General features: G+C 51.3%; 1 protein-coding gene, 4 long non-coding RNA genes, 1 other non-coding gene and 2 pseudogenes across 8 annotated transcripts; 4 read left to right on the top strand and 4 right to left on the bottom strand.

Annotated features, from left to right (window-relative positions):
- Positions 1 to 22,357: 22,357 nt before the first annotated feature.
- Positions 22,358 to 23,360, top strand: LOC117081371 (annotated as a pseudogene).
- Positions 23,361 to 84,210: 60,850 nt separating this feature from the next.
- Positions 84,211 to 97,814, bottom strand: LOC117080587. Of its 2 annotated transcripts, none has more exons than XR_004435897.1 (3): positions 97,584 to 97,814; positions 89,169 to 89,273; positions 84,211 to 84,878 (listed from the first exon to the last, which is right to left on the bottom strand). It is a non-coding gene; the product is annotated as an uncharacterized LOC117080587 (long non-coding RNA). The 2 variants fall into 2 exon arrangements; XR_004435898.1 differs by lacking the exon at positions 97,584 to 97,814 and adding an exon at positions 95,180 to 95,364.
- Positions 95,501 to 102,048, top strand: LOC117080586. Of its 2 annotated transcripts, XR_004435896.1 has the most exons (3): positions 95,501 to 95,643; positions 101,536 to 101,596; positions 101,751 to 102,048. It is a non-coding gene; the product is annotated as an uncharacterized LOC117080586 (long non-coding RNA). The 2 variants fall into 2 exon arrangements; XR_004435895.1 differs by having other exon boundaries at positions 101,536 to 102,048.
- Positions 102,049 to 120,228: 18,180 nt separating this feature from the next.
- NECTIN1 (nectin cell adhesion molecule 1) lies at positions 120,229 to 187,206 on the top strand. The gene is made up of 6 exons (XM_033207800.1): positions 120,229 to 120,463; positions 169,414 to 169,764; positions 170,322 to 170,624; positions 170,960 to 171,077; positions 172,891 to 173,042; positions 182,900 to 187,206. Exons 1-6 carry the CDS (start codon positions 120,385 to 120,387, stop codon positions 183,445 to 183,447), a joined length of 1,551 nt encoding a protein of 516 aa, XP_033063691.1. The 5' UTR covers positions 120,229 to 120,384; the 3' UTR covers positions 183,448 to 187,206.
- Positions 129,764 to 139,013, bottom strand: LOC117081623. The gene is made up of 3 exons (XR_004436207.1): positions 138,890 to 139,013; positions 130,488 to 130,563; positions 129,764 to 129,853 (listed from the first exon to the last, which is right to left on the bottom strand). It is a non-coding gene; the product is annotated as an uncharacterized LOC117081623 (long non-coding RNA).
- Positions 187,207 to 191,810: 4,604 nt separating the features above from the next.
- LOC117081826 lies at positions 191,811 to 191,916 on the bottom strand. The gene has a single exon (XR_004436307.1). It is a non-coding gene; the product is annotated as a U6 spliceosomal RNA (small nuclear RNA).
- Positions 191,917 to 193,704: 1,788 nt separating this feature from the next.
- Positions 193,705 to 216,835, bottom strand: LOC117080310. Its single transcript, XR_004435780.1, has 3 exons — positions 213,586 to 216,835; positions 208,494 to 208,671; positions 193,705 to 194,210 (listed from the first exon to the last, which is right to left on the bottom strand). It is a non-coding gene; the product is annotated as an uncharacterized LOC117080310 (long non-coding RNA).
- Positions 216,836 to 246,857: 30,022 nt separating this feature from the next.
- On the top strand, positions 246,858 to 248,284 carry LOC117081432 (annotated as a pseudogene).
- The last annotated feature ends 37,678 nt before the right edge of the window (positions 248,285 to 285,962 follow it).

Genomic DNA, 285,962 nt, shown 5'->3' with positions numbered 1-285,962 from the left:
GGAAAAAAGTGACCTTCAAAACTGCCAAAGCTATTCGGAGTGGTGTGTCCCAGAAACCTTGCCCCTTCTCTGCCCTCCTGCTGTGGGTGGTCTTTGCTCTGGTGATAAAATTCTCCACCTCCTCTCAGGCTAAGGGCCCAGGGAGTTCCCTGGGGGGTGGAAAGTGTGCCTGATGACAAGATTGCCTCCTATGGAAGAAACACAGCCAGGCAACGATCCCGACTGCTGAGGGAACCAGGCAAGCTCAGCCCTTGCTGGAAACTTGGGTCTCAGCTAGTGGATAGGGTTGGAGGGAAGAGAAAGGGCAGTGGGGGATGGGGTTGGCTCTGGTGGAGAGAGAATAACAGTGTCCCTTTCCTCCTAGGCAGGTGCTTCTGCAGTAGGGTGCCCTGAGAATTTCAGGCTTCCTCCTTCCCCGGGCCACCCTGTCCATGCCTCCTGGCAAGACCCAAACAGGGGCCCAGGATAGAGAATAGCCCTTTGCAAACCCCTACCTGGGAGCCTGGAATTGGAGCTCAAGCCCAGTTGCTTCTCCTGTTCACCAGGGATAAGCAGTCATTTTCCTAGAGGTCAACGAAGAAACCTACCCCTTTTTGAGGGCTGCCGATTAGCGGGGGTGAAGGGGTCTGAATCTCCCACCCTCTTCCCTGTGATTTGGCCTCCTGAGAAGGTGGAAGGGATGAGAAGGGGCTGAGGACATGAGCCGCACAGCCCACCTGGGCAGTTAGAACTCACCTAGACACAGGCACGTTCCAGCAGGCTCAGTCAGGGTCCCCACAGACCCTCCTCCATGAGAAGTAGGTGGCTGGTTAGAATCCCCCAGGCAGGGGGTGGAAAGACACCGAGAGGTTTACATCTCCATAGCACAGCAGCATGGGTGCCTGGCACTCCTAGGACCTCAGTGGCTATGTGGATGTAAAGGCTCATGCCTGCCTGATAGGTGAGGACAGGGTGGGGCAGGGGCAGGAGGTGGAGCCAGGGGGTGGGTCTGAGTGACCAGAAGCTTTCTCTTCCATTTTGGGAGGAGGTCATTTTTATCCACTCCAAATTTGCCTTCTGATTGGTCGCCCATGAGTCATTCTCAGGCAGCGTCACAGCCCAGTGTGATGACTGGTTGCCAGTGACACCTGGCTCTCTACGGGCCTGCTCATTCTGGGATGCATATTCTTCAAAATCACTTTCTAGGTCATTTTGAGGCCCTCAGAACAGACCCTGCTTGGTGTGTGCCGCTTCTGGGCGAGTACATCCAATCCTAGTCCACGCCCAGACAGACTCGAGAAAGCAGTTCGCCAGGCAGTCTGCAGAGATCAAGGCTGCCGTCTGCTAGGACAGCCAGGGAAGATGCTTCATCCTCCCCTCCTGGCCTCACCTGATCTATGGCCTCTTCCCACTTATTCCTGACTCCTATCTGGGCTGCCCTTTCCCCCTCCTCCTCCTCAAATCCTGCCTGCTGCTGTGTCCAGCTTCATGAAGGAGAATTTCCCAGTCCAGGCCAGCTGGCAGTGATCGCCCTCACCCCTGCCTCGACTCTCAGGCTGAGTGGCCCACTCATTTCACCTCTGAGCCCCTCATGCCCAAGCCCATCCTAAACTCCCCAACCAGGTTTTAACCCCAAGGGACAAATATTCATCCTCTAAATGCCTTTGGGAGCTCCAGTGTGCCTTTAGGAGACTCAAGTGCTTCATGAAAGAGTGAATGAATAGTTGAATGAATGAAAGTGGATGATTAAATGAGGAAATCCACTCATTTAAGAAATACTTCCTAAATATTGTATGCCAGGCATGGGCTGGGTGATGAAGACTCAGGGAAATCCAACAGACCTGCCCCTGCCCTCATAGCCCCTTGTCATGCTGGGTCAAGTGAGTGAGTAAAGAAGGGTGAGGGAACAGGGAAGATGAGAGTGAGCAGGGACCAGGCAGTGTTCGAATGCACAGGCCTCTGGTGACCCCAACAGTGTCCCCCTGGTTGAGGGGGGACAGGCCTTGTCTAGACCACACCCAGCCCTGCTCTTCCTTTCCTGGCTCCCCCGGAGCTGGCTTTCACCAAGGTGTGTTCACACCCCTGCCCCTGCCTTCTCCACCAACCCCCACATCTATTTTGGTGTCCGCACTAGGCCAGCTGATGCTTCCCCCTGCTCCCAGCTGCTTCCTCTCCCATTCTGCCTTCAGAGGCCTTGAATCAAATGGGAACGCCCAGTGCAGCCCTGTCACCGCCATCTTGGGCTGAGACCCAGCCTGCTCAGGCCTGCACACAAGGGACCAGCAAGCCCCTGTCAACGGCCGAGCAAGGGGACCTGAGCTGGCTGTCAACCATCCTAAACTCCCCAATCGCCCCTCAGGCCAGGGCACGGAGAAGGGGACCTGGAGCAGAAGGAATCAGGCCATGTGCCCCCATCAGTGGGACCAAAGGCCCTGGCAGCCATCAGAGGGCACCGTCAAATGCCCTTGGAGATGGCCCAGCAAATACACAAATGTTAAAGCATGTTATTCTGAAGAATAACAGTCAGTCCTGCTGTGGTGTGCGAGCTAAGGCAAAGTAGTAAATACTTTTTATTAAGATACATTTAATATTGGAACAAAATTGAGTTTGACAGACCTAGGCTTGTCCTACCACTGCTGCCACATCTTCATTTAATCTCTTTAGTCCCTTATTCCTGCGACTTTAGGCTTGGCCCTTCTAGCTTCCCTTTAACTTGGCGTGTGTGTGTGTGTGTGTGTGTGTGTGGGTGAAGGATGGAGGGATAGGGAACGAGTGTTTCAATTTTTATGCAAATGTTTCGGATATAATTGTGTGGCTCTGAACCAGGAGAAAAGAATATAGGATTTGGAGTTGACCTAGGCTGAGATCTCAATTCTGCCCCATATGAATGCTGTGAGCTTAGACAAGTTCATCTCTGTACCTTCACTTCCATCCAAAGGTGTCATAACCTAGCAGATGCTGTGGTCAGCCATGTAGATGCCTTCTCAAGTGCCTCCTGCAGCTGCCTGGCACTGCCTGCTGCTGGCTCACAGCGAAGTCCTCTGCAGGAAGGCTTTGGCAGAAAGGAGCTGCCCTCCCCAGCGGTAGGCATCCTCCCTCAGGGTAGGTACCCAAAAGCAGCCTGTCCCAGAAGACTGGTCCGCGTGAGAGACAGAGGCTTGGCTCTGCTGCCTCTGTTTGACTGAAAGACCATCCCAGCCTCAGTGCTGGGATGGGCTAGGGCCTTTAACTACGCTTAATTACAACACAGCTCTAAACAGAGTTCACCTGCTCTCTCTGTCCAATCTTGCATCCCTCAGTCCCGTACAGATGTTGTTCTCTGGGAGGGCTCCCCAGAAATCTTCCTGCCCACAACACTCTGTCTTAGAGTCTGTTTCCTGGGGGGACCCGACCTCAGAAAGTAGCCAGGTTGTAGTCAGTGAAACATGATAAGGCACGTATAAAGGGCTTAGCGCAGCGCCCGAAGCACAGGAGGACTCAGTTGATGACAGCTGCTGGGATTCTCCTTGGAGGTCACTGTTTCCTAGCCCTGATGAACATTGAAATCAGCTGTGAAGCTTTTTTTAAAAGGCCATCTTTTTCGAGAGATTCTGATTCAGTAGGGCTGAAATCAGACACAGTATTCTGTGTTTTAGAAACTCCACAGGTGTTTCTGATGGACAGCCAGGGCTGACAGCCAATGACCTGGGTCATTTTTCTATACCACCATCACCCCTATAATTTACAGGCAAGAACCACAAATGCATGCAGGGCAAAGTGACCTGTTCAAGGGCAGACAGGTACTTAGATGCCCAGAGAGGGTTCAACTCATTAATCCTCACTCTGTCAGGGTCAATGCTTGGGTTGTGTGTGTGGTGGGGGGTGCTATAAAAGCCCCTGATCCCAACTGTCTCCAACATAAGCACAGGCAGCTGCATTTATTAAGCAGATCCCAGAACATTGGCCTGACCAGCAATACAAGCAGTATGTGATCAACCGTTGCTTTCACTAGTGCAGGCTGTGAGCTCCCACAGGAGGAGACCTCATTGTGGCTGTGGTGGTCAGGGAGGTCTTCAAGGAGGAGGTGAGCCCTGAACCAGATTTTAGAGAATAGTGAGGCTTCAAATAGGGAGCAAGCAGTAAGGGTAACCGACCCCAGGAGGGGTCACCTCATTCTGTGTTCAGTCCGTTTCTAAGCACACCAATCCTGATCTGTGTCCTCATCATCCTTCTGGCAAGACTGGGGATTTCAGGAGCACTCAGACTCATGGACCAGTGGGCAATGATTTCCCAGTTTTTACAAGGACATATTTTGTTCTAAAGATTAAAACTTAGGTAAGGGTTTGCTTGAAGTTTGATTCATCTGCACTTTATTAGCTCCATTTCTCTTAAGCACTGGAGTTGCACAGTCATGCGATCACATGGTGTGGTAGAGGTGGAGCTCAGGCTCTACCACTTATAAGCTGTGTGACCTTGGTCAAGTTACTTAACTTCTCTGAGCCTCTGTTTGTTCAACCTTAAAATGGGAACAGTGATACTTACCTTCTTCCCTCTCTGGATTGTTAAGAGGATCAAATGGGGTCATGATCTCCAAAAAAAAAAAAGCACTTCTGTAAATGTCAAAGCACACTACAATTGTGAGCTGCTACTATTTTCCACATTTCTCTTTTTAAACTCGGGATGCAGAAGCCCAGGGAGGTTTCTGCCATTGCTCAGCACCCTACAGTAAGCTATTTGGGGAGCAGAGGCAAGACCAAAGTCCCCCAAATCCTACTCGAATGCTTTTTCCAATACAGCAGCATATCTGTTCCTCAAATCTTTCTTCTCTCTCTAATTTCTCGGGCACTACAGGGAATTGTGCATTCTCACCTTGCCCTACATTTGTAGTCTTTGATGCCTCATAATCTTTTGATCCCTTCTGCAGCAGCCTGCTAGCCTGTGCCCTTCCCGCCTCCGTATCATCTCAAGGGGCTTTCTGTCTATACTCTCTTTACTTTGGACATCCTAAATTCAGCCTGGAACCAGCCCCCACCCAGATGATGATAACCCCCTCCTCCGCGGGACTCTTTCCTCTCATTTATAACACTGGTGCAATGTTACCTTCTGATTCATTCACAGCAAGGCACTTAGGATCCTGGGAAACAGAGTCAAAAAGTAGTCTGTAAAGGGGCCCTTGAGAGCTCAGCACCAGCCCTTGCTGGGCAGCATGATGAGGCCACAATGGAGCGGGGCAAGGCGTCTCCTGGAAGCTGGGGCTGGAGGGCTGTACTCTGATTCCCAACCTCTGCTCTTTCTCTGTCCCGATATCTCCGCATGATCAACTAAATCCTCAGCTGCAGAAACCTCCTGCTGCTCTGTGCCAGCCTCTGGGTCTCTAGTGCCAAACCTTTGGCAGCCCCTTGGCTCCCCACTCCATTCTTCCACCAGCCCTGCACCCCCTCTCCCCACGGAGAGCCCTCCAAGTCCAAGGCCCAGCTCAGGCTCTCGATTCCAGGAGACAGGTCACGTCCACCACCCCGGGGTGCAGTGCGAGCCAAACTAATCAATGGCAGAGCGGTAGATTAAGGGGCCCGGCTCGAAGCCATCCATCACTGTCGTTTACCCGGGCCTGTCAGCCTGCAAATGGAAAAGGAGATGATGTGAAACAACCCGTCTGCAGGTTTTTAACGCTCTTTACAAATTGCCGTGGTGAATAACTTGTTGCCTGTATTTATCCCTTTTCAAATTGTCTCTTAGCTACAGTCATCCGTCTTCATTCTACACCCTGATGGTGCGTGCACCGCCAGTTGGGCAACCTCATTATTTCCCTGCTGCTGCTGCCTGGAGGAGGCAGGGGAGGAAGAAAGAGAAGGAGAAGGAATGGGAGAGAGAAAGAAGAGAAAGAAGGTAGAGGGAGAGAGAAAGAGAAACAGGGAGTGAGGTGGGGGTGGGAGGGCGGTGGGAGAGGAGAGACTCCGGCCAGTGGAACCATCTTGGGCAGGAACCTACTCAGCTAGGGTTCTTCCTCGGAGGTCCCCACTTCCCTGAGCTCATGGTGAGAGAAAAACCTGTCCCCTCTGCCAGGAAGTTTGGGAGCAGGGACTATCCTCCCCAGAGGGTACCAGATCAGTGGTCAGAATTTCCAGTCCCAGGTTGTGGTCCCAGGCGGTGGTCCTTCATCATTCCCACCTCCAAGGAAGAAAGCCTATCTGTCAGACCAGTTGTAAAGCTTCATCATGCAGAGCCGTCTTTCACGTGTCCCCTTCCTCTCCCCACGTGCCATGATGTGCTACTTCTAGCTCTCCAATGAGACCCTTCCCTGTGCTTTGGTTTCCACTGCCCTGGGTCTGGCTGACATTCCTTCCCCCTCAGCTTGGGGCTGTAGCCTCCTGCAATGGACTGAATGTTTATTTCCCCCACAAAATTCATATGATGGCATCCTTACCCCCAAGCTGATGGTATTAGGAGGTGCGGGTGATTAGGTTATGAGGGTGGAGGCCACATAGACGGGATTAGTGCTTTTATAAAAGAGACCTCAGAGAGCTCCCTTGCCCCTTCCCACATGTGAGGGCACAGAAGTCACTGTCCATGAACCAGGAAGTAGGCAAGTGTCAGACCCTGAATCTGCTGGCATCTTAATCTTGGACTTCCTGGCCTCCAGGACCATGAGAAATAAATTGTTGTTTGTAAGCTGCCCAGCCCAAACGGACTAGGACACCTCCTAACTGGTCAGTCTCTCTGCCAGCCCACCTCCTCACTCTCAAGAACAAATGGAAAACTTCTCATAAAGGCCATGTTATTTCTTTACTCTGTCAGTGTCTTCCAGTGATCCGTGAGCCTCCTGTGTTAGAATCACCGGGCCACCCTGCCCCAGGACTGCTGATGTAGTGAGGCAGGGGTTGCGTGTTACATGTTTCCTAGCTGGTTAGTGTGCACTGCAAAGGTAGAGGGTCACACCCCAGAAATTTGTTTTGACACACAAGAAACTGGACACACAGAAAGATGCAATAATTTGCCCAAGGTCACACAGCTAATTAGCAGCTGAACAGGAACCAGTAAACAGGCCTCTTTTCCTACAATCAAGTGCCCTTCCTCCTATAAACAGTTAGATCCTTGTATGAATAACAGTTTTTTTGTTTATCCAACTCTCTGACTCAAACAGAAGCTCCTTGAGGTCAGGGTCCCATGTACCACTGTACCCCTCCATCCTCCTCCAGGCTCAGCACAGGGTTTATTGGTTTACTTTTGGTAAGACAGAAAACTGTAGAACAGGATGCATCAGGCCAAGACCACATGGAATTTTTCCTCCAGGGCCCTTGCAGGGCTCCTGCAGAGCTCAGAGTCTCCCACTTCTTGTTGGGGTACTATGGACCAAAATCCGCCTGGCTGTCAAGTGCTGAGTTTCTAACACTACATCCAATATTTCCACTCAGTCTTCCACGGCAGACCTTTAAATATTTGAAAACAGCTGTCAGAATCCACTTCCGTGTTCTCTCTTCCAGTTTAAAGTCCCAAGCTCCCTCAACCACTCCTTGTCTGGCATGGCAGCAAGACTCTGGGGCATCCCAGGACCCCTACTCCGAATGCCATACCGTTTGTCAATGTCCTTGCTCAACTGTGGCTCCCAGAATGAAATGCAAGTCTCCAGATGTGGTCTGACCACTGCCAAGCACAGAGGGCCATGCCATTATCTCCCCTCTTCTGCGCTCTGTGCTTCGATTAATATAGTCCAAGATTGCATTGCTTCCCTGGCAGCCTCACCCACTGTTGGCTCACATTGCTCTTGGTCTGCTAATCCATCTAACTCTATTACTGTCTAATCCACAATTCTCCATCTCGTCCCTGAGGATTACATCAAAGTCCTTACAAAATGCCTTGCTGAAATCCATATATGCCATGTTCATTGTGCCCTACATGTCTACCAGTCTAGAAAACCCAGTGGCCGGAGAAAGGAGTTTGTTGTGGTGGGGCTTGCACTTGGTGAACCCAAGATGCTTCCTAGTGATCGCTGCTTTTCTTCCTGCGGTTTCATGAACCATCCACTCAATAATCTTTCTTTTTCCTTTTTTTTAATATACTTGAAGTTCTAGGGTACATGTGCACAACATGTAGGCTCATTACACAAGCATACATGTGCCATGCTGGCCCACTGCACCCATAAACCCGTCATTTACATTAGGTACTTCTCCCAGTGCTATCTCTTCCCCCACCCCCCACCTCACAACAGGCCCTGGTGTGTGCTGTTACCCACCTTGTGACCAAGTGTTCTCATTGTTCAATTCCCACCTATGAGTGAGAACATGCAGAGTTTGGTTTTCTGTCCTTGTGATGGTTTGCTCAGAATGATGGTTTCCAGCTTCTTTAAAGTTCATATGGAACCAAAAAAGAGCCTACATTGCCAAGTCAATCCTAAGCAAAAAGAACAAAGCTGGTGGCATCACACTACCTGACTTCAAACTATGCTACAAGGCTACAGTAACCAAAACAGCATGGTACTGGTACCAAAACAGAGATGTAGGCCAATGGAACAGAACAGAAATAGAGGCCTCAGAAATAACACCACACATCTACAACTATCTGATCTTTGACAAACCTGACAAAAACAAGAAATGGGGGAAGGATTCCCTATTTAATAAATGGTGCTAGGAAAACTGGCCAGTCACGTGTAGAAAGCTGAAACTGGATCCCTTCCTTACACCTTATACAAAAATTAATTCAAGATGGATTAAAGACTTAAATGTCAGAAATAATATTTCTTTAGTGCCCTCTACAGAGCTCTTCTCACCCAAGATGCTTGCTCAGTGTCTGGACTGAGCAACGATGACAGGCCGCCTGATTGATCATGCCACTTGTGAGGTTTATGCTGGTCAACAGGGGCTGCCCGGGGAAAAGCAGAGAGGGGAGTAAGTCCAAAAACCACAAACTCAAATGCTCATGGAGGTTGTAAATAGCTTGATAGAGGGACGATGAGTCTCTAGGTTAGAAAATTTATTAACAATGCCGAATGTATTTCACTCTTCCTGCATGATGTTTGATTCAAAGAAAATATGAAAACATTACTGGAATCCCAATTCTGCCAAACCATTTCCTTTCTCCTATAATTAGGTACTCTGAATTTTAGTATCATTTTGTGTGTGTGTTTGTTTCTTCTGATTTCCACAGACTATTTTTAGACCAATCATGACTCATTTTTTGAAAGGCGTTAGGAAAAAATGAAGTATTTTTCCCCAGCAATCAAATGTTCCTGTCCTCTGGGTTTAACACATTTAGGTAAGTCATAGCTGGGTGACAGACGCTGGAGCCTGGGGCAAGGGAAGGAGAGCCCACAGGAGAAAGTCTCCTGATCTGGGGGGAGGACACAATGAGGGGAGGCTCCACATAGGAACCTCCAGCCCCTGGCCAGACCCACTGATTCATCCCACCCTGTCCTCCAAAAAGGGAGATGGATCCAGGATCCAGGAGGGCCCAGCCACAGGAAGTGCAGGTCGCACCAGGACAATGCCAGAAAGGCATCACAGCCTTGAAGAGTTGCCCCTGGGAGAGCCATCAGGCTCATTATTCTTCACTCAGAAGCAGGAGGGACATGAATAAGTACAACTGGCTCAGAAAAAGAAAGAGCTAACGATGAGATAGTCAACTGTGGGATGAGCTACTGGACAAAGTAGTGAGCTCCCCAACTCTGGGAGTGTTCAAACTAAGCTGGTTCTTTCCAAACCTCAGTGTCCAAGGCCCCTTCCAATGCTGACTATGTGGTCTCTGCCAAGGAGGCTGCTGGAAGAATTCCTGCTATAAAAGAGAAACTGAGTCACCATGTCCAAAATATCGTCCAACATCAGGACTCTGGGAAGAATGAGACCCCTGCATCTATGTCTGCACTTGTTCCCCAAAGCAGAGACAACATGGGGAGGACTGGGGGGAGTTTCACCTCCTCCATTCGGTCTTCCTGCTGTGATCCATCTGGAGGGGGAAGTCTTTGAATGCTCTCCCCCAGCCTCTGCCATAGTAACACACACACTTCCCACCTCCCACATGAAAAGGGCTTTACACACAATTTACTAGCTAGTCGTGGATTCATTTTCCAACTCCATTTAAGTACTCAGACCTTTTATAGAGACTCTTGTAGACCCACTTCCTTCTTTCTGGGAGTTTATACTCTAAGATAGACATGCTGACTTAACGTGTAAAACACACTGCCAACAACAGCAACACAAACCTGTATCAATTCAATGTCCCTGGATGTGAGAGACAGAGAAAAGAAGAGAGAGAACATGTATGCAGGGGAGGGGAAAGTATCAAATTTACTGTGGGCTGTCTCTAAACTACACACGTCCTTTCCTTGTCCACTGAGAGTCTGCCATGCTCCCCCGCCCACCACACAACATTTAAGAACCCACCCACATGGAGGACCAATGTTACGTGAGAGGGGCCTCAGAAAGGTGGAGAACACTGGAACTTTACAGTTTGCAAATCCCTTTCTCATCCATTACTCTTGGATTGTCCATTCATTCACCAAAGATTTATGCAGTACCTACTGTCTTCGGGCACTGAGAGTACAAGAGTGACTCAAAACAGACAAGTTTCCTAGAAGCTCACATGAAGCTCACAGCCTGGTAGAGAAGGCAGACACTTGTAAACAATCACCTAGGTGTAAGTGTAAGGTGTCGGTGTAAGTGTGCACCTACAATACTCTCAGGTGAGTCCAGCAATGGAAAGTCATTTAGTGCTGTGCAGTGTGTAACCCAGGGAGCTGACTTAACCCTGGGCTCACGGAGGACTTCCTGGAGGAGGTGACATTTGAGTTAGGATCCAAAGGATGAAGGATGGGTAATCAGGTGACCAAGCCCGCACTTTGGAGGTCTGACAGATACAATCACCCTGTGAAGGGTATGCATGGTTCACCCAAGAAACGTGGAGCTCCTACACATGTCAGGTGCTGCGGGGCACTGGAGACACGTGGTGTCCCAGATAGACAGCCCAGCCCTCCTGATCCTTCAGTCTTCAGTCTAGAAAGGGAGGCAGACAGCTAGAAATGTCACGAAACTTCAGGATGGTCAGTAAAGTGCTCGTGAGGAAAATTGCAAGGTGCAGACAAAATAGATGGCCCCACCTGGGCCATCCTTAGGAATGAGAATGACGAGACTTGATGGCTAGTTGAATGTGGTGGGGACCAAAGGTAACTGGGGAGGGTGAGTGAGAAGTATGGGGTTTCTACTTTGGATGCCAGGTACATGGGGAAGCTGTTCACCGAGGTGGGGAATGTAGGAGCCGGTGCACTTTGGAGCACAATCCATGAGTATGATTTGGGCATATCCAGCCTGTCCTAGGTCTTAGTTCTCTGGAGGACAGGATGAAGAGTAGCTAAGGAAGGATTCTAAGAAGAGATACTCATTTGGCTTGTTCTTGAATGGCAAATAGCATGGAAGGGTGAGGAAGAAGTATAGTCGAGAATTCCAGGGAAGGGCCACAGCTTAGGCAGAGGACTGTAGCATGAAGGAGCAAGGTTTGTTTACAGAACTGCAAGTGGCCAAGCTTGGCTAGGGTAGAATGGCACACAAGTGTGAGGAAGATAAGGATGGAGAGTCAGGCAGGGGGCGGGAATGCTAAGAAATTTTGACTGACTTAAAGGTAAAGGGAGTCACCAAAGGGTTTTGTGAAAGAAAATGACATGGTCAGATTTGTGCTCTGAAAATTCATCCCTGAGTCTGGTCGGCTAACCAAGGGGAGCACAGCAGAGCGAGGAGCCACAGGAACCCAGAGACACTGCAGGCCCTGCTGGCGAGGACGGGCCTCCCATGGGCCTGGGCCCTCCACTCTTCCCTACAGGATCCCCTGTCCCCAGACCTCCTCTGTCTGTCTGTCTTGCTCACCAGAGATGGGGGGGAATCGTGGGCTATTCCCCAATAGCCAGGCCCCATCCTTTTCCAGGATTCCCAACCCCGGGGCTCTGCAAGGTCTATTTAGGGGGTCCCTGTGCTCCCTGGAAACCCCAGACTGTGGCCTCAGCTCCCACCCACCCCACATGAAGCACCACCACTGTGCTGCCAGAGCTCCCCACGCCCACTGTCCTTGGCCAGCTCACTGGCAGCGCTGCTCCTGTCTCCATCCCCATCCCTGCCCCTCCAGTCTGAGAATCCTCTTCCTGGTACGCTTTCCTCTGCCCTCTTGAACTGGAGTCCATTTGCTTTCGCTCAGCCTGGGTCCAGATGCTTTCAATGAAAGAGAACTTCTGGTCCGGCGGTTTTGATTCCAATCTGGAACATTTTCTTTCAAAGCAGGAGGAAGGAAACAGCTGATACCTGCCTTTCTCTTTGTCTACCCTCACAGATCCCTCCAAATGCTATCTATTCCCCCACTCAGGTCTCTCCTGGGTCCCCAGCCTTTCCAGGGATCCCCAGCCCCATGCTGCCTGGCTGCAGATTTTATTACCCGTGCTGCCCTTTGCTCCCGCTTAGGCTAATTGAGGCTAGCACACGAGTAGGGGCCGCTAATGGGCTTCCTCTGCACAGGCTCTCAGCCGGCAGATGGAAGGGACATGATTGCCTCCTTTCCCGACCATGAAGCGGAGCAGCCAACATCACGCACAGCTCCTGGCTGAGCAGCAGGGCATATGGACCAGCAGGGGCCATGGGAGGCTGGGAGTTCTCCTACCCCAACCCTGCTCAGTTAGCAAAGGCATCGGGGCTGTGGCTGCCTGAGAGGCCAGGGACAACCAACTGTCAGACTTCCTGCCAGAGGCTCAGCCCAGGCTGTCTTCACATCTACCCCTTCCAGCAGACCTCCAGGGCCTCTGAGAAGAGTCCCCTTGCTCCTGGCCCTGGACAGGAGATGGGCAGATTGGCTAGGGCAGCCCAGCCCAGGGACTCTGGAGGGGTTCTCATATGGGATAAAGAAGCAAGGGCCACCCACTCCTGGAACACTGCCCTCCCTCTGCACTCCCGTGAACCCTTACACATATACATCTTCCAGAATTTGTCTTAAACTTCTCCTCCTCTGGGCAGACCTGATGTATCAAATGAGGTCAGATGTCCCAATACATATTCTCACAACACCTGGAGTGTCTCTTTCTTATCACTCATCAAAATTACAATTACTGCAATAAGGGACAGAATTTACACACAATAACTCGGATGGGTAAGACAAAGTTACTTTATTTTCCATTGCTGACGACTTCTTGATCCAGGTTTTCCATCCCTGCTGACAGTTTGGTGGGTGTGGGGGTCTTAAGGGATGGAGGAGATGGTGATCAACTCACCACTGAACAGTAATTCCATTTAAAAGTCCCTTTTAGCACCATTTCTTCCTTCCTTGGATGGCCTCAGGGTGGGGGAAGTTTGTGTCTCCTTGTGGTGCCTGGAACAGGGCCCCTAGCCCACCTGCTGTCCTCTGGGTTATTGTGGGCCTCCATGAGATATTCCCCTGGGCCACCTGTCTCTGGGTGTCCAACCTGTTGCCTTCTGGCTGCACCTGATCTTTTCTGACATCAGATAGCATTCCCGGAGGAAATCCCAGCTGCTCCCACCACCTGCCCTCACATGACCTCCTTACCCTAACTCCAGGCCTCTATGTCCACAATTCTTTCACACTTCTGCGATCTCCCCTCTGGGCCATGTGGGACTCCAGATCCTCTCCTTTGTTGGATACAGGGCATTGGCAACCAGGAACACTGATTAAGAACCGCCCTGCACAGCTCCCTCAACCAGGGCTGCACCACGTCTGACCTAGGGCTACACCAAACCCGGACCTTCTCTGGGAGGTTTGTCTTCATCTCAGGCCACACATAGAAGGCAGTCCACACACCCCAATATTCTCAGGTTCCCCACATCTACCTGGGAACATTTATTCCTCAACTGTCCCTGCTCTGACCCAGTGAGGGTGACATGGAGGAATAAGGAGGCTCACAGCCTCCCCTACCTCCCAAGAAGCCAGGAAGAGCTCCCCCCTTCCTGCTGTTGGGGTTCCCTTTGGGTTCCCCAAAATGCTTCCTGTACAGCCTGCAGAACCCTGAGCCCAAATAAACCTCCTTTTTAAATAAATTACCCAGCCTCAGGTATCACTTTATAACAATGCAAATGGACAAACACAAAGCCCTAGCTTAAAGCTATGCCCAGGCCTCCAAGCTTTGCTCTGCTGATGCAAAGAGTTGTTTCATAAATGTAACAAAAAGCATTTTATCTCTACAAATTAAGCTGTCAAGACCATGGTTTCATGAAGGCCTTTTAAAAGCCACGCAATGACCTCTTTGTTCCAGAATCATTCAGTTTCTTTTACGCTTTCTTGAATATAAAAGAAAGGTGAGGGGTGACAGCTTTCAAACTCAGTTTCTAAAATAACCTTAGGAGCTCACTGCAAAGGTGAACCATTGCTGACGTGCAACTCGTGAAGAACAGGTGGTGAATCCCTGAATCCGGTGATCTCCCAAGGCCCTCCCAGCCCTGCCAGTCAGTGGTGGTTATGACCCAGCAAAGGAGCAAGATCAATATACAAATAACTGCAGCGTCAGGCAGGGCCCAGAGAGTGCTACAGAAAGGGGCAAGGGCCCTTAGAAGGTCGAACAGAGAAGGGGATTCATCAATTAGAGCGTGAGTTCCCAACATTTGTTTTAGCCTATGACCCCCGTAATGCTTTCTCTCTCTGTCTGAAGTATAATTCCATTAATCCAGAACAGTTGTTAACCTAACTTTTGGCAGTTTATGGACAAAAACAATAGACATGTTGATTATGACTTTTCAAACTACACATTTTCTCTTGCTACCTACCCATCCACACTTCACACAGATTCAGATGAAGCCCCCGCAGGAGGAAGAGGGTGTTAGGTGGGTTATTAAAGTCGGGGAGGCTTCAGGGGTGGCGTTGAGGCAGGGCTTGAGACATGAGTGACATCCAAACAGATAGCAGTAAGAGTTTCCAGGCAAAGGGAACCCCAGTAGCAGACGTGCAGAGGAGAGGGGTGGTGTGCTTTGAGTCTGGCTGGCAGTGGAGTACACAGAGGGGAGAAGTGGAAGATGAAGCCAGGCGGGTTGGTCTTGGATCCCAGGCTGGGGAAACTGTACCTGGAGCTGAGAAGTGCTCTGAAGACTGACTTGGGGCTGAGCAGGGAGAGTTTGCCCAGCTGAGTGGAAAGGGCCTGGCCTTCCAGGGTGTGGATTCTCTGGCCTTTTACTCCTTCCTCCTTCCCTTCCCCTACCAGCCTGACCCTGGGGACTGAGTTAAGCTTCTGGGAGAGCAGTTCATCTGAAGCACAGTCTTCCCGTGGAACCCTGCCCAACGCAAGCCTACAGATACACTCTGCAGAAGCTTTCACGAGGCCTGCAGCTCAAAGAACAGAAGGAATCAAACGTAAAGATACTATACTGTCCACTGTATGTAACGGAAAATCAAACTCAAAATTACTTAAACAATAGGAAATCTACTGACTCAAGAAATTAGGATCCCCAGGGGAAATGTCAGCTTCAGGAGGGGTTTCACCCAGAGGTTGGTAATGTCTCATAAACCTTGGCTACATTTCTTTGTGATTCTCTCCACTCTCCTTTTCTAAAGTATCAGGCCCATTCTCAGATTGAATTCCCTCACAATAGCAAAATGTGTGCTAGCACCTCCGGGGTCACATGCTTCCTTTTTCATAACCAGGGAGGTTTAAAAGGCTTTTCTTATTCCCAGCTTTTACCACAAATCCCAACTTTCTCTCTGATTGGACCAACTAACATCACAAGGTAGCTCTCAAGCCAATCACCATGGCCAAGAGAATCCTACGCATCGATTGGCTTGGTGCTGGGTTATATGCCTTTTCCTTACCAAATCACTGGGGCCAGGAAAGGTAAGAATACTGTCATTGGCTTAGCCCATTAGGGACCAACCCAGAAGTTGAGTCCTGCTCAGGTGACATGCTGCTACGCAGTGAGAAAGGAGTGAATGGACGCTGGCGAAGCAGACAACACTGCAGTCCAACACAGATGTCTATTTTGCTTTTCTCATGAAAGGCTGGGTGAGCGAGAGAAGAAATTATAATTAGACTTAGAACTTCCAGAGTAATTTGAAGGTCACCCATAGACTTAACTTGCCCATATCCCCAAGGTCACTCAAAATTGGGGGCTGGCTATAATATATTCTTTCACCTTTCCTTCTCTTTCCTTTTCCTCTTCAATCTCTCTTTTCCTTCCCTTTTCCACCTCTAGTGTTGCCTTATCCCCTGGCTTGCCTGATTTCTTTTCTTTTTTCCATTCCTTTCCATCTCTCTGTCATCACAGTGCTGTACTGCCCCCCAACCCTGAATCTCTCCACCACCTGGATCTTTCATCTCAAGCTCATCCTTCCCTCCCTGTGCACATCTCCAGCCACCCTCTCCCGATGCCTCTGAGTTCAATTTCATCTCCAAATTGCTTTATTGGTTCTGCAGAAAAACAAGGCTAGCTAGAGCCATTATGGGTGCATATGGTGTGCATTAGACTCAAAAAATATTTAAGGAAAATACTGTGGCAAATGGAATCAATAAACTCCACATCAAACTTCACCGGGAAGAGGGAGAAGGCTACCTCCGGCTAAGTGTACCAGGAAACTGCTCAACATTCAGCAGCAAGAGCTGGAGGCCGCTTGACTGCCCCTCCCACAGTGCATATTGGTCTGAGCAAGCCGTGGACTCCACGTACTCCAGCCTCCCTCTTTCCCAACTGCACCTGGCTCTGACCACACCTCGCCTCTCCCCTCCCCGTCCTCACTTCTCCTGTCTGCCGCTGAAGATCCCAATGGCTTCCACATGAACCCCGTTCTCCCAGAGTGTAGTCGATTAGTGGTGCTGATGAAGAAAGGGAACACGGTGATGGCGAGAGAGGGAAGAGGACTGGGGGAACAGAGGCATTTGCATTGTGTTATTTTTAGACCCAAAGGTGAAATCTTTCATAATTATAATTTTTTCTTGAAAAAAAATGAGAGTCTGGTGGGTGGTGCTTGTGCCCCTACCTCCTCTTTGTCCTCTCCCTGCAACAGACAGGGAAGAGAAGAGGAAAGAGCAACACAGAAAAGAGAGGACAGCAAATCAGAGGGGAATCTGTCCTACAAAACTGGGGTCTCCAAGAGCCTTCCACCTGCCCCCAAAGCTTTGGTAGGGTGAATTTCAGGAAGGATGAAGCAAGGCTAAGATCACACTGGGAATCTGGGCTGTCTCCCAAGTGCTGGGTCACCCTGGAGACCTGTTTGCTATGAGAGAGGGAAGAACATGACTATAGGAATCAGCTTCCTTTAACAACACTTTTATCACATCCCTAGTCTATCCAAGTGCTTTCGCATACTCTCCAGGGCCTTTTGGATTAAAAAGCAGCTAGTACTCCCAGTTCCCGCAGGAGAAGGATCCCTTCCTCCAGAAGGGTGTCCCCTCCTGGACCCTCCACTCATTAATATTCCCCCAAAACCTCACAGGAACCTTATTCTACCACATGCAACTTGATGAGCTGACCTTCCCCCACACCACGTCCTGTGAGAGTGCTACCTCACACAAAACACAGCAGCACCACTCCACCAGGGAGAGCTCCGGGGGAGAGTAGAGGAGCTAGTGGGAGAAGCAGCAAACCAGAGGGCAAGACACCTGAAACAAGCCCTAGCTCTACCACCAACTGCATGAATTTAAACAACCACTACCAATGAAGACCTCAGTCTTCCCAAATTACAATAAAGGGGTGAATAGATTGAAGGATTTTAGGCTAGGATCCAGGGATCCCCTGAATTTGCCCTGTTGTTTGTAAGTGTGCTTTTCTGGTAACAGGCTTCATCACAACCTCAAAGGAGTCTAAGAGCCCGAAAAGTTAAGAGAGAGCCATAGAGGGTGCCGGTGGCCAAGTTTACATGTGGCTCAAGTGTTCTAAGCCTTCCGAAGCCTCCAGGTGGGGTAGCTGCTCAGAGTCCTGGCTTTGTCCCCTGAAGATGTACCTTGGAGTGCCCTCCCTGATGCCCACATGTTGCCTTTACAGGACTGCTGTGTCACTTTTCTCTGTAACTGATACCAGCATACTCTTCCTTTTAGTATAGTTTAGGCAGGCTCCTTTTATTACTATAAATCTTATCGAAAGTGAATAAAATGAAAATAACATTAAGTTGGTCAGGTTCCCAAAAATCCTACCAATATCACTCAAAGTAGCAAAGCTGCTTATTTGGAGTCCAAATTACCTGTTCCTAGAGTGACTGCTATCTTCACAGATGGGCCAACATCTTCATAGATACCAATTTTGATCATTTCCCATCATTCCCATTCCCCTACCTTTGTCCCCAAACCAGCCTCTAATTCCCATCATCATCAGCTCCAGGTGCCATGTTGCCTCTGGGCACCCACACACTAAACTCCCTAAACATCTTGCCTCATTCAAGGACAAACATCTTCTTTAAAACTAAGACTTTCACCTGGGTTCTGTGGTGCATGCCTGTAATCCCAGCATGGGACTTGGGACTATGGGATGGAAGGATAGCTTGAGCCCAAGAGGTCAAGACCAGCCTGAGCAATATAGCAAGACCCGTCTCTAAAAATTTTTTTTAAAAAATGAAGACTCTTCATTTTCTGACCAAATGTCAATTATAGTGACTCAAGCCTCTTAGATGCTCAAATAATAGACATTGAATTGATAAGTAAGTGAACAAATGAATTAATTAGTACATTAGTGAAGTAAATGAATGAAAGCTTCACTTCTATTACTCCCTCAACTCCCATTTCTCCTAAACTAGAGACCTCTGGCTCAATTCCCATATAGGCTCAGTGATTTGCAAGTCATTTCTGACCCCTCTGAGCCAGTGAATGGCGGAGGCCTCCTGTGTCTGGTACAGATCAATCCACCACTGAACCCTTCTTGAACAATAGACTGATGTCTTTCCTCTGTAATACAAAATTTAAATATTTCTTCCACCTGGTTTTCTCTCTCTCTTCTTTCTCCTGAGACTTCAATTAAATATATGCTAGGCTTTCTCATTTTGTCCTCCTTGTCTTTTACTCTCTTTTCTGTATTTTCCATCTATTTTTCTCTCAGTGCTACACTCTGAACAGTTTCTTCTGACCTTAATTCCAATTCAGTAATTTTCCCTTTAGCTGTGTCTAATCTGTTTTAAAACTCACCCATCAAGTTCTTAATTTTAGCTATTGCATTTTAGTTCTAGAATTCCTTTTTAAAAAATGTATTATGTATTTAATAGTTTTCAGTTCCCTGCTGAAGTTTTCAAGCTGGTGTTTTTTATTTCTTTGAACATAGTAAGCATAGTTATTTTATAGTCTATGTCTAATAATTCCAATATCTGTAGCCTGCATGACTTTGTTTCTATTGTCTATTGTTTCTACTGGTACTTGGTCATAGTGTCTTGTTGCCTTATGTGTTGGTCATCTTAGAATGTGTGTATGACATTCACCTCACCCAAGCTACTATGTCTCTAATCTCCTCAGAGAACTTTGAGGATGGAGGACATACATTCAAGGGGCTGCTATTCCTGTCAGGATACCATTTCACATTGTTATTCAAAGTTCATTTGGAAAACTACTCAAAGAGGTCTGAAAGTGGGATCCTCTCTTGTCAATACCTGCCCCACTCTTGGAAAGTACTGAAGTGTGCTTGAGGGTTGTAGGGGCAGTGGGGATGGGGGAGTGGTAAGGGAAGAGACTTCTGGGAGACTTCTTCCCACTTCACCACAAACACCAAACCATGGTCCTACCCAAAGGCATCAGCATCACCTCCTGAGCAACCACAGAAGAGGAGACTTTCAACCAAGCTTGCCTGGACAAGGCAGAGATGAAATGAGGCTTCAGAGGTTGCAAAACTGTCACCTGGCAGAGCAGCATTCAGTCTGTTAATGTATTTTATTCGTGTATTCATTTGTTGTTTTAAAGTACTGCTCAGAACCAGCAGATTTAGACCAACTTTTAAAAATCAGGAAATTTAGCTTCTCTTGAAAGATCAGAGGTTCTGATAACACTGAGCCCTGATACCAGGTGGTAACAACTGGCTGGAGTTGAGAAGCAGCCATCCCTGAGAAGCAAGTGCTCTTCAGGAGCTGCATTTACCACCACTCAGTCAACAAACGAATTTGCACTTATTCTGCCCACTTCACTTAATTACTGCCTGACCGTGTAAGAATTTAATTTTTCAGTCCTTGACCTAGAGAAAAGACAGTGTGTAATTCCGATCCCTAGAAGTTTCCAAGACTGAGACAGACAGCACACAGTCAGTAGAGCAAGAGATCAGAGAGGCAGGGGACCTCTCGGAGGCTCCTGCTGACCCTGGAGAAATGTGCCACAGGGTCCGCCCGGCCCCTCCCCAGGTTCCTGGCAAGGCCTCCCTGCCTAGGCCAGGTGACTGTGTCTAATACAACCAGGCCATTTCCTGTCAGACCAACCTCCGGCAAATCATTTAACAACTCTAAGCGTCTATTTTCTCATCTGTAAAATGAGAATGGTCATAGTTCCAGATCCATAGAATTGTTGTGAAGTTAAATGAGGTAATGGATGAAAAAGCCCTAGCATAACATCCTGTAGATAACAGGGGTGTCTGCTGCTTCTCCCTGCCCTGCCTACTCTCACCCTCCCTGGGTGCCCTAAGTACCAGAGACTGCAAGGGCCAGAGTCACGATCATACTCTTTGAAGAACAGATGATGAAACCAAGGCCCAGAGAGAGGGAGTTTCCCCTAGTTGCTGCAGTGTGAGCATCCACCCTTGGTCCAATGACACAAATCTGTCCAGGCCAACTTAGGCTCAAAGAAGGGACCAATCATAGCCAGGACTGAGGTGAGGTAGGAGGGAAGGCTTCCTGGAGGTGGCAAACTCTAAGCAGGATTTGAAAGGAAATGTGGAATTCAGATTGGCAAGGAAAGGGGTTTTCTTGTACGCTGCTCCCCATAACCCACACTTTGAGACCCCAAAACTGAAAGCATTTTACTGTCTTTGAGCTCCAAACAATAGTCCCTAATCCCATCCTTACCCAACTGCCCTGTCCCAACAAATGGACTCAAAATATCCTTACCTGCCCTGCTAGTTCTAATTAGAACTAGGAGACAGATAGACAGACAGACACACACACACACACACATACACACACACAGAGAGAGAGAGAGAGAGAGAGAGAGAGAGAGAGAGATAGAGAGAGAGAGAGAGGTTTGTCTTCTCCTCTTGTGGGGTCCTTACACCACCAGCTCATTTTTACAGTGGAGAATCCCCAAACTGATACAAACTCAAGACATTCCATATCAGAATTAAATTTTCTCTAAGGCAGTGATCAAAGCAATCTTATTTACCAAGGAAATTAAGAGGGCTCCAGGAGGAATTGCCATCTAGAACCAAACTCATCAAACTCAGGTGCTTTCCTTTGTTTTTTTCTAATGAGTTTTAAGCTGGGCTCCCCTTGGGACACAGAGTAAAGCCTGCCGCTTCCTGAAGTTCCTTCCTTCCCACTTCCTACCACTCCTCGGCCAGGCTCTCAGGACCCTGTCAGTCAACCCACCCTCTCCCTGCACCTCCCAGAGAGCACTCCTCATCTTCCTGACTTCTCCTTGGGCTGCTGCTACCACCAACATGCACACACACACACACACACACGTGCACACACACATATGCACACACACGTGCACACACGTGCAGGCACACATGCACGCACACACGTGCACACACACGTGCGCACACACACATATGCACACACACACATGCATGCACACACACTGCTGTCGCCACTCGTGGGGTTCTCTCTCTGCCTTTGTGGCAATATGGCTTCCCTCTTCCCTTCCACTGGAACCACTGTGGCCCAAGCCATGGTCACTTCTCTGTCCTCATCTTCTCTGACCTCTCAGTGACCTTTGACCCAAGAGAACCCCCTTCCTTCTGGAAACACTCTCTCTTCTGGGCTTCCCTAACCTCTACTGACCTGGTTCTCCCCTCTCCAACTCCTTCTCAGTCCCGTTGTCAGACATCTTTCCCTGACCTCAAAATGCTGGAACAGGAGGTTCTCGGGCTAAAAGTGCAGTTTCACCACATCCTCACCAACACGGCGTCTTATTTTTATTTTAAAAAATCTTTGCTAATCTGAAGGCAAAATACTGTTTTGTTGTTTAAATTTCTTTTTTTTCTTTCCTGTAAGACGACTCGCTAGGGCCTTGTCGTAGGCCATGATAAAAAGTTTGGGGTTTCTTCAAAACTCCAACAGAGGAGTAGCATAATTCAATTCTCACCTTCACAACTCCCTCTGGCTGGCGAGAGGAGGCTGAACTGAAAGGAGACAAGGACAGCAGTGCCAGCAAGAGAGGACAGTTGCGTCAGCTGGGGAGGCAGCGCAGGGCTGAGAAACAGAGGGACCTGCATGGGCTGGTGGCAAGGGTGCTGGAATGAGGGGAGGGGGAACCAGGGATGACCCTTAGGTTTTCAACCTGAGTAACCGGAAGAGTAGTAACAGCTACCACTTACAGGGGATGGCCATGCATCAGATGCTGCTGCACAGGTTATGCAGGTTTTCATCCGCTTCTCCTCCACTCTGGGGAATAGGCGCTGTTGGCTTCCCAAGCCATGGTCGGTTCTCTAAATACATGTCCAGTGTCAAGGTTGTTGTGTTTTTTGGTGGTCTGTCTATCAAGAAGGATGAAGAGGTGCTGAAGAAGAACTGCCTACATATCATCATGGGGACTCCAGGCCGTATGCTAGCCCTGGCTCGAAATAAGAGCCTCAACCTCAAACACATTAAATACTTTATTTCGAATGAATGTGATAAGATGTTTGAACAGCTCAACATGTGTCGGGATGCCCAGGAAACTTTTTGCATGACCGAACAATGAGAAGCCAGTCATGATGTTCAGGGCTACTTTGAGCAAAGAGATCCATCCAGTCTGCCACTAGTTCATGCAAGATCCAATGGAGATCTTTGTGGATAATGAGATGAAGTTGATGCTGCATGGGTTGCAGCAGTACTACATGAAACTGAAGGACAACCAGAAGAACTGGAAGCTCTTTGACCTTCTAAATGTCCTTGAGTTCAACCAGCTGAGGATCTTTGTGAAGTCTGTGCAGCAGCACATTGCCTTGGCCCAGCTACTGGTGGAGCAGAACTTCCCAGCCATTGCCATCCACCGTGGGATGCCCCAGGGGCAGAGGCTTTATCAGTATCAGCAGTTTAGATATTTTCAGTGGTGAATTCTTGTGGCTACCAACCTACTTGGCCGAGGAATGGACATTGAGCAGGTTAACATGGCTTTTAATTATGACATGCCTGAGGATTCTGACAGCTACCTGCATTGGGTGGCCAGAGCCGGCTGGTTTGGCACCAAGAGCTTGGCTATCAAATTTGTGTCCGATGAGAATGATGCCAAGATTCTCAATGACATGCAGGCTCACTTTGAGGTCAATCGTAGTGAGTTGATTGATGAGAGAGACATCTCCTCCTACTTTGAAGGACATGGTAGAGGACTCCCCCACTGCAAAATGTGACCATCTGTCCTTCAGGAAAGGACACATCAGGGTAGGGGTGAAGGAGACACCAGTGGCCCCACCCCTGACAGCTCTCACCCCATGGCTTCCTTCTTTTGCCTCATCACCACTCCTGAACCCCCATTTCTGATTTGTCAGACTGTTTTTAACAAAAGACAAAATATATATGTATATATAATATTATATATTATACTTATTTATTATGTGCTATACAATATACATATATGTTTACTATATTCATATTACATACTATAAATATACCATAGTTGAGGGCACTGAGCCCAGCAAGGCCATGCCAGAGCCAGAATTCCAACCCCAGCAGTCTGGCTCCAGAATCCACAATCCAGTAGCCATGCTCACGGCCTCTATTGAGAGAGTTGAGCACTTAGTGAGATGGAGAAGACTAGGGGTGGAGGGGGGTGGTCCCAGGGTGGGAACCCCCAGGGTTGGGGCCCAGGCATCTGCATTCTTCAGCCTCCCAGTGGCCTGACCATAGGCAGGCTGTGCATAATACTCCTACTATTGAGGCCTTCCAGAAACATGCAAAGAGGCAGGGGAACAGAGGAGGAAGACCTGAGCTGGTTTTAGGAAGCTTCTTCAAGGGCAGGAGGGTCTTAAACTGAGACAGGGAGCTCTGTCTACAAGGAGATGCAGACTTAACACTCACTTTGTCTAACCCTTTCCTCCTCCACACGCCTTCCTTTCCCACTCACGCACCTGACCCTTGCCTCTTTGAGAGAGATTTACTTTATTAATTAAAAAATAACTATGCTTTTTAAAATTTTTTTGACGGAGCCTCACTCTGTCGCCCAGGCTGGAGTGCAGTAGTGTGATCTCAGCTCACTGTAACCTTTGCCTCCCAGGTTCAAGCGATTCTCCTACCTCAACCTCCCGAGTAGCTGAGATGATAGGCGTAAAAAATAACTGTTTTCTTAATTATAAAAGTAGACACTTGTTAGACATTTGAGAAACACTGAAATGTAGGAAAAAATTCAAATAATCCATAGGTCACCCAGAGAGTTGCCACTGACATTTCCGTGTTTATTTTAGATAGAAAAACATCATTTTTTTCAACCAGCATCATAATATACATTGAGTTTGTGTCCTGATTTTTTTCACTTAAGGTACAATGTAAACATCTTCTTGTGTTGTTCAATATTCTTCTAAACCAACAATTCCCATAACTACATGGCAGCCCTTGTCTGTGGGCACCATCATTTAACCAGCCCTCTTGTGGTGAACATTTCTGTTGTTTCCAGGGTTTTGTCTCTATAACTAAGCCCGTAATGAATTCCGTGTGTATGTAAACTGCTGCATGCATCTGATTATCTCCTGGAGTGGTCTTGCTCATCCTGAGTTTTGTAAGGTGTTTGATGCACGTCCCTTGCCAAAGCCCTCATCCCAGCCCCTGTCACCTCTCACCGTCCCTGCTGCCACAGGCGCCCACCTGTCCTTCCTGCTTCCTCTATTAACTACCCTTGGCAAGCCATGGCAAGAGGATTGCTTGAGCTCAGGAAGTTCAAGACTAGTCTGAGCAACATGGCAAAAACCCTGTCTCTACAAAAAATACAAAAACTAGCCAAGCATGGTGGCACACATCTATAGTCCCAGCTACTTGGGAAGCTGAGGTAGGAGGATTGCTTGAGCACAGAAGGCAGAGGTTGCAGTGAGCTGAGATTGCACCACTGCATACCTGGGTGACAGAGTAAGACTCTGTCTCAAAAAAAAAAGGTGGGGGTCAGGGGAGAGCATTAGGGAAAAGAGCTAATGCATGCTGGGCTTAATACCTAACTGATGGGTTGATAGGTACAGCAAACCACCATGGCACATGTTTACCTAGGTAATGAACCTGCACATCCTGCACATGTACTCTGGAACTTAAAAAAATAATAATTTTTTAAAAAGATGAAAAGATTCTAGAGATCTGCTGTACAACATTGTGCATGTTAACAATACTATACTGTATACTTAATATTTTTAAAGAGGGTAGATCTCATGTTATATGTTTTTAAAATAACAATAAATAATAATTTTACAAAACGGAGGCAGTTTAAAAAAAAAAAAGCAGTAAGGGCAGACTGTGTGTGCTGCCTCTGCCGAAAACCTAGGAGGGCCCCCAGCACCCCAGGCAGGTCAGCATTTGCAATGCGTCGCCCACCCGCCAATTTCTTCCACTGCTTCCCGCCATGCTCCCCTCACCCACTCTGCCTCTCTGGCCTCTTCTCAGCTCACCAAAAATCTCTGCCACTGCAAGACCCTTGCACAGGCTGTTACATCTGACAGTGCCATCTTGTTCTCCTCCTGTGGCTTGTTTCCTCTCTGGCATTTGTGACTCAGCTCAAAGCCTTCACTGACCTCCCTTCACTTACCCTCTCCCCTCAGCTGTGTGTGTGTATGTGTGTAAGGCATATTTTTTTTTTTTTTTTTGAGATGGAGTCTTGCTTTGTTGCCTAGCCTGGAGTGCAGTGGCACAACCTCTACCTCCCGGGTTCAAGCGATTTTCTTGCCTCAACTTCCTGAGTGGCTGGGACTACAGGTGTGCACCACCAGGCCCAGCTAATTTTTGTATTTGTAATAGAGACAGAGTTTTGTCACATTGGCCAGGCTGGTCTCAAACTCCTGATATCAGACGATCTGCCTGCCTTGACCTCCCGAAGTCCTGGGATTACAGGCGTGAGCCCCCACACCCAGATCCTTTCTAAGGCTCTTTACATTTTGTAAATATTTAGTTGCATTTTGATGTGTTAATTTCAAGTTTCCCCTGATAAATGGCACTCTCTGTGGGGGCAAGGACTTAGTTTCAGTCAATGCTATCCTCCCAGGTTCTAACCTAGTGCTTGTCAAAAAGTAGGTTCTCAGAAAATATCATCCAATTGTCTTCCAAAAAGTTTGCACTCACCTACCCTTCTGCCAGCAATGCATGAGAATGCAATTTTACTAAATCCTCACCAGCACCAGGCATGATGCTTTAAAAACAATTTTTGCTAATCTGATGGCAAAAATGATAGTTGATTATTTAGATTTGCATTATTTTGACTATTAGTGAGGTTGAACATTTTTAATGTTTACCAGTCTTCTTTTGTGATCAATAATAAAAAGGCCTGTTCATGACCTCATTCATAAAGCTGTTCCAAAAAAGGGCCTCAGCTTCTGAACTCTTCTACAAGTAAGCATTTATTCCTGAAGTCTAACCTCAATCCTTCCTGCTGTTGTTTCCTTTTTTCACTTCCTCTTAATGAGCTCTTTGTGGGGCTGGCGAGAAAGCACGTAAGTGCCCTGTCACTGGGCATCCCTCTCCTGCCTCTTCTGCCCAGTGTTGGGGAGCAAAGCATGCATGTGTCCCCCTCCCTATGCCCCCAAGCTCTGAGCGGCAAATTAAATGATTCGATTCGAGAAGACAGGCTGCTCTGGTGAGATGCAATCATCTCTGACTAAAATCTCTTTCTCAGATATATAATGGTCTAATCAATATTAATAGAGAGGCTTATCTGTTTTCCTCATCTCCCATGTCCTTAAGAGTAGATAAAATGCTTGTAAAATAGGGTCCTATTCAGCATATACTGATTGCTTCCAAAACGCATTTTCTCAAGATCTGTCATCAAGTGAGAGTCATTACTGAGCAGATAGGCCCAGCACCACCGTTGACAAATTTGAGGAAGATTCTTTGATTATTTGGCCCAACATGTGATTTAAGGGCTGCAACTTCTTTGGCTTCCAAATTTGTTCTTGTCTGTCCTACAGGGGGATCTTGGAAGCTGGTGGAGTTTTAGATAAATGCAGGTTGAGAGGAGGGGAGGCTGAGGGGCAGGCTCTGGAACTGACGTGCCATCTTGCCTTCTTGAGAGGAGACCACAGAGCCTTGGGAGGTGAGTAAGTGCCCTGTCCCTGGCAGTAAGGAAGGAGCAGTGGGCAGACACCCGTGGCATCCCATATCGGAGGCCCATCTCCACGGGGAGGAGAAGCCAGAAGAGGACAGGGAAGCTTCAGAATGTGGGCGGCTGGGAAGGTCAGCTGGGTCCTGGGCAGGGTTGTGTTGAGAGCAGAGGCCTGGACTTGGCATCCCAAGGCACGTGTCATGATCGGCTTTGCCACTAACTAACCCTGTGAGCCTGGGTAAGTCACCCAGACTCTTTGAGCCATTTTGTTTTCCTTAATCTAGGAAGAGCCCAGTGCCTTCCAGACTCAAGTTCTTACCCCCCATCCACCCCAATTTTCATAACGGTGCAACCCAGCAAGTGGTTCACACAGTGTGCATAAAAATCATCAGGGTAACAAAACAGAAAATTAGAACCAACTTTAAAATCCACAAATGACTAAGCAAGCTGCAAACGTGTGGCAGACCACTGGGTCAGACCCAGTGTATCACATATGACATGCAAAACATGTAATCCAGTGCAACCATTTACATGGAGGTCTATATGTACCAACACAAAAAGTCTACCAAGTCATATTGCTGGGTGAAAAAGCAAGTTGCAGAATGACTCATACACTGTGAGGGGTGGGGAGAAACAGAACACAGTGCATGCATGTCTGCAAATGCTTAAAGAAAGTCCGAAAGGATGTAAAAAGCTGATAACAGTGGTTACTTCTGAGTTACCCCTGCAGGGAGGGGGATATGGTCAAGATGGGCAGAGAGAGTCAAAGGGATTTTTAGCATTTTCTGTAATCATTTGAATTTTTGAAAGGGGAAAGTAATTCATCCATTTCTTGTATAAATAATAATTGTTAATAAAGACACTTAGGTCAATTGAATTTCCACATGGAAAGAAGTTTATCTTCATCCCCTATTCCACATTATCACAACCACAAAAAATCCCAGATGGATCACAGACCTAAGCGTCAAAGGCCTAATAATGAAGCTTTTAGAATGAAACATAGAATATTTTCAAGAGATGGTGGTAGGAAAAAAAAATTTGAACAGTACATAAAAGGCATTCACTAGAAAGAAAAAAGCCAGTAAGTTAGATTATGTTAAAATTAAGAAATCTTCAAAGAGAAGGTTCCTGCTCCCAGTGTAAAGCTGATGGCCAACTGGCAACTGTGGGAGGAGAGCCAGAGTTGGAAAAAATCATCGTTCTGGAACGATCGCAGTAAAGATCGGTTCAGGCAAGAATCATCAGTGGATGCTAAATCCAGAGGACGTTTTGATGAGAAGCAGAATATTTGCATGGTCTCAACCTGCACATCCCCACTGGTTGCTTATTAGTTTCAAGGGAAAAAATTGTAACTATACAATGGATAAATGGGACACCACCTTGACAGGATGATTAAAATTAGTATCAGTCATGAGGGACATTGTGTGGATCCGGGTGTCCGACCCTAAGAAGGACATATCATTTATATATTATTCCATTCAGCAATGCAGTATTACCTCTAATCATAATAAAATATCAGACAAACAAAATGAGGAATGTTCTATTTAAAAGGGAAGTGGGGGAGAGACTGCATTCTTCAAAATGTCAATGTCATAAAAGACAAAGAAAGGCTATGACGTGTTCCCAATTAAAGGAGACTAAGGAGGCATGACAACTAAGTCAGATACCTGATCCTAGATGGGATTCTGTATTGGAAGGGAAAATGATAAAGTACATTATTAAATCAACTGAAAAAAATTGGAACACAGGAGATCAGATCAAAGTATTTTATCAATGTGAAATTGACTGAAGCTGATAACTGTAGTATGGTCACATAAGAGAATATTCCTAAAAAATGTATATTTATACACTGACCTATTTGGGAGTGAAGAGTTGCCATGTATGCAACTTACTCTGCAATGGTTCAGAAAAACTTGTGTGTATGTGTGTGTTTGTGTGTGTGTGTAGAGAGAGAGAAAGGTGTGGAAAGAGGGTGCAAATAATAAAGAAAATGGTGTGAAATGGTAACAAAAGGTGAATCTGAGTAAAGGCTGTAATAGAACTCTTGTACTACTTTTATTCTCATAACTTTTCAGTGAATTTGAAAATATTCCAAAATAACTTTAAAAATAGAGAGTGAAACAGCATGCTACAAAATGGAATGAAATATTTGCAATACAGATGTCCAACAAGGAATTCATAATCAGAATATAAAAAGAATTCCTGCAAACAAGAAAAAGATAAATTACCCACTAAAATATTGGGCAAAAGACTTGAAGGAGCACTTCACCAAAGAGGATATTTGAATGGCTAATTAACACAAGGTGCTCAACTTCATTAGCCATCAAAGAAAGGCAAATGAAAACCAAGACACAATATTGCCATACACCCATCATAATAGTTAAAATTTAAAAGGCAGGCAATTCCATGTGTGGCCAAGTAAATAGAGAAATTGGAACTTGTCATTTCTGGTGGGGCTATAAATTAGAACAAGCCATTCAGAAGAGTCTATGGGCTGGACACAGTGGTTCACACTTGTAATCCTAGTACTTTGGGAGGCCAAGGCAAGAGGATTGCTTGAGCCCAGAGTTTGAGATCAGCCTAGGCAACATAGTGAAACCCTGTCTCTACTAAACATAAAACAAAAATAGCCAGGCATGGTGGTGCACACACCTGTGGTCTCAGCTACTCAGGAGGCTGAGGTGGGAGGATCACTTGAGCCCAGAAAGTCAAGGCTGCAGTGGGCTATGATTGCACCACTGCACTCCAGCCTGGGCAACAGTGAGACCCCATCTCAAAAAAAAAAATAGTTTGGCTATATATTAGTTATCTATTGCCATGTACCAAATGACCACAAAACTGAGTGGCTCAAAACAACAAACACCTATTTATCTCACAGTTGCTGTGGGTGAGGAATGCAGCAGGCCAAGCATGGTGCCTCTGGTTTGAAGTTTCTCGTGAGGTTGCTGTCAAAACCGTGAGCCAGAACTGTGGTCTCATCTGAAGGCACGATGGGGAAAAGGTCAGCTTCTAAGTTCACTCACATAGTTGGTGGCAGTATTCAGTTCCTCTTAAGCTGTTAGCTGGAGGTCTCCCTCAGTTCCTAATTATGTGGGCCTCTCTCTTCATGGGGCAGCTCCCAATATAGGAGCTGGCTTTCTTCAGTGTGGGTAAGCAAGAGACAGCACACAAGACAGAAGCCACAGGGTTTTCCTAATCTAATTTCAGAAGTAACGTCCCATTACTTCTGCCATATTCTATTGTCAGAGGGGAGTCAGTAAGTCCAGCCTACACTTGAGGGGAGGAGATTACACAAAGATGTGAAGACAAAAAGGAGGGGAGCACTGGGGGCCATCATAGAGGCTACTATGACAACATCTTTGAAGCTGAACACAAGCATATACTCTGCCTAGCAATCCCACTCCGGCAGAACTGCATGCATATGAGCACCAAAATATTATACAAGAATGTTCATGGAAGCACTATTCATAATAGCCCAGCTGGAAGCAGTCCAAATACCCATCAACAGAAGAATGGAAAAATAAATTGTGTATAGTCGTACAAAGGAATACTACACATCAATGAGAACAAACAAACTACAAGTACATGCAATATAAATAAATCTCAAAAACAGTGCTGAGGGAAATTTTGCCAGACACAAATGACTACATAGTGTATAGTTTCATTTATATAAAGTTTTTAAAAAGGGGGACAAAATGAAGTTAGAAGTCATAATGGCGGCTGCCCTTGGTGGAGGAGGGGGAAAGCCTGGAAGAAGGCAAAGGGAACTTCTGGGATCTCGAGGTGTTTCTGTTTCTGGATCAGATGCTGATTTTCCAGTTGTGCTCACCTTGCAAAAATCCATTCAGTTGCACATTTATAAATATGCACCTTCATGTACATAGCCTTCAATTAAAAGCTTCCATTAACAAGAATAATCTGGAGACTTGTTAAGTTCAGATTCTAGAATCACTTATGGCCCCTCTCAAAATCCCAAATCAGTGAGTGAAAGTGGGGTGAGTAGAGGTGAGTTGTCCCAAAATCTACCTTTGGAACAAGCTACCAGGTGAGTCTCCTTGTTCTGGGTCACACTTGGAGAAACACTGGCAACCAATTTCCGTTTTAATAACAAGGCAATTCTGAACCCAGGAGGCAGAGCTTGCAGTGAGCCAAGATTGCACTACGGCCCTCCAGGCTGGGCGACAGAGGAAGACTCCATCTCAAAAAACAAAAACAAAACAAACAAACAAAAATAACAATTCAATTCATGTGTATGTAGTGACAGCATGGGAGAGAGGGAATATTGTAGTACAACCATCGTTTCAAAATCTCCCTTTGCCTCTGCCTGAGGGTATATAATGTGGGGCCCAAAATCTGTCCACCAAAAGCACCTTTCTTTGGCTCTTTAAAGAAAGTTTTTAAGAGTTAGGTTCCTACTAGAATAGTAGGAATACCATGAGTAAGGAACTTGCCTGTCTTGTTCACTACTGTACCCCACCCAGCAGAGTGTCTCGCTTACAACAGGTAAATGAATTAGCTGACTCATTGAATGAAACATGAATGGCTGCAAGATTGAAATATGGTTTATCACACATACACACACACGCATACACATACATCACATGCATGTACACACACACACACACACACAAAGCATGATGCAGAGGATTGTCAAATCCCATGCAGGGAGGACCTGAAGAAAGGATCTTCAGTCAGAAGGTTTCATCCTCTCTAGGAGTCTTTCTCCCTTTCTTCCCAGGGATGTCCCTAGTCTCCTAGTTGTATGATGATGCCCAAGTATCTCAACCTCTCCACCTCTCCTGAATACTTGTGCTACTCATCACCTCCACCAGATAATATGGTTTTGGTCTCAACTCCCGGGGTTCAAACTGCCTTCCCATCACCATCAGACTCTGGGGCAGTGGTTATTGTGATGGAGGAGCTATCTCTCAACATCTTCAGATTGGATGTTCATACCTGCACAAAACTCATGAGAAGGACATCTCTGTAGAACCTCCACGCTGTGAGTACACAGCCCAGCAGTGCCCCACGTCCTCTGTGCCTATTCCTACCATAGCAATTACGGCATTGATTGACAGTGTCCGTATCTATATTGTCTCCTATAGGAGACTGCATTCCCCAGGGCTTAGCCCAGTGCCTGGCACCTCATAGGTACTTTATATATGTTTGTTAAATTGCCTGAATGGAAGGAAGTAAAGCTGAGAGCCCCACCCTTGCCAGGAAAATTTTACTTCCTAATCTACTGGACCTGTTCTTGCCTGGACCCTGTCACCACCTCCCTCTCCTCACTGTGCCTCCTCCCCTTCCTGGGCCCTTTTTGTCTGCTCCCATTGAAGCTCAGCACCACTCTCTGCCTTTGCTTACCTTCACCTGGGGACAGGGGCCCCTTTCTCAACATAATTCTCGGCTTCATTATCCTCCACAGCCTGATCACTGGACCAAACTCCCAGCCTTGCCAATCAAGCATCTTCTCCAGGCCTCCTTCCCCAAACCCACCACCACCCTCTCCCTACAGAGATGCTTCCAAGCTGTGTACACCTCCCACAGGGCCTGAGAAGGGAAGCCTCCCCATTCATGCCCTCACTCCTACCTTCAGAATGGAAATCATCAGCCCAGTTTAGAACCACAGGTGGTTAAAAACTTTAGAGAGGGGAGGAGCAGACAGGCAAGATAGCCAGGGGGCACGAAGAAACTTTTGGGGAGTGATGGATGTGTTCAGTATCTTAATTGTGCTGACACTTCACAACAGTATCCATAAGTCAAAACCTATCCAATTGAACACATTAAGTATGTGCCACGTGCACGATGTCAGTTATGCCTCAATAGAACTGTTTTACAAAAACAACGAAAAACAGGAGTAACTTTGGAGAGCATGCAGCCTGGGGTTCCCAAATGGGATTTCACATCAGAATTACCCGGGGAGTTCGTTAAGAAGATGCAGATTTACCCTCAGAAGAACAGAGTCCAGGTTGTTAGGGGTGGAGCCCAGGAATCAAGGTTTTCTCAGCAAACTTCCCAGGTACTCCTGACGCAACCAGGCCAGCACTTAAAAACCAATGATGCTCGGTGTGGTTCTGGACCAGCAGCGTCAGCATCACTGGGAGCCTTAATAGAAATGCACATTCTTGACCTGTTGAGTCAGACACACTGGGTGGGCCCCAGTACTCTTTGGGTTAACAATCCCTCCAGGTGATTCTGAAGCTAGCTACATTTGAGAACCATTGATTCAGACCAAAGTGTCATTTCATTGATGATGAAAATAAAGTCCAGAAAGAGGAAGTGACTCACACAAGGTCTGTCAGAGGATTCTAAGAGTACAGTCTTGACCTTAAATATTCCATCTCCCTGGCCAATACTCATGCTGTGCTTTTCAAGACAAATGGAAAGTTCCAAGAAGCTTTTCAGAAAAAGTATATGACTGGCCCTAGAGTAGGCTGAGCTCTGTCCCCAGGGAGTTACAGACACTTGGCCATGACGGACCTACCAGAGCAGCAGGTGTGGTGAAGGCATAGACAGCCCCTCACTCCCTCGTGGGGTCAGTGCTCCTGTTGGTGGTTACTGAGCACCCCGCTGTGCCTGGCCCGTGCTGGGTGCCGAGACGCAGGAGGAATAGGACAGCGCCCTTGTTCTCCAGGGACTCCCCATCCAACAGGGCGTGCAGAGGCCTGCCCAGACCACCATGATAGGCTGATACAAGTAGGGGAGGCTCGTCCAGACCGGGCACGACTGTCCGGAAGAGGGGACACCCTGCCCAGCTCACCACACTTGTACTTCTGCTGTCCCACTCCCCTGGACCCTTCCCTTGTCACCCATCTCTCTGGCCCCCCAAGTTTCCAAACCCAGTCTCCTCACTTTTCTTCCCATCAGCACAATGAACACAGGCTGCCCTTTTATATGGAACTTTAGAGAATAAACAAAGAAGATACCAGAAGTCTGGCTGCCACAGGCCAAATTTCTGATCCTGCCAAGACCAGCAACTCAGTCCTGAGTGCTTCCTTATTCCATAGAACCCAGTTATTCTGTGGCAATTCCTTCCTCTCCATTCTGATGCCCATCCTTTCCTAACATGTAGCACCAGGCAGACAGGATCTGGGCAAGCGGTGGGTGAGAAATGGGCTTGGACCCCTCAGTCCTCTCCACAACCAGGCCTGGAAGCCCTGACCTCTTGACCCCATTGCCAAGAGCAGATCAAGCTGCTTCTCCTACAAAGGCATTTCCAGAAAACGTTGGCCACAGGACAGCAGGGAGAATAGCTTCAGGAGAGAGGAGGGCACGGGTGGGTGCAGAATCAGTACAGGATGCCCTATGGAGGGATTGGGAAGCTGGAAGGCTCTCTCCTTCCATAGCCCCATTTGCAAATCCCCTTACACCCATTATACACAGTAATCCTCACAATAGCCTTTAAAGAGGTAGAAATAGTCTCAAAGGGGTGCAATAGCATGCCTGAGGAGAGGAAATAAACAAACATTGACCTGGGCTTATTGCATTCTGTGGTAGGCAGAAGAAAGTCCCTCCCAAGGCATCCACCTCCTGATCCCCAGAGCCTGGGAATATGTGACCTTCCACAGCAAAAGTGACTTTGCTGATATGATTGAGTTAAGGATCTGGAGATGAGGAGATTATCCTGGATTAGCCAGGTGGACCCAGGGTAGTCACAAGGGCCCTAATAAGTAAAGCAAAGGGTGGGGGGTCAGAATCAAAGTGATGCACCCCAGGGCGGACTTCACAGGCTTTGAAGAGGGAGGAAGGGGCCACAGAGCCAAGGAACGCACAGACTCTGGAAACTGGTGAAGGCAAAAAACAGACTTCCTTTCAGAGCCTCCAGAAGGAATGCAGCCCTGCCAACATCTTTGTTTGAGCCCAGTGATGCCCATTTGGACTTCTGACTCCCAGAACTAGAAGATCATAAATGTGCATTGTTTAAGCCAGTAAGTTTGTGGTAATTTGTTGCAGCAGCGAGGGGACACTAATCCAAGTCCCCAACAGAGGGCAAAGAAGTTTGCCGACAACGTCTCCTGGGATGGTCTCAGCAATCCCGTGATCTGGTGTTATCTCCCGTTTCACAGATGGAGGCACTGAGGCTCAGAGTGTGGAGTGACTTGCCCCAGGCCACCCAGCTGCTCTCAGGACTGGGCTCCTTAGAAGCAGAGTTTGAGGCAGCGATTTGGGGGCGTGTGGCTTATTGAAGGAGTTCTCTTCAGCAAAACCTATAAAGGAGTGAGGGAAGCAGCGATGGAGGCTCAGGGCAGTCAACCCTCGACCTGATGCACGTGTCACTCTGGGGCATTAATCAGCTGAGAAAGTTATCCCCATTCCGGCAAGGGGCTCAGCCCTTTGTAAGCTTGAGTCGGCCAGTCGTTGGGTGATGGCTGCAGTGAGGAGGGTTTGGAGGTAACCTCCCGGGCTAGCACAGGTCCCTGCACAAAGGGAAGCTGTGGATGAGCACACCAGCCCGGTAAAGAGGACACGGGCAGGTCACATGGTGCTACACAAGTGTGGTCATGCCTGTGGCCAGGAGTATGTGTGGGATGGCCAGGGAGCAACGTGCCATCAGTGTGTCATGGAGCAGTGGCTGGCGCCAATGTGTCCAGGCACTGTGAGATGCCAGGGAGGGGTTAGGTGCCCCTATGGTGCCCAGGCCTCCCTGTCCCAGCAGCATCCTCACCCACTCACCCCATGAGTAGGAGCTGCCTCCTGGAAAGGGAAGCTGCAGTGTCAGCACCTTCTGGCAGCAGCACCTCGCCCCTCCCACTGGCTCCTGAGACCAGAGCCTCAAAGGGTTCCAATCCTCTGAGGAAATTGGATGTTAATGGTGTTCACAGTTCCCTTTCTTCCCTCTCCTCCCCACCCTCCTTCTTTTTGAGCCTGTCGCTGAAGCTATTAATATCCAACTTGAACGAAACGGCAACTGTATTTCAATATTTCAACTTTCCCATTTTATTTGCCACAAGCCGGGTTGTTTATCCACAGGCCGTGAGAGGAACGGGCTCTTTCTCCATCCCAGCCTGTGCTCTGATGGCTGATAATACAGAATATAACGGCCATTACCTGGGCTAGGCAGAAACTGAGTGTTTCATTTTCTGCGTGTTTTCTGTGGCAGGGGCTCCTGCTCCCACCAGGAACCCTCACACACATGTCACAGGCTGGTCTAATGGAGCAGAAATGGGTTATCAGGGGAGGGCTGGCTGCGGCCACAGGGAGTGCCAAGAGGGTCTCCGCTTATTGCCACTCCCTGCCACAGGCTGGTGGCCCAGGACCCTCAACAGGACAGGACAAGGGTGGGAGGGTGGAAGGCACCACAGGAGACGTGGATGTCAAGGCAAGAGACTGGAACACTGCCCAGAGGATGACCAGGGCCACTGCACCTGCCATTTGGAGAAGAGTCTGCTGTGCCTGATGTCTTCCCAGCCCTTGAGGATCCTAACAAGAATGCTGGGGCTCAACCCCTTCCACAGGTGGCGAAACTGATGCCCAGTTAACCTCATCCTTGCCTGTGGACACCGGTGTGTGTCAGTTATAGAGCTCAGGTCTTCTGACTCACAGACTCCCCCACCTTGGGCTCCAGCTCCCCGCTCTAGGGTGGGAATAAGATGAGGCTTCCCGAGGCCAAGCTGCTCTTCCCTTCCAGACCAGCACCTCCAGCCAGCAGCCAACAGCAGCACGTGCTTCCCACCAAGCCCCTTGGCCCCCAAAACCCAGTCTCCTCCGTCATACCAGGTGGCAGGTGAAGGCCAAAGGCTGACTTTAACCCCCTAAAGCCAAATGCTGCACAGTTCTTCCCCTAGCCCAGGCACCCAGCCCCACCAATGCCCCAGACAGTAGTGGGGACCAGTTTGTCCCAAAGACAGGCTGACCTCACTGCTGATGGGAAGTTAATCGGGGGCCAATTTGCCGGGACAAAGGGACCCTGGAAGACAGAACACCCCAGATTGCTCCTGGGCGTGGCTAATGGGCCACGGAGCAGTCTACCAAGTTCAGCCGCACGGTGGGTGGCGCCCCCTCCCCAGGAGGAGAGCTGGCCATGTAATTACTAGAAGCTGCTGCTTGTGTGGTGCTCCTGCTGCATGCCATGCGCTGTGCAAGGAGCTGACATGTGTCATCTCATGGAAGCAGCACATCAGGTCTATGACAGATCACATGAACGAACAGTCCCCACTTATTAAGGCCTTTTTCTTTATATTGCATCCTCTTAAAAACCTTGAGAGACCATCATGACAGACAGAATGAGCCTCCGTTTGCTGGAGAGGAGGGTAAGGCTCAGAGAAGTTAGGCAACTTCAGAGTCCCCCAGCTGGTCAGTGCAGGGCTTGTCTCCAGGCCGGTAAGAGCCCGAGGCCTGAGCCGTTTCCACCGTGGCTCCCACAGAGGGTACCAGCGGCAGGCAGAGGAGCGCTTCCATGTCCAGGACAAGTCCACACACTGGGCACTGGCCAGGAAAGCCTCAGGTGCCCACCCCCCACAGTCACAGACAGCAACCCACGCAGACAGCCAGGCTGTCAAGGACACTTTGCCCTGGGAGGAGAAAAGAGCCCCGCCCTGGCCTGCCCAGGACACGGCACTCATGAGCCCACACTGGGAGCACGTTCGACTCTGCAGGAGGCACTTACTGAGCGCCTAGTCCTGCCAGATTCTGTGCTAGTTTAAAGGCACATGGCTAGTAATCAGCAGAGCCTGGCAAAGGTGCCCCAGCTCTGCCTCCAGGTCTGGTACTGTTTACAGCCCACTATCTGTTCCCTGTTATACACACTCCCAGAAAGTCATCCATGTACACACACACTTACACACACACACATATCTACACACACTCCTGCTCCTGTCTGTGCACTGCCACTCTCACATAAGCATGAGTGTGCACAAACACACAGCCTTCCCTAACCAGCCACCCCTAAACTAGGTCAGGCCCTCTAGCCAAAATGAGGAGGAACGGAACAGATGGAGGGATGTAGTGTCTCAGCAACAAAGTTCCAGAAGAGGGCTTAGAGGAGAGATGGGAGAAGGGACTGGGGAGGGTGTCATGTGCCTAGGAAGAGTGGGCAGACCTGGGGAGACAGCAGATGCTTTCTGCAGGGAACCCTGGGTGTGAGTCTGACATTGGAACAGGCTGGACTCAGGCAGCCCTGTGGCACCTTTCGGGATGGCTCAGAGAGGTGGGACCCGGTGGTGATTCGAGGGTTGGCCCCAGGGAAGGTTTACAGACCTCCTCTGAGCCTCCATTCCTCCATCTGTGAAATGGGGGGATGCTGAGAGTCAATCACCTGCTTCTGCTCCCACCCCACCAATCACAGCCAACACAGCTGGGCACGAATTCTACTGAGCATTGTTCTCTGGGCTTCACGTGAATGACATCATTGATCCTCAAGCCCACCCTAGGAGGTGGGTGCGGTGCTGTAATCAGCCCCATTTCCAAGCAGAGAATTAAGGCACAGCATTTGCTGAAGGTCAGAGTGAGCCAGGCTGAGAAGCCAGGCAGTGGGCCCCGAGGCCTGGGCCCCTCTCACTATCCCTACCCACCACTCTACCCCTCTCCTCACAGCACCGAGGCTCAGTGAGGGCAGCAGGCATTGGGGTTCACAGTATAGGGAGAAGAAACCCCAAAAGGCCTCTAGTCCAGAAGCATCTACCCAGCTGGCTTCCCCCAGGCCTTTAAAATGAATGTAGGTGCTATCTCCAGAAGGTCACTCTTAAAAGATGATCGATACCTAAGAAGGCCTTCGCCTGCGATCTCTTCAACAGAGATTAGTCATTAGGGTTGGTTAGTTAGAGGGTTGACTTTGATTTTAGACAGAGGCATAGACAGAAATGTGGCCTGGAAGAAGGGCTCAGAACCATTCAGGAAGCAGAGAAGGACAGGCTGCCAGGGACAGTTGATGGGGGAAGGGTCAAGTGAGGTAAGGTTGGGAGCACTGGGTGTCAGTTGCACGGATGCGGTAGGGTGCAACACAGCCATTTTCCCACTGTTTTTCTGCAACACAATTCTGTTTTTCATACATTTTCCCTGGAAGTGAAATACTAATTGAAGAGGAGAGAGCAGCTCTGGCTAAGATGGAGACGGGGTGGAGGGAACAAAGCCCTAATCACTCAAGCCCTGATTACCCTCCTGCCTATGGCATCCCTAGGGCCTTGGGGCCCCCAGAAACCCAGTTTGCAAACCACAAGTCTACTATAAAGAGTAGTGGCCCTGGAGTCAGGGTCCTGGGACCCACTTGCTGTGTGACGTTGAGCTGGTCCCTTCCCCTCTCTGGGCTTAAGCAATCTTACCTGTAAGTTCTCTAAGGGGTCTCTCCTGACTATGACACTCTAGTTAAGTGGGGAGAGAAGAAAAGGAGGTTGGCCAGGAGTGGCCTTTACTGCTGAGTGAGGAGCTGTGTTGAGCCAGGCAGCCCATGACAGCCACGGACACACCACCCTGTCTGGCCTGACTCTGTGGCCACACTTCCCTTACCCCTGAGTCCTGACCTCAGCACCACACAGGCCTGCATGGTGCAGGCCTGCACCAGATGACAGATGGCAAAAGAAGATGAAGTCTGGTTCCTGGAGTCCTGATCCAAGGACTCCAGGGTATTCCTGATCTTGACCTCTCCCAAAGTCTCCCCGCATCCTTCCGGTCTCTTACTCCTACATTTCCACGCGAAGAGACCATGGGGCTTGGTGGGTTGCTATCAAGAGGTTGGAGTCAGCAGCCAGAGCTAGAGCCCAGTCCCCATCGCCTGGCTGTGCCTTTGCAGGCTATTAGGAAACGTTATCACATTTGCTGCCCTTAGTAACCCTGTAGGGCCAGGAGGGCAGAGAGGATTCCTTCCCGTATATAGCTGGGATGTGAGGCTCAGTGGGATAAAGTGACTTAGCCAAGGTCACACAGCTTAACCCTGGTAGAGCCATAACTAGGACCAGGCCTTTCCCATGGTGTGACTCCTGCAAGGCGGGATTCCCAGCCTGCGAACCTGTCAGCACCAGGGACAGCTTGGAAAGGGAGATGCCCAGACTTCCTTTTGGGGACGTGGTAGAGTGTGTACAGAGCCCAGTTAACAATAGAGGCTGCCTCCAAAGAGCTCATGGGGCAGGGCAGGAGGGCAGCCAAGGCCCCTTCTACCTCTCCTTGCACCTGCTAAGGAAAAGTGGAAGGGGCCTTGGCTCTTCCTTGGGCACGCAGCACTGTGGTGGCCACTTGGAAGAGTGATGTTTGGCACCTGGCAAGCAAGCCATCAGGAAGACGGAGCCATGGCTGCAAGAGTGCCAGCAGGACCTAGACACCAACTTGGCAAGACTGGGAACAGAGCAGTCAGCTCCAAGACAGAAGGCTCTCAACCTTGGGTGGAGGAATAACTGGAACCCCACATAGAAGCAAACTCAGACAGAAGCCCCCAGCCATGGCCCAGGGCCAGCCCACCTACCCCTCATGCTGCAGGGCTACAGGGAAGGAAAGGTGTTTCTGAAGTCTGCATGGGAGCCCTGGATATAGGATCTGGGGCAAGACTTTGAAGGAGGAAGGTGACAGGGCAAGGACACTGAGCTGTCAGAGCCAAGGGGCAGGGCATGCAGCAGAGACTTGGTGTTGGCAGAAGGTCTGGGAAGCAGGCATTGTTCCCCATCCGAGCCTGCCCTCTTATCTGATGCGTCTTCCGCAGGCCTGGGCAGCCTTCGGGGTTGGGGGGGCACCACAGGCCCCCATCTGCCGCTGGAGAGGTCCTCAGCAACCCCGCCTGTGTCCTCCCCAGCCCATTCCTCCTGCTCACCCACTGATTCCATTATTCACTGAGTGAAGAACTCGGCACTGGAGTTCATCTCTCCTCTCAGCGGCTCCCTGCACCTGTCCCCACCCCCTAGTTTGGGGTGGAGGGAAAAACGCTGGCGGGGCCCGTATGGTGTTGATTAGAGTATTGATCCTGGCTGCAGCCCTTGCAGTCGCCCGCCTGGGCATCCATCAATGCCAGGTGGGGAGGTCAGAAACTGGCCTCAGGGCTGGGCCCAGGGCCTTGGTCCAGACCAGAGTGTACCCCGGGCTGCTCTCTAGGGTAGGAGTAGGGGCGGGCCAGGGTCAGCCCCTGGTGGTCAGAGGTGTACCCACTTCTAATCCCACATCTCTTGCTCCTTTGCTCTATGGCCCATTGATCCATCGCTGCCTGTATCTGGCCATATGGACTGATAGCCGCCCCTGTCATTTATTAAAAACCTCCAGCAGGCTAGGATGGCTCAGGGTTTTAAATTCTCACAGCAATCCATTGAGGCTCTCATTAGCACTCCAATTTTCCACACACAGAAACTGAGGCTCACAGAAATCAAGTGAGGTCAGGCTGCTGGTTAGGGTTGTGTCCAGGTTCACATGCCACTTTTCCACCAGTCACCCCACTCCCCTAGCAAAGGAGCAGTGATGCGAGTTGAGCTGCTAAGTGCCAGGGACACTTTCACTGAACACACATATTTATCTTGTGATGCAGAGGCTCATTATCCTCATGTTACAGATGACAACACTTCAGTAACTCGTCTGCAAGTTGTACAGCTAGGAAGAGGCAGGACCAGGATTCAAACCCTTGTCTGTGGGACTCTGGACCCAGACTCCTTGTGTTTACATGACAATTGCCAGTTCAAGAGCAGTTTTACCTACACTGCCTCATTTTCTCTTCACACTCTCCCTGACAGAGAACTGGTTTTAGTTTTTTGTTTTTGTTTTTGATTTTTGAGACGGAGTCTCACTCTGTCGCCTAGGCTGGAGTGCAATGGCACCATCTTGGCTCACTACAACCTCTGCCTCCCGGGTTCAAGCGATTCTTTGGCCTCAGCTTCCTGAGTAACTGAGACTACAGACACCCCCCACCACACCTGGCTAATTTTTGTATTTTTAGTAGACAAGGGGTTTCACCATGTTGGCCAGGCTGGTCTCAAACTCCTGACCTCAGACATTTTGCCTGCCTCGGGCTCCCAAAGTGCTGGGATTACAGGCATGAGCCACTGTGCCTGGCAGAGAACTGGTATTTTTATGCCCCTTTGTAAAATGGGGAAACTGAGGCATGGTATAATTAAGTAGCTGACAATGGCAGAACCGGAACTCCTGGGAATATCTGCTGACTCCTGATGCTCTTATGCCAAACACAACCCCCAGTGGCCTCTCCTTAGACTAAACTGCTGCCTCCCCTCTGCCTGCTGCTCTGACCCTTGTCTGCCATTCATGGAGCCCCTGAAATCTACTTTCTCCTCCTCCTCCAGGAAGCCCTTCTGGACTTGGCATAGCAGAGTGGCAGCTTCCCTCAGCCTCTCTGCTCGTCTCTGGAGCACAAACCAAGGATGGTGCTGGGGCATCTTTCTCTCCATGGATTCAGTTCCTCTCCAGAAGAGAATTAAATGTGCTCAGTTCCATTCCAGAGCCTTCACTCTGGACCTTCTCCCTGCAGGAACACCTTGCCCTCTCCCTCTGCAAGCCTCCCCTCTCCTACCTGAATTCCCTGCTCAAACAACCTTCCTCCAGGAATCCACCTAACCCCATCACTCATGTAATGGCCCACCACTGAGCTCAGGGGCTTTGGCAGTTTGCTTCTCTCAGAACCTCAGTTTCCCTACCTGTCACACCCACGCACCTCATTAGAATCACCCAGAAGCTTTGTGAGCCATTCAAACACCAGGTGTCCTTACTGAGATTCTTACCCAGTGGATCTGGAACACCCCTAGATACCTCAACTGCTCCCAGCTTCACCTTCTCCCACTTTTAGCTCTCATCGTGGAAGATGGGTGGGAAAACAGGCACCACTATCCCCACACCAGCCCTTGAGTGAGTGCCGGTGATGGTGTTAAGGCTGGAAAACAGCTCTGATTGCAGATTGATCGGTTATACACTGAGCTGGTTGTCAAGAAGAGAGAAGGAAGTTGTCAATACTGCATTGCCCATGGGATGCAGAGCCTCTCCCATGGGCTACCCAGGAGAGAGGGAGATGCTTCTGTGCTGCCCAAGGTGTTTTTGCAGTGTCTTGGGGAGAATGTGGATGGGAACGCAAGGCACAGCCCCAGCCTCTGCCTCCCCAGCCCTGGACTTCTTTGTTCTTCCTTCCTCCTCCAGAACCAACTTGGAGCTCAATGTGGAACAGAAGAACTAAAAGAGCACATCATTTAGAAATTTACTTTCATTTGATTTATAATTGTATAGTTTGACATGGATCTGGGAGCAAAGAACAGGCCATTTGCCTTCATTGTACCTCATGCGGGCGTGTGTTGGCATTTCTCTAGTGCTACCAGGGCAGGGGGCTGGGAGGGCTGGTGAGGTCCAAGGTGTGGTTTTTCTGTGATTAGAACATTTAGGGTAGAGTCTACAACTCTACACTGAGCCCATGTGCTCTGAGGGTCTTCCTTTTCCAGCCCAGCCCTGCATGAGGCTGTGCAGTGAGAGGAGAGGAGGGCCACATGGGCGCCGGGGCCACTAGCACTGTGCCACCTGGCCCTGGGGGGAGCAGAAACCCCAGCACTGTGCCCCAGTCTCACGTTCCGTTGGGGGTCTCTAGCTGACCCACACTCAGGCTTCAGGCTGGGCCTGCTGCACTGTAACTCTAGCCCACACCCAGCCACATGAACCTCCCATTGGGTCCCTACAGCTCAGCTACACGGGGGCCCACAGGCACACTCACAACTGAACCACAGGTAGCCAGGTAACTGGATTTACAAGCCATAGCAGCTCATTGTCGGGGCTGGCGGTGCCTACAGGGTCTCCCCCTCTGGTCTCTGCTTCCGCTTCAACTGTGGTCATAAGCATTAGAGCCAGGTTGGAATTTGGACCCTGGCTCTCAGTAAGCTACTTCATACCTTAAAATGCAGTTCCTCCTCTGGAAAGTGGAGACAAAAATACTTACTTGTAACAGTGCCATGAGAGCTAAACCCCAAGCCCAGGGCTCACACATGACATGCTCAATTAGTGGTGGCTCTTAGGGTCATTCACAAGGCAGGCACCAGCTCCACCCCTGCCATCAAGGAACACCTTCCAGATATGCAAGCACCTGCAGAGCCAGGCCAAGCTGTCAGTCTTACTCATCAAGAGGGACTTCCTTGTTCCAATTACCTGCCCCAGACCTTCCTCTTTGGATACAAGAGCAGTGTCTCCTGCTCTTAGGGGAAATGCTGGCTGCTCTCCAAGGTCACATTATCATGGCAGACCACTTCCCAGTGAGCCCAGCATTTAAGCAGGAGCTACCACAGATGGATACATTAGGGGTTGCCACATACCCTGACAAGGAGATCTTTTTAAGTAAAAGAAATGGCCACAGATGTTCATTGTGTGACCATCCACTGATCACCCTCATGCACCAGGCACAGTGTTCGGCAATACCTGCAAACTGAGGCTCAGAAAGGTCAGGCGAGGTCAGACTTCTGGTCAGAGTTGTAGCCAGATCCACATGCCACTTTTCCATGAGCCACACCGCTCCCCTAGCAAAGGAGTGGTGACATGAATTGAGCAGGGCTAACTCACATGAGTGCTGTGTGAAGCACTGATGTAAGTTAGCCTGCTCTCGGGGTGCCTGGACACACGGGAGAGAGCCAGGCAAGAGCGACTGGAGAACCATCCAATGCACCACTAGTGCCAGACCTCTGAGTGAGGAAAGACATCCCAGAGGAGGGATTGCTTGAGCTGAGTTTTGAAGGATGAGAAGGGGTTCCCTGGGCAGCCACAGGAAGGAAGGGTGTTCTGGGCAGAGACCACCGCTAATGCAGAGGCTCCTGTGGCCCCATTACAGAGAGTCACTCTAGGTTCTATCATTGAATTCACCCAACTCATGTACTATGAATAGATGCTCATGGTAGATTGAGCATCTATTATGTGCCAGCTCCCAGACTGGGCACTGAGAGGCTGAGGGCAATGGTGCTGGGCACTGGAGAGACAGGTGGAATTATTCATGGCCCCTGCACCTGAGGAAGATTAGACAGGCATCTGGCAGGCACCCACACCCATAGATAGAGATATGAACAGAGTACAGAGGGAAAGAGGGATGGGAGAGGATGGTTTGGACAAGGATGAGGCAGGAGGATGGGGACTTGGGAAAGCTTCGGGGAGAGAATGTGGCTCACCTGGGCCTTAGAGGAAGAAGTGACTGTGAGAGGTCCCAGGAGCAGTGGGTAATGCTGGGGAGTTCAAAAAAAACAGCATGCAAAACCCACATACTTGATTCAAATAGCTGATGACATCGGGCGACCCAATGTCAGTCAGTCTCCGAGGGATATCAATGACTCACACGAATCATATAAATCAGAAAGAGTTTAATAAGGGACATTTTATAAATGTGTTGGCAGGGTGTAAGTGGAAGCAGAACTGTTAACACCTCAAGGTCTGAAGGGAGTGGTTACCAGAACCCAGAAAGAGAGGCCACCACATGAGTAGCACTGACCTCCAGTCACCTGGCCAGCCTGAGGTGACCACAGGAGAGGGAGATGGGGGAAGAAATGCCTTGACTTCTCCTCCAACCTTGGGATCCCCTGCTGGGGCTTCCCATTGACAGAGTCCAGAGACACAGGGTCTGGTGGACTCAGTCCGAGCAGATCAGCTCCCTGGGGCAGAGACCAGGGGCAGAGGACGGCCAGTGATCTGAGGGCTGACAGAAGCTCCCTGGCTCCTGTAACATTCCTGACTCTGAGGTTCTTCCTCTGAAAGTGGGACAGCATGATCGCAGTCCTAAGACCTTCCCAGGGTTCATGAAAGGATCATGTGAGATAGAAATGGCCAAAGGCTTTGCACGAAAATAATCTATGCTCCTTACAGCAGGCCTGCAAGGCATCCTTCAGTGCCTTCAGTCAGTCCTTTTAGAATTCATAAGGGAGATAATTTAACAGATGAGAAAACTCAAGTTCAAAGAAATGTAGTCGCCTCTCTAAATTAGTTAACTCCTTACTTTGCAAGAGACAGAAACCCAAGTCAAACTGGCTTCAGCAAGAAGAAAAAAGTAATTGGCTCCCATAAGTGAACAGTCCAGGAAAAAAATATGGTTTTATTGTTTCAGGCATGGTTGTATCCAGGCATTCATTCGATCAAGGTTACTGAGTATCTGTTTTCTCCGTTGCTTTGCCCTGCTGTCCTGTGCTGACTTTATTCTCAGGAAGAGTCTTCCTGAGTGGTGAAAAAGCAGCTTCAGGTATATTTCCACCAGCTTAGCAATGCCAGGGGAAAGAGAGCCCCTTCCCCAGATTCCCAACAAATGTCCTAAAGCTGACTTCCCTGACTCTGGACCAATCCGCATGGCCAGGCAATGAAAGCTCTCATTGGCCAGGCTGTGTCAAGCGCCTCCCCTGCTCCCTGGAGCAGGAAGGTAGGGCCAACACGACTGAGAAAAGGCTAGGATAGGATGGGAAAAAGGACAGCCAGAGAGCTGACTTCCCAAAGGGAAGATGGCTGGGTGGCCAGAAACAGAGAGGGGAGCGGAGCTGTCCACTGGGCTCCCCAGGTATGCTTGTGGGCAGCCCATGCCAGGTCCAGCCTGACTGTCTGACTCCCAAGTTGTGTGTGTTTGGTAGGGGGAGGTTTATTTGTGTATTTTGGACTTTTAGAAACTGCATCCTATGCCAGTGGTGTGCAATACAAAGGCAGGCACATAGACGGGGCATGCATACAGGGCGGGGATGGCAGGAGTAATCAGGAAGGCAGGGCCTGTTCTGAAGTGTTCTGAGTTCTCAGACAAGGAGTCTAGGGACTGGGGCGGGCAGTGCTCAGGTCGACCTGGCTGGTCCCAATCCCTCCATTTCAGGCTGACAGCCTCAGGATCAGGAGCTTGGAGGCTGATCTCTCGAGGTGCCTGCCATGCTGAATCCTCCTGCCACATGTGTGACCCATTGCCCCCAGCTCCTCCTTCCTATGCTTCCCCTCCACCTAGATCCTGATGTATACGAAGCACCGGGAGCACTTTGATTTCTTTTTGTTCCCACTTGAAGGTCTCCTCCCCCTGCTCACAAAAGCATGGTGTGTGTGCGCATGTGTGCGCGTGTGCACATGATGGCATGAGGCCCAGGAGTCCCTTTTTCTCTGGGGCTTTGACGTCCCCATCAGGAGACAAGGGCTGCAGGCAGTGCAGAGAGGAGCCTTTAAGGCTCTTGGCTCCCCGGTCTCTCTCTCACTTTATTTACCACCCTTCTGAGGCACAGGGAGGATCTAAAGAGAGGATGGGGAATGGGATTTAATGCCAAAGCACTTCAGGTTCAGAGAGAGACAAGATTAGAAAAGGAGGGAGAAACGAAGGAGGGGGAAGAGGGGGGATAGGGGAGGATGAGGGCAGGGACAGAGAGGCAGGGATGAAGGCTAAGAAACAGAGGGAAAGGCAGCGACAGAGGTGGGGAAAGACAGGAGGGTTCAGAGACAGGCAGGAGAGACACAAACACAGCACTGCCCAGGCCAAGCCCAACAGGAAGCTTGGGGGTGGCCTCTATGGCAAGCAACCAGGCAGAAGGAGAGGACACAGGGAACCACTGGGTCTGGAGACCCAGGAGGAACAGGGCCATGGGGCTTCAAGCAATGAGTGTGTCTTGGCCTGAACTGGGGAGACAGATGTCCCCCAGCCTCTCTGGCATTGTATTCCTCTTCCCCAGAGGGCTGAGTTCCAGCACATAGAGTGTAAATGAATATGACAGGGCCCCTGCCCCTGTGGGCTCTTGTCTCCTTCCCAGCTGGTGTGCTGCATGCCCCTGCTGGCCTCCGCAGTGCCTTCCTCCAAGGGGGTCAGCACACGTGGCTCATCTTGGAGCCCTTCCAGCCCCACCCCACAACCCAGCCAGATCCACAGCCAGAGACTGGATGCCAGCATTAGAGCAATGATGGGATGTGGGGCCGGAAGTCCTTCCTGACCTGCCAGGCCCAGGAGCCTCACCCCATCATGGGAAAATGGCCAATAGCAGGTATGGATGAACCTTCCACCAAGTCTCCGTTCCAGCCTGACCACCCTAGAGAAGAAGGTGCTAAGCCTACAGAGGTTTGTCTGAGGTCCCTGGAAGCTGCCCAACTCAAGGTGCTGCTCCCCAATTACCCCTGTGATCCCCAGACCATGGGGGACTCACTGTTCCAGAGATGCCTTGGTGCCTCACTGCCCTGGTACCCTCACCTGCTCATCTGATGGGGCCCAGAGGCCTGTTTGAATTGGGACCACTGGGGTCCCCCAGTGCTTCCCTCTCTCCCCTGCCCCCACTCCCCAGCCTCTTCTCCGGCTAAGGGCAGCTAGACTTCCACCATTGATGTGTTGCAGAATATGGATTGTTATGACATCCCAAGGAAGGCCCCGGACCAGAAGCTGGGAAGAAATAGATGGGCAGGCAGCCTCTCTGAGCCTCAGAGCTCATCAGGGGAGGTAGGTATTTTACATTCAGCCCCGCGCTGTCCTGTGACTCACTGTTCCAGAGGGGCCTCCCTCCCCCTCCATCTCTGCATTTCTAGAGTCCGATGCTCCATGAATTTTGCATCAGGTTCAGAGGTAGGAGGTATACGGCTGACACTGCCAAGCCTGCTTTCATTGTGCTGAGGTATGTGTGTGTGCATGTGTGCGTTTGTGTGCATGCCATACATGTGCACACTAACACACGCCTGACCCTGCAGACGCTCTTGCACACTGACCCCAACACCCTGACTCACTTGCATCCACGGGCCTGTGCCTTCCTAATGCCCAATCACAATCTCACCATGCCCATTGCAAAGTCAGGCACCCATCCTCACACCCTCACTGGCACACACGTGCACACCAGCCTGTGATCACACTCAGATATCAGTCGCACACGCCCAGATCCACCCGCAGCAGCCAAGGACTCTTCTGATGACTTTCCTCATCTCACTGAGAGCAAATCCACATCTGGGCAGACAGTCCCACACCCACGTTCCAACATACACCCCACCTGACCTGCAAAGCACACTCAGACATTCCCAGCCTCACAGCCGGTGACTCACCATCCAGCACTGAATGTGCGCGGCAATGCTCACGCTGCCTTTTCTCAGTACTCATTTACATGCCCTTTAAAAAGCTATATGTTTTACTGCTTACAAAGCGCTCGTATGCAGATTATCTTATTTATTCTTCTCAATAGCCCCGAGAAGTGGCATTTTGATTATTATCATTTACTGCGAGGAAAGGAAAACTCAGAGCAGCCGGGGGCCCTTTCCGGGGTCCCATGGGTTGTATGAACCAAGACGGGCCAGGATGCCTGTCTGTGTGGCTTCGAATATTCTGCTTATCCTCATGGCTGGTCACCGGCCTACACAGCACCTTTGTGCCAACTGGAAAGAGGCGTTCTCTTCAGGTCAACACAGCCCTGTGCCATATGCCCTACTCGGCAACCAGAGCACGGGCTCAATCTCAGACCTCACTCACCCCTTGGCTGTGCCCACGGGCACTTGCACCTATAGAGCACACACAGCCGCTCTACTCTTCCCAGACACCTGCTGACGGGTCCCTGCCCTCCTCAGCACCTCCCTCTCTTTCCCTGTACGCTAGGTATGGCAGGGTCCGGTCCTAAACCACCTCTGAGACACAGCCCCTCACTTCACTTTGACCGAGAAGCCCTGGCCCTGGACCCAAGATGCTTGGGAAGCCCCTCTTCCTGGGGCCTGGAAGGAAAGCCCCAGGGGCAGCTCTAAGCCAGACAGAGAAACTTGGGGTGAGCTCTCTTGGGGGCCTCAGTCTCCCATACCCACCCGGCTCCCTGTTCCTCTTCCCTACACAGTGCCAATGTTGGAGCACGGAGGCCACCTGACCTCCCTTGAAGAGCCCCCTCCACTTCCACTCCCTCCTTCTTTCCGGGAGCTTTCTGGGGCTCCGCATGCTGTTTGGTAAATAAATTGAGGGCAGCGGGAATAATATACCTGTCAAACAGCAGCCAGCTTCCAATTTCTGCTGTCAGGCCCGCCCAGCCGTGCCACTCCAAACCCACTGACATGCTGCCACAAGCAATACATTTTCCGAGGCCCCCAAGGGCAGGGAGGGCTGGGCTCACCAGGGGATTCCCAACTAGTTGGTGTTGCTGCAAGGCAGACCCGAAGAAGAACTGCCCAATGGAAGAGCTGGTAGGAGAAGAGCTGTGGCAAGGCTTGGGTGGGGGGGTTGGAAAAGGGGGTGAGTTTCCGGGCTGCCTTGGAGGGCAGTGGAGGCAGGGGCAGAGGAGTAGGTGAAATGACCCTCTGACCCTCTCTGCACAGGAGGGAGTCAGAGGTCATTGAACCCCGTCACCATGGAAGTAGCTTCCCAATACTGGTCCTTCCTAATAAGTGGGCAATAGTATTTTGAGGTAAAATCCTGAAACCTGAGGTCAGAAAGGAGCAGGGGTCACTAATTCCAGCCCTCTTCCCCTAGCTGAGCTGCGCTTTCATAGCCACAGGTGTTCAGGGCTTAACCAATGTTAAAAATCTTCCAGGAACAGCTCCATCCAGCTCAGCACGAGGAGCTCTCTAGCCAGAGAGCCCTTGCTCCAGTCTGACCCTGACACTGGAGCTCAGACCGTCTGCCCTGTACTGACCTTGGGGCCACCAGAACAGGGCAGCACTGAGCCTTCCCTTTGCCGGCCCCCTGCCACCCCACACACTCTCCCCACTCAGTGTCCAGGCCTTCTCATCCCTCAGGTGGAAAAGCCACACCTCTCTCCTCATGGTTCCCCACAGCCTCCAAGTCATGTCTATGAGCTCCCCAACCCCTTGTGCCCCTAATCAACTGCTCAGCTGTGGACCTGGTGGATGCAAGTGAGTCAGGGTGCGGGCCTCCCTGCACGTCCTTAATGCCTCTGAGGGCTGGAAGAACCCTGGGAGCAGAACACACCCATTCCCATGGGAGTTCCAAGCAGGGCCTTTCACTGCCAGTTGCCCCACACCAGGTCAATTCAGGAAGGAGAGGCCCTTGAATTTGGAGCTGGAGGCTGGGGATAAGAAGTAGAGATGGCCCAGGCAGACATTCTTCCTGTAGTTTCTCTCTCTAACTATAAGAACCAGGGGCCTGGGCCCTCCTAGCTAAGGGGTGATGTGGTGCACAGAATAGAATGCAGGAGGCCAAAACAAATGTAGAGCCTCTTCTCTGGGAGAATTTTGTTGTTGATTCAAGGATGAGAGGACTTTCTTAGAGCAGTAGGGCCTGGCCCCCAAAAGCAGAAGCCACTGCGCAGTGTCCCAGGCTCAACGCCCACTCCAAACCAGTGCCAAGCCATTTCCTCCATTTTCTTCAAGCACTGGCACACATCTGTACCCACAGAAAATGTTCCCTCCAAATTTCAGCCCCTCCGCATAGACAATTAGAGGAGGAAGGGAGCCTGGAGCTCCTCTCATCTGATTCCTCATTTTTACAGGGGGAGGAAACAGAGGCTAAAGAGGGTTCAAGACCCAGAGCGGACCATGGTGAGTGATTTCCAGCAAACCATGTATCTTTCTGAGCCTGTTTCCTTATCTGGAAAATGAGGAGAGAATCCCTATCTGTGTCATAGGATCAATAGAAAATACAGTTCATGAGGGCAAGGATTTTTCCTTTTTTGCTACTGCTGCACTCCCAGGACCAAGCTTGAAAGTAGGTATTTGTAATAGTAAGTCTGTCTCCGTGAATGAATGTGAAGCACTTAGTAGGTGCTTATTAAATGGTAGCTCCTGTTATTCAAAATCCTAGGGAGCTAGCAAGAAACCCCGGCCTCCTGACTCCGGATGCCAGCACACTTTCTCCACCCCTTCTCTGCCCCACCCACCTGACTTCTCCCATCCCTGCACTGCAGCCCCAACCTTCTTTATTATTATTATTATTATTATTTGAGATGGAATCTCGGTCTGTCACCCAGGCTGGAGTGCAGTGGCACAATCTTGGCTCACTGCAACTTCCGTCTCCTGGGTTCAAGTGATTCTCCCCGCTCAGCCTTCCGAGTAGCTGGGATTACAGGTGCGCACCACCACACTGGCTAATTTTTGTCTTTTTGTAGAGATGGGGTTTCACCGTGTTGGCCAGGCTGCTCTTGAACTCCTGACCTCAAGATCTGCCCACTTCAGCCTCCCAAAGTGTTGGGATTACAGGCATGAGCCACCACGCCTGGCCAGCCACAACCTTGCCTTAGGGAACTGGAAACAGGGCAGAAGGGAGGGAATCTCTCCATGAAGAAGAGGCCAGGCCTGAGCGCTCCTTGTCACCACACTCTGAGGAGCCCACAGAGCAAGGGGGACCTAGCACATTTGTTTCCATGTCATGCAGAGGAACCAAAATAAACACAAACAAATTTGGCAACACAAGCTCAGGGTGGGCCAGCCCCCCTCTGCCCTCCCTGCTGAGCCACTGCTGTTTGCTCATAGAGATGAAGCTGAGTAACTCTCAGCCACCCACTGAGCTGGGAAGCCGGCCCAGCCCAGCCTCCCGCACAGCCACAGGAGATGGGGGAGACAGGAGACTTGCACTCTTGCTCCTAGTCCTGGGGTCTCAGTGCCTTCTGAGGGAAAAGCCTTCCTGGGCCGTGGCGTGTGGAATTTAGTTCAGCTCCACAGGAGGCCTCCTGTCCCCTCAGTTGGCTGTATGCAGAGGTTATGGAGTATTAGTAGGAGGGGAGGGGAGCAGGGACACGGAAGGCTGGGTAAAGGGCCCTCCTGCTTGGTGACTGGGGTTGCATGAGCTACCTTCTCGGGTCCATCCTGGCTCTGGAGGTACAACCAAGCAAGGGGGACCCCACACAACCCTCACTCAATCCAGACCAGAGAAAGGGATGGAAAGGGCAGGGGCCCCCATCCAGCCTCCATGTCAGCCACTTCTCACATCCAGGGTCTCCACACCAAGATGCTCTCAAGCTGTTTCCATTTCTCTCTTTCTCTCTCTCATTCACTCACACTCACCCTCACACACAGTGAGCAGCAGGGTCCTCACAGCAGGAAGCTGGTCAAGGAGGCCCAGGCAGTGAGTGGGGCAGGCGTCGGGGCAGCAGCCTGCACTGCTGGAGCTCCGTGCGTCCCTCCCGCCCCACCCATCCTGCCTAGTGAGGGATGTGCAGACTCTCTGGTTGTCAGAGGACAGAAGGGTCTGGACAGGACCGGACAGGGAGCCTCAACCACTGCAGCACCCCAAGGGATGCTTCCATCCAACTTGGAAGTGTGCCTGTCCTCACCCCAGCCCCTGCCCGTATGTGCACACACACAGGCCCAGGAAGAGGAGGATCTGGATTAGCCAAACAAAAAGCTCGAGCTTGAAATGAAAGCCAGAGGGCCCTGAGCCGGGCTTTGCTGGATGCACTTTCTGTCGTGCACAAAAAGACTCATAACTGCAGACCTGATCCTCACCAATTCCTGGCACCCTGCCTAAGCACCGCCTCCTCCTAGAAGCCTCCCCAGAGTTCGTCCAGGCAGCCCTCTCTCCATCCTCTTTAGGGGGCATATCTGCAGCACCATATATGGTTGTAGAATTGGGTATTAACATTTTCTTTAGTCTTCAAGTGAGATTTGAACACACACAATACACACATATGCAAACACAAGAATAGATGCAGATATGCACTTGTGTGTGTGTTTGTGTGCATGTGTGCACGCCCCCACTGCATGCACACACAGTGCTGGGCATCTGCCTTCGTGTTCCAGCTTCAGTCTGATGCCATCATTCTGCTGTCCTGTCGGCATCTATGTGATGGTACTAGCTTATGGGGTGACCGAGTGTGGCCTCCCTCAGTCATTTCCTGGTGTCCCCACAGAAACTCCTGGGACAGTGCATGGCTAAGGACACTGGTGTTGTGATCAGATGGACCTGGTTTGACTCTTGCCCCAAATGGTGTCAGGCAAGCCCCTCCCTGCCTCTGCACCTGGGCTCCGGGTCAGCTTCCCTTGCAGTGTCACTGTGAGAATTAAACAAAAACATGGTACCCAGCAGGCGTTCTCTAACAGCATTTCCATTACTGTCCCTTCATAAAAGATTAGAGAGATGATGTAGATGAGGACAGATTTCAGCTCAGAAAGCCAGGAGCTTTTTCAGTGTCCAGGCTCTCTGGGCAATGCCATCTTCTAATTCAGGGCAGGACAGGGGAAGCCCAGGCAAACTCCGTCTTGCCGGGGCTGGGGACACACCCAGGATGGTAACAGCCCCCACGCTAGCTTATCTAGCTCCCACAGAGAGCCCCTCCTCCTGCACAGTTTCAACAAGCCCCTAGCTGCCTCAACCTCCCAAATGCACACCTGTGGCCTGTGGGACATTTAGTGCGGCCACCAGGAATGAGTATGAGGGGGCTGGAAGGATTTGTGGCTAGAAAGAGGGGACAGCTCTGATGGCAAGTGTCAGTGCCCCACAGAGTCATGCCAACCCCGGCCTGTGCACACACAGCTGCCATCAGCAAAAGCAAGGCTGGGCCAGGCCAACCTGAGACTCCCAGCCAGCCCCAGCCTCCCGGGTTCCTGAGCAGTCTTGCTGCACACACACAGCACCCACATGTGTGGCAAGACCAGAAGCCGTGGAGTCTAGGACTACTGAGCTGGAGACTATGGCAGGCCTTTGGGGGTCTGTGCATACCCACAGATAGGAGGCCAAAGTGCCTGTGTGCACACACGCCCGTGTCCACACATGCACTGTAAGCCTCTGGACAGGGAGGGGTCTGTCGCCTTTATCAGATTGCAAAAGGATCCATGATCCCCAAAAGCTCAAAGTTGTTGTAGTACATTTTAAGTTCATGTTTCAGTTGAGGCAAGTAGAGGCCCAGAAAGGTCACCTCTCAGTCCAGTTCCCCGGGGAGAGCCCTGGACCCTCAGCTAGGGATCCAGAGAGGACCAGAGTGGCCTGCCTCATGGACCCATGCACGCTGAGCTGCTATCTGCCTCTGTCTCCCTTCCTGGGGTGGCAGCTCACCCCCTCCTCTTCCTACCTGCCCCCTCCACTCCTCCAGTACAGGCGAGAAGGTCCCTGATCAGCCATCCTCCCACGACCTTCGTGAAGGACAGAGGAGAGGAAAGAAGTGCTCTTGGTAAGACCTCCACCCTGCCAGCCGCCAGGCACCCAGAGCAAGGCCAAGAGGCGGGCAGGTGCGTGGGCGGTGGTGCCCCCTACACGCCAGCCTCGACAGCCCTCCCAGGCCTCCCTGCCTGCCTTCGAGTGTGATGAGTTTATCTCCATGGGACAGAGAGGTGCGTTTGACGGCAGAGACGGCTCGGGCTGAACTCCTCTGTAAGCGACTCCCGGGGGAAGGGATGAGAGAGATGGTATCGCCTCTGTTTGTCAGTCAGTCAGGAAATGAGTCTTCCTGCAGGCCCTCCCAATGCCGCCATGAGCTCAGCCCAGCTGCCTCGGCAACTGAAGGAGCTGTCAACATCCCACAGACCCAGGGTGCAGGAGCCCTGGGGACACGAGGAGATGAGAAATAACTCACCCAACCAGCCCCCAAGTGAAAGGAAAAAAAAAAAGAAACCAAGCAGAGCTCGTCACTCTGCTTCCTCGTCCCGATGCTAGGGCAGATCTCTGAAGTTTGGGAAGAAGCAGCAGTTTGAGGGTGGAGAATATACCTGGGAGAGCAGGGACACGTGGGGACCATTTATGTGGGCACCCCAGGGGACCTCACCTCCTGGGCCCATGTCATCACCCCTGCCCATGTTGGCTCTCGCCCTGCAGGGTCTGCCTGCTCCTTCCCTGGGGACTGCCTGCTCCTGGCTCCACCCTGCCCAGGCAGCCAGCATCTGGGGGTCACAGTCTCTCTGCAGTCTGGGGTCCAGGGTCCCTCTTGTGGATAAAGGAGACATGGCCAAGGAGTGGGGAGAGTCGGGGACGAAGGCCAGCACATGGGGCAGCCCACCTCATCTCCCTGGCTGTGTACCTAGACCTCCAAGGCTCAGCTGTATGTTAGTGATTCGGGAGAGGAGGCTGAGAGGCCATCTGGGCCTCTTTGGATGGGGAAACCAGAATCAGAGACAGGAGTGGCCAGACTTGTGATCTTTGCCCCACTCGGAGGGGAGAGAAGGCCTTGCTAAGGGGTCACCACTGCAGCCAGTCATGAGTCATCAGATGCGAAAGCCATGGAGGGCCCCGGCTGCCACGTTCAGCAAAGGTGCCTGGAGGAGAAAGTATCTCCTCTGCCCTTTGTTCCCCGTCTCCCATCTCACCCCAGACAGAGGCCCTGGCTCCTCCTCTCTGTGTCTATCTTCAGCCCACCCAGTGAGGATGGTGGGAGTGCTCTATGCAGGGTGCTGACCAGAGGCCCAGGCAGCTTCCCCTGGGGCTGGGGCACTCCAGGCCCCAGTAGGCCCCCACATCCTCCCAGCATCCCCCTATTTGATGTGTGCTGTGATGGGAGATGTCAAATGTCTGTGTCTGTTTCCTTATCTGTGAAATGGAGATGCCATGATCTCCTGGGAGCATCATTATAAGAATTCGAGATTGTGAAGAACCTGGCACATCCAGACATGCCTTTCAAGGTTATTACTATTGTTGTTAATGTTGTAACTCTCTGCGTGGGGAGAGTCACATGTGTGGGGATCTAGGGCTGCAGGGATAAACCCCCCTAAAAGCACATGGGATGCAGTCTTCACTCCAAGTCAGCTCCCATTAGCACTGGGCCTGTGCTTCTGCCCAACTTCCCCAAGCCAGGCCCGGCGTGAAGCACAGAAAATCTACCTGGCTCTGGGCTGTGGGGATGGGGAGAGTGTGAGAACTGGGCTGGCCCCCAGGAGTACTTTCCATTCTTCCTGGTCTAAGCCACGGAACACAAGGCCAAGAGGGACCTCAGAAACCAGAAGCCACCCAGTCCCATGCCACCCTCCCCATTCGACAGAGGAGGAAACTGAGGTCCAGAGAGGAACAATGTTTTGTCCCGGGTCGCCCAGCAGGCTGAGAACAGAACTCCTGGCTCCTGGTCCAGGGCTCTGTCCACTACTCAGAGCTGGCTGCCCTCCTGACCCCAGCCCAGGGCACACAGTCACCACCTCACTCACTGCTTGGGAAACCCTGGATTTTCCCAATCCAGAAGACTGCCTGTTTAGGAAAGGTGCCTCTGGGAGAAGACAGAGTGAATGGGGATATACAGCAAGACGACACAGGCATCTCCACCCACGAGGCACAGTAGGGGTGGGCTCCTCTTCCTCCATCCCCCAGAACCACCCCCAGTACAGCATAACTGGGATCCCAGCTCACCCCTTGCAGGAGCCATTACCAGGGAGTGAAGGTGGCAGGGGAGCCCGGGGGTAGCAGATGCCCTGTGAGTCTCAGTGGCTCCAGGACGGGTAAGGTACTTATGCTGGGAGGGGGCAGGGGACGCAGAGAACACAAACCCAGAGGCAGGCGCCCTGAGAAGGCATCCACAAATGGAAAGGCTCTGTCCAAGTCTATTTAGGCTACTAGAACAAAAATACCACAAACTAGGTGGTTTATAAGCCACAGAAACGCATCTCTCGCAGTCCTACAGGCTGGGAAGTCCGAAACCGAGGCAGCAGCAGATGCAGTGTCTGGCAAGGGCGCATTTCTTGGTTCATAGACAGCCGTCTTTTCACTGCATTCTCACACGGCAGAGAAAAGGAAGGATCCCTTCAGGGTCCCTTTACAAAGGCACTAATCCTGTCCATGGGCTCCACCCTCATGATGTGATCACCCCACAAAGGAGTTGCCTCCTGATGTCTCACATGGAAGCTTGGGGTTTCACCACGAGAATCTGGGGGGCCGCAAACCTTGAGAGCACAGCAGGGCCTCAGAGGCCAGGCATGTGTCACCATCTTCAGAAAGGCTCTGTATCTTCCTTTCCCAGCCCTGGCCCATTCCCCAACTGCCCCAGAAAGGAGGGGGGCCCCAGAGAAGCATCTGAGGCACCCGTGTCATAGGGCAGGGCCCTGGTACAGCCAAAGTCAGGTCAGGAACCCCAAACAGGCCACCCAAACTCTTCAGAGCGGCCCTAGAAAATAACTCCATGCTCCCTCCCAGAGGGAAATGGTCCAAGCCGCCAGCCCACCCCTTAAGGGGCTGCTGAGGGCATCAGAACTCAGGCGTGGCTGTGACCCACCCCACGCACCTCCAGGGAGCCTGGTGTGAGGTGGGCTCTGGTTCTGCTTCTGCCACTGCCTCCCGGTGTGGCCCAGTCACCCCTCTGGCTCTTAGTTTGGACCAAATAAGTGACTTTCAAACTTTTATAGAATTGAAACTCTTATTTTGTTAAACCAAGATGATTGCATCTATTTCTTAGCCATAACAAATTACCACGAACAAGGTGGCTTGCAACAACAGAAATGTATTCTTTCACAGTTCTTGGGGCCAGAGTCCAAAATCAGGGTGTCAGCAGGCCTGCACCCCCTCCCAAGGCTCTAGGGGAGACTCTTTCCTCTTCTGTTCCTGTTCCTGGGGCTGCAGGCGTTGCTGGGCTTGCAGGCTGCAGAACCATCTTCACACAGCCTTTCCCACCTCTCCCCCATGTGTCTCTCACAGGACAGTTGTCATTGGATTTAGGGTCCTCCCAGATAATCCAGGCTGATTCCATCTCCAGATCCTTGACTTCATCACATCCTCAAAGATCCTTTCTACACATAAGGCCACATCACTCACAGGTTCTTTGATTAGGATATGGATACACCTTTTGGGCAGCCACCTGTTCAAACCACTACAACGATCTTAGTCAAAGCCCTGTTCTGTTGCTCAATGTGCTAAGTAAGCAATGGAGTTTGAAATGAGTGAAAGCCGGAGCATTATCCCCGCCTCTTCCCCTCTCCCGAGCCCCTGCCCTCCCCTCCTCCTTTCCCACCTCGGGGCCTCTCCAAGGAAACGTCAGACACCCAGGTCCCCTCTTCCACTGCCCCGTGCTTGGCATCGTGGAGAACCCCCGCTTCTAGGGGCCTCATGGGAGGTGGCCTCACTCTCCACACAGGCTCCCAGATGCCCCAGAGAGTCAGAAACAAGCTCCTCACTGCAGTCTCAGGGCCTCCAGCCAACCCTGGCCACCTCACAGTCGCTCTGCACCCACTCCCTGCACCCTGCCCCCTCCCCCAGAGCTGAGGGAGCTTCCTGTCCGACACGGGAATTCCAGACACTGTGACTTCTGTTTCTAGGGTAGCAGGGGGTGTGGGGAGTTGTGAAGGGGTGACGTCCAGGCACAGGAGGGCTGGGCCTGTGACAGAAACATGGCTGGCAAAGGTGGGTGTGAGATGTGGGGGGCCAGGGATATTGGGGGTCCCTGGTAGTATCTGTGTGAGGGGTAGGGAGTTCCCTCACCCCTAGAGACAGAGGGCACAGAGCTGAGCTCACTGCTTCTCCTGTCAAGGCTCAAGTGGTTGTGTGACCTCAAAAGGGTCCTTCCACCTTCCAGAACCTCACTTAATGATGATATCAACAACACCTTCCCCAAAGGATTGTGGGCGAACCCAACAAGATAAAGGCTGGAAAAAAAAAAAAAGGGTCTAGAGCCAGGCATGGTGGCTCATGCCTATAATCCCAGCACTTTGAAAGGCTGAGGCAGGTGGATCACCTAAGGTTAGGAGTTTAAGACCAGCCTGGCCAACATGGTGAAACCGCATCTCTACTGAAAAAACAAACATTAGCTGGACATGGTGGCATGCACCTGTAATCCCAGATACTTGGAAGGCTGAGACAGCAGAATTGCTTGAACCAGGGAGGTGGAGCTTGCAGTGAGCCGAGATCTCGCCATTGGACTCCAGCCCGGGCAACAAGAGCGAAACTCTGTCTCAAAAAAAAAAAAAAAAAAAAAATCTGTAAATCCATCTGGTACGGGGCAGGGAACAGGAGTCAGGGATGAGTGGTTTACCTTTCCCACCACAGCTGACCTCTGAATGCACAATAAGGGTCCCAGAGCAGAGACCAGCAGAGACTGGGAACTCAGCATGAGAGGCTGCTGGACCCAAGCAGGACAAAGGAGCTGGCAGGGACTGGCAGGGGAGTGGTGGGGACGAGGACAGGCAGTGGTGGGGAGCCCTCTGCAAGGACAGAGAGCTGAGGTGCTCTCTTGTTGGTAGCTTGACCCCTACCCCAGTGGCTGGTGGGGGCGAGGGAGGGGCAGGGAGCCCTCTGCCCCTACTGTCATGCCCAGCACTGGTTCTGGCACACGGCAGCTGACGGCAGGCTGGGCACCCTTGACTGAAGCTGGGCATGCTTTGAGCTGCTCGCTCACCCAGAAGGTGCTAATTGAGCTGATTAATTGAGCCAATTACCTCGGCCTCCCAGGAGGGCTGGAGCGGGCCTGGCTCCTGGGAACCAGGTGCAATCCTGCAGAATGGACTGACGAGGGAGCCAGGCCCTCCGTGGGTGGGCTGTGCTCTGCGCCTCCGCCCTGCCCGCCTGCACGAGCGCAGGATGAAGGGTGGGCTGATGCCCACTCGAGCAAGGTGAGAGAGGCTCCTGGGCAAACCTAGGAGGGTCCAGCCAGAAGGGAGGTGGGGCTAGAGCAGGTGTGGGGACCCCAGGACAGGAAGAGGGTGCTCCAGGTGAGTGATTGATTCTACAGAGAAATGAATTATCCTTTCCTGCTGCACCTTCTGCTAATTTTGGAGTGTAAGTGAAAGTGAGAGTGAATGTGAAATGCAAATCATCAGGCCTAGCATTTGTGACATGCGGGAACGGTATGAATTACCTCTGCCCTTTGGCTCAGCCAATCTACACAGCCACCCTGCAGGCACTGTGGCTGTTGTTGCCATTTTACAGATGAGGAAAATGAGGCTGGAGGGACTGCCACTGACTGAGGCCACACAGCTGACAAGGGAGGGGGTCAGATTCAAACCTGAGTCCTCCAGGATGCAAAAGCCTGAGGTGTGACTGGGCTAGGGAGCCAGCAAGTGTGGCAGCAGGAGGGAAGGCAAGGCCCACGTGCCTGTTGGCTGCCTGGGCTCGAGGAGTGCAAGGACAGGGGCCTGGAGCGTGTCTACCCACAGATGTGCGCCTGGCAGGATGTGAGTCCTTCCCTTGCAGCCCCTGCTCTCACCTGGGACCAGTCTCCAACCTTGAGCCCAGAGGAAGGCCAAGGATAGTCCCTAGACCAGAGGGAAGGAAGCTCCTTGTCCCAGCAGTTCCTCCTGTCTCCCTTTCTCCATGCACACCATCACCGGAGTCCACACCAACATCCTGGCTTGCCTGGACTTGTGCGATAATTTCTCACTTTCACACCTGTTCCCATTCAATGTTGTCTCCAGACAGAGGCAAGGGGTGTTTTTCTTAAGAAAGAAGGAAGGAAGGAAGGAAGGAAGGAAGGAAGGAAGGGAGGGAGGGAGGGAAAACACACACACATATCTAATCACAACCCATTTTTGTCTTATTTTGTGTGTGTGTGTTCAAATGATGTGTCTCTTTATTTGAGCAATAGAAACCAATCTTCATTGCAGGAGAGAAAATGTACCTTTTTCAAAAATTACTTTTATTGACATATACTTTACATAAAATAAAGTGTACCCTTTTAAGTGTATAGGAAGTGAATTCTGACAAACGTGTACACCTGTGTAACCACCATCCCATCAAAATATTTCCGTGACCTTAGAGAGATCCCTTATATCCTTCCCCATCCCCCACCCCAGGAAACCACTGATTTCTATCCCTATAAATTAGGTTTGCCCTTTTTAGAATTTCACACAAATGGAATCACGCAGCAGGTACCCTCTTGTGTCTGGCTTCCTTCACTCGGCATAACATTTTGGACTTCCTGCATGTTGCTGCATGTGTCATGCATGCATGGAAAGGGAGTCCCTTCCTCTTGCTCTATAGTATTCCTCAGTGTGGATGCACCATAGTGTCTTTGTTCATCGCCAGTTGATAAGTGTTTGAATTGTTTCCAGTTTGAAGCCCCCGATGAATAAAGCTGCTATGAACTTCGTGCAGAAGTCTTTTTGTACATAGATTTTTATTTCTTTCGGGTAAATACTTTGGAGTAGAATAGCTGGATATGGTGAGTACATGTCTAAGTTATAAGAAATGAAACTGCCAGGCTGGCCTTTAGGATCAATCCTGAGCTCCACCGGCCTGACCTTCAAGGCCCTGCGTGCTCTTGCCCCTCCTCTCCTTTCAGACCCATCTTCCCTCCGTTTCCCCCGTCAGCCACACACTTTCTTGCTATTCCTTTTAAGTGTCAAGTTTTTTGACCACAGGGCCTCTGCATGTGCTGGTTCCTCTCCCTAGAATGCTCTCCCCACCCTTCTGTTCTTCAGGTGTCATCTTAATATTCATTCTTTGGGGGACTTCCTAAGCATCCCCCACACAGTCTACATGTGGTATTCCTCACACATTCTCAAAGTTCCCTGAGCTTTTTCCCTTATAACACACGCCACGGTGTTAATTACAGAGTGGCTTGTAAGATTTACTGTTTGCTAGTACTCCCTTCTTCTCAACTATAGGCCCTGTGAGTGCAGGAATCATGCCTCTCATCTCCTGAATCTAGCACAGTACCGGACGCAGAGACGCTGCCATGTAGACATTTTAGGTGATTAAACAAGGGATGCTGAGCCCCAAGGCTCAGGATGGGGCTTCCATGTCCTACTGAGGAATCTGGGAGCCTACAACTTGCAGAGAGAGGCCCGGACAGCCAGGCAGGACAGGGATCCCACCCCAGACCCAGTGTCTGGGGAGAGGGAGGGAAGCAGAGAAGAAGGAGAGGAAAGAGAATGACTCATTGTCAGAGACACATGGCAAGGGGAGGGGAAAAGGCAATTCAGTAGCTTCTTGACCTTTCTTTTGTGAGGGGGACAAATGTTCCAGCCCCCAGTGAGTGGGGGAGGCAATTAGGTACTCCCAGAGCCAAGGAAAAACACTTGCCTGGGATTGGGCGCATAGCTCACGCCTGTAATCCCAGCACTTTGGGAGGCCAAGGCGGGCAGGTCACCTGAGGTCAGGAGTTCAAGATCAGCCTGGCCAACATGGCGAAACCCTGTCTCTACTAAAAAATACAAAGATTAGCCAGGCATGATGGTGGGTGCCTGTAATCCCAGCTACTCAGGATGCTGAGGCAGGGAGAATTGCTATAAGCAAAAACCAGAAACATTTCTCAGGCTCACAGAGAAGGAATGTCGCCAACCCCCTCCCTGCCCCATCACTGCCTTTATCATTGTTAAAAAGACCCCTTCATTCCCAAGCCCCGCAACAGTGGCTGTCTCCACCCTCACCCCAGCTGTGTGCAGCTCCAAGGCTGAAAGAACTGTCCAGAGAGAGGGTGGCACCAGCCCAGAAGACGAGGAAAAGCAAAACACAAAGGGGCAGGATGATACCAGGGACATGGGCTCTTCCACCCCATCCCAAAGCACTCGGATGAGGCCAGAAGCAGGGCACCTTGGACCTGGGAAAAGCATGTCGGGAGAGAAATTCTCAGAAATCTTTTTTGATACACGCAGAAGTTAAGCTCACTAAGGTGGGGGTGGGGGCACACAGGAGTGGACTGTACACAGGACAGGGCCCATTTAGGGTAGGACTCGCTCATCTCTAAGAGGCCAACTGAGGCTTGGGACTGCTTCCTGTGTGGCCTGACTTGTAAAGCAACTCCCCTATCCCTAAACAAAAAGCCTGGTGGGGAGAGGCAAGCTCTCAGCCTAAAAGGGAAATGGTCTCAAGGCCTTGCAAAGCCACAAGTGCTAATGGATACAGACTTCTCTCTGGGACCATCTCCCAGAACTTATCTGCCATAAATTGAGCTTTTAACTTCTCACTGACCAGATCTCCTTCTGTAGTTTTGTTTGATTGTTTGTTTGTTTGTTTTTGAGACAAAATCTGGCTCTGTCGCCCAGGCTGGAGTGCAGTGGTGTAATCTCGGCTGCCTCAGCTTCCCGAGTAACTGGGATTACAGGTGTGCACTACCATGCCTGCCTAATTTTTTTGCATTTTTAGTAGAGACAGGGTTTCACCATGTTGGCCAAGCTGGTCTCGAACTCCTGATCTTAGGGGATCCACTTGCCTTGGCCTCCCAAAGTGCTGGGATTATAGGCGTGAGCCACCCCACCTGGCCTCCTCCTGTAGTTCTAAACCACATTTAAACCAGGGCTCGGTTTACGGTTCCTGAGAGAATCGGAGCCAGTTTGCTGCTTGCCACGCAGACATCTTGCTCCTGCTCCCCCAAGACACACCCAAAATAAAGCATGTTTGGCTGGGTCTTGCCTCCAAGGAAACGCTTAGGATGGTGAGGAGCTGCCAGGCAGATGGAGGAGACAGGGAGAGGAACTTAGGGGCCAGAGCCTAGGGCTATTCACGGGCCTCACCATTTCTCTGAATTCTTCAAGGAGTAGTCATTCATGTCAGGGCCCACGTTAGGAATGGTGGCAATGGGTGCATGGGCTTCAAGCAAGTCAGTTCACCTCACTGAGCCCTGTTTCCTAATCCGAAAGTGGGAGATGAAAATAATAGTACCTTGTCAGCAATAGCTTGTCAGGATTAAATAAGGCAATGCATGTGAAGCCCTGGTGCAGAGCAAGTATTCACAAAATGCTAGATCAAATGATGAATAAACCTTCCATTCTGTAACCATTTGTTTTTGATCCTCACATTTGTCAAGTGTTTTATAGTTTATGAAATACGTTTACATTTATTTTCTCATTTGATCCTACAGCAATCTTGTAAGTATACAGGACAAATACCATTGGCCCCATTTTACAGATGAGATAACAGAGGCCCAAAAGGGTAAAAGAAATTGTGCAATTTCTGTGGGACCTCATGAGCAGCATAACTAAAGCCCTCTGACTTCTATCTGTATTTTTCCCCCACTGGACTTCCGCTCTGCCATGTACTGCTGGGATCCATCGGGTTCAGCTTGCAACCCAGCAGTCCTAGGAACCTCTGAGGCTCTGTGGAGGCTTTAAGAGCTGAGGCCCTTTTCTTCCAACTAAAGAAAAGGGTTTGGGGTGAACACAGCTGAAGGCCTTCAGATAACACACGTGACTAGGAGATAGGGCTGAGGCTGCGGCTGGCATTAAAGTTAGGACAGAGAATTTCCCCTGCTTTGCAGGGCCAGAAAAGTGGAGGATGACACCCACTGGAGGGGGAAGTGGTAACACGGCCCCCCTCCCAGCCTCCCAGGTCCTTATGAAACAGGGGAATGGTGCGCGGGCCCCAGCCACCATGGGCATTGGTTTCCCCTAGCAGAAAATGGAAAGTGAGTTAAAATCCTTCCTGCAAATGGCCAAACACCTGAGGAAAACAAACAGGTTTGGGATACATTCATTATCTACTGCTGTGTAACAAATTACCCCCAAACTTATTGGCTTAAACAAAGAAATGTTTGTCATCTCAGTTTGTGTGAGTCACAGGCTGTGAGAGAATGTTGGCTGGGTGGTTCTGGTTCATGTCCTCTCATGTGGCCACAGTCAAGAAGTTGGCCAGAGCTGCAGGCATCTGAAGGCGGAACGAGGGTTGGAAGATCCACCTCCAAGGTGGCTCACTCACATGGCGGCGGGCAGGACACCTCAGTTCCCTACCACAGGGAGGTTTCATAAGGAGGTTATGTGAGTGTCTTCATAACAGGGCAGCTGCTTCCCACAGAGCCAGGAGAAAACCACAATACTTTTTATGACCTAGTCTCAGAAGTCACATACCATAACTTCTGCCTTATTCTATTTGCGAAAACTGAGCCTCGAAGTCCAGCCCACACTCAAGGAAGGAGAATTGGCTCCATCTTTTAAAGGGAACATCAAGTAATTTGCATACATATTTTAAATCACCACAAAAGGATTAAATGCCCTCAGATAGGTGAGCTCAGAGCAGACCCAGGGGACAGCCTGCAGGTCAAGACCAGCATGTTAGAGGCCCTTCCAACAGCACCTGGGAGGGCTCTTCACCCCAGCTAGAGTCCCCACCTCCTGCCTTCATCATCACGCCACTTGAGCTACCCTGGATCAGGGGCCAAGTATCCCAGGAGGCTGCTTTCACTTGAGCCTGAGCATGGGATGGGGGAGGAATTGGGGTACTGCACACTCCTGGCCCCGGGGCCACCCTGCCTGCAGCTCACAGGGAGGAGGGCTCCATGTCCACCCGGGTATGAGTTGTAGGAACATGTTGAGGTATACCCTTGCCAATACTGTTGGGTCTGAAAAGGAAACTGCCTTCTGTGGTTTAAATGCTTGTCCCCTCCAAAACTCATGTTGGGATTAAATTTCCAGGTAACAGTGTTATTAGCTGGGGCCTTTAAGAGGTCATTAGGCTATGAGGGCCCCACCCTCACAGGAGGGCTTACTAAAAGGGCCTTTGGGCATGAGTTCCTTCTCTTGCCTTTCTGCCATGGCATGATACAGAAAGAAGGCCCTCACTAGATGCCAGCCCCTCAATCCTGGACTTCCCAGCCTCCAGAGCTGTAAGAAACACATTTCTGTTCATTATAAACTACCCAGTCTCAGGTATTCTCTTATAGCAGCACAAAAGAGACGAAGACGCTGTCTTTCACTGGATCTTAGTGGGTCTGGGCAACACTAGGGCTGCAGAGGGGAGGCCTCCCTGCCCATCCTCTCCTTCCAACAAACTCCATCCCAAGGAGGCAGCCCCAGGGCCACCTGCCCCTGTCTGCTGGCTTCAGACAACTGGACCAATGGACACCTGCCCCAGCAGGAGACAGCCTCTTGGTGACCAACAGCCAATCAGATACTCTGTCTTAAGATCTTAGAACTAAGGGGCTCAGGGCTGGGGAGTCAGTCTGTGGCTAGGCCTGAAGCTGAGGTCAGGCAGCCAGGGCAGACTGGGGGAGGCCCAGGCAGCTATTTTAGGACCGTGTGTTGATGAGTCAGCAAAGAAAGCAGATCTGCAGAGCACGGCAGGAAAATGGAGCAGAAGGAGCAGCAGGGACGAGACCCAGTGTGGCCTTGGTGGGGGAAAAATAGGGAGGGAAGGCAGCTCACTGGGTTCGGGAGCCTCCCAGCTCCCCTGAGACCTGGAGGTTTTCCTGGCCGTGGGTCCCACGAGGCACTCCTGCATCCTTCTGATAAATCCCCCAGGCCTTCAGCAAGCTTAAGAGGGCTTCTGTTGCTCTCTCCAGGCTGCGAGACCCTCCCTGCCTAAGACCTGAAGGAGGCGGAAGAGACGGTGGGAACCATGGCCTCTTCTCAACACCACGAGGGAGGACCTTCTGCTAAAAGTGCTACATTCATACACATACTCTTTACACCCAGGGAATCCAAAGAAACAAAATGTGGCACTTAACTGTTGTGCTGATGTTTTTTTCTGGTATCTCTGTTCCATCTTACGCTCCCTGTGGCTGAAGCCCAGCAGCAGCAAGAAATAAAAGTTTTGACACCGTGGCAGATAATTACCCTCCCCGTCCCTCCCGGGCAGAGGTGAGCAGGAAAGACAACACATTCACAGAAAGCGCAGCCCTCTATGGGCTGGTGTTTGCAGTGTCTGGGCAGTGATGCTAACAACCAGTGGAAGGGGACGGGAGGCATCCGCAGCTCTTACTGCCTGCGATTGCATCATCTGGTCTTAAAGCAGGGTGAATTCCTACAGGAGGAACCACACCCACCATCAAATGCAAGTTCAGTGGAACAGACTTTTGGATTATTCATTGATTCCTTCCAGAAACATGCACGCAGCCCTGGAAACGTGCACGGAGACACTGAACCGGCTACACGCTTGAAACCAATGCAGTCCCTGTCCTCGGGAGCTCACAGTCCAGCAGGGGAGATGGGAAGTGGAGAGGCCTTACCAAAGGATACACAGAAAGGGGCTTTAGTAGCTCACGGGACAGACAAACCCTTGAGGAATGGGCAGGATTTCAGTGGGAAAGGAGATTCTGGATGAGGGAATGAAGGAGGCAGGAGGCCATGGTGCGGGATGGGGCTGAGAGATCCATTTGACAAGCACCCAGGAGGCCTGTGCTGTAGCTCTAGTTCTTTGACTCAGAAAATTCCCGTTCTAGCCAGCTCACACCTGTAATCCCAGCACTTTGGGAGGCCAAGGGGGGGCGGATCACCTGGGGTCAGGAGCTTGAGACCAGCCTGGCCAACATGACAAAACCCCATCTCTACTAAAAATACAAAAATTAGCCAGGTGTGATAGCGTACGCCTATAATCCCAGCTACTTGGGAGACTGAGGTAGGAGAATTGCTCGAACCCGGGAGGCAGAGGTCACGGTGAGCCGAGATTGTGCCAATGCACTCTAGCCTGGGTGACAGAGCGAGACTCGAAAGAAAGAGGAAAGAAAGAAAGAAAAGAAAGAAAGAAAGAAAGAAAGAAGAGAAGAGAAGAGAAGAGAAGAGGGAAGGAAGGAAGGAAGGAAGGAAGGAAGGAGGAAGGAAGGAAGGAAGGAAAGAGAGAGAGAGAAAGAAAGAAAAAAGAAAGAAAGAAAAGAAAGAGAAAGAAGAAAGAAAGAAAGAGAAAGAAGGAAAGAAAGAAAGAAAGAAAGAGAGAAAGAAAGAAAAGAGATCCCCTTTCCCCTCTGGGCCTCATTTTCTCATATGTCAACAAGAGGGAGCTGCCTTGGCAGCTCTGGCATTCTGGGGTCTGTGCTCACACTTCGGGAGGGGAGGGCTGGGGAGTGGAGTGCTTACATAGTTGAATATTGTCCAGCAGCTTCCCAAACACCCTGCCTGGGTCAGACAAGCAACTACCCCCAGACCAGGGAGCCCCATCTGGTAAGATTCACTCATCCCCCTTTCTGTGAACATGTTGTTAATCCAATAAGGGGTGGATCCTGGGTGCCATTCCCTTGAAGCACCCCCATGCCCAGTGATGGGAAACCTGAGATACCTTGGCAAGAGCCTGGACACCCTCAGGGAGAATACCTTGTTTCCAACCAGCCCAGGGAGGTCACTCAATCGGTTTTAAGGCACTCCAGCTGGGGTGACAGAGCGAGAACCTGTCAGAAAGGAAGAGAGAAACAGAGAGAGAGAGAGAGAAAGACTCTGTGAAAGAAGGAAGGAAGGAAGGGAGGAAGGAAGGAAGGAAGGAAGGAAGGAAGGAAGGAAGGAAGGAAGGAAGGAAGGAAGGAAGGAAGAAGGAAAGGGAGAAGGGAAGGGAAGAGAAGAAGAGAAGAGAAGAGAAAAAAGAAATCAGACTAGAGCAATCTGTCAAGGTCAGATCATAGAGGGTCTTACATGCTGGGCCAAGGAGTTAGGTTTTGGACTGGAGCAGTGGCTGATGGGAGCTGGGCTTTAGAAAATCATCCTGACAGCAGCAGGTGACATGCACAGGTGTGGGCGATGGGAGGGGCTCCTAGCAGCTAGGGGAAAGCTCAGGCAGAGGTCAGAGCCAAGCGGAGGCAGCAGGACTGGAAAGGAGGCAGTATGTGGGAGGGATTATGTGGGAGATAGAACCCTCAGGTTTTGGCCACTAACCAGAAATGAGAAGTGAGGAAGAGGAAAAAGCTTGGAGGCCTGGAAAAGTTTCCAGCTTTCTCTCCCCAGCACAGACTCAGGAAACCACACACATGGAGTCTCAGAACACCATGAGACTGTGTCTACTCAGCACAAAACACCTGGGAATCCCAACATTCAGAAAGGCCCCAGATGCCATGTCTCCAAATATTGGGATAGTCATTCTGCTTTTTATCTAGATGCTTGCAAAGGTCATGGGAGTAATCGAGCTTCCTTGCCCCCCAGCCCTTTCCTCCAGGGTCTCCCCGTGCCACTGTGCAGGGAGGCAGCAAAGAGCTGATGTGCAGGCAAAGGGGAGACCAAGCCCCTGCTCTCATCAGAGGCCTTGCTGGTATTTTTAGTGCCGCAATCAAGAGCAGGGCCCGCCTCTGGATCGGCTCAGGCAGCCAGGGCCGGGCAGGACTGTTAAAAATGGAACAGCACATACTGCAATCAGTGGTGGCAGGCGAGGGGCACCCGGCAGGGCAGCAGCTGTGGCATCTGAAGCTCTTGGCCCTGGAGTCTGGAGGGGAACTGGGGGAGCAGCCTCTGCAAAGCACGCTGGGCTTCCATGCCCTAATGCCTTGGCACTGCTTCTACCCCTGCCCTTCATGGTGCCAGAGTTCCCACCCCTCGCAATGCACGCCCATTCTTTCCCCGAAGACCTCTCTGAGATGCTCAACTCCAGAGCTCGGGTGCCATGGGTGAGACGGGGAGGGAGCACAGGCCAGTGATGTCAGGATGGAGCGTGGAGGGAGTTGGATAGAGTGAGACGCCTGCTTCCCTGTTCTCGTGGGAAGCAGAGCTGCCCTGAGAGCCCCTGCCAGAACTATGTCCCTCCCAGGGCAGCAAGGCACAGTCAGCATCCCAGGACAGCAGCAAGCTTATCACGCTAAGACCCAGGAGGCCTGGGTTTTGAGCCATTTCTGCCACTCTGTGACGGCTCTGGGGCCTCAGGCAAGTCACTTTCCCTCTCTGGACTCCATCACGTTATCTGTAAAATGACAAGACTGAAGTGCAGCACAGACATGACAGATTCTCTGCGCCAACAGCAAGCTGAGTGCAGAGTGACAGATACTTCCGAGGCCTGCTCACACCGCACCCCTCCAGCCCACAACAGAGAACGTCCAGTGATGGGCAGAGCTTGGGGCCTGCAAGGGGGTCTGCCCTCGCTGCACCCCTCCAGAGCAGGAGCCCCTGGACAATCTCCAGAAGAGGGACAGGATGGGATGGTTCTGTCATCATTATCTGGCCCATCCAGGAGCTAAGAGGGCTCTGTGGGGTGAAAAGAGGACAAGAAAATGGGTAGGGATCACTCCAGGACACTGAGTGACCACAGAGGAAGGGACTGTAAATGCCGAGCCTCATTTTGCAAACACTGGAGCTACAGTCGAGCAGACACGGCAAAAGGTGATCCAGCCAGACCTGGGCCTGCTCGGAAGCACGCACAGGACATCTGAAGGCATGAGCCACCTCAGCTTTTTTGATCCTACCCTTGGAACCTGGATCCTTCAAGTGCCCTTTCCACAGAGGCCTCAGGGTCCCAATTCACCCCAGTGGAGCCCTCAGCCTCCCAGGCAGGCTGCCTGCAGGAAGGAGGAGGCTGGTGGTGTTTATTGAATTTGTGTACCAGCATAAATCTGTGTCGACCTGCCTCAGAACAGTGTTCAGATGGCAGATGTGCTATCTTGGGAAGCATGTGTCCCTGCCTGTCCCAGGACCTTTCTACTCCCCCAGCAAGACAGATTCTGGCATGAATCTGCCCAGGCACCAGCTGGGCACCTCATGTGAGGAGGTGCCTTGAGAGGTCATTCCTTTCATCTCTTGGCCTCACACCCCTGGCCACAACTATGCCAAGTCCAGGTCTTCTTAAGGACATGCCGTGCACAAATGTGCTCTGCATCTGGTGGGCCCTGCAGATGTTCAGCAGCTGGAAGACTCCCTGCTGAGCATGAGAAGCCTGCTATTGCCTTCCCTGCTGAGGTCAAGTTGAGCCTGTGATCCTGGAGCTGGTGGCAGAAGAAAAACTCCAGTTCACCCTGCTTGTCTTCTGGCTACCCTGCAGGTACCAGATCCTTCCACTTGGAAGGTAGGGAAGTCACTATATCGGTACCCACACCCAGGGTGTATAGACTAGAGCATCCCAAGGCTGGCATGTGGAAGAGCCACATATGTCACCATGGTGTGGGTGGGTGGTGCATCTCATGTTTCCTCAACACCTCTGAAGGCGGGATGAGAATCTGCCGTCTGACAGCCTCGGGCCCCACAGCCTGCGGAAGGCTGAGTTGTACACCTAGCACTGCAGATGGCTGGGCTAAGTGAGGGCTGGAGGAGCAGATAGGGGTGCAATGGGCATGCTCAATGCTGCTCAGCCTGGGAGATCCAGCAATGTCCACCTCCTGGAAGCAGCAAGAGAAGAGCTGAGCTTTTTACCCCCACCATGCCTGGCCTGCCCTGTTGGGCAGTGATGAGATTGGTCATGGTCCCCTGAATTTGGGGAGGCTCTGTGCCAAGGGCTCAAAGCCCCCCAAAAGACTGCTGGAGGATCAAGAGAGGAGCTGGTTGGGACTGAAGAGCATAGACTTGCATCAGCCCAGAGTCGAGGCCCAGCATCTTGGAACAAGGAAGGTGGCAAGCAGGTGGGCCGTGTCATCATCTGCCAGAAAGACCTCAAGGGCCCGAGAACATTCTGAGGGCTGTCCCCCACTAGAACAAGATCTGTGAGTGATGTAAAGCTTTCTGGCAAAGGCAAAGGCAGTTTCCAGACCACCAGGACCAAAGAGAAGACCTGCAAAAACCGAGTCTGTTCTCTCAGCACCACCCCCGTCCAGAGCCCTCTCCCTGTCTAAGACCATGGTGAGCACAGCAGGATAGCACAGTGGCCCACTGTCTGTAGACTCTCAGATGCTCCTGGGCACAAAGACCCCATCCATATGGCCAACAGGAGGACCTGGATCCCAAAAAGACCTTGACAGGCTGGGGTAGCAGTTCACATGTCCCACAGTAGCAGAGAGTGGGAAAGGGACAATTATATTCTTACGAAGTTCGGCTGCACCATGAAAAAGAATGAGGTCATGTCTTTTGCGGGAACATGGATGGAGCTGGAGGCTATTATCCTTAGTAAACTAACATGGGAACAGAAAAGCAATGTTCTTAAATGCATATTCTTAAATGATGAAAACTCCTGGACACATAGAAGGGAACAAAACACACTAGGGTCTCCTTAATGGTGAAGGATGCGAGGAGGAAGAGGAGCAGAAAAAAAGAACTATTGGGTACCAGGCTTATCACCTGGGTGATGAAATAATCCATACAACAAACTCTATGACACAAGTTTACCTCTACAACAAACCTGCACATTTGTTATAATCCCTGAACCTAAAATAAAGGTTAACAAATAAAAATAAAGCAGGGAAAAAAGTTGGCTGCACAAGTACAAGAAGGGCTAGAGCCCGTTTCTCTGCATGTGGAAAATAGACTCAGGGTTGGTTGAAAGCCGGCTTGAGACGCAGTTAAGAACATGATGAGGCCACTATCATCTAAACATGGGAATCTTGGGTGGGGTTGCACTACTAGAATATTGGCCAGAAGGAGTGAGGTCAAGGCCTCATGCCTCTGAAGTTCCGTGCTCAGTCCCAGCTCTCCCACCATAAAGGAGGCCCTGACACCCCCAGCACCTCCGCAGGAGAACAATGAAAGCATGTGGGGGAAGAAGTTAAGTCATGTCCTGTATTTAATTTTACAAACATGTGACTCTGTATCCTGAGCATTCTTTCAAGTCCCCAGCACAACTATTAACTCACTCTACCCTTGTGAGGCAGGCACCATTATCAGTCCACTTGGGGGGATGAGAGGCTGAAGCACAGCAAGCTGAAATAACTTGCTCAAGGTCATCCTGCTAGGAAGTTGTGCAGTCAAGATTCAAATCTGGGAGATCTGGCTCCAGAACACATGCTCCAAAACCCACACTCTGCTGCCAGCCTCATAAGGAGAGCTTAGCAAACAATGGGGAGTCTTCACCCTACAGTGGGAAGAGGCAGTGGCAAGCAGTGGGGCAGCCCATTGCAGATGTAATGTGTAGATTCTGTTCTGGGTGACCCAAGGCAGCAGCCTGGGCACTGAGAAGTGTCTGGGGAGGCCAGATTCAACTCTGTATGAGGGAGGAGGGGTATGACTCATTTTCGCCTTCACTCTGTGCTATTTCCAGGGTTCCCTTGCCCTCCCACTGTCCGGGTTTCTCCTTTGGGTCCTAGGACAATTGTGCCAACCCCAGATTTTTCTAGGGATCTCTCACACATTTGTTTTATCTCCCCAACTGAACTGCATGTACTCTGAGGCCACAGACTGTGCTTTAATTCTCTTCAAAGTCTCTCCCATTGTCTACCTCCACACTAGGTATTTGAAGGACTCATGGAATCTCAAGGTGGGAAGTGACTTCCTCAAGTTCTCATGCTCAACTTCTCATCCATGCAGGATTCCCCTTTGCGTCAGGCCAGCTACAAGAGTGTATTAACTTTGGTCACCTCCAGTAATGGAAAGCTCAGTACCACTCAGGGTACCTGTTCCATCAGTGGGTGCACAGTTCCAATCAGAATGAGAGTGTCTCGATATTCTAGGACAGCTTGTGGAGGGGGGTGGTATGGGAGGAGGAAAGGGTGATGCAAGTAGAAGGGGGGGCCATATAGGCTAAAATCTTTTATGCAAAAGAAAATATAGCACCTTCTATTTGTGGGAACCCTGAGATAGCAGGTTAGAGCCTTCTGGTGCTACAGAGAGGAAGCAGAAATGATCCCCCCATCCCCTTCTCAGGAGCAGGTGACAGAAGCAATGAGGACCCATTCCAGCAGATGGCTATAGACTGAGAAACAGCAAAGATGAAGCAGGAACCCAAGATTCTGCTTCTTGGGGCTTTCTAATCTGTTGATACCCAGAAAAGAGGCCAGTGGTGACCCTTTGTGTGCCATGCACTCAGATGGCAAGTTCTCAGAGCCAAAAGCTATTTAAACATGCCCTCCACCCTACCTGGGGCTCCTGGAGCACTGTGAAATGAGATAGGCTGCAAGTAGCAAATATACCGTGGATTCTGAGAAGAATAATGTAAACTGGCTCACTAATACATTTTTCATATTGAACACACATTGAAATGACACTATTTTGGATTCATTAGGTTAAATCAAATATGTTATTAAATTTTTAGAAGACCATTTTAACTACGGCATCCCTATTGTGGAACAAAGACAAAATCCCTGTTAGTTCTAAGGGGTCAGAGAGTCAGCATTCGGACGTTTAGGAGACAGATGGCTCACGGCAGTGTGAGGAAGGGGTGGGGCGATGGCCTTGGAGAAAGCATTGAAGGCAAGGGCAGAGATAGGCAAATGTCAAAAGGGGGGCCATTCATGGCATGGGGGAGTGAAGTGCACTGAGAAAACTGGGCTGGGTGGAGAAGGAGTTTGCTGGTGAGGACAGGAGAAAAGGAATGGGGGGATATCTCTCAATGGGGGCCCGTCAAAGGGCCTGGCTTTGTCCCCATCCAGCTCCATCCAAACTTCACTCTCTGTGGCCTGTTTCCTCAACATCCAGTCAACAATTAGTCATTGAAGAGCACCTACCCCCGGCCAGGCCATCTGCTAGTTGTGTGGGGAACAGCAGTGAGATCTACTGGGTTCCTGTCCTCAAGGAGCTCCCAGTGGGATAGTCAAACAGGCAGAAGACTTCTGTGCTTGTGCACTGACTTTCCCAGACCCAGGACCAGCCATTTCAGCCCTGGCATCAAGTCCATGAGTCTTCCTCAAAGGAACAGACCAACCCCTAATACCCTCTCCTGCCTGCAGACCAGTCCTAGCCAGCCAAGTCTTCTGAGAGTCTAGTCTTGAAAGCCCAATACTCTCTGTAGTCTGGATGCCCACACCTGGGAACTCTGGGCCTTGGCACCCATGACCACCAGGCCTGCAGCCTGGTGGGGGCACCAAAGGGCATGAAGAGCCTCCCTGCCTTCTTAGGCTCTGTCCAGGGTGCTGAATTCACTGAGCTGACTGGTTTCTCCAAAGGAGAGCAATACTGCTTGACTCTGCTACCCAACCCAATATGCCTCAAGAAAACAGAGCCCACGGACCTTAGCCCACATTCTCACATCTGCCAGATGTGGGTTCCTGGACCTATCTCCTCTGACCTAATTTCTCCTTCAACCAAACTCACTGAAGGACCAAGCAACAGATGACAGGATGACAGAAGCTGGCTCTGCCCTCTTCCCCAGCTTTCCAGCTTGATACAGAGGAAGCCGACAGAGGCAGGAAAAAGCACCCGTGGGTCCTCCTGAGTTAGAGTCTGTCACTCATTTACATGATTTCTTGGACGTCTAAAAATACAAGGGGAAGGGAAGACCCCACTGTCATATCTTACAAATCAGAAATTGGGCTTGGAGTTCTGCATGTATACTAGTAATTCAGCCATACACACTCTGCAGCCCACCCCACCACACACACATGGGCACACATGGACACAATGAAAGGGACAGAGGAAACAGCCCATCATATGGAGGTCGCCTCGGTGTCAGAGGCTCTACCACATCCCTGACCCAGTCAGTAGGCTAGCAGTCCATTCCAGTCATGATGACAACAAGGCCCATCACTTAGAGAGGAAACTGGGCAAAGCTGCTCAGAGATGGTATTGGGAGAGGCTGTCCTTGTGGCTTAAATCTCCTTCACTAAAGACTTGTGCCCGGCCGGGCGCGGTGGCTCAAGCCTGTAATCCCAGCACTTTGGGAGGCCGAGACGGGTGGATCACGAGGTCAGGAGATCGAGACCATCCTGGCTAACACGGTGAAACCCCGTCTCTACTAAAAAAATACAAAAAATTAGCCGGGCGATGTGGCGGGCGCCTGTAGTCCCAGCTACTCGGGAGGCTGAGGCGAGAGAATGGCATAAACCCGGGAGGCGGAGCTTGCAGTGAGCTGAGATCCAGCCACTGCACTCCAGCCTGGGCGACAGAGCGAGACTCCGTCTCAAAAAAAAAAAAAAAAAAAAAAAAAAGACTTGTGCCCTTATCACCCCCACATCTCTGAGATGCTCAGTGACCATGGCCTGCTTCCAGAATAGAGTAAAAGTGCAGCAGGAGAAATGGAAGCTGGATATGAGACTGGCCTCTAGAATGGGAATCAGGAGAGGCCAGCTTTGCATGACCTTGAGCAAGTCAAGTTTCCTCTGGGCCTCCATCTCATCCTGCTAGTAAAGTGAATGATTGCTAGGGCTCCTGACAGTCTCATCCTTTGGCACATGCTGTTCATGTTGGTTCTGATTTGCACGTTGTCAGCATGCCCAGCTTCAGAGGACAAGTCCATGTATAACTCTGAAGCCTGGCACTCTGACAACATACACATCAGAACCAACATGAACAACATGTGTGCCAAAGGATGGCAAACCTGTCTGCTGGAAATCAGCCTGCCACTGCCCTCTATGGAGACACGGGAAGAACACTGCCTTCCTCCCATCCCATGACATCCCACAGCATCTCTCTATGTCCATTGTTAAATGAGAACAAACAAAAGAGCCTGGCAAAGTGCCTGGCTCATAGCAGCTGCTCCAGGAAGACCCAACTCCCCTCATGTCTTGAATGTTTATCTCTTTTCTTATAGGATGATGGAGACAGGGGAAGTGGAAAGAGGAGGAGAAGAACAAGGTCACGGAGGCTGGGAGAGTAAGAGGGACTATAGCTGCCATCATTAATCACCTTCCATCACAACCTACATCTTGTGAATCAGCATCTGTGATACTGATAAAGGCTGCTGGAGGCATGGAGGTGACACAGTCACAGGCAGGATGTGATTGCATGGGGGAGGAGGCAAGGTTGAGTCCTGCTTTCAGGGCTTAATCTCAGTTGGATACACACACACACAAGCACACATGCACGCACGCACAAACATTGCCATTCCACAGGCTGCAAAGCCCCCTCCTCCTGCTGCCACCCCATCTGTGCTCAGGCTGCAGCCCCCTCTGTCTACTCCCCATGGCCAAGAGGACAAGGAAGGCAAATGCTGATTAATATTTTACACATTAAGAATTCTATGAAGCCAGTCCCATTAGAGAAGCAGAGACTGTGTAATGAGGCAAACTGTTGTAGTGGAAAGTACATGAGCTGGCCTAGGACACATGTGCCCCCTCCTAATCCTCACCCAAGACCTGCTTACTGAATGAGTAGGCATTGATTTGTTCCCAGTAAAACTTGCTGCCCGCTAGCTGTGTGACCCTGCACAACTCACATCTCCTCTCTGGGCCTCAGTTCCATCATCTGTGCAATGACTGGGTTGGATTACAAGATCCCCAGAGCTCTTTCTGGTTCTAAGAGTCTGTGATTCTCTGGTTCTATAAGCTATTTGCATGTCCCAGCAGATGGCCAACAGCAATAGTCATTGGTAGAGTTGGTTCCCATCAATTCCCTGTAAAAAATGAGCACATACAGCAAATGCTCTTTTTGGCTCCTATCCATGCAACAGTTTATAATAAAAATCCTGAATTATCAACTGTTTTCATTATAAGCAAGGAAGGGGAGAGCAGAGAGGCACAGAATTGCAGGTGGACTCTTTACAACTCTTCTGTTCTGCTAACAAGGAGCAAGTACCTACCACTCCCTCTCATCTTTAAACATCCAAACACATTCTCTCTCTCTCTCTCTCTCTCTGTCTCTTCCTTTCTATCTCTCTCATACTCTCCAGAGTAGTCTATGTTCTCTCTCTCCCCTTTTCTCTTTCAAAATAAATGAATGAATGGGTGAATGAATGAAGTTGAATATTGTGATAGGCAGAATTCTAAGATGGCTTCAGGATTCCTGCCTCCTTGTGTAGATGCTCTACCACAATCCTCTTTTTTGCTGTGTGGGTGGGCCTTGTGAGTATGATGGTGTGAGGTAATTAAGGTCTCAGATCAGTTTATTTTGAGTCACTTAAAAGGAAGATTATCCTGGGTGGGCCTGGCTTAAACAGATGAAAACTCTTAAAAGAGGAACTGACCCTTCCTGAATGGAGAGAGACAGAGTCTCCTGGCGGCCTTGAAGAAGTGAGCTGTCAGGCGAGAGAGCCTGCGAGAGCTACATGGTAGGAAACTCTGAGAAGCTTCTAGAAGCCAAGAGAGATGGGATGACAGCCAGCAAGAGAATGGGACCTCATTCCTACAACCACAAGAAACTGAATATTGCCTACAACCACATGAGCTTGAAAGAGGATCCCAAGCTCCAGAGAGGAGTACAGACCAGCCGACACCTGAACAGCAGCTTTAGGAGATCCTGAGCAAGAACTCTGCTGACCTGAGCTTGGACTCCTGACCCACAGAAGCTGTGAGGCGATAAAATGGATGTCATTTTAAACTGCTGTGTTTGTGGTCATTCCTTACTCAGGCACAGAAGATAAACACAAATATCTAATCAAAACACCACCCAAATAGCATCTTCTAATGGGACTTTGTCCGGATCCTCTATGATGCCAAGTACAAGTCCTCTGCCGTCCCTGCTGTTTGGGAGCTAACCAGGACCCCTCCCTCCAACCCTAATTGCTGAGACTAGGCCATAAAGACAGCGGCTCCTCTACCCAGGGCAGGCTGCCTTTTCCCACATGAAGGCGATGACATCTGTCCAGCCCAGTGCCAACACAGGATGGCAGAGACTACCCCAGGGGACAAGTGCCCTTCCACTTCTCCCGGCCAATGTGGTGACGGCAGGCAAATTACCCTATTAGCTTCCAGGCCAACTGACAGCCAAGCCAGGCGTTATGTCAACAGCCTCCAGGAGGGTGTCCCACTCCCATCTTCCACAGTGGAGCACCTTAGCACCCAGTTCAGAGGCCTGCCCTCTGCCCTTCCTCCTCTGTGTCCTCCCTCCTGCCCTCCCTCTCTGCTTGCCCTTTGGGACACAAGCCCTCTCTGCCTCTGCCTGCCACTTCTGCCCTAGTGCAGCAGGAGTCAGCCAATGTGACACTGAAGGGCAGGGAGCAGAAAGCCGGTGGAAGCTTTGGAATGTCCTGTACGGAGGCGCTGGGGAGCTCTCTTTGGTTAGGCTTCCAGAAAAGAAACCTCCTGTGGGTGGAGCACATGAGGGTATGCAGGTGGAGCACATGACCTATCCCCTTATCCCAGCACCTCCCGCAGCCCTCACCCTTCCTCCTATGTGGAGCCCAAGTCCTTCACTGATTCACACAGGCTGAGGGTGAGCAGGACGAACTTCTGGAGGTGAGGAAACCTATGCACAGTTCCCAGGGCCTGGAGTCTCTTCATCTACCCACTCCCCTGTCAACTGAATATAGCAAGAGGGCTGCTGTCCCCCAGCCCCTGAGAGAGACAGCTACTACTTACGCCTTCCCCTAGTAAGTAGCCCAGGACTTTTCTGCTTCCCTGCCTTCCTTCTTTCAATCTTGGTCCCACCTCCCCATGGAGTCAGATAAGAAGTGAGGAATGGGACTAGATGGGGCAGTGAGGTTTCTGAAAGCTTAACCAAAGACAGATGGAAAGACCCCTACAGTTTATTCTTTTATTAAAAGCAGAGAAACGGCACTGGCCTTACCTCCAGCCACTTGAGAAACAGGGGTACAGGGGAAAGGAACTGGTTCATAAGCCACGGACCCTGAAAAAGAACTTCCTGGGGCTGATTTAGTGCCCTTGGGGCTTCTTTGCACATGTCTTCTAATGCCCCACCTCAGGCTGAGGTCCTGAATTCATAGGTACCCCCTACAGTGACCCTAAGCCCATCCATACCATGTCCATTCCCTCTCTGAACAGAGGGGCATTTTCCCTTCCCCTGCATTTTGCACAGGCTGGGTCAGAGCTTCCTAAAGTGTGGTCTCTTGATGATGTAGATCAAACTCTTCTAGGGGCCATGCCAAAGATACAGATTCCTGGCCCATTTAATAAATGCTCCAAGTAAGCCTCATGCACACTAAAGCTTGAGAGCCCTGTCTAGTTTCTCTGCAGCCACCACTCTCATACTTTGCTACCAAGTAAATACTTAACAAGAGGGAAAACCATGCACGAGCAAGATCATGGGTTTGACCCACCTCATAGGTTATCCGGTACTGGGCAATTTACTTAACCTCTCTCTCAAAGCCTTAGCTTTCACAGGCATAACCTGAGAACATCCACGTTTTTGTATTCTCAGAAAGATTAAAATAGCAGCTATTCACTCCACAATTATACATTGAGCTCATACTCTGCACTAGATGCAAAGATGAACCTGACAGTCTCTGTTCTTCTGGACTTCAGTCTTGTAGGAGAGCAACCCATAAAAAGTAATTAATTAAGAAAACAAGAATTTGTCAGATAATACAAAGGGCTGTGCAAATAATTTATAATAGTGTGATGGTAAACTACCAAAGTTCACTCAAGAAGAAAAAAAAAGCCAAATTGTCCTATATCTATTAAACAAATTGAAATTGTAGCTTAAAATCTTCCCATGAAGAAAACCTCAGACCCAGATGGTTTCACTAGTGAATTCTAACAAACATTTGAGGAAGAAATAATACCAAATCTACATAAACACTTCTAGAAAATTAAAGAGGAGGAACTACTTAAAAACTCATTTTATGAGACCAACATTACTCTGATACAAAACCAGACAAAGGTTGCAAGAAGATGATGGACTGATATCCCTTATAAACATAGATGCAAAAATTCTAAACCAAATTTTATCAAATACAACTCAACAACATATAAAAAGATAACATATCATAACCAAATAGGGTATATCCCAGAACTGCAAAATTGATTTAACATTCAAAAATCAATCATTTAACTGGGTGTGGTGTTGCATGCCTGTAATACCAGCTACTCAGCAGGCTGAGACAGGAGGATCAGTCAAGCCCAGGAGTTTAGGGCTGTAATGCACTATGACTGTGCCTGTGAATAGCCACTGCACTCCAGCCCAGGCAACACAGCAAGACCCATCTCTTTAAAAAAGTCCATAACATAACTTGTCATTTTAATAGATTACAAAAGAAAAACCATATTATCACCTCAATAGATGCAGAAACAGCATTTGACAAAATCCAACATCTATTTCTGATTAAAAAAAAAAAAACTGAGCAAACTAGGAATAGAAAGAAATTTCCTTAAACCAATAAAATGCATCTATGTCCTTTTAAAGTACAGTTAACATCATATCTAATGGTAAAAGACTGACTGCTTTCCCCCTAAGATCAGAAACAAGGCAAGGGTATCTGCTCTCACCACTTCTATTTAACAATGTGCTAGAGATTTTAGCCAGTGCAATAAGGCAATCAAAAGAAATCAAAGGTATCCAGATTAGAAAGAAAGAAGTAAAATTATCTTCATTCACAGTTGGCAGAATAATCTGTGTAGAAAATCCAATAGTGGGTAGGAGTAGGGCCACAAAAAAAAAGGAAACTAAAGAAAATCAAATAGAATCCACAAAAACTAATAAGCAAATTTAGTAAGGTTGTAGGATATATGCCCAGTAATACACATATCAATTGTATTTCATCACCAATCACTTGAAAATTGAAACTTTAAAAAATATCTTTTACAATAGCATCATGAAGTATGAAATACTTAGGGATAAATCTGACCAAAAATGTGCAAAACAGGTACACTGAAAATTATAAAATATTGCAGAAATTAAAGAAAACCTAAATAAAAACAGAGATATACTGTGTTAATGGATCAAAAGACTCAATATTGTGAGAACATCAATTTTATCCAAATTGATCTACAAATTCAATGCAATCCCAAAGCAAAATCCCAGCAGGATTTTTAATTGAAATTGACAGTCTGATTCTAAAATTTATATGGAAATCCAAAAAACCTAGAGGTACCAACACAACTTTGAAAAAGAACAAAGTTAGAGGACTCATACTACCTGACTTCAAGGCTTATTAGAAAGCTACAGTAACTACAGTATTGTGGTATTAGCATCAAGACAGACAGACAGGTTCATGGAACAGAATAGAAAGACCAGAAATAGGCTCATACCTGTCTGGTCAATTGCTGTTTTACAAAGGTACAAGGGCAATGTAGTAAAGAAAAGATAACCTTTCAACAAATGGTGCTGGAATAATTGGCCATCATATGCAAAAAAGAACTATTCATACAGCATACCATATATTCATAATGCAAAATTGTTTTGTACAATAAATGCAAAATACAAAAGTTAACTCAAAATGGATCACATATGTAAATGTAAGCCCTAAAACTAAAACTATGTAAATTCTAGAAGAAAATCTTCATGACCATGAGTTAGGCAAAGATTTTCAGATATAATACCAAAGCACAATCTATAAAGGAAGAAATTGATAAATTAGACTTCAAGAAATTTAAGAACTTCGTTTCTTTGAAAGACACTATTAAGAGAATGAAAAGACACACCAGAGACTGAAGAAAATATTTACAAATCACATATCTGATCAAAGACTCGTATCTAGAATATGAAAAGTATGTCCTACAACTCAATAGTAAGAAATCAAACAATTTCAAACAGGCAGGCAAGATATTTAAAAAGACATTTCACTAAAGAAGATACACAAATGGCAAAGAAGCAAACGAAAAGATCCTTAACATTATTAGTCATTAGGGAAATGCAAATTAAAACCACAATGAGCAATCACTACATAGCCATTAGAATAGCTAAAGATAAAAAGACTGACCATACCAATTCTTGTCAAGGATGTGGAGGAATGGGAATTCTCATACATACAGGGATGCTGGAGGGAATGTAAAATAGTACAACCACTTTGGAAAACAGTACAGGCAAGTTTCTTAAAAAGTTAAGTATGGGCCGGGTGTGGTGACTCACACCTGTAATCCCAGCACTTTGGGAGGCCAAGGCAAGCAGATCACTTGAAGTAAGGAGTTCGAGACCAGCCTGGCCAATATGGCGAAATCCTGTCTCTACCAAAAATACAAAAATTAGCTGGACGTGGTGGGGCATGCCTATAGTCCCAGCTACTCAGGAGGCTGAGGCAGGAGAATCGTTTGAGCCAGGGAGGCGGAGGCTATAGTGAGCTGAGATGGCGCCACTGCACTCCAGCCTGGGACACAGAGTTAGACCCCGTCTCAAAAAACACAATTTTAAAAAAAGTTAAGCATAATACAGCCCTTCCACTCCTAGGTATTTACCAAAGAGAACCAACTTGTACACAAATGTTCATGCAGCCTTACATGTAATAGCCAAACCTGGAAACAACCCCAACGTTCATCAGCTAGTGAATGTGGATAAACAAAACGGTGGCATGTCCATATAATGGAGCGCTACTCAGAGACGTAAACGAATAAACCATCAACATATACAGCATGGATAAATCTCTACTGTGCCGAGTGAAAAAAGCCAGACCCTCCAAAATAAAGAGGACATCTTGTACAATTCCATTTATATGAAATTCTATTAAATGAAAACTAATCTATAGTGACAGAAGGCAGATCAGTGGTTGTGGGGGGTGGTGGGTGGAAAGAAAGGGAGGGATTACAAAGATGGATGAAGAAACATTTGGGGGTGATGGCCATGCTTGCTATCTTGATCGTGGTGATGGTCACAGGTATTTGCATATTTCAAAATGTCTCCAATGGAGTGTTATACATCTGTTTACTGTGTGTCAGTTATACCTCAATAAAGCTATTTTTACAAATGCAGTGATAGGATAGAGTGTCTGGTAGCCACTTTAGATTATTCATCAGGGAAGGCCTCCCTGAGGTGATGACATTAAGCTGAGCTCTGATTGACAAGAAGTAACAGCCCAGCGGGGGTCTGGGGAAGAGCATTCCATGCAGCAGGAACAGCACATGCAAGGCCAGAGGAAGTGAGAAGGAGACTGGCCTGTTTGAGGAAGAGACAGGTTCATATCCAGCGAGGGGCAAGTGGTGCAAGGCAAGGTCAGAAAGGCAGACGAACCCAGGACAGTGGGGCTTTGCAGACCAGGCAGGAGATTTGGTTTATGTTCTAAGCAGGTGAGAAACCACTGGGTGGATCCTAAATAGAAGAGTGACATGATCTGTTTCTGATTATTTGGAGTTTTAAAAAATCATTTTATTTTGTATAAAAGGCATGTATTACCTACTAAAAATAAAATACATATTTAAAACCAGATCATTTGCACTGTCATACAGAGAATACACTGCAAATGCATAACAGTAGAAGCAGGAAGCTCTGTGGAAAGGCTACTGCAGTCACCAGACAGAAGAAGGAGGCTGGGACCAGAGTGGTGGCAGTGGAGGTGGGAGGAGGCCTCTGAAATCTGGTTTTGAGATAGGGTCTAGAGCACATACTGGTGAGTAGGGCATGGTGGAAAAAGTGGGCTTCGAGGCTGGTCCTGCATATGTGTGTGCACCTGGTCTTCAGGACGTGGCTGCCTTCTGACCTCCATAGATCCTCTCCATCGTTTCCTCCCCTGGGCAGCCCAGAGAACCTGGGACATACTGAGAATCCTCTGGCTCATCCACTTGTGATTCATCATATCTTCCTCCCTCTCTGGACAAAGATCTCTTCCTACTGCAGCACCTAGTACAGTGCCTAACGCAAGGCATGCATCCAACACCTGTTTGTGGAATAAGCAAGTGAAAGGACGAATGACTGATGAGCTATTAATAATTAACTCATGGGAGTGAGGGAGGTAAGGAAGACATTTCCACCTGCTCTGGCCTCAGTGTTAGACTTTCTCCTGCCCTGCCCCACCCCTAGTTACCTCCCCATCAACTTCAGCAGCCCTGCTGCTCTGTCTACCCAGAAGCTGCAACCGCATGGCAGGCTGCTGGGCAATCAGTGCTGGCCGGCTCCTGCCAGCAGGCCCTGACCTAGTTTGAGAGCCAGTCGAGGAGGATGATGTCACAGAGAATGCAGCTCCTCAGACTGGGGCTTAGTGAGCTGGCTCTGAGCCTGGATTCAGCTTAAATGTCAGAAATTTGGATAGCATGCTATTCACAGGGATATCAGAGAAAGATGCGGACAGGACTAAGGGCAGAACTAGTAGCACTTTGGAGATACTATTCTCTTCTGGGCACCTGAATCTGGTTTCCAAGCCCTTTTAAGGGCAGCCTGGATTGTGTGCTGTGAGACCTGTCTCCCACGTCCCATGGGGAGGTGTCAGGAACATTGGGGAAGGACCAGGGGGATGGGAAGAGCTCCTCAAGTACCTCTCCAATGACTTCAGTCATTAATGAGTTTGTGAATTCAAGCATTTTCTGGCCAGGTGTGGTGGCTCACACAGTGGCTGAGGAAGGAGGATCACTTGAGGCCAGGAGTTCAAGACTTGTCTGGGCACAATCGAAAGACCCTGTCTTTACAAAAGAAAAAAAGAGAGAGGGAGAGAGAGAGAGAAAGAAAGAAGGAAGGAAGGAAGGAAGGAAGGAAGGAAGGAAGGAAGGAAGGATAATTTAAAAAATGTATTTTCCAAACATTTAAATATCCACAGGGCAGGCCAAGTACAGTGCTACTGCTGTACTGCTGAGTGGCGGGGTGGTTAGGACATGGCCTCCACTCTCAGTGGCTCAATAGCAAGGGTCAGAGAGAAACACCAACAAAAAAAGCCAAACCATAAGCAGTGAATTGTTAAAACAAAGAGATGTGCCTAACTGTGTGGCCAGCTCAGCGGAGCAGAAGCCTGGCAGACTTCTCAGTGGAGGCGGATCTCAGAGGAGAGACAAAGAATGCGTGGAATCTCTCTCAGTGGCCAAGGGGTACAGCCAGTCCCAGCAGAGGGGTCAGCACAGGCCAAGGTCTCAAGAACCAAGGGAGCATGGTACATCAGCGGCAGCACAAGTTCATGGCCAGAGAACCGCCCTCGTGTGGGGAGGAGGGAGAGGCGGGCTGCAGAGGAACACAGGGAACATGATGCCAGACAGTCAGCGAGTGCTGTGCTCAAATGTTCAGATGTCGTTCTGTCAGCAACGGGGAACTAGTGAAGGGTCTGGAGCAAGGAGGAGACCTGGACAGCGTCCTAGGGTGTCGGCAGCCTGGTGGATGCTATGGGGGCCAGGGTGTAAGATGGGAGGTGGGAGCACTGGGGAGACCTGTGTCCTGGTGGGCAACCGTGAGGTCCAGAGCAATAGAGCTGGAAGGGAGGGTGCTGGGCAGACCCTGTGGGGCAGCTCTGGCCCCTGCACTCTGGGGCTCAGCTTGTGCCTGGCTCATGCTGTCTGCTCCCACCCTTCACTCTGCATGCTGGGCACCCCACAGAGCCCAAAAATCCTTCCCTCAGGGGTATGAACATGGGTCCTTTCTGCCCTCCCTTTGCCACCCCAGTCTCCAGCCTCAACTTGATGCTGTGTACGAAGGAAATGGGAAGAGTTCAGAGACAAAACAGGAGATGAGCAAGGTGGAGTGGGGCCCACTGTGGTAGGAATGGGCTGCCAGGTCTCCCTGCAGGCCTTGGAGGGTCTTCTTTCAGAAGCAAGGTCTGAGGTTCTCCCAATTGCAGCCCACCCTTGCATCCGGGCTTCTGCTGAGCACCACCTTTGAGCTGAGCCCATGTACAGGGGTCCTCAAGGCTTGGACTCTTCCCCACTAAACCATGAAATAGGAGCCTGGTCCCCCAGGGAGGCCAGATGAAACTGTTGAGGGAAAAGGCATCCCAGCCCCGCCCCCAACATTGAACACTCATCCTTTTGGAGTGGCAACTCCCAAAGGCTGGGCATCCAGGAGGCCCTGACTGCATCCCCAGGGACAGAGAATGCTTCTGAGTGGTCTCATGCAGGGGAAAGGGGAAGTGGGGCTGAATCTCTTAGCTAGAGGGAGTAAGCCCTGAGTGCCCACTTAATGCAGTGTGACACCCAAGCCCCCGAGGCAGCGTGAATAGTCCACAACATAGTAACTGAGTCTGACATCTCCCTGGTGCCCTCAGCATGCACCTTCCCAGCCTCCTCTACCCCAGGATCCCGGAAGGTCAGGGCCAGCCAAAGGATAGCCTTGAAGCCCCGCTGTGGTCCAGGAGGTGCACCTACACCTGCACAGGTGGGTGGGAGAAGGGGATTCTCCCAGGGCTGTGAGTCAGCTGGGGCAAAGGGAAGGAGTGCAGGTGGGGCAAGAAGGCAGATTTCAGGGTGAGGACAACCGAGGCAGGTGAAGAAAGACAGTTTGGTGCCATAGAAAAAGCCCTGAGAGAAACGAGCCCAGCTCTCATCCCAGCTGGGACACTCCCTTGGGGTAAATCACCTAACCTCCCTAAACCTCAGTATCTTCACCTATACCATAGAGAAAATAATACTCCCACCACATAGGGTTCTTGTGGAAAACAAAGGGGATGATATACAGGAGAGCTCATTGAAAAGGAAATGCTGGCCGGCCACGGTGGTTCACACCTGAAATCTCAGCACTTTGGGAGGCCGAGGCGGGAGGATCACTTGAGGTCAGGAGTTTGAGACCAGCCTGGCCAATGTGGCGAAACCCCATCTCCACTAAAAACACAAAACAATTAGCCAGGTGTGGTGGTGCGTGCCTGTAATCCCAGATACTCAGGAGGCTGAGGTGGGAGGCAGAGGTTGCAGTGAGCCAAGATGGTGCCACTGCACAAAAAAAAACTCCAGAAAGAAGAGAGAGAGAGAGAGAGAGAGAAAGAGAGAGAGAGAGAGAGAAAAGAAAGAAAGAAAGAAAGAAAGAAAGAAAGAAAGAAAGAAAGAAAGAAAGAAAGAAGGAAGGAAGGAAGGAAGGAAGGAAGGAAGGAAGGAAGGAAAGGAAGGAAAGGAAGGAAAGGAAGGAAAGGAAGGAAAGGAAGGAAAGGAAGGAAAGGAAGGAAAGGAAGGAAAGGAAGGAAAGGAAGGAAAGGAAGGAAAGGAAGGAAAGGAAGGAAAAAGAAAGGAAAGGAAGGAAGGAGAAATGCTAAACAGAGGTCAGTCCAGGTTGTGAAGGGATGAAGCTGGAGCCTGTGACAGTATGAGCCACCAGGGAGTGGTGGCTGGAGGCAGCCGGGCTAGGCAGCAGGAACAAACTCTCCCTCCAGCAGACAGAGGTGGTAGGGGATGCTTGCTGAGACTGTCGTGTGGGTCTGGCCCTATTCCCTACCTTGAGGTCTGCAGGGCCTCAAGACTTTGGGCGAGTCTCTTCCCATAGTGTTTCTCAGCCTTCACAACTGAAGGAGCAGGCAGAGATTAGGCAGGGGGTACCTCAGGGCCACAAACACCCCACCCCGACCCCACTCATCCTGGGCCTTTCTGATGAGCAGCTTTAGAATCCACTTTGACCTTCAAGAATAAAACCATCTTTCTTAACAGAACCACTTGATGTGTTCCATTGTATCAAGTGTAACCAAATAACAAAGCTGAGTCCCCATAATGTCCTGTGATAACAGTAACAATCATTACTAGCATTTGGATGCCCTGTAGAATTACAAGGCACCTGCCTGTTTAATTGCCTTCTTTAATTCTCACTGCAACCCTAGAAGGTAGGTGGTGAATTATGATCCCCAGTTTTTAGTTGAGGAAATGGGGGGGGCTCAGAGAGCTAAGTAACTGGCCTAAGCTTACAAGCTGTGTAGCAACAGAGGCAGGCTCTGAGCCCCTCTGGAGCCACCATAACCCCATATGCATCACTAATGCCCCTGAGGTTCCTCACAGATCCCTGAAGATGCTTCATCTCCTAAATAGAGAGGATCTGGACTGGGAAGTGGTGAAGCTTCCAGAGACCAGCATGGGCTACATTCTGTCTGTCTGAGCTGTGCAATTCTGCCCCTCCTGGGAGATCTAGGGAGGGAGGGTGACCACACCCCCATGTTGCCAGGCGGCATTTCCTGGGCACCTGCTGTGCGTGGGGTGTTAGGGAAGATGCCTGCAATATGGGGATGAGTGCAACACGGACAATCAAGGACAAAGACGGGAACTGTGGGATGCAGAATCACAGCGCTTCGCCCCTTTGCGGCATCTAACTCAGGCCTCGTGTTTCATAGATGAGGAAACCGAGCGAGGTGCAGACAGGCTTCTAGAGCAGGGTAGGCAAACTTTTTCTGTAAAAGGCCAGAAAGTAAGTATTTTAGGCTTTGCGAGCTGCATATACGTCTCTACAGCATATTATTCTTTGATTTTTTTAAATAATCCAACCTTTTAAAAATGTAGAAACTATTCTTAGCTTAAGGGCTACACAAAATAGGCTGGTTACAGGCAGAATTCTGCCCCCAGGCTACAGTTTGCCAAACTGTGTTCCAGGAAATCATGTAGCCAGTTGCTTCCTGAGCTGGGGTTCATTCAATCAGCCAGCCAATATTTGGAGCACTTGCTCCAAGTGCTGTGCCAAGACCCGGAAGGAAACATCACTGCTCCATGCTCTCAAGCTGCCTGCAGTTTGGTGGCGGAGACAGGTAAGCAAATCATATCACCTCAATGCATAGTGGAAGGCTATGCAGGACAGGACACCCAGAGGAAAGAAAAGTGAGCTCTTTTGGGGTTTTCTGTGTGCTCCCTCCAATGAATGGTGGCACGGGTCAAAGGCTGTCACAATCTCTGTGTACTTATCTGTGCCCTCCCCGACTCTGTATGTTACATGAGGGCAATGACCTGTGTCCATTTGTCCACTACACTGTTCCCAGCACCTCAGACAATGTCTAGCAATAGCAAGCAAGCAATATGTGCCGAAGGAAAGAACGAATGAGTCGTACAACGACATAGCTAGAGCCCTCAGTGCGAAGGTGGGGTGTCTGGTGAGAGCTATTAGAGGAACTCAAGAGACTGAGGGATTGTTCACTCTATCCCCCTTGATTGTTGAACAAAGTATGTTTGTGGAGCCTAGAAATACAGCCCCGGACACCAGAAGCCTTCTTACCGCTCTATTTTCTCTCCAGCCCCCTCAACCCTCCTCCCACCCCGGCCCTCTCTGCTGACTCATACAGCAGCCGCTAATCACACCCCAGCCAAGCGTGCTTAATTAAGCCCCAGTTACCCACAGCTTCTGAGCAAGAGGAAAAGACGGGACTCCGGTGGTGCGCCCATCCAGAGGGAGCTGGGTCGCGTGTGGGAACCAGGGAGATGCATGTGCATGACAGTGGGGCACTCACTGGGAATCCGGCAGTAAAATAACAATAGCTCATATTTACAGAGCAGGTACTCTGTGTCAGGCATTGTGCTAATCCTTTCTGTATATTGACTTAAACCTCCTCATAGCAAATTTATGACACGGTATTACTTTTAATTGCAAAAACCGCAATCACATATGCACCAACCTAATACTACTATTACGTCCATTTTACCAATGAGGAAACTGAGGCTCAGAGAAGTTACATGACTCACCCAAGGTCACACAACTAGTAAGTAACAGAGTTGAAAGGACTCCCATTTTCCTGTTTTCCATAGTAAGGGGAAGGGAGTGTTTAGAGAGAGGAAGGGCAGCTTTGTCCAAAGCCCTGACCCCACTGTCCGGTGACCTGGGCTCCTTCTGATAGCAAGACCCATCCTGACTCACACACAAGGGGACAATTCCATCTTTATCTCAACCTACATTTATCATACACCTACTATGTGTCACAGTCTGGGGACATGAGTCAAAGAGACAAAGTCTGTCCTGTAGGAAACTCACAGGCCGGTGGGGAAGCAGCACTATCACTATGCTGGGCCTTTAGGGTCCATTGGTGCCCAGGGATGGGGCAGAGGCCAAAAAGTAGCATGCATTGCATTCCTACCTGTGCCAGACACCAGGGATGGCACATCTTTTACCTTTCCTTCATAACCTAGAGTATATGGATTTTTGGTGTGATTACTCCACACTACACCATATATTCCATGACATGAGCCAAGTATCTCAGGGTATGACCCAGTATTTGGCATGAAGTTAGTGCTCAGTAAATATTTTTAAATGAATGACTGAATAAAACATAGCTCCTGCCCTCGTGGAACTTGCTCTCCAGGCAAGGAAATAAAGATATAAACAGATGATTGCAACGTGGTGTGATGAATGCAACAGGAATGAGAAGACAGCCTCCATCCAGGGAGCTGTGCAAGGCATCCTGGGAGAAAGATGTTGAGGCCAGGTCTTGAAGAAAAAACAGTAGCTTCCCAGGGATATGGGGATGAAGGGCCCTTGGGGCTAAGAAGACAGCCCTCACAAAGGCAAGATGTGACTTAGTGGAATGAATAAGTGGATATACTGCTTGTTCCCTTCAGAAAAAAGACTGAGCTGGGCACAGTGGCTCACACCTGTAATCTCAGCACTTTGGGATGCTGAGGCGGGAGAATAGCTTGAGGCCAGGAGCTTGAGACCAACCTGGGAAACATAGCAAGACCCCCATCTCTACAAAAACTAAAAAAAAAAAAAAAAAAAAAAAAATTCCAGGCATGGTGGCATGTGCCTATAGTCCCAGCTACTTGGGAGGCTGACGTGGGAGGATCACTTGAGCCCAGGAGGTCAAGGTTGTGGTGAACCATGATTGCACCACTGCACTCCCACCTGGGTGACAGAGTGAGACTTCATCTCAAGAGAAAACAAAAGAGAAAGAAAGAAGACTGTATGAGCGGCCAGGTCTGAGTGGGTTTGATCTGCCTGGGCCTGAGAATCTTACAGATGTGGCAGCCTTGCCCAGGACAGGCCACCTCATCCCAAAGCTGGGACACATACCTCTAGCATGTGGGTGCATGGAGAAACTCCACGTGGCTTTGTGGGGCTGAATTATGGGTGGGGGAGGTGAGGTGGAGGGAGGCAAAGAGACACAGCTGGAGATAGGCGCTGGGCCCAGATCCCAGGGGCCCTGACTGTCAAGCCAGGGAGATTGGACCTTGTTCCTTAAGCAACAGGGGTTACTGAAGGATGCTGAGCAATCGCATATGTATTCAATCTGTGTTTTAGAAAGTGGCCCTGGCACGAGTGTGGAGGTTGGGTTGGGAGAAGATGAGCTTGGGGACAGGTACACCAGTCCGGAGGCTGGCGAGGGACTCAGGTGCTTCCAGTGGGCAGAGCAGTGAGGATAGCAGGCAGGTGAGGAGAGACAGAAACGTGACATGGAATGGGCAGAACTGAGTGACCACTTGGCTGTGAGAGAGGAAAGAGGTCATTTAAGCTCTCAGAGTCTCAGTCTCTGCTTCTATGAAATGCAGATAAGATGATCTGCCCAACGGAGTCATTGTGGGCATTCACAGAGATAAAGGCTAAAAGGCCTGACCAGGGTCTGACAGGTGGCAGATGGTCTTTTCCTCCTTGTCTCTTGCTGTGCCTTTATGCCATGTCTTATGCTTTTTTTTCACTTTTAAAAAATTGTGGTATATACAGTATAACACAAAAATACACATAACACAAAATTTACCATCTTAGCCATTATTAAGTGTACTAAATACATAATGTGCAACCATCGTTACTCTCCAGCTCCATAACTCTTTTCATCTTTTAAAACTGAAATTCTGTACCCATTCAATGATCATTCCCCATTCTCTCTCCTCCCAGCTCCGGGCAACCACTATGCTACTTTCTGTCTCTATGATTTTCACTACTCTAGCTGCCTCATATAAGTGGAATCATACCGTGTTTGTTCTTTTGTGACTGGCTGCTTTTGCTTGGTATACTGTCCTAAGGTTCATTTATGTTGTGAGTCAGAATTTTCTTCCTTTTTAAGGCTGACTATTCTATTGTAGTAGGGACCACATTTTGCTTACCCATTCATCTGTTGATGGACATCTGGGTTGCTTCTGTGTTTTAACTATTGTGAATAATGCTGCTACGAACATGGGTATACAAATATCTCTTCAAGACCCTGCTTTCAGTTCTTCTGGGCATATGCCCAGAAGTGAAATTGCTGGGTCACATGGTGATTCTATGTTTAATTTATTGAGGAACTGCCATACTGTTCTCCACAGCAGCTGCACCATTTCACATTTCTACCAACAGCGCGCAGGGGTTCCAAGTTCTCTACATCCTCACCAACACTTGTCATTTTGGGGTTTTTTGCTAGTAGTCATCCTAATGGGTGTGAGGTGGGCCACGTCTTATATTTTTGCATCACGCAGTAGAGCCAAGCTCAGAGGAAATGAACAATACTGGCATAGGTGGGCAATGTCCCCAGGGCTAGAGCAGCACTCACATGCAGAGGCATGTGCCCTGGCAGCAGGATGGGGTGTCCTGTCCAGGGCAAGGCTGCACACATCTATAAGATTCACAGGCCCAGGCAAATCAAACCCACTCAGGCTGGGCTGCTCACACACAATCTTCTTTCTGAAGGGAGCAAGCAGTGTGTTCACTCTTCATTCCACCGAGTCCACTGGGAAAATAGAAACCACCCTAGGCCTTTCAAACAGAGGGATTTAAACAAGGGATTTGGTTGTACAGGTAACAGAAGAGGTAGAGCAACCCAGATTAGCAACAGCAGGGAGTTGTCCCCTTCCTGGGGGTGGAAGGAGGCAATGTCTCTAGGACCCTCAATGCTGAGGTCATCAGACAGAAACTGGAGCCACTGCAGGCCCCCGACAGGGAGCTGAGCGGTGCGGGACAGGGCTGATCAGTTGAAGCCAGAGGAGATACAGATAACTGCAGGGACATGGCCTGAAACAGACAGAGGGAAGAAATATCCTGGCTTTTCCCCTCCTCCCACTATCCACCTTCTTCCAGTGCCTCCTCTGATTGGCTGAACCAATCTAAAAGCCAGAAGGTAAGGAAGTCTGGGAAATGCAGCTCCCAGCAACACCAGACAGGGCAGAGAAGAGGAGACAGATCTGGAGCCACCGGCAAGTGATCGGCCCACTCATTCATCCTTTCACTTCCTCATTTGTTTGGTCAACATTTGTTGAGCACCCAGGTGCTGGGGACATGATGACAAACAAGAATTCTGGGTCCTGTCTTCACCAAGCTCAAGGCCAGCAATGCCTGGACTGTACCCCTCACTGCCCACCCCTGTTGGCCAGGGGCACCCTGCCACCTAGCCTGTGGGCAAGGGCTGCTGCAAAGCTTCTGGGGGCCCCTGGGAAGCTCCCAGTGTACAGAGAAGATGGAGCTGGACTCTGCTTAGGCTGTGGATGTGGTGGAGCAAGGAGCCCAGCTGGCTCTGCCTCCTCCTCAGCTGAAAGCTCAGCTCGGAACACAATGTTTCCAAAAAGAGAAGAAAACCCTTAAATCCCACTGTTTGTCTTTGGAGCCTGGGAAGCGAGGATCTAGTGAACATAAAACGTGCGGGCTGCTCAGAAGTGGTCTTTGAAACCTCCCCAGGCCGGCTTTGTCAAGGAGCAGCATTGCCTTTCAAAGCTGCCGGGCTCCAATCTCCCCTGTCCCCTCTCCCCACTCAACCGTAGCAGGCAACGGCTAATCAGCGGGAGATGTTAAACGCTCCCTAATTCGCAGAAGTCCCCAGGCTTCTGGGGAACTGGTAGCAGGGCCAGCGAGCTGGGTGCCTCCATTCCTGCTCGCCCTGCCTCACACCAGTCTCACCTCAGCCCGGGGCCCTCTAAAGGCTGCTCCTCTATGTGAAGCTCCCCTCCTCCCTCATGCTGGCCTGTGCTCAAACACACCTCTGCTTCCCAAAGTTGTGTCTTCTCCTGGAATCTGCCTCTTCCAAGAAGACCTCCCAGACATAACACACAAGTGATGACCAACCACACCCTGGGTCTCTGCCCTCAACCTGGCTTTTCTCCATATCCCTCCCCATGTGTCCAGGCCCGGGGGTCCCTCTCTGGTCACCACTCAGCATAGCCTCCCTAAGGGAAAAGATCTCCCCCTTACCCCCAGATGAAGTGAGCAGGTGCCCCTGGCCAAAGGGATGGGCAGTGCTGGGCTTTAAGCTTGGCGAGGAAGGGACCCAGAATTCTTGTCATTTTCTCCCTAGCACCTGGGTGCTCCAGAAATGTAATGAATGAGTGAGGGAGTGAAAGGTTGATCATCTGCTGTGGCTCCCAGATCCACTGCCTGCTGTTCCCTGCCCTATTTTGTGCATTTCCCAGGCTCTCTTACCTTCTGGCTTCTGGATCCCTGATCCCTGAGTATTTACGCCAGCCAAGGAGAAGGACAAGTGAAAATAATCCATGGTTTCACCACACAGACATCCACAGATAGGCAGTCTGGCCCAGAGTCATAACCTGGCAGTGACGTACTTTCTGTGACCTTGGATAAGGCACACCTCTCTCTGGGCTTCAACTCCTCATCTGTAAGGCAAGGGGGTTGTACTAGATCAGCAGTTCTCAAACTGGGATGTGCGTCAGAGTCACCCAGAGAGCCTGTTGAACATGAGTCACTGGGCCTACCCCCAGATGACTGACTCCGCAGAACCTAAGAATCTGCATTTTGAAGATGTCTTCAGGTGATGCTGATGCTTCTGGTCTCGGGGACTACACCAGGAACCAGTGGGCTGGCTGGCTGGATTTTAAGCTGTATTTGTCAGAGTTAGAAAGGGCTGCAGGATGCTTGCTTACTCAGGGGTATGTAGAAGTGTTCATGGGGGTGAGCATGCTGTGCCAAGCTCCCACCCACCTTAACACACGCATTTTGGCTTTAATCAGTTATGTTTGTTCGCGTGTACAGGTAAGCGTGGTCAGAGCCGAGGTTCCACACATGAAGTGAAATGTTTGGAAACCTGCTGACTAGGCTAGAAGTCAGGTGGTCTCTTCGAGCACTGACATTCCAGGGTCCCGTGATCACTCCACATCCCTCCTGGACTGTTCCTACTTCCCTTTTCTTTCTCACAGCCAAGGAGGGGGTGCAGCAAGAGCAAGACTCAGGATTTGGGTCTTTAATCTTAGGGGAGGGGGTGTGGGGACAGATGGAGAGGTGGGTCATTGTCCTAGGTCACTGTCATCAGTAGGTACATTTCAACCCAGCGATGTGCCATGGAGTGGAGTGAGCACACACAAGGAGGCTACATCCCACCTGAGTTGAGGAAGTTCCTGGAAAACCCAGAGTAGCTAAAGCCGCATTTGCATGTGCATGTGTGTGTCTGCATGTCTGCACATATGCTGTCTGTATAAAGAAATAAATCACAGAGAGGGAGATTTTAATTGGAATGATCAGGGTGCAGCTAGACTCTAAAGTAGAAGTCTCCTAGATGCTCAAAATTTTAGAATTAAAGACCTTTAATTCCAAACTGATATGTCTGATGAAGAAACTGAGGTTCCTCTGGAGCAAGAACCAAGGTTTCTGACTCCTGAGTCCAGGCTCTGGCCCCTGATCTAGATGGATGTCAAAGTCTCTCCCACGTACCAGAATGACATCAGCTGAAATCAATGGATCATGGCAAATGGACAAAAATTTTCACAGAAAAGAATCCAAGGCAAACAAACTCCTTTCCAGCCCTGCTTGTCCCCACCCACATAGCCATTCCCTGGCCAGCTGCTCCCGCGGCTGCCACTTCCAGGAGGGGGCCTGCCCAGCTCTGTACCCAGCTAGGAGAGCCTGCATGGAGGCTGGGAAGGGGACCCAAAAGGTTACACAGAGTGAGAGGTCAGTAGCAGGCCTGCTAGAGCCCCCTCAACAGTCAGAGCTCACAGGCAGGCAGAGGGCACTGGGCAGTGGGGAGAGAAATAAGAGAAGAAATAGTGCAGACGCTTTAAAGATAAGTGGAGTTCTCCAGGCCCCAGAGCTGTACATGGATTGGAGTGAAAGACCAGAAGACAAGCAGCTAAGAAGCAGAGGGAGGGACAGACTGAGGGTTGTGTGTGCACATGTATGCCTGGCTGCCTGTGTGTGATACATAACAGAGTGATTATCAGATCGGGTACCTGTGTTTGTGCAAACCTAAGAGAGACCAAAGGACAGCAGAAAAGTATGCAGGCTTAGGAAGAAGACCCCCCCTCCCCGCCCCCCCCACACACACACAGAATGAGAGCGAGAGAGAGAGAGACAGGTTGGATGTGGATAGGGCTGGGAACAGAAGAGCCAAGGGGAGCACCAGGAAGTGAAGGGCTGTCAGAGTGAGTCCAGTGCAGGCCTGTTTTTGTCTGTGATGGCAGACTATGACAGAGGATGATGGAGCATGTCTGTGCATGTGTGCAGTGTGGGTGCATGCCCCAGTAATCTAGAGAGTGAGAAGACCATGCGCACCCCGCAGTCAACAGCCCACAGGACTGGACACCCCCAGAAGCATGTTCCTACACTTCTGGGGCAAGGCTTCCCCACTGTCCCTTTCTTGGAATCTTTTCTAACAGTCCCCCTACCCCCAGCCACCACCCAGGTCCTCTCCTGCCTTTGCCTCCCACACTTGCCACCCTGCCCCTCTGCTAGGGAGTTTCCTTCTTCCTCCCCAGGGGTTAATGTCACCGGAATATGACAGTCCCAGCCCTGGGACAATGATCTCTGCTTTGGGGAGAATGGATGGCATCCCAGTTGGTACAGCTCCAACCCTAGCCCCCCACCCCCACCTCACCTGTTTCTGTCTCCAAGCAGTGGATCCAGTACAGACCTTGGGTCCTACAATCCTGACATCAGAGTTCATCTCTGCCTCTTACACCACACGACCTTGAGCAAGTTGCTTAGGCCTTCTCAAGCCCTCATTTTTTCTGTTAATGAAGAAGAAGAATAGGCTTCTTGTGAGGATCAAATGAGCTAATGAGTTAACAAATGTGAAGCCCCTGGCATTGTGCCAACCACAAAGTAGGTACTTCCCTTTCTGGTCTCTTTAAGTCATGCTCCAAGAGGGTAAGTTTCTGTTAAAAATTCCCAGGGGCTTCCCAGGTAGCAGTATCTTCCTGAAATCCTGAAGGTCCAGGAACCAAGCAGCTAGGAAGAGAAATGTGGAGGGGGTTGCAGAGGGTAGCAGGCACTGCTGGGGACCGATATGACAGGAACCAGGGACCGGATGAGTAGACTCACCTCCTCAGTCTTCTCCTGCAGTGACAAAGAAGCCCCTGCCCTATCAGCAGCACCTCCAGGGACACAGGAGGCAGAGGTCAGGAAGGGAATTCAGGGGCTAGTGTGCCCATGCCCCGTCTCCTTGCACTTCCTTAATTCCAAACAGAGAGAGCCAAGAACCAGCCCCAGAGTAGACATATCTGAGTGCACAGTCGCCCCAGACTGCTCAGCACCTGACTGGGGAGGAGACGGGAACGGGAAGGAGACTTTCTCCAAAGGGCTCTTCATGGGCTTCCTTTCCCTGTTTAGACAATCAGGAGCCAGGGGCATCCTGCTCATCAGCACCATGTGGTCTAATGCAGAGGAGCCACACCATTCACTCCCTCCCCAAAACTCATTTGTCGAAAGCGGCATACATGATAAATATATAATGTGGGCCAGGTGCGGTGGCTCACGCCTGTAATCCCAGTACTTTGGGAGGCTGAGGAGGGTGGATCACTTGAGGTCAGGAGTTCAAGACCAGCCTGGCAAACATGGTGAAACCCTGGCTCTACTAAAAATACAAAAATTAGCCAGGTGTGGTGGCACGCACCTGTAATCCCAGCTACTCAGGAGGCTGAGGCAGAAAGATCACTTAAACTCGGGAGGTGAAAATTGCAGTAAGCCGAGATTGCGCCACTGCACTCCAGCCTGGGTGACAGAGCAAGACTCCATCTCAAAATAAATAAATAAAATAAATAAATAAATAAATAAATAAAGTGTTTTATTTGTTCCTTCATTCCTCTAAGGAGGCAGTAGAGCACAACAGCTAAAAGCATGGACTCTGGAGCCAAGCTGCCTGGCTTGAATCCCAGCTCCACCAACTGATGGCTGTATTACCTTGGGTAATTTACTTAACCTCTGTGTAGCTCAGTTTCCTCATCTGTAAAATAGCGACAATGTCAATAGCTACCTCATAGGGGTATTGTGAGGTTATATGTGTATGTCAAGTGCTCAGAACAATGGCTGACATGTAATAAAAACTAAGCAAGTGCTAGCTGCTATTGTCATATACTCGGTCATCAAGAAAGTATTGAGCACATATGTCAGGGTCAATTCCAGGCTCCAGATCCCATAATGAACCATCCAGATGCAGCCTCTGCTCTCATGGAGCTTACATTTTTGTGGGAGAGACAAACTTTCACTAATCATGTAAAAATAACAAACCGTGACGAGAGCTACAAAGACCAAGGATGCAGAGCCCTGAGGACCTGTAGGGCACTAACTGAGATTTGCAGGTCAGGGAGGAGCTCTTGGGGGTGATGCATGTCCCTGCCAGGTCTGACTATCCTGAGGGTGCCATCAGCATCAGCAGGCACCCTGTGGGGACAAAGCCCAGCCTGTGCCCTTCACAGGCCTGGCCACAGCATGTGTCTGCTCACACCCTCAGTGTGAGAAGCCCAGGCAACACCAACACTCCTACATGCTATCTGCCACCTGCCACCACCCCACTTCTGGGTCCCAAGGTGGCCTGGGAACAGAACCAGGATTCCTGCTCCGAGTCCTCACGTTATCCAATCAAGAGCAGGCACTCTCCCTGTGGGATTTCCTGGCACAATCTGGCCACCCTGAAGATCCCAGCTCCCCCTTAGGAGTCCCACTACCTCCTGTAGAGACTGTGCCCAATCTGATCCCCAGCCAGGAAGATGAAGCAATGGATTGTCCAAGGTGCCTTACAGTCCATTCAGCAAATGTTTCCAGGTGTCTCATTCTATCACCACAACTTCATGCAGTGTTGTGATTATTACTATACCTATTTTACAGGTGAAAAAACAGACTCAGAAAGGATAAGTCACTTTCCCAAGGTCGCAGAGCTTTTAAGTGGAACAGCTAGGACTCCAACCCAGGTCTGCTTGATTGTGGTCTTTGAAATAACATGAGTGACTATAATAATAGCTAATCCTTCTACAGCACTTTCTACATGACAGGTATCAGCCTATAAACTTTATATATTTAAATCATTTCATCCTCATAATAACCCTATGAGGTAGGTGCTATTGTTATTCTCATTTTACAGTTGAGGAAACTGAGGCACAGAGAGGCTAAGCCACCTACCCAAGGCCAGTTAGATGAGGCGTGAGGCAGAGTCACCATGAGGAGAGTCAGAGAATGGTGGCACTGGGAACGGCCTTAGCAGCCCTCAGTCAGAGGCCCAAGGGGAGGACAAGACAGACTTGAGGCTGTGGTGGAGCAACCCTGCACGGCCCGGGGGCGCCTGCTGCTCCACGCGCTGCCTCTCTGACCATCTGTCTCCAAGGATACAGGGGTCTAAGTTGCCCTTGGAGTCTGCCATCCCCTCCCCCTTCAGTTTGCCCACACTAGTGAGGGCATGGGCACAGCCTTGTCCCACTCCGTCTCCCTTCACCCAGCCCTGTTGCCCCCATCAGGAGACAGCCCTCTGCAGCAGAGTCAGGTATGGCCGAGAGTCCAAGGCTGCCCCACCCACAGTGGCGGAAGAGGCGAAGGAGAAGGGTTGGCTCATGGCCAGCTCAGAGGCCTCAGGAAGGGTGGTGGAGAGCAGCAGAGAAGCCCCTCCACTCCACTCGGGTCTCTACCTCCAGGTGACCTTGATCCGGCACAGTGGGCCTATCCTAAAAAACCGGGCCCCAGAGTGGGGCAAAGGGCGCCCTCGCAATATCATAGCTTCCACCCAGAGAAGGGTGCAGACCACAACTCTCCCTTGTCCCAGATACCACCCCCCTCCCCCACCCCAACTCCAGAGACATCTCTGCCCTTCTCAGAGCCAGTCCCTCTCCCAGGCCCTTCTCTGTCCTTCTCACCATAGCTCAGGAAAGGGCATGGGGTGAAGGACACAGGCAAGGGGCAAGGATTCAAGGCAGCAAAGTACTTGGGAAACTAGAGAATTCCTCTGGCTTTTGTCTTTTAACCAATGGCACCATCCTGGCGCCACCACCTGAAACCCATGGGAGTCTCTGCCGCTTTGGCCTGCATGCTTTCTATGAGCTTAGCCACCTCTTCCCTAGCAGGGAGGGGGAATAAGAGGAGGGTTTGTTCAAGAGCTGCCCCTGGCCGGGAAGTGGAAAGACCCCTCCAGCTGGGCCAGGCAAGGTAGAGCGGAGGGAGAGAACACAGGAGTGGAGGCAGCATGTGCCACAACCCATCAAGATGACCCTGGCTGTTTCTCTCCCTCCTGCAAGTCCCCAGACACAGCTCTCCAGAGGTCTAGTGTAGAGGACAGAGCGAGTGCACAGACAGAAAGGAACCCTCAGGGCAAGGCTGGGAAAAGGCCCCAGGATGGGAAGGCGGGGCAGACGGCTGGTTGTGGAGGGGCTGTATGTCCCATCTTCAAGTTGCACTGAAGCACCTTGAGGAGGCCTTGTGCTGAGCGGGCTTGTTTCCACCTCCCAGCTGGACCACAAAATGGGAGGAAACATCCCATAAAGTTGCCAAGCTGCCTCTGTGGCCGGAAGTGCTGCCAGGCGCTGCTGGTTCCCTCTCTAATTGCTCTTAATTTCTATGATTTGCAGGTCTCAGGCTCACGGAGGGCTCATTCCCCATTGTGACGGATGGGCAGGCACAGTCAGCCTGGTGAGTCAGCCCCTGCCAGCTCCGATGGGGCCCAGCCAGGTCCTGCAAAGTATAGGGCACCCACCTTTCTCCTCCTCTACCTGGGCCCAATCCAGAACCCTGGGCCACAAGCCCCCACTGGAGCTCCATCCTTTCTCCTGTTTCACCTTTACAGGAGGGTCCCGCAGCCTTTCACACAACAATAGGATGAGGAGAGATGATGCACTTGGGACCTGGGCTCAGGTTGGAGCTCGTCATGTACCTCTGGGAGCCCCTTCTAGGCCCTGGCACATAGTAGGTGCTCAATAAATACAATGATCCTCCACTGCACTGCTGACCTATAGGGGACTCGGCCTTATACCACGTGAAACTTGGATATCTCCTTGTGACAGTGACTGAGGTACAACTGTGGAGTCAGGCTGCCCCATTTGAATCCTGAATACACGACTGTCAAAGTAAACTTGGGCAAGTTACTTAGCTTCTCTGTGCCTCGGTGTCTTTATCTTTAAAATGGGGGTAATAACACTACCCACCTTACATCCATCTTTGTGTGAAAAAGTTCAAGTATGTTGTGATAGGCAGAATAATGGACCTCAAAGCTGTCAGCACCCTAATCCCCAGGACCTGTGAATATGCTGCCCTGAGTGGCTAAGGGACTTTGTGAATGTGTTTAGAGAATGGCCCTTGATATGGAGAGAGGATCCTGGATGCTCTAGATATCCCTGACCTAATCACATGAGTCCTTAAAGCACAGACCCCATCCTGGCTGGGTTAGAGAGACCGGCAATAACAGAAGAAGCCTCTGAGAAAGAGATGCATCATTTGCTCGCCTTGAAAATGGAGTGGGGAGGGGAGCCACAAACCAAGGAAGATGGTGGCCTCCAGAAACCAGAAAAGGCAAGGAAGTGAAATCACCCCTGGAGCCTCCTGAAAGGAACACAGCCCTTCCAACATCTGGATTTTTGTTTGTTTGTTTTTGTTTTTGAGATGGAGTTTCACTCTTGCAGCCCAGGCTGGAGTGCAATGGCACGATCTTGGCTCACTGCAACCTCCGCCTCCTGCGTTCAAGCGATTCTCCTGCCTCAGTCTCCCAAGTAGCTGGAATTACAGGCGCCCGCCACCATGCCTGGCTAATTTTTTGTATTTTTAGTAGAGACGGGGTTTCACGATGTTGGCCAGGCTGGTCTCGAACTCCTGACCTTGTGATCCACCTGCCTTGGCCTCCCAAAGTGCTGGGATTACAGACTTGAGCCACCGTGCCTGGCCTCACATTCTGGATTATTAGCACAGGGAGACTTGTGTCAGACTCCTAACCTACCACAGAGCTACACGATAATACATTTCTGTTGCTTTATGCCATAAGTTCAATGTATAAAATTTGTGATAATTTGTTACAGCAGCCACAGAAAACTAATACCTATGTGTAAGCACTTAGAGTGGTGTCTCTGGCGCACAGTAAGAGCTCAAGAAATGCCAGCTCTCTGTTATGATTATTATAGCACTGCGGTCACACAGGGGAGAGGATATGCAGTTGCTCCACTCCAGGGCAGTTTCTCTCTGGTGTGAACTCCTCAGAGCCCACAGCTTGCTTCACTGGGTACTGGAGACCAAAGGCAAGACCAGGGGGCAGGGACATCCTCAAAACAACACGTCACTCAGCACAGCCACTATGTGGGCATCAGACAGATGATCAGACTCCTGCAGTCCCTTTCTTCTAAAGAACAGGAGTGTGGACACCCTGGAAGAAAGGGGTGGGAGTGCCTGGCACAAGCATGATGACATTCCTATAGCTGTCAGTGCAGAGAGGACAGCCCCGGGGCTTAATTGCACCCTATCCTATCCTCACACAACTGGGGCTGCCAAGGAGACAGAGTGGCTGGGGCAGGCGTGCTCATTTAAATGGTTTGCCATCCAAACATCGTACCTGCTGGGCTATGGGGGGATGGGCAAGGCCTACAGTAGGAAGGATTTTGAGTCAGACAGAAGGAACGTGGGATTCCTCAGAGGATCCAAGAGAATGGGAAGGGCTGCTTCTGAACAGTGGTGGGCTGGCAATGGGGCCAGGCAGACAAAACGGTCTCCAGAGGCTCAGTCCTTGATGGGTTGTGGGACCCCCTCACAGAGCAAGCCCCTCTCAATGCCCACTCCCACAGTCCCCTCACTCTGTCACCCCCCAACCAAGTGAAAGGGAGGCTTTGCCCCCACAGAACCCCCAGCCTGCCCACCTCCCCTTCATCCTTGCAGAAGCCTTTCGTCTCAAGTTTTCCTCCTCAGTGACCCCCACATCCTCCCTGGGCACTGGGGGGGCCTCAGAACTCTGTCCCCAACAGATCTACCTCTGAAGGGCCAGTGAGGCCCAGTTTGGTGACTCCTCATAGTCCTTAGTCCTAGGGTAAGAGCCTTCACCTCAGACCAGACTGAGTCCAACACAGAAACCAGACTGCAATACCCACAGACCCTGCCCCAGGAGACAAGGGCCACTGGCATTAGACCTGTGCACAAAAGCTCCCTTCGACAGCAAGTTCCCTGAGGCCAGGGTCCATGCCTCTCTAGTAGGCCCACAGTAGTAAGGGAACAACCACTACAGAGCCTGCAGCCTCTCACAGAGGGCCCTGGAGAAAACCCAACCCCTTGCCATTTCCCCCAAGAGGGGAACTTGGCAGAAAGAGCCATGCCAAAGAGACCACTGCTTACACCACAGGAGTGAGCAAGGCTGGGGAGCAGGAGAACCACCGCTCCCCGGGGTACCTTGAATGCAGCCAAAGGGCCCACTGTCAGCATGGACCCACCCTTCTCCCCACCAACCTCCCTTGACGCATTCCCACTGTTCTCTGCCCCACCTCCACGTTCATGGACCACAGCACTTCTCCCTGATCCTGCCTCCATAGCCTTTATCCTCCACCCCCGAACTCGCACTCTCACTTTCTGCTAAAGAAACTCCCCTTCCCATCTCCCCTCAACTCCAACTCTAATCACAGGGCCACTGCTAGTCCCTTTGATAATTTTGTGCAAATTAGAAAAAGTACCTCTTTCTCCAGGTGGATGCAGGCCTGATGAGAAGAGCACAGGCTGGATTTCAGTCCCCAACTCCTTCTTGGCCAGGTGTCCTTGCACAGTGCACAACCTAGCCGCCTGCACACAGTAACCCAGTTTGACAGACTCAGGGAGTATACCAATTGAAGGGCCTTGATAGACAGCCCAGCCATGGAGACCCAGGAGAGTGGACTAATTTATCCACGGTAACAAGGCAAGCTGGTGGCACAGTCAAGGTCGAAGATCCAGGTATCATGACTCCCAATCCAGTGCTCATTCTCTCTCCCCACTCCACCTACATCTCACTCTTGGGAACAAATGGCAAACCCAAAGAGCAGAACCTGCGAAAGCAGCGCCTGGGGAAGCCTTCTTGCACTAATTAGAAGAGAAGTGATAACCTCATCTCAAGCTCTGTCTAGACATAAAATTGAACATAAAACTTTCTGAACCGTGTACCACCTAACCCTTGGCTGGTGTGGAACGTAAATACAGATCGTCCCTATTTATTTCCCATCTACCAACCACATTAATCTCATGCTACTTCATTGTGAGTATGGCCCCTATATCTGTCTAGGCCAATATATCTGTCTTGGCCTGGAAGCACCCAGATGGAGTTTCCAGCTTGCAAGGAACCCCTGAACACACTAGTGCTGAGAAGATGGCTTTTAATTCAGGTGAAAGTGAGGGCAATGGTGATGAAGAAGAAAGGGGATGGGAAGGGAAGGAAAAGGTGGGGAGGAGGAAGAAGAAAGGCAATTCCTGATGCCTTAATTTCATATCCAATCTTCCCTGTTGCTTCTAACACCACTGAGCTCTGCTTCCCAGAAATGGTGGTGAAGATACACACACATGCCTGTGCATTCTTACTTGCTCTCTCTGTGTTTTTCTCTCTGTCTCCATCTCTCTCTCTCTCTCTCTGGGCAGTACCTGCAATATAATGTGGTGATTAAACTCAGGCAGAGCCAGGCTTCCTGATTGTATATCAGGCATTGCCACCTCCTCGCTGTGGGACTTCAGGCAAGTGCCTTCACTTCTCTGTGCCTCAGTTTTCTTTTCAACACAATGGGGATAACAACAAACATGACCTCATAGAGTTTCATGAAGATTATGAGAGTGAATATACATGCAGTACTTAGTACAGTGCCTGGTTAAGGAGGTATTCTGTAAGCACAAGCTATAATTATCTCAGGGTGCTGTGTTTTTGGCATCTTGTCCTGGCCCCTTTTTCATGCATTTGGGATGGGGGTGGGGAATTGTCCAGGTTGCTGGCACAGTTCCCAGCTCAGTATTCCAACAGTCAGCAGAGATGGGCTGCCTGGAGAAGAAGTGAGCTTCCAGTCACTGGAAGTGATCAAGCAGAATCCAGATGAGCATTTGACATGGATATGGCAGAACAGGTGAGGAAGGAAGGGGAAGGCCTCTTGCAAAATTCCTTCCTGAGAGCCTGTGAATGTGTGAGTAAACTCACATCTCCAGGCACCTCCGTGGGCACAGCCTTGCCCGCAAATGAGGACACACGTACGGGGCACACTCTCTGCCCTGGCATTGAGGAGCAAGAAGAAGTGTTATAAACCAAGCAAGCCAGCACCCCCACCCATGCTCTCCCTAGCCCCCAGCCAATTCCTGTGTGCACACAGGCATCCAGGTGGCGAGCGGAAGCTATGAGGGAGGTACCAAGTATTTATCACTCCTAGCTCTTTTTTAACGGGTACCAACTGCCAGCCACACCCCACCCACCACAGCCCAGTTAGGAGGCAGGGCTGGGGGCAGGAGCCAGGAACGGTTTAGATAGTAGGGTGCTCGTTCTACTTCTGATGTGGGTGGACTGATAGGGAACCTGGGAACGTCCCAGCCTCCAAAGATCAGGGTGCCCAGAATTCAGGTGTTGTGGGAGGGAAGGGCTTTGCCCATCACGGAGGGAATCAAGCAGGCATTTGTAGAAGGGCCGGGCACCCCACCTCCAGCAAAGGCTCAAATTCAGCTCCACCTTCAGGTCCAAGCAGCTTCCTTTTAGGGGTAGGATAAGAAGAGAGATTGCGGAAATCCTTGCTGCCTAAACTCTCCTGCCCTGGCCTTCTCCTCTCCTCGCCGCATCGCGCACGGTCTCCAGCCCTCCTTCCGCTGGGAGCCGCGCCCCCATTAGCCATTCCGCGCTGATAAGCCCGCGCGGCCGCACACTCAGACCCTCCCTCAGCCCGTGATGCATTACTGCATCTGATTTGTCTTTGCAGCAGCTGCCACAGAAGTTCTTCCTTCCTAACAATATTGGCTTCGCCTGATATTAAAAGGGGGCCGTAAGTGCCACCGAACATCTTTGCTGGGGAGAGGAGACCGCACACTAGGGGGATGGGGAGGCGGGCCCGCCCGGAATGAGCCATTTGCTGCGGATTCATCCAAAGGCCGATGGTCCACTGGCAAAAATTAGGCAGGGGGTGGGGCGAGGGGTTAGGGAGGAGACGAGAGCCAGGAGAGGGCAAAGAGACGACATCCGGGAGGCGGGGCTTTCCCCCAGGCTGGCGCGCCCAGCCCTACGCCCCCTCGCACCCCGGCTCACCCACCCCCGGGCCCTGCGGAGTGACTGGCGCTGCAGGAGGCGGGGTGTGCCTGTGTGTGCCTCTGTGTGTGTGTGCCTCTGTATGTGTGCTTGTGCCTCTGTGTGTACCTGTGTGTGCCTCTGTGTGTGTGTGCGCCTCTCTATGTGCCTCTATGTGTGCGTGTGTGTGCCTCTGTGTGTGTGTGCCTGCCTCTGTATATGTGTGTTTGTGCCTCTGTGTGTGCATGTGTGCCTCCGTGTGTGTATGCCTGTGTGTGTGTGTATGTGCCTTTGTGTGTGCGTGTGTGTGTGTGCGCGCGTGTCCCCCCAGCCTTCCTACCACAACCCGGCCTCTCTTCCCAATCAATGGCCTCTTTGTGGCGGAGGGACTGGAACGACGTGTGCGGGGGAGGGGTGGGAGGCCGCCTCCTGGGCACCCGGCGCGCCCGACCCGAGCTGACAGCCGTGGGGCAGGGCTCCCAGTACTCCAGTAAGAGTACACTCCCCCGAGGGTCTCCACCCTCTGTGGACCTAGAGAATGGGGCCGACAGAGGCAGTGGCTAGAGCCTCCCGGACTCTGCGCTATGGGGCGGTCGCAGGTCCCACACGGAAAAGCACCGGGACGCGCTCTCCCCGGCCCGCGACCGCTAGGTGGCGCCGTGCCCGTCCCGCCTCCAGGAGGCCCCGCAGGGTCCCGGACGCCCAGGGCACCTGGAGGCGAGCTGGGGAGGCGGAGAGGAGGTGGAAGCAGCATTCCCGCAGTCTCATTCATTCGTGCATTTGTTCATGACCACTAAATTGGACAGTCGGACAGAGGGATAGGTGCACATCCTTCTCTTGAAGGTCTAAATGCCCAAACCTCAGAGAGACTAGAGAGATACCCCACAGCAAAAGTGACTCATGCCAAAGGCCAAGCAAGAGGTATATCCAGTGCACTAAGTTCAGAAACAACCGTGGAATTCGACAGCACAGAACCCTGAGATGGGTTATCTTGACCATTCTGCGCCAGACCAATCAGATGGGGGAGAGTCATTCATTCCCGCCAGTGCCAGGCCCTGGGCTGGACTTCGGACACTAAATTGTGACCTGTCCTCGGGGAGTTTACGGACTAGTGGGGGAGAAAGAAATCAGGCAGATAACTACACAAATAATTCCCTAGCTACAGCTGTCTTGCACATGCACAGGTATAGAAAAAGGGAGAAGGGTCAACCCTCGCCCTGGGTTGCCTGCTCCAGCCCTAACTAGGGTTGGAAGTAGGGGCCTTTGCCTTATGAAGAACATAAATCACTTCCTCTTAGTTCCAAATAGAAATAAGAGCAGCGGTCCAACATCTGAAGTACAGTCAAGGCAAGAGTGACCATTTTTCGGGGGTAAACTGGGCACCACAGGAAAAGAGTCTTGAGACCAAGCACTTAATTCTATGTGCAGGGCATGGTGCATGGTTACTTCTTTAACCTTTGGTCCACTCTGTGGAGTGGATGTTAAGCCTACTTTACAGAGGAGGAGACTGAGGCCCAGGGAGGTAAGAGACTGGCCCAGAGTGCCAAGAGGTAGTTTATGACAGAGCTGGGACTGGACCCCATAACTGCCTCAGGCCCAAGTCCCATACCTCTTCTGTTATAACAGCCTGCCTCTGGGACCATGTCTGGATGCCCTGCTAGGGCCAGAGCAGTAGGGTGGAGGGAGATCAGAAAGAGAAAGGGGCTAGGCAAATGAAGAAGCCTCCAGATTGGGGTCCTCGTCACCACTCCCAGCTCATCACAGCCAGCCCTTTCTCAGCATCTCCTGACCCAAGCACCACCCACTTAACATTCTGCTCAGTTTCCTCTGTATTCCGACTCCAAATGTTTATCAACACATGCTGTAATGTAATCAGCTCCTGGGAAAATACACACCAGGTAATGGATGCTGATAAGAGTGTCAAACAGATGTCCCTTCCCTGCCCCTCCCTCCCAGCCAGAGCTGGCACACCCAGGAGGCTGGGGAGGCATCTCTTGCCACACCACCCCTCCAGCCCTGGCAGTGGAGGCATTCCTCCAGAAGCTGCCCAGGCAGGCGACAGGGCCTGACCCTGTGGGGCCCAGCATTGTGCCAGGCACTGTGCCATGGACTTTACACACCTCGCAATAGCACTGTAAGTTTGGTGTTACTATTCCCATTTTGCAGATAGAGAAACTAAGGCACACAATAATGATGAAACCAGAGTGAAGTAGCAGCATCAGAAGCAGATTAAGGGGCCATCACTCCACCTCTCCATTCATCATCAGGCCACCTCCCCACTGAACATGGCCCTTTGAAGGAAGCTGCCCTCATTACCTTTCTAAGTTGTTGGATCCAAGGCCTGTATGGACTTGGCAGGTCAGGTGGTGGAGGGCTTGCAACCTTTTCCTCATGTCTGGCCCAGCCAGGTAGGAGACAGGGTCCTGAACCTGTCCTAAAGGCTCAAGCAGAAGAGGGAAGCTCCCACTAGGCGTGTGGGGGCAGAAGGGGATCCAAGGGAAGGGGAGAGCCTTCTTTGTCCTTTTCTCCTCCCTTTTTCTCAAATTAGAGCTTAAGGACCCACACATGGACCTAGACAGAGGAGAGAGAAAGTGCACAGAGTTGAGGACAGCCCTGATGGAACAGGATCCCCCCACCCTCAGGACCTTCTAGGACCAGCTGTCTGAGGCTGGGCAGTCCTAAAGGAAATCGGTATTTGCTTTTCCCTCCAACGCAGTCAATTGCTCCTTTCATCTGACAGGGAGTTGTAAATGAGACTTTATGGGATTTCTAATGATGGCGGTTTCCCTTTATCAGCCTCCAATTCCCACTTCTCAGCTGGGGTTGACTTGGGGAAATGTTTTGACCAGGAATCAAGAATCTAGCAGGCCCCTGCCCTGGCTGCTGCTTTCTGTAGTGAGGGCTGGAAGTTGTCAAATAGGCATGGGAAGCTCACTACCGAGAAGTCAGATCTGAGTTTCAGGCCACCTCCCAGATGGCGAACTTCACCCCTCTGGCTTCGGTTGCTTCAACCGTAAACCTGGAGTAATAATGCCTGCTCCACCCACCCGTCTCACAGGGCTGCTGTGAGGATCAAATGAGATTACAGGCCTGAAAACCCTTTGAAAAATATGAAGCAATCATCCACCTTGGTTTTGCTATTATTATTATTGTGGTGGTGATTGTGTGTAGGTGCAAATGGGAAAGCACATTATGGCAACCTGCATGTCTTTGTGAGTGAGCTTGTTTGTGTACACGGAAGTGTATGTGTCAGTTTGTGGAAAGGTGGAGCTCTTGTGTGTGCACCTGGGTTTAAAAGAATGTATGGGGCAATGTGTGTGGGTCTGTGAGTGTATCAGTACATGTGCACATATTAAAGTGTCTTAATATAATAATAGCATGTTAAAATAGAATATAATAGTCCTATGTGCCAGGCATTGTGCTAGACATTTGCTATAGATGCTCCTTTTTAACTCTTGTAATGTGTTTGTAAAGACATGAGAAGGGGTCTGGGCCAGTGTAGGTGTGCAGGCATCTATGTGAGGCTGTGTATAGAGTACTTGTGACATCCATGTGTCAGTGGTGGAGGGGCATGTCTCTGATGAAGGTAATGGCATGTAAAGTGATGCAATGCCTAGTCATCTGATCTAGGTAGCAGGGAATCTCTCCATGTGCTTACCTGAGTTTCAATGAAAGGATGGGCATAAATGTCAGTGAATCTGAATGTGTGTGCGCATGCATGTGTGTGCATTCACATGCATAGGGGTGCACACCTGCCTCCCTGTTTCTAGGCCGATTAGTATAATTGTTTGTTAATCGTTAGCTGCCTGGGTTGCGTGAGCCCCTGGCATGCCCTGAGCGCCATTGCCACTCAGCCATCAAACCCACACAGACACACTGTGGTGACAGCAGCATGCTTGGGAGGGAGTGCCACTCTGCTCTCTGGAGTCACAGTCTGTACCAGGCAGCAGACCCCTGCCAGGGGAATGTCCAGATTGACTACACCAGGTTTGGAGCTGCAGAAGCGTTCCACAGATGGGCTAGGCTCAGAGCCTTACAGCAAGACAGACAGAGCCCAGAGGACCTGGGCCTAACAGGCAAACCAGTGCCTGGACCAGGAATGCCATCTGAGCACAACACGGGTTGGGGCTGCTGAGTGGCCAGGTATAAAACACGCTCACTCTGCTACAGCCCTACCGTGCACGGCTCCCCGCCACCCTCAGGATGAAGTCCAAATTCCATAATGCAGCACAAAAGCCCACATGACATAGGCACGTGGCTCCCCAGGCCCTCTCTCACACTCTCCTTTTGCACCGCACCAGCCAGACTGAACGAACTACTCTCAGTCCTTCGGAGCACCCAGCCTCTGGGCCTTCTTGCTGCCTTCTCCTGTGCCCGATTTCTCTACAACATAACATCCCTGGCCAGCCAGTCCTCACCCAAGGGGGCTCTACTCATCTCTGCAGGAACACGTCCTGACCCTTCCTGACCCCTAGACTAGGGAAGGGTCCCTGCCCACCTGACATTCCCGAAGTCCCTAGCTTTCCCTGCTGTCCACTTCCTTATGGATCCTTGCCTCCCCCATTAGACTTGGGTCCCAGGAAGGAAGACAGTGTGTTGCAGCCATTCACGGAATATCCAAATGCGTAGCACAGATCTGATTGTAGGTGGCCCATACATATTTCTTGAATGAATTATTGTTAAAAGCCAGTTGTGAGAGACCATTGTCTTAAGTTCTCCATATACAAATCATGGTATCCATCCGGACAGGCTCTTGGTCTCTCAGATCACAAGGCTGGGGAGAAATACCCCTTTCCCCACTGCCCTCCTCCATCCCACCCCACCAGTGATAACCATCATCCCCAACAGGTGTGAAGATGGCATACACAATGCTTTTACAAAGATCCTGGGAGTTGTCAGTGTCATCTTCCAAGTGAGGAGACTGAGGCTCAGAGAGGTATTAATAGCTCATTAATAGGGTGACCAACTTGTCCCATTTTGCCCAGGACCTTCCCAGTTTTAGCACTGAAAGTCCCGTGTCCTGGGAAACACCTCCTCTTCCGCCCCAGGTAAACTCCAGGTTTCATGGTTAGTAAATGGCAGGTCCAGGACTCAAATCTAACTCCAGAACACAGCATCCTCTCCCTTGGTTGCCTCCTGAGCAGCATGTGGTCTCATGTTCCTCAGAATTCAGTTACCTGCATGGGCATTTTCTACCCTCTGGATGTCACCTGCAGGCCAGTTGGCGCCTCCTGGATCACCTCTTTCTAGAAACATGTACTCAGGACATACAAGGCATTAATATTAACCTAAATCAAATATAATTCAAAAACTCATTTCTTCAGGAAAAGCACTTTACATAATATAGAAAAAAAATTAAATCTATTATTAAAGTAGCCTCATAATGATATTTAAGTAAATTTTAAATAAGATAAAAACTCTTTACCCACAAATTATTTTCATTTATCCATGTCGCCTTCAGGTTTTTCTCTTTATAAGTGTGTATTTTTACAGAATTATAATGCAGTCTATGGATAATACTTGTTCTTTTCACTTCACATTATAGAAGTCTGGGTTGGATTTTCCTCATTTGGGATTCTCCATGTCATTAGCATCAGTCATTAGCCCAGATCACAGGGAGTCTGGACTCAGGACTGCCTCCTTCCCAAAGCACTTCTTCTTCAGCAGGGATTCCTAACTCAAGTCCCCAGCTGGGCTTCAGCAGGTTGCCATGCAAACACTGTCCATGTGCATATGTGCAGTTTTCAGGGAGAGACACAGCGCTCATCGGATCCCGAAAAGGTCTGAGACCCAAAGAGTCAAGACCCACCACTCCACAGCCCCAGCCTCACGTCCCCACTCCCAGGCAGGCATCCACCATGAGCTTTTTTTGCTGGGCTTGGGCTAATCCAGGAACTCTGCTCTTCCCTAACAATATCTTCTATTTCTTGGTTTCCACATAACTTGCAAGAAAAATCTGGTTCCTCTAGACAAGTAGTCCACCCTGATTATTATCCTGACTGTAACACCCATCCCTGGATATAAGAGCATCATCAAAGGGAGGACAGTGTGGGTGGGAGGTTGAGTATCTTCCTTTCTCAAAGCCCTTTTACCTTTTGTCTTTTTACATAAAGTATGCTCCACATAGAAGCTCCACTCCATCCCTTCCCATCTTCATGACCTAAGCTCTCTGGTCTATGCGGACCCTGGATGAAATCCTCTTCTCAGTATCACTGTTGAGTTTTTAGTGCTCCCATCCCTAATCAGGAATGCTGCCTCTACTCACATCCAGAATTCTTTAGGATTTGGGATGTCATGATTCACAGGAGTATATTGAGGGCCTTCTGACTAGATACAGGGCATAGACCAATTTCCCTTCTTTCTGGAGAGTTGGATGGTTCAAGATGGAACTGGGGCCTTCCTACCACTGCTCAGAGCTCAACCCCAAATGCCATGCAGATCACTGGGACACCATGGCTCACAAGGGAGAGGCTGGTGTCTGCTAACCATCTTGGCAGCACTTCAACACAGTGGATCATTGGACTGGGGAGTGGGTGCAGCTGTGTGTAGTTGCTCCATCCCCAAGAGCAATGGCAGCCAAGGCTCTGCAGTGATCTCTGTAGGAATAACAGTAATTAAATGTTGCTAAGCGCTGTGGGATACAGAGGCACCATCATAATCACCACAGCCACCAGCGTTATGATCATAGTAATTAGGTGCTGTGGCTTCCCATCCACCCTGGGAGCACTGCCTGAGGTGAGGTTGGCCTCAGGTTAGGGCAAGAGGGTAGCCATGCCAGGTGGGTCCTCTTTGGGGTTGGCTAAGGCTTTAGCCATACTTTCTTCACGGGATTCCTCTTCCTTTCCTCTCCCCTTGCCCTCAGCCTCAACTGACACCAGGGTGAGCACTGGGGACACAAAAGGGGGTGACCCCCATCCAGCATACCATTCCAACATATCTTCTCCTATTGACAGATTTCAGGGGATCGGGGAATCTTGGGGAATTCTTAATGGGGCTCCTCTCACATCAAAGTGAACTTTATTAGCCAATTTCTGAATGACACAGAGAGGCCTGGGATATGGCCGGGAGGGGAAGTTATTATTGTATTGACTTTGGGCCTTTTCCAAGCCCAACAGCTGCCTCTCTGAAAGAACCTGTGGAAGTCAAGGGAGGGCTCAGAGGAGAGTTTCCTAGACATGGCACCTTCCCCAGGGCTGATCTTTTGTCTAGTTGCCCCCTCATGCCTCCAGCCCTGAGGTCAGTGAGAAAGGTGAGCCCAACAGCCTGCTCTTCAAGTGGGCTGTCATTCCTGCAGTTATCAAGTCTCAGGGCCAGGAGGGAGCGTGGAACTCACTGCATCCATGCTCCATGCCAGGGCAAGAAGCCCATGCACAGCATGCCTGATGAATGGGCCTGCAGCCTGAGTCTGAAAAGTGACTGGGAGGTCAATCCATTGTCGGTCAACTAAGATCCCTCAACAGTCTTGCCTAGACTAAACTGAAATCTACCTCCTCCAAAAATATGACTATTAGTCCTGACTTTTCCCTATGAAGACACATAGATGATGCTTGCTCCTTTCTCCCTGTAGATTTTGGAAGCTTCATAGTCATACTCCCCTTAACGCACCCTTTGGCTTTCTCAATTGTGAAATCTGAAGCCAGCTTCCAACCTCTCTCTGCAGATAACCTCAGCTCCCACTGTACTGCAATGACCTTATTATAAACTTCCACCTTCACTACTCCACCCCAAAACTTCTACCTTCACTATTCTCTTCACCTTCCCTCCAGGCTCAGAGAAAGATGGGTCTTCTCCTTTCCAAGGCTGACCCCTTCCCACCCTCAGTGCCCCCCAACCCAGGGCTTGCTCCATAAATGACAACCTATTTCACTTCTTACACTTGCTTCTCCACTCCCTCACTGTCCACTAGCTCTTTTCCTTCTGACTACAAAATGCTCAGTAGCTTTTGATGAAAAAGGAGAAAATAAGCCTCTTGGTCTGTCTTGCTAACCCTCTCCAAGCTTCTCATCCACCTTGCTCATTCCATCCACCACCAAACTTCTCAAAAGCAGAGAGGACACCTGCTGCCTCTGCTTTTTCACCTTCCAGTTGCTCCTCCTCCCACTTTGATCTGGGTTCAGTCCCTGCCTGGTCACCAACATCACTCTCTCAAAGGTCACTGGTGGTTTTGCCACTGCTTCCAAAGACCCCTTCTGATCCCCACCTGCTTTCTGCGGCATCAGACACTGTTAGCAACCTCCTCCTCCTCCTCTATTAAATCCTCTACTCACTTGGCTTCCATGACAACCCTCTCTCCTCACTCCCCTCCACCTTCACTGACCAATCATCATCTGTCCATCCTACCCACGTTGTTGCCAGATTCATCTCCTGAAGCACAGCTCTGACAGCTCCCAATAAGTACTCTGTTCTGAAACCTTCCATGGCTCACCACTGCCTGCAAAAATAAATAAATGAATAATGGAGTTGTAAAATCATGCAACTATATGTAATTCATAATATACAATAATCTGTCAGGTTTTCAAATTTTTTTAAGCAGCAGAATCTTCAGAATCCATTAAGAGATATCTTTCTCAGAAGCCCAATTTTCAAGCACATGAAAACACATGCTCTTTAAATGTGGCTCTTATTGAGCCCAGGAAATTCTAGGGTTTCCAAAACACAATTGGAAAACCAGTGAACAAATTAAACTCCTCAGTCTGCAGATGAGATAACTGAGGTCCAGAGAGGGGAAGTGATTGGCAGAAAGTGGCACAGGATGTGAGTTAATCAACACATTTTCATTACAAGCCTATCAGGTACCAGGTATGTCCTAGGTGCTAGAGATATAGCAGAGAACAAGAGCAACATGATCCCTGCCCGGAAGGAGCTGACAGTCTAATGGGGAGTGAATCAGCCACTATAAACCATCACTAAAGTGGTCCCAAGTATTCAAAGCCTATAGCAGGGGATGATTGGAAATCCCAGTGACTCCTCATCGAAGCCTCGGAGCAGGGTGAGATGAGGCTGCAGAAGCAGGCATGGGCCCTTAGGCCTTGTTGAGCACTTGACACTGGTCTCAGAGTCTGGCAGGCCGAGAAGTCATTCCTGGCATTGCGACTTGACCATCGGCATTTGAAAATAATCCACTGCTAAATGTAATGTTGTATCCTGGATTAAATTGTGGAACAAAAAATAGACATTAGTGGGAAAAAAACCTGGGGAAATCTGAATAAATTCTGTAGTTCAGTTAATAGTATTATACTAACACTAATTTCTTGGTTTTCATAGATGTACCATGGTTCTGTAAGATGTTAACATTCAGGGAAGATGATTGAAAGGCATATGGAACTCTGTACCATTTTTGCAACTCTATTGCAAATCCAAAATTATTTCAAAACAAAGCTTGTAAAATATATATAAACCATTTTCAGAAAGGGGAAAACTGGATGTGGGGAGACAGATGACAATAATAATGATGACTAACACTTAAACAGTTTTTCCTGTACACCAGGCAGTGTTCCATGCACTTCACATGTTTGGCTCATTTAATCCTCACAACTTCAAGAGGTAGGTGCTGTTATTTCTCCCTGTTTTACAGAGAAAGAACCTGAGCACAGAGAAGTTAAGTCACTTGCCCAAGGACACACAGCTATCGGGTGTCAGAGCTGAAGTTTAAGAATTCCAATCCAGGCAGATTAGCTCTCCAGAGTTCCATGTGCTGGACCATTACATTTTACTCCCCACCTCAGTGCAGACTGGCTATACTGTCAGTATTGTAAAGACCATGAGTGCAGAAGAGGAAGAATCAACAGAACTGGAATATGGTGGTTTAGGAAGAGGTAAGAAGCAAGAGTGACTCCTGGGCTCATAGCTTAAGAGCAGGAACTAAAACCTGCTTTCCTGCTGCTTAGTCCTGTGTTTCTTCTTGTCACTAAAGGAAACCTTCTAGTCCTTTTGCATTCTGTTTGTGCCTACCTGTCCCTTTCTCTTATACATCCCTAAAACACAAAACAAACTGGACTGCCTGCTTTCCTAACACAGGTGACACCTCTTCCACCTCCGTGTACCTCCATGTTTTTGTACAAGCTGTTCCTTCCACCTAAGATTCTCTCTCCTGCCTCCTTTGGTCCAAATCTGATCTGTCTTTCAGGGTCTCAGTTAAATGTCCCCTCCCCCAGCAACCTTCCCTGCTTGTTTAAAGATGATGAGTGAACAACCATACTATATCACTTACTTGCTTCCATCTTCTCCACCCAACCAATCCCCGGGCAGCCACATCTTCCCCGCTGGCCACACCCTCTTTGGAAGCTCATTTAAGATCAGAGGATCAAAGAAGCCTGACCTAAAGAAGGAGGGGGTGCAGCCGGGTGCAGTGGCTCACGCCTATAATCCCAGCACTTTGGGAGGCCAAGGAGGGCAGATCACCTGAGGTCAGGAGTTCAAGACCAGCCTGGCCAACATGGCGAAACCCTGTCTCTACTAAAAATACAAAAATATCGGGGCATGGTGGTACACACCTGTAATTCCAGCTACTTGGGTGGCTAAGACAGGAGAAACGCTTGAACCTGGGAGACGGAGGTTGCAGTGAGCTGAGATCAGGCCACTATACTTCAGCCTGGGCAACAGAGCAAGACTGTCTCAAATAAAATAAAATAAAGATGGAGAGGATGGGAGGGTAAGAGCAGGGAACAAGAAGACATTGGTACATCTGGGATTGCCCCTTCAAACCCATGCCTTCAGCTCCTCAATGTGCCTGGCACAGAGCTGAAGGCCACCACCGTGAATTCAATTCAACTCTGGCCCTTAAAGCACTCAGCAACCAGATGGGAGATTCCTGGCTGCCACAAACTAAATTTCATAGCGCGTTCCCCAGTTTAAAACCCTCCGGGCATGATTCACCAATCTGCAGGCCTGTCCTTTCCTCAAGTCTTAGGCTCCGTCTACCACCAGTCAACCCTTTGTGGGCCCCTGTTGTGGGCCCCCCACTCCCCTGACTATTGCTTACCTTCATTCCTTTCCTCGTGCTGACCCTCTACCTTCAGTCCAGTGTCTTTTATGTCTCTGCCCTCCAGCACTTACCTTGGTCTGATAGATGACTCACACAGACCCTGTGTTCCCTTCCCTGAAGCCTTTACACCAGCCGCACCCCCGGCTAAACTGGGTACTTTTTCTGTGACTTACCAAACCCACACAATCCCATATCAAATATTTGTTTACAACATTCGTTTCTATGTCTGTCTTCCCCCTCCCCCTCAACTAGATTGAGTTCCTTTAGGGCAATGACGATGTCTCTGTATCCCCAAGCCAGGCACTGTGTTTTGATACAAAGAAAGCCCAGGTTACATTTGTTAAATGTAAAAGGCCATACAGTGAGTGGGTGAGTGTTCATGAGAATGCCAGATCTGACTACTTCAGCGAGAAACCGAGACACTCCAGGGCCGGAACCCAGACAGTGGGAATAGAGTGCTGTCTTTGCCCCTTCTACAGTGAAGAACCAGAATTTACATGTTATCAGCAACAGCCACTTCCCCTCTGCTCCTGCCCGCCTAGAGGGCTGGGCAAAGGGTAGAGGCAGCAGGGTCCCGCCAGGGTCTGGGGCGAATTCAGCGCGCCTTAGTGGGAAACTCTGTCTGTCTTCCTCCCCCAGGGGGAGGGGATGGGGATAGAAGGACCAGAGCAAGGGGAACAGGGCAGGCCTGGAGGGCGCAGTCGCCTTGGCAGAAATCCTACCACACCCGGATGTGGTGGGTGGTGAACGGGATGGGGCGGAGAGTCCCTGCCCTGCCAGGGATACTGACTGGACGATCCACTTTAGCGGGAACCCCACAAATCTCTCAAAACTAAGGTCCTGGAAACTGGAGGAGAGCTCGATTTCAGGCTCTGTTTGGGCAAGGGCAGGGCGCGGTGTGCTTCAATTTTTGGAAAAGGAACCCCCGAAGGGAGCAGGGATTAGAAAAGAAACTCTACCAGAAACCTCAGTGGGCCCGTCTCACCCACTCATGCCCACCACCGACTTCTCTGGCAGCTCCCCGTCGCCCCACGCACCGCTGCCTCTCCGTGGAGCCTCCAAGTGGTGCAGAGGAGAGGAATCTCCGGAGACTCGGTTCTGTTGCGAGCCCTGCCACGTTCCGCCCCGGGCGGAACTCTTCTTTGGGCCTTTGTTTCCTCGTCTGTGAAATGGGAGCAGGGTGGGAGCAGAGGACTTGCAGAAGCCCTGCCAGCTCCGACGCTGCTAGCCGGGATTCTCCATCCCGCCCTCTCCTCCACCGCCGTCCCCAGACCGGTCCTAACTCCACCCCCAACGCCCGCGCCTCGGCTTCGCCGGCCGCTAGGGGTCACTGCCTGCCTTTGTCAGCGGAGGAGGAGGGCAGCCCGCACTCCAGCCGGCTCCCCAGCTGGAAGGCGGACGAGGGGAAGCTCCCGAGCGAGGGTCCTGAGCCGGACCCAGCGGCCCGCACTCGCGATCCGCCTCTGCTTCGGTCAGGAAGGCGCGTGCGCTCGGGCTCCGACCGGGCCCCGGCGGGCGCGCATCGAGGCCAGGAGGGGGTTAACGCTAACCCCTCCCCTCTGGCTGACATCACGGGCGAGCGGGTGAGAGGCTGGAGCTCGGCGAGTGAGAGAAAGAGAGCGAGAGCAGCGAGCGCGGCTCCACATTGTTGCGGATCGCCGGCACCCGGCAGAGCGGCGGCGGCTGGGACGCGCGACGCCTCCGACCCGTTCTCCTCGCGCCCAGCCGCGCAGCCAGAGCCACGCGGGCCGCCGGCCGTCGAGCCCGACGCCCGCCGCCTGGGCCCCGAGCCTTCCGCGCCGCCCGGGCGCGTCCAGCCACCCTCGGAGGACGGCCGGCCATGGACGCTTGCAAGTTGGAGCCGAGCGGGAGGGTGTGAGCGCGCTGGGGCCAGGAGCCCGCGCCGCGCAGCCGGGCAGCGGGGCGCGCCGGGGGTGGGTCCCTCTCCCCAGCCCCGCTCTGCGTGGAAGAAGAGGGCGGGGACCGGCGCCGGGAAGAGAGTGGAGGAGGAGAAGGGGCATGACTCGTGCAACTTGCGGCGGGCATCTGCCGAGCCTCTGAGCCGGCGACGGCCTGGGGTCCGGACTGCGGCCGCGCGGATCCCACCCAGCCCACCCCGCCCCGGCCGACCGCTGCAGCTGACCTGGATCCTCCGAGCGCCTGCCGGCCGCCAGCGATCTTCCTTCGTCTTCCGGGCTGGTTTCTGCAGCGCGAGGAGCGCTGCCCTCGCCGCCCCTCTCGCCGGACCCCCGGCCCCCGATGGCTCGGATGGGGCTTGCGGGCGCCGCTGGACGCTGGTGGGGACTCGCTCTCGGCTTGACCGCATTCTTCCTCCCAGGTAAGCGCGCTCACCTCTGCTGTCCCCACCCCCATCCAGTGCCTCCCCGGGGCTGGGAGCCGGATGGCGGGCACGACTGGATTGTGGGGAGTGAAAGGAGCCAAAAAAGTTGGGTCACGGCTTGGGTAAAGGGGGTGGGAGGTGGCACGGCGGAGAAAGAGGTTGAGAAGCCGAACAGCCTGCCCTGCAGCGAAGCAGTCGGATGCACTTCCCTATGTAGCATGAAAGCACTTTCTCCGCTCAGTTCTTCACAAAAATAATAATATGTAATAGCGTTCTATTTATTTAATAACCAGCTCTCTGCTCGGAAAGCAGTTTGGAAACACTGCGTGTTACATAAATGCAAAATAATCACCGTAATCACGGTCTCGGGGTGGGAGACAACAGCCCCAGGAGGAGGGCGTCAGTCTCGGAGCTGATGGGTTGCGGGTTTGGAGTAGGCGGGGGCGGGGGGGCTTCGTTTCTTTCGGCGGCCCCTTTGCCAGACGGCTCAGGACGCTCGGGCCCCCTCCCGCCCCACACCGCCCCACAGCGGGCGCGGAGAGCCGGCTGCTACAGCAGAGGCAGCTCCTCGCTCACCTGCGGTTCCTTCCCTGGAGGGTGAGGCCGGAGCAGCCTGGGATTGCAACCTCCGGGCCTGGCGCGGGACCGGGCTCCCCCTCGGAACTCTGCTCCCAGCTCTGGGGGCTCTCCCTGGAGGAGACGCCGCGGGCTTCGTGCCAACCAGGTAGCTGCATGACCCACTTTCCCGAGGGTGCCCCGCGTGTCCTTCCTCGAGGTGCGGGCTGCCGGCAGCCGAGGGGTTAACCTCGCGCCCGACCCCGGGGTGGCCCTGGTGGCCCACTCTGACGGGTGGGGTGGGCTCGGAGGCTGGGACCGGCCCAGGCATATTGTGCTGGGGAATGAACTGGAAAATGCGTTTAGGAGGCAAATCCGACCGAGTCCCTTCGCCTGGATTTAACCCTTTGTGTCCCTGGAGAAGCTGCCGAGCTCGCCGGCTGGCTGGACACCAAGCGCGGGTCAAGGGGTGTGGGGAGTTCCTCCAGCTCCCTGGGTAGAAACCAGAGACGACCTGCAGCTCTAGCAAGATGGGATTTTGAGGAGGGGGGAGGATCTTGACTGGAGCAGATTAGGGGGTCAGTGTACAGAGACCCTCTCCTCGTGGGCCAGGAATATTAGATCCCGAGTTCCTACAATGTGCGATGCCGCAGAATGGCCAGGCAGTTTGTTATCGAGAGACCAGTCTGGCTGCCTAGTTCCGGGGCTAGGGTGCACTCCTGGAAGGCAGAAGCCTGGCCTCATTCCCTTCTATGCCTCTTCTGCTGCCAGCCAGCTCACTAGGAGGGCCCCGCCAATCTCCTGAGTGGTGGATGCCTGGGAAGCAGTTTGTGAAAGCGGGTACTGGGGTGCCTCCACCCCTGAAGCCTGGGGTGCTGCCCTGCTGGATGTGGGGGGGGTAGGAAAATCCAGGGCTCACAGGTGTCACTGCTCACCCTGCCCCCAGAGGGTGGTCTTGGTGAGAGCCAGAGGTCTTCTCACACTGGATGGCCTAGGAAGCCAGCCTGAGATACAGAAGTTCCGGCTCTAGGACTTGCCTGGCCACTGGGATTTGAGCTTCCAGGAACCCTTCAATTACATATGTCCTCATCCAGAACCCAAAGAAAGGAGAGCTTCCCAGAGCTCTGGTTGGTCCAGTACACTAGGGGTTAATGTAATCCTGGGATGGACAAAGGGTGGTGGGAAGGATTGGGAGAAGGGGAAGGAACTCACCCCGTTCTCCCCTCCTTTTGTTATTCTCTTTCCCCAGCTTTGTGATTCCCTTCATGGTTAATTCCTTCATTGGGGGCTAGAGGCCTGCTGTGCTCCACCCACTCAGGAAGTCGGAGCTGGGAGGTGAACTCACCTGGCTCAAGGTGGATACAACCCCTGCCAAAAATCCACATGAAAGGGTGGGATGCAGAGAAAGGAACCAGGGTTGAGAGAGGTACTTAATAAATGCTCTTCCATCGACTATAATTGACTGATGGATAGCATCCATGCACCCAAGTTCCCGAATCGCCCAACTCCTCTGCCCAGTGCCTGGGCTCCTGGGGCCTTCTCTGCTTGCTTGCTCTAGGGTCCATGAGTGCAGAGAGGCAGGTGGATACAGTTGTGCCCAGTCTGACACTTGGATGGAGGCTGGTTGGCCCAGAAGTTGCAAGTCCACATCCTACTTTGCATCACCTGCCAGCTTCCTCCCCATTGCCCGCTATAGCATCTCTCTAGGGACTTGCCAGTCTGATGCTCTTTTCAGGGTTTTCCTGGGCTGTGGCAGGGAACCTGGGTCTAGGGGTTTGAGGAAAGGAAGAGGGAGGGGCCTGGAGTATGTGCAATTGCCCCCAGCTTCAAAACACTCCCAATCTGGCTATTGAAGTGTAAACACAGAAGTATGTTTTCAACAACACAGACTTCACTAAGCAGTGTGGTGAAGCCCCCACAGGCCTCTGTTTCCTGAGATGACAATCCACGGTTTCTTCCTGTTGACTTAGAGGAGAGGGTCAGTGGGGCAGGTGGGTTACATCCCAAAAAGAGATGGGGGAGCACGAGGAGGAGGCAGAGAACCTGCCTGAGAAGCAGGTGCGTTGAGCTGGTGTCCCACCTACACCACACCCTCCCTAATTGGCTTCCCTACACCTTTTGTCTGGAAAGAGAACACACACCCCAGGTGTCATGCACACCCTCGGAAGACCTGTCGGGTCACAGCACACCCTTCTCTGCAGCCTCTCTCCGCAGCTTGTGCAGAGCTTGCTGCCATGTGGTCTTTGAAATTCCAAGTGTCGGGGCTATTGGGTTATTTTCCTTCCTCTCTCTCTATTTCTCACATACAGTGGTGTGCTTCAGCTTGCTGGGCAAGGCATTATGGCAAGACCAGTTCTGCTGGCCTGGGGTTTGCAGCATGTATAAGTGGGAATCTCCTTACCCATTTATAAGGCAGCACTGTGGAGTGCCTTGGAATTGGATTCTAGGCCTCCGTAGTCAAGACTGGAGGGGAAGAGGAGATACTGCAGAACTTGGGCCCAGTTGCCCCAGCTGAGTGACCCAGAAGGCATCTCTTTAACCTGAACTTGTGAGCATATGGGACAGGTAGCCCTCGTTGCCTGAGGCTGGTTGAGGTTAAGAGTGTTATCAGTTCTCTTCTCAGCCACTCACATTTGTACAATGAATCCACCTTGGCTACTGCTTGACCACCGACTCTGTTGTATGTTGCCAGGATGGTTGAGCTGGCCAGAACCCTAGTGCTGATGTCTGAGCAAGTGGGCCAGGCTTGCGGGGGGCAGAGGGTCAGTTCCAGTTGCTGTGTCTATGATACTGCCATTGTTTAGCAGCTGACTAATGTTCATTGTTCAGCACAAACAGAAAACACCCAAGGGAGGTGTGAATGTATCTTCGATTTTTCCGATTGTATCTTTTCCTGGCTAACCTGGTGAATTGAATGCCTCCTACCTCAGAGACGGACAGATAGAGAGGTGTCAGCATATTCACCTGTTCTGCTGATTTAAAAAAAAACAACTTTAAACATTAGCCAGTGTGCCAGGCTAGAATGGTCATGAGCTAGTTGTGGAACTTAAGCTGTGACATTTCTGACAGTCTGCATAGGGTCTCACCTTTAGTATAGAGTGTGTGTGCACACACGTATCCAGGGCTTTGTGTGTTTGTGTTGGTGATCTGCCATTCACTGCGCATGTGTGCATCTGTGGGGACTAGGAGTAGGAGGTGTATGTACTTGGGTCTGTGGGTCACTGTGGGACTAGGGCCATAAATATGTAACATCAAATGTATATTCACATGTAACTGACTGCTTAGAACTTTCTGACTAGGACTTTGTGAGTGGTCCGGACTTGAGAATGCGTCTCTGATGTGTCAGAGTGTCAGTGAGGGTGACTTTGGGAGGGCGCCCAGGATTTGCCCTTGGTTAGCTCTTCTAGGACAACTACCGGCCCCTTTGGCAGGCCGGAAGCCTCTATGCCGCTGCCTTTTTCTGTTCTGCCCTTGGCTTTAGACTGGGCCTCTGCCTCCTCACAGGGAGGTGCTGAAGACCTTGACCACACCGGGAGAGAGATTCCTCTCTTGTCAGCCTTCTGTTGTTTCCCTGGCAGGCAGAGCAGCACTGGAACCTGGCATTACCTGGGGCCTGGCCTGCCCGACGAGTTCTCATGATCCGTGAACGGCTGGGAGGGGCAAAGGGAGGCAGTTTTTCAGCTCCTAATTTGGCATCTTTGCTTCCTACATGGGTACTTAAGAAAAAGAATCATGGTGTGTGTGGGGAGGGGAGGTAGCATGCTCTGGGCATTTTAAAAGGGTGTGAGCATGAGCTTTGGTCCTCCGTGAGGGCCCTGCAGAGCTATGTGTGCCCAAGTGGGCAACATACATGTGCCTGGAAGCATCTTGGGTTCGTGACGCAGAAAGCAGGAGCCCCCTTATTGGAAAAAGAAGTGGGAATAAGGGACAAGGAGTGGGGAAGAGGGTGGTCCTGGGAACCCAGCACTCTGTGCCCAAGCCCAACTGGAAAATGTTTCCCCATGATGCCCACCCCTGTCCATAGAGACCAGGTCTGCAGAGCCAGCAGCAGATGTGCTGGCTGGGGTAGGAGGTAACTTAAGATCTGAGCAGGGATCACCTTGCAGAGGGAATGCCCTGAGCTGGAGATAACACCCTTTAGTCCAGTTAACCCTTTAAGCTCTGGATTCTCTCATGCTGTTGGGGGCTAGGAGATGCGGAAAGGGAAGAGATATGAGAAAACACACGGAACATAGTATCTGTACCCCAGCCCATTCCACAAGGAGAGATGAACTTGGTATAACAGGAGAGACCCAAGATGGACACAAATAAAGACTTTCTGACAGCAGATTATAGAATCTTCAGGGCAATAGATTATCCCAGGTTTGCCCTGGGTGGGGGACGGGGAGGCAATAGGTATGTATTCTCAGGGGGTGGGGGGCTCGTGGGAGGTCTGCCTTTCACAGCCTCCCAGGAGAGAGCAGAGCAGCAGTGGTCCCTGGTGCAGGGAGAGCAGCAGGCAGCTCAGTTCCTCTCCCTACAACCTGGTGATCACCCCGTCTTGGCAGCCCAGCATAATGAGATAGCAAAGTGGTGCCCACTGGCCTGGGTTGGAATCCCCGCTCTACCAATTACTAGCTGAGTGACCTTGGTCAAGTCACTTTATAGGCCTGTTTTCCCATCTTTTTTTTTTTTTTTTTTTTTTGAGACAGAGTCTCCCTCTGTCCCCCAGGCTGGAGTGCAGTGGCGAGATCTCGGCTCACTGCAACCTCCACCTCCTGGATTCAAGAGATTCTTCTGCCTCATCCTCCCGAGTAGCTGGGACTACAGGCATGTGTCACCACACCTGGCTAATTTTTTTGTATTTTTAGTAGAGACAGGGTTTCACCGTGTTAGCCAGGATGGTCTCAATCTCCTGATCTCGTAATCCGCCCACCTCAGCCTCCCAAAGTTTTCCTATCTTTAAAATAGGTTTTTGTTAATACACATTCCCAAAGAGGTTTGTGAAGATGAGATTGAGAATGTTGTATGAAAAGTGCTTAGCACATTGCCAGGCATGTGGGCACATGCAGTGAAGTGAACTTCTATCCCCTATGCCTTCCCTCTCAATGGTCCTGGCCCCTCTGAATCTGCTACTTGTGTTCCCTTGAGAAAGAGCCACTCAGCTGCCTGCACACTGCTGACCTCACTTCCCGTATCCCCAGCCAGGTGCTACTTGGGAAGCGAGTCCCTGCCCCCACTGGGGAGCCAGGCTGTCTGTGGGTACCTGCACAGGCCCAGCTGAGGTGATTGAGGGCTACCTAGGCAGCAGGTGCTGTGCGGCCTTTGTTCTGCCGCATGTCACTGAGGGCTCTCACGGCACCTGCCTCGCTCCCTGGCTGTGGCCCAGCTGGGGCACCATTGCCTATCTGGAGGCTAGCCACGGCTGTAGAGAGGAACTGGGACTCAGCCCCTGCCTTCCTTCACTTCCACATTTGAGGGGAAGTTGGGCAATAGCACCCTCCCTCCAGGACTCCATTCGCCCCGTGAGATGGTATCAGCCAGATGGGTAGAGAATCCCTGCTGGGGTCACCTCCTTCTCACTGACAGAAAGTCCTTTCAGCCTCCTGTTACAGACTGATTCCTTTTGCGAACTGTCATAATACTGTCTGTGGCACTCTATAGCCACAGTTTCAGCTGAGCCTCTCAGGAGCCCCATGTGAATGTCATTAGTGTTGTATTAGTTCCATTTTAGAGACAAGGAAAGGGAGACCTAGGTTTAGTAACTTGCTGACCATCTTATGCTGTTGTGGCCAAATTAGACACTGGGTCGTCTGACTGCAAATCCAGTAAACTAGAAGGATGAAAAGATCGGTGATGGACAGATGGAAGAGGATGAACCGGGCCAGTAGGATGTTAGAAAATGTCCATGGGATGGTCCTCTACTTTACCAGCCGTGACCAGCTCACACTCCCCCAACAGCAGGGCAGAGCCTGGCAGCTCCCTGGGGAAGTGAGGAATAAGTTGAGGATATAGGTTGGAGGGTGGCCCAGCCGGAGCTGACCACAGAGCCCAAGTTGGTGTAGAATAGAGGATGCCTAACAGTGGAACATTCCTGGGGGCGGGGGAAGCAGTGTCCTGGAGCATCTCTCTCTGGGTATCTGGGCTGAGACATGGGCAGCGCCCCTGAGGTGTGAGCATAGAGCCCCAGGGCACAGGCAGGCACAGTGCCAGGGTGTGGGCCTGGCCCAGAGCAGAGAGCAGGTGTGGACTAGACAGCGTTGTGGACTAGACAGAGCAGCAGAGAGGCACGGGGGCTGGCGCTCTCCTGGACAATCCCCCACCCACTCTGGTCAGCACAAACCCCAATTTCATTCTCAGTTTATGAGGAGTCTCATTACCAAGCCACAGACAATAAAACCCGCTAGGCCACTCTGGCCCGGATCTCATTAGAGGACATTAGTTCCACTGGCTGGTGGCTCCACTGGGACACAGCTGCGGGAGTTGGGACACGGCTGCGGGCGTGGCCCAGGCAGCAAAACAGGCCAGTGGCCATGGGCACCAGAATGTCCCATTGGGAGTCTGAGTTCAAGCTATGGGCTTAAATGGAGTCCCTCCCCACAAAGTCCTGGAATGCTTGCTTCTCAAAGCTAGAAACGCGTGTCCTGCCTGCCCACTTGGATGCTCAGTTCTGCCCCCTGCCTGAAGAGGAGAAGGACACGGCTCCCTTCAGGGCTAAGGAGCTGGCCTTTTCTGGGAGGAGCTGGGTGGAAGCTCAGCAAATCATCATTCCATGGAGGAGGGCCCTTGGGGACAGGGGACAGCACAGCCTCCCACACTGTGTACATCTGGATGTGCTCTGAGATATATGCCCTGGCACCACAGATGGACTCTGGAGTCCTCACAACAGTCTTGGCCTGAATCTTGGCCTTTCTGTCTGAAAAGTGAATGTAGGGAGTTGGGGACCCTGGAGAGGAAGCATTTCCCCTCACCTATAGATGGAGTTTCATCCATGGCTAAAAGAGCCAGCCACTGCAGAGAGCCAGCAGGTAGCCTTGGCAGGGGCTTCCTAGTCCCACCCCTCCCTGGCTTGAGTATCGTATCCTCAGTCATTGTGCCAGGGCCTTGGATTCCATCTTGTGGTTCTTCCCACCAAAGACAGGAGGATTTGTTTCTTAGCAGATTCTGATGCCTGCTGGCCGGCAGCCTCCTCTCTGCCTGTACCTTCCCCTGTGCTTTGCATTCCTCCCCTGCAAGCCCACATACCTGCTGGTCATCAGAACACCACCATGGCTTGAAGGATGTGGCCATAAAAAACAAGACAGGAGCCAAGGCAAGCGTGTCCCTTCTCGATGCCTCAGGCTTGTGAAGGAAAATGAGCACCACGCCCAAATAACTGGCTTTTAGCACACACAGGCTTACTCGGGGTGCTCCCATGGTGGGGGGGTCACACGGGTCAGCCCACGCTTTCGCAGGTGCCCACCAAATGAGTCAGTGGAAATGGGAGCGCCAATCTGCTAGGGCAGATGTGAGTCTGCCCTGCTGTGGAGGAAGGGGCTGCGTGGGCTCGTGGAGCGCCCCTGTGAGGCAGCCCCTGCCGGCAGCTGGTCTGGGGTACATGCCCCTGGTGGGACGGGGGAGGCAGCTGCTGTGACTGTTCTCTGTGCCCCAGGCACCCTCTTCCTCTGTCCCAGTGTCTTGTGGACAAATGCTGTCAGCTGCTAGGACAAGGGCAGTGGAGGAGGTGCCTCTGGTCCTAGCCAGCTCTGCCACCACATCATGTGGGTCCCACTGCAGGGGAGGATGGCGGCACGTCCTCAGTCTGCTGCTCCAGTCTGCCCACATTGCTCCTTGGGTGAATCCACCTAAAGCACACCTGAGGGGGCACAGCGCCTCCCTAACTGGTCCCCCACTGCCCTCCCCTGCACACCATGCTTTTCATGCCCAGCACTTTCCCGCCTCAGTGCCTTTGCACATGCTGTTCCCCACATTCCCCCTTATTTCCCGTAAATACGAAATCTAAATACTGAGGTCAAGAGCCACTTCTATCATGAAGCTTTCATGACCCTGCCCCCCAAGCTAAGGATAACTTCTCTCATCTCAAATCCCCCAGTGTCTCATCTATGCCACCCCTGCCACCAATTACTCTCCATCCTGCTATCCAGTCACTGGGGCCTGGGATTTGTCTTCATCACAATACTGAGAGCTCCATTGCTGATGAGGCTTGGTTTCTCCAGGGCCTGGCATAGGGGACCAGTAGTCCATTCTGGGTGGATAGACAGTTGCTTATTTGAACTATTGATGAGGATAATAATAACACTCATATTGAGAATTCCTGGATGCCAGGCACTGTTGTAAACATCTTACATGTAATTACGTATTTAATCTTCATAACAGCTCATATGGAAGGTACTTCTGTTCTCCCCAGTTTTACATATGGAAAAATGAGGCCCAGATAGAGCTTAGGTAACTTGTCCGGGGTCACGCAGCTAGTAAGTGGCAGAGTCAGGATTCTGATTCCAGAAATCAGGCCCCATGTCCGTGATTATACCATGTGGCTAAGCTGCCTCTCTTCCTGGGGGGTGGCAGACAGGTGATGGAGGAAGACAGTTTCCTAAGCCTGGAGTCCTCACAAGACCTTGCTTCCAGAATCTCTTCCCACCCTCACATAGCACCTTCTTATTCACGTTCCTGTCCCTTCCATGGTGCAGCGAGAACCTGGTGTTGTAGTTGTACATGCCTAATGCATTTGGGGAGTTATTAGTGCTGAATCTTCAGAGAGTCTTGGCACGGGTTGAACATCCCCAATCCAAAATCCAAAACTTTTGGAGCGCCAACATGACGCCACAAGTGGAAAATTCCACACGTATCCTCCTGAAGGGGCGCAATCCAAAGGCAGTCAAAACATTATTTCATGCACAAAATTATTAAAGCCACTGTATAAAATTACCTTCAGGCTATGTGTATAAGGTGTATATGAAATAGAAATGAAATTTCGTGTTTAGACTTGAGTCCCATCCCCAAGATAACATTTTACATATACAAATATTATAAAATCTGAACAAATTTGAAGTCTGGAACACTTTGGGTCTCAAGCATTAGGGATAAGGGATATTCAACCTGTATTACTGGTATATCCTGCCACAGATACTGTTGTGTCTTGGGAGTATTCATGTGGCTGTGCCAGAGTGGAATGTCTTGATGTTATCACTGTTGCATCTCCTGAGTCTTTGGGCATCACTGATACCATTTGGGCACCCCCACACACACCATGTCTCATGGTGAGACCAGAGGCAGGTATAGTAGCTCCTCTGAGATAATCTGCCTGGTCCCCCAGTGGGTGTTCCCAGGCCAGCCCGAGATCCTGGGTGGATCCAGGGCTCAGCAAGCTGATCCTATGCCAGAGCCTGTCCTAAACTTCTGGAAGGTTTCAGGCCCTCTTGCCCTCACCCAGAGATCCCAAAAGATGGCAAGGGAGGGGCCCCTACCAAGGATTTAGGGTGTTCACCTGTGCTGCCTGCTTTGATCTCCTGGGATAAAAGGGTTGGTGCTTCCTCTGCCTCAGGCAGGATCAGGACAGCAAGCTGGAGAGAGAGGCATTGATCCTGGGTCCAGGCGTCCTCAGCTTCACAGGCAAAGGCAGAGAACTATCCCAGAGAAGAAGATCACGGGGGCAGAAAAATCAAAGCCCTTCCCCAGGGTTGTGGCTGAGGACTAGGAGTTGACTCCAGACAGTCCCTGTGCAAATTGTCCTCTCGAGGGTCACCCAGGGCGATGCTCGTCCCAGCACATGCTGACCCTGCAGGTCACCATGCAGGCTCAGGCCTCACAGACTCCCTTGCTTAATTAGGAAGGTAATGCGGCTGCAAAACAGTCATCTGATCTGTGCCGACGCCAAAGCGAAATTCCTCCTAGACCCTCCGCTGTTCTAGATTATCCATGCTCCGTTAGCTTGAATTACCACGCGGCCTCTGTGGCCCAGACACAAGCCAGAGCTATGCGATCAGCTCCTGGGGCTGAATCTGCCCTGCACCTAGGAAGTGCTTGGAAGCAACAGGAGTTAGGAGGGCGTAGGACCTGCCTGACTCCCATCCAAGCCCGAGCATTGCCCAGCCAGCACGAGGGGACCAGCATTGCCCAGAGGCCCCTGCCCCGGGGCCTGCAGGTGCCTGCCAGGCCCCTGAGCTTAGCCACTTTTATGTCCCTCTCCTCTGCCTGCTGGGACCAGGCTCCTTTGAGAGGTTTTGAATCAGTGGGAGAGGCTTTCTGCAGCAACTCCTAGGCATAAATTGGAGCAGAGGCAGGGACAGGCATCTCCCTGAGTGTAAATAACAGCCACACTGCACTGGATTATTTTATCATGATTGCCCACCTCCCCGGTCCCCGAACTGTCCTGATCTCATTGGCCTAGATTGCTGCATCTCTCAGAATGATGGAGGGGCTGCCTCTCCCTTCCCAGGCAGGGTGGCCAGCCCTGCGATTGACGCACCCTCCTACCCAGCAACTCCCCAGATTTATCCCATGTCTTTATGGTGCCTGGAGAGTCATCAGTGTCCTGGGCCGGCAGAACACTCTGATGATCTCCACTGGCATGATGGATGGGCCTTTGGGGGAATGTATGTGACAGCCCCCTGCTCCCGGCCTGCCTCTGCCCTAACCACAGCTCCATTCCCCACCCTCCCAGAGGTCAGATGATGGGCCTCGTGGCCAATCCTGAAGGGATGGTAATGATGGAAGAGGGAGACAGCGTCAGTCCTCGGCGCCCACCTCTCAGTACTGCTGCAGGGTCTTTCTGGCCTCCTCCCCAAGCTCTGCTCACAAACACCCTTCCCAGGAAATATCCCCATTACCCTCTCTCATCTCCCATCACTCTGTTACTGCTAGCCCCTCGGCACTTGTGTACACAGTTTGCGCTGTAATGATAATCTGTGCTGGTTTATGTGTTTCTTTACAAGTGTTTTTATGTCCTCTGTGTGTGTATGAGGAAGGTTTATGGTGTGTGTGCGTGTATGAGGTCACGTGCTGTGTGTGTGTGTGTGCACATGCGTGCATGTGTGCACGCGCCTGCTTCTGATTAGACTGTGATCGCCATCTTCTCCCACACAGGTGGGGGACTCTCACCCCACTCCTGGGGTTGGGGGCACACCCTGGCTACTAAGGGTGGGCAGAGAAGGAGGGGGAGCCAATCAAAGATGATGACTGTCCAGGCAGAGTCTGCGCTGCCCCCCAGCCGCCAGTTAGAGAACCAGCGAAGGTCGATCTTAGATCATTGTTTTGTCTACAGGGTCACAAACAACTGGTTTGACTATTTTCCCCAAGAAATTGACTGAACCCAGTGGTTATTTTGGAGTCAAATGATCTCAGCCTGTTATGACTTACCTGTATCAGTGGGTATGTCTGTGTCTTCTCTAAACAAGTTCCCTTAGCTGTACAATGGGATGAGATGATAAGGGGCTGGAAGGAGTGAATAACACATGTGGTGTGCTTAGCACAAACAATAATTTGCTTGATCCAGAGAAAGTCTTCGCACCACTTGGCTGTTGTGAGCTACCACTCAGAGGGACTCCCAGTCTGGAGAAGGAGGGTCGGTTCCCTGGGGCTGGGGAAGCCAGGCCTAGGAGCCATCCTGGCTGTGTGTGCCCCAGAACGCTGTGGGGAGCCCCTCTGCTGGGCTCCTGTGACTTCTCCAGGGTGGTCAATGTGAGCAGGGTATGTCTTAGTCTCAGGCCCCTGGGCTACTGGAGATCCACCCCCATCCCCAGATGATCACCTAGGCAGGTGCCTCCTGTGTTCCCTTCTGAAAGGGAAGCAAGGGTTTCACTCAAGGTGCAGAATTCTGGTTGCCCCAAGTGCCCAGTGCCAGTCCCTGTATGAATCCCACCGCCCTGGATGTGTTGTGGGAGAGGTAGACAGGTTCATCCCGGCATTCACTCAATATGTGCCAGGCACAGAGGTGGGAGCTGTAGACAGCAACAAACATAATATCCACTCCAGCACTGCATGGCATCCACGCTCTGACCTCTGACCTCACACACAGCAGGTGCCCCCTGAGTGTATCATCTCTTTCAGGCAGGAATGCAAGTTGGGTTGAGGCCTGGGTGGATGGTGGAGAGATGGAGCTGGGGTCTTGTGGGTCACACCATCATAAGCCCCTCACTCTCCTTAAGCCAACCTGCTTGGACATGAAGGGACAGTGACACTAGGCAGGGGCCTGCATTCTCCTTCATTCTGCAAAGATGAGTTAAACACCTGAGCCCACCAGGCACAGTGACTCACACCTATAGTCCTAGCACTTTGGGAGGCCAAAGCAGGTAGATAACTTGAGGTCAGCAGTTTGAGACCAGCCTGGCCAATATGGTGAAACCCTGTCTCTACTGAAAATACAAAAATTAGCTAGGTATGGTTGTGGGTGCCTGTAATCCCAGCTCCTCAGGAGGCTGAGGCAGGAGAATCACTTGAACCCAGGAGGCGGAGGTTGCACTGAGTCGAGATCACGCCATTGCACCCCAGCCTGGGCAACAAGAGTGAAACTCCGTCTCAATAAAAATAAAAATAAAAAAATAACCTGAGCCCACTTGTTCTTCTCCCGGACCCAGGTCTGGAAAGAGCCTCCCAACTGGGCCTGCAGCTGAAGGTACCTCCCTGCCCTGCAGGGGAAGGTGGAGATGATGTCAGAGAATCCTGGAGCCTCAGCATTGGAAGGGAAATCAAATGCTGTAGCAGCCCGTTCACTTCCTAAAACCCCTAACCACATTCCGGCCTGTTGGTCATCCTCCAGCTGCAGCTGAATCCCTCCACTGACAGGGTACTTACCACCCTCCATGGAAGCCAGGACAGCTCTGACTGCCCCCAGCTCCCCCTTCCCCCTGCAGCTCCCTCCCATTAGTGTTGGAATCGCATGGGGCACATGTGATCCTGCAGGCATTTACAGACAGCCCCGGGCCCCATCTCTCCTCTCCTGAGTCTCACACACCTCACCATCTCAGGTGCTCCCCTTGGATCCCCAGTAACAGCTCCAGATGTGGGCTGCCCCACCCGGCGATGTCAGCCTAGGATTCCCAGCTGCCACAGCTGTCCCAGATCTAGGAGGAGGCAGTGTGGGTGGGCTCTCCAAGCTTCCCCGCCTCCCTCTATCCCTTTCCCAACCCCCACCCCTTCCCACCCCTGTTTTCCTTTGGATTAATGATAAATTTCAGTGAAAGATCTGCTTATCTCCAGTAGGAATTAAGGAATTAAGTTGGCGATGGGGAGAGAGAGGACAGGGAGAGGGAGCATATGCAGAGGGTCAGGGTACAGTGGGACCGTGGGCAGGGCAGGACAGGGCAGGGATGGCGGGGCTGTGGAGCAGTCCCCTCTGCCTGCATCAGTTCACCCTGGGGTGGGCTGGGCTGCGCTCCCCACCTGCCTGCACCGTCATGGGGGATGGATGTGGGGCTGCTTGGGGAAGGGTGTGGTGACTTATGGAAGGAGGTGCATCACAGGGATCCTGCAGGTGGGGTGATCTGGCAGCCTCCTGTGTCACCTGTTGGTGCTTCATGCCATGGTGCAGTGGCTCTGTGACATGTCATGGCCCTGGGAGGGCGAGCCACGGGATGTGGCAGGGTGGGGCGCCCCGCTTTTGGCATTAGGATACAGAGGCACATTCTGCAGTTGGAAGTCCAGGGGCCACCAACCCACAGGTGGCTCATGAGTGCCGTCCAGGCACTAACGCAACTCCCAGGCAGGTCCTGGCTGACCCTTGAAGGGGCCCACCCCAGAGGCTGCTGCTCCTGCCTCTGCTTCTTTGGTGGAACTGACTGAGTTTGGGTTCCTGCGGCAATGGCTGAAGGAATCTCTCACCCCTAGAGAGTCTAAGCTTCGATGTATCCTCAGAGCAATTCAGAAGCCTCTATCCTGAATACCAACGGGGGCCACTCAGGGTCTGCAGCATCCCTTGCCCCGAAGCCCAGAAGACTCTAGTTAGAGTTTCTCCCCAAGTCCCTAGGCTTGCCGCTCCTTGGCACCCCCCGGCATCAGATGTCTCACTGGCAAGCAACACCGGGCCCAGGACTGCGGCCCTGAAAGGTGCCTCCCCTCGCCAAACTCTGAGGCTAACCCGGGAGAGATGGGAGCTGCCCTCCGGAGGGTTGGGGGTGAGGAGGTTAGAAATGAAGGCAGGGTGGGCCAGAGGACATGACTGCCCCTCAGGTCATTCAGGCCAAGCTTCGCCTGCCCCAAATAAGTTTCAATCACTGCAGTCCCATTCTTTTCTGACACCCCCAAGGCTGGGAGTAGGGGTTAGTGTTCGGTAGCAGCAGCCACCAGAGCCCCTGGAGATAGGAGAAGATAGGGGCAAGGCTGGGCAGAGACAGTCACAGTCGGGGGTAAGGGTAGGGAGTGGGGAGGGAAGGGGGAGGCGTGGCACGTTGGGGAGCTTAACACTCAGGAAGCTGGGGGAGGCCAGGAATTGGGGCCTCAAGTCCAGGAGTCGAACTGGTTAATAATTAGTGACTCTGGTTAATAAATCATGGACTTTTTTTTGCCTAATTTCAGCTTCTCCTTCCACCCCACAACCCTAGAGATCTTTCTGGGCTCTGCCCAGGCCTCAGAAAAGAAGCCCCCACCCCCATCCCTGCCCTGGGCTGTCACCTCCCAAGTAAGATTCGCCCTCTGTCCCTCCACAGCCCTCCCGAGGCCTCTGACCCCTCCCCCAGCTGGTTTCTGGTCTCCAAAGCCAGTGTGGTGTTTAATCTCCAAGAGAGATTAGTGACCTGCTTTCACCGCCCTCCCCCACAGGCTGCTTGGATGCCCCTAAATATTCCCTGCTGGAAGGGCAGGCCCCCATGGCCACCCAGAGAGCGTCTCCAGGTGCCCTCCTTGACGGTGCCACCCACCCCACCCACTGACCCACTTGGCTGCAGGCCCTTTTTGCTGGCCAGAAGGTGTCATGGGGCACCCTGTGGGTAACACTGCCCAAACGCCTCAGGTGAGGTCAGTCAGCAGATGTTCCTTGGGCATCTACTATGTGCCAGGCACTATGTGTCAAGAAAAAGATACTTTAAGCAACTGGAATTGAGGTTAAAGGCTGATGCACATGAGCGGGGACCTGAAGACCAGGTGACTCCAGGACTGGCAGTTAGGGTGAGGAGAAAAGCGGACACTGGACGTTTTTCATCTCTAACTCTGGGATGCTTCCGTTAACAGTCAGGCAGGTTTCTGGGTTTGTGTCCCTTTTGCAAGATTGCACCAAGGGCAGAGATCTGCTTTTGTAAGGCTTGTTGTGGTCAGGGAGAGGGAGGGAGGAAGGAAAGGGGAAAGGGGGAAAGAAGTTGCCTCCTTCCCCTTTGTTTGAAGGTTTTGAAGTTTCCCTCTTTTTGAAGGGTTGAGGCAAAAGAATGAGAGGTCCCTCTCCCGTCCGAAACCTTGCATGTGCTGGGGCTGAGAGTATAGTAGTGACGGATTAACTGGCCTCAAAACAGGTGAGGCCCCTGTCTCCCAAGTAATCTTCGCACGAAGCCCCCAGAGATTTACTTAGGTGATGAAACTATGCCCGGGGCTATGGTGGAGACATGGGGACCTGAACTGGGAGAGGGGAGGGGAGGGGAGGCTTCTCTGGGACCGTGACCTTGATTCTGAAACCTGGAGGCTGAGAAGGAGTGGGCTGGGACGTGACCAGGACAGCCAAGGGAGACCCAGCCACAAGCATGCCTGGAAGAAAACCAGCGCCTCCACGGCCTGTGGACTGGGACTTGAAAAGAACAACCCCCCAATCTGTCCTCTCTGATTTCAGCCTGACCTGTGTGCAGTCCAAGCCCAACTTGTCCAGAGCCACCCTTGCCCTCTTTTTCCCAAGACACAGCCCTCCCTGGGCTCTTCCCATTTCTGTGATGAAAGCCCAGTTCTGCTGTGCACGGGAGCCGTGGCTCCCTCCTTCACCCCTGCCTCTGATTTGCTGTGAGTTCTTATCCCATTTCTGCAGGACCCCTCCCCAATCCTAGCAGCACCATCCCGCCATTCCTATGCAGTGTGACAATAAAAAGTGTCCTCAGACTTTATTGAATGTTCCCCGGAGGACAAGAGCACCCCAGTTGAGAAAACACTGGTCTAGGCCTTCACTGCAACCAGAGCCTCCTTTTCCAAAACTGCTTTTTCACTGACTGCTCTACACTCCCACAACTTTACACGGACCTATTTTAAGTTCCAGTCAAAATAAACTGCTCCCAGCTTCTCCAGTGCACTCCTCGGCCTTGGCTCCCGATGATGGCTGAGCCCCAACACACCCACCTGTGAAATGCAAGGCTCGAAGACACCAACCCCTCCACCCCTTCTGTATTGTTTAGTATTTACTTTCTGTCCTCCCCTCACTCTGTACCTGAGCTCTTTGAAGGATAGGACCCAGCCTTAAAATCTCTGCAGGCCCTAGCTCAGCGCCTTGCACACAGTAGGTGTCCCATAAATGTACAGTAAACCGATGGGAGCTGGCTAGCTTCACAACCCCGATAAGCTATGAGGTTTCCTTCTCCCATGCCCCTTTCTTTTTTTTTTTTTTTTTTTTTTTTTTTTTGAGACAGAGTCTCACTCTGTTGCCCAGGCTGGAGTGCAGTGGTGCGATCTCAGCTCACTGCAACCTCTGCCTCCTGGGTTCAAGCGATTCTCCTGCCTCAGCCTTCCCCAGTAGCTGGGATTACAGGCACTTGCCACCATGCCTGGCTAATTTTTGTGGTTTTAGTAGAGATGGGGTTTTACCGTGTTAGTCAGGCTGGTCTTGAACTCCTGACCTCAGGTGATCCACCTGCCTCGGCCTCCCAAAGTGCTGGGATTACAGGCGTGATCCACTGTGCCTGGCCTCCCGTGCCCCTTTCTGTTTTTTGTTTGTTTGTTTGTTTTTGGCAACCCTATTTAACCCCCATGCCAAGAAAGGAAAACCTCTGATGCTTCCCTTTTACTTGACACCTCCCCTCCCATCTTATTTTGTTTGCAGTAAACAAAATCATCTTTTTTCCATTTGCTCAACATTTATGAGCACCAGGAAACTGCGGTTATGTGTGTGTGAAGTTGTGCGTGGATGTGTGGTTTGACAGGCGGGTGCTGTGAGATGGCACGGTTCTTTGCGTGGGGTGTTTGTGTTTGAGTCAGAAATTATACTCTTCATACCAGGGCTTGTATGGGGTCTTCTCTCCTACCAACTCCTCCACACTTCAAACTCCTCTCACACTGGGCTTATGCCCTCTGTAAACTCTGACCTTTCAGTCCACCATGCCTTTGCTGTTCCTGTCTCCTCTGCCTGGAGGACGCCTACTTCACCAGCTGGCAAACTCCTACTCATCCTTCAAAGCCCAGTGAAATCTTACCTCCTGTGGGACACCTCTTGTTTCTCTAATTCTCCTTCCCACATTCATCATTTCTTCCCTGTATCATCATGGCACTTTGTGACCAGTCCTACCGCAGCAGTGATCATGTGAGTGAATTTATTCTGTGTCCTTGATATCCTTCACATGCATACACACGTATGCAGTGTGTGTGTGTGTGTGTGTGTGTGTGTGTTTATAGCCCTACTGGCAAGCACTTGGTAGATTCTTAATACATGTTTATTAAATAAATGAGAATAAATTGCTTACTTGGTTTTCCAAAGCATTTTCTTTGTACTATGTTAGAGGAATGTCTCTGTGCAATGACTCTGCCTGACCTTCCCGCACTGCTCCCACGTGTTCCTGAGCATGTCGACCTGTGTGCATACTGCAGCGTTCAGCTGCACATGTGTGCTTGGGTGTGCATGTGTGCGTGCATGTGGCTCTGGTTCAGCACTTCTGTAAATGGAAAGCTGTGGCTGCCCCTCCCCAAGCTGACATTCCCTCAGCACGACGCCCCCACCTTTGAGGATTGAAGGGGTGACTGGGTGGTGACCTCCCCCAGGCAGATTTCTCTACCCACCTGATGTCCCCCTCCAAGAACGGTGACCCAGGGCTTCCCATCCATCCTGGGGGCTGAGCTCTCTGCGGCCTCGTCACATCACACTCCCTTCCCTATCCATCTCTGCCCTGTTTAATTGGAATTTGGCTAGTGGAGACCATCTGTTCTATTCCGGCCTGTTTCCATGACAACCAAGTGGCTTGAGACTGAGGTTTGTGGTGAGAGAAGTGGCCTGGGGGATGCTGGGAAAAACCAGCTAGGTCCTCCCCCTCAAACCCGCTCCGCCTCGCCCTGCCCTCTCTCCACAAACCCAGAGTGAAAATAAAGCTGTTCCCTGCCTGAGAGTTGGGGAGCCCTCGAGCATCACTCTCCGCTCCCAGCCCCCAGTCCCCAGCCCCAGTCTTTCCCAGGCTCCTTTCAGGCTTCCTACACAGGGCTCCCCTCCCTTCCCACTTCCATTCAAGAGCACCTTCTGCCCTTGCAGACTAGGGAGCTAGCCCTTCCCTTCTCCCCACACCCCCAACCCTCCACCCCTGGAAGTGAGTGCTTCCTCACAGCCTGGTTACAGATGCTCAGGGCCCAACAGAAAAGACTTTTGAGAGGGTAGTTTCGGCCTCCTCTGCGCTCCTGCCCCTGCAGTCTCTCCCCCGGCCCCAGGTAGCAGAGTGGCCCAGGCAAGTGCATGGCAGACAGAAGCGCCCTGGACCTGGCATGGAGCTGGTGATCCCAGATTCTCAGGGGCTGAGACAGGCCCTGGTACACTGGGGGTATGAGTGAGGGGGTCTCTTATTTCTGAACAGACAGTTCTGTTTTCATGGTGTTATTTTCTGCCCTAATTTCCCCATCTATGGCAAAGCCTCTTCGTGCCTGTTCTATTACCAAGAGACCCGCCTGTCTTCAAAAATAGGTGGTGTGGCTTGTCAGGTGACTGTCTGTCGCTCTGGTCCCAGGCATCGCGTGCAGGATATGTGTGGTATGTTGGCTATGCAGGTGGGCCTGCGGGCTGGGGTGTCTCGGGATCTCTCTGATGCCCCCTCTCACAGCAAAATCAGTCCTGGGCAGTCCTGAGGAGGGAAGCTGAGTCTTGAACTTCAGAAGGCCAGTGCTTTTAGCAGCTGCACTGAGCCATGGGAGCCCAGGGCCTCCACGCTTGGAGGTGCTGCAGACTTGCAGAGGTCTTCTGGTAGCCTGCCTGTTTCCAGCCTAGCCCCACCATCATCCATCCTTCTTCATGTGCCTCTTTTCTTCTTTTGTCTTTGTTGAGATAGAATTCACAAACCACAAAATTCGCCCTCCTAAAGTCTACGATTCAGTGGCTTTAGTATATTCACAGGGTTGTGCAGCCATCACCACCTCCTAATCCACAGCATTTTCATCACCTCGAAAAGAACCTCGGTATTCATTAGCAGTCACTCCCCATTTTCCCTCCCCCAGCCCCTGGCAACCACTCATCTACTTTCTGTGTCTATGGATCTGCCTATCCTGGACATTTCATATAAATGGAATCATACAGTATGTGGCCTTTTGTGACTGACATCTTCTACTTAGCATTCCACGTGCCTCTTTCCAAAGCACAGATGTGACCATGTCACCACTTTGCTTAAAAGGCGTCAGTGGCTCCCAGTTGCCTACAAGGTGAAGTTCAGACCCTCATCTAATACAAAGCCCTTTTACAACTGGCTCCTATCTTGCTTTCCACTCACCCTATATTCCCCTCTCCTCTGCCCCAAATATCCAGTGCTTTAGCCACATCCAAGCTTTTAAAAACACTCTTTCCTCTTTTCCTCTTCCCCTCCTGTTCCTCTCTCTCTCTCTCTCTCTCTCTCTCTCTCTCTCTCTCTCTCTCTCTCTCTCTCTCTGTCTCAAGGACTCCTGCTTATCCTGCAGGACTCAGCTAAAAAATCTCACATCTTCTGTGGTGCCTCCATCACCTTCAGACAGAATCACTCCTCCTTTTGAGCTCCCATTGCTTTGGGTTTGTATTTTTAAGAAACAAACAAAAACTGCGTTTATCACTCAGTCATTGTTTGTTTTCATGTCTGGGGCCCCTGCTAGACAGAGCTTTTAAAGCAAAAGAAAATGTCTTTGTCTTTCTTATTCCTCCACGCTCCTACCTCTTGCCACTACCACTGTCACTTTCACCCAAAAGATGCCAGCACCATGCTTGGCACATTGTATGGGTGTGGTAATGCTTCGTGGATTAAAGCAGGGGAGAAGAGTGTTGAGGTGATGGAGATCCCAGCCCTGATTTGATATTTTGATACCTGCCTACAATGTGTAATTATCAAATCAGGGCTGGGATCTCGTGTACCCCCAAAATATGTACAACTATGATATATTAATTAAAAATCCAAAAAAATAAAAGCAAGGGGAAGAACCAGAGACAGTAGATTTAATCTGAGAGAGGCAACCCTATAGAGGAACCTGGAGGAAGGAGAAGATTCTGCAGCTTGGCATAGCAGGGACAAAGTGGGGTCTGACTGGACCTGGGAACTGCCTACGTGGGCAGTTGGAGTGGGGAGATGGTGGGGAGGGGTCATTCTCCCTGTTCGACAGCCTTGTGGAGTGTCATGGTGGTCACTAGCGTGAGAGATGGGGTGGAAGGTTTGGCAGGGGTGGGAGGAGAATGAGGAACAGCCATAAAAGAGAAGATGGGGGTGACCTTTAGCAAGAAAAGGGGAGTGGTGGGTACAGGGCAGGGTGATCCCAGCAGGCAGAACTGCTTGTGCAAAGGCCCCAAGGCAAGCGAGTGCCTAAAAGACCCAGGAGTGGAGCCCAGCAATGGGGAGAGAGGGCAGCGGCGAGGTTGGGCTGGTGGAGTGCGCAGCAGCCTGGTCACGCAGAGAGCTTTAGGACAAGGCGAGGGTGGTGGCCCTCACACATGTGTCTGATGAAAACTTCCCTGTCCTTCAAGGGTCACTTAAGGATGAACGACCTTTCCCTGTCCACCCCAGCCAGCAGGGCAGTAGTGGGCCTACTTCCCTTGCCAGATGGAAACTACCAGAAGGCAAGTGATAGATTCTAACCCCTCTCCTTCCTCACTTAGCTCCAGGGGGAGAATTGAGGGACAGGGGCAGATTTGGGTTCCCTGCCACATACTAGCTTTGTGCCCTTGGACGCCCTACACCAACACTCTGGTCTTCAGTTTCTTCCATGAATACTGACCCACTGAGGACAAAAGTGGGATAATGATATAAACCTAGAGGGAGTTCATGAGGATTAAATAAGATAGTGCATACAAATGCTCTGAAAGGGCTGTGCCAGCATTTATTCTCCTGTGTGCTGTTAGGACAAGGTGACAGGGAAGGAAGCAGAGGCCCAGGGTCTCCGGTTTGAAGGAATCACCAAGGCCTCTGCCCTCTTTTGTGTCGTTGTCTTTGATGACATTTCCAAGGGATTAGAAGCCCTGGTGGGGGCAATATCATGCTGTTTATTTGAAATCGACTTGAAAGCAATCAATACTATATTTTCTGGGGGAAAACACAAATTTAGCTTCCACCCTTACTCCAAGGGTGCAATGTGTGCAGAGAGAAGATACAGTGGCACCTGGCTAGCAGGTCCCTCCCTCTTCCTAGGCAACCAGCAGTTCTCAGAGCAAAGGAAAATGGGTCCTTCCTGGTGCTCGGGGGTGAGTTGGGGTGGGCCCAAAGCTTTGTCCACTGGGAGTTACAGGAGCAACTGGCCCTCTCCACTGTGGGATCCAGTTCCCAAGGAGGGTGCCAAACAGACCTTCTGCCCCTACAAAACAAACCTGTCTAATTGCCTTTAATCTTGGGCTGTCGGTCCGCTGGTGTTGGTGCTGAATAGTAAGAGGAGATCGTATCTTTCCCTTTGAGTGAAAAGTTATTTGATCTCTGTGTGTCAGAGGAAAGCCTGTGCCCAGGGAAGAGGTGGGGACGGAAGGGGAAGGTGGAAGAAGAGAGGAGCGAGAGCCTGGCTGGCGGCCGAGGGGAGGCTGCAGCTGAGGGCTTTATTTCTCCCAATAACAATCATAAATAAAGGGGAACAAGCATCTCTCTTGTCTTGGCTCAAGGCCATTGTTTTGTGCAGGGCTTCCTCTTCACCCCTGCCCCTCCCCACCTCCCTCTTGGGCCCAGGATGGGAAGACAGCTTGTCTGCAGGGAAAGGGAGTGGGCTGCCAGCTGTCTCACCTGGAGGAGTGGGAGAGGAGGGCTCTGTAGACCTCGATGCAGCCCCTGCCCCGCCTCTGGCCTTGGTGCTCCCTCTCCAGCTCTGCAGAGGCCGCCAAGATGCCCCAGATGATTGCAGTCGCCTCCACCAGTCTCCTGGCATGCGATCCCTCCTGTTCATTCTCAGCAGTTGTGAGCGGTCTTGTTAAAACAAAGCCGGGTCACAGATCTCATCCCTCCGCTCATGGCCTCCAACGGCACAGTCCAGCTCAGGGGAGAGGCCTGGCCCTTGCATCAATCTCCTCCGTCTAGCTACACCGGCCACACTTACCAGATGCACTCCCGCCGCAGGGCCTTTGCACCTGCTGTCTGCGGCCTCTGCCGGGAATGTTCTCCTCCCAGGTGGCCACGTGGTTGGCTTGCTCACCTTGTTTTGTTCTTTGCTCAAATGTCTCCTTTCTCAGTGAGATCGTCTCTGAGCATCTTTGATCTAAAATTAATTAATCCTACACACATTTTATCTTCTTTATTGTCTGGTTGCCATTGCTAGAACATAAGTTCCATGAAGACAGAGAATGTTTTCCGCTTTGTCCAATGCTGTATGTCTGGGACCTAATAGGTACTGAGTGACAGCAGGAATATTGTAATAAATGAATACCCTAATGGAGAGCTGCTGCCTCCTGCACCTGCATACCCTGTTTCTGCATGCAATCACGTGAAGTCTCCCTGAAATTCCTGCTCATGAAGGCCTAATCTCGAGCCCTGCCTGGCCAGCACACACTGCGGCTCCCTCATGGTTCCACCCTGGCCTGTGATGTGGGCTGGCCTCTCACAGAGCCTTATCATCCTGCAGAGCTTTATGGCATCTACACAGTTCTCTCACCTTATCTTCCTAGCACTCTCTGGGGTCAAGACTATCACCCTGGTTTACATTTGAGAAAAGAAAGTTCAGAGGTTAATGACTAATTTGCTTGAAAATAACACCACATGTAAATGACAGGGCCAGGACTCAAACCGGATCTTAGCCAGAGCTGTCCCCTTGCTGTCCAAGGTGCCAGCACACCTGGCTTCCCCTCCCTGGCGTGCGCAGTCATGGCTGAGCTCTCAGCCCTTTTTCTGCATCTGCTCACCTGCCTGGAAAGAGCCTCCTGGGGTGGAGTGGGGCATTCTCACCACCACCAAGGCCTGTCTCATACCCTGTGGAGGAGAAGGAGGCTCATTCTGAGCCCTCCCAACGCTTAGTAAACCAAGTTACACATGGGGCGGCAGAAGCTGGGAGCACCCAATGGACCTCTTCCTACCCTCAGGCAAGGGGCTGAAATCCACGCCCTCTTACCTGGAAGCCCTTTCCTCTACCTCTGGGCTCTCCATCTCAAGAAACACGGGGATGGGCCAGGCGCAGTGGGTCACACCTGTAATCCCAGCACTTTGAGAGGCCGAGGTGGGTGGATCACTTGAGATCAGGAGTTCTAGACCAGCCTGGCCAACATGAACCCTATTTCCACTAAAAATACAAAAATTAGCTGGGTGTGGTGGTAGGTGCCTGTAATCCCAGCTACTTGGGAGGCTGAGACAGGAGAATTGCCCACCTGGGAGGTGAAGGTTGCAGTGAGCCGAGATTGCATCACTGCACTCTAGTCTGGGCGACAGAGTGAGACTCCATCTCAAAAACAAAAAAAAGAAACACTGGGGAGGTCCTGGATATAGACCCAGAAGGAGGAAGGAGACAGCCCCTGCCCGCAGGTTCACGTGCAGAAAAATGATGGTGGGGTGTGAGGGGTGCACCCAGCTATGTGACCTTGGGTGAGCCTTCTGAGGCAGCTCCTTGCCCAGAGAACTGTGTTCCTGGGTGCTAAGCTGGGGAGATTTGCCAGGAGGAACCATTGTCTTGGAGAAGAGGTGGCAAGAAGGCACACTAAGGCGTACTCCGAGTGTGACAGGACAGGCATGATAAAGGCCACCCCCTCCCTGCGAGCACCTGTGCGCCAGCTCCGAGCCCAGCACCCTGGATGCGGTGGAGTTGACAGGCTGAACGGCTGAGCCACGCATCTCATTACCCTAGCAATAAGCTACCTTGCATTTTCCATGGTCAATCCTTTTGGGATCTCCTGTAGAGTGTGGGTGGTGGGGTCTTTACCAAGAATCCAGGGTGATGGAAATCCAGGGTATGAGGCAGACAGGAGGCTCTTCGCTAACGTGGGCCAGGTGTGCTTTCACGAAAGAGCGTCAGCCTCGGCATCGGGAGTCCTGCCTCAGCCACTTGCAGGTCAGGTCACCTCAGGTACTCCTTGGCCTCAATTTCCTTATCTGTGCAGCAAGTAGGTTGGGCTAGTTGCTCCTGGGGAGTTCTTGGAGTCTCCTGGCCCATCCTGGGTGCGCAGGGGACTTGTGTGACCAGCTACTATACTCCTACCGCTTGGACAAGTCCAAGGCAAACACCAAGAAGGGTACAAGACAGTGTGGTGTTATGACTTCTGAGGGCCAGCCAGCCTGTGAGCTCTGGAGATGTCTGACTGCCCCTTGCTGAAAGACATTTTTCTGTCCCTTTGGTGCCAGCATGAAGGCCCTTCCTGACTACTGGGCCTCCAGCACGTGGGACACCGAGTGGGGCCAGGCAGAAGAAACTCATGGTCAGATCCTCTGCCAGGAGCATTTCTCAAACCCACGTGGTTCCCAACCCTTCCCACTGGAGCTGGGGAAGCTTTGAGGCACCTTGGCCTCCTGGTCATGCTGTGTGTCAGTCACCTCTTAATTATTGATCACCTCCCATGTGCAGACCCTGGGAGGTGCTGGGCATCAGGTTTGAGCAAAACAGGTGCCATGCATGTTCTCATGGAGCTCACAGGCTGGTGGGGGCCAGACACTGAATATGCTTTTTGAGTGTGGCAAAGGCCTGAGCCTGGTAGAAACATAGAGCAAGTGGGGCTTAACCCATTCTGGGAGACAGGGATGCCTCCCAGGGTAAGGGATGTTACTAAAGGCATGAAGAATGAATGGGCCATGGAGAAAGAGGAAAAAAAAAAGGAAGAGACCGTGGGAAGGTCCTGCATCTGCCAAAGGTGTGGGGGCCACAGTGCCAAAAGCCACCATCTACTGAGCAGTCCTGTGCCAGGGTCAGCTTTCAGGGCTTTGCTTATAGAGCTTTATTTAACCTTCCCTACAGCCTTTGAGGGAGTGATTAGTCTCTCTCCATTTTTATAGATGAGGAAAAAAAGTCACAGAGCTTGCAAGTGGCAGAGCTGGGATTTGAACCCAGGAGCCTGGAGTCAGAGGCCTCTCTGCTGTACAACTAGAGAGAGTGAGGATCTTCAGCAAATGCCCCTGGAGAGGTAGGACTCGAGCGGGGCAAGTGGCAGGGCCAGGCTAGGCCCAACCAGAAGCAGAATGAACTTCTTCCCAGCAGCAGAGTTAGCCTGGCAGTACATAGATGACCTCGGCCACAGCCCTGGACTGGCCTTGATGGCATCTGGTGGTGGCTGACCCACTCCCAGCCTCTGTATCAAAAGGCTTGGGGAAATGGACTTGCTCTTCAGCAGAAGGGACCGAGATGAAACCACAGGACGAATTTCCCAGCTGTCACGACCATACGCTATTAAAACAGGCAGCCGAAGGAAGTGGAGGCCCTGGTGGGAAAGGTTAATGCCTTGGTTGCTCAGAGCTGCTGGAGAGGTGAGTGAGGCAGGGGGAGGTCCAGGATGACCCCTCCAGGGTCTAGAGATGAGATCGCGTCACACAGAGCAAAAACACTGTCCCACAAGAAGAGAGCACTGTCAGCTGTCCCCAGGCTGGTGCCACCCTCTTCCCGGGACCCTGTCTGCCCCAGCCCTGCCATCGGACTTCATTAAATTGCATTTTCCCAGAGCAGGGCAGGCCGGTGACAGAATGAGTCAACGCCAGCTTGCTACAACTGTCGCCCCTGGAGCCGGCGGACATAGAGGGAGATAATTGGGAGTGGTTTGACAGCTTAATGTCTGGGGCTGGCTTCCTGGAGCAGTGGAGGGGTAGGGATGGGGCGGGAGCCAGTGAGGAGGAGGCAGGTGGATTTCGGCTGCCCCTGTCTTCAGATTGACCACCCCCCCACCACCTTTCCCCCTCCATTTCCCTAGCAGCAGCTTGTTGCGCAGGAAAATAAAGCACCGGGAAGGAAATGAGTTCTGGAGAATAAATTAGTCTTTCTTTATTAATTTGTCAGAACTAATTAACATCTCCCCTAGGTTTGTCTCCTCTCCAGATGCCCCCCAGAGCCAGGAGGAAGGGAAGAGTCTGGGAGAGGCCAGGTTTGGGCTTTGGAATCCCAGCCCTGGCCTCTCCCTGCAATACCAACCCCGGAGCAGAGAAGGACAGAAGAGGTGTCACTCAAAGCGGGGCCTGTGGTCCCGTTCTAGGGCCTGCGAGCGGAGAGGGCCCCCGCAGTGCATCTTGTCCACTTGCCTGGGATTCTGAGCCCCAGATACCCCTTGGCATTTTGCCTCTCTGTGCTTGTGCCACTTCAATGAAACAGAGTCAGTGCCCACCTCATTCCGAGTTGGTGGCAGGATGGCCTGCGACAAGCTCTGCTCAGAGAAAAGTCAGCTCTCATTATTTTGAGAGACAGAACTCCAGTAAAGCTCTGGAAGGGTCTCAGAGTTCTTTCAGACTCATGAGGTCACTTTGGTTTGACCCTAGCAATAATCCCAAGAGCTATAAGAAGCAATAATTTGTGTTCCCATTTCACAGATGACACAGCTGAGGCACAGAGCCGTTACATACATTACAAGGCCACACAGCGAATGGCTGGCAGTGGCAGGATCAGTGCTTAGCTGAGCAAGCACCCTGCTCCCCCACCTCCCCTCCTGAGCACACACCCGTACCCCCACATCTGCCTCACTGCAGAGACCTGACTCACGGCTGGGAGTCTCACTTACTAACAGACACCTCACTTCCTGGGTGTAAGTTCAAGGTCTCAGCCCAGGAGCCACGCTAAGCCACAGAAGCTCCAGTGCTACTGTGGGCTGCTCTTTGACTTGGGCAAAAGCCTGGATTTGTTTCGCAGAGTTGGTGCCTTTTCTCATGTACCCCCCATCCCAGAAAGGGGCCCAGCCCTGGTTTCAGAGAGTCACCAGTAATAAGAAGTGCCTCTCAACAGGCGCGAGAAGCCCTTGACAGAGCCACACCTTGCATACAACGCCTTGAAGGGTTGCAAAATCCATTCTGTTTCATATCCCGCCGTGCTGTGATTACGTCCTAGAGGTTTCATTTCCGCTGAGCTACAGGACCCTGGGAACGTGGGAGTGAACACTCCTCACCCACCATCCCACCCCCAGGCCTGAGAGCTTGTTGCCTTCCACACCGGCAGCCTGTTGGAGGGTAGCTGCAGAGCAGAGACCCCCAGGCTGGCCAAGCCAGATGGAGCCTGAAGGAAGGATCAACCGAGCAGCCTTCTTGTGTTTTAAATGAGGAAACTGAGGCCTGGAAAGAGAAAGCCACATAGTTCACTGGCTCTTGGCGGCATCAGTATTAGTACCTGGGACTCCTGACTCCCAAGCCAGGCCCCTTTCATGAACTAGGTGTCTGCACTTGACAAATGACATTGTAACTAAATGAATTTATCCCATTAGGGACTCTCAGAGCCAAGAACGGGCAACCTTCCAAGGGAGGTGGGGTGTATGCCAATGATGTCAGACCAAAGGTCAGTGTCCAAGGCTAGGTCACACCACACCCCCTCCCTGCCTCAGTGACCACAAGGGCAGATTCTCCCCCAGGCCTCCTGGTAAAACCCTCAGACGGGCCCTCATTCCAGCAGGAGACGTAGGGTCCTGTTCCAGGGTCTCGAATCCTGAACACAGTGTAGCTATAGTGCCTCTTCTCCGATAACACAGTTCGCTCTCCAGAGTCTGTTTCATTTGATGGTCTCCCCAGACCTCAGAGGCTGGGGTGGTGGTGGTTCCCACTTTAAGAGGGGGAACAGAGACCAGAGAGGTTGTGATTTTTCGGCAGAGCTAGGCCTGGAAAGCAACCCTGTCCTCTGAGGCAGGCCTTGGAGAGGAAGGGTGAGCTGGTGGGGTACACACTACACTTGGAGTCAGGAGACCTGGGTTTGAATCCTGGCTCTGCCGCTAACCGTGACCTTGGCAACCCCAAATGTCACTTAGTCTCAATGTCTTCAGCTGTCTCCTAACACCTGCCTTGGAAGGCTGAGGACTTCATGAACGCTCCAGGGAATGCATCCGAGCATCTTTCAAAAGGCCCTACCTCAGGCTTCTGTCACTCTTCCTTGCATGTTTGTGGGTGATGAGGGAGCAGGCAGGGATGGAACCTCCAGTCATCCTGTGACTCCAGCCAGGCCTCAAGGCCCAGCCGCGCCTGCCCGCCAGAGGGCCCAGAGTGCAGGGGTGGGGTGGGCCGCTGGAACGGGGGCCTCTGCTCTCCAGGACTCGGGGCTGGGCATTGACAGAGCTGGGTGTGGCCAGCCTGGGGAGAAGGAACTCAGGGAGAGGGAGGAGCTGGGCTAGTTGGCGTCTGCTGGCCGGCCGTGGGAAAGAGTCCCAGAGTTCCCTTGAGGACAGTTGGAACTCTTAGACTCCAGGAACTCAGGAAGGAGACTGGGAAAAGTCCCCTCAGCTCAAGTCAAAGCTCCAGCGCTGGTCCTTGTTTTCCTGCATCCTTAGGGCTCATCACATGCCACAGTATAATCACAGGCCTGTGCTGGTACCTACCAGGGGGCTGGCTGGCAGAGACACATGGCACTTCCCCTTATCTTCTGCAGAGAGGATGATCCTAGCTCTTTGCAGAGCTCACCTGGGCCCCTACCCGAAAACCATAGGACTCCAGGACCAGGGCAGGCACCACAGGCCAGCGTGAGGATGCTGACTTGCGAGGAAACAGTCGAGCTGTCTGACACCCGTTGTGGAACTTTGAAGTTGCCCATTTTTCTGCAGGCTGGCACAGGGCAGCTTAGAGAATCCACACAAATGGGAGTAGCTGTGGCCTTTGGGGAGGGCCTGGAGCCCACTTTGGGATGCTAGAAAGGGTCTTGCTCTGACCCTGAGGCATAGTCTCAGCTTGCAGCCCTGTCCATGATCCTAGGGTACCCACATATCAGTTCGCCACCTCTAGAGCAATTATTCTGTGTCAGGCACTTGGCTAACCATGTACATACATTATTTTACTGAATCCTTATAGCCATTTTGTGATAAAATATTAAAAACTGGGGTTTCCTGTTACAGATGAGGAAACTGAGGCTCACAGGGTAAGGCAACTTGCCAGTGAGTGGAAGAGCCCAGCCCCAGGTCTGTCCACCATGTGAACTCCCTCTCTACTCCCCACTGCTCTCTCCTTATGGGGAGGAACTACCTGATCCCCAGCCGTGGTTCCTGATCCCACAGGCCCAAGCACACCACGGGACCGAGTGTGCTTCCCTTATAATAAGAGGAATTGAGGGTAGATATTAGGAAGAACTTCTCCACTTCTCAAGGGTATAGAACATTCTAGCAGTTTCCCAGGGGGAAATGGTAGAATCTCATATACTGAAGACCGTGAAAGAAGGGGACGAGATGATTTGATCACCTGGGTGGGGGTTTTTGGAGTAAATCCTTGCCAGCGTCAGGGGTGTTGTATGACAGTACCCTTCAGATGGGAAAGTCTAGCGGCTCAGGCCCCCAACTTTGGCGGGGTATGACCTCTATCTGCTGCCACCTTGCCAAAAGGGTCAGGCATGGGAATTGCTTTTCCAAGAACTTTCTTGTCCAAGTCCACTTGGGAGCTTTTGCCAACTAGTGCCTGGGGCAGCATGTCAGGCAGGGCGGGGCCTGGGCCTGGGCAGGTGTGGTCCCCAGCTACCTGTCTGGGCACTAGTTGGATCCACACCGAGAGCTCTGCCATGCCAAAATCCCAGTGTTTGCTCTTTCTTTTCCTCTTCCCTGTCCCTGGTATGGAGCTGGGAGAAGACCCAGGTTGGGCAGGACAGCGAGGGCTTCAGCCTCTGCAGCCCACCCTGCTTGTCCTCTGGGGAAATCACTCTTCAGCAAATTTGTTGAGAACTTGTAATGTGCACACCAGTGATTAGGCACTGCCTGCCTAGAAAGCTGGAATCTGGTCTTAAGAGAGGGTTCTAATTGACGAGGCAGAAAACCAAAGGGCAGTGTCAGTCTGAAAGGAAGCACCGTGGACCACAACCAGAAGACTCAGGTTCAGGTTCTGGATCAACCACCCTTTAGCTATACAACTTGGCAAATGTCTCAACCACTGGGCCTTGACAGAGTTTCTCCCTCTGTAAAATGGGACTATCAGTCCTTGCTCCTGAAGGTGGAAGTGAAAATAGGAGATCCTAAAAGGGAAGCACTTCTGAGTGCCTGGTAGATAGAAGGTATTCAGCCAATAGTGGTGAAAATAAAATAACTTGCTGCCAGAATTCTGGGAAGCAGGAAGCACAGATACTGACCACCAGTATTTGTTTTTAGGGTTGAGGGAGCCTACGAAGGAGAGGGGCTGAGCCTTATAAAAACTTGGGCACATAATCTCTCTAATCACTTTGAAGATGAAAAGTTGCTATGAAATGCCAACCGTGCTGATGGGACCAGGGCTGAAGGAAAGATGGAGGGACACAGCAGGGCCAATTGTGTAAACATAAAATGCATATTTTTTAATTGCTTGAGTTTACATCTCATAAAAGAAAAAAATAATAAAGTGCAAGCCCTTGCCAATCCCTACCCCCCTTTCTCGGCTGTGAGTCAAGAACCAGTTCCCACCAGTCTTTCTGGGGTTCAAAGCGTCTCCCCGCCCTAATCCTCACCACGACCTCCCCGCCCCCCGCATCTATTGTGGGTAAGAGGGCCTTTCCCTGAACGGCTCGAGCACTGCCCCTCCCAGGCCCGGCTTCTGTCCGCTGCAGTGGGCAGCACACAGAGTGGGCAGGCCTGATAGGAGGCGGGGAGGGGGCTGGAGAGACAGGATGCCCTCCTTCCTCCCCTGCCAGGCCTCCTGTTGATCTTAGTGCATTGTGCGGGTGACATGGCATGGCTATCTCACTATTCTCAGGCCTCAGCACTGGTTCTTCCCTAGACAATGTGGCAAGATGCCTTCCAGCCTCGCCCCTATCCGCCCCTATGCCGCCAGCAGTCCTGCTTTCCAGGGCCTGCCTGAACCTGTAACCCAGGAGAGGCGGAGGCCTTGGACCAAAGACCCACTGAGCCAACCCTGTACAACTCCCATCCTGGGGAACCCACCCTTGCCTGGTTCCTGCCAGCCCTGGTCCCTGTGTCCTCAGAAATGGGACAGCCCTCATGCCCCTCTCTCTCGCCCCCAACACCCAGCCCTGACTCACCTCCCTCACTTCCCACTCAAGCTGTGTCTCTGGGACATGTCAGGACAGGGCACCTGGTTCTGGTCCTACAGGCTCAGGCTCTGCCCGCTCTCAGTGGGGGTGGGGCAGATGGGGAGGATTTGCTTTGACCTGCTTCTTCAGCTTCCCTCCCTCCTCCAACCCCACCCCGGAGGGGAGGGTGGGTTGAACTCCAGAACACCTTCTGATTGCACTGACAAGAGTCTTGCTCCTCTCTGTTATGCTGAAGTCTAGGCCATCTGCACCTTACTCTAGGCAGCCTGGGTCGCTGAGCACTGCGCAGGGGACACCAACCTGCCCTCCAAAGACAGACTCTTACCTTTGGGCTGGGTGCAGTGGCTCATGCCTGTAATCCTAACAACTTTGGGAAACTGAGGCAGGTGGTAATCACTTGAGGCCAGGAGTTCAAAACCAGCCTAGGCAAGACCCCAACTCTACCAAAAATTTAAAAAATAAAATATATATCTAGACTTACTCAGATGCCTTCACCCACCAGGGCTGTAAGGCTGTCTCTGCTTTGTTGCCTCTTCCTCACCCCTTTGGCACCAAGAATGTAGAAAAAGGGTCAAGAGACTTGGATTCCTTTTGGCTTTTCAATTCGTTTATTATATAACCTCATGTAAGACACCCACTTTTCTGAATCTTAATTTCAACATCTACAAAATGGGTAGCACCTTCCCTCTTGATTATTCCAGGATCCAGGAGCCTCCTGGTAAAGGGGGCTGGAGGAGAGTGATGGGATCAGCACTTACAAACCGACCTGGGAAGTAAAGGAGGGTTCTCCCACTTCCCACTGGAGGCATGAATTGAATGCAGCCCCCACATCTGCAGCGCATCAGCCTTTCTCTTACAGAGAATCTCATTTTGGTAAATAAGCATGACCCTCACCAGGGATTCTGGTCCTTCTTTGATCGCTCAGCTTCCTAAGAAGTCTTGATTAAAAGACTGCAGTGACCTGAGAAGCCACCAGGCACCCCCATCCCTGAGTATGTTCTCTGGGATTTGACTCTGACTCGCAGTTCATCGAGCAGACCTGGATCCAGGGCGTCAGGCTGTGTGCTGGGACGTCGGGGGTGAGCACATCTCTCTTCATGGCACAGCCAACACTGTGTGCCAGGGAGAGCTGTTTGAGCAAGGAGCCAGGTGCTGTGGGAACCTGAGGTCAGAGCTGGTGGCAGTGTGGGACCTGAGTGTTGAAGGGTGGGTAGGAGTTTTCCACTGGCAGCGGGGACTGGTAGGGAGGGTAGCGAACTGGGAGGGGCGGGAGAGGGAAATGGGAATATGGGCAGGGACAGATTGTGAAGGCCTGATAAGCAGTTTAGATTTACCCCAAGGCAGTGGAGAGCGACTGGGGACTTGTGTAACAAGATCTGATTTGTATTTAAATCCACTTATTAGCAGTGTGGCTTGGACAGATCCCTTCAGGAGCCTGAGCCTCAGTTTCTCAGCATACTAGGGAGACGGATTACCTAACATAATACCCATTAGACAGTGAGTGCTCAGTAAAGGTGTGATATTTTCAGTACTGTGATTCCAGATAAGAAACAGTAGGAGCCTCACCTCCCTGTGGAGTTGCAGGAAGCCGAGGGAGCTGAAGGGCTGTATTCTAGACCTTCAGAAGGAGAGTCAAGGGGCTGTATTGATGCAACTGTGGTTGGGCCCTGGGAGGGGGAGGGCTGAAGGAGCAGCTGGAGAGAGGGGTTCAGTACACATGGAGGGCAAGATGCCTGAGGGGCAGCAGGACACCTGAGTTCAGGCCCTCAGCACAGAGGTATCATTGTGGGCCTGTCCTGGAGTGGACTGTGGACCAAACCAGCATCCCCATCCCCTTCTCCCTGCTATTTCTTCCTCCAGGGTTCCCCTCCCCAGAGTAATACAAAACTGGTGTGTCACCATCAAATTCAAAGAGCAAATGTGTTTGCCCACCCTGCCCTCCCCAGCCCACATCACTTCAGGCCAAAGCAGGCGGCTGTGAGCCAAGCAGGAAATAGACAGAACCTTCTGCAGTGAGAGGTAGTGACCTTCCAGGGGACCCAGGCCTCCCAACTGCTCTTTCTCACCAAACCTGGCTGCCTCCTGGCTTGAGCTATTTGCTTATCTGGTGACCCACAGGCTGGGTCTTTGTAACCACAACAAGAGAGGCCACCACAGTACATTTCTATGGGCTAGTGTTCGGTTGATAACTCTTGCCCAGGTGCTCCTGGGCCATGATCACACTACTGAGCCAGCCGAGCCATGGAGCCAAGCCATCCAGGCTCAAGTCACTCCTTCCCACCCCTCTTCTCCCTGGGTCTGACCCTGCCAGCTCCTGCTTCCTCTGATTCCCACCAACTTCTTGGCAGCCTTGGAAGAGTTCCCTTTCTCTGTCCCTCCAGTTCCCCCTCTGAGAATGGGGAGCCGAGAGCAGACGGTCCCTGTCTCAGAGCTGCCAGCTGACCGATGCTCAGCCTGGTCTTTCCTCTCACCCCAGACTGGTCTCAGCCTGAGTTCCTTGTCCCTTTGACTTTCCTATTTATACACAAAATTCACCCACAATATTTTAGTTTTCCAATCAAATCATTCATTACCCCAGTAATTAAATCTAATTAGCAGTGGTAGGGGCCTTTCTGAGTGAGGAGTCATTAGCCAGGGTGAAAATGCACGGGGGAGAGAGAAAAAGAAAACCCACCCTTTCCCAGCATTAAAAATGAAAGCAGGAGTCGGTGCTGCAACACGGAGGGCGCCTATTAAAGCTGGGCCTCACTCATTAAGCTAATTTGGTGTGCTATCCCAGCAGCCTCGGCTGGGGAAACCTGGCTTCACTGTCCAACATTAGAGGTGTGTCAGAGCCCCCCACTTGTCTTGGAGGCTGAGCTGGGCCTCCCAGGACCCCAGTGCCCCAACTCAGGGAGGGGTGTGAGGAGCCCCTGCTGACTCTTCACAAGCACCTGCTGCCACCTCCTGGGCTTCATGGTGGTCATGGCCCAGAGTGGGAGGGGCTGAGTGAAAAACGAGGAAAAGAATAACAGCACCTTCCATTCCTGGGCCTTGGGAAAGGACAGAGCTTGGCAGTCACTCTCCTCTCTTGGCCTGAGGCTGAGGGGACTCCCTACCTGGGGTAGTTGTGAAGATTAAATGAGATTTTACATGTAAATGGATGACATCACAGGTACTTGATACATGCAGACTGTCATTCACCCTTTAGTTTTCAGAGGCGCTCAGCATTCCTTTTTCACTTGGCCCTCACCACCCCACAGCCCCGGGAGGCAATGGGTGCAGGTGCCACCTCCAGGTTTCACAGGTGGAGGAGCTGAGGGGCAGACAGAGAGATACACACCCCAAGAGTGGCAGGGTTTGGACTGGAAGTCAAGTGTCTGAGCTCTGGGACGAGGAGGGAAGGGAAACGGGAAGAATGGGGGCTTTTCATGTCTGGAGTCTTCAGTCATATCCTTGTGCTGGGCTGCCGGGATTGCTAGCCCCTGTAGTCCTGGGGTGAAGGTGTCAGCTCAGCCTCCCCCAGAGCGAAGGAGGAGAGGCAGGGGCAGGGGGATGGTGCCTGCCCTCTCTACAAGGAGCTCCCAGTAGCCCCATCGTCAGCCTCAGGCCAGCACTGCCAGCAGGCAGGGGCTGCTCACCCAGGTCTGGTTCAGAGGGTGCTGGCCACTCTTTTCCCCAGGAAGGGGAGAAAGGGAGGCCGTGGAGCCATGAGTGTGGTGAAGAACATCACCTGCAGAGACAGACTGCCCCGATCAGAATCAGCCTTGCAGACTGTGTGACCGTGGGCAGATGACTTGACCTCCCTGAGTTTCCTCATCTCTAAGACGGGGACAATCTCGCTCCTGGGGTGTTGTAAGGATTAAGTGAATTAATGTATGTAAATACTCAGCCCCCGGCCTGGCACAGATCAGCAGTGCACGTGTGTTAACTGTTTTTGCCATCCTTTGGGAGGGTCCTGGCAGCGAACCTGACCCTTTTGTACTTCTTCCCCCAGGGAGGGAAGGAGAGGAGCGCTTGAGCCCCAGCGTCTGCTGCTGCTAAGGGGGATGGGCCCAACCTTGGGGTGGCCGAAGGAGGCAGGCAGCACTCTTCCCAGATGTGGCAAACATGGGGTCCACTTCCCACCCCCGCCACCCACCCACACACACACACATACACACACACATCACTGCCACAAGTCACTCCTGGGCTTTCAGGGGCCTCTCTGCACAGAGCCAAGAGGGCATGGGAATGGAAGGAGGGAAGGGAAGGGAAGCAGGTGGCCACCGAGGCTGAGCTGCATCCGCAGCTGGGCGCGAGCCCCAAGCCTACGTGCTGGCTCCTCCGTGAGGCAGGATGCAGAGCAGGCCCTGGCACGCCAGCCCCTACCCAGTGACTCCTGAAACCCCGACAAGTCTGAGCTGGAAGCGGGGCTGGGTGAGGCTCCTGATAGATTCGTGTTGGGCAGAGGGATGGTCAGGCGGGGGAAGGATGGGAAAGACCCCACTCTCGAAACTCTGACACCACTGGGGATGCTGGGAGGGAGCAGGTGGAGCTGGGGACATGTGGCCAAGCTCAGGGCTTCTACCTTCTGCCTCTCAGGCCCCTCACCCCACATGCCCCTGCCTGGCAGGGCAGGAAGAAGACAGGCCGCGGCGGCAGAGGGATGTGCTCCCCTCAGCATTTCGCCAAGTGATGATTTCAGTGCTGCCGAGAAAGAGGGAGGAAGGGAGGATGACAGCCGGGAGCTGGGAGCGGGGCAGGCCAGGCAGGAGGGCTCCCAGAAGACTCCTGGGACTGGGGAGGTCATTTGATACAGGAGTTCTCCCTCCAACCAAATGGGGTGGATGTGCTTCGGCCCATTTACAGGTGAAAAGGCTGGGTTTCGGGAAAGTTAGGAGACTTGTTCATAGCTTCTACTGCTGGTTAAGTGCCAAGGCTGACATTAGCACCAAGAAAGACAAGGAAGCCTCTGCCTTCCCACTGCCCCTTTCAGCCTTCTGGGCACTGGGGAAAGGGACAGCCCAGGGACCTGGGTGTGCCCACAGGCCCTGCTGTGGCGGGGTGAGAGCAAGGCAGAGAGCAGACAGCAGCGTGCCCCCTGCAGGCAGACCACACACAGGGCAGCCTTCAGCTCGGCTGGCCTCTCCCAAAAACCCCATGTCATGACTTTTTGAAGACCCCACTTTCTCTGCCCACCCAAGATGGGGGACTGTCAGGTGGAAAGAAAACTGTGGGCCGTGGCTGCCTGCACTACTGGGTGACCCCCCAGCTGGGGCTGGGTTTAGACCTGGAGCTCCAGAGGAGCTGAGCTCAGGCCTGCTGCTGCACTGAGGGCCATGCTTGGAGTTCGCTTCGTTCTGTGGTTAAACCGGGAAGAGGTTAACACTCGGATTGGGGTCATGACCCGGGTTTGTGTTGTGGTCTAGGTTGGCACTGATGTTGAGACCTGGGCGGGGGCTACTCTTGGGATTTCTGTGGGTGGTTGAGGGGAATGGTTTCAGTGGTTAACACTGGGGCAAGTACATTAAGTTTGGGTATTCCAGCTCAGGCTGGTGTCCTCAGAGAGGGTGGATGAGTTTGGGAGGCCCAGCGCTAGCTGAACAAAAGGTCATTGCTTATGTTTGGAGGATAACTGCTCATTTTCACAGGACCCTTGGCCAGGGGAGAGAATCGGGGTTGGGGTGGTAGCTGAGCCGGAAAGTAGGTTGAGGTGGGGGGTGGCGTGAAAAGTCAGTGGCCTCTGCAATGATGAAAGGGCCACTCAGAATCCCTGCCCCGGTCCCTGAGTTCCCCCACCTCTGTTGCATCCTGTGATGTGGTCCCTCCCCACCCCAGGCCCCACCCAGATGATACTCAGACATAAGCCTGAACATCTGGGCATGGGCTGGTCTCCCCTCTGTGGGGTTTGGGTCCTCTCATCCGCGAGGGAACACAGGGCCAGGAGTTTTGCCTCCTCTTACCCCAGCAGTCCTGAGGCCCTGATCTGCTGGTTCCTGGGGGACCCGCCCTCCTGGCCCACCTCCAGCAGTCCTGCTGGAGACCCTTTGGTGGGGGTTCCTGGGGCCACACTAGCTGAAGAAGTCAAGAGAAAACTCGACTTTAAGCCTTTGCTAGTTCCGTTTCCCATCCCCCCTTTTTTTCTGGCCCCAGACCCTGGTCATTGAAGTGCATCAGATAAAGACTGCTATCCCCCGGCTCTGAGGTCCCTGATCCAGGAGCAGAGCTCATAGGGCGGCAAGGAAGCAAGGAAGGGTTTGTTGGGTTTTTTTTTTTTTTTTTGGATGGAGACAGCCCTGAGCTGGGAGACATGGAAAGAGAGGCTGGCCTGCTGGGGTCTCAGTCCATGGTTGTGCCACCTGAGACACTGCAGGGTGAGGTTTCACCAAGGAGGGCCTCCCACAGCAGAGTGCCTCTGGGCAGGCAGAATTCTGACTCCAAAGCCTTGCCTGGGAGCAGAAGGTGCCTGGTGCATGGATGGAAGTGCTGGGAGTGCCAGATGCCAGCCCTGGGTGGGACGGGCTCAAGGGCTGGTGCTGTAGGGTCCGAATGCCACAGGGAAGGTGTGCGTGCACATGTGTGTGCTGCTCCTGAGGCTGCGAGGCTGGAACCACATGCAAGTCTGCAATCAGGCCCTCCTGTGTTCAAAGAAAAGCCAGGAGAACCAGGCCCAGGGTGAGGAGCGCAAACGGCAAAACTTGATGACTTTAATATGAAAGAATTTGCCACTAATTAAGCACAAACACTCCACTAATGCACAGAACACATGTTGTGGATTTCACTTAAGCAGGAACCAAATGAGGTGAAAATCCTTCCAAAATGATAGCATTTTACCAGCCGAAGGAAGACGCTGCCTGACTTTGTTTCAGCTCTTAGAAACCCATCCCAGCCCCTACCTTGGTAGCCTCCCTCCCCTCCCTGTCTAAAGGTGCTCACAACACCCACTGCATGTCCCCTGTGTCCCTCCCCTCGCTGCCCCTGTCTACCCTCTTGCATCCTCTGAGGACACGCATTCCACTCTATAACCCATATTCTGACAGCCAGCTCCCCAGAGGGCCCTGTTCTCTCTACCTGTCTCCCCCAAACACAACTCGCTGCCCCTCCTACACAGCCCAGGCTCTCCAGACAGGAAGACCTACACCCCTGTTCCCAGCCACCTCTGGACCCTCTGTCTCTGGACAAACAAGGACAATTCCCCACCAGAGTGCCCCCCAACTATGTGTCCCACTCCTCTCTGCACCAGCTTGCCACAGCCAGCCCTGCATGTCCATCGTGAGCTCAGCATCCCTGCCTGAGCTTGACTCCCTTCCTCTAGGCCAGTGGTCTTACCTGGGGATGATTTTGCCTGCCATGGGAGATGCAGCAACGTCTGTGGTTATTTTGTCATCACAAGTGGAGGGGGTGCACTTGGGTAGAGGCCAGAGATCTTGCTAAACTTCTGCAACACACAGGACAGCCCCCACAACAGGACAGTCTCCCCTCCAAACTGTCATTAGTGCAGAGGTCATTCGTGCCCTGGGGGAGTAGCCTCATCACTGCAGGGGCCTGCTCGGGATCACAGGGTGGGCTTAGAGCCGGGATGGGAACCAGGGAACCAGCGCATGTGATTTCTAGGAAGGTTCTTTCTCCTAGCGAAGAATACAACTGCTTGTATAGCATAGCTATGGGCCAAGCACTATGCCAAGAGCATGACTGAATTATTTCGTCGGATCCTCAAATCAGCCCTAGGAGATAGTGCTATTATTGGCCCCATTTTATACATGAGGAAACTGAGGCATGGAGAGATTAATGTACCTTTCTCGAAGTCAACCAGCTAAAATGCAGCAGACACAAACCCAGGTCTATCTGAATTCAAAGTCAGAGCTCACAGATTACTTTCTACACCCCCACCCATGTTCCTCTTCATCTCTCCTCTGTTGGGTCTTCTACACAACCCCAGAGCTCCCACCCCATCCCTATTAGAATGAACGTTCCCTGCAGGTAGGCATTATACACCTTCCCCCACTGCCTTCCGCTCACCCCCACAGCCATCCAAGCAGGCAGCTGCCCATAGCTGGACAGGGCATCGGGACGGTTGGGCACTGGGGTGGCCCCACAGGCCCCTCCTGGGATGAGGCAGATCGAGAACCCTCTGCTTCCAAACAGGTGTTGAACATCAGCATGAAGCCTGCAGGGCTGAGACAATGCAGATGTCAATACTGAGCTTTTAAAAGATTCTCCGGGGAAGCCTGGGGAATTCTCCCTCTGCTTTCTCGGCAGCCCCCCGCCTCTCCCACCCCCACACTAGCCTTCCAAAGAGGCTGCTGCCTACACTCCCCAAAATGTGTCATTAAAAATGCACACTTGCCGAGGGAAATCCAGGCTGCCGTGTCTGCTACGAGACAGTGTCGTTTGCTGCAGCTGGGGTGGAGAGGGTTGGCATCAGCGACAGACAATGGAACCTGCCTGAATCTTGGCCTCAGAGCCAGGGGGTTCCAGGTTGGCCAGACCATGAAAGGCTGGGACAGCAGAAGCCCCAGCAGTGGTGGGAGGGGTGATGAACCGGGGAGTGCAGACACAAACAAGGCTAAGATCTCCAGAGCAGGGCTTCAGGGATGCAGTTTGCTTGGGTGAGAAAAATGTTTGTCACCTTATGGTCTGGCATGAGGAAGGAAGAGGGCCTAGGTGCTGGGAACTGGGGCAGAGGAGAGAGGAAAGGAATTGAAAAATGTCTCAGGGAAGCAAGCAGAAGACATGGTGTTGGAGGTGGGCAAGGGATCGGGCCAACCTTCCTCCTGTTGGGACATGGCTTCCTGCTTTCAGTCAAAGAAGGAGAAGATTCAGACCCTGACCTGCTTCCCTTCCATGCAGGTGTGAGGCTTCACTTTCCATTCCTGCCTTTTGCATAATGTACAGTTTCCAGGAAGCTGCAGTCAGCCCTGAGAAATGGCTAACCCTGGCTCAGGCCCCCAGCTGCTCACAGCATTTTCCACCTGCCACTTGAGCCCCCTGTGTTTCCCATGTGCCAGGCACTGGGTTGATTGAAATCCTGGCCTTTTCCAGACTCAGTAGGAGAAACGCTGTGACAGGTGCATGCCGAGATACTGGGACCCTGGGGGTGCAGGAACACCCAATCCATGATGGTAGGAAGAGGAGGGCTCTGGGAAGCCTCCCCCTTGAAAGTCAGCTCTAAGGTGATTCAGGGAGGAATGAAAAGGACTTGCGCAGGTAACGGGGTGGTGGGGGGGAGTGGTGCAGTTTTAGCCGAGGCAGCAACCTGAACCGACAGGATTGTTCAGTGTGGCAAGGAAGAGAGAGAAAGTTGGGAGAGGAAGTGGCTGGAGGATGGGGATGCCCATGATAGGGTCTAGAGCCCAGAAAACCTTCATCCTGAGGGCTGCAGGGTACCATGGGAGGGTCTGAAGTAGTAACTGATTTACATTTTACAGAGATCCCTCTGGCAGCTGAGTGAAGGACTTACAGGGCACAGCTGGCGGCAGAAGACTGCAGACTTAGTGTGATGCAACAGTGGACTAGGGAAGGAATGATGTTGGCCTGGACAAGGGGCAAGGCTTGGGAAATGGAGGGAGGCATGAGATGGCAGGTGCTAAGGTTCAAAGGGAAGGGCTAGTGCAAAGTCCTAGCCCAGGAATATTGAGAAAATAAGAAAGGGAGACTGCCGGAGGTGAGGTGGAGGGAGGTATGCACTAGCGGGAGGGGGCTTAGGAAGTCTGAATCGAGACCAGTGGGGCTGGAAAATCAAGAAGAATTCAAAAGCTGTTGAGGAGCTGGCATCAGTAAGACTTGGTGATTACTTGACTGTCGGAGAGCTCCTGTGTGCTCCAGCTTTGCCATGCTGTGGCCTGGATTTTCCTGGCATTCCACTTAACCTGGGAGGTCTGCCTGAAAGAGCTGGGCAGTGTACAGAGGCAGAGCAGCCACTTGGTAGATAGGTCTCCAGAAGTTGATCCAAGGCAAAGGCACAGCTGGGTCAGAGAGAGCTGGACAGGTCATGTCCAAAGTGCAGTCCCCTGAGGTAATCAGAGCCAATACTCCCATTTTACAGCAAAGGAAACTACCCTATGCAAGGCCATATAGAAAAACAGTGGCCAAGTAGTGGGGACCAGAGCCTGCCTCTCCCAACGTCCAGGTGAGCAGAGCAAAGGTGGCAGGTACAGGAGAATGGTCCAAGAGGATGCCTTGAAGGCTAGAGGCGGGCAGGGCCGAGAGAGGTTCCTGGGGTGCCACAATGGAGTCAGAGGCTGGCTCGGGACCAGCCCCACAATGGGCCGTGGGGATGGGGCAGCCAGCATGAAATGGGCCTGCAGGACAGAGTCCAGGTGTCCTCAGCCACCTGGTGGGAGAAGGCAAAACTCAGCTCCCTGACTCATCTCTGTCCCCCAGCCTGTCCTGCTGGAGGGAGGCGGGACTTGCCAGAGCACCGCCATCACTGCTGTCATCCCGGGCTTCTGTACTGCCAGGGAAGCAGAGCCTGGCCAGCCTGGCCTGTCTGGAAGATCCTGGGCTCCTGCGCTGGCTCCTTCTCTGGGCTTTTCCCAGGCTGCCACGCCCCCTCCTCTCCCACACACTGTGCTCACCTGCCCAAGGTGCCAGGCTCCAGCCCCACAGCCCATCCTTAAACAGCTCAATGTGGGGAGTTGGGGGGTCATCAAGCAAGAGTAAAACATCGGCAGTTTTGGTGACCCCAAAGGAGAGGCGGAGGCACTGACTTGGATGATAGCAATTAGCCCCTGACTGTGGGCTCATGGGATGTTATCAGCATCTCCCACCAGCCAGTCTCTGCACTGCAGGCGGCAGGGGACACAGAGATGCTAGACTAACAGCAGTGCAAGGCCAGGCCGGACTCAAGTCCAGACTGTGCCCAGCCCCAGAGAAAGGTGGCTAGAGCACCAGGACAAGAACTGGGTCTGCTGAGTCTGCTTCTGCTTCCTTGCTGAGCCCTCCTCCCCATCCTGAGTGTGGAGGGGAGTCTGGAGGCAGGACTGGGCACCTGTGAATCTCCTGGGCTAATGGGGAAATGAGACAGGACAAGCTCAGTGAGAGCCCTGCCTTCTGGGTTTTGCTGACAGAATGATCAGGGTCTAGGTGACACTGACTGGCAAAACCTGTGAAAGGAGGGGACCCCAGAAAGGGGGTGGGTGTCCTGATCGCACGCTCCTCCACATCGGCCTCTCTCCCAGGTGGAGCTGGCCTTGACTTCAGAAGGTATGGAGCTGACCAGCCCTGGGAGTTGACATTCGGAGAAGCGGCTGCATGAGGAGGAGGGGGCCTATACCCTTTAGGTCACTGTGCTGCCTCAGCAGGGTTTCAGATGGAGGCCCTGCCCCTCCCAGTGGGTGAGTCACTCCCACTTACCACTTAGCCGGTTTCTCACCGGACATCCTGTCCCCTTCTGCCAGTTCCTGGGGTGGGGGTGGGAACATCCCTGGAAAGCCCTAGAAATGCATCCCGAAGAATATCGATTTCATAGAGGCCCTTATGGGGGAGCCCAGCATCCGCCTTAGACACACACGTGCACACAGACCCACTCCCTCTCTGCAATGTGCCGCCACTTTACTCCAGGGCCCCCTCTGCCCAGTCACTTCAAGGCCCCCAGGCAGAGCCTCAGGAAAGGAGGGACTGGGGTGGGCTGGCACAGCCAGTACAAAAGAAGCGGTTCATGCCAGGAAGCCCCGAATCCCCCTCGCCTCACCTAGGTACCCACTTTCACCTACGCCTGAGCCCAGTTCCAGCCTGCTTTACTAGGAAGAGAGGGGTCTGGGATTTAAAAGCGCAGGAAGAGAAACTGCTAGAAGTGGGTATGTGGGGAGCGGAGTGTGCCACACCCCGCTGCGTGGGAACCTGTGGCACTGGCCTGCGGATGAGCTCCACGGCAGGCAGGGCCTTGGGGAGCAGGTTTGTCCACCACAACTGAGGAGCCTTTGTGTTTTGTTGCTGAGCTCAGGCGTTTGCAGGTCTGTGACGTCTCAGGGGGCCGGCCTGAGGCCCGTCATGCTGGCTCAGCACTTCTGGGAAGCGAGGCAGCCTGAACTGCCCAACCTGAGCTCTAGTGGGGAAACTGAGGCACTTGAGAACAAGCCCCAGGGGCATGGGTCCCAGATCCTGGAGCTCATAGGGTGGTCAGGGAGAATATAGGCAGTGCTTGAAGTCAGAAAAAAAAAAAAAAAAAAGACTGATTCTTTTGATATCTGTGGGATACAAGAGCCCCTCTGCTGAGGGCACAGGTTCTATGGATGCCTCTGCTCTTCACTCCCCACCTCTCTGGCTCTTATTGCTCAGCACATAGTAGCCTCCTACAGGTACCCCCCCACACACACACACACACACACACACACACACACACCTGGGATCCCCAAAGCCCCTGTTTCTGACCTATCACCTGACACCCAGTCAGGTGACCTGCAGATGCAGTGGCCATACCAGTATTGTAGCTGGTGTTTGTGCCATTTCTCACAAGGGGCAAAGGAGTCACTGAGGTTATATTCTAGGAGGGACACCACCCAGAAAGAGGCCCCAGGGAGTTAGATTGAGCCAGAGTCTGTTTTTGTGGCAGGGTGGGAAAGCACTGGGCTGGGTGCTGCTGTTCTGTGTCCCTGGGCAGGTGACCTAATCCCTCCAATCGTTGTAAATGATGGATTGCATGGTCCATTAAGCTCTAATATGCTACCATTTTAGTGGTCCCAGTTCCCACATCTGGGCCAGCCTCTGCTTCTCATGTAAGAGGGAACCTGCAAGGAAGAAAAGAGGATGTGTTCTGTGGACCAGCCCTGACTGCTTAGGGAATCAGAAAAAGTCAGCAGGGAACTCCCCAAGCCCTTGACCCTGCCAGTGTCAGGTGTGACATGGTCAACTCAACCTAAGGCCCGGCCTGCTCCTTTCATCTCCTGCAGGGGCTTACAACTGGTTGGGAGACAATAGACAGGCTAGACACATATGCCAGGAAGTAGAAGATAAAGGGGTACAGGTCAGTGTTATATGTTATTGGGGTATTAATAGAGCTGTCAGCTGAGTAGGAAGAGATGACAGTCACAAGGGCATCCTGGAGGAGGGGTGCCTAGTAGCACTCCCTACAGTGTCCAGTATGGAGTAGGTGCTCAGCAAATATTTGTTGAATGAAGTTCCGGGGAGGGAGGCCTATTGCTTCATAGATGAAAGATGATGGTGATGATGATGATGGAAGCTAGCATCTAATGAGCCTTTCATTTGTCCTAAGTGCTGCTTTCTGAGTTTCCCATGGACTCCCTCTTTTAATCCTTACAGCAGTTTTATAGGGCAGGTATTAACTATTATAATCCCCATTTTGCAGATGTGCAACCTTGGTACAAACTGAGCTACAGAGAGGTTAAGTCATTTGGCCAAGGTTGCACAGTTCATCAATGGCAGAGGCGGAATGCAAACCCCTGCTGCCTGGCTCTTAACAGCTCCGCCATGCTGCCTGAAAGGGTGGTGACGGAACAGCCTTCAGAAGGTGGGAGACGTCAGCTCAGCTTTCAGATTGTCAGGGCTGCAGTGTCTGGAGAAGCTTGGACAGGCAAGAAAGAGGGGCTGTGCAGTCTTTAAGCCCCTGTTTCTTCTGCCTGTCCCTGGAGCAGGCTGCCTTTAATCAATCCTGCCTTCTCATGGCCCACCTGTTCCGGGATTCTTGCTCCCATCCAGCTCTTTCTCTTTCTTTCTGGTGGTGATCCCTGCTCCTCTGTTGACTCTGGCATTCTAACCCCGCCTGTTAGAGACACCTGGACTCTGCTCCCCTCTGAAAACCTCCCAATCTAAAGAACGAGAGTCCTTCTCCCCAACCCTGAGTCCTTGGACCAAGGAAGGCAGCCCCTAATAAGAGGCTTAGGTTCCCGGACCCTAAGTCTGGAGTGGGGAAGTGGAGTTTTTAGGCCTTTCAAATCTTCCAGCACCTCCCAATTCCAGAACTCTGGGATCCAATCCTTACCCTTAATGACCCCAAGCCCCTTACTCCAAAAGCTCCCTTATGCTCACCCCCCAGGTCACCTCCCCTGGCCCTGCTAACAGTCAGATGTAGCAAAGAGGCAAACGCCAAAGTGAGCCTGTACCTGCTCCTTAAAGATCCTCCCCTCCCCACCCCACCCTGCCCATCACCAGGGCAAAAAGGGCCAGGGCTAGGGGCACCTACTTGGTGCCCAGTAAGAGAGAGGCTAGGGACGTCCTTTACTTCCCCACCATGTGGTTGCTTCTGGGAGTGCCACAGTGGAGGGAAAAAAGCAACCTCCACCCCAACATAGACATGGGCTTGGGGAGGGCCGCCCCTGCCTGGTGAGGGATTGGTGGATGTAAGGGGGCCTCTGGGGTGCCCGGCTACCTCGCAGCACCCTCCCCACCCCATGCCTGGCCGCTATCAGCCATCTCACCTCCTGGCATTGACACAGCTCTGAGGGTGAGGTCACCACTGAAGATGTAGCCAATGAATGTCAACCTGTGCCCCAGGGACTGTGCCCTGCCTGCCTCCACACCTTCAGGGGACCAGAGGAGACAGGATTGCAGGGGCTCAGAGGGCCGTTTCCCCTTGCGGGTCCACCATGCATGGCACCAATCCCGAAATGGCTCCTGGAACCCACACCCCTTCCCTGCGCTCTCACCTGGGGCCCAAGCCCTCCCAACTGGCTTTTCCTGTTCCTGGCTTTGTGTGGCGCAAGTTCCCCAATTATGCCCACATTATCTCAGCCGCTGGGCAGCCTCCAGCAGGCTGGGGGAGGGGTGGGGAGCACCCAATTATCCTGCTGGAGAGGGCCTAGGGCTTAGCTGCTTGCCAGCTAGCCCGTCAGCAAGAGTGCTGGGCCGTCTGGCCCACTGACCTCACCATGGAACTGTTTCTGGAGTGGGGCCACAGCTGCACTGGGCTGCCATCAGACAGTTAGGGCCAGGAGGACCACTGGGACTTGGGAGGCCAGCCTACTGCCTTACAGAGGAGGAAGATAGGGCTCAGAAAGGGGAAGTGACTGGCCACGGTCCCACTGCCTGCTAAAGGCAGAGGCAGGCTACAGCGTAGCCCTCCCAACTCGTGGCTGGATGCTGCTTCCATCGTATTCCCAGCCCACGGGGCCTCTGCCGAGGGAACATCAGCTCTGAAGCACCCCACAGGCTGGCAGAGGGGACAGCTGGAGGGGCGAGGCTGGGGATAGGCCTGATGGACCTTGAAGGGCTGTGTGGATGTGAATCAGCACAGAGAAGGCGGAACCTCAGGGAAACTTTCAGAACATGGCAGGGCCTGGCTTGGTGAAGCCAAAGATAGACTTATTCAGCAAGCATTTCTTGAGTAGCTACTCTATGCTGAGCACCAGGGATACTGCAGTGACCTAGAGACCTGGCCTGTGGCGTCTCGAGCAGAAGAGAGGGGAGCAACTTACTGCACTGACCGTGGGTTTTGGGGCCCTCAGTGGAGCCTGTGCTGCTACAATGTCCCCGTCATGCCGAGGAGGCGAGTGAGCATAAGCCCCAAATTTCCACTCTTGGATCCCAGACTCCTTTGGGGGGTCATTTAGGCCCTTCCCCTGCCTTGGGTTAGTACAGGGCCTGGTGTTATTGATGACGCTCAATAAAGTGAGTGAAGTAAGGACACAAAAACATGAAGGATACAAATGACAGCAAAGGACACGGCTTGTGGGGAGTTGGCAGGACTCAGGAGAGAGCTGGAGGGTACAGCCTAGTGCTGGGGACAGCTGCCCCACGTTAATGGAGCTGAGCCAAGTTCAGGGGTAAGGAAGCCCAAACAAAGGACATTCTAAAGGGGATAACACAACCCATGTGGAGACTGGAGGGAATTTCACTCCCTCCTTCTTGCAAATGTCTGCTCTTTTGACTTCCATTGCGATTTGTGTAGTAACAAATATTTACTAGCATCTACTATGTGCCAGATGCTGCGCTGGGCACTGGGGATACAGAGATGGAAAGGACAGACCCTGCCCTTGGACGAGTTCACAGTCTGGAAGAGAAGCTAGATGTGTAACCACCACCTTCCAAGGCAGGAAAGAGCCGAGCTAGAGGTGGCCAGGTTAGCTGTGGCAGGGAAGATCAGGGAGGCTCCCGAGGTGGCCTCAGGGGGCCGTCCACAGGTGGAGAAGGGGAAGGACCGTCTAGGCGGAGGGAGCTGCCTGGGTAAGAGTCTAGGAATATTGGGTGGATAGGCTCTGTGCTCCATGGAGGCCGGGACTGAATTGCTCCTTGATATGACCCAAATGTTCACACTAGATCCTGGAATATGTCACTCGGCAAATCGTGGCTGAATAAATGGGAGGAAGAGGGAAGGAAACCAGGAACGTGGCATGTTCTGAGGATGGGCCCAGTCTGGTACGGTGGGAAAGTGTGACTGATGGAGACAGGTGGACAAGAGGCAAGTGCAAGGAGGTCTTGCCAGGAGAAGGCATTTAGACTTCACTGTGAAGGCCATGGGGAGCTAGTGGAGGCCTGGCCTTATGCAGTGCTCACTTCCCTCTGCCAAGCTGGGTAAGGGGGCCCAGCCAGTGCACCAGGGCATGGGGATTCAGCTGTGGGGGAGAAGACAGCAGGGTGGCCATGATGACAGCCACCGTGGGCCTTCGAGCTCACCCAGAGCCTCCTGCCTCTGACGCACCTTCTCATCCATCATGCCATTTGGTTCCCCCAGTAACCTCATGAGGTGGAGAGGACTGGATTCTCTGCCCCATTTAACAGAGGAGGAGACCAAGGCCTAGGAAGGCAAAGCAGCCGGTGCATGGCTCCCAGGCTGGGGCTTGCTCGAAAAGCAACCAAAAATGAAGGTGCAGACGTATGTTTGCTAACACAGAGTGATGTTTATAATCTATCACTAAGGGAAAAAGCAGCTTATGGGGTAATATGTACAGCATGATTCTGACTTTTTAAAATAGATAGATGGTTATGTGGATATACACAGATATAAAGTAAAAGAAGATAGATCCTTCAAGATTACCTGAGCAGAAGGATCATGGGATGTTGTCACTTTCTTCTCATGATTTTTCAGTGTTGCCTAGAGTGTTTTTATAACAAGTAATTAATACTTTTACAATCAGAATGAAAACAATAATGACTGCTATAAAAGACAAGACCAGAGCACAGGGAACTGTGTGGGTGGGGGGAGGCTACGCCTGACACTGACCACTTTCTGCCGTCCTCCTGGCCAGGCGCCCACTCCCAGGTGGTCCAGGTGAATGACTCCATGTATGGCTTCATCGGCACAGACGTGGTTCTGCACTGCAGCTTTGCCAACCCGCTGCCCAGCGTGAAGATCACCCAGGTCACGTGGCAGAAAGCCACCAATGGCTCCAAGCAGAATGTGGCCATCTACAACCCATCCATGGGCGTGTCCGTGCTGGCTCCCTACCGCGAGCGTGTGGAATTCCTGCGGCCCTCCTTCACCGATGGCACCATCCGCCTCTCCCGCCTGGAGCTGGAGGATGAGGGTGTCTACATCTGCGAGTTTGCTACCTTCCCTACAGGCAATCGGGAAAGCCAGCTCAATCTCACGGTGATGGGTAAGCTGCCCTGGGCCCCCTCCCTATTCATCCAGAGGCCTGTTACCTCGGGGCATGGCCATCCTCAGGATGCCTCAGTGACCCCAGACATCCCCCTTGGGTGGGCATGCTCCCATCATTCCAGGCATGAGGCTTCCAGTCCCTTCTAGCCAGGCCACCCCAGGATTCACTAGGGATTAGGGGCAGGGGCTTAGCTCTAGACAGTGGGGAATGTCGTTCTTCAGGTTGAAGCCCACAAGGCACTGTGCAGGCAGCAGCACCAGACACCACAGTAAGGAAAGGAGCCACCTGCACTGCTTGCCTTAGACATGCTGGGACTCCAGGAGACCTAAGCTCGATGACGAGGATATGACTAGTAGGGCAGAGAGGACATAACATTAGACATGATGAACTTCCTGCAAGAGGTTCTGGGACAGGCTTTGATGCAGCACAGCTGAGAGGCAGGGATGGCCAAGGGGACCTGAAGACAAGGCCTGACGGACACCACACACTTTGGGCCAGTGCATCTTGGACAAGTCAACAGAGCTAGTCCCATCACTCTCTCTGCTTCCTCACAGCCAAACCCACCAACTGGATAGAGGGTACCCAGGCAGTGCTTCGAGCCAAGAAGGGGCAGGATGACAAGGTCCTGGTGGCCACCTGCACCTCAGCCAATGGGAAGCCTCCCAGTGTGGTATCTTGGGAAACTCGACTAAAAGGCGAGGCAGAGTATCAAGAGATCCGGAACCCCAACGGCACGGTGACGGTCATTAGCCGCTACCGCCTGGTGCCCAGCAGGGAAGCCCACCAGCAGTCCTTGGCCTGCATCGTCAACTACCACATGGACCGCTTCAAGGAAAGCCTCACTCTCAATGTGCAGTGTGAGCAGGGCTGACTGCCAGGGGCCTCCTGGGGTGGGCGCCACTGTCCCTCCTCCTCCCTCCTCTCCTTTCTCCTCCCTTTCTCTTTCTGGGGGTACTTTCTTCTCCCCTCCTGTCTCCCCCATCTCCTCCCTTTGTTTATTTTCTCTCCTCCTTCCATGTACCCCTCCTGTTTCCACTCCAGGGCTCTGTGATCGCCACCCTCCCTCCCACACTTCCCTCTCTCCTGGCTGTTTCCATGCCACTGCTCCTTCCATCCCTTCCTGGCTGAAACTCCCTTGTTGTAAGTCCCGCTCTCCTGACCTCACCCTCTTCAAACATCCCTTGCCCCACAGATGAGCCCGAGGTAACCATTGAGGGGTTTGATGGCAACTGGTACCTGCAGCGGATGGATGTGAAGCTCACCTGCAAAGCTGACGCTAACCCCCCAGCCACTGAGTACCACTGGACCACGTAAGTGCTGCAGGGCTGGCCAGTCACCTTGGAAGACGGCTGGCTGGACCACGGGTGATGGGGGGCAACCACCCTACCTCCAGGAGCCTTAGACAGGGAAGAAATTAGGGTCTGGGCTCAGTGAAAGCGGGGCCATGAGAGAAATCCCCACCACCAACACACACATATACATTATGTCCATGTGTGACAGTGTCAGGGTCAGTGGAACAAGCCTTTCTGCCAGAGGGGTTTCCCTTGTGATCTGCTTCCCTCCCTCTTCCTAATAAAGAGTTCTGTCATTTTCCTTTGGTGATTTAGCCTGAGTCACTCCAACCCCAACCCCCCAGTATTTATTTTTGTCGAGGTGTCCCCTGGGAGGCCGGTGTTCTGGAGCATCTCAGCTCTTTCTTTGTTCCTATTCCTTCTCTCTGGCACCCCCAGATTCTTGGGGAGGAGGCAGCAGCCAGCCCAGAACGCCTGTGCTCATGGAGCACGTGCCCTGTGGCCCGCCATCCCCTTCTTGGCCTCACGGTCTTCGCCTTGACCTTGAAGGGTCCTGTCTCCCCTCCAGCCGGCTCAGACAGCTGGGGCCAAGGCTCTTCCCAGAGAAGAGCTGGATGGAACACACACAAAGACAGGAACGTGGGGAACCAAGGAGAAGGTTGATATGGGTGGCCAGGAGACAGCTGCCCAGAAGGAGTCTGTCCCCTTTTTCTCGGGAGCAGAGGGCACTGGTATGCCCTACCTATGATTTTTACTCCACTTCCTGGAGTAAAAAGTGCTTCTGAAGGTGTGAGTGGGCAGAGCCTGCTGGCCGAGTTCAGCTCTGAGGACCCAGGAACTGGTAGGTTCAACAGAATAGCTTTGTGGCCTCGGGGGTCAGGAGGAAGGAGGAAGATCCCTTGTCCTTGGCAAATTTGCAAGTCACTTTCCACATGAAAAAGTCCTGTGACATTCCCAACAAAAACACAAAGTAGTGGAATGGAACATACTTCCTATCTCATTACCCGAGTGGCTTGCCCAGGCCTTTTGCCCCAGTGGTTCTACTTTAGGAGATCTGGGGTTAGAACCAAGGCATCTGTATTATTATTATTATTATTATTATTATTTTGAGATGGAGTTTCACTCTGTCACCCAGGCTGGAATATGGTGGCGCAATCTTGGCTCACTGCAACCTCCACCTCCCAGGTTCAAGCAATTCTTCTGCCTCACTCTCCTAAGTAGCTGGGACTACAGGTGTATACCACCATGCCCAGCTAATTTTTGTACTTTTAGTAGAAACGGGGTTTCACCATATTGGCCAGGCTGGTCTCGAACTCCTGACCACATGATCCGCCCACCACCTCGGCCTCCCAAAGTGCTGGGATTACAGACGTGAGCCACCATGCCGGACTGGCATCTGTATTATTAACTAGCTGCCCAGGAAACCAAGGACCGACAACCATGAGACGTGAATAGGAAGCTAGAAAGAGCACTTTACCAGGAGTCCCAAGATTTGGCTGGAGCTCCCATGCTGCTGCCTGCAGCTCCCATGCTGCTGCCTGCCAGCTGTGGTTCCCTGGCCTTGAACCTCAGGTTTCATCTGTTAAGTGGGACCAGCATCTACCTAGCCTGCCTATATTCCCATATTATGATCAAATATGAAAAGCTGAATAATATAAAACTACTAAGTGAAAGAGATTATTAGTATTATTTTTCTTCCTTGCAAGACAGATCCTACCACACAAGCTCAGCAAAAGGTCTAGAGGGCCTGGAGCCAAGTGGGTGACCCAGGAACAGCTTCTTTTTGAGGCTGGAGAGTCATAACCCTACGCGTGTCTCCCAATTCCCACAGGCTGAATGGCTCTCTCCCCAAGGGTGTGGAGGCCCAGAACAGAACCCTCTTCTTCAAGGGACCCATCAGCTATAGCCTGGCAGGGACCTACATCTGTGAGGCCACCAACCCCATCGGCACACGCTCAGGCCAGGTGGAGGTCAATATCACAGGTAGGAAGCTGCATCCTCCCCAGCCTCTCTGCACCCACGGTTCCTTCGCCACCTGCATCCCTCAACTTTGGGCGGTGCCACTGTAGGAAGATTATCTCCTTTTCCAGCTTCTCTAGTTCTCCCTTGAGCTCTGGCCATTGGTTTTGCTTTGCTTTTCTCTTTCTTTCATTTAAGGGCGTAAATGAGACAGTCACGGTGACCCCCAATCAGAGAGGGGCAGGAGGAAGGCTCCGGGAGGGAAGAAGGAAGTGCTGTTTACAGCAATGCTGTTTTGGGGGCCAACAGAGCCTGCCTGTGGATCTGCCAGCAGCACACACCGTGGGATGCTGGTGTGGTGGGGATAGGTTTACAGGTGGAGCTCATCTCCTCCAAGGTCTGCACCTGTGGTCGAGGACCTCTTCATGAGCCAGAAAGTGAGGCTTACCTCAAGCAGGGACACTGGAGAGAAAGCGAAGATGTAGCCCAAAGCCATAGTGCTTTGTGTGCCCTGCAACTGAGCTCTCCCTGCAGCTTTCTGTCAACTTACCTATCCGGGCAAAGGGAGGACAAGGGCTAGGATGTTCTGAGGAGAGACTTCACCTGGGACATGAAAGGAGCATGGGCTTGATGTCAGACAGCTGTGACCCTGGACAGGCCCTCATCTGTAAAACGGGGACAGTAGGATGTGCCTTGAAGGGCTGTTGTCAGAATTCTATGTGATGTAGGTCAAGTACTTAGCACAGATCAGTCTGTCAATAAATGGCCAATGCTCCATGATTATTACCCTGACCTCCATCATTATCCTTATTATTAATGGAAGCGTCAAAACAGGTCCACACAGGGGTAAACTGCCATCACAGCTTCACATGTGGAGTGTCTTTTACAGTGGACCTGAGCCAGCTGCAGGGTGACAAAGTGACAGAGGGTCTTAAAAGAGTAAGTGGTGTCCCACTGTGACTGAGATAGGAAGTAATGTGCTCAGGGACACAGAAGACTGGTCGGCAGTTCCTGGGCTCCGGCCACAAAGCTTGGGCAAGCCATGACAATTCATGAGCTCTGAGCCAGTGTCTCTGGAGTGGGAGACCTCATTTGTGGGTACATTTAGGGCACAGTAGCAGAAAGAGCCATGTGAAGTTGTCCAGGGTCTGCGCCTACCTGTCCTCAGAGCCGTCCTGTCACCTCTCTCACCCAGGAGCGGGAGTGTGGAGCCGCTTGCTGTTGTCTGCAATCCCTGGCCTCGGCCCTGAGACTGGTCATATGAGGAGGAGCATCAGGGTTGGAGCCTGGGGAAAGCTGGGGGGTTTCCACGGGTTGGCAGGCGGAAGGAGCTGGTGTCACACACTTCTCCCCAGCGGGGAAAGTCCGAGTAGAGCTCAAAAGGAGCCTCAGGGTTATCCAAGCTCCGGCCCTGAAATACTGGGGGAGTCAAGGGGGAGGTGGGAAGAGCAGGGCCTGTGTTCCATGTGGAGTGGCCATAGAGAACATGACCACCCGTCAGGGAGGCACTGTCACATGGGGGACAGCACAGACCTGGCCTGAGTGTTCACACACTGGCTCTTCCTAGCTGTGTGGCCTTGAGCAAGTTCTTCACCTCTCTGAGCCTCGGCTTCCTAACCTCTAATGCGGAGATACTCACACTTGTCTCAGGCCTCTTACGATCATGCAGTACTCACTGCGTGGCGAGACCTTCCCCTGATGGTGGGCTATCAACACGTGAGGGGTGTGGGCTGGGGGCAGGAGGGCCGGGCCACCTAGGGTCCCAGCTGGAAGAGGGACACAACATGGCTCTTGCTGACAGCCCTGTTAGGCAGGAGCCAGGAACTGGCACATGGCACTCACTGAATCATTGATAGGCCCAGTAGCTGAGCGGCTGGCCTCCCTCGGACGGGACTCTCAGCCCCTCCAGAGGACTCAGGGAGGTGGTCTGAGCCTTCTCAGGGCTGTGTGTTCTTGCTCTCAGGCAATTTCCAAGCAGCAGCTGACCTCACCACCCTCCATCCCACGTCGGCCAGTGCCTGCCACATTCTCTGGGGAGCCCACCCTGCAGGGCACAGCCATGCCCTTGCTCTAAGCCCCACGGGTCCAGAGGGGATGCATGAGCGAGAGGGATAAGTGGAAATTTAATTTTTCATTCTGGCCATTCGTTCGGGTAATAACTTTGCCCTGGGCGCATCTGGAAAGGGAAATGAGGAGTGACTGGGGCAGGGCAGAAGGTGGGCAGCAGGGGGTGTGCTGAAGGGACACGCGTGTGCAGAACACGTGTGTGCTGGGCCACTGCACACCTGCACAGACTCGCTTTGGCACGGCTTCTTGGGGCCCTGGGCCCCCAAGGAGGGAGCACTGAGTGGTTGCTGGGAGATGAGTGAGTAGGCTGGGCTGGAGGCCGAGGCGCCCAGGCCAGGGAAGCATGGGAAGGAAAATGGCTAGAGCAGAGTGGGCAGGGAGGAAGAAGGAAGGCCTTCTCTCTGTTGGCCACAGGGAGTCTCTGAAGGGCTCTCAGCCAGGAAGCACCATGGTGAGGTGTGTGGGTTAGACTGAGCATTCAGGGGGTTGGGTGGATGGCACCAGGACACCCGTTAGGAGCTGCCACCATGAGTGAGTCCCTAGTGGGAAACAACAGGCCCAGGCTGTGGCTGTGGTGATGGGGGCACTGAGGAGATGGACCCGACAGGACCTGTGTGTGCTTCTGTGGGCTCAGGCCCCAGAGAAGCCCCTTTTAGAGGCTCTTACACAGAGGAGCAGTTTCATGGGGTGGGCCCAGTGGTGACAAAATGAAGCTCCCTCCCTTCTCCCTCTGGGGTAATGACAAGGTGGGGAGAGGCCCAGGGTGCAGCCTCGACCAGACTGAAAAAAGCAAATGAGGCAGGCTGTATCCCTGTGGGTGTCAGGAAGAGACAGGCCAGGCCTCTCCAGCTGGGACCCAGCCTCTCGCCACTCCCAAGAGCAGGGCAGGGAGGCTGCCAGGGTGTAGGATGTCCATCCCCACTCCCATCCCAGGGTGCGGGGCGTCTGTCCCAACTCACATTTCCAGTGAAGCCCGGGCTCAGCCCTTGCGGGCGAGGATCACAGTCTGCCCGTCAGGCCTGGAGTTCTTCAGACCCAGAGTCGTGGGCCTTGAAGGCCAGTGTCCTGGAAGGGAGGCAGGTGTGAGCCTGCAAGTGTGCTTGTCCAGCCATGGTATGGACATGTGTCTCTGGGCGTGTAAATGTGAACCAGTGTGAGCAGGCTCCGTCTGCATGCTGAGTGTGCACGTGGGAGCCTGTGGCTGTGCTGTGGCAACGTGCCATTCTCTGAGCCGGCGAATGGCAGTGTGTTGGGAGGTCTAAGAAGGCAGCTGCATCCGTTCCTCCGGGAGGATTCGGTTCTCCCCCAGCTCGCCGAGGCCCTGCCTGATGGTCTGACACGAGGCACAGCTGCTGCAGCTGCAGATGGACAAAAGCGCTTCCCAGAGGTGAACCCCAGGCCTCCCCACTCTCCCTGTGGCTGACTGCACTGCATGCTGGGAGTGTGGTTCTTGCAGCTTCCGGGCCTAATCTGATGCCAGAGCATTTCCTGCCTGAGGAAGCAGCAGGCATTGGTTTTGGAGGCAAACCCAAACATTCTCTTTGACCCCAAACCTCCAGATCCTAGATCCAGACTGTAAGCCCTAACATGTCACTGTACCTCAGATCTATCCAAAGCCCCCAGCACCAGCCTACCCACCTCAGAGAACCAGGACCCCAAAGGCATGCGGAGTCCCCACTTCCCCACTATCCTGACCAGCCAGGGACCCCAGAAGAGAAGCTACAACCCTTCGGGAATGGGGACAAGCTGCTCCCTTTGTAAGAGGATGTGAGGGAGGCTGGCTGGGCCCCTGCCAGCAAACATAAATGACCCTGCGGCCTGGCTCTTCTCTCTTCTCCCAGCTGCGGCCCTTGCAGCCCTGCTCCTGGCACAGAGACAGGAGCTACTGGCTGAGTGTAACAGCTGGAGAGGGGGAGGGGGAGGGGAGGACGCTCCACTCCACACCAGACAGCCCCTTCTGCTTGCAAATGAGTTGGGTCCCCACCCTTCTCCTTTCTTCTCTCCCTCGCTCAGTATCCTCACTCGAAAGTCTTTGATGCTGGAAGGTCATCCCAGCCATTCTGCTGCTGCTACACAGGCCCAGCCCTAAAGTAGCCAAAATAACCAGGGTTCTATTTGATCCCAAAAGATCCCCAGGAAAGAGTAAACCTCCTTAGAACTTGGGGAAAAAAGTTGGCCAGGTGCGGTGGCTCACACCTGTAATCCCAGCACTTTGGGAGGCCGAGGTGGGCAGATCACTTGAGATCAGGAGTTCGAGACCAGCTTGGCCAACATTGGGAAGCCCCGTCTCTACAAAATATTAGCCGGGTGTGGCAGTGCATGCCTGTAGTCCCAGCTACTCAGGAGGCTGAGGCACAAGAATTGCTTGAGCCTGGGAGGCAGAGGTTGAAGTGAGCCGAGATTGCTCCACTGCACTCCAGCCCAGGCGATGGAACGAGACTCTGTCTCAAAAAAAAAAAAAAAAGAAGAAGAAAAAGAAAAGGACTTAGGAAAAAAAATTAAGCAGAAGGCCTGGAGGAGAAAAAAAACCTGGTATAATCTGGTCCCAAGCCACCACACCACTCCTCCTGTCACCCACTCCAGAGAAACAAGGTCCTAGTGGGCCCTGTGCAGGTTTATTTGAGTCTCTCCTGAATACTTGCTCCACCTAGAACAAGGCTCATCTCTAAGACATAATCTTGCCATTGTATAGAATTCATTGTCGTTCAACAAATATTTCTTGAACACTGGCCACGTGACAGGCAATCTAGGTGCTTGGTATAAATCCATGAGCAAAACAGACAAAAAGTCCCTATCCTTGTGGAGCTTATGTTTTCGCATAGGAGGAAAGACAATAGATAAAATACACTTTTAAAAAATATGTAGCCCGGGCGCAGTGGCTCACGCCTGTAATCCCAGCACTTTGGGAGGCTGAGGCGGGTAGATCATCTGAGGTCAGGAGTTTGAGAGCAGCCTGGCCAATATGGTGAAACCCCGTCTCTACTAAAAATACAAGCATTAGCCAGGTGTGTGGCATGTGCCCGTAATCTCAGCTACTCAAGAGGCTGAGGCAGGAGAATCGCTTGAACCCAGGAGGCAGAGGTTGCAGTGAGCCAAGATGGCGCCACTGCACTCCAGCCTGGGCGACAGAGTGAGACTCCGTCTCAAAAAACAAAAAAAAACAAGTAGTAATTTTGAAGGTGAAATTGAGGAGGAAAAAAAAGAGCAGGGTAAGGGGATCCCAAGTGCTGGGGACCACACAGGTGGAATGGGCTCATGAGCTGCAGTTTTAAATAGGGTAGTTGGGGAAGGTCTTGATGAGAAGGGGCTGTTTGAGCTGGGTCCCAAAGGAGGTAAAGGAGAGAACCTGGGGCCCCTGGGGAAGTGGCTTCCAGGAGGCAGAGCAGCCTGTGCAGTGTGTGCCAGGAGTGGGGCAAGCCTGCAGGAAAGCAGGAACAGATGACTCCAGAGGTGGGGCGGGGCGTAGGGCACGCAGAGCATGTTAAGGCTCTAGGGAGACTCATTGGAGGGCTCTGAGCAGATGTGACTTACACTTTAACAGGATTTGTCTGGCTGCTGTGTGGAAAACAGTCCACAGAGGGAAAGGGTGGAATCAGGAAAGCAGTTAGGCAGCCATTGCAGTCAATAATCCAGATGAGAGATGAGGGTATCTTGGATCAGGGTGGTAGTGATGGAGATGGTGAGAAGAGGTCAGGTTCAAGGTGCATTTTTTTTTTTTTTTTTTTTGAGATGGAGTCTTGCACTGTTACCCAGGCTGGAGTGCAATGGCACAAACTGGGCTTACTGCAACCTCCACCTCCCAGGCTCAAGCAATTCTCCTGCCTCAGCCTCCCAAGTAGCTGGGATTACAGGCACCCATCACTACACCCAGCTAATTTTTGTATTTTTAGTAGAGACGAGGTTTCACCATGTTGATCAGGCTAGTCTTGAACTCCTGACCTTAGGTGATCCATCCCCCTAGGCCTCCCAAAGTGCTGGAATTACAGACATGAGCCACTGTGCCCAGCCTGCATTTTCAATTATAACTTACAAACTAGTTGGGATACCAGTCATTCTTGTGAAACAGATAAGACCATACACTCTACCATACTGCAATGATGTGACTTGAGAGGTCCAGAAAATTCAAACTAGTTGAGGAAAATGTAGGAGAGCTTTATTTTTTATTGGGTCTCTGCTGTTGAAGAAAGCACAAAAGTAACAATAGTGAACTTATAAACTACTGCAACACACTGAAATGAGTCAATCCCAAATGATCATGAGGCTGCCACTTCCTCAAACCCTGTCCTCATTCCTGCAGAAGAGAAGAACTTTAGCCATTTGAAAACTGGCAGAAGGACCAGAGCCAGGCATGGTAAATTCTAATTTGCATTTATTTGCAATTTATACAGGCTTTACTATGCTATGTCAGTATGTGATTAATGGAATGACCTTAGCAGTTGTTGCAACCAGAATGAGAGGTGCAGACCATTAGTACATACAAATTCAAAAGAGAAAAAGATCACGGTAAACTGGAGAAGAGAAGGCCCCTGAAGAAGGGGCTGGAGAAGTGCAAGAGGCAGGGAGGGAGGATGAGGAAAGCACTCCTGGCGGGGCAGACTGCATGTATAAAGGCTTGTAGTAAGGAATCAACTTGGATAACAAGGACAGCAAGGAAGGTGAGTTGACCAAACCCAAGGTAAGGTTGCATGATGGAAGCTTTGAAGGCCAGACTGCACAGCCCAGCAGGCAGCTGGGGAGCCATTGCTGATCTTTGAGAAAGGGAGTGGTTGTGTCTACACAGTGAAGACTAACCTGGTGACTGTGGGTGGGGTGACTCAAGGCAGGCAGAGGCAAAACAAAAGTGGGAGATTTAGGAATTGACCACAGCAGTAAAACCTGGCATAAGTTGCATGGTGGTGGCAGTGGAGACGGGGAGTTGTGTCGAATGGAGAGGGTTTGGAAGGAAGACGGCAAACCGGGTTGGTACGGATGGGTTTTGAAGTGGTGCTGAGAATTGCAAATAAGGATGTGCTAGAGGTCAGTTTTTCTCATGTGTCTGCCTAGATGTCAGTGGTGTGAGACTGTCTTGGAGGCAGGAGGTATGGGGTTCATGCTCCAGTATGTTGGGAAACATGGCATTTGACGTGTCCCTCTAATAGTTCACAGTGTGCATGAGAAGGTAACAGGCTCTGATGCTTTGTCTAAGCCAACATTTCGACCCCCATATTCTTGCTGACCCTTTGAGCCAGTGGTTTGAGGTTCCATGGGCCATAGTTCGGGAGATGCTATGGAGATACAGTCCCAGAGTTGGGCGAGAACTATGTACCCTAAATAATTTGGAGAGCCAGCAGGATAAGGGTGACTCCAGAAGCTGATACTAGTCTGTCACTAGGAAAGAAAGCAGAGAGTCAGGGCTGAGGGTCCCCGGACAAAGCATCTAGCGAGACAGCTGGAGCAGAGAGAAGGAGCAACACAGCCAGAGATAGCACTCAGAGGGGAAAGCCGAGGACCACGGAATCTTGTACTGGAAGGAAAGGGACATGTTTCAGAAAAATGGCAGCTCCCTCCATCTGGATACTTCCTTATCCTCCTGGCCTCTCCAAGTCCGGCCTCCTCCAAGAAGCCTTCTCTAATGCCAAGACACACCACCTCGTTCCCCTGCACCCTGCCAGTTCCCTTAACATCTGCACGTGCTGTCTCTGAGTGTCCTTTGCTTCCCGGGCGAGGCTGTGAGTTTCTCATATCCCATGACTAGCAGGATAGATGCTCAATATGTTTGCTGATTGGAGGGATGGTTGAAGAGAGGAAGGCAGGTGTAGACAGGAGAGATCATTCAGATCTGAGTGAGAACTGAGGAGGGGCAGGCAGGCTGAGTACAGAGGAGGGTAGGTTCTTCCCAGCTGCCTCTGGGGTACCCCTGGTGGAGGCTGCTCCCACCTCATGGGGAGCAGTTGTGGGACCCTTTTGAGAGCGGTAAACAGATGGGACCTGGTGAGCAGGGAGACGCTTGAGGTTCCAGGGAGGCTGCTGCAGAGACAGGTGGTCAGGACAAAGATCCCATGAATATGACTGGGCAGCTGCTGGCTTACCTGCACCAAGGATGGTGGTGGCAGGTGGGGAGTGGGGTCCTCCATGGCGGTGTTCCTTTGCCAGCGCTCACATGTACAGGAGCCCCGGGCGGTCCCAGCTCAGCCGCGTGACCTTGGATGAGTGAGCGGCCTCCCCTTCCTTGGGCCCTGTGTTTTCGTCAGCCCTTCCAGCCCAAATTCCTGGAAGGCCTTTCCTCTTTCCTAGAATCTCCACCCTGCTGCAGCCTGCTGAGTGGGACAGCACCCCACACATGCCCCGGGGAGGAGGGAGCAGGCTCGGGAGGAGCATGATTCCCATGGAGTGAGAGATACTGAATCAGAGAGGGAGCAGGCAGCAGTATACCAGCAAACTTGCCCTTTACGTGGGCCTGGAGCCAGGAGGGCCTGAGCAGCTGAGGTCAGCCTTCTGGGCTTGCCCTAGACCCGCAGCCTAGTGCCTCTGACTGAGGCCAGCTATGGTCTCCGGTGCCACCCTGTGGTGGTGCCCGGAACCGTGTCCCTTAGCCTCACCTCAGGGCCTCTTTGGCCTGTGGCATGGCCCTGGTTTCAGCCACCTTCCCAGGCCCTGTAAGGCAAGGGAAGGGGCAGCGTTGGCCAAATAACGGTACTGTGGCCCGGCCCCACTGGCACAGAAAGTCACCCATCCAGCCTTCTCTCCCGTCCCACCTGCTTCCTTTCTCTTCTTTTCACCTTTCCTGCCTCCTTGTTTTGGCTGTGTCCACTGAGCATACAGATTTGCCCGTTCACGCTCATCATGTCAGCACAGGCGTGCGGGCCCTCCCGGCATGTGATCCCTGAGTGACAGGCTTGCTGTGATGGCAAGGGTGTGTGCCTGTGCATGTGCCCACTTGTGTGTACTCGACATTGGCACACACGCACACACGCACGTGCTTTCACCCGCATTTCTGCTGTCCTTGCGCTGTGCTCGTGCCCTGCCATGCTGGTGTCTTACACTTATAACCCAGGCTGGCAGCATTACCAGGCCCCCACCTTGCCCTGCAGGCCCAGACCACAGCCAAGAACCACAGCCCTGGTTTCTGGCACCTTGGCAGCTGATTGGCACTCACAGGGCATCTCCTGAGCCAGTGCCTGGGAACCTGTTTTCCCTGTGCCCCACAGGCAGACAAAATCAGGTGCAGAACACCTAGGTGGCTCCTGGTTCTGGGTCTTGGAAGCCAAGGCGATGAGGTTGGGACGCAGTGACTGCCAGGTGTCTGGCAGAGGGGTATCGGTGACATTTGCACACGTTCTATGTGCAGGAAAAGCAACGTTGCATTATTGCTGGGTGACCTCAGGCAAGTTATTTCACCTCTGCAAGCCTCAGCTCCTCGGATAGCCAATGAGAATGAATGGCATACCTCCTCAGGGTTGTGGCAGTGAATGGCATCGAGTGGACAGTGTGCTGAAGCTGGCAGTGGCACATGTGTCTCACTGCACCGTGAATGGGGATCCAGCTGGGCCAGCACCACACCAAGGGCAGTGGGGATGGAAGGCCCTGGTGCTGTGGGTACTGCCTTCTGCCTCTCCTCTTGCCTGTCTCACTCCAGCTACCAACGCTGCGGCATGTTAGGGCTCCAGGAAGGGTGGGGTGCTGCGGGGCCTCGAACTGGAGCTGCTCAAACCTGGGGTGCAGACAGCCTGTCCTTCCTGGCCTCTCCTTTCCCTGGCCCCCGCCTCCCTCCCACCCCTTCGACACCCCAGGAGCACACGCTGATGCTGTCCCCTCCATCTCTTTTCCTTACCCAGAATTCCCCTACACCCCGTCTCCTCCCGAACATGGGCGGCGCGCCGGGCCGGTGCCCACGGCCATCATTGGGGGCGTGGCGGGGAGCGTCCTGCTGGTGCTGATTGTGGTCGGCGGGATCGTGGTCGCCCTGCGGCGGCGCCGGCACACCTTCAAGGGTGACTACAGCACCAAGAAGCACGTGTATGGTAACGGCTACAGCAAGGCAGGCATCCCTCAGCACCACCCGCCGATGGCGCAGAACCTGCAGTACCCCGACGACTCGGACGACGAGAAGAAGGCCGGCCCGCTGGGTGGAAGCAGCTATGAGGAGGAGGAAGAGGAGGAGGGCGGTGGAGGGGGCGAGCGCAAGGTGGGCGGCCCCCACCCCAAATATGACGAGGACGCCAAGCGGCCCTACTTCACCGTGGATGAGGCCGAGGCCCGTCAGGACGGCTACGGGGACCGGACTCTGGGCTACCAGTACGACCCTGAGCAGCTGGACTTGGCTGAGAACATGGTTTCTCAGAATGACGGGTCTTTCATTTCCAAGAAGGAGTGGTACGTGTAGCCCCCCTTCCAGAGCCTCTGTCTGTGCCCGCTCCTCCCCAGCCCCTCCCCGCACGCTCCCCACCTCCCACTCCAGGAGCTAAACAGAGACTTGCCCAGCTGCCCAAAACCAGCCCCGAACTCCTGGGGGGCCAGGGGAGCCCAGGGCAGCCACGACTTGGCTTTGTGTTTTATTTCCTCCCTCTCCTCAGCCCTTCCCCATGGTGTTGTGTTCGACTGTGGCTTTAGTGTTACTGTATCGTCCCTTTACGGGCCTCACCCACGGGCCCCACCCGCCTGCCCTCTGTGTAGGGAGCCCTGTCCTCGTCTTGTGTACCTGGGCATCCCTCCAGGGTTTGGGGAGCCAGCCTCCCCCGCCCCCCAACACTGGAATTTGTTTGCGTTTCTTCACTGGGGGTGAAGGGCTCAGGGGGCCCCAAGAGGGAAAAGCCTCCCACACCCCCAGATGCTGCTCCTCCTCCCGGGGAGAGGGAACCCAACACCCACCAGTGAAAGCCGATGCATCCGGGAGTTTGGACCTTGGGTCTAGACAGCCGGTGTACCCAAAAGGTAGGGGGAGGGGTGCGGCTTCTCCCCAGTTCCCAGGGAGTCTTGTTTGTTAAGCGGGGCCTTGGGCAGTGTTTTCCTGCTGAGGGTGGTTTTACATTTTTTTTCCTCATTGGCCCACAGAGAGTGGAGTTGGCCTAGCTCTGATGCCTTCCCTCTTTATCCCCAATGTGCCCCCTCCATTAGGGGGTCCAGATGGGCTCCGGCCCACACTTGCTCTCTGCCTCTGCTGACACGTGCGCGCGCACACACACACACACACACATGCATACACTGCTCCTCTCTGCCTGCTCTCCCCTGGGGTCCCATGCCCTGCCCCATCCTGACACTGCCCAAGGCCCACCCATCTATTTCCACCTGGTTCCCCCTTTAAGCTGAGAATGGGGGCAGCCCTCGGTGCCTCCACCCTAGGATCTCAGGCCCACCCCAAACTGCTTCTTACAGCATGGAGGTTTCTCTGATTTCTCCCTTATCCAGCAACACTTGGTTCTGTTGGCTAGTCGGGCTGGGATCCCAGGGGGAACCACCTGCAGAAGTGAAGACACGTCCACACGGAGGGCAGTGGAGAAGGAAGCCCACATGGCAGAAGCTCTGCAAACACAGTCTGAGGGACTGAGGAGTCCATAGGATGCCTCACACACAAAGGCCATTGTCAAAGCCTGGGGCCTGGCAGAAAGTGAGGGGGGTGGGGCCGCTAGGCCACCTCCTGCGCAGCCATACCCTGGTCCCCATTCTGGGATGAGGGGAAGGCCTGGGAAAAGCCCTCCCTTTGAGTGCAGATTCACTTCTTGAATGGGACATTGAGTTCCTATCAGCCACCCCAGACTGGGTCTTCCCATGTATATAACGGAGGAAGACCCCTCCCAGCCCTCTCTCAGTCCCCCAGCTCAAAGTGCCTCAGTTCCTCCATCTGCTTCCAGATTCCCCGGCACTCTAGACTTTAGACAGGCATGCCCATGGGATGGACCCTGGGATGGAGAGGCAGGCATCGCGGCCCTTCATGCCTGCCCACTGGGATCCCAGTTAACTCACCCCAGGGTGTCAGGGACTCTGCAGGATGGCAAGTGTTGGGGAGGAGGGAGGCAGACCACTCTGTGCCCCACGGGCACTGACCCACCCTGCCATAGGCTTCCTAAGGGAGCCCCCCAGTCCCTCCCCTCCCCTCCCTGGTGCTGCTATTGAACCCCCAGCCAGCTCCATTTCTGCCCTGGCAACCCTGGGCCCAGCAGGTGGGCCATCGTTGTCTGGCCCTCACTGCCCTGGCCCCAGCCCAGGCTGCCCAGTAGCCACGTAGCAGAAGTCTGAAGCCATGCCAGCCCTGGTGCGGCGTACCCACCTCTTCACATTTGGGGTACTAGATGGGCTGAAGTTAGGGGAGAAAATTATGGGGGTCTTTCCAGCCACAGGGCAGAGGGAGGTGGAGGAGCTGGGCTGCTTCTCCCTGCAGTATTAGTGTCCCCCAGGGCAGGGGACCTGTTCCACATTACATCACTGCCCCATCCCACCTTACACCACTCTGGCCCCTCTGCTTGGTCCCCTTTTTCCCCAGGCAAGAGGCAATCCCAGGGGGCCTGCCTGATAGAGGCATTTCCTGTCCCTGTCTCCTCCTGCATCTCCTTTATCCTGCACTCCCACACCCTATTCCCCATTCTGTGATGGACTTTGAAGGCCCCAAGCCCAGCCAAAGCACTGAGTTCCCCCTTAAGACACCTCCACACCCTCCCTACAAGCAAAGCACAAATTTTGGGGTCCATGTAGCCTGGGCCACGTAGGAGGCTCCTGACTTGCCAGGGGCCCAGCCTCAGCATACCCACCGAGCAGCTGCCAGCCTGGGCTGAGCGTGGGCATGAGGCAGGGGTCAGCACTTGGGCCTAGGGATGTGAGGTTTTCTGTGCACCAAGTTTGTGGGAAGGTGGGCACTGCTGCTGGGCCCACAGACACAGTCAGCTGGCAAAAGGGAGGTCTACCCCAGCAGAGAGATGAGGACGCTTTGCTTCTCCTCCATGCCCACAGCATGAGCTGAGCTTCTGCTTTGCTGGAAATGAAATAAACTTGGTATTAATTGTGCCAAGGCCTCCCCAGTTGTCATCCTGCCTCTTGTTGCCCCCGCCCCACACCCATGCCCCTGTTTCCTTACAGATTTTGATATTGTTCTAATGTGTAACAACCATCCAAGTCCCCTTTTATCAGAAGGGTCTGAAAAGCAGCAGCATAGAGTAGGTGAACACAGGCCTGCAAGTGCGACCACCTCGGACCTAGCACACGTGCCCACAGTGGACACACTCACACCTCCAACATACCCATGCACAGGTGTGTGTACACACACGTGCACACGCATGCGTGCACAGCCACATGGCCACTCAGCACAGATGTGGCAGAGGGAATGGTCTGATCCTGCTGAAAGCCCTTAAGGAGAAAAAAAGATTTCCCAGTGCCCGGGCTATAAGAGAGCCTCATAGGGGCCCTGTTTCCTGGGCATGTGCCCCCTCTGCCAGCCAACCCCCACATGCCCAAGTCACTGGTGCAATAACTTTACTGCCTTCGTCAGAGCAGAGAAATTGGGAATTGTGTTAGGTGGGTGTGGGCAGCTCTGCTGAGCCAAGCAGACACGGGTGTCCCCTCTTCTGGGAGGAGGGGAGTGCTCCCAGGCCTCGGGTCCAGACAGAGACCGCCAAAGCCTGACTGCCAACAGAAATCCTCTCCTAGGGAGGGGCAGGTGGGGGCACCCCAGGTCCCCACATCCACAGAGCGGCTTCACACACCGCCTAGTGCCAGGGATGCCAGGAGGCAGGCCCCTGTGCTGCGGCGCAGGTGGTGAGGGTGCCCAGGCCTCTGCTGCTGCCACCGCTGCCAACACTGCCCAGCTTGCAAGGCCAGGAGGAGCCCCTGTCCCACTTGGTGCTGCTGCTCTTCTGACCCCTGCTGTGAGGAATGGGATTCTTGGTCGAAAAAAATTGGTTTTCCTTTTTTGTATAAATGAAGAGAATCCAGGAGAAGCTGCCACCCTCCCCTCCAAGCGTGATGCGCTACCTTGCTTTGGCGTCTTGTCGCCCTTTCCGCCTTTGGTCCGGGGACAACCCAGCAGATCCTCCTGGTTCTGACCTGGGGGTGTTTGCATCACCCCCTTTTACTTGTATTAAAAAAAAAATGATGGGTTGAAAATGTATTGAGGAAAAAAAATGTACTTTTTTATAAATAAAGTGTTTAAAACAAACTGGTTTGCATCCCATCACTGCCCTGTTCCATGGCAGTGGGGACGGGGAAGGGGTGGAGCTGGCCGGGGTGGCACAGAGGGATGGTGAGGGGAAGGGACCCCCACCCCATGCCCAGGTTCCAGGGTTCCAGAGGAGCAGGGGCCCTGAGGGAGACTGTTCACAGGCTGCCCCGGAACCATCTTCCATGCAAGTGAGAAGACTGTGGACTTTGACGGCAGCATTGTAGATGGAGGGGTGGGCGTCCACAGACAGAGGAAGGCCTTTAAGAAAGTAAGGCCTGAGAGGGTTGGGGGTGCACACAGCAAAGAAGGAGAGCCCTGCACCGGCTGGCGCCCTCCTGGGGGTACGGGTGCCTCCTGCCCCAGACTCCAGTTCCCCTGTCACCCACTCCTGCTGTCCTGTTCCTGCCATGTCCCCTCCTGTGACTGTTTGGAGAAGAAAACCAGCAGTGTCACACCTGCTGTGTTAGGTCCCTGGGGATGGAGAAGAGCTGAGAGCTTTATCCTTTCATCTTCTATTTCGAAGATACTGCCCAGCCCTAGCCCCTGCAAGCTCTCCCTGTGACCCACCCCTCCTGTGTCCCCCATTTCTCTCCCGGGGGCTGGTTGTTGGGAGAGAAGGTCTTCTTGTTCCTTGGTTACCTCCCCACTCTGCCCACCAGCACCATCTGCTTCCCATCTCCTGGGCTGGAATGCAGGACAAATTGATCCTGGGGGTGGGAGTGGCAGGGGCTTCAGAGATTGCCCCTTCCCAGCCATCCCTCCATCACCCCCCGCACCCAGTAGCATCTCCTTTCACTGAAATCCACACCAGCGACCCCTGGGAAAGGGAGGGGGTAGGAATGATAGAGCCAAGATGGCTGCTTAGCAGAAAACCCTCCTGCCTGTTGTGGGCAAGGTCACATCCTCCACACCCAGTACTGGGGCTGGACAGGCAGAAGTAGGCGTGCAGAAGGAGAAGCCAGCAGCTGTTGGCAGCTGGCTGAGCTTCCTCTGGAAGGCCAAACCCAGCATCCTAGAAGCGCCTGTGTTTAGATGTTGATATTCGAATGAGATGCAAATGGGTTGTTTAAGTGGTCACTTCCTCAGTTTTCCAGGCTGTCCATTTAAGTTAATTTTTAATTTGTGCAAGCTATAAATGCTTAATTACATTATTAATATATTGGAAGAGAGCAGTGGACAGAACATCCTAATTGGCATTTAACTAGAGTGTTCCGGCAAATTAGCCAAGACTTTCTCCAGTAGCGGAAGGAGAGCAAGCCGATTAGTCTCAGGCACAACCCCTCTGGACAGAGCTTTGGGCTGGAGAAGCCAGACTCAGTCCCTTCCCCAGGCCTCGGTGCCAGGATGTCCCCTTACAGACATCCCGGCCCAAAGGATACTGGGAGTCCAGGGCCATACTCTTAGTCTTCTAGTCCAGTTGGGCCTTGGAAGAACTTTCTGCTAGGCTGTGGCTCCTTCTGCCCAAACCACAACCCTTGCCTCCATCCCTCCAACACCACCCTCAGCAGAGCAGAGGACCAAAGGCCTGGAAGCAGCACCTGTCTGAGTGTCTAAGGTCCCCCTGGGACGTGTCCACCATATGCCTATCTTGGTGGCCTGGGACTAAGCTCCTCTCTGGAGACCGTAGAGGCCTTTCTCTCCATTCCCCTATCCTACCCACTCCTGGTTGCAGACGGTTAAGGAGATAAATTTGATGAATTGAGGAATTCATTTATTCATTTACAACACATTTTTGGCCACTCTGGGACTACAATGCTGTGACAGCCACACCCAGCATCCCAGCTCTAAAGAATTCAGAACGCTGGGTATCCCTGATTCCAAAATGGCCAGTGCCATCCTTGCCACAGGCTGTCGCAGACTTGTGTGTAAAGTGCTGGGGTAGCACAGGACAGGAGTGGGTCATTGTGTTTGGGAGGGTCTGAAGTGACATTTCACCTGGACCTTGAAGGATGTGTACGAGTTCTCCAGACAGAGATCTGTTGAGAGTATTTCTGGCAGCCTTGAGAATTTACCATCTTACATTAGTTGTTCTAAAAGAGATCATCTACTCCAACACACTCATTCTGCACATGGAGAACTAAAATCTAGAGAGGAAACTACGATTTGGCCCAAGTGTGTGCCAAACATGCTCAAGGGCACAGCCACATCCTGAGAGCAGCAGGAGGGGAGGAACCCAGGGGAAGGGATGGCACCAGCCTGACTCCTGGGAGGATGCTAGGTCTAGTACAAGCTTCTGTTCCCTCACAAAGCACAAGAACCCCCAGTGGGATATAAACGGAGTTTACAGGATCCCTATTGGTGTTAAGTGGAGTTGTCAGAGTCAGATGGGGCTCATCAGGGAAGACTTCCTGGAAAAGGTTCTATCTGACATGGTTTGAAGAATGAGAAGGACATGGATTGGGTGAGAAAGTTGGAGGAGGAAAGCCCTCTTAACACTTGAGGGGAGCGCCAGCTAGACCTGCTTCTGAAACCGGCACTCTGTGCCAGTGCCCACAGCTGGAGGCTCTGCCCCCACATCCTCCAGACACTATGCAGAGCAGCACTATGCAGAGCAGTCCTTGGGTTCTACCCAGATGTTGGCTTCTTGGACCCCAGATCCTATTTTCTCCCCTGGTTTACAGGCTTGATGGCAGAGCTAGACCAAGTCTCTCTCTATGGGGGACTGCGTTTCCACTCCCCATCCCCAGAACAACTACCAGATGAGGGGCTGCAGGCAATGTCCTCACCCCAGCCTCCCTTCTGCCAACCATGCCTCCCACAGCACACACATAGCACACACAGACACTCCAGGAGCTGGGGCCTCATCTGATCTGGCCCTTCTGGCAACTTGGCATCCAAGCTCATCTTGAGCGCCATGGAGAAAAGCACAGGGCTGGCTGCCTGGCTTGAGAACCAGCTGTAGGGCATCAATCATCAACATACATCACAGGCCCCATTGAGCGCAAATAACTTAACTCAGGCTACACTCCAGAATCATCTGGGGATTTTTAAAAATCAGGCCTCGTCCCATGCCAATAGAGTCAGAGCCTCTGGGATTGGGATTGGGGCCTAGACAGACTTTTTTTTTTTTTTTTTTTTTTTTGAGACGGGGTCTTGGTTTGTCACCCAGGCTGGAGTGCAGTGGCACAATCACGGCTCACTGCAGCCTCGACCTCCTGGGCTCAAGCAATCCTCTTGCCTGAGCCTCCCAAGTAGGCTACAGGCATTTGCCACCATGCCCAGCTAGTCTTATTTTTATTATTATAATTATTATTATTGTGTAGGGACAGGGGTCTCCCTATGTTACCCAGGCTAGTCTCAAACTCCTGGCCTCAAGCAATCCTCCCAAAGTGCCGGGATTATAGGTGTGAGCCACTGTGCCTGGTAACAGGCTTTTTTTTTTTTTTTTTTTTTTAATACAGTCTCGCGCTATCACCAGGCTGGAGTGCAGTGGTGCGATCTCATCTCACTGCAACCTCCGACTCCCTGGTTCAAGTGATTCTCCTGCCTCAGACTCCCCAGTAGCTGGGACTACAAGCATGCGCCACCACGCCCAGCTAATTTTTGTATTTTCAGTAGAGACAGGGTTTCACCATGTTGGCCAGGATGGTCTCCATCTCCTGACCTTGTGATCCACCCGCCTCGGCTTCCCAAAGTATTGGGATTACAGGCGTGATCCACCGCTTCCAGCCCTAACAGGCATATTTTTAATAAGCTACCCAGGAGATTCAAATGGATAGCCAGCGTGGAGGCAGAGGCCACCCCAGGTGTCAGTCCTGAGGAAGAGGCGGGTCTTGAGATAGGAAAATGGGACTGAAGGGGTGGGGAGTTGGGTGATTCCGTGAATTAGCACACATAGGGTTTGAGTGCTGAATAATGCTATTTATTGTTGACATCATTAGTTGTCATCCATCACGTTCATGTTCATCATCATCGTCACCTGTGAGACTTGGGATCCCAGATGACAGTGACTGCAATGGAGGTCACCACCTGAGGCAAGTAGGGGGCAGGATGGCGCCACACCCGTAATCCTCATGAAGCAGGTTTTTGGGGTGTAGACCACCTATGGGCGCTTGGTCCCTGGGCATCTTCCAGAAGGGGAAGAGGGATTATGAAAGAGCCCAGGCAGGAGGTCCCATAGGCCCTCTCTGAATGGAGCTCCTTGCTCCATGATGCTGTCAACCTAGGAGAAGTGAATGTGCTTCATGAAGGAAGGTGATGATGCCCCATATCCCTGTTAGGCAGATGAGGGAGGACCCTCTGAGAGAGGCGGAAGGGGAGGGTGGCAGGGCCTGTGCTCTTAGAGTCCTCCACTCTCTGCCTGAGGACAAACCCAAAGGTCCCTAACAAAGGCCTCTTCCATTCCACAGTGAGTAAAGACCTCCTTGGGGATGACTGAACCAGAGACCAGCTGGCCAGGGTTCCCCAGCCTGATCTTCTGCTCATGCCCACCATCCCCTCAGTAGCCAGCTCCTTTTCATTTTGCAACACTCCTGGGACCCTCATCCCTGAGAGCCCCTATGGCTTCCAGGGCGAAAAGGGACAGCAAGTAACAGAACGGCACAAGCTGCCTTCCAATGTAGGCTGGCAGCCCCTTGAGGGCTGGGATCTTGTCTTTTTCTTTTTTAATGTGATGCTTCACAAATTTGCATGTCATCTTTGCACAAGGCCATACTAATTGTCTCTGTATCGTTCCAATTTTAGTACATGTGCTGCCGAAGCAAGCATTGGGATCATGGCTTACTCATCCCCAGTACCCAGCCCAGAGCTAGCACAGAGTGGGTGCTCAACAGAGGCCGAACCAAATTGAACTGATCAAAATGAGAGTCAAAAGAGGCCTTTTAGCTGGGCATGCTGGCTCCTACCTGTAATCCCAACACTTTGGGGACCTGAGGTGGAAGGATCGCTTAAGGCTGGGAGTTTGAAACTAGCCTGAGTGACACAGCAAGACTTGCATCTCTACAAAGATTTTAAAAATTAGCCAGGTGTGGCACACACCTGTGACAGTCCCAGCTACTTAGGAGGCTGAGGTGGGAGGATCGCTTGAGCCCAGAAGTTGGAGGCTGCAGTGAGCTCTAATTGTACCATTGCACCCCAGGATAAGTGACAGAGTGAGATCTTGTGTCTTAAAATAAATCAATCAAAATGAAAGAGACCTTTCAGGTGGTGAAGCCCAACCTTCCCCAAGACAGGGGTTTCCCTCCAAATTTGCCCAGCCTCTGGTGCTGGGCAAGTCATTGCCTCTCAAAATAAGCCCTGATGCCACAGGGCTACCCTTCTATGCAGACAAAATTTCCCTCCCCTAAGCTTCACCCATTGGTCGTCTAGATTTTTCCTGGGAAGCTACACAGAATAACTCCATCTAGCCTTCTTGGGATAGTCCTTCAAATACTGGAAGATAGCTACTCCTCACCAAACCACTTTTTCAGATATTTAAACCTATGCTATCATCATCAGGCCACTTAGCAACACAGCTGTTAGGAGCCTGGGCTTCAGAGTCAGGCAAACCTGGGTTCAAGTCTTGACTCCACTGATCAGTAGCTGTGGGAAAGCATTGTCACAATGGCCAGCTCAGAGCAAGCCCTCACACCAACATCAAACAACCCCAGTTACCTATGGACCAGTCGCAGTGTGTCCGTGTGTGCTCACCAACTACCACAAATGGACCACTCTGGTGTAGAATGTTTTTCCTTTTATTTTTAGTGTGGGATTTTTGATAGTGGAAGAGGCCATACCTATGTGGAGTTAGGGAGTCTATTTCCCATAGACTGTACCTTCTACTCAATCTTACTGTGAGCCTAAAATTGCTCTTTAAAGAAAAAAAAAGTCTGTTACCCAGGCATGGTGGCTCACGCCTGTAATCCCAGCACTTTGGGAGGCCAAGGTGGGTGGATCACCTGTGGTCAGGAGTTCAAGACCAGCCTGGCCAACATGGTGAAACCCCATCTCTACTAAAAATACAAAAAATTAGCTGGGTGTGGCGGTGGGCACCTGTAATCCCAGCTACTCAGGAAGCTGAGGCAGGAGAATCGCTTGATCCTGGGAAGCAGAGGTTGCAGTGGATCGAGGTCACACCATTGCACTCCAGCCTTGGCAACAAGAGTGAAACTTAATCTCAAAAAAAAAATAAAAAATAAATTTAAGTCTATTTTTTAAAAAAGTCCCTGGGCCGGGCGCAGTGGCTCACACCTGTAATCCCAGCACTTTGGTAGGCCAAGGTGGGCAGATCATAAGGTCAGGAGTTTGAGACCAGCCTGGCCAATATGGTGAAACCCGGTCTCTACTAAAAATACAAAAAATTAGCCGGGTGTGGTGGTGGGCGCCTGTAGTCCCAGCTACTCAGGAGGCTGAGGCAGGAGAATTGCTTGAACTGGGGAGACGGAGGTTGCAGTGAGCCAAGATTATGCCACTGCACTCCAGGCTGGGTGACTGAGCGAGATTCCATCTCAAAAAAAATAAAAAAGGTGTTCCTGAAGAAACATACACACACAAACACACACACACACACACACACACACACACATTGCCATCTCCTTCCCATTCTGAGGGCCAGGTATTAAATACTGGTCCCTGGAACTGGTCTGACCAGCAGGGGATGGGGGTGGAGGGGTGAGGAATTGTCTGTGTGTCCTCCCTGAACCTGGCCTACCCCCTCTTACACACTGGGCACAGCCAACCCATCTAACTTTAAGAGGTTGGCATGGGACACAGAGGGGCTCAATCCTGGTGGTTAAACTTCTGGGGGCAGGAGGGGGTTGGGTGGATGGGTGGGTGGGTGGATGGATGGATGGATGGATGGATGGATGGATGGATGGATATTTGGATGGGCAAGTAAACCTTTGAGTTGTTTTCATGTGTGCCACCTCTAAGCAGATCTTCTTAACTCTGTACTTGGGCTGCCTATTTACTCCCCAAATGTAATTTTCATGCATCTCTGCAATGTTTTATCTTGGTGAGCCTGTGGCATTCCTTTTGGATGCTGATTCCATCAGTTTGGTCCACAGCAGACATTTATAGAAAACCTGGTGAAAGGAAAGAGACAGGGCCTTAGAGTCAAACTGACCTTGATTAACCCCTGGTTCCACCACCTATCAGCTCTGCAGAACTTCGGCAAGGTGCCTGCCTTCCCTGAATTTTATTTCTCAATCTATGTGAGTAGACTACTGGGATGTATAAAGATAGTTCATATATGGAGTAAGGTATTTGTAAAGCAGGTAATAAGGATACTCGCCACCGATGGCTGTAAGGATGAAAGGAGAATTGACTCCTTGTAAAAGCACTCAGCAGAACACCTAGAACAGACTGAGTGCTCAGCTGCATTGAACTAGGATAGTATTCTTGCTTACTGTTATTTTCACCACTGTGTATCTGCCCTAAGCGGGAAAACAGAACTTGTCATGGAAACAACATCAAGTAGTAAGACACTTGCCAAGTTCCAGGTAGGATCCCAGCTCTGTGCCTTCCTGGCTACGTCGTGAGCACCACTCCCTTATTTTCTCTCTGATTTACATCATCTCATACCATGACCCACCAGCCTGTGGAGGGGCACGGGTCTGGAGGAACTGGGATGTGCCCCTCAGGGCAGGTTTGTGTTGGGATCCCCGCACTGGGCCACCCTCCTGCAGGGTGCATGAGGCCAGTTGCAGGAACGTGAGGCCACATTCACCCCAGAGCAAAGGCTTCCAGTGCCTTCTACAGTTTCATCCACAGAAATGCCCCAGGAGCCGTCTGACATGGGAAGCGAGAGGATAGGTCTCAACAGTGATCATTTTTACTTACCAGGATCATGTGTAAGGTTTTGGTACTTTGTTATTTTTCATTTTCAAGCTTTTTTATTGAGGAATACAGTAACAACAGTAAAGCACGCGGTAACAACAGTAAAGCACGCAGATCTTAGGGGTTCAGCTCCATTTGTACACACCCATGTCACCACCCCCGGATCAAGACTGTGAGTCATTCATGCTCCCTCCCAGGCATGACCCCCATTCTGGAACTTCACAGAAATGGAGTCAGATCTAGTCTATTCTATACATAGAATAGAATCGAGTATACTATTTTTGCAGCTTTCACTCAACATGATGTCTGTAAGCCTCACCCATGAGGTCTGTTGTCCATTGCTGTGTATTATTATCCCAAAGTGTGAAAAGGCCACAGTGTGCCTCTCTCTTCTACCATCAGTGGGGATGTGAGCGGTCTCCAGTTTGGGACAATTATGAATAAAGTTGTTACAAACATTCTTGTATGTAACTTTGGGGCCCATCATCCTCATTTCTGCTGGGAGTGGAACTAGGGTTAGTAGACACAGTCAGTGTTCCAGAGTGATTGTGCCAATGTCACTCCCACCAACAGCGTAAGAGAGTTCCCATGGCTCTGCTTCTCGCCCACTCTTGGTGCCATCCATCCTTTTAGTTTTTAGTCTTTCTGGCAAGGGCATAGTGGTATGTCATTATGATTTAATTTGCATTTCCCCATGACTAAGGATGTTGAGCACTTTTTCATATGACTATCAGAGATGTAGGATTTTGAAAGGTTCCAAGGCTTTTAGAACAGAGTGTTTGAAGGCCCCTGGAGCTCAACAGGAAGGGTTGATGTGTATCTAGTCAGCCAGGCTGGGGCCCTCTAGGAGACATCCCTGTTCTGGTGGCCTAGGAGGCACTGGAGAGGCTGGGACAGGATGGGTGGAGCCAGAGGAGGAGGGGGAGGAGATGTGCTCTGGGGGAATCCCAGAGGAACAGGAAGGACAAGCCAGCCATCAGGAAACAGGAGTCCTGAGGCACAACAGAGTGACTGGCATGCGGCCTCGAGGTGTCATGGTGACCACACCAGGTGGGGTTCACTGGAAAACCTTCCTCTGGTCCCCACAATTGATCCTAAGCAATGGAAACTTCCTGGGGGGTTAATGACAAGAAGGACAGGGGACAGTAAGCCACACTAAATGAGATTTTCCTTGTTGACTATAATGGGTTGGAAGAAAAGGGCAGGTGGTCAGGGCTGGATGGCAGCTGACAGGAGGGAGGTAATATGCTGGCTAGAGGCCTGGACTAGGAGACAGGGGACTGGGCTCTGCAACCAGCTCTGCCACTTCTCACCAGCTGACCTTGAGCAAGGCCTTGCCTCTCTGATCCCATGACCCCTCTCCGCATATGGAACAAAGAGCCTGGGTGATGGAAGATGGGAGCCTGGCGGCCTCTCCCAAGTTGCTCCTGAAGACAAAGCAGCAGGGATGGGTAGCAGGTTCGCCCCGGAGCTCTTAGACAGCCCTGACAGTGATGAATCACCGCACCCCACTCCATCTCCCTGATCTACTGCAATTGATCCTGAGCCCAGGTGCCTGGGGTGATAGTGGCCAAGGGCAGCTTCCAGAGAAGTCTGGTGGGCAGCAGCTGCAGTGAGAGTGGGAGAATTGGGGTGGGCATGGTCTCATCCCTCACTGTGAGAGTGACCCACTCTGCCTTCCCTGGAGAGAAGAGAAGAGAAGGAGCTGCTCTTCTAACGAAATAAACAATCCAAACCCCCATGACAGGGGAGCAGAGAAGGGGCTCCAGAGAAAACCATGGTAGGAGCAGGCTCCCCCTGTCTCCTCCGACAGCCCACTTAAGGAGTGTGGGGTGGTGAGGACAGACCCCCACCCCACAAGAAAGGTTGAGGCTGTCTGTCTCCTGGATTTCCTCCACAGAAGTATCTGTTCACCCTAGGAAGATCTGCGGGCTTGATCAATGAAAACTGTAGGTCTCTCACATGATACTTTTTCTGAAGACACACCCAAGCCCCAGTGGGAATTAGAGCCCCCAGCTGGCTGCAGGCTCTGGGATAAGGATAGTACCCAAAGTCCCCTGATTGGGAAGCTTCTCCCTCTGAAACCCTCTGCCTCCTCTCGTTTTCTGCTGTCACCTCCCAGAGGTCAAATTCTCCTTTCCAAAGCCTGGGCTCATGGGTGTCCTATTCCATGCCCTATTCTTTTGTCCCTGTAATTCAACTCATGCAAACCCCAAGCAAGAGGTCTAACTACCTATCCAAGAATTACAGACCATTGGAACTAGATGGAACCTCAAAGATCGTTCTCCGCAACTCTCAAATGGGGAAATTGAGTCCCAGGAGCCTAACAACAGTAAGAATTCTTTACATTTACATGATGTTTGGAAATTACAGAGTGACTCAAGATATTTTAAAAACAGCTAAGAGGCTGGGCGCGGTGGCTCAAGCCTGTAATCCCAGCACTTTGGGAGGCCGAGACGGGCGGATCACGAGGTCAGGAGATGGAGACCATCTTGGCTAACATGGTGAAACCCCGTCTCTACTAAAAAATACAAAAACACTAGCCGGACGAGGTGGCGGGCGCCTGTAGTCCCAGCTACTCCGGGGGCTGAGGCAGGAGAATGGCGTAAACCCGGGAGGCGGAGCTTGCAGTGAGCTGAGATCCGGCCACTGCACTCCAGCCTGGGCGACAGAGCGTCAGACTCCATCTCAAAAAAAAAAAAAAAAAAAAAAAAAAACAGCTAAGACTTACAATATCACTCCCTCACTCCCTAAGTGCCAGGCACTGTTCAACATACTTTATTTTTTTTTTTTTTTTATTTTTTTTGAGACGGAGTCTCTGTCGCCGGGGCTGGAGTGCAATGGCGGGATCTCAGCTCACTGCAAGCTCCGCCTCCCGGGTTCACGCCATTCTCCTGCCTCAGCCTCGGAGTAGCTGGGACTACAGGCGCCCGCCACCTCGCCCGGCTAGTTTTTTGTATTTTTTAGTAGAGACGGGGTTTCACCGTGTTAGCCAGGATGGTCTCGATCTCCTGACCTCGTGATCCGCCCGTCTCGGCCTCCCAAAGTGCTGGGATTACAGGCTTGAGCCACCGCGCCCGGCCCTCAACATACTTTATAACACAGAATCCTCACCTCCATCCCCAGAGGTAGGTATTATCACTATTACTATCACCCCCAACACAGGGACATGAAGACGTGGACAGTTTCCCAGAGTCCCCAAAGCCATTGAGGAGCTGGGCTTTAAACCTAGGCAGTCTGGCCCCAGAAGCCGTGTCTCTAACCACTCTGTGACCCTACCCTCTGCCTGCTGCCACAGAAACTGTGAAAGGCAGAGCCATATATGCCCTGGCATCAGGGCAGGAGGACGCCCAGGAGAGGGAGACTGCACCAGCCTAACTCCACAGGGGATCCCGGGCCCCACACAAGTTTTTGTACACCCATGAATCAGCAAATGCCCCAGGTGGGGTGAAACCTGAGCTCGTGGGAACCGTGTTTGGATCAAATGGCATCATCAGAGGCAGGCCAGGCTCATGAGGAAAGACTTCCTGGAAAAGATGCTATGGAAGATGATTTTGTAGAACAGAAGTGATCTGGAGAAGTTGTAGAATACACAGCACTGGGAAGGAGTACAGACCTCCATGTAGGTGTCGCCAGTAGTCACTAGAATAGACCAGGCCCCTCGACCTGCAGGAAGGGGACCTCGGCACCGTGATCCTCATCACCCAGGGGAGGTGACCAAGGGGCAGGTCTGCCCAAGCCTATTTAGCTGATGATTCACCCGAGGCCCAGGGAGGTTCAGTGCCTTGCCCAAGGCGACACGGCGGGGTGAGCAGTAGACTCAGAACTTGGACCCAGGCCTTCTGACTCTGAGCCAAATGCTCTTTACACTGTCCCGAACTGCCCCTTAGAAAGAAACAAAGTGCCACCATGGCTCACAGTTTTCCTTTGGCTTGTATCTTACTAAATGCATTGAGCATCCACAGTCCTGCTTGAGTTAGTGCTCTGGGATCTCAAAGCACAGCCTAGACACACACAAATGCTGGTCGGTGGGCCCAGTCTTGGAGTCATGCAGGCCTGGGTTTAATCATCAAGTCTGTCTCTTAGTGATTTGGGGAAAATAGTATAAGATGGAGACCACAATGCCTGAGACTCCCAGGGCTGCAGTGAGGGGCAAGCGAGACGCGATGCCCACTGCCTGTGCACAGAATTACGGTGTCCACACCACCCTACCCAGCCCACAGCCACCCCCAATCCCAGTCAGATCCAGCTTTTCCCCAAGAAGGACCTGGAGGGCAGCTGTCCCCATTTCTTTTCTTGAGATTGTTTTGCCCTGATGTGAAGCTTCCCATGGTGCTGCTCATGGAACTTGCCAGAACTAAACTGCCCCACTCCTCACCACATCCATAAATACGTTCCGGTCTTGACGTTCCCCAGCTTCCTTGAGTCTTCAGTCAACCCAGCGTACTGGAGCTCCTCCTCTCCCCGAACCCGTCAAAATACACACGCACCCTTCAAACCAGAACTCCGCCTGAGGAGGGTGGATTTGTGCCTTCCACCTTGGCCAGGCCAGGAGAAACTCCACGGGGTTCAACTTTATTTTAACAGAAGCATTTACATATCTAAATCCCCTCTCATTTTAATTACTTCAGACCATGCTGAGGTTATCTCAATATATACTCGATTTGGGGGATTTTCCACAAGGAACTGAGGCCACAGCATGGGGTCCTGGGAGGACAGAGGGCCACCTGCTTAGATGGTCAGACAGCTCAACCATCAACCTCCATCACTCCAGGAAGACAGGAGGCCCCTCAGCTTCTGGCCTTTTACTTTGGGAATTCTAAGCTTTTCAGGTCCCCTCCTCCATCCATTCCCTCCTGGGTGTTGGGGTCTGTCTTGCTAATGTGATCATGGGAGGGTGATGCTTCCACTCCCCCTGCTAATGGCTCATTAACTCCAGAATCACCTCTCCCTACCTTCTAAGTGCCCTGCAAAGGTGGACCTACCTGGAAGAAGAGGGTAAACAGGCGAGCAAAAGGCAAGTTGGTGGGGGTGAGCTCTCCATGCCAGACTGAGTAAGAAAAGAAACGTGGGTTTCCCTGAAGTTGGAGCACCACTGCCCCAGCAAGGCTCAGAATCCAAGTGAAAAGCCCAGCAAGCTTACACTCCCCTTAAGTGACTTTGGAAAAGCCACTTTGCTCTTGTGCCTCAGTTTTCTCATCTGTAAAATGGTTCTATCAACCCATGTTTGGCATGTTTTCTAGGATAAGCAAATACATGAGAATGCAGGTGAAAACCCTTTATAAACCATGAACTTCTGTGCCAGCATAAAGGATTATCACTATGCAATGACCTTTCAAGGTCATTTCCCACCAAAGGGACCCCGAGGCCCAACTAGAATACACTCAGTGGCCAGAACTTCACTTCCTCCCGAGTAGCCCAAATTCTGCCGGCGGGGCTGACCTTGACAGATTTCTAGCGAGTCTGTGACTGGATGATCAATTATATCAAGAGAAGAAATAGGTGCTCCAGAAACTGCCATTCCTGTTTTATTTTCCTGGTAACATTCCTCTTTTTTTAATTTTTTTTTATTTTTGGGGATGGAGTCTCACCCTGTCACCCAGGCTGGACTGCAGTGGCGCAATCCTGGCTCACTGCAACCTCCGCCTCCCAGGTTCAAGCAATTATCCTGTCCTCAGCCTCCTGAGTAGCTGGGACTACAGGCCCACCTTGTCACACCTGACTATTTTTTTTGTATTTTTAGTAGAGATGGGGTTTCACTGTGTTGCCCAGGTATGTTTTGAACTCCTGAGCTCAGGCAATCCACCCGCCTCAGTCTCCCAAAGTGCTAGAATTACAGGCATGAGCCACCGCGCCTGGCCTTTTTCTCTTTTTTCTTTTTTTTTTTTTCTTTTTTTTGAGATGGAGTCTCACTCTGTCGCCAGGCTTAAGTGCAGTGGCACAATCTTGGCTCACTGCAACCTCCGCCTCCTGGGTTCAAGCGATTCTCCTGCCTCAGCGTCCTGAGTAGCTGGGACTACAGGCGCACGCCACCATGCCTAGCTAATTTTTTTGTATTTTTAGTCGAGACAGGATTTCACCATGTTGGCCAGGACGGTCTCGATCTCTTGACCTCGTGATCCACCCGCCTCTGCCTCCCAAAGTGCTGGGATTGCAGGCATGAGCCACCACGCCTGGCAACATTCCTCTTAAACAAATACTCATCTTGTCCCAGGTGAAATAAGGTGGAAGAACACCTTGTACCCATTGGCAGTGACTGTCATAGCAAGAAGCTCAAGCTGGCAGGATAGGGTGGCCGGTTGGGGGGGTTTGGGGGTTGTTGAGGACCCCCAAGAGCCAAATCCTGTTGAGATGGAGAGCAAGGGAAGAGCCTGAAAGAGCTGGATGTGTGGCCCCTCCCCAGGGCACCCCTCAAACCATCCAGGGAGGTCCTGTCTTGGTGGGGCAAGTGGGTGGGTGAGGGTCTCCTTGAGCACCCAAGACTGGGAGAGAGTGATGAGTCCCCAAAACAGGGAGCAGGGGGGTTGGGGGACAGGCTGTTTCTGAGACCCAGGGCAGTATGTATGTTGGGGTGGGGAAAGGGGCAGTTAGGCTTCTATTCCCTCCTCTCACCAGCCCAAATACAGGTTCCCTCCTCCTCTCCACCCAGCTCCAGACCATGCCTTAAGGGCAGAGCCTGCTTTTGTTTTTCTGTTTTTTTGTGACAGAATTTCGTTCTTGTCACCCAGGCAGGAGTGCAGTGGCCCGATCTCGGCTCACCACAACCTCTGCCTCCCAGGTTCAAGGATTCTCCTGTCTCAGCCTCCCAAGCAGCTGGGATTATAGGCGCACCCCACCGTGTCCAGCTAATTTTTGTATTTTGAGTAGAGACGGGGCTTCACCATGTTGGCCAGGCTGGTCTCAAACTCCTGACCTCAAGTGATCCACCTGTTATGGTCTCCCAAAGTGCTGGGATTACAGGCATGAGCCACCATGCCCGGCCTGGAGCCTGCTTTTGAATCACCACCATCATCATCACCACCACCATCACTACCACCATCACCACGATCATCACCACCATCACCACCACCACCACCACCACCACCACCACCACTACTACCACCATCATCACCACCATCACCATCACCACCATCACCACCACCACTACTACCACCATCATCACCACCACCACCACTACTACCACCATCATCACCACCAGCACCATCGTCACCACCACCACCATCACCACCATCACCACCATCACCATCATCATCACCACCACCACCATCACTACCAACATCACACCATCACCATCATCACCATCACCACCAACACCACCAACACCATCCCCACCATCATCACCATCACCACCATCATCACCACCATCACCACCACCATCACCACTGCACCACCAACACCACCATAACCACCACCATCACCACCAACACCACCATCACCACCACCACCACCACCATCACCACCAACACCACCATAACCACCACCACCACCACTGCACCACTACCATCACACCACCACCATCACCCCACCCTGACCCTATTCATATTATTTCTGGGTGCTGCTCAGTGCCAGGCTCTCATGTGCTTACCTCACTTATTTCTACCCTTCCTCCCCCCCTTTTTTTTTTTTGAGACGATGTCTCACTCTGTCACCCAGGCTGGACTGCAGTGGCACAATCTCAGTTCACTGCAGCCTCCGCCTCCTGGGTTCAAGTGATTCTCCTGTCTCAGCCTCTGAGTAGCTGGGATTACAGGTGCCCACGACCATGCCTGGTTAATGTTTTGTATTTTTAGCAGAGATGGGGTTCTCCATGTTGGCCAGACAGGTCTCGGACTACCAACCTCAGGTGATCCACCTACCTCATCCTCCCAAAGTGCAGGGATTACAGGCGTAAGCCACCGCACCCAGCCCCCTTTCTCCCTTTTATAGAAAACTAAGGTTCAGCACAGTTAAGGTCACACTGCTAGAGAGGGGAGAATCCAGTCATGACTTTCCCACTGCACTTTGTGCTTTTGCAGATTTGGTGCTTTTTTTCCCCATTAAAGAAGGTCTTTGTGAGAGGCAGATAGGGAGGAAAGAGTTAGAAACTGGCAGAGAGGGAAGAGGGAAACCAGAGGGGGTGGGAAGGCTGGGTGTGTGACATATCAGTCACCCCCTCCAAGAGGACTGGGGGTCAGGTCCCTGCGTGGCAGGGTCCCTAACAGGGAGATAGTCCCTCTCCCCTCAGGAATGTGCGTGAAATCCCAGTAACTCTCTCCAGCTGGGCCTGAGCCTGGAGGGGGTTCAGAGTCGGCCTTGCTCAGGTTCCTTCTTCCTCCTAATGACAACTCAAGGTGTGGAGGGCAGGGAGTGGTAGGGCGGGGGTGCACATTGGAGATAGCATTCCAGATAGAGGGAACATCATAGGTGAAGTGGGAAGTGACAGTCCTCAACCCTTCCCAAAGGGGGTCACGGACACACACACACACATGCACGCGCAAGCTCTGGCCCCTAATCCTGAGGCCTGCACAGGCCTAGACCAGTCGGGGGTGTGTGGCCCATGGATCGTGATGGTGAAGGGACTAAGGAAAGCCGAGAGCAGGGACAAGAGAGGTCAACAGGCAGGATGAGAGCAGCGGTGCGAGCCCCGGCTGCTTGGCAGGTCTGCCTCAGGAGCAGGCGTGTCCCTGCCCTCAGGAACCAATGCTTACTAGGCACCAACTGTCCACAGGCACCACGCTTTAACATGCAGTATTACCTCACTCATGGCCGACAACAGTCCTGCTGTTATTTCATTTCACAGATGAAAACACTGAGGCTCAAAGGGTTTGAGTGACTTGCTCAATATTAGACAGCTAAGAAGGTGGCCAGCTCAACCTTGAGCTATCTTCCTCTGCAGATAAACTGAGATGGAGGCAGTGTGGGGCATATGGCCCCAGGCACTGCACTGAGAACCAGGATGCCTGGGTACCCCCCTTACCTCCCTCATCAGTGAGCTGTGTGACCCTGAGCATTTCACCAACCTTCTCTGAGCTCCAGTTACCATCTGTCAACAGAGGCAAAGGGGTGGGGGCATCAAATAAAATAATGTAAGTAAAAGCACATGAAACCTATAATTGATATTATGATAATGTGACCACAGGTTTAACTCGGCCCAGAGAGCCAGCACAGGTGAAGCAGCAACAATTCCACAGAGTGGGGGGGGTGTACCGACGTCATCACCGTCAGCATCAGCAGCAACTTCATCTATTTCCATTTATTGAAGAGCTAATAGCAAAAATAGCAACCATGTATTACATATTGACTATGTGCCAGGCACTGAACTAAGCACTTTATGTCTACTCCAGGGAGAGGGGCTGGAAGTCGGGCAAGGGAGAAAAGAAGGCAGGACTGCAGAGCCCAAGGCCTCCAGCCTCCATCCAGGAGGTCTGAAGAAGGGGACTTCAAGATGACCTCCACCTGAGTTCAGAACCAGAGCAAATTCTCTGTGGCCAAGGAAAAAAGGCTTTTTGCACTGAGGGGCCCAACAGAACAGACACAAGGCTGAAATACAATCCAGGCTAGAGGGAGTGACCAAGAGCCCAACCCAAGAAAAAGACCTGGATGCAGGGGACTCCCAGCAGCTCCAGTGCAGAGCCAGCCCAGAGCCACCTCAGGCTGTAGATAAGAGGGTTAAGCCTCCTAGCCCTATAGCCTAAGAGGAGGAGAGGACAGAGGCCTGGCTGAGTCTGAGTCAAGGAAAGAACTCTGTGACTTCTTCGGTTTTGAGTCTCTAGGTGGGTTCCCTCACCACCCTGGATCAGAGGAAAGCACTTGAAAGATCCCCCTCCTGTATGAGCTTAACTGAGGAGGAGATGGGTATGTCCCCTCCTGAGCAAGGGGAGGGGAGATTCCCACAACATCCACGTGTGACAGTGCAGCAGCCAGCCCAGCTTGCAGTTCTGGGAAGATGGAATGGAAATGAGATATTGAGATGGAGACAGAGAAAGCTGGAAACACCCAGCGAGGCACATGTGGGACAAAATGTGGGCCTGGCTGGCCTTGGGGACAGGCTGAGGAGGTTAGCCTGGATGCTAAGGTGACGGGAGTACAGGGAGAGCCACTGTTGTTCCCTGAGCATGAAGGGTGTGCCAGAAGTCCTGATGGTCTGCAAGGTCCCCTGGCTCCAGCCTATGAAGTCAGAAGCTTCCTGTCCCTGTGGATGGGATCCTGGGTTCTCACAGTTGGGTTTCAATGTAACAGTGACATTCAGATAAGACTTGGGAGCCCTCCCAGCAGGGAGACTGCTGGAGTCTGCCCCAGACCTTCTGAAAACAGGAGGGTTGTCCATGATGCCTTGCCTCCAGCCCTTGCCTCTCTGGCCATTGGGGGAAGGTCAGTCCGGCACACATGGGCTGGAGACATGGCCAGGCAGACTCAACCACTGAATGGGCCCTGGGTGGTAAAATCAGCCCTTCCTCCAGTCAATTTGACCTCCAGGCACCAAGTCCAAACATCCAGTCTGCTCTGAGCTCCTGGCTCCCCACAAACACCTGCGTGGCTTGCATCAGAGAAGACAAGCAGGGGGCAGACCAACCCAGGACAGCTTCAGGGGCAGAAGTGCCAAGTGGCTGCCCTGGGGAGCTCTGGGGGAGGTGACTCCAGGAGAGCCCTGGTCAGTCCAGTTCATGAGAAAGGTAGTGTCTCTGTCTGCAGGGAGAGGCGGCATTACCTAATATTACCTAATATCACCTATTAGAAATCTAAACCTCTGAGCATGCTCTGCGCCGTCCTCCCAGCCTCCCAATTCCTTGTCTTTGTCCCTTTGCAACCCATTTCCCAGCCATATCCAATACTTGGAATGTCCCTCACATACCCCACATTTCACACACGTGCCCCAGTAGCACTCCTCACTCTGCCTACAATGTTCTTCTTGCGGTGAACTCCTACTATGCTATCAAAACCCTGCTCAGAAGGCCCTCTTCTCTGTGGGAAGAGACCTCTCTTGCAGCATGAATCACAAAATAGCGTACTTATTTGTGTACGTGTATGTCTCCTCCATTAGTCAGGGGGCAAGCCCCTCACACCCGGCACAATGACTGGCACATAGAGGTGTGAGGCACACGTTTGTCTAACTGAAGGAGGAACAACGGGTAGGGCAAGGGAGCATGCTGTGAAGCTAGATGTCTGGGCTGGGTGCAGGAACACTGACATCTGGCTGAGAGATGGGTGGTCGGGAGAAGCAGGTGAAGATTGCTGGCTACTTGGGTGTGACCCAAAGCTCCTCAGGCTCCCCGACCACGAGGCCTCAGTGAATGGGTAGAGCTGTTCCTGGAAGAGCAAAGAAGCCCCGATGGCGCGCGGCCTGCAGCCCCCAGAATGAACCCGTCTGTGTTTACCGCCTAACCGTGGATTTCACTGTCTCAGTCTGAGGGACAGGTAAACCACATGCGCTGTCACCATGTGACAGGTGAGAGAACTGAGGCCCAGGGAGTGTTACTGGTGTGACCCCCAGAGGCCATCCTTGTGGCCTGAGCCAAGACTGAGTGCAGGCTCTCCCAGGGAAGCCACTGAGAGGAGCCCTGGCCCTGATGACTAACAGGACAGAGAGACTTCACTAATCAACTGGACCCAAGTCCAGCTGTGGCCCTAGCTGTGGGACCTGGACAGCTGACTTGACTGCTCTGCCCTTTTGCAGTACAGCAAGAGGCACATAGTCAACCTCCCAGGACCATTGCAAGGACAGGGTCCAGAATGGAGCCTGGTGCACAGTAAGTGCTCCCTGGAGGCGCCCCCCTCCCATACTGATTCCAGCTCTCCCGGGCCTCACACTCCAGCCCTGGCCCAGGCCCTTCTCACAGCCAGACCCGGCTGCCTGCAGGTGATTGGGCCTGCCCTCAAGCCTGCAGAGCTGGGAGCCAGGGAACCGATTTGTCACGGTGTAACCAGAGAGTGTCTGGGGGCTCAATGCCAGGGCTCCAGCTGGGGCCAGCACCCGGCCCCTTCCTCACAGCTGTCAAGGGGAGGCTCAGAGACAAAGCAACCAGGGCTTGGTAGGCAGGGAGGGAGGGAGTAGGCAGGGAGTAGGCAGGGCTGTGTCTGATAAGGGATGAAAGCGGGGGATGGCAGGCCCATGCCAAGTGAGGGATGAGGAATACTAAGACTCTGAGGCAGGGAGAGTAGCACATAGGTGCGGATCCCAGTGCCCTCAGCCACTGACTACCTGGATGATCCTGAACAAATTACTTAACCTCTCTGAGCTTTATCTTGCTCATCAGGGACAACATTATCTCATTTTGCGGCTCAATATGTAGGATCAAATACGCCCCAAATCAGCAAAGGCACCTGGCACAGTGCCTTGCATGCCAGAGACTTGAGGCCAATTTCTCCTCCTTGGATTTCCCTTTTCTTATCCCCATGTCTCATTTTCTCTTCACTAGTATTTCTTCCACCAGGGCAGGACCCTCCAGGTGGATCAGGCAAGGCCCACGGTGACAATGGAAGTTGCACTCATATGTTGAGAGGGTGGGACAGGGAGAGAGGGCAATTTGGAGGGAAAAAAATCAGAGTTATCCACTGTGGCCCTGGCTTGTGTGAGGCCTTGCCCACCGCATCCCGCCCTGTTTAGCCTTTGGTTTTCCTAATGCCCACACGAGTGCATCCACAGACTCACTCGCCATATAGTCAGCCCTCTGTATCCATGGGTTCTGCATCCATGGAGTCAACCAACTGCAGATCAAAAATACTCAGAAAAAAAGAAAATGGATAGTAGTGTCTGTACTGAACAGGTATACCTTTTTCTTGTTGTTATTCCTAAATAATATGGTATTACAACCATTTACACAGCATTTACATTGTACCAGGTATTACGAGTAATCTAGAGCTGATTTAAAGTATATGGGAGGATGTGTATAAGTTATAGGCAAATACTACACTATTTTATATAAGGGACTTGAGCATGCTTGGATTTTGGTGTTCGCCAGGGGTCCTGGATCCAGTCCCCCAGAGATACCGAGGGATGGCTGTGTTTTTGTTTTCACCGTAAGGATGATGAAGGGCCCTCATAGAGACAGCTGCCTCCCTCTCTTGGCAAAGTGGCTGCAGAGTCCATGAGGGGTGATGGGTGAAAGCCTCTGAGAGAAGTTCCCTGGAGGCAGGGTGTAGGGGCTGAAATCCCAGCCTTTTATCCTGAACCTGTCTCTCCTTCCTGCTTGGATCCCACGTCAAGCTGTCAACCATGGGGCCAACCATGGTAGAAGAGAAATCTGAACTCTGTGCGCCAGACAGGGTATGTGTTCATTTCCCTACTGCTCCCCCTCCCACCCTAGCCCTCTGGAAATGCCAGCCTGCCTCAGCTGTGCTGAGAAGAAAAGGGGATCTAGGTTTGGACTGTGTCCAGGGAAACCGAATTCGTAGCATCCAGCATGGAGGTGACTGGACTCAAGGTGAGAGCTCCCCCTAGTGGAAGGTGAGATTCCAGAGGCCCAGGGGACCCTCTCCCAGAACTGCCCACTACACATTCATTCAGTCAGGCCTTCATTCATTCACCACACTTACTGAGCACTTCTGCATACCAGGCACTGTGCAGGGCTGGGGAGCCAAGTCAGACGTGCAGTCACAGTCTGTAGAAAAGAGACTGAAAGAGGCCGGGCTCATGCCTGTAATCCCAGCACTTTGGGAGGCCGAGGCAGACGGATCACGAGGTCAGGAGATCGAGACCATCTTGGCCAACACGGTGAAACCCCATCTCTACTAAAAATACAAAAACAAAATTAGCCGGGTGCGGTGGGGGGTTGCCTGTAGTCCCAGCTACTAGGGAGGCTGAGGCAGGAGAATGGCATGAATCCAGGAGGCGGAGCTTGCAGTGAGCCAAGATGGCACCACTGTACTCCAGCCTGGGTGACTGAGCGAGACTCCGTCTCAAAAAAAAAAAAAAAAAAGAAAGAGAAAGAAAGGACAGGACAGGAAAGGAAAGGAAAGGAAAGGAAAGGGAGTTCAGGGGAATTCCAGAGGAGGAGCCCCATTCCGGTGGAGGAACCAGGGAGGGCTCTCTAGAGGAAGCATATCCAGCTTAAACCTGCAGGATGGATTGGCCTGGCAAAGAAGGGGGAGGAAAGAGAGACCCTGGTAGACAGAGTGGCTCCTACTAGCACCTGAGCATGAAAGGAAGCAGGAGCACCCTGTCCAGGAGCTGCAAGAGGTCCAGGCTGGGGGCAGCATGGCGTTTCCTCCAGGAACCAGGTCGTGAAAGGCCTCAGCCCTAAGACGCTTTGATAAAGACCACGAACTCTTGGAGGATTTTAAGTAGGGAGGTGGCCTGATCTGATTTGTAGTTTAGAACGATCACTCTGGAACCAGGCACGGTGGCTCATGCTTGTAATCCTAGCACTTTGGGAGGCTGAGGTGGAAGGTTCACCTGAGCTCAGGAGCTTGAGACCAGCCTGGGCAACACAGGAAACTGTCTTCCCAAGGTGGCCACAGCCACCAGCTGTGGAAGGATGGATGCTGGGGCCAGAGCCTTTGCAGAGAGGCCAGAGAGGGGTTGCAAATTTACTGGGAGCAAGATATCCCCTCCTTCAGGGCACTGGAATGGAGGAGGGAGGGAGGGAGGGAGGGGGAGAGGGAGAGGGAGAGGGAGAGAGAGAGAGAGAGAGAGAGAGAGAAAGAAAGGGACTTGTCAATTCCACTTTAGGAAAATTGGCTTCATGATGGTTATTGCAAACTGCAATTTGGCATTTCTATTCAGGTGCTCCCCGTGTTTAATTCTATGTAATATGGTTGCGGGGAGGAAGGAGAGAAAGAAGTACATAAGTATGTGATTTTCTCCTTAGTCCCTACCCCCCACTCCACGCTGGGGTTGTAAAGGTCAGAGGTGAGAAATCGAGCCCAGCAGAAGGAGGAACTGGAAGGGCCAGCTGTGGCTTCACAGCCAAGCCTGGACCGCTGAGAAGCTGCATGTGCCCCTGGCCACAGGGTGAGTCTCTGCAGCCTTCTGGGCTTCAGGGACAGACCAGTGACTCTAGCTCAGACTGTGAAATACCTCAACAAGCCCAACAATCCTCTGGGTCCATGGCCAGGTGGGTCCAGAAGGTGGGCTCAGCCCCTCACCTTAGACTACAGCCCTCTGGGCTTTTCACCTATCTGTATTGAAGAGGTTTGGTTTCCTGGGAGGCACCCCCAAGTGGCCCTTCTTCATCAACCCTCTCAGCTCCTGCCTTTCCCTCCTGATCTTCACTCTCTCTCCTGAGCTGGGAGGGTGAAGCACCAATTAGTTCATTTGCTTGTTTAATTGCATAGGGAGGGGAAAGAAATTAAACTCCTCAACAGGAATCTTCCCTGCAGGGCCAGAAATGGAAATGATGGGGTAGGGACCCCATCTTAGCACCCCTGCCTGCCCAGGAGGTACCCCCACCCTCACTCTACCTCCAGGATCTCAGGATCAGATCTCAGGATCAGAACAGGGTCTGGGATCGCAGGGTCTGGGTTCACAGGGTCATAGGGAACTAGAGGAGGAGGCTCCATCCTACACTGACTGGGAGCCCCTCCTGGAACTGGAGCACCGTGGGTCCGGGGAGCTGGGGGTGGAGTGTCAAGGGCGGAGTACTGCCTCAGGGTCTGACTCTCTCACATCTCTGACTCTTCTCGGCTCATTTGAGTTTCTCTCTCTAATTCTCTTCCCTGTCTTTTGTTTCCAGAAAAGCCCCGCCCCCAGAGGGGTCTGGGAAGTACAGCCAGGCTCCTGGCGGGCACCGTGGCTGTGTTCCTCATCCTAGGTGTGGTGCTCACTGTCTTCTTCCTGTACAACCGGCAGCAGAAGAGCCCACCAGAGACGGATGGGGCCGGGTGAGCCAGGCAGGACTCTGCCCACTAAACTCTCACTGGTCTGCTCCCCACCACCCTGGGAGCCCCAGACTTAAAGCACCTAAACTTGTGAAAGCTCAGGCCCTTTCTAGGGCCTCCCCACCCTGGGGGACGAGGAACTAACCCTTTGGCAGGAAGAGGTGACCCTCCTGAGTGACGATCGCTGCGTGCCAGGCACCACCCCAGCTCAGAAGGGCTTCATAAAGATGCATTTTATCCTCACAGCAGCTCGGAGGAGCAGGTGCACGATTACAATCCACGATGTATAGTGAGGAAATTAAGGCACAGATAGGTTAAATAATTTGCAACAGTTTACATGCTCCAAGCCGTTGACAAGGAGTGAAGGCAGATCCAGAGCCAGAGAGGAGAGAGAGGCTCAAAGTTTATGGGGGAAGCCAAAACCCTCAACCATCATGATAAATCATATTTTAATGCGATATTTTAAAAAATCAAAATGAAAGCAAAAATCCATGATGAACAAAATGTCCACATTGTAAATAAAGACAGGATTAGAACAACTGACTTTTCCTTTCGCCTCCGGCACCCAGCATACCACTGTGACGGATCCTGTCTTTACTTACAATGTGGACGTTTTGTTCATCATGGATTTTTACGTTGATTTTCATCTTTAAAATCTTGCATCACATGTTTTCTCGTGCTGGCTAAGGCTGTCGGTGCCGCATACCGTGCACCTGAGGCCTCCTGCCCGCCCTGGGTGAGGGCCCATGGCACTGCTGCTGGTTCCCCTCGTCCTTTGAGCTAGGAAACCTGAGACTCACATGGTTCCCGTCCCAAGCTGGGCTGGGGTCAGGGGCAGAGACACCTGGGAAAGGTGGCCAGGCACTCTCAGCCTCTAACACATGACCCTGAGGGGCCCCAGCCCAAGCTCTGGCCTCTCAGGAGGCTGCCTGGGAAGTAGACCTCCCGGGCCTGCTGTTATGAGTGGGGCTGAGGGACTGGTAGCTGTCTGGTGGCCTGATGGGGAAAGCCCCCGTGTGTGCTCCTGTGCTGAGCTTACCCTCATTCTGTCTCCAGGACCGACCTGCCTCTCTCCCAGAAGCTGGAGCCTTCTCCCAGCAAGCAGAGTTCCCTTGCACCTGAGGATATCCAGGTGGGCCTGAGGCAGTAGAGGACAAGGTCCCTAGACTGCGGGGAGGGAGAAAAATGGCAGATGGCCCCAGGGAGAGAGCCCAAGCTGAAGACAGAGCTGCCACACCTCCATGATCCAGTTCCCACAAGGCCAGGTCCATGCTAGAGGGGTCCATCTGCCACACCCTAAGAGACCAACCACCTAGGACCCTCCCTACCCCGGACCCCCACGGGACCTCTTCCTCTACCTCACAGTCCTTTCATTCATTTAAAAAATGCATTGAGCACCTCTCAGGTGCCTGGCCCCAAGCTGGGTCCCTGCTAGAGCCAGCAAGGCTAAAGGCTCAGGGTGTGCTTGTGCCCTCCAAGACAGCCACCAGTGTGGGGGATGCCAGGATGGGGGTGCATGGGAACTGAGAAGAGGAGTCCCAATCAACTGGGGGTCCATGAGGGCCACATGGAGCAGGGGCATGGAAAGGTCTGTGCAGCACTCACTGCCTTCTCTTCCAGGTTGTCCACCTGGACCCAGGGAGGCAGCAGCAGCAAGAAGAGAAGGAGCTGCAGAAGCTGTCCCTGCAGCCCCTCTACTATGATCTGGGGGTGTCCCCCTCCTACCACCCCTCGGTAAGGACAACTGAACCTTGAGGAGAGTGCCCCCAACCTAGCCCCACCCAGCCTGGCCATGAGCCCAGCTGCCTTAGGGGGAAACCAGACAGAGGAGGTGGAGGAGGTAGGGCAGGGCAGCACAGGGAGGACCACCCAAGCACTGCAGGCACCCTGGGCAAAGGGGGACTGGATGCTGGACAGACCATTCTGGGAGACTGGCATTTCCACTGAGTCTGGCCCCAGCCTGGTGCCCAGCTCTCCCTCCCCCAAGCCCCACCTCCAGCTCTGTACCCTGCACCTTAGTTCCTGTTGCTGCCAAAGGCCCCTCCTCCTGGCCCCACTCCCAGCCACTCAGAGGGCCAACATCCACTTGAATACCTGCCACCTTTGCCCATATCTGGCTCCTTTCAGCAGACTTGGGGGCTCTGGGTGTTACCCATACAGTGCAGCCCAGAGACCCAGGCCAGACCGCCTGGACCCAAAGATAACACACGCCCTCCTGGCACTGGCAGGAGAGCCAGGCCTTTGTCTCCATGGTACAGCCATCCTCACTCTTGGCAGGAAGTACCAACATGAACCCATCTGGAGGTGCCAAATCCTGCCCCTGGGGAGGTAGCGTTCCCTTCCCAGGGTACTGAGCCCAGAGAGCCAGCCCAGCCTCCACCTTCTGATACTACCCAGGGCGCAAAGCACCGCCAGCTATTTGCTATTCCTTAACCAACCTAGAGACATGGAACTGAGCTAGAACTCACTGTGGACACAACATCCTTCCTCAAACAGCAGCTGGGCAGCTCTTGTGCCACCCTCCTTCCCATCGGAGGTGCACCCCCACATCCCAGTCCGCACTGCATGGGCCTGCTGGTTCCAACAGAAGGGATCATAATGACATGTGGAGCACTTGCCGCATGCCAGGCACCTGGCTAGTCACTTTTCAGACATTGTTCTTATCATATAGGTTGTTCAACAAGCAATATGACAAGTCCTTCCATTGCCCCATTTTATAGATAAGGAAACGGAGGCTCAGTGAACTTGAAGTGTCTTAGTCTGTTTTGTGATGCTATAACAAAATACCTGAGACCGGGCAATATATAAAAAAGATTTATTTCTTACAGTTTTGGAGGCTGGGAAGTCCAAGGTCGAGTGGCCTGCCTGTGGCAGGAGCCTTCTTGCTGCGTCATCCCATGGTGGAAGGCCGGCCGGCAAGAGAGCATGCCCTGAGAGCAAGAGAGCAGGAAGGGGCCAGCCTCACTTTCATAACATGCCCACTCTCTCCATAACTAACCTGCTCCCTTGATAGAGACAATCCATCCATGAGGGTGGTGCCCCTGCGACCTAATCACCTTTCATTAGGCCCCAACTCCCACACCCTTACACTGAAGATAAACTTTCCAACACATGAATTTGGGGGGACACATTCAAACCGTAACAAAAGCCTTGCTCAAGATCACCCAGAGACACTAGGGAGGGCTTCCCACCCGGGACCCTGGCTCTCGAGTCCAGGCCCTAAGCAGGCAGCAGTCAGAATGATGAGCAGATGCTGGGCAGTTCACCTGAACACAGGAGAGCCTGGGCAGGGCTTGGGAGCCCCAGGGCTGCCTGGCACCGCTAATGCCAAGGCTGCTGCAGTCCCGGGCTTACTGTCAGCAGGAGGGCCCAGCTCTGCTGCCCGGCGGCTCCTCAGCTCCAAGGGCCCAGAGAGTGGACACACAGCCCAGAGAGCTTGGGTTGAGAGTCCTGCGTAGGGGGCCAGGGCATCGCAAGCACCAAGCAGGGTGAGAATCTCCCACCAGCAGACACCAGCTCATGCCTTCCTCAGGACAGAGAGAGCACATCATCCCAGGCCCGAAAGGAAGGGAGGTAGGGGAGCGGGGAGACCACTATCTCCAGAAAAGAGAAAGTCATGCCCCATTCAGGGTTCTCCAAATGGGCCTTTTCCCTCAGCCTCCAGTCAAGAGTCACTAACCTCACTTGTCAGAGCCACGGTGAAAGAGGAGGAGGAGAAAGAGGGAGCAGTGGGGGCCTGGGGCTGGAGGGAGAAGGAAGATGATGGAAGGGAGCAATTTGAAAAATCTTGGAAGACTCCAGTGGGATCCCCCATAGAGAGGGCCCAGGCTCGGCATAAAAATCTCTGTGACGGAATGGAACAGCTGCAGCAGGCCCTAATCCCCACTGACGACTTCTCGGTCTTGTTCTCTGACTGCTGCCCCCATGCCTGGCATGCACAGCCCTCCCTGGGGGCACAAGGAGCAGATTCAGGACAGTGCCCACTGCCTTCACCCATCCCTCTGCACACTCCTTCTTTTGCTCCCCTCCTCTCTCATCCAAGCCCAGACCCTAGCTCATGGCCCTGACTCTTCCTCCTCCCTCACTGCCTTCCCACCCTGGGCTCTGCTTATGTTGGGTTAATGGAATCCCCTGATGACTGTGTCCATTCAAGAGCCACTTGGGACAAAGAACACAGTGAGCCCATCTCCACCCACCAGCCACGGGCAGGAGGGGTGGGTTGAGGGGCCCAGCAGAGCACCTACACCCTATGTCCTGAGCCCAGGGGCCGTGGTTAGGGCATCTGGGTGGACAGAGGCTTGTGAACAGCCTGTGGGGCGGTGCGGAAGTCACCAGCAGAAGGGAAGCTCTGGCGTCCTGGGGAGGCCCTGTTGTGGTTGCCAAGAAAAGTGTCATTCCTTTTGGCTTACAGAGCAATTACCGGGCGAGAAAAGGATTTATCCCCAGAACTCGGGTTTGTTGGCAGTGCAGCTTGTATACAAGTCACATTATTGATGTTGTCATCAATTCTCCTTCCCAACAAGTCGTGAGAAGGAGCCAGGTAGAGCGCATGCGCTGTTCACCATGGGGACTCCAAGGGAGGTGGGAAGACTGCAGGGAGCCTGGGGGTCAAGCTCAGCGGCCCCAGCCCGGGTGGGCCCAGGCCCCCTGTGTGGGCCAGGTCCATGCTGCACATGCACCCAAGGGTGCCAAGGCCGTGGCACTCCACTCAACGTCCACCACGGTGTCTGGGCTAGGGACCACTGAGGTGGCAGAAACCATTTAGAGAGCTGGGAGGCTCTAAACTAGGTCTGAGGAAGGACTTCCAGAGGACTCAAAGCCAATGTCTCGACAAGGAGGAAGGAGGAGACATCCTCTGTCCTTTCAGGAGAGGGGCTTCCATCTCCTCGGTCTTGTGAGCACGGACAGCCCAGGCTAGAAGCAGAAGACTGGACCCAATGAACTTTGGAGGGATGGAGTCTGAAGCTCTTATGTTAGTTCAGGTCCCCCAAGGAGCAGATGCCAAGCTGAGATTAGACATGCAAGAGTCACTGGGGGACACCTGCAAAGTACACAGGAGGGAGCAGGAGGTGGCAGGGGAGCCCTCAGAGCACGCTGCTGGTCCGCCTCCCATGAAAGGGGATGGGGAAAGGAGGGCTGAGCAGAAAGTCTCAGGATGGCAGCACAGTGTCGCCAAGCACTGTGCCATCCTTGGGCCATCGTTGCTATCAGAGGACTCCTGCGTCCCACAGGAAAGAGCCTGTGCTGGATTCCCAGCCTGTCTAGTTGTTGGTTGAGAGTAGTCTAGGGGAATTGTGGTCTCAGCACAAATGCTGGGTGGATCCAGAGGGGTGGCAACTGGGGCTGCAGCCAGCCATGCTCCGCAGCTGTCCAGGTCCACACTGCCACGGTCTGCCGGGTGCTGAGATCTGATCTTCCATCCGGGGGCAGGGGGCAGCTCCTCCACGATTCAGTGTGCCTTCCTGGGGATGTGGCCCCTGTTGCTACAGCAGATCTTAGGGCCACACTGGTACCCATCCTCTCCTGTCCATATCCCTTCTCAATTCCCCTCGCTCAGCTGTCTCCACAGCAGGTCCTGGTGGCTAACCTGGAAAAATTTTATTCCTGAGGACGCTGAGGCCTTAATAAGCACACCTTCCTCAGGCCAGGGTTGTTGCAAGTGTCCATTCTGTTAAAACGGAAGAGGCCCCCAAGTAGGCCAAATGTGGGTTCCACACATGTTCCTCCCTAGCCCCATTGCACTGAAGCAGCCTGGCCTCCACCTGCTGATGTGTCAGTTACCCCTGCCCCCACACAACTCCTTTTCTTCTGTGCTGGCCCCAAGCACATGCAGTCCAAGGGCCCGGGCAGCGGTCCTAGCATATAGTCTGTGGGCCGCTCCCTCCACAGAGCTCAGAGTTGTGGGAATAAAAGCACAAAATTCCCCCACTGGGTCATTGGGTGTGATGGTAACTGTGAGCCACTCCTGCTTTCTTTTCTGTTTTTTGTTTTTATCTTTTTCATTTTGTTGGTTTTGTTTTTATTTTTGTTTTTTTGTTTTGAGATGGAGTCTCACTCTGTCGCCCAGGCTGGAGTGCAGTGGTACAATCATGGCTCACCACAGCCTCTGCCTCCCGGGTCCAAACGAGTCTCTGTCTCAGCCTCCTGAGTAGCTGGGACTACAGGCGCGTGCCACCACACGTGGCTAATTTTTTTTGTATTTTTAGTAGACAGGGGGTTTCACTGTGTTGACCAGGCTGGTCTCAGAAACTCCTGACCTCAAATGACCTACCCACCTTGGCCTCCCAAGTGCTGGGATTACAGGCATGAGCCACCATACCTGGCCTATCCTTTTCTTTTTACTTATTTTTTTAAATCCACTCCTGCTTTCATCCCTTGGTTCCCAGGCCCATGTACTCTTCCTACTGGGGACATAGCATCCTTTAGAGGCCTTTTGGAATATTGCCACCAAGCTGGCACTGCAGCTGTCATTTAGAAGACCATTCCAGCAGCTGCCATTGGGGTGACCACTTGATTGAGGATATGCTGTCTTTGTCCATGCAGGCTGCTATAACAAAATATCATAAACCGGGTGACTTATAAACAACAGAAATGTATTTCTCACAGTTCTGGAGGCTGGGAAGTCCAAGGCATAGAGCTGTTCAGTGTCTGGTGAGGGCAATGCTTTCTGGTTCATAGATGGTGACTTCACTTTGCATTCTCAAATGGTGGAAAAGCATAGAAGCTCTCTGGGCCTCTTCTATAAGGGCACTAATCCCATTAGCCTCCCAAAGGCCTCACCTCCTAATGTCATCCCCTCGGAGGTCAGGATTTCAGAATATGGATTTGGGGGAACACCAACATTAAGACCATAGCACTGGCAGTAATTCTCTAGGATCTGTCTGGTTTCCGTAGGGACTGGACTGATGAGTTAAATGAAGATTAGAGAGGGCCCTGCACCCTTGCATCCTTTAGGTCTTTAGTGATGACAATGATCTCTGCCATCTTCCCCACCCTGAGTACAATATCCTTTTTGATTTACGCTCTTGGCTGGTAGGTAGTTTCAGAGTTTCCTCTTGGCTTTCACCCCCACAGACCTCACGTGGGTTTAGTATGTCAATCCCAATTCTGCACTTGCGCTCTGTGCAAACACCATGTCCCAGCAGTAAATTTGCCCAATCCTCTGGGGGCCTTGTAGGGTGTTGAATTCCATGTCTTGAGAAAGTGCTCCCAAATCAATGAATTCTTGCTTATTCAGTCTATGTTCTGGCTCACTTGGTTAAGAACCCTCAAAATCCAACCCAGGAGTGCTCCCCAGGCTTCTGCTGGTCCACGTTAGCTTGCTGTTGCTCTCCTGGCTCTGCAGGCCTGTCATCTTCCTTCTTGATCAGGCCCAGCATGTCCCCAGCTGGGTTGTGCTGGGCTTTAACCCCAGCATCAGCCTGCAGCCAGGAACAGAGGAGGGGGCATCTGTTGCCTCGCAGGGGAAAGGCCTCCTTGTACAGCATCTTCCAGCATGCAGTGCTGTTAGTTCTTTAATTAGAGAAGAGTGGGCCACCCGCTCAAGGGTCCCCACTCACTCATCCTCCCGTCAGTTTCAGGGACCCAGGTTTTCCCCAGCAGGACCCTTACCAAGCACAACAGGCCTGCCTTGGCTGAGCTGCCCTGGAGCCCTCTGATTCCTACTGTCACATCCTGGGTCTGTTCCTCGGCTGTGTCCACTCCTCTACCTCAGGATATGGGTCTCTTTGGAAGCAACCAAATAGGATCTCCGACTCTGAGGTTGAGCCTCTAACTGCTGATGGCCCTCAGTTTCTCCTTCTCCAACATGACTTAAAAATAACCAGCCAGCTCTACTGCCCTTGTAGCCCTGCTCTCTGCACATCTTTCAAATGCCTGAAGCACTGGACCTGAAACTCCCCTCCACCAGGATGTTCTCCCACGTCACCGCTGGTGAAAGATTTGGCAACTGGGCTACCACTTTGTGCCGGGAACTCTCCGGGGCCTGCCTTCCACTCTGGGTGAGGTCCTCCTTGCCAGCAGGTGCTGAGAAAGCCAGGCCCAATTCTCTATTTTACCTTTTGCCACCTGTTTTCTTGGGCCCCTCTTGGTATCATCCAAGCAGGAGTCACAGGTCATTGCTTTCTGTCATCTTTGAGACAGATTCTACGAAGGCTAAAGGCCAAGTGCCCAGCACTCCCTGGGCAGCCCCACATCTTGGATAAGATGGCCCCAAAGCATGTAGTTGGGCTCCTCTCCACTTACCTGGGTGAGATATTCCCAAACCACCTTTGGCCGTCACCCTCTAAACTCCCAGGCTTCCCTGGGGCTCGGAGTCAGGTTGCTCCTGTCCAGTGGCACGCAGCTGGGAAAGGTCACATGAAGAAGCTGTCTGGAAGACCCCCCCAGTGGGAATCTGTAGAGTCTGCACAACCCCAGGACACACCTGGCCTCGCATTCCCCTGAAGCGCCAGTTCCCAGACATCCTCAGGATAACAGGAGGGATAAGAGGTGGGATCCATTTAGTCATGGGGACACCATCAGCATATCCCCCTGCCTCCACAGGATGGCCTTCACACCATCCCAGAGCAGCAGCCATTCTTCCCATCTTTATGGGACTCCCTCCAGTGGAACCAAAGTCTCAGCAGCCCCTGGGGATAAGAACTTTTGCAGCCGGGCGTGGTGGCTCACACCTGTAATCCCAGCACTTTGGGAGGCCGAGGCAGGCAGATCACCTGAGATCAGAAGTTCGAGACCAGCCTGACCAATACGGGGAAACCCCGTCTCTACTAAAAATACAAAATTAGCTGGATGTGGTGGCACACGCCTGTAATCCCAGCTACTCGGGAGGCTGAGGCACGACAATCACTTGAACCCAGGAGGCAGAGGTTGTGGTGAGCCGAGATCACGCTATGGCACTCCAGCCTGGGCAACAAGAGCAAAATTCCGTCAAAAAAAAAAAAAAAAACTTTTGCTTCCAGTATCTCCTACTCCCACTGTGCTGCTTGCCCAGACCCCACCTTCCCGCCCCTCAGCCACCCTTGTAGGCCCCCGGACTTGGGGGTTGGGACTCAGACTTCCTGTCTGTCTAGCCTCCTTCCCCTTCCTTCTGCCCCTGGTCTCCTGTACCCCCAACCTCCAACCCAGGCTTCTTCCTTCTGGAAAAGAGGTGTCTCCTCCCAACCCCCAACTCTCCACCTCCAACTCCAGGCAGGCTGTGGAAGCACAGAGGGCCAAAGGGAGGAGCAGGTGTCAGAGTGTGACTTTCCCTTGTGAGGAATCAGGAGCTCATTGCATTCACCTTAGCTCTGCCACGTGTCCCTGCCCACGCCATGGGTCATTGATGGACACAAGATGGGTGTTGCTGGAGGGCAACTGAAATCAGCACACCTGGCTTTCCCCGCTGCCCAGGCGGCCCAGCCAAGGAAAAGAGAGTGAGCAGCAGCCCAGGTCACAGAGATCCCTGCAATAGCACACAGCCTTCTGCCTGTACCAGCCTCCTGGGGTGCAAGAACCCTCTTCTCCCTCCGCCCCTGCTCTGTGGACAGATGATCTGTCTATCTGCCTGTGCACTAGCATTGAGCATTGAGCTGAGGAGGAGGAGCTTTTGAGGACAGATCTAGAGAGAAGAGCTGGAAGGACCTCAGGGATCATCAAGTCACCCTCCTATTTTGCTGAAGGGGAAACCAAGGCCTTGGGAGGGAGGAGCTTGGCACAACCACAGGGTGAGTTGTCAGTAGCCACCCACCCTTGCTTCCAGACCACAGCATTTTCTCTACCCCAGTTCTTCCCACCAGCCACTCCCATTCCCTCTCCCAGCTCCCTGTCTCCTGGGTCCCCATTCACACATCTACAACTCCCAGCGGAGGGAGAGCCTCTGCTTCTCAACTTCTTGGCAGCCCCTGTCCTTGTAGCACTCTTACTCCAATAATTTGCAAATCACACTAAGAGTCAAAGAACTGCAGTGCCGCTGAATAGCTAGGGGTGGGAGTTGGAGCCCTGGGTTCTAACCATAGTGATATTGCTTATAAGTTCTGTTTTCCCATTTCACAAAAGAAAAACTCAGCACAGATGGGTTGACCCATCTGCCTGTCAAGCCACAGCAGGGGGTCCAGCGAAAATTTAAAGCCAGGCCCTTTGACTCCAAGTTCCGTTTTATGCCCCAGGAACCTCCCCGTGACCCCCTGCACAGCATGTCGCCTCTCCAGGCATCTCTCTTCCCTCTGCAAAATGAAAGGGTTAGCACAAATAATGTCTCGGAGGCAAATACAGTGGGGTCAGGAGTGGGACCCACCCTGCCTCTGTCCACCCATGCCCAGGGCCTAAGGGAACACAGCTTAGCACAGCAGGTAAATGTTTTGTGACCAATCTTTGTAAACACCTTTTCTAAACCTTTGTTTCCTCTGTTGTCACTGAGTAATTGGTGTTCTGCGTCTCTCTCTCTCTCCATCACCCTGACCCTCCATGGTTCCGTTCTCTCTCATATGCTTCCCTACACACCCACACCTCCCATCTCCCCTGACGCCTGGCCCTGGGGTACCTCGTCCGGTCCTGACCACCCCCCACCAACTCCTCCTGCCACCTGTCCCTTCTGCCTCATTCCTAGGGCTCTGGCCTAAAGGACACTGACATCCAGTATGCAGAGCTGGACACTTCTGCCCTGGAACTCATGCCAGGGCCACGGAACTCCGTGCCAGGGCCGGCAGAGGCTGTGGAGTATGCCACCATCCAGTTGAGCCCACCCTAGCACATAACCCCTAGCCACCCACCCCTGCTTCTGGACCACAGGTAAACCCACCCACCTCCTTCCTGCTCTGAGAGCCCCTTCTTGCCCTTCCTGGAAGGGCCTGCACCCCACTTGCTGGGCTTAGCAATGAAAGGGTCGGGGAGGTGGGCAGGGGCCTGGGGAGCACAGGAGAAGGAATGTGGACCAGGAGCCCAGAGGGCAGGAATGTTGTTCCATTTCTGCCACGTACTGTTTCCCCTCTCTGAGCCTCCGTTTCCCCATCTGTGAAACCCAAATCAAGTCTAGGGCCCCTTCCTGTTCCAACAGTCCTCCTTATCCCTCTGTGGCCACCAGAAGTGGCTTCACTCCCTGCAACCAAGCTGGCCCTTTAGCACTTACCAGCAAAGTGCTCCACTTCATTTTCTTTCCTTTTCTTTTTTTTTTTTTTTTTCGTTTGTTTGTTTTGCTTTCTCTTGATGCAGTTTTGCTCTTGTTGTCCAGCTGGAGTGCAATGGCACAATCTTGGCTCGCCACAACCTCTGCCTCTGGGTTCAAGTGATTCTCCCACCTCAGCCTCCTGAGTAGCTGGGACTACAGGCATGAGCCACCATGCCCGGCTAATTTTGTATTTTCAGTAGAGATGGGGTTTCTCCATGTTGGTCAAGCTGGTGTCGAACACCCGACCTCAGGTGATCCACCCACCTTGGCCTCCCAATGTGCTGGGATTATAGGCATGAACCACCGCGCCTGGCCTCCACTTCATTTTCTTGCCAAGGAGCCCCCAGGGTCAAGGCTGCACACCCACATTTCCTCTTGACCCCCCAGCCCAGCTGGACAGTTGAATTCAACCAACCTTTACTGAGTGCCTGCTCATTCCAGGCCCTGCACAGAGGCCCCGGCGTCCAGGGCAGTTCCTAGCCTTGAGGCACTCTCAGTAGAGTGGCCAGCTTGGGACTCCTAAGCCCTGGGCTGAAGGGGAGCCCACAGGCTCTGCAGGGATGGGTGGTGAGCAGGGCTCTCTCCACCCTGGGCCCTGGAAGATACTGCGAGGTACACAGAGGCCACAGTGCAAAGAACCCAGACACTGCCTGGGGGACATGGCAAGATCAGAGGAGTTTCAGCAAACATGTGACCTCCCTGAAAGCCAAAGGAAGGTGAAGGTGTCTCAGACTGAGAAACTGGAATCTGAGGGCTGGGGACTCAGGCCAAGGGGCCACATACAGTGAGGAAGGCTGGCCTCAGCCCTTGTGCTGAGTGGTTTGGGATAAGCAGGGTGGCAGGGGACAGAGACAAGGACAGGTGGAGGAGACGGGACTGCTGGGAGGGACATGATGGCGCTGAGTGTGAGAGGGGTCCCATGGGTCCAGGAGCTGGCAGGTCCCGAGAGGGCTGGCCCAAGTGGATGGACCCAGGAGGGGCTTCTCTGGTGGCCCTACAGAACCTTTCCCACACACCAGGAGAGCCTGCTGGGTCCCAGGACCCACAGACAGCAGAACTCTGCTCCCCACTTCCCAGTGTTCCCCACCCCTACTCCCTCTCAACAACCTCCTATCCTCCTGTGACATGCCATCCTCTGCTACCTCAACAGAGAAGTGCTTAGCCTCAGTTCCCCACTTAGGTATGGAGGAGTGAAGAGCCAGGGGCCCGAGGCCATCTGCGCAGCATCCTTGGAGAACCTGGCATGGGAACCAGGATGTGTCGCTGCTCCAGCCTGTCCTCTGCCTTGCCAAGGAAGGGGTGCTGTGGGCATGAGGAAGGGGCTGGGTGCCAGGTGCGGTTCCTCCCCTCCCCAGCCCCCATGAGCCAAGGGAGGCATGCTTGGCTACTGCAGCTCCTTGTGAGGTCTGGGTCCCGGGAGAGGCCAATGGGAGGAAGGCATGAGGCTTGGAGTCGGGGAGACAGTCTGGGGGCCAGAAGAAAAGTCATTAATCCCATAAATCCTAATGTGGACCTCCTCCCGGCCTCTCTGAAGTACGTGGAGTTGGGGTGGGTGTAATCCCAGATGCCCCTGAAGGAAACCCAGAAAAGGGGGGGTCTGCTGCTGCCCCCTCATTGGCTCTCACTTGCCGCCCTGAGCCCCAGAGAGGCCCTCTGTTTGGGTGCAGGGCCTGAAGGGCGCTGGACCAGGGTGCCAGGACAGGCGCTGCGGGGAGCTGAAGGGGACCTGAGAGTGTGGGGGATGGGAAGGCAGTGAAAGGCACTGGGTGGGGTAGGCTTGGGGGATTAGCTGGGAATGAGCCCCTCCTGCCGTGCAGCCCGCCCCACCACTCACTCTCACTTGCCTGCTTGGCAGCCCCACAGGAGGAACCAGGATGTCAGACAGGAACAGGTGCACCGCCATGAGGCAGACGCCCTCCCCCATCCCTCATCCCAGCCCCCTTACCTGGGGCGCAAGACTGGGCAGTAGATCCAGGAAAGTCCTGGATGTGAGCTCCTCACCTCCCCCTCGCCTCATCCCCAGGTCATTGGATAAGGCCTCAGCTAGGACCTCGTTGGAACCTCTGGACCATTAGACACTGACAGTCAGCCCGTGGCAGAGCCAGAAGGGCCTCCCTGGGAAGAGAAGGGGGATTTGAGGCTGGGGATGGCGGGTGAGGAGCTGCTGGGCCCAGCCTCTCTCCCATGTCTCCCCTGCCCCCCAGTGGCACACTCAGCCCTTCCCCCTCCTGGCCCTCCCTGTCTGCCCACGGCATTTCCTCTCCCCGAGTTCAACCCACCAGCAGCTCCCACTCCCTCTCCCAGCTCCCCAGTCTCCCGGGTCCTCATTCACACATCTGTTTCTCTCCTTGTGGCTGCCCCCCTCTCTCTCCCACTCTGGCTTCCCCTGCCCTTTCATCTCCCCCTTCCCCTGCGCTCTCCCCACTGAAGCTGCTGGTTCCAGAGGCCAGGACTTCAAAAGGAGATCAAAGCTGGGCTCCCCCATCAAAGACCAGGCTCTGCCAGGAGCAGACCCCTCCCATCAGGCTGTAACTCTCCCTGACAGGCCAGAGTCCTGCATTCCAGCCCCCTGGGAAGCACATCCTCAGCCAGCACCCGGTGCTGGACAGACCCCTGTGCATGGGGAAAGCTCCTGGCCTGAGTGATTCAGGGAACCAGCTGGGAAACTGACACAGCCAGCCCCTTTTTGGCTGTGTGACCTTGGGCAAGTCATTGACCCTCTCTGAGTTACATTAGGTTTTAAATAGGGCTATTATGGAGTTGATTGGGTTGTTGAGTGAATTAAAGGAAAGCAAGCAGGTAAAATATCTAGTGCTGAGCCTGTTTTACAGCAGGTGCCCAGTGAATTGCTGCTGTTAACACTGCTGCCATTACAAAGCCCTCTGCATGAGCACCTGTGGAGATGACAGCACAGGTGCCGGGAGGAAGGCTTGCTGCTGCCCTGAAGGGCAGGGGGACCCTGGCATCCCCAGTCTGGGCCCCTGTTCACACAGAGGCTCCACACAAACCCCATTCTCTAGGCCTGGGCTTTGCAGGATGTAGTGGCCACTTCAAAGTCCCCATTATCCCCATTACCCTCCCCCGCCAAGCACTGGGCTCTCTCCCCAGACTGGATTCCTCTGCGCAGGCCGCCGCCTCATCCTCAATCTCTGGCCCCAGTCCTCCTCCTCGCCCTCAGCCCAGCCCCACATCCCTTAAGGGGATGAAGGCGTCTGGATGGGGTGGGAGGTGGGGCTGAGAGGCCGAGGCTGCATTTATGAAACTTTTCTTGGCTCTGAACATCAGGGAACTTCAGAGACGACGTGACTTGAGTAAGTCCCTAAACCTCCCAAAGCTTGTTTTCTCATTTGTAAAATAAGGGGTTAGCTGCCTCAAATCCTCCTTAGGAAGCAGACTCTGTCTACATGGTAATTTTAAAGAACCGAGGAGATAGAACTCAAAGATCTCTGAGCTCCCTCAGGACAGGGGGAGACGAGGAGGTGCCGACCTCCAGTCTGCACTGCTTCCCACAGGAGGCTGGTGCAGACACACCCTGCATCTCCCTGAGCCCCACGCAGCCCTGAGACACAGACTTTGTGGGTCCTGTGTCACCGAGCAAGGGACTGAGGCTTGGGAGGGGAAGGAGCCTACCCCAAGTCACAGCAGCAGCACAACGAAGTGAACCTAAGCCTCTCTCGGGCTCTCCCCGCCCTGTCACCTGACCAGGACAGTCCTCCCGGGTTGCAAATGGGCACATGGAAGCTCAGAGCCAAGATATGCAGACAAGGCTCCAACCTGCACCCCCCTCATGTCCCCAGGCCCTTCCTGGGCTCCACAGATGTCTGCCCTCTTCCTCTGACGCCCCTCCCTCCTCCTGCATCCCAGGGCACCCCATGGTAGCACTCCACACATACACTGGTTCCCACCCAGCTTCCAGCTCCTCGACCCCAACCCCCCACACCAGGGCCTCCCCCTCCCCCAGCTTAGGGGCTGGACCAGGAGAACAGCCTGATGAAATGTTCCACCTCTATGCTCCCCCATACATAGCCACTAGCCACAGGAGGCTATGGAGCACTGGAAATACAGCCAGTACCACCAAGTAACCGGTATTGTCGTTATGTTAATGCTAATGTTCTTTAATTTTCATTTCATTTAAACATGGCTACAGGCTTCCATACTGCACAGTGCAGATAGAGGCACCGCCCGAATGTCTGGTCTCTGCCCTTCTCCTCTGCAGACACCTGCAGCAGTGGAATATATCGGGTGGGCAAGAAAAATTCCTGGCTCCTGAATTCCCCAGCACAGGACAGTGTCCTTGGCTGAGCGAGTAGAGGGGGAGCACACCCTGAGAAGAGAGGTGCCGCAGCGCCCAGTAGGCTCCTGAGTCCGGGTGTGCAGCCCAGGAGCCCTGGAGGCCTAAGCACCCTCCCAAGGCCTTTGATGAGGAGGCAGGAGGGCCCAGGCTCACCCATGGAGGGGGCTTGGGAGCCTAATGGCCAGAGTCTTCTGTCATCCTCATGGAAGGCCAGGCAGGCCAGGGTCAGACAGGGCCAGAGGCCCTCCCCAGAGCCAGCCACTCTTGTCCAGTCCTTAGGACTTGGAGCCCTGACCCCAGCTGTGTTTAGAGGGCAGAGCAGAGGTGGGCTGCCTGAGTCCTCCCGTCCTGTCGGACCCGGGATAACCGAGGCAGGGGGTGGGGCTCCCCCTGCTGGACAGCCTGGGAAACGTGCCCCCGTGCTATAGGCAGAGCTGGGAGCCCCTCCCCAAGCTAAGCTCCCCCAGGGAAGCTGCCTGGGACTTCAGGTCTGGGATGGGAGATAGGATGGAGTGACCAAGACCCAAGACATCCCCTCCAGGGCCTAAGGTGGTGGGAAGCCAAGTGGAGGTCAGTATAGGACCCTAGGTGAACACGCCATCCCATGCCACCCACGCCCTGCCCAGACAGAGTACCCTTCTTTTCCCTCCCCGCCTTCCTCTCTCCCTGGCTCCTGGTGCAGGGGAGGGATCGGTCATGGGCTTTAGAGTCAGGCAGACCTGAGTTCAAACCCCACTCCGCCACTTACTGTGTGTGACCTTGGGCAAAGGGGTGGAGCTTCCTGGACCTGCTGGGAGGGTGGGATGGACAGGATGAGAGGGTTTCAGGGATGCACTGCTTGCATGCCTGGCGGGTGGTGGGCAACCATAATCCCAGCTCTCTTCCCTGCTCTTCCCTCTTCCTCTCTCTTTCTCTAGAACCCCAGGATGAGACTGGCCATGCCCCAGGACCTCCAGAGCTACCCTGACATCTGGGAAGACAACGACCTGGGCCAGCTGCCCACCTGCTACCCCAGGACCATTTCCTCCAGCCTCTTTTCACTGGCCTCCCTGGGTTCTGCCCCTTCCTCTAAGGGCATTTGTGGACAAGACTCTGTCTCTTTCACACACACACCCTGCCCTTACCTCTGCGTCTAGGACAGCCCGGGACAGAAGCCCCGTCCTACATCCCGGTTCCCTCCTCCCAGACCTCCAGAGCCCCCAGGCTCCACTTCCCTCCACCCTGATCGTGGGGATAAACCTGTGGGTGAACACCTGAGCGTGACTCCCGCTGGTGAACATGAATTCTGAATGGGAAAGGGCAGGTGTGCCTGAGGGTGCACAGGTGGGCACCCCGCCACTGCCATACATTCTCATCCTCTCACAGAAGCTTCCAGACTCCCTCTCAGTCTCCCAGGCTCAGCACCAGCCCAAGCTGCCAGGCCTGAGTCTCCTGCCTTTCCTCTCCTGCTGGGAAGCTGAGCCATTAGCAAGAAGCAGTAGATCCCAAGAGGCGGCTCCCTCAGCCTTCCAGCCACCCCCAAATCACCTCCAAACTCTAAACCAACATCCGTCTTCCTATGCCCTATTATCTCAGGATCATGCCTTTAGAGGCTGATCATCTAAAGGGGCCAAGGAACTCAGACCAGAACGCTGCCTCTTCTGGGCACTCAGAGCTTGGGATGTCTCTGCTGGATTGAGTCCCTTCACCCACCATCAGGGCCGAGGAAGTCCAGGAGGCTTGGAGGCTCCTGGATTGTGAGGGGGCTCCTTCTGCTGGGGGTTATGAAGCTTCCAGGCCATTGCTGTTCTAGCCTAACTCTCCTCCAGCTGGGGGAGAGCCAACCCAGGAAGCCATAGAGAGACTCCCATCTTCCAACCCTCAGGCCTGGCACAGGTGAATTTCCAGAGTGAGCCCAGTGTATTCCATGGTCCTATAAGGCTGCCATTGCCCTCACTACCTCACCCTGGCTCACAGGCTAGCAGCCCCTGTGCAAGCCGGGAGGGAGTGGCCAGAGCACTGGACTAGGAGTCAAGGCATCCCCTTTCTCCTGTGCCAACAAGGGGCCAAAGGATGCAGGGAAGAGACCAGATCTGCAACGGTGGGGACAGGAGCTGGCACCCTCGGGGCAGCTCAGGAAAACTCCAGTCCCAGGTAAAATAAATCTCCTGTCAGGCCAGGTGCAGTGGCTCATGCCTATAGTCCCAGCACTTTGGGAGACTGAGGCAGGTGAATCACCTGAGGTCAGGAGATCGAGATCAACCCAGGCAATGTGGTGAAACCCAATCTCCACTAAACATACAAAAATTAGCTGGGTGTGGTGGCAGGCGCCTGGAGTCCCAGCTACTCGGGAGCTGAGCCATGAGAATTGCTTGAACCCGGGAGGCGGAGGTTGCAGTGAGCCGAGATTGCACCATTGCACTCCAGCCTGGGCAACAGAGCGAGACTCCATCTCAAAAAAGAAAAAAAAAAAAAAAAAAATGTCCTGTCCCACATTCTGAGTTTCATCTGGGCCCCCAGAGGCTGAGGAGGATTTGGGGGCCTCCACTCCTCTCATACAAACTTCTCTTCTCAAGTGCCCTCAAGATCTATTTTCAGGATCAATGGGAGATGGAGCCCTACCCTAGCAGAAAGCCAGAAAACTCGGCTGGAGGAAGGCCCAAGGCAAAACCAGGGCAACAGAAGTAAGTGTGGAGGGGAGGGGAGGGGACTCAGAAGGCTCTTAGTCTGGGCTGATGTAACCTGTCTGGCCTTGGACAAAAAAAGGCTCATCTGTCATCAGTATTTCCAGCCATCTTCCCAGTGTCTAGCCCTGGCCAGTGCCAACCAGAGCTCAGTCCTAACCCCCAAAACTGAACTATGGGTCCAGATATGAAACGTGTAGAAAAAGCCACAAACTCAGCATCCCTCTCCACGTGCAAACAGACTTGTACAGAGAAGGTCACAGCCCTGGCACAGGCAGACCCGGCGTAGTTCTGCTAACGGTGGTTCCATTTTTGATAAGGAAGAATGGGTCCATGTATCACAGTCACTAAATCCTGATTTCAGCAAGGCATTTGTTCAAATGCAGACAAGATAGAGAAATGTGGGCTGTGTGATACATCTAGGTGACCCCAAAGTGTCTGGCCCCCAGTGCCGTGTGTGGCGTTGCCAGGCTGTCTCTTTGGCCTGGCTCTTTTCAACTTATCATTTCCTTGGATGAAGAAATTATGCTCAGGGAAGCTCTAAAAGTGAGAGAGAGAGAAAGTTGAAGCCGGGCGTGGTGGCTCATGCCTGTAATCTCAGCACTTTGGGAGTCCAAAGCGGGAGGATCACCGGAGGTCAGGAGTTTGAGACCAACCTGGCCAACATGGTGAAACCCCCGTCTCTACTAAAAATACAAAAATTAGCCGGGCATGGTGGTGGGCACCTGCAATCCCAGCTACTAGGGAGGCTGAAGCAGGAGAATCCCTTGAACCTGGGAGGCGGATGTTGCAGTGAGCTGAGAGCCAAGATCCCGCCACTGCACTCCAGCCTGGGCAACAGAGTGAGACCCTGTCTCCAAAAAAAAAGAGTTGTGAGGGACTAGGAATGTTCTATAGAGTTAAAACAGAAATCCAAAAAAGTCTGTAAAAGGTGGAAGGTTAGCTCAAAACCAAAACATAAAGTGTAACAGAGATGGATGTAAAGTCCATTATTTAGGCTCAAAACTCAGCCACTGGCATTTAAAATTAGAGATTCCCTGTTTGGTTCCAGTTCATATAAACTATTTCATCGACCTCATGCTGAAAATGAGTGACTAGCTTTTCTGGTTTGCTTTAAATATTAGGTGTACCCCCAGCACCGGTTAACTTAGCTGTTCAGTGATTACATCAGTGACCCCAGTTTGTTTGCCTGCTTGCTTGCATGTTTGTTTTGTTTTGTTTTGTTTTTAACACATTTCTGTTCTGTTAGCCTTAATTTGTCCTCTTGGCTTTCAGGTTAGTTCCCCTCATGGTCATAAGATAGCTGCTGCAGTTCCAGCCATCACATCTCTGCACAAATTTCTAATAGAAGAACAGGCCAGCCCTTTTTGTATCTCTTTAAAAGAGAGAAAACCTTTCCCAGAAGCCCCTACTGGGCTTCCTCTCTACCTTGTTAGCTAGAATTGTGTCACATGCTCATACACTTGCCTAAATTATCCACTGGGAAGAGAAATGGGCTCACTACAGCTCCTTGGACCAGTTATGAAGGAGGGTGAGCACTTAATTAAAATCAAGTTCTCTAGCCTAGGCAACATACTGAGATGCTATCTCTACAAAAAAAAAAAAAAAAAATTAGCCAGGTGTGGTGGCACCTGTCTGTAATCCCAACTACACAGAAGGCTGAGGCAGGAAGACCGCTTGAGCCTGGGAATTCGAGGCTGCAGTGAGCTATGACCATACCACTGCATTCATGCCTGGGTGAGAGTGAGACCCTGTTTCTAAAAAGGAAAAATAAATAAAAATACAAATGATTAGGTAACCAAAAGTTCCTGCTCTAAAGGTAATGAACCCTCCATCATTACAAGCATTCAAGTAAGGACTGAATAAAACCTGTCAGAGGTATAAAAGGAGATTCTTGCAATGGGTCAGAGTTGGATGTGACAACCCTGAGGTCCTTTTCCATGTAGTTCACATGTATACACATTTCCTCAACAAGGGACCATGGCTCAAGAGCTCATGAAAGGGCTTTGTGGCTAATTAAATACAATGCCCACACCCTGTGACTGCCCCTTAGTTTCACACTGCTTGTCCTTCTCAAAGACCCCATCTTGGTCTCCTCTCCACCACCACATCTCAGCAGCTCAGGCTGTCCCAAGAGACTTGAGTGAAGACACAGGCAAAGACAGAGCAGGGGCTTCCAGGCTGAGCCCAGCCTCCTGCCCAGGTGTGGGCTCTCTGGACCCATCCAGGGATGAAATTAACACCCACAGCAACAGACATCGGTGGAGCCGTTGCTGTGTGTGAGGCACAAGGGACCCAGGGAGAACTGGCCATTTGATTTCCAACTCAGAGCTTGCAGTGAAATTGGAGGAAGACAGGATACATGATGGAACCAAAAAATCATTCTATTTCCATAAACCACATGTGAAAATCAGCCAGATTTCTTACATATAAGTAGAAAAAGTAGTAATCCAAGATCCACACTCAACAACAGATGAGTGGGGACAGGCAGAGGCACTCTGGGGACACTGAGGAAGGACAGTGTTGTTAAAAATAATAGAACTGGCCGGGCGAGGTGGCTCAAGCCTGTAATCCCAGCACTTTGGGAGGCCGAGACGGGCGGATCACAAGGTCGGGAGATCGAGACCATCCTGGCTAATACGGTGAAACCCCGTCTCTACTAAAAATACAAAAACTAGCCGGGCGAGGTGGCGGGCGCCTGTAGTCCCAGCTACTCGGGAGGCTGAGGCAGGAGAATGGCGGAAACCCGGGAGGCGGAGCTTGCAGTGAACTGAGATCCGGCCACTGCACTCCAGTCCGGGCGACAGAGCGAGACTCCGCCTCAAAAAAAAAAAAAAAAAAAATAATAGAACTGGGTGCTGCAGTTCAGACTGTAATCCCAGCACGTTGGGAGACCGAGGTGGGAGGATTGCTTAAGTCTAGGAGTTCAAGACCAGCCTGGGCAACACAGTGAGACCGTATCCTATTAAAAATAATAATAGTAGCTGACAATAACACAAAAATGGACATTTCCAGATATGATCATATTGTCCTTGTTTGGCCAGTGTTACCAGCAGCTGGGTCCCCATTATGGGGCCTGGGTGCCCAGGGAAGTTAAGAGGAGATAAGCTCCCTCTGTTCCTGTACATCTCTGCCCACCTCACCTCTGATGAGATTGTTCTATCCTTGCTATCTATAAAATAGGACATTATAATGTTTGTTTAAAAAAAAAAAAAAAAGTAACTCCCAAATTTCTGAGTTTCCTATGTGTTGGGGCTGGGGCTAGGAACTCTATGTATATCATCTAATTTAATTCTCAGTAACACAGATGATCTCTTGATGTCCCTTTAAAGCTTTGGGGGTCACTTTTAGTATTCAGATAAAAATGGTTCCATGCCGTACAGTCTCCAAGATTCCTAAGAATGGCCAGGACCTGGCATTTTCATGATTCCCTCTCATTCTGATTTCCTCTTCTCTCTCAATCCTGTTCTGACTCAGTTTCTGAGTTCATGCATTTTTGGGGGTTTTGTTTTGTTTTGTTTTTGTTTGTTTGTTTGTTGTCTTCTTGTTGACCTACAGAAGAAGAGATACCAAAACCAGACTTGGGAGACAGGGAGAGTCCAGGAAGGCTTCCTGGAGGAAGTGGCAGATGGGATCTGTCTCATCCTGAATTTTCCCCCAAAATGTTACTAACCTATGGCAGAATCTGTAAGATAATTTTCCTAGAAGTTGGGAGTAACTGGGGAGTAGGAAGGACCTTCTTATAGCCAAACGAGCAACTCGAAATTTAAAAATCAGACCTCTTGCTCTTGCGAGTTCCTGCTGAACCAGTCACATCTTCTGGGTTCTGTCTTCAGCCTCTGCCCTCCAATCCCGTGGTTGACCCTCCTCACCCCTACCGCACTCCCCCATTTCCTGGTTCTCATCGCTTCCTGCTGAAATGGCTTTTGTCTTTGGAGCAGTTCAGCCCCACTCTTTGGTCTTCTCTTCCCAGTTTCACTCTGGTGGTAGAGAGCTTTATCTGATACAATCAGTGGGTCATTTTCCGGAACAAAGATCCCTGTCTCCCTGGCAGCAGTGCATGCCATTCTCTAGAATACAAAAGCAGCTAGAGACACACACTTGACTCACTGCAATGATGAGAAGCAGGGATTGCCATTTACGTAAGAGGAGACTGAGGCATAGAGCAGGTAAGAAGTTTGCTGAGGTTGAGGTCTCAAAGCTGCTAAATGGTGACATCTGGATTTGAAATAGGTCTGTGGGCTCCAGAGTATCCCTCTTAACTGTGACATGAACTTTCAAAGAGGTGAGGCTTGAGGAAAGCTTGGAGGGAGGGAACAGATGGACAGAGAAGCCCAAGGCGTGAGGCAGAGTCCAAGACCTGCTGAGCCCATGGGAGTGAGCCGGGGCAACTGAGGCAGGGAGCCTGGGAGGAAGCCGTCACCGAGGCAGTCAGGAGATAAGCAGGTGGACTGGAAAGCAAATTAGGAGGAAAACCTAAGGGACAGTTGGGTCAAATCAAACAGAAGGACTGAGTATGGGGGCTGACAGAGAAGGAGGAATCAGGAATCCTGTCCAGGTTTCTGACCGGCAACTAGAGAGATGCTTACTGAGATGGTGGCCATGCAGGAAGGCGGGGAAGGGTGTTCAGAACGTGCTCAAGTTCACACATGTGGGGATGGAGGTGCTCTTAAGCTGCTGGCCTGTTGCTCCTGAGACAAGCCCACACTGGAGCGGCCAGCAGCCTACAGATGGTAATTAAAGCCACAGGGAGGATGAGCTCACGCAGGGAGAACGTGTGGAGGGAGGAGGTGAGGACTGGGATCCACTCGAGGAGCACTCACAGCAAAGGCGGAAGGCGACCAGCGAAGGAAAGCAAGAAGCTAGCCAAGGTCAAAGCCAAGACCAAGGCCGCAGGCACCGGTGGGGCTCCACCTGGGACCTGAGGCTGGACTTTCAAGCAGGCAGCGGCCCACGTGGCCGAATGTCATGGGAGGCAGAAACATCCTGAGAACAGCAGTTGGGTTTAGAAGGGGTAAGGGGGTGATTGGAGAGGGGACTTGGTGACTTTGTAGACCACTGGTGATGCCACTCAGAGGAAAAACACCTGGAAGACTATTTGTAAAAAAAAAAAAAAAAAAAAAAGTGAATGGGAGAGGAGAACATCAGACAGCAAAGAACGCTAATCCTCTCAAGATATGAGTTTGGGGAGAAAAGATAAGCCGTGATCTGAAGAGACAGCTGGGGCCAAGGGAGAGAGGGTTTCGTTTGTTTTGTTTTAAGTGGGATTGTTGAGCCAGCAGCTGTGAGTGAGGAGGAGAGGTAGAAAGCAGAGGTGAAGATTCAGATGGAGGCAGAGTTCACGGCTCAGGAGCAGAACTCTCCTAAAGGCACGCTCTGTCAAAAACATCCAAATCAATAGAAATCCACTAGGAGATCAGGGCCTGACCAGGAGCCATGGTCTCAGGAGGGTCAGAACAGGAATGAAAATGGCTCCTAGTGGAAGGAATAGCCAGGGGCTGGGAAAGCAGTTCTCAGGAAATACAGTGGCAGCCTGCGTCCTTCTGGGCCACCCATGCCCCCCAGCACAGGGGCCACAGCGAAGCTCTCTGCCCACCTCCTGGAGGCTGCTTGTCTGGTCCTGGCACCACCCACATGGGCTGCCCCTGCTGGTTTAGCATGGACCTGGGTTTCTCCCTCCTTATGCTCTCTGGGGCTTACCTGCATGCCTACAGCTTCTACCTGAAGTCACTCTGTCCCCTGGCCTGGGTGTGGAGTATCCCAGCTCCTGGCTCCTTGATTCAGAGCAGAAGGTGTCCCAAAGTCCTCACACCCAAAGAAACTGAATTCTTCCTTGAGTCTGCCCTCCCCACAGCCACTGAAAGGTATCTGCAGACCCGGCTCCTCCAGCCTCTCTTCCACATCCCCAAGCTCAGTGAGTTCCACCAGCGATCCTGTTCCTACACCACGACTACAACGGTGGCCGTGCACTGAGCCCGTGCCACTCACTGATCCATTCCTTTATTGAATACTACTGGAGCACCTACCACGTGCTTGGTGCTTTACCGATTGCTGGGATGCAATGGGGAGCAAGTCAGGTTTGTTCCTGCTCTTGTGTGGCTTGAAGCCTTCCATCTGGCATTGTGCTAGACGCTGCTTGTGTTATCCTCTTTATTCCTACAGCAGCCCTGTGAGACAAGCATCACTACCTCCATTTTAGAAGAAAAGAAATCAAGGCCCAACGTGATAAGAATTCCACAGTTTATAGAGAGCAGATCCTTAACCCACCATCCCGGGAGGCTCTGCTTCCTGCACACAGGGTTGACACAACTTCTCTAAGCTCAGGTTCCCCAAGTTCTCTTCTAGAGTGATTCCTCTCCCTTCTTCTCTCCACTGGAGGAGAGGGTGCATTGTTTGAGTCTGGAGACCGAGGTCTGAGGCCCGGCTCCTGGATCGTGACTGGGTAACCTGGAATGGACTATTTATTTCATGGCTCAAAGCCCAAGTCCCCTCCTTGGTAAAATGAGTGAGGATGATCCTCCAGGGCCTGCCCTCCCCAGATAGGCGCTGGGGGGATTACATGAGGTCAGAGATGTGAAAGTGCTTTCAGAGGCACCCACAGGCAAGGGGTTATGCTTATGAAAACTTTCTCTAAGCGGAAGCCCTGGCATCAGCAAATTACATATTAACGTGTGTTGAGTCACTACACTTCCTGTCCCAAGCTGTTTATACTGGGAGTGCTTCGCTAGCTGTGTAATGAAAGGGTTTTCCACTCCTAAAGGAATTTCAGGTGTCTCCTAGCAGGGAGAGGAAGGAATCAGGGGCCTTCCTTGCCCCTCTGAAATCATAGCCCAGAGGGCTGAGACTAGCATTTGCTGAGCATTTAGTATATGCCAGGCACTGGGCTAAGCTCTTTGCACACAATACCTCATTTATTTCTCATAAACCCTTAAGATGAAAATGCTATCCTTACTTCACAGATAAGAAAATGAATGTATCTGAAGCCACAAAGCTTTGAAGTGGTGAATTTAGGACTTAGAGCTAGGCCTGTCTGACTCCAAAACTCATGCTTTTCCCAGGAAGAAAAACCCAGCCCTGCCCCAAATCGCTGCCAAAAGCGACCTCCTCCAACTGCAGCCTGAGCACCGCCACGCTGATGCTCACTGGTGTGCCTCCTGCCCGCCTCTGCACCACACAAGGAGCTCTTTGAGGACAAAGACTCTGTTGAACTCATCTTTGTATTTCCAGCCATCAGCACAGTGCCGGGGCCAGAGACAGCATCAATGAACATTCTGCCGAATGATTGGACGGTCAAAGAATAACTTTTGCTTAAGGACAAAATCGTGACTCTCATGCAAATAATCAAACTATGTCAAAAATTGTATTTAGTTCACTAATTCATGGGGAAACCAGTAAGATATTACAATTGGTTAAAAGAAAATCTCACAGAACCTGAAATATAGCTCTCATAGTCTGCTCCGATCATAGTCGGCTCCACCTGCCGTAAGAAAACACCATAGGCTGGTGGCTTACACAAGGAATATCTATTTCTCACAGTTCTGGAGGCTGGAAGTCCAAGATCAAGGTTCCGGTGTCTGATGGGGGCTCACTTCCTGGCTTGTGTGTCCTCTTGCTGTGGCCTCACACGCCCTTTCCTCATTGTGTTATTACCAGTTTTCTGTAACTTCCAGGGCTGTAAAATAGCTCAAAGACCATGAAAGCCGGAAAAAAAACCAGAAGAGTATACTAGACAAGACACCCAATCATCTTTTTGGTCCATTTCAAAGTCTTTCACAATTTTTCCCTATAGAACGCATCAATGAAAACAGTTGTCTGGGATGCCGCTGGGAGTGTCCACTCCCCCATCCATCCCTAGTCCCATCTCTCTCCAGTTGCGCTTTGTCAAGCTTCTTTCATCACCCACTTCCATCAGACAGTGGGTGGTCCCACAGCTTGGCCCTGAAGCCTTTCAACTGCCAACCAGCCCCACCCACAGTGATATTGACACCCAGACTCGCACTTACAACTGCCTGTGCAGTATCTCCTTTGTCTGGAGTGGAGAAAGAAGGTCGCATTACAATGTCCTAAATGGAGGGGGCCTCTGACTCAGAACAGCCATGCAAGGGCACAGGTGACCTAGGAGGGAGGGCCCTACAGTGCATGTACTCCCTTGCCACTTACATTGGCATTGGCCCATGGAAGATCTTAGCCCAGGAAAGAGGGTGCCTGACACAGTCTTACAGGAAAGGGGCATCCCCAGGCTGCCCAGACCTAAGGGCTCCTTCACCAGCTAGTGAGGCACCATCAGTAAGACCTTGTCAGAAACTGCAGCTGACAAGGGGCCAAGAGTGTAAGAGGAAGATCACGCATGAGAAGGAGGTGCCCACTGGAAAATCAATGGAAAGCAAACCCTGAGATGTCTAAATGCCAAGAAGAGTCCAGCTGGCTCATTGGAAAATTCAACCTTGATTTCAGATCCCTTGAAAATCCAACATTTGCTCTTAAAAAACAATTTCTGATGTCTTTCTCTGTCTTCCTTTTATGAAGGTCAAGTTCTACCTGCAGAATGGTGTTTGTGATGCAGGTCCACAGTGTTTATCTCTGGAATAACAGTGGGCACAAACTGGCCAAGACCGCCATCAGCCGCTGACAGCCTCACATCTCTAGCCTGCACTAGCAACAGCATCTAACTAGTTCACTGGCCTCCAGTCTCACCCTTTAACCCAACCCACAAGGATGCCAGAGTCAATTTTCCAGACACATTTGGCCTTATCATTTTCCTGCGTAAAGTATTTCGTTGGCTTCTGATTGGCTGCCTGTAAGATAAAGGCCTCTGGTGTCCAAGGTGTTCCACAACTGTCTCCTGCTCACCTCCCAGCCTTGTCTCATCACTCCCTGATCCCTTCTTTGGGGCTCCACCCTCACCAGTTTCTGGGAGTTCTCTGCATGCCCCAGACCATTTCTCCCACCTTTACTCATACCCTTCTTCTGACCAGCTCCTATCCCCTCAGAGATTGGTTCAGGTGTCCTCCCAGCACACACACTCTCTCTCCACTCCAGCATACCTCTGTCAATCACCACATCGCTCCTCTACGTTGACAGGTCTGCTTCCCTTCCACCGGACAGTGGGCTCCTTGAGAGCAAGCATCATTTCCCGTACCATTGACTGCTGTCCTCGCAAAATGCGTGTCCATCTAGAACCTGGGAATGTGACTTTAATTTGGAAATAGGGTCTTTGCAGATACGATCAGGGTTAACATGAGTTCACACTGGATTAGAGTGGACCCTCACTCCAATACAATTGGCATCCTTTTAAGAAGAGGGAAATGTGAACCCAGTGGCACACAGGGGAGAATGCCTTGTGAAGACAGACAGATTGGAGTGAGGCTCTACAAGCCAAGGCATGCCAGGGACTGCCAGAAGCCATCAGAACCTAGGAGAGAGGTGTGGGACAGATTATTTTCTCGAACCTCAGAGGAAGCTGACTCTGCCATCACCTTGATTCTGCGCTTCCAACCTTCAGAGCTGCGAGAAAAGAAATGTCTGTTGCTTTAAGCCACGCTGTGTGTGGTAATTTGTGACTGCAACCCTAGGAAATTCATAGAGTTCTTATCAGAGCCCCTAGCCCGGTGCTTGGTAAATGTTGAAAGGGTGAATTAATGGAAGGTCTTACAATACACTGCCTGCCTCACTCCCTGGCCTCAAGTTGTAGCTGAGGAAGGGAGAGAAGACTCGGGACCAGAGTACTCCCTCTGACCAAGGAAGACAGGCTAAGTCAACACATATTTATTACACACTTAGCAAGTGCAAACAGCTATACCCCATGTAGTGAATCAGAAACGACTCCTATCCTGACAAAAATGACCTAACGCCATGGATAATAGTATTAGTCCGTTTTCACATGCTATAAAGAACTAGCTGAGACTGGATAATTTATAAAGAAAAGAGGCTTAATTGACTCACAGTTCAGAGTGGCTGGAGAGGCCTCAGGAAACTTGCAATCATGGCGGAAGGAGAAAGGGAAGCAAGGCACCTTGTTTACAAGGGCAGCAGGAGGGAGAATGAACACAGGAGGAACCACCAAACACAAAATCATCAGATCTCACGAGAACTCACCATTGTGAAAACAGCACGGGGGGAACCACCCTCATGATCCAGTTACCTCCACTGGTCTCTCCTTTGACCTGTAAGAGATTACAGGGATTATAGGGATTGTAATTCAAGATGATATCTGGGTGGGGATACAAAGCCTAACCATATCAATAATGCAGCCATTGTCTGCGGAATGGATTGCCTCTCAAGGAGGTCTGGGTGAGGCTCACCTCAGCATGGGTGACTGGGCAGAGCTGCTGAGGGAGGTGAAGATGTTGAGTTTGCAGAAGAGAGGCTTTTAAGGGGACAAACTCCAAACATGGAACAGACAGTGGAATGAGAGAGACGTGTCCCCTGTGGTTCCAAGGCCAATGTTTAGAATTCACAGGAAAATAGATTTAGGCTCAATCTGAGGATGAGTTTTCTAATAGGAGGGAAACGAAACCAACACTGCTGAGTGCCTGCCCAATGCCAAATAACAGCCCCGCGAGGCAGGTGTTACTCCCTAAGCCCAATCTGCAGATTGAAAAACTAAAAACACCTGCCCTAGATTCCATGGCTGAGGGTGGAGCCAGGATCCAAACCCAGGGCTGCCTGCCTGCAGGTAAACATACCACCCCCGGTTCCTCAAAGGCCATGTTGAGTATCCCCAGCTGTCCGTGGTGGAATCCAGAGTCAGGACAGGCTAGATGGAGGTGATCCAGAAATGCTCCAACTTCGGGGAAGGAGGGTGGGCTAAATAACATTTAAAATCTCCTGTAAGTCCGAGGGATTCACTGGCCACCGTGGATCACAGGGACGATGCTGCAATCACTTTCCAACACCTCCCCGTCAGCATCACAGGGCCAGAATCCACATGTGCCCTCAGCAGCTGGCCCTGAACGTAGACCAGCTCTCAGACATGGGAGCTTGCCTGCTGCATCATCTTTTTATTTTTTAATTTAATATTTATTTATTTATTTTACTTTTTTGGGAGAGTATCTCACAATGTTGCCCAGGCTGGTCTCGAACTCATGGGATCAAGCCATTCTCCCGCCTCAGCCTCCCAAAGTGCTGGGATTCTAGGCATGAGCCACCATGCCCGGCCTACACCATCTTTTTAGCCCACAGAGAAGAACCTTAAGTGCAGAGTGAGTGGATTTTAGCCAGGCAAGAAGGGACAATAATGTTTTTGGAATGGCATCTACAAAAGGCCAGTTGTGAGAGAAAGCATTTTCTGGAAAGGGAAGTGAAAAAGCTTTATCAGTAAAAGGAAGGGAGTAGCAGGAGATAGAGGCAGCAGTAAAGGAAATCAGGTTAGATCTGGAAGAACCTTGCAGGCCAGCTGAAGGGACTGAAACTCATCCTCTACACAAAAGGAAGCCATTGATAACATTCTCATATACCAAATATATAAAGAACTCTAATAACTCAGCAATTAAAAGACCAATCACCGGCCAGGTGCAGTGGCTCACACCTGTAATCCCAGCACTTTAGGAGGCCTACACGGCTGGATTGCTTGAGGCCAGGAGTTCGAAACCAGCCTGGCCAACATGATGTAACTCTGTCTCTACTAAAAGTACAAAAATCAGCCAGGCACGGTGCACGCCTGTAATCCCAGCTACTTGGGAGGCTGAGGCAGGAGAATCACTTGAACCTGGGAGGTGGAGGTTGCAGTGAGCTGAGATTGCACCATGCCCAGCCAAGGGGCTTCCCCTGCCTCCCCAGAAGGGAGGCTGAAGGGTAGCTTGTCCTCAATGGTCCTGGGCGTTGGTTTCTGTTCGTGGTGCATCTGCCTCTGCAGTAGACTACCTGTGGGTGGACTAATCTGTAGTCTGTTCTCCAGATACGGCCACCCCGTACAGTTGTGCAGATTGTACTCTGTACAGAGGGGCTGCTGAGATGGTGAAAGGAACTGAAATCCAGCCTGTGCTCTCATCAAAAAGCAAAGGCATCTTGTAGAGGCAGCAGCCCTTACCACTCCCCCAGCCCCTCTGACACAGGTCCCACTTCCTAGGCCAAGACTGGGGCAAGGAAACCAAGGCACCCACCACAGGCACAGAATGTGAGGTATAGCCCCAGAACTCAGCAACTGGGCTGGGTGTGGTGGCTTACACCTGTAATCCCAGCACTTTGGGAGGTTGAGGCAGTGAGACTGCTTGAGCCCAGAAGTTCAAGACCAGCCTGGGCAACATAGCAAGACTCCATCTCTACAAAAATTTTTAAAAATTAGCCACACATGGTGGCACATGCCTATAGTTCCAGCTACTTGGGAGGCTGAGGCAAGAGGATCCCTTGAGCCCAGGAGTTCAAGGCTGCAGTGAGCCATAATCACACCACTGCACTCCAGGCCCAGCGACAGAGCAAAACCCTGTCTCTAAATAAATTAATTAATTTTTAAAAATTTCGTTAAATCAGAGCAATATAGCAAATTTTAGAGGCAGGTTCCAACCCTGCACATGGATGATCCTGTCTCACTCACCTCACTCTAATCTTGGCCCTAGTTCCAATAAAATTTTATTCATAAAACCAGGCAGACCTGGCATAGTGGCTTACGCCTGTAATCCCAGCACTTTGGGAGGCCGAGCTGGATGGATCACAACACAGGGTCAGGAGTTCAAGACCAGCCTGGCCAATATGGTGAAACCCTGTCTCTACTGAAAATACAAAAATTAGCCAGGTGTGGTGGCAGGTGCCTGTAGTCCCAGCTACTGGAGAGGCTGAGGCAGGAGAATCATTTGAATCTGGGAGGCAGAGGTTGTATGCAGTGAGCTGAGATCACAACGCTGCACTCCAGCTTGGGCAACCAAGCGAGACTCCATCTCAAAAACAAAAACAAAAACAAAACAAAACAAAAACAAAACAGGCAACAGCTGGGCTGTGGCACACGCCCGTAGTCTCAGCTACTCAGAAGGCTGAGGCAGGAAGATTGCCAAAGTCCTGGAATTCGAGACCAGCCTAGGCAACACTGAGACCTTGTCCCAAAAAATAGATAGATAGATAGATAGATAGATAGATAGATAGATAGATAGATAGATAGATAGACAGACAAAAGAATTAAAAATAAAACTAGGCAGAAATCCCATGAACCATACTTTGCCAATTTTTTTTTAAGTATTGCATTAAAATATAATTTATCTTGATTGCTGGGCTGCCCTGCTCCTGCTAGCCCTGACTCGTGCCCCTAGTCCTCATCTCTCAGATTGGAGGCCACTCTGGATTTCCTTGGTACCAGCCACAGGCCAGGAGCCTGAAGGGGGTTACGGGGAAAGATCAGCTGCAAGGATCTCAGGCCCTCTCACTGCCTGAAGGCACCTTCTGCTCGGCTTGTCTGTTCCCTGCTGGTGCAGGATATTCTGAGAGTTCCAGAGGGAAGCAGGGCATAAACTGCCTGGGGCTGAGCAGAACCACCTGTGATCTGGGGGGTTCTGACCTCTAAGTAAAAAGTAGAGGAGGCAGAGGTGGAGACCAGACCCAACAGCTCCTTCCAAACGGTGGTTCTGCCTCTCCTTGGGCTTCCCAATTTCCCAGGAAGCCTTTCCTGCGTGGAGGGGCAACTACCCCCAGGTCTCTGCTCTGTGCTTCACTTTTTCCCCATTCGTACATCATTTCGTCACTTACTTAACAATCATTGGTCCCTACTATGTGCCAAGCATTTGCTAGATTCTAAAGATACAGAGAAAGCCCCACTACTCTCAGAGCACACAATAAGAGAGACCAACATACACAAATAATTACAGTAATGTTCTGTATATAAAGTGCGAAAAGAAAACCTATGTATGCACAGGTTTAGCTGGAGCATGGAAAAGGGTATGATTACTTGTCTCTGGGAGCCTCAGAACAAGGGGGGCCCGATTTCTCCAGAGACAAGGTGTCAATGGATCTTCCCAGCAGAGAGAAGAGCACACACAAGAATCTGGATGGAGAAGGAGCAATGGAAACAGAAGTGAGAGAACTGATTGAACGACAGAGAGGCATTGTTATAGCTGGGTAGTAGGCAATTGACAGGAGCTTATCTGAGCATAGGGGTAATTGTGCTACCATTTCTATGAGGTTGTTGACAATATTAAATCAGTTATCTAACCCTTAGCACAGTACCTAGCACAAGGTAATCACAATGTTGACTACGACTACTCATTAAAGCATTGCATGAGAATAAAAGTTTAGTCACATAGATGGATTTTTGCACATAGGGAAAGGTTGATTCAATCCACAAACATCTACGACATCCCCAGACCTTCTATAGTTAACTTTCAGAAATTCAATGATCAGTCCTGAGTTTAAACTAAGCCTTCTTGGAATTTAAAGCTAAACTGTTTCTCTCTTAAGCTCTAGCTCTTGCAAATCAAAATCGCTTTGCCCATAGACTATTGTATCAGCATCTGCCTCAGGTTAAAAAAAAAAAAAAAAAAAAATCCATTCAGCAACTCAATTGACTTCTTCGTTCTAGGCTGTAGCCGCCCTCCCCAGAGGCATCGATGTCATTGACTCAGTGGGTGCGGGGCTACCAGGCGATAGGAACACGTAGGTTTACTATTTCAAAAACATTATCCAGCCTCTTATGAAACTGGCAAGATTTAGGGATGAAGCTTGAGTAATGGGGATGAAGGAAGGCTTAGATCCAAGAGGTTTAATTTACAGAAGAGTTTGTCTTTGGGGGGGTCTTTCTTGTTCCTCCCAGGAGGGGATAAAATATCCTGCTAAACTGTTCCACCTGATGGAAATAGGATGCCGTATATTTACTGAGCACCTACTATGTGCCAGGCTCTCTTCTCAAAGGGGTTCCTTGAAAAGACTGGGATGATTCTACTTGTATAGATTCTACCTGAGGCATCTATCTCATGGGGTCAGGGGTAGAATTGTCCCAGCTCCTGGAAGGTTAGAGAAAGGTTATTGCATAGCTCAGAATTTTAGAAAACTGAGTTTCTACTTCTTCCAGGATTCCTAGCACTCAGAATCTGCCCTTTGGAAAACCGATTCTGCTATTTGTATTTTCTATTTCTATTTTCTAGCTTTTAACAGATACAGTTATATTTGAAAATACCAGCCTGTCTTTGGCAGTGCTAAAAGAACTAAAGAAAGGATTTAATTTCGGCATGAGCTGAAGTTAAAAGGGAAAAACCGTCCCTTACCTCTGGAGATGCTGGTCCCCACAGGGATGTGAGACCCCTGAGAGAGAGAAGTCTTGGCTACTGGGGAGGCCTTGAGAGATGGAGAAAGTAGGTTGGGTTTCTGGCTTTCCTAGTTTCTAAAAAAAAAAAGTTCAGGAAATATCACCCCAAAATATTCAGCTCTGGTGTGCTAATTACCTCAAACTGAGAGCAGTTGGGGTACAGTAAATGCGGTCAGGGGTTCTCTCTCTGAACTCCCTGCATCTGCCTAAAGACAGGTCTTCCAAAAATAAGCCAATTGTCATGAATCCCTCCCCAGGAATCCATCAACCAGTGAAGACTGGCTCCTATCACAGGAGAGAGAGGAAACTGGGGTCTAGGGGGCACCCACCCAGGCAGACTTTGTCAGACTGTCACTTATTCTCCCAAAGGCCCATTCATCTTTCCAAACCTCATATACTCTCCCCTCACTTGCCTGCATCCCCCCTTCTCTCTCCTCCATGAAGAACGCATCACAGCTTCTAGATCTCACTGGGTTTGGGGTATGCACTTTTCCTTCATGTGACGCTCCTATGCACACAAAAAATGTGTCTGCCTTTCCTCTTGTTAATCTGCCTGCTGTCAGTTTATTTCATAGACTCAATTATGGAAGTCTCAGAGGTAGAGGGAGGGGTTTCCCTCCCTGACAATGGCTCCTGCGTGGATCAGCTGTTGTTCCCTTCCTTCCTTGGGGTATCCACAAGAGCCCCCCCTTGCCCTTGAAATGTCTCCCCTGTCACTTGAGTCAGTCTGGGAGGCTTTCTTTCTATTTTTTGCAAGTCACCATCCCAATGTGTTTCTTTTTATTTTTTAAATTAATTTATTTTGGAGTGGAGGACAGGGTCTTGCTCTCTTGCCCAGGCTGGAGTGCAGTGGCACCATCACAGCTCACTCCAGCCTGGATCTCCTGAGCTCAAGCGATTCTCCCTCTCCAGCCTCCTGAGTGGCTGAGACTACAAGTGTGCACCACCACCCCTGGCTAAATTTTGTACTTTTTTTTTTTTAGAGACGGGGATCTCACTATGTTGCACAGGCTGGTCTTGAACTTCTGGCCTCAGGCAATCCTCCTGACTGGTCAGAAGCTCCAGATGCTTTGGGTCTTCCTCACCACAGGCCCCTTCTTCTGCTCACTGTGTGCCAGGCACTGGAGACAAAAATAAACATATAAATATCCTGCCCCCCACCCTGCCTGAGGAGCCCCTGGCTGATGAGGTAAATGGGCTGGGGGAGCCTTTCAGGGGATGCCAGTAAGAGTCCCAATTCTGGAATTCCCTCCTCCAAGGCACTGAACTAGGCCCCGTTAAAATTAACTCCACCAATTAAAGGCATCGTTAGGAGACAATGCTGCCTGTCTTCTTTATTTTTAATTACAAAGCCTGGCCTAAATTTGTCAAACCATTTATAATTAGAGCAGAGTTCCTAAGCAAAAGGCCAAGGAAGAGGGGAGGGGAAGAAGGGATGGAGAAGACAGGGGTTCTTGGTCTCCCTCCCCAGGCCTCTCTGGCCTGGTCCAGGCTCATCTACCTCTGGACAGCTGTGACAGGCCACTGCCCCACTAACGGACGGGCTGTCTAGGGAAGCACTCACCATCCCTCCTTCACCTCTCCGTGCATACTCTGATTATAGTCATTAGGGAGTCACCCTGAGCGACGGGAAGACAAGTGAGTGGTACATCCGCAGCCCGGGAGGCCGGAGGTGGCTGGGGGGTGCCGCAGGACCGGCTCAGGCTGGAGAGCAGAGCCTGGAGAAAGTGCAGCAGTGGAGCTCCTCTCCTGCCCTCCCCCTGTGGGGAGGCTTCCGTCGCTCCAAACAGCCCATGGCTGGCACAGCAAGAACAGTGGGAGGGTGAGAGTGAGAGGCTCTAGCAAAGTGGATGCCTCTCGGTCCAGCCTCCAGGCCCCCGCCAGCTTCAGGGCACTTTGTAACCACGGCCAGCTCCTGCACTTCTAACCATAGGATGGTTGGAAAGAAGGCTTGGGAGGGAAGAGGCTAAAGAAAATCCTTGTCTCTGCTGGGCAGAGGTCAGACATGGGGCAGCCTCTAAACTTGGTGGGAGAGAGCAGGGCCCAGTCTCCTGGGCTCCCACCTCCAGCCCCTGCTCCCACCCACAGGGATGGGATTCTGCCTTTCGTGGTCCAGGGCATAGACCAGGTGGTGGCCCAGCCCCCACCGTCTCCCGGGGCCACAGGTGGGGAGTGCCTCCTCTTGCTAGCCAGGACCAGCTTGTAAAGCATGCCCCATCCCTGCCCTCCCATGTCCAAGGTGGGACTAAATTGCTATTCCATTCCACCCCAGCCTGCAGGGGCCAGCGACAATGCTAAGTGCATCCTGAGCCCTGTGCCCGATGGTCAAGAAACTCCCCAACCTTTTGTGTTCTAGGAAAAGGCTCACTGCCAAGAAGTCCCCTTCCCCAAGATTCCTTGCTTAGGTGTGAGAAGGCCAGGCACAGACACTCCTAAGTCCCATCCTTTGTCTCATAACTGATTAGTCAAACCAGCAGCCAATCTAGACAAAATGCCACCAGCTTGACCTGACTACACTTGAGTCAGGCATCTCTGCCCTGAACTTTACCTCACCCTCAGCCTGAGCCAGCATGGGAACTCAGGACGCCCTTCTCAACGCCCCCTCCCAGGATGCAGGGGCAAACATTCCTGCATCAACTGCCAGCCAGGCCACCTGCTGGTCCCACTCCCCACACCTGGCTCCTTTTAGCCTTGTTTATTAAAAATAATAGACCAAGAAGCAGCTACTCTGCTCCTTCTGGAATGTCCGCATGGTTCAGCCCACCTGCCTCCACCATGTCCATCCGGGTGACTCAGAAGTCCTACAAGGTACCCACCTCTGGCCCCCAGGCCTTCAGCAGCCGCTCCTACACAAGTGGGCCCAGTGCCTGCATCAGCTCCTCAAGCTTCTCCCGAGTGGGCAGCAGCAGCTTCTGGGGTGGCCTGGGCAGAGGCTGTGGTGGGGCCAGTGGCACGGGAGGCATCACCACTGTCACGGTCAGCCAGAGCCTGCTGAGCCCTTTAACCTGGAGGTGGACCCCAACATCCAGGCCGTGCGCGCCCAGGAGAAGGAGCAGATCAAGAGCCTCAACAAGTTTGCCTCCTTCATAGACAAGGTACAGTTCCTGGAGCAGCAGAACAAGATGCTGGAGACCAAGTGAAGCCGCCGGCAGCAGCAGAAGATGCCTCGAGCAACACTAACAACCTGTTGGAGAGCTACATCCACAACCTTAGACTCTGGACCAGGAGAAGCTGAAGCTGGAGGCGGAGCTTGGCAACATGCAGGGGCTGGTGGAGGACTTCAAGAACAAGTATGAGGATGAGGCCAATGAGCTTACAGAGATGGAGGATGAATTTGTCCTCATCAAGAAGGATGTGGATGAAGCTTACACGAACAAGGCAGAGCTGGGATCTCACCTGGAAGGGCTGACTGATGAGATCGACTTCCTCAGGCAGCTGTATGAAGTGGAGATCCGGGAGCTGCAGTCCCAGATCTCCGACACATCTGTGGTGCCCTCCAAGGAAAAGAGCCGCTCCCTGGGCATGGACAGCATCATCACTGAGGTCAAGGTGCAGTACGAGGAGATTGCCAAGCGTAGCCAGGCTGAGGCTGACAGCGTGTACCAGGTAAGTATGAGGTGCTGCAGACGCTGGCTGGGAAGCAAGGGAATGACCTGCGGCGCACAAAGACTGAGATCTCCGAGATGAACCGGAACATCTGCCGGCTCCAGGCTGAGACTGAGGGCCTCAAAGGCCAGACGGCGTCCCCGAAGGCCGCCATCGCAGATGCCGAGCAGCGTGGAGAGCTGTCCGTTAAGGATGCCAACGCCAAACTGTCTGAGCTGGAGGCCGCCTAGCAGCGGGCCAAGCAGGACATGGCGCGGCGGCTGCATGAGTACAAGGAGCTGATGAACATCAAGCTGGCCCTGGACATCGAGATCACCACCTACAGGAAGCTGCCGGAGGGCGAGGAGAGCCGGCTGGAGTCTGGGATGCAGAACAGGAGTACCCATACAAAAACCTCCAGCAGCTATGCGGGTGGTCCGAGCTCGGCCTTTGGGAGTCTCACAAGCCCCAGCCTCAGCTGCAGCCTGGGTTCCGGCTTTGACTCTGGCGCGGGCTCCAGCTCCTTCAGCAGCACCAGCTCCACCAGGGCCGTAGTTGTGAAGAAGATCAAGACCCGAGATGGGAAGCTGGAGTCCTCTGATGTCCTGCCCAAGTGAACAGCCACGGCAGCCTCTCCCAGCCTGCCCCTCCTGCAGCTGCCACAGAGGCTGCTGTGCTGGGGAGCACAGGGAACAGGAGACCCACCTGAGGCTCAGCCCTAGCCCTCAGCCCACTGGTGGGGGAGTTTACTGCCTGGGGAACTCCCTTGCCCATGCCTCCAGCTACAAAACAATTCAATTGCTTTTTTTTTTTTTTTTTTTTTTTGGTCCAAAATAAACCTCAGCTAGCTCTGCCAAAGAATAATAATAACGATAATAATAATAATAATAGGCTGGGTGCAGTGGCTCATGCTTGTAATCCCAACACTTTGGGAGGCCAAAGACAGCAGATCATTTGAGGCCTGGAGTTCAAGATCAGCCTGAGCAATATAGCGAAACCCCATATCTACAAACAAAATACAAACATCAGCCGGGTATGGTGGTGTGCACCTGTAGTCCCAGCTACTCAGAAGGTGGAGACTGAGGCACAAGAATCACTTGAACCTGGGAGGCAGAGGTTACAGTGAGCCGAGATTGTGCCACTGTGCTCCAGCCCGGGTGACAGAGCAAGACCTTGTTTCAAAAACAAACCAACAATAATAATAATAACAGCCTCCCTGTTTTTTTAAAAGCCTGTTCTGTCTGACATTGAGACACTGTGTTTTCCCTATTGCAGTAACCCTCCTCTCTTACTGCAATTGTCTTTTCACATGGTCTCTGTCACCTAAGTCCTGATTTGCTCTTTGTTTGACACCAGCCAGGAACAAGAACCCTTCCCCACTGAAATCACCTCTCACAGGCTATCTGCCCTCAGTGGCCTCCACTTGGTCCCTTAGGTAACGTCTCAGCTCTGCAGGTAACCAGGTTCATTGCTGGGTTAATGAACTCCCCTCTATGCCCCCAACCAGCTTCCGGACTCTCCCCTGTCTCAGGGCTTACAGGTTAGTAACAAAAACAAGCTTATCGTTCTTGAACTTTCATGCCGTGTCATGCACTGTGCTGGGCACTTCCCAGGCATTTTCTCAACCCTTGGGAGTTAAGCACTGTTATTGTTCCCATTTCTCCGATATGGAAATTCATTCTTCTCAGCTGTAGAACGGCAGCTCCATGGGTCTACCCCACCAGCCCTACAGTATATGATCACCTCCTTGCCTCATAGATTCCTTGTGAGGGTTAATGGCACAGCATGAAGGTTCAAGAAAGATAGCCTTGCCCATGACATCATCATCAATCGCTTATATGGCAGGTCCTTAGAACAGTGTCTGGCACACAGTTGATGCCATATAAGCGATTGTTCTTACTATTAACACTATGATAATCACATGGGTTGTTAGTAGGTTGCGTTGTCACTACGATGATGATGGCATGGGCCACTATGTGAAAAAGGTTCAGCAGTGCTGGGTTAAGTAACTTGTCTAAAGTCATACAACTACAATGTGTCCACTTGTAATGTGCCATATAATTCACTTCTGTATTACCCAGTTTATTCACTATCTTCATTGCTTATTGGCCCCGTTGCTAGGATGTGAGCTCTGCAGGGCGGGGATCTCTGTTTTGTTCACTGCTCTATCCCTAATGCCTGGATAGGTCCTGGAACATAGAGGGTGCACAAGAAACATTGTCAAGTGAATGCATGGATGAATAAAAGAATTCTAAGGCTTGTGCTCCTTACCATTGCACTCGAAAGCAACCTTCTGGTCCTAGACCTGCAGTTTCCTTTGGAAGTCAAAGTCAACCTAAACCATTCCTGATGGGGAAGGTGAAAAAAGCACTGTCTCCCTAGCCCATGAATAATCCCTTTACTTGGATAGGGAACTTGCGGGCTTCTGGAAAACTTTCACATGCATCACCTGGTTGGAGTCACTGGGTGTTCCTATTATCTCCATTTTACAGAAGGAGAAACTGAGGTGCAAAGACCTGCTTGGGTCCTTCCCTGGGAGCTATCATGCCACCCAGCCCTAGCCTAGCCTGGGGCCAGCCTCCAGCACAGTTCTCACCCCCGTGGGCCACAGAGCAGACAAAAGTCCTGCTTCCCTCTCTGTTTCACTAATTATCCTTTTAACTCGCACTGGTGTATTTTTGCCGCACGATCTGCAGTTTTATTTTTATCCACCTCTCGGTAATGATATTGGGGCCGTTACTCAGGGAGGCTCCTGGAGCCGAGCTGCTCCCCAATTTACAATTGCAATTATGAACACCGACAGAAACACATGCAGCTGGCGTCAATTTTAAGCAATATTTTGATCATAATAATTAAAAGAGTAACTTATGGCGTGCACACATTAGATAAATTAATGTTATTCCAAGGCTCTGCTAAAAGCTGTGCAAGGGAGAGAGGAGCGAAAAAGGAAATGGTGCCCCAGATCTCTCAGGGACCTGGTAGTCTTGTCTCCAGCACGACTCACTCTCTGGGCTTACAAATTAACTTTCACATTGAGTTTAATATCTGCATGTCCTGCTAGTTGAATGCTGCCTGTTCCCGTCCCTCCCCACAACACACATGTAAATTTGATGGTTTATTAAGGTACTTGGGTATAAACAAGCACATTTCCTTGTCACTGTTTCCCAGGCCGGCTACAGGCAGCTGAAAGGATGTTCACATCTCTCTCGAACATGTTGCTCTAGACCCAAATGGGAGCAGGCTCTGAGAGCTTGGGGGCTGGGATGAGGGAATGGCAAGGACTTCTGATGTCTTTTCCCAGCACACACAGGTGCATAAATGACAATGGCTATAAACAGACCTGCACCTATGCACTCTCACTCATGCCCAGGCACCACTACACACACACACACACACACCCCAAATCAAGCTGCCCCAGGAACATGATTCATAAACGCATACACCTCACACTCCATCCACAGACAACATCACATAATTGACACACATATTTATATACATCTGCCCTCTTACCCATGACCCGTAATCACAGAACATGCATCCCACACTTCTGTTCACATGCACATATGCACACACATTCATACACAGGCGCTCCCATGCACAAACGGACCCATCCCTAGAGGCACAATTTATCACCATTGACATCCTTACACTTTTCACTTACAGACTCACATACCTACACACACACAGACGTGGGTTTATAGGCACATACACAACTCTTTGCTCACAGACACAATTCATCATTACAAGCAAGACCCACACATATAGTCACACAATGAAACTCACAAATATGTGCACACACACACATTAATACACACACTGTCACACACACGCCCCTCTCTCTGCAGAGGCAAGACGCCCACCGCAGAGCAGGCCAGGCCACGAGGCAGCATCAGCAGCTTTTTAATTTTTGAGGGTCCCCCATGCTGATGGCTGCCCCCCACAGCCATGCTGTTTGTGTCTGCAGATACACAAACGTTCACACACCATCCCAAGGGCTTTGTCCTTTATGAAATCCACCCAGGTCCGAAGCTTGTCCCTTGATCTGGGGTCCCAGGCAGTCCCATCCCTACCCTTAGTGGGGTGAGTGCACCAGTGTCTGGGGGTAGAGGGGGTGAAGGAGGAAGTCCTACTGGCTTTCGGTAGTGGTTTACTTTTATTTATTATGATAGGCATCACTATTTTTGGTAAATGGTTTAAAAATCTATCTTTTCAATACAAAACAGATGTTTGGCCGGGCGTGGTGACTCATGCCTGTAATCCCAGCACTTTGGGAGGCTGAGGGGGGCGGATCACAGGGTCAAGAGATCGAGACCACCCTGGCCAACATGGTGAAACCCCGTCTCTACTAAAAATACAAAAAAGCTGGGCGTGGTGGCACATGCCTGTAGTCCCAGCTACTCGGGAGGCTGAGGCAGGAGGATTGCTCGAACCCAGGAGGCAGAGGTTGCAGTGAGCTGAGATCGTGCCACTGCACTCCAGCCTGGCGATAAAGCAAGAGTTCGTCTCAAAAAAAAAAAAAAAAAAAGATATTTAAATTTTTAAAAAAGCACTGCTCCTGTCTCCTACCACCTAGGCTGGCAGGCCTATGACCTGCAACATGGCCGAGTTGAGATTCCAGGTCTCTGAGTCAGATGCTGGGATTCAAATCCTGGCTCCAGTACTCACTGATGAGGGCTGCTTAGTTCCTGCTTAGTTCCTGCTTCCTCATTAATTCCTCACCTATTTCATACAGTTGTCATCGGGATCAAATGCGATAAGGAGCTGAGCACTGTGCTCGGCCTGGGGCATGAACCTAGTACATCTCATTTGCAGCTGTTTTTGTCCTGACATCCCCTTCAACCCTGTGCTTTCTCCCCATCTGCACCAGCCTCTCCCTTCTCTTGTCTCCCTGTCTGACTCTTCCCTGCCTCTCCTGCCCTCCACCTGGGGGTGCTCAGCCCCTGTACCCTCTGCTCTCCTCCCTCCACACACCTCCCTCAGGAGCAACATCCACTCCTATCACCTGCCACAGTGGTACCCACATTTGGGCAAAAAATGAGAGTTTTGATATGTGCCCATTGGGTAAGTTCTTGGGAGCTTCAGTTTCCCCTTTGGTAAAATGGAGATAAGTCTGCCTCTCCTTCTCACAGAGCTGAATGAGGCTGGGCCTGAGAAAGGACTTTGAGACTGCAAAGCCTGAGAAACATCTCAGTTGTCACAGTGGACTATGGCCGGTCACCTCGAACCTCTCCTCTAAGTCAGCAGTTGCTCCTCCCTCCCAATTCCCAGGAAGCCCTTTCTACTTGGGGGTCCTTCCCTCTACCCCTACGCACTTTCAAACTGCATCCTCGGCTCTCCCAACCCCACTCCTTGTGTTCCTGTTTCTCCCCACATCTCCATCCTTCTCCCACACCCAAAGTCTCCACCACCTTGGACTCTTCCCTCCATCTCTCTCCTCCAGCCACCAATACGTTCTTTCCCTTCAACTTCAGAACCTCCTTTTACCCTTCCCTTCTTTCCATCTCCACTGCCACCACCCAAGGCCATCACTGGTTTGCCGCAGAGTCACTGCCCTGGCTTCTCCCGTGGCCCCATCCTGCCAGTAGCCAGGGCAGTTTGCTTTTCAGGCACACCTTTCATCCCATGGTGCCAGCCTCCCAGGGGAAGTCCAGATCCTTCTGCCTGACTTTCCATCTCCACCAAAATCCACCTCATCTTTCACTGTATGAGCAGAGTACAGGGGGAAGGGGTAGCATTTTACCCAATCAGAGCAAGAGACAAACTAAACACACCTACATCAGAGCCTCCCTGAGCCCTTGCTCTCTGCCACCTCCTCACCCCAGAAAGCCCCTGCCTCCCGCTGCCCATTTAACTCCCATCCAAGCTCACCACTCAGCTCAAGAAAGCCCTACTCACAGAGGCTTCTCCAGCCCAGAAAAATCTCTCCCTCCCCTGACATTATCATCAGGCCTGGGATTTTTTTTCCCTTAAAACATTTTTATTATGAAAGATGACAGACATACAAATACATACAGTATCATAGCAAAAAACATGTGCCCAACATTTTTTTAGTTCTACTTTCTAATTTTATGAATGTTATGCATCCACAAGGTTTAAAGAGTTACATAATTCTACTGGGTTTGAAACTAAAAACAAAACACGACAGTAATCCCTTGCTTTCCGACCCTTCACCCACCCCAGGCAGAGGCAAGCACTCCTTAGAGGCAACTATTTCAATGCTTTTAGCTGATTCTTTTGATATTTACCTCCAGATCTCTTTAAAATGTGCTTATGTCTTTGTTATTCCATTTTTAGCATTATCTATTGACTTTCCATTATATAGCATGAAGATTTGGCCATCTTCCCTCTCCTGCCATCACACGCACACACACACACACACACACACACACAATCCTCCTCTCCATTCTGACGATTTATGTATATTGCAATTTTTGTTAGATCAGTATTTACATGATTGTGACGCTAAAGATGCCATTCTGATACCAGTTCCTTTGTAAGTGATTGCTTTTTCCTTGTCTTTCTCAGGAAACTTGTAGAATCTTCTGTTCATGATGTTGCACCTTGGTGTGAGCTATTTTTTCACCATGTTGGACACTTGGTAGGCGTTTTCAGTCTGGAAACTCATGTTCTTCTGGCCTGGGACTTTTCTTGAGTTAGTTTACAACTTCCCCTCCTCTGTTTGGGTTTTCTTTCCTTCATATAGAGGACCTCCCGGACCACTCCACTAATTTTCTTATCTTTTCTATTTGCTACATCTTTGCCTTCTTTGTTCTATGTATTAGTCCATTCTCATACCACTATTAAGAACTGTCCGAGGGCTGGGTGCAGGGGCTCACGCCTGTGATCACAGCACTTTGGGATGCCAAAGCAGGCATATCACTTGAGGCCAGGAGTTCAAGACCAGCCTGGCCAACATGGCAAAACCCCATCTCTACTAAAAACACAAAAATTAGCTGGGCATGGTGGCATGCACCTGTAATCACAGCTGCTCAGGAGGCTGAGGCAGGAGAATCCTGAACTCAGGAGGCAGAGATTGCAGTGAGCTGAGATCACACCATTGCACTCCAGCCTGGGTGACAGAGTGAGACTCTGCCTCAAAAAAAAATAAATAAATAAAATAAAATAAAAATGAACTGCCTGAGACTGGGTAATTTAGAAAGGAAAGAGGTGTAATTGACTCACAGTTCTGCATGGCTGGGGAGGCCTCAGGAAACTCACAATCATGGTGGAGGGTGAAGGGGAAGCAAGGCACCTTCTTCACAAGGCGGCAAGAGAGAGAAGAGCCAGGAGGGGGAGATGCCAGACACTTATAAAACCATCAGACCTCGTGTGAGAACTCACTTACTATCATGAGAACAGCATGGAGAAACCGCCCCGTGATCCAATCACTTCCTACCAGGTCCCCCTCATGACATATGGGGATTATGGGAACTACAATTCAAGATGAGATTTGGGTGGAGACACAGTCAAACCATATCATTCCACTTTCTGAGAGATTTCTTTGGGCTCAGTGGAAACAATACCCCAAAATGAAGTCCTCAGCAGCAGCCTCAGAAGCAAAAGCTCTTCTCTGATCTTCTCCTGCCCTGTCTCTCTGTCCAGTTCTCCCTCAAGGCCGGCCACAGAAACAAGAATTCCTTTTCCCCAAAGCCAGCCATGATACCTAAAAAGATTACTCTCATTTTCCCTTTGCCTTTCTGTGTAAAAAAAACTGACCATAAAGAAATTATCCAACCTACCTTGTTAGATTGTAAGTTGTGAGGCCCCCTGATCCAGAGAGGGTCTTGATGCACATCCAACAGAAGGAATGCGTTCTCAGAGAGGCCGAGAAGAATCTGGACAGACAGCCCTGCTGGGTTTCCCCACTCAGTCTATCAGCATTAGGTCAGACCCTCTTTCTTTTGATTATATTTCTACACAGCTGTCCATACTCGCCTTTTGCAAGTTAAATTTTCCACAAAAGTCCACAGGTCTGAGGGCTTTGGCCCCCACATTTCCTAAACTTCATCCTCTAATGCTTCTACTGAAATTTTCCATTTCTCCTGTTATATTTTTAATTTCTAAGAGCTCTTTTTTGTTCTTTTATATAGCATCCATTTCTTATTTCACGCAATTATCTTCACTTATCTAAGGATATTAATAATAGTTCTTCAGAAGTTTTCTTCTCCCTACATTGTACTTAGCACTGCTCAGTTGCTTATTATCTTGTTTGTCTTGACTTTCCCGCATTGTTAGCACCTGTGTGAGAGTTGGGGACCAAGTGTTAATTGGAAGCTCTTAGTGGGTGGTGGGACCTGTCTGACCGTGAGATCCTCGTAGGGTGAATGGCTATGTATTTGGGGAACCTCTGATGTCTGTATGTTTAAGTCTTTCCTCTTGAGCTAACCAGATTCCCCAGAAAAAAACTCTTCCAGTCTTTGGCTTAGAAGGTAAAGGCCTGACTGCCAGCATTCTCAGGAGAGGGATGTGGAGGCCTCAAGCTCCTATCTGCATACGTTCATTTTGAAGAGACCAAAAACCCAAAACGAGAAACAGAAAGATATATGATCCGTATGTTCCTTATCTGACTAAAACACAGCTTTATGTGAGTCAGCGGCCGCAACCCTGCCCCCCTCCCACCCTCCAGGGAGGTCAACTGACCTTGGACACTACGACATTCCAAAAAAATTGTGTAAAGAAACTTCACCAGAACCTCCCATCCTTGAAGCCCTAACCCCTTCTTTTGTTAACCGTGTATGAACCTTTTACTCTGGCTGTCCAGCAAGGCACTCACTACTGACTGCTTCTGCACATTTGTCTTTTCTCCTGTTAATCTGTCTAATGTCCATTCATTTGCAGGGCCCCAACTACACAGACCCAAGCTGGTAGAGAGGAAGATTTTTCTGCCAACAGTTTCATCTCTTTTCCCCTCTTTTTTTTAACATAGTATCTCCATCCTCAACCTGGCATCCCCCAGTCCAGAGATCCTGTTTTACCATTTCCAAGAACAAACCTCAGTCTTCTGCCAGCATGGAGAAAGAGCAATTATCCACTGCTATAGTTTACTTTTTGTTTTCTTTTTTGAAACAGAGTCTCACTCCATTGCCCAGGCTGGTGTGCAGTGGTGTGATTACAGCTCACTATAGCCTTCATCTCCTGGGCTCAAAGGATCCTCCCACCTCAGCCTCCCCAGTAGCTAGGACTACAAGTGTACATCATGATGCCCAGCTAATTTTTTAATTTTTTTTGTAGAGAAGGGTCACACTGTCAGGTGCAGTGGCTCATGCCTGTAATCCCAGCACTTTGGGAGGCCAAGGCAGGTGGATCACGAGGTCAGGAGTTCAAGGCCAGCCTGGCCAACATGGTGAAACCCCATCTCTACTAAAAATACAAAAATTAGCCAAGCGTGGTGGCGGGTGCCTGTAATCCCAGCTACAGGGATTACTGAGGCTGAGGCAGGAGAATTGCTTGAACCTGGGGGGCGGAGGTTGCAGTGAGCCAAGATCACACCACTGCACTCCAGCCTGGGTGACAGAAAAAAAAAAAAAAGAGAGAGAGAGAGAGAGAGAAGGTCACACTATGTTGCCCAGGTTAGTCTCAAACTCTTGGCCTCAGGTGATTTTCCTGCCTCGTATAAAACCTGACACTTATGAAACCATCAGATCTCATGAGAACTAACTCACTATCATGAGAACACCATGCGGGAAATCATCCCTATGCTGAGATTTAGCCTCCCAAAGTGCTGAGATTACAGGCGTGAGCCATTGTGCCCAACCACTGCTATGGTTTGAATGTGTTCCCCAAGTTTCATGTGTTGGAAACAATCTTCAAATTTATATGTCAGTTGGAGGTGGGGCCTTTGGGAGGTTACTAGGATTAAGTAAGATCATTAGGGTGAAACTCCTTCTTATAAAGCCACCAGTCCCATCAGGGAAGAGAGACCTGAGCTGACATGCATGCTCCTGCCCTCTTGCCATGTGATGCCCTCCACCATATTATGACACAGCAAGAAGGTCCTTGAAGAAACTGAGCAGATGATGGCACCATGTTCTTGGACTTCCCAACCTCCAGAATTATTTTTTTTTTTTTAATTCTTTTCTTTATAAATTACCCCATCTCTGTTTTTGTTTGTTTGTTTGTGACAGCACCTCGTTCTGTCACCCAGGCTGGAGTGCAGTAGCACAATCTTGGCTCACTGCCACCTGTGCCTCCTGGGTTCAAGCGATTCTCCTGCCTAAGCCTTACAAGTAGCTGGGATTACAGGGTGCCTGCCACCACTCCTGGCTAATTTTTGTATTTTTAGTAGAGAGAGCATTTCACCATGTTGGCCAGGCTGATCTCGAACTCCTGACTTCAAGTAATCTGCCTGCCTCGGCCTCCTAAAGTGCTGGGATTACAGGCATGAGACACTGCACCCGGCTCAAGATCTCCTGATTTTAGCTCCCTTCCTCACTCTACTTTCCAGCAATGGTAGTGTCACCAATGCCTGAGACTCTGGAGGGGTTTTGGGGAAAGGGGGTGGGAAATGGTTTTTTAGCTTTCCCCTCTTTCAGTTTAGGCTTCAGCTTTTCCCAGTCTACTCAGTTTACTCATTCATTGCTTTACAGTTTCCAAACTTGTGCTGCTGTTGTCTTCTCTCCCATTATTTCTGGCACAGGGCAAACCCCAAAATTGGGGCTCAGCCCAGGAGGCCACGTGGGTTCTTGGCTTTGTGCAGGAAGAAATTCAAGCACAGGAAGGAATTCAAGAGGAAGCAGAATAAAGTGAAAGCAAGTTTACTAAGAAAGTAAAGGAATAGGCTGGGCACAGTGGCTCACTCCTATAATCCCAGCACTTTGGGAGGCCAAGGCAGGTGGATTGCCTGAGGTCCGGTGTTCCAGACCAGCCTGACCAACAGGGAGAAACCACATCTCTACTAAAAATACACTAGCAGGATGTGGTGGCATGCACCTGTAATCCCAGCTATCCGGGAGGCTGAGGCAGGAGACTCGCTTGAACCTAGGAGGCGGAGGTTGCAGTGAGCCAAGATGGTGCCACTGCACTCCAGCCTGGGTGACAGAGCGAAACTCTATCTCAAAAAAAAAAAAAAAAAAAGAAGGAAAGTAAAGAAATAAAAAGTGGTTATTCCATAGGCAGAGCAGCTTTTGTGGGCTGTAGGCCAGCTATATTTATGGTTATTTCTTGATTATATGCTAAATATGGGATTGATTATTCATGAGTTTTCCAGGAAAGGGGCAGAGATTTCCCAGAACTGAGGGTTCCTCCTTCTTTTATACCATGTAAGGTAACTTCTGGACTTTGCAATGGCATTTGTAAACTGTCATGGTGTTAGTGAGAGTGTCTTTAGCATGCTACTGCATTGTAATTAACATATAATGAGCAGTGAGGACTATCAGAGGTCGCTTTTGTTGCCATCTTGGTTTTGGCAGGTTTTGACTGGTTTCTTCACCACATCCTGTTTTATCAGCAGTATCCTTGTGACCTGTATCTTGTAAAACAAGTCCTGCCAAATTTCTGTCTCATCTCCATCTTTGTGGGTTTCTGATTTTTTAAAAATCCCTTTATTGTCACTTTAGGGTTTTCAAGAAGAGCAAGATGAATTGTGTGCATTCAATTCACCATCTTTACCTGGAAGTCTCCATCTGCATTCCACCTTTGAACTGATGGGCTTATGCCTTTTAATAAAATCCTTTTACTGTTATTTCCATAGGCTCTGGGGAGTGTAAACTAATAGATGGGTTCAACTTGCCATCTTTAACTGGAACTGATTTGTTTGTTATTAAACTTTGCTCTAGACGTAAATGTCTATCTCCCCACTTACAGCACTTACTGTGGTGAGCTTCTTAAGAAGAATTTTTTTTGTTTTGGTTTTTGTTTTTTGCCTCAAAAGCCAGCACAATGGCTAGATACTAAAGACTTATGACTGGGCCTAGGTTTTCATGTTATTTAAACTAACTTCCCTTCTTCTCAACAAATGTGCATTCAACAAATATTTACCAAATATTTAGTAAGGATCTACTCTTTGTCAGGTAATATCCAGGCCCCAGGCACACAGCAGAAGTCAAGTCCAACTGAGGTGATGCTCACATGGAACTTGCATTCGGCTCTGTTGAAATATCCTCGAGGAGCTTATTACTTCTCAAGGCAGCCTACCCCATCACCTCCTGCTGAAAACTGGTTTCCCATTACTTTCCTCATTGGTCCAAAGTCCTCCTGGCAGAGGCTCCCTCTTCTGTAGGATAGACCTCCAGTTAAGTAAAGACCATCTGTGATTCTGTTTTCTTCATACTTTCCTTCAACCACTCATACAATTCCGGCACCTCCTCCCACAATGAAGTCACAAAACACTCAGGACGCTCTCCCATTCTCTTCCTTCTTCTCTATGAGTAGGAAAGTGGGATAAAGTCAAAAATAATATATTTAGTCTTTGTCCCAGGTTCCTGGCACAGAGCTTCAAAAACCTTCAGAAATTTGAATGATAGGAATGTCTTTTGTTATTCATAATGAGCCCTTTTCAGCCACACCTGAGTTTATGCTAATGAGATGACTCACAGCAGATCCCCTAGACAGTTTCAAAACAGAGGCTGGTTCTCAGGAAAACCAACCAAGGGATTAAAGAGTTGGAACTTTCAGCCCCTCCCCTCTCCCTTCCACCTCCAGGAAAAGATGGAGATGGAGTCCAGTCACATGGCCAATGATTAAATCAATCTTGCCTACATAATGAAACCGCAATAGAAACTCTGAACAACAAGGCTTGGAGAACTTCCTGGTTGGTAAACATACTAATATTGGCATACCAGAAGGGTGGCACACTCTGACTCCAACAGAAGCTTTTGTGTTCGGGACTCTTACAGACCTTGGTGTGTGTGCATCTTCATCAGGCTGTTTATGTGTCTCTTCTACAATAAAATGGTAATTGTAAATATAATGCTTCCAGTGAGTTCTCTGAGTCATTCTATTAAGTTATCAACCCAAAATGGGGGTGCAGAGGAACCCCTGAATTTATAGCTGGGCAGGCAGAAGTGTGGGTGACTTGAGGACACCCAGGACTTGTAGTTGGTATCTGAAGTGGGCAGTCTTGCGGGACTAAGCCCCTTAACCTGTGGGATTTGTGCTAACTTCAGGTAGCTGATGTCAAAATTGAATTGAATTGAATTGAATTGAGTGACATCCAGTTGGTATCAGGGGACTCGTGTGGGAAGGCAGAAAGGGAGCCTGCTGTGATGCCCGGCACCCCAATATCTTTCCCTCTTGGCCTCATGCTCTCTGCCCAGCCAAAGAGAACTCCATTTACCCTGGGAGCACCATTGTTTGATGGGATGGCCTGGGGCTCTGAGGAGAACAGCTTCCTTCCCTCTACAATTGTGGGCACTGCAGTCTATGTTTCCCATTATTTCTGTTTGAAGGAAGGTTTAGTTATCATCTCCATTGACTGTAAAACCCTTCAGAGTTGTCTTGGCTCCTGTGAAATGTCCAGCTTAGGTATGGGCATTCAGGGGATGCTCAGTAATGTTGGTTGGCATGTGTTAGCTTGGCATGCATTAATTTGCCCTTTGAAGAGATCCTGTCCCTCCTCCACCCACCTTCCCTCCTGCAGACTCCCATGAAAGCTTCATGAGTGCTCAGAGCATCCTCACTGGAATGAGTCCTAGAGGCCCAAGTCTAAGTTTTGTTGGATTAGGAGGAACCCACGTGGATAAACATCACACCTTCAGTTTTTGTTGGCTGTTTTTGAGGCTGTTGTTTTGGTTTACTGTGGAACATGCACCTGTATGTGCAGGGGTGGGGGTGGCTTGATGAGTGATATGCATGCTGAGGTGTCTGGCCAGGCATCCCGCTTCCTGCAAGACAGGAGTAAGAATAACAACTCACATCTGCACATCCTTCTACAGACTATCATGTTCCTTCCCACACCAAAGAGCATCCTCCCAACCTGTGTTTGTTTGTAACCCTAACCAATATCGCAATTTTACAGATGGGAAAAATAAGGCTAAATAAAGTTAGGTAACAGCTAGCACATGAAGACGTCTCAGGTCTTCTGACTGCAGATCTCTTGAGCTTTCTGTTCCACCATTCTGTGACTCACCTGAGGGCAGAGGGGACCACAGTGAGTGGGCAGAGAGAAAGGTGCAGGATCTTTCTTTCCCTGCCATCTCCTTCTGTCCCTCCCGCTGTAGTTCTTCCCTCACTGGATCCAATGCACAGAGCCAATTATGTGCCTCTGCCAAGCACAGTCCAGCTGTGGGGTGGGAATGGCAGAGAAGAGCCAGAGGCTAAAAAGCATCTGCACCCATTAGCCAGCAGTCCACAGCATTGGATTGGGGGGGAAACAGCTGGCATTGGTTGCAACAACACCTTCCTTCCTTCCTTCCTTCCTTCCAGTCCTTTCCAAGCTTCTGCCCCTTGTAATTCGCTCTCCAAAATTGCCCCAACCAAGAGAAGTCACTTTTAGGCTGATTCAGAAAAGTACCAAGAGTGGGCTTACTCAGTCCTTTCTGAACTAGGGGAAACTGACAAAGCTCCTCTCAGGAATCTCTGAGCCTCGCTCTCTAATTTTTTTTTTTTTTTTTTTTTTTTTTTTTGAGACAGAGTCTTGCTCTGTGGCCCATGCTGGAGTGCAGTGGCGTGATCTCTGCTCATTGCAACCTCCACTTCTTGGGTTCAAGAAATTCTCCTGCCTCAGGCTCCTGAGTACCTGGGATTACAGGTGTGTGCCATCACACCCAGCTAATTTTTTTGTTTGTTTGTTTGTTTTGTTTTGTTTTGTTTTGAGACAGAGTCTCATTCTGTCACCCAAGCTGGAGTGTAGTGGCACAATCTCGGCTCACTGCAACCTCTGCCTCCTGAGTCCAAGTGATTCTTGTGCCTCGGCCTCCTGAGTAGCTGGGATTACAGGCATGCATCACCATACCCAGCTAATTTTTGTAATTTTAGTAGAGATGAGGTTTTACTGCGTTGCCCAGGCAGGTCTCAAACTCCTGGCCTCAAGTGATCTGAGGCCACCTCGGCCTCCCAAAGTGCTGGGATTACAGGTGTGAGCCACTGCGCCTGGCCAGATCCCCTAATCTTAACCATTATGTCCAGCCCATCAACCTGGAGCAGGAAGTGGAAGTAGGGAAAGGCACTGGGACCACTTGCTTTGTTTTGGGCTCATCCTACTGCCAGAGCCTCAGCAGGGACACCATATCTGATGGCAGAGTAAGTGCTTGTAACTTAGTGCTAACGTCAGGGGCTCTGAGACCAAGTGCTATCACATTGATCTTATTTTTACCAGAGAAGAAAGCCCAGAGTTAGATATAAAAAGTCTTAGATTATTTAAATATGAATATCATCTTTGTCTGTTTTGTGCTGCTCCCACAGAATACCTCAGACTGGGTAATTTACAGTGAATAGAAATTTACTGGCTTATGGTTCTGGAGGCTGGGAAGTCCAAGACTGAGGGGGCAGCGTCTGGTAAGAGCTTGCTGCATCATAGCATGACAGAAGGCATCACATGGGTGAGTGAGAGAGAGAAAGAGAGAGAGAGGAGGTGGGGGAGAGAGAGAGAGACGAGGAGGAGGGTAAAGACAGAGAGAAGGGCTGACCTTCTCTTTTTATAAGGAACCCATTACTAAGACAATGGTCAATGGCATTAATCCATTCATGAGGGCAGACCCCTCATGGCCTAACCACCTCTTAAAGATCCTGCCTCTTTCTTTTTCTTCTTTCTTCTTTTTTCTTTTTTTTTTTTTTTTTTTTTTTGAGACAGAGTCTTGCTCTTTCGCCCAGGGTAGAGTACAGTGGCATGATCTCAGCTCACTACGACCTCCACCTCCCAGATTCAAGAGATTCTCCTGCCTCAGCCTTCCGAGTAGCTGGGATTACAGGCACACACCACCACATCCAGCTAATTTTTGTATTTTTAGTAGAGATGAGGTTTCACCATGTTGGCCAGGCTGGTTTTGAACTCCTGACCTCATGATTCACCCATCTCACCCTCCCAAAGTGCTGAGATTACAGGTGTGAGCCACCACACCTGGCCTCTTTTTTTGTTTGTTTGTTTTTTTAGAGATGAGGTCTCACTCTGTTGCCCAGGCTGGGGTACAATGGTGTAATTATAACTCACTGCAGCCTCAAACTCCTAGACTCAAGCCATCCTCCCATCTCAGTCTCAGCCTCCTGAGTAGCTGGCACCAACTACCAGCTAATAGCCATACCACAAACACCCAGCTAATTTTTTATGTTTTTACTTTTTGGAGATAGGGTCTCATTATGTTGCCCAGGCTGGTCTCAAACTCCTGGCCTCAAGCGATTCTCCCACCTCAGCCTCCTAAATAGCTAGAATTACAGGCATGAGCCACCGTATTAAGAGGCTCACCTCTTAATACGGTTACAATAGCAATTATGTCTCCAACACATGCTTTTGGGGGGGACACATTCAAACCATAGCAAATACCTTCTGAAAAGTTGACCTGAACATTTACATAAGCTGTCACCCAGGAACTTATCTTCTAATGCAGGTGTAAATGACTATTAGAGACACTTTGCTGAAAACTTGGTGAGCAAGCAGAGAGCATGAGGACGTTAAGCCCCTTTATAGAGTAGAGAAGGTGTGGCACGGGAAGGGGGAGCTAGCTAGGATACTGAGGAAAGGCTGAGTCTTCATACAGCTTGGTGAAGGTTTCCCCGGCACCCAGATCCCAGCCTCTTTCTTGCAATGGATCGAGGTGACTTGGTGACATTCTCTGCCACCCTAACTTCCATCTGATCATGATATTTTCCCCACCTACAGCATGTTTTAAGCTTATGGAATATTTTTAAGTGGATTCCTGCCCGCTCCCTCCAGCTTTCTCATCCTAGGGCCACTTTTTTTTTTTTGCCAGAGTGGGAACGGGCATTGAGACCTGCTTGATTTATTCCAGTGACACAACCATAATCCCAAAGTGTGCAAAATTAAAGGCTTCAACTGCAGCTGAGGAGAGGGCAGGAATGGTACACCTGGGGACAGTGGTGAGTCAGGAATGACAGGTAGGCGGCCATGATCAGGGCAGCCTCCTCCCCACAGGGCCAGAGACAGGAGAGTGGCCTGAGGAGCAGGACCCAAGGGTAGCCCAGGGCTGCGGAAGGCCGCAGAGACCTCCCCTTGGTCTAGGGCCACTTTGATGGCCCTGTTCCATGTGGCAAGGGGGTGCGATTCATCCACTACTGTATGTGAGGAAGCTGGGAAGGTGGGCTTGGTGAAGGAGTAGTAAGTGTCACTTGGGCTGGGAGCTAAGGAGTAGACATTTTCTGATTTGAGAATACATCTGAATGAGAGCAGATGGAAAAGGTATCCGTCTCTTGATTTGTACAGGTAAACCACCCACACCGCGGCTTCACTGGGGGCAAATTATCCACGTTCATGTTGAGAGCATCCTCCCTTCTGTTTGTCCTCACACTTTCAAGAACTCAGAGGAACCCATGCAATCTCAAACAGTTCACGAAGTAAAAGGCAGTCAGTTCTAAGGAAAGCTGGCGCACCCATCGGGCTGTCCTTGGCATGGGCAGTAACACCCCACAGGCTGATGGGAAGGAAGGTAGGGACCCCTTAAATTCTCCTATATTAACCCTCCAAAGGAGGTTCTTCATTCCAACCTTTTGGGAGCCCTGAGACCCAGATCACTCAGGCTTAACCAGGGTCAGACCTCCAACACCTCTTCATCTCAAGTAGCTTGGATTAGCCACCTCAACACCCCACTGAGTTGGCTTCAAGCAATCATTTGGACAATGATGAGAGGATCAGGGCCACTCCACAGCCTAGAAAGGTGGTTTCTGGGCCCTCCCCAGCCTCAGGGCCTAAAAGCCACCCTTAGCTCTTCCCAAGAGATCTCCAGAATCAGAATGAGAGAGCTGCATGGAAGCGATCCCAGGCCTTGTGCGGTGCAGTCAGAGTCCAAGGCCAGGGCACTTGCCCGTCACACAAATGGTTAGCAAAAGCCAGGGTGCGGCTCTAGTCCCACCCTCCCCGAGCCCCGAGGGGGTCCTTCCAGAACTGCCACCTGAACAGGTGGCTGCTCCGGTGCTGAGCCCCTGCCGAGCCGAGGGTGACCTTGGACATCCACCACACTCCCTGCAGGAGGAGGGGGGGGTCCGCCGAGCTCTAGCTGGGTATGGGGGGCTGCCACAGCCTGATCACGTCTCCACCTCCCGGACTGGGCTGGCTCGTCGCCTGCTGCTCCCTGGCAGCTGTCTGCCGCTGCCAGGAAGGTGATTGCCATGTTTGCAGCTCCTTTCCTTGTTTGGAAAGATCTGGAGGCAGGTGAGGCTGCCGGGAAAGCGCGACTGACAGGTTGTGATCTGCAGGTTTTGGCGCCGGGCTCCAAGCTCCAAGCAGTCTGGGGAAGGCTGTCCGTCTGCCGGGGGCTGCGTTCCGCCTCCGCGCCCCGCAAGTCCCCCCTCTCGCGGACCAGGTGCCGGCCCCTTCCTCCAGGCCCCGCAGGCCCCCCCACAGCCGCCAGACCCCAGCCAGAGTCGCCTGGCCCTCCCTCTGGCCCCGAGAGACCCCTAAACAAACCCCTAGCCCCACGAGCGGCCCTCCTCCACGGGCAGTCCTTCCTGGTGTCTGACTCAAATCTCCGGCTCTGGCACGACGCCGCGTCTCTGTAGGAAGGAGCACTGTGCGGTCGTGCCGGTTCCTTCCCGCGCACTTGGAGGGACCCAGCTAGCAATCAGTCACGCTGGCATTTTTCTCTGAGCCGACAAGGCAATTTGTGAGGAGCAGGGCTTTCTCGCCGGCTGGATGCTAAGTGGGAGCAGAGGAGGTGGGCGTTGGGGGCGTTCTAAAGAGATACCCAAATTAAACATCCAATCTGCCGTGTCCTGTGTCACTCAACGCGATTCATCTTCTCCCTGGCTCCCGCTGGGGCGGCTCCCAGAAGCTCGAGGACGTGGAGCTGCGGTCGTTGGCTGCGCGTCGCCTCCTCCGCGGAGAACAAACGGACGCCCCGCGGCCCCCGCCCCACCGCAGCTCTAAAAGCCTGCGCCCCTGAGCTCTAAGAGCCTGCGCCCCTGAGCGCCGCAGCGCTGAGCCGCGGGACCGGGATTCGTAGGGAACAATGGGCAGGAGGAGGGGCTTGGGGGTTTCTAGGCGCCCTCCCCCCTCCCCCGCCTCTTCCATTATCTGCCTCAATAACTCAGCAGGAGGCTGGGCCGGAAGCTGAGGGTCTGTGCGTGGCTGAGTTTGCACATTCCAGAACCTAGAAGTGGTTCCCATACTGCCTTCTAGGCCCCGCGTGCTGCTCTGCTGAGTTGGAGTTCTCCTCCAACCATCCAACTAGTGCCCAAGCCTGCCATTCCCGCACTCAGGCCAAGGAGGAGGGGCTGGGGGCTCAGAGGATGCAATTCTCACCCTTGCAAATGGCTTTTTTTTTTTTTTTTCTGAGACAGAGTCTCACACTGTCACCCAGGCTGGAGTGCAGTGGTGCAATCTTGGCTCACTACAACCTCTGCTTCCTGGGTTCAAGCCATTCTCCTGCCTCAGCCTCCTGAGTTGCTGGGATTACAGGTGCTGGTCACCACGCTTAGCTAACTTTTGTATTTTCAGTACAGATGGGGTTTCATCATGTTGGCCAGGCTGGTCTTGAACTCCTGACCTCAGAAGATCCACTCGCCTCAGCCTCCCAAAGTGCTGGGATTACAGGTGTGAGCCACCGCACCTGGCCTGCAAATGGCTTTTTGATGAACCCCATGTGTGCAGTGTTGCTCCCCAATGTCCTAAGGCTCGCTGGAGATCATCCCCACTCAGCCAGGAGGAGGCGCTCTCTCCAGGTTTGGAGAGGTGAACACATTTCCCAGCGGAAAACCAAAGGTGAGTTGGCCTCGGAAGACCAGGGAGGAGAGAGAAGGAAGGCAGATCCCAGGAGTCCCGGTTCCCAGTTCCCAAGGGCTCACAGCTGGCTAATGGCTACTGCAACTGGGTTACCTGCAGTTCACCTCCCACGTCCCACCTCTCCCTAAGTCTAAGGATCAAAAGCCCTGGCTCTCTAGAGCTCATCCTGTCCAATCTTGCTGCATCCAGAGCAACACTCCACTAGACAGGCCGCCAGCACCTGAGCAAGAAGGGTGGGGAAACCTGAGAAAAGACGAAGCATGAGGCTGGGTTTCCTTTAAGATTGCAGTTTGGGCACAGTGGCTCATGCCTTTAATCTTAGCACTTTGGGAGACCAAGGTGGGTGGATCACGAGGTCAGGAGATCAAGACCAGCCTGGCCAACATAGTGAAACCCCATCTCTACTAACAATACAAAAATTAATTGGGCGTGGTGGCATGCACCTGTAGTCCCAGCTACTCAGGAGGCTGAGGCAGGAGAATTGCTTGAACCTGGAGGTGGAGGTTGCAGTGAGCTGAGATTGTACCACTGCACTCCAGCCTGGCGATAGAGCGAGACTCTATCTCAAAAAAAAAAAAAAAATTCTCAGTTTGTGCCCAGGTAAGAAAAGGAGCAGATACCATATTAGATTCTGGGCTCCATTACCCAGGATGGCAGCAGCATGACTTTGGCTATATACATCTCGTGCTGGCTTCTAGTCTCGACTCTGACACTCATTTTCTCTGTGAATTGTAGGAGACCAAAATATGACTGTAGGGGACCAGAATATGCCACCCTAAAATATGCCTTTCTAGCATAAGGATTATTTTGAGAAACTGCAGACACAGGAGAAACTGAAAACAGAGTAGAAGTTACCCTTTTGTATGGGAAATTTATATTTACAAAGGAAATCTCCCTTTGTAAGGATGTCTCCCTCTGTGTACCAGGAAGAGAAGGATGTCTCCAAATCACTAGAGACTTATCAATGGATAAGGCACTGACTTTAATATGCATAGCAAACCTTACCCTTGTTTACTCTGCTTTTCCTGGTCACCTCGCGTAACTGGCCTCTCTCATACCCTTCTTTCTTTGTTTCAGCTGAAGACGGTATTTCAGCCTGAATTCTAAGCCACCTCTTTGAGATTTACTCCTTATTCCCTGGGCATCTCCTATGTGTACATGAGGTATAGAGGTTAATAAACTTCTGTTTGTTTTTCTCTTGTTAATCTGTCTTTTGTTACAGGTGTTCCAGCCAATGAACCTAAGAAAGGTGGAAGGAAAAGGTACTTTTCTTCCCCTACAGAATCTACAGGATGACCCAGGAGCTCCTGTCTTCCTCAGTTTCCTATTTCTAAACAAGGTCTTTGAATATTGATGCCTGAGGGTTTTTCCAACTTCTTTTCTCTCTAAATCCCTCTGGGCCCTTGCCTCTTGGTGCAGGGCAGTAGGGAACATGGCAAGAAAAGAAAAATAGCTCAGAGCAGTCTAAGCCCTGCAAAACTGATCAGGCCCTGAGACACAGGAGTTTGGGAATTCAGTCATACACATCTCTCCTCATACTCCACCCAGGCCCAGGAACAGTTGTTCAAAGGGATTCTGTTCCTGACCAGCTGCCTCACCCATTATCTTCAGGTTCCTAAATTTGTGATACAAAGAATAGCAAATGACGAATGAATGGCTTATGTTGCTGTTATTATTATTATTACTTGTTTTTTAGAGACAGGATCTCACTCTGTTGTCCAGGCTGGAGAGTAGTAGCATGATCACTGCTTACTGAAGCCTCAACCTCCTCTACTGAAGCAATCCTCCTGCCTCAGCCTCTGGAGTAGCTGGGACTACAGCCAGGTACTACCATACCCAGGTAACTTTTTTTTTTTTAAGACTGAATCTCACTCTGTCACCTAGGCTGTAGCACAGTGGCACAATCTTGGCTCACCAAAACCTCTGCCTCCCAGGTTCAAGCAATTCTCATGCCTCAACCTCCCCAGTAGCTGAGATTACAGGCGTGTGCCACCACGCCTGGCTAATTTTTTGTATTTTTAGTGGAGACAGAGTTTTGACATGTTGCCCAAGCTGGCCTTGCCCTCCTGGGCTCAAGCAATCCACCAGCCTCAGCCTCCCAAAGTGCTGGGACTACAGTGTGAGACACTGTGCCAGGCCTTTTTCTTTTTCTTTTTCTTTTTTTTTTTGTGGAGACAAGGGTCTCACTCTGTTGTCCGGCTTATCTTAGTGTACATTCTTGGTAAACAACCTGTGAACTGCCTCTTTTCTTTTGAAAACCCACTTGTAACTGCTGCTAATTAAGAGCTTATGTTCAGGGCAACTTAAATCTATGCTCCCTGATTGCAGTCTTCAAACTTGATGCAAACAAACTCTCTTCTTATATTAATTTTGCCTCAGTTTTTTCCTTTAGGGCCACAATAGGGAAGGGAATCCTTAAGGTCAGTGACACCAGGACAGCTCAGTTGCAAATTCCTTGTCCCTTCATCCTTAGAAATGCACCAGTAACCTCTTTGTGCCTACTCGGGCTTGGGAGCCTTCCTGACTTAAAAAAGAAGAAGAAGGAAGAAGACGAAAGAAGAGAAAGAAAGAAGAGGAAGAAGAGAAAGAAGAGGAGGAAGAAGAAGAAGAAGAAGGAGAAGGAGATGAAGAAGAAAAAGGAAGAGAAAGAAAGAAGAGAAAGAGGAGGAGGAAGAAGGAGAAGGAGAAGGGAAGAAGGAAGAAGAAGAAACAGCTTGTCAGACTGAGAGACCTGACTTTTGCTTCGAAAAATTGGTACTGGAAGTTCAGCACATTTACTGTAAACCTCTCCTGGGTGATCAGTGAGGAGTTAGGAGCCTCTTGCTCCCAGCATGTATGTTGACTCCAAGAGAGGTGGTGAGTTGCTTAAGGCTGGTGGTGGCAAATCAGGCCTAGAGAAAAGGCACCCTGTCTACCAGGCCAGATGCTTCTTCTGCAGTATTGTAACTGTAGTAAGTCCATTGCCTGATGTATTCAGCAAGTCAGCAAGTAATTGCCCAGTGGGTTCGTTCTGCCTGCTGTACAGACAAAACCCATTCACTGATACTGTGGTATTGAAGAATTTAATTAACAATACATTCACTGATACTGTGGTATTACAGTAAACAATTTAATTAATGATAGGCCAGCCATGTGGGAGAACTGGGGATCACTCAAATCAATCTCCTTGAAAGCTTGGAGGTTAGAATTTTTCAAGGATAGTTTGGTGGGCAGGGAACTAAGGAATGGGTGCTGCTGATTGGTCAGGGATGCGATCCTGGTGGAAAACTGTCCTCATGCACTGTGTCAGCCTCTGGTTGGGGTGAGGGCACAGGACTGGTTGAGTCATGAGTCATTAAGTCCAGGTGGGCTCAGTCGGTTGCCAGAATGCAGAAGTCTGAGAAACACCTCAGAAGACTAATCTTAGATTCTGGGATTGGTAGTGGTGTCATCTGTAGGAGCAATGGGGAGGTCACAAAACTTGTGACCTCTAGCCACAACAACTCCCTAGCAATAAGAGATTTTGGGAACTATGCCCTACTCCTTTTTTTTTTTTTTTTTTTTTTTTTGAGACAGAGTCTCACTCTGTCACCCAGGCTGGAGTGCAGTGGCATGATCTCAGCTCACTGAAACCTCCACCTCCCGGGTTCAAGTGATTCTCCTGCCTCAGCTTCCCAAGTAACTGGGATTACAGGCATGCACCACCATGCCTGGCTAATTTTTTTTTTTTTTGGTAGAGACAGGGCTTCACCATGCTGGCCAGGCTGGTCTCAAACTCCTTACCTCATAATCTGCCTGCCTCAGCCTCCCAGCGTGCTGGGATTATAGGCATGAGCCACCGTGCCCGGCCCTGCCCTACATTTAAGCAGAATTCAGGCCCCTCCGATATTCCTAATCTTGTGGCCTTCCATTAGTCTTACAAAGGCAGCTTCAGCCCCCTAACAAGGAGGGAATCAGTTATAGAGAGGGACTCTTATCATCCTTGCTTCAAAGTTAAACTGTCAACTAAATTCCTCCCATGGTTAGCTTGGCCTATGCCCAGGAATGAGGGAGGACAGCCAGCCTGGGGGGTTAGAAGCAAGATGGAGTCAGCCTTGCTAGACTTCTCTCACTGTCATAATCTTTGCAAAGGCAATTTTAAATACGCCCAAGACACCAGGTTGCAGCAGAGAAAGAGGTTTAATTGTAGGGACACCAAACAAGGAGACAGGAGGAAACCTCAAATCTGACTTCCTGAGGAGTCTGGTGATCGTGTTCTTAAGGGTTTTGGAGTGTGTGAAAGTGTAGAGATTGTCGATTGGTCAAAGAGTGCAGGTTGAAGCCATAAGACAGGGAGATGAAGAAACTGTATTCTCATATTGATTCTGTTCCTCCGTGGGAGTCTTTAAACTGGTTGGCATAAGCTGTTTTACTGGAATTGGGGCTCTGAAAAACATGGTAAGCAATTTTTAAATGAGAGCCTTGTGATTCTAATGTCAGAGATCCTATCTAGCTTAAACAATAGTCTTGTGGTTCTAACATCAGAAATCCTATCTATAGGAACCATGTGGATGCAAACGGCCAGTATCTAGACCTACTGTGACAGTTGGTTACAACGAAGCTGGTCAAAGTGCAGCCTGATTAATGCTTAATCATCCCCATGTTTCTGTTCAGAATTCTTGTTAACCCCGTGAAGACAGCTTCAATGTCACAGAGCTGCCTGTAGGAATGAATGCCTTATACCTCAGACCTGGCCTTCTCCACCTGCCCTTTCCATGCTGCCAACAAGGCCAGTGGCAGCAGTGACCAGTCACTGGGAAGGCCCAGCTGAGTCAATGTTTGCTGGCTAACTGCAGGAGGAATGATGAGCTGGTCCACATGAATGGAGAGGTCCAACACAAAGCTATGCTAATTCTTCATAAGCTCTGCCTGCCGCCTTTTATATATCAACCTGAAATGTAATTATCTTTATGGCTGGCGGAGTAAATCACCAGTATGTGTCAAAGAGATTTGCTTCTGTGTTTTATTACGTAATATATTAGCTCTACAGTTTTAAGATGTCATTACTTGGCTAATCGCATGAAACGTTTTCATGAGCAAACAGTGATGCTGGTGGGAGCTGGGGCCAGAGACCCGTGGCTAAATCCTTCAGAGAAATGCTGAGAGAGGCCTCAGGGGATCACCTTGTCCAGCCCCCTGCCTCCAGGCTTAGAGAACTCTAGACAGGCAGGAGTTCTGTGCTATCTGAGGGGCTTTGAGAGGTAGAAGACAAAGAACAGCCAACGATGAATGGGGGACATCTGGATGACCCAACAATTTTATTCCTGAGTGTATCCAACAGAAATGTATGTTATGGCCACAAAAGGACATGCACAAGAATGTTCATAGTGGCTTATTCCTAATAGCAAAAAACTAGAAACAACCTAAATATCATCAACAACAGAATGGAGAAAATAATTATGGCATGTTTCCTGCAGTCCCAGTTACTTGGGAGGCTGAGGCAGGAGAATCGCTTGAGCCCAGGAGTTCAGGCCACTGCATTCCAGCCTGGGCAACAGAATGAGACCCCGTCTCAAAAAATAGAATTATGGCTATGGCATATTTACACAACGGAATACTACATAGCAATCAAAAAGAAAAAATGTCAATAATTGATGAACTACTGACGCATGGGTGATCCTCACAGGCTTGATGTCCCCCTCCCTTTTGGAGACATTGAAGCTGTTTTGGTGGATTAGGTCACCTGATTCACCCACTTACTGGGCTCTTTCAGAGCTTCTGGAATGTCCTCCTCATCCAGCCCCAGATGCAGATCTGAATTTCTCAGGGTGAAATCCCTACAACATCCTCTTTAGGTTTACCGTCTCCTTCCTCCTCCACTATCTGCTGTACATCAGCACCTTCATCAACAAACTCATTTTGTTTTTGCACCCAACAGTGGTGTGTGTTCAAACTTTCTTCCCTGGCTATGAGTCTGGTGGACAAAGGCAGCATGGTGTAATAGAAATATCACAGGCACTGCAATGAAACCCACCTGCTTTGAATCCTAGCTCTACTGCTTTTTATTCTGTCATCTTAGATCACTTAAACTCAGTCAGCCTCAATTTCCACACCTGCAAAGTGGAATATCTTCTTTGCAGTGGGAAGTAATGAGAAAATGAGAAAACATGAGTTTTTTGGGGTTTTTTTTTTTTTTTTGAGACAGAGTCTCATTCTGTCGCCCAGACTGGAGTGCAGTGGCATGATCTCGGCTCACTGTAGCCTCTGCCTCCCAGGTTCAAGCGATTCTCCCACCTCAGCCTCCTGAGTAGCTGGGACTACAGGCGCACGCCACTATGCCTGGCTAATTTTTGTATTTTTAGTAGAGATGGGGTTTCGCCATGTTGGCTAGGCTGGTCTTGAACTCCTGGCCTCAAGTGATTCGCCTGCCTCAGCCTCCCAAAGTGCTGGGATTACAGAGGTGAGTCACCGCGCCCCGCCAACTTGAGCATCTTACTTGGTGCCTAACATGTTTTCTTGCATTATTCGTACGATCATTCAACAAACATTTACTGAACTTCTATACTGTGCCAAAGACCATGCTAGGAGCTGGCATACAACATTGTCACGGTCTATAGTTGACTATTTGTGTTTTTGCAGACTTGGTATCTGAGGGTTCACATTTTGATTTCTCTTTTGGGAGCCACCCTTACCTCATTTGCAGCTCAGGTGGTTCACCCTCCACCCCATCCCCTAGTTCAGGATATTGCATCCTGCTGGCCACAGGGATTGGCTCTGGGATAGGCTCATGTTCCAGATTGGTTCTATGAGATTCAGCCTTGGAACTTTGGCTAAAACTATTGAGAAAGAGGTGATCCTTTTCCATCAAGCATGGTGAGCTGGTCAAATGGAGCCCCAGATCTGCTGAGAGATTTTCTTGCCACCTGTCTAGGAGAGTGTGCCTAAGGATAAAGACAATGAACAAAGCTGGGCGATGAAGAGGGAAAGGCACTCCATAGCCTCGTTAAGCCACACAAGGACTGAATTGGGTTTCTGATGTTCACAAATGAAAACAATGCTGATTAATTTACTGCCCTAAAAATGACTAACATTCAACAGATTTTACTATGTGCCAGGCATTGTGCCAAATGCTTCACAGGCATCATCTCATTTAATCCTCACAATGACCTGATAAAACAGGTGCTGTGGGTTGAACAAGTGTCTTCCAAAAATTCTTGTCAACCCAGAATCTCACAGTGTGACCTTATTTGGAAATAGCGTTTTGCAGATGTAATTTGTTCAGAAGAAGTCACACTGGATTAGGGTGAGCCCTAAATCCACTGACTGGGGCCAGCTGTGGTGGCTCATGCCTGTAATCCCAGCACTTTGGGAGGCCAAGGTGGGTGGATCATCTGAGGTCAGGAGTTCGAGACCAGCCTGGCCAACATGGTGAAACCCTGTCTCTACTAAAAATACAAATAAACTAGCCGGGCATAGTGGCAGGCGCCTGTAATCCCAGCTACTCAGGAGGCTGAAGCAGGAGAGTCACTTGAACCTGAGAGGCAGAGGTCGTAGTGAGCCAAGATAGTGCCATTACACTCCAGCCTAGGCAACAAGAGTAAAACTCCGTCTCAAAAAAAAAAAAAAAAAAAAAATTCCAGTGACTAGTGTCTTTCTTAGAAGAAGAGGAGAGGACACAGAGAGATACAGAGAGTGTAAGAGGGGATGCCTTGTAAAGATGGAATCAGAGCTTAGAATGATGCAGCTACAAGCCATGGAACACCTAGGGCTGCCAGGAGCCGCCAGAGCTAGGAAGAGGCAAGGAAGGAGTTCTTCCCCAGAGCCTTCCCAGGGAGCATGGCCTTGCTGACACTTTGATTTTGGACTCTGGCTTCCAGAGCTTTGAGAGAATAAATTTCTGTTGTTTTAAGCCACCCAGTTTGTGATTTGTTACGGCAGCCCTAGGGAGCTAATACAGTAGGTAATGATCATTACTAGTTTTGAAGATGAGAAAACTCAGGCTAAAGAAGTTAAGTAACTTGCCCAAGGTCTTGTAGTTAATTTAACACCAGAGACAGGATTCAACCCCAGGCAGACTCCAGAGCTGTCTTTCTTTCTTAGTCGTTAGATGATACACAGCAGGTGCATATAAATCCTATTCCTTTCCCAGGTCATATTTTACTGTTCTTTGCATCCCTAGTGCTTAGCATGGTGTTTGCTATTTAACAGGTGCCCAGTGGCCATTTGGGAATTAACGTCATTAGGAGCCCTACAGAGCAGGACACTGAGAGGGCAAAGAAGGGAAAGATATAACCCTTGACCTCCAAAGGTTATAGTTTAGTAGGGGAGACCAGAACATGCCACCCCAAAAGATGGATTGTTGAGCTGAAGGCAATTTAGAAGCAGATGCAGGAAAGCTCTCTACTCTTCTCTATGTGCCCAAAAGCAGGACATCGATTTACAAAGACAAAAGATATCCCACACCCTCTTCTACCTAGGAGAATGCAAGCTAACCATGGAGGATAACTTTAGACCCTTACTGGCCTGAAGATGGTACCACAGGAATCTATATTAACAAGCTTTACTAACTAACCTTTATCTGCCAGTTATTTGCCTACCCACAAGTTGCTGCCCCTGGAGAGTCAAAGTCTGTTTTGTTTTGTTTTGTTTTTTTCTTTTTTGAGACAGAGTCTCACTGTCATCCAGCCTGGAGTGCAGTGGTGCGATCTCTGCTCACTGCAACCTCCACCTCCCGGGTTGAAGCAATTGTCCTGCCTCAGCCTCCCCAGTAGCCAGGACTACAGGTGTGCGCCACCAGGCTCAGCTAGTTTTTGTATTTTCAGTAGAGACAGGGTTTCACCATGTTGGCAAGGCTGGTCTCGAACTCCTGACCTCAGGTGATCCACCCGCCTTGGCCTCCCAAAGTGCTGAGATTATAGGCATGAGCCACTGCACCTGACCATAAAAACTGACTGTTCTGGTCGAGCACGGTGGCTCACACCTGTAAACCCAGCACTTTGGGAGGCTGAGGTGGGCGGGTCATGATGTCAGGAGTTGGAGACCTAACATGGTGAAACGCTGTCTCTACTAAAAATACAAAGGCTAGCCGGGCATGGTGGTGGGCGCCTATAGTCCCAGCTGCTCGGGAGGCTGAGGCAGGAGAATCGCTTCAACCTGGGTGGCGGAGATTGCAGTGAGCTGAGATTGCGCCACCACACTCCAGCCTGGGCGACAGAGCGAGACTCCATCTCAAAAACAAACAAAACTGACTGTTCTTTGTTGAAGATGCTTATGAGCCAGAATTCAAAGCTGCGTCTTTGAGAACTACTCATTCTCTGGGTGTCCCCCATGTATATATGAAATATATAGGTGAATAAACGTTATTTTCTCTTGTTAATCTGTCCTCTGTTACAGGGGTTCATGCTAACGAAGAACCTATGAAGGTTGAAGACAAATTTATTTTTCTTCCCCTACGCTAGACAGGACATATAGAAGGAGTGTATGCTCAGGGCTGAGTGAGAAGCTTAAAAATCAGCCCTGGATGAGCTCAAAGAAGGGACAGCACTAAGGGATAAGTCAAAAGGCTTTGAGGAAGAGATTGAGCTTGATTTGGGCCCTGAAGAACTTAGGAAAGAGGAAAGAAGTGGTGACAGTTGATAAAGCAGAAGAAGAGCATGAATAGGGCTGGGAGGAAGGACTTTGCGAGATGCATTTGAAGAGAGATGGGGGTGATGGGCTGGGAGGCATCGGCCAGGTCAGATCATAGGTATCGAGGACTAGGCAGGAACTTGGACATGAACTGGTAGCATGGTCCTATAGGCTTTTAGCAGACATAGCTACTACATTTGTTACTGCTACTAACAGAGGCTTGACTGCAGATACTCAATCTGGGTGCTCCCTACTTTTCCCAGGGCCTGCAGGTCACAGAGCTGTGCACCTTCCTCTGGCCAGCAGTCTATGGGTCTAAGTGTTACCCCCAGACTGAAGCATAGAAGAGTAGATATGAGGCCCTCATTCTCTCTTCACTCTTTGTGGCAAGTGTTGAGGTGGAGGCTTTAGCAGATCTAAGCTGTCTGGATTGCCAGGGACAGCTGTCCCAGAGAGTCATGGGAATTTTATGAGAACAAGAAACAAATGTGGCCGAGCATGCTGGCTCATGCCTGTAATCTCAGCACTTTGGGAGGCTGAGGTGGAAGGATTGCCTGAGGCCAGGAGTTTGAGACCAGCCTAGCCAACATAGCAAGAGCCCATCTGTACAAAAAATAAATAGATTAGCCAGGTGTGGTGTGGTACATCTGTGATCCTAGCTACTGGGGGTGCTGAGATGGGAGGAACGCTTGAGCCAGGGAAGTTGGGGTGAGGATGCTGGGAAGTGCTGGTGATTTTGGGTGTGTGGACAGGTGAACAATCCTGAAGGAGAATCAGGAAGCAGTGGGAAAGGTGGGAGCAACGGAGCACCACACCCTTCTCCTCCTCCGGTCTCTCTGACAGCACCCAGGCCACCCCTGCTGATGGCAGCAGGAACTCCCAGGCAGTCTTCCCTTGTTCCCCCAAAATCAATAGCTGCAACCTCCTAAGGCTCTCCTAGATGTAATTTCTCTCTGTTAGCACAGCAGCCCTAGGAAGCTACTCCTGTTTCCCAGGTTTACAGAAGGAAAAACAGGCTCAGAGATTCAAGCCAGAGTTAGTCAGTGCTAGCCAAAGGTGAACTGACCAAAGACCAAGAGGGCTTCTGACTCCCAGAGTAGGGGCCAGGCTCCATCTCAGCTTTCAGCTACCACTCACAGGTGCGGACCCTTCTGGGAAGTCCCCAAAAGCTGGGGATGGCCTGAGATGGCCAGAAGGCAAGGAGGGGATGAGGAGGGCTATGGTGCCTTCTGCTGGGATTTGCTACCAGGGAGCTCTGTTTTTTAGGAGCAGGCCCTGCCCCCAAAGTTCTGAGGCTGTCAGAGAACTTATCTATCACCCTATCTCATCAGCAACCTCCAGCATTCCATCACACCAACACTATAAACTCTACATGTCTTGCCCCTTTGATACAAGGTGTGGCTGTATGACTAACTTCTGGGCAAGAAGGTATAAACAGAAGACTGTAGGTGAGACATCCAAGAAAGTTCCTTAAAAGGGAGAGGAACAACTAGTATAGTCCCTTTGGCCTCACCTGCCTTCTCCTACTTCCTGCCTGAAACTCAGGCTTGATGGCTGGATCTCCAGCAGACATCTTGGACCATGAGGTCTGGGAAAGCCACGTGCTGAGGAGGGTAAAACAGAACCACATAAGAACGCCCCTGGAGCTGCCCTACTGGCCCTGAAATGCCCAATGCTAGGCTTCTGTGTGACAGGAGAAGCTTCTGATTGGAATACACATCTGCAGTCAAGTTGCTTTCAGCAGCAGCCACAGTCTCAAACACTGCGGTTATGGTGGTTGGCCCAGGCAAGAGCAGCTGCTGCCCTAAGCTCCACTTCTTGAACTACGAAACAATGACAGTCAGAGGAGTGGCACCTGACGGCATTTCAAATTAGAAGATAAATAATACATTTTCAGCAAACCATGGGAGGATTTTTAAAATAATAATCCAGATGTGGGAAACAATATTTGGTTTTGGGGGTGTTTGTTTGTTTGTTCGTTTTGAGACAGAGTTTCGTTTTGCTCTTGTTGCCCAGGCTGGAGTGCAGTGGTGTGATCTCGGCTCACCACAACCTCCGCCTCCCAGGTTCAAGCAATTCTCCTGCCTCAGCCTACTGAGTAGCTGGGATTACAGGCGTCCACCACCACACCTGACTGATTTTTTTGTCTTTTTACTACAGACGTGGTTTCACTATGTTGGCCAGGCTTGTCCCGAACTCCTGACCTCAGGTGATCCACCTGCCTCGGCCCTCCACCCAAAGTGCTGGGATTACAGGCGTGAGCCACCATGCCTGGCAGGGAAATAGTATTTGTTTAAGATTTTTCATTGCGTGATTAAGGAAGATCTTCTGGCACAAACCTAGAAGTCCCGAAATAAAGGATTAATCATTTTAACCTCATCAAAATAAAATTTTTTTCAAAAGTCTTTGTGGGAAAAATCAGTCTGGATAGGCTGGTTATACTGCAGCAAGAAAAAAAAGCCAAAATCTGAGGGGTATAAAGCAACAAGGGATTATTTCTGGCCCACAGTACATATCCTGTTGTGGAGTGGCTGGGGCCTCCACTCCCATGTTGTCAGTATTGCCATTTTCACTTTAGGCTCCCAAGTTGAAGGCACAGCCATCATCTGCTGATGCCAATTCCCATGTCAGAGAGAAAGAGGGTAAGCAAAGCACCAGCACTTCAAACTTCAGCCCAAAGTGTCACATGGGCTTCCACTTGCGTTTAACTGACCAGAACAAGTCACACAGCTACACCTTGGTTCACAAGGGTGGGAATGTAATGCCTTTTCAGGGAGGGATACTGGGTATTCATGAACAAGAGTACACAAAAGCAAAAGACTCGACCCTTTGGGAGAAGTTTTAGATACTCATCTTGTAAACAAAGGTTTAATTTATCCGATAAATAAGAATACTCCCAAATCATCAAGAAAATGATCATATCGATTGAAAAAACAGGGAAAAGATATGAACGGGCATTTTACAAAAAGGAAATAAAAGACACTGTAACTCACTCATAATTTCACATTAAAATGACATGGAGATATCATTTTCCACCCATCAAAGTTGTGAGGGTACGTGCAAAGAGGTCACACATTGCTGGTGGGCTGTAAATTCGTATAACCTCTATGGAAGGCAATTGGCATATGTGTCAAGATTTAAAGTTCACATACCTTTCTTTCTTTCTCTTTTTTTAATAGATATGGGGTCTTACTATGTTACCCAGGCTGGTCTTGAACTCCTGAGCTCAAACGATCCTCCCACCTTGACCTCCCAAAGTGCTGGGATTACAGGCATGAGCCACCAGGCCGAGCCAAGTTCACATACCTTTTGATACAGTTTTTCTACTTCTAGAAATATATCCTATGATGAACTCACACATGTGGGGAATGGTATTTGTTTAAGGTTTTTCATTGCACTATTGTTTGTAATAACAAAAGATTGGAAACAACCTAATGCCTTTTAATTAGGGACTGGTTAAAGAAATAATTTAAATTAAATAAGCTATTTCTCTCCATTCAAGGGAATGCTACATAGATACAAAAATGAAAAGCTTCTTTTGTAATGATATGGAGCAATCGCTAAGATTTAATGTTTAACAAATAAAGTAAGGTACTGAACAGCGTGTATTGTATCACTATTTGTGATAGAAAAAGAAAGAACAAATATTCGTAATTGTTTATATATGCTAGAGATATCTCCAAAAATACATTTAAAGTGGAAAATATTGCTTGTGATTAAGGAGAGAATAGAAATTCTCCTTTTGTACCTTTTAAATTGTGAGATAGCATGAGAATGTATTGTCTAACCTAACAGTAAAATTAAAAATTAAAAGAGGAGCAAAGTGAACAAGCAATTCCACTCCTAGGTATATAACAAAGAGAAACCAAAACATACATCTGCACAGAAAGAAATTTGTACACAAATATTTATAGTAGCATTACTCTTAATAGCCAAAAGGTGGACGAAACTGGGATGTCCATCAACTGATTGATGGATAAATAAAATGTGGCGTATCTATACAAGGGATTATTATTCAGCCATAAAATGAATGAAATCATGCCTATAATCCCTGCACTTTGGGAGGCAAAGGCAGGAGGATTGCTTGAGCCCAGGAGTTTTGAGACCAGCCTGGACAACATAGCAAATCTTCACTTCTACAAATAGCCAGCATGGTGGCACAGTACCTGTGGTCCCAACTACTCAGAAGGCCAAGGCAGGAGGATTGCTTTAGCCTAGGAGTTCGAGGCTATAGTGAGCCGTGATCATGCCACTGCACTCCAGCCTGGGCAACAGAGCAAGACCCTGTCTCACAAAAAAAAAAGAATGAAGTACTGATACATGCCACAATACAGATGAACCTTCTGCTGAGCTTCCTTCATTCCTTCATGATGAAAATATTAGGCTGAGTAAACAAGCTAGACACAAAAAGCCACATATTATACAATTCCATTTAAGTGAAGTGTCCACAATAGGCAAACAAAAAGTAGATCAGTGGTTGCCTAGAGGGATGAGGTTGCGGGAGAAATGGAGAATGATTGTTAATGAGTACCGTGTTTCTTTTAGGGGTGATAAATATGTTCTAAAATCGATGTGGTGATGGGTGCACAACTATATATTTAGTAAATATACTAAAAACCACTGAATTGCACTTTATTTTTTTTTTATATATAGAGATGGAGTCTCACTGTATTCCCCAGTCTGGTGTTGAACTTCTGGACTCAAGTAATCCTCCCACTTCTGCTTCCCAAAGTGCTGGGATTACAGGCATGAGTCATATGCCTGGCCAAATTACACACTTTAAATGGGACTTATATGGCAGGTGAGTTATATCTAAAAAATAAATTGTTTTTTTAAAAAGGGGCAGAGAGAGAGCAAAAGAGATGGCCCATATATATGATGCCTCGGGACACTATGAACTCCTATGACCAGTATCTCAATAGACTCCCCGTAACTCCATCCTCAAGCTCTGTTGAAAGTCTTACAAAAAAATTCAGCACGGCAGCTGTCCTCGCCTGGGTTCCCCCACATAAAGAGCCTTTGGTTCAAGTAGCTTATTTTGGAAAGAGATTCCAGGGAAAAGCAATGGTTCCCTACAATCCCAAGGGGGGATTGGGAAGCATAAAACAGGGAAGCAGAAAGGCCAAGCTAAGGTGTCTTAACTGAGCTGGCCATCATCGTGGGTCATTGAGGCTCCATCCTGCTAGGGAACTTCTGAAGAACCGTGCAAAATGCATCTGACATGAGGAAGAGCTGGGCATGGCCCTGGTGGCAGAGAAACCCTGGGCAGATGGCAAGAGGGTGAGGTGTCTGGCCACATCTGCCTTGGCGACTAGGGGAGCTATAGAAGGGAAGCGGTAGCTGAGCACAGAGACTGAGGAGGGCAGTCTGACGCAGTGGTCTAAGCAAAGAGCTCTCCCTGCTACATAATCTTCAGACTTGACTCAGAGAGCCTCAACATCATTGCCAAAAATCAAACCCATCCTCGAATAACGAATACTTTCTGCCTTGATGAATTCTCAAAGGCATGTGCTGTAGGCCACTAAATGCACCAGATGTGGAATTTTTTTTTTTTTAATAAGAGTCATTCTGAGAGAAGTCTAGCACATGGGCAGTGATCGAGCTGCGGGATACTGTTTTGGGCCAACAGTGAGGAGTGATTGTAAAGCCAGGTGTCTGGTTATTGTAAACTGACTCTGATGGACGTGGCCAAAGGGAATTAAAGAGATACGCTGAGTCATACTTGCACTGGCTCACAAGCGGAGATTTTTCACAGGACAGTAGTCATGCAAATGTAGAGGATGGCACTGAGGCAGAGTGGCCTCCAACCCTTTTGGGAGAAAAGAGCAAATCCTCAAGCCTCCCCGATCCAGTCCCTTCTTGGGTGCATCCAGGGTTCCCCCAGTGCTTCCTGGTGTCTTAGAGGAAACCTAGCGGTTGGCTCAACCCCCTTCACTGAGATGCCTAGCACAGACAAGTTCTCGAAAATGGGGCCCCGTCTCCTCTTCCTGCAACAGCCACAGGAGCCAGCAATGGTGTGCACTGAGTGACGTCATCCAGGGTGGCTGCCCACCCTCCACCCCCAATGCCATGATTGGTGGGAGGGAAAAGTTCCCCCTGTGAGTCAAGATGTCCCTGAAACTCAGGCTGGAGTCCATAGACAGAAGGTGCCTGGCCTAGGCCCCAGCTGATGCCACCACCTTAGTGTTGAGCTCTTTCAGAAAAGGAAAATTCCCCAGCAAAATGCTCAGATCAGCAGAACCCTGGGGACCCACTAGGCCTAAGGCCAAAGAGCCAAAGTTGTCATCAGTGGCTCATTCTGCTCAGCTACCAGCCACTTCCTGGGTGCAAGCTGGCCCCAGCAGTACCAGGTCCCCCTTTACTTGCAAAACCTAGAATCAGCTTCTTCCCACCTACTTTTCAAATCCCCAAGGGGTGGGGGCAGGTGCTTAATCTCCTAAATTCTCAAAAATGCCGGGTACGGGGGGGTCATGCCTGTAATCCCAGCACTTTAGGAGCCTGAGGCGAGTGGATTACCTGAGGTCAGGTGTTCAAGACCAGCCTGGCCAACATGGTGAAACCTCATCTCTATACTAAAAATACAAAAATTAGCCGGGTGTGGTGGCACACACCTGTAGTCCCAGCTATTCAGGAGGCTGAGGCAGGAGGATCGTTTGAACCCAGGAGGTGGAGGTTGCAGTGAGCCAAGATTGTGCCATTGAACTCCAGCCTGGGCGAGAGAGAGAGACTCAGTCTCAAAAAAAAACACACAAAATCTCAAAAACCAAGAGTCTGATTTACTTCTCTTCTGGACATTTAGGCCAGCCCATCCCTCTGGAAGGGCCTCAGCACAATGCTCATGGCTTTTACTTTAAGAGCACTTTCTATGTGTTAAGTGCCTCGCATGCGGTTTCACTGAGTCCTTCCGGTGGCCCAGTGAGGTGAGTACTTTCCATTTTACTGATGAGGAAACAGCTTCCGAGAGGTTAGGAAACTTGCCTGAGCTCACACAATTAGTAAGTTGAGATGCTTGCTAATTACCCTGTACATAGATAGCACGTCATAATTTTCCAAGATCTTTCTTTTCATTAGGTCATTGTCTTAGTCCATTTTGTGCTGCTGTACCAGAACACCTGAGACTGGGTACTTTATAATGAGCAGAAATTGATTGGCTCATGGTTCTAGAGGCTGAAAAGTCCAAGATGAAGGGACTGGCATCTACAAAGAGCCTTCTTGCTGCATCTTCCCATGGTGTAAGAGCAAAGAGAGAGCAAGAGACCAAACTTGCAGTCTCAAGCCCTTTTATAATAATCATTAACCCATTCATGAGGGTGGAGCCCTCATGACCCAAACGCCTCTCATTAGGCCCCACCTCCCAACACTGCTACATTGGAGATTAAATTCTAACACATGCATCTTGGGGAACACATTCAAACCATTCAGCCAGTTAACTTTCACCACAATTCCATGAGATAACATATCATGGTTATTATTATACCCACGTTAAATATTGTAACAATGAGAGTATTAATGACCTGCACACTCACCCAGACAGGTGGTAAGGGTTGGTGACAGAGCAAGAGCTCAAGCCCTAGCCTGTCTGACTCCAGCGTGTGGGCCTTGCTTCACTTTGTATCCTGACACCACCCAGCGTGGCTAAAATTGGCTCCTGTATTGGATTGAATAGTGCCCCTAAAAAGCTATGCCCAAGTCCTAACCCCTGGTACTTGTAATGTGGTTCTGTTTGGAAATAGGTTTGAGATGAGGTTAAGGGAAACCAAAATATTTCACCCCAAAATATACTTCTGTTTTTAAATTTTATTTTAAGTTCACAGGTACATGTGCAGGTTTGTTACATAGGTCAACTTGTGTCAAAAAGACTTGTTGTACAAATTATTTCATCATCCTGGTATTAAGCTTAGGACCCATTAGTTATTTTTCCTGATCCTCTCCTTTCTCCCACCCTCCACCCTCCAATGAGCCCTGGTGTCTCTTATAACCCTCTTTCTGTCTCTGTGTTCTCATCACTTAGCTCTCACTTGTAAGTGGCAGGATGTGGTGTTTGGTTTTCTTTTCCTGCATTAGTTTGCTAAGGATAATGGCCTCCAGCTCCATCCACATTCCTGCAAAGGACATGATCTCATTCTTTTTTATGGCTGCATAGTATTCCATTGTATATATGTACCACATTTTCTTTATCTAGTCTACCACTGTTGGACATTTAGGTTGATTCCATCTCTTTGCTGTTGTGAATACTACTGTAATGAACATATATGTTCATGTGTTTTTATTAAAGAACAATATATATTCCTTTGCATATATACCCAGTATTGGAATTGCTGGGTTGAATGGTATTTCTTTGAGGAATCTCCACACTGCTTTCCACAATGGTTGAACTAATTTACACTCCCACTGATAGTGTATAAGTGTCCCTTTTTCTTTGCAAACTTGTCAGTAACTGTTTTGTTTGTTTTTGTTTTTCACCTTGTAATAGCAGCCATTCTGACTGGTGTTAGATGGTATCTCAATGTGGTTTGTTTGTATTTCTTTGATGATCAGTGAGGTTGAGCTTTTTTTCATATGCTTGTTGGCCCCATGTATGTCTTTTTTTGAACAGTGTCTGCTCATGTCATTTGCCACTTTTTAATGGGATTGTTTATTTTTTCTTGTAAATTTAAGTTCCTTATAGATGCTGGATATTAGACCTTTGTCAAATGCATAGTTTGCAAATGTTTTCTCCCATTCTGTAGGTTGTCTGTTTACTCTGTTGATAATTTATTTTGCTGTGCAGAAGCTCTTTAGTTTAGTTAGATCCCATTTGTCAATTTTTGCTTTTGATGCAATTGCTTTTGGCAACTTCATCGTGAAATCTTTGCCCATTCCTATATATAGAATGATATTGCCTA

This window comes from Trachypithecus francoisi, unplaced genomic scaffold (genome assembly GCF_009764315.1).
Source record: "Trachypithecus francoisi isolate TF-2019V2 unplaced genomic scaffold, Tfra_2.0 Lachesis_group8, whole genome shotgun sequence".
In the NCBI taxonomy this organism is placed as follows: Eukaryota; Metazoa; Chordata; class Mammalia; order Primates; family Cercopithecidae; genus Trachypithecus; species Trachypithecus francoisi.
The sequence above is the reverse complement of the archived record's forward strand: the minus strand, read 5'-3'. Positions and strand labels throughout refer to the sequence as shown.

Coding starts and splice junctions, on each gene's coding strand:
- NECTIN1 (XM_033207800.1), top strand. CDS start 120,385: ATGGCTCGGATGGGGCTTGCGGGCGCCGCTGGACGCTGGTGGGGACTC. Junction 120,464..169,413: donor GACCGCATTCTTCCTCCCAG/GTAAGCGCGCTC, acceptor CCTCCTGGCCAG/GCGCCCACTCCCAGGTGGTC. Junction 171,078..172,890: donor ACTGAGTACCACTGGACCAC/GTAAGTGCTGCA, acceptor CAATTCCCACAG/GCTGAATGGCTCTCTCCCCA.